Genomic DNA, 281,921 nt, shown 5'->3' on the forward strand with positions numbered 1-281,921 from the left:
AGAGGATGAGTAAATTATGGGCTAATTTTCATTTTTGGGTGAACTATCCCTTTAATGTTTGCATCAGCTGGGCTAATGTATGCACTGTTATTGATACAGTTCCCACATGCGCGCACACACACACACACACACCATCAGCATTGTTAATGCTGATTATGGTAATGGACGCTTGTTTCCGAAATACGCGCTTTACGTGGTAGACCAATCACAACAGACTGGGCCGTCTGATCAATCAGAGCAGAGTAGGCTTGTGGAAAGGCAAGTATAGGGCTGAATCCAAAATCGCCCCCTAAACCCTCATTCACTATTCCCTACGTTAGTCCACTAATATAGTTCACTTGAAGGAGTGAATGAAAACAAGTGTGTGAGGTCGGACAGCCGTTTGACTCGTTATTGCGGTGCAATGTGGGATTGCACTCGATAATGTCCACTATGGTTTCAGACACCACTACAAATGGCTGTCCCCTCAAATAGTGCTCTTTTTGAGGGTATGGGGGCGATTTCGGATTCAGCCTATGTCTCTGCAGGATAGTAATAGCAGTTACTAGATCAGTGGGCGAGGCCATAAACAGAGGGGTGTTTTTCACTGCGTTACCTGATTTGCCCACGTCACAGTGTGGGTAGGGTTTAGGGGTGGGGTCGGGTGAAGGGGATAATTTTCATTGCATGGTTTATAAACACCCATAAGTTTGAAAACACCCACAAATTTAGAAACACCCACTTTTGTTCCGCAGAAACCTCATACTCTAGAAAGGAGCGATTTAGAGAGACTGATTCATCCATAGAGTCGTTTGAGAATCATTGAACATTCTGGTGATGTGTAATATATATTATGAGAAAATGAACCTGTTGTTGGAGACCTCCAAAACTAAAATATGAAACTTTAAAATAGCATAATAGGGGCACTTTAAAACTGAAATTATTATTGTTGACACTTTGGCCTACCAGTGGTTTAAATTTTAGTTTGAACTTTAGATTTGTGATGGTCACAATTTCTTATAACAGCATACATATTGTGCTATTCATCATCTCTGTGAGTGTCTGTAATGGATATGACAGAGAAGCATAATTTGAATACCAACAAGTACATTACCTGAGGCTTATTTGTAAAGTCTGAATACAAATGTCTTTGACGAGCAACACCTTTAGTCCTCCCCAGAGTTGTCCCATATATCCTCAAAATGCATCTTTTTCAAGTAGCGCTACAAGCACAGTAAACCAATTAGATCATAATCGGCAACTGAATTATTGTTTGCTTCAGTTTTGTGGCATACAACAATGCTATATATTCATTTTACTTGTGCAGAAAAGTCTTTTCATGAATGGATAGAAACATCAGGACTCTTTACACTTCATTTCCTGATCCATTATGTTTTAAAATGAATAGCCTTTCAGTTTCACTTCAGATATACTAAAACCATAATGCAAAACAGACACATATTTTCGGTTTCACTTCAAATACCCTAAAACCATGCAAATAATGCAAAAACAGACACATATTTTCTACTAAACATGGTTTAGATTTGGGAAAAACTAATCCGAAGAGGACAAATTAATTGCGTTTGAACCGTGTCGTGGATGCTATACTAAGTTGCCCGGCAGTTGCCATGGTAACCTCACTTTTTGCCTCATAGTAAAGCACTTGATGATGTGAAGTATGGCCATCCAGCTTTGGGCCTGTGGCTACAGATGTGTTCATCCTCACTTCCTCTCTCAATGTGGGAGGAGTTTCTCAAGGGCATCCTTTAAACACTGTCCGCTTTGTTCCGTTTCCACCTCGTGCTCTGTTTAAGTGAATATCATAAATTTATCATCAATTCATTGTAACTTTATTTCTCACTTCATTAGATTCTAGGGCACTGCACGGAGGGAGGGAGGGGTGTGTAGATGCGTGCCTCCTTTGAGAGTTAAAAATGCAATTTCACAGTCAACTTACACTGAGATACTTTACACAACAATAGAGGGAGAAAAAGACAGGAGGCCTAGTTGAACACTGCAGTCTGTTATCAGACACTAGAGTCACGGAGGAATAAAATGCTTGCTGGAGAGTGCTAAATCTCTTTAAACACCGCCAGTTAAAACGCCATGGAATGGATCTGTCCAAATGTGATAGGATCTGCATGGCCCAACGAGATAGTGTACTGTCCCATGTTAAAAACTTTTGAACATCCTCCATTGCCCAATGCTGATCAAACGTCCAAGATAGCACATCATGTTTACAACAAAAACAAAAGGGGAAAGAATCAGTTTTGGAAGCAGAATTTTAATATACAAATAAATATTTTTAGCAGGCACATAATCGTGTGCACATTGAGACACATTTGAACATACAGACAGCCATTTCACAGTGAATCAGATCACACTAATGAAGGAATCAAAACATCATTTATTACAGCAGCTTCCACTCAGTCGCGCTGGAACGCTCTCTTACATACACACGCTGAGAAGGCAAAGACATGACAGGGGCTGATAGATTCTTCCCGCTTCATTACCCACAGTCTTTCAAAGTGTAGCATAAGTCCACATCAAAACCAGCAACCAGCTAATCAAACAGAGGCATAACTCAAGCACGGCTGAAAATGGCTAAGGAAAATAGAGTCATTTTGGACAATTATCCTTTTCTTCCTTGAAATTAGTGGGTATTTGGCACACTTAAAAATGGTGTCATCATTGCATGCTGCAATAACAGTAAACCAAATTAAAGGGATAGTTCACTCGAATTATAAAAAAAAATGGTGTCATCATTTATACACCCTCATGTCATTCCAAACGATGCCGTTACAGTATGTTTTATAGTTGTATACAGTTGAATTACATATAATTACAATATGTCAAGCTCCAGAAAGCAAGATAAAACACTATAAAAGTGGTCCGTATAACGTGAGCACTATAAATATTTTAAAGACACACAATAGCTTAATGTAATGAAACAAGAAATTTTTATTTGCTCACAAATCAAATATGCAGGTTGGACATTAATAGCATCAAATTTCATGATATCAAACCTGTGCAGTATATAATTGTATGTATGTATAATATAATACATACTGTACATACATACATAGGCCTTCATATACATATGTGTGTGTGTGTGTGTGTGCGTGGCAATTTACATTTCATTTTTTCTTCACAAAAAGCTGTTGTATGTATGCCTTCATGGAATATAGTGCACAAATCACATGGACTACTTTAATACTGTAAATAATGCTTTATCATTCTTTTTTAACACTATGTGGTCAAGGTCAACTACTGTTGGATGGAAAGGCTGCAAGAAGAATCTCTGAAGATGAAAGAAATTCATTCAGGTTTTCAGGGTGAGTAAATGTCCCTTTAAAATTGGATTCATTGGATTATTGTCTTTCAGAAAGGCAGAGTACAACTGTCCATCTCTGAACTAAAAATGAAATGTGACATATTCCGGTTTCAGTCGCAGAGCCCAATGGATCTGTAGTATATGGTTTGTTTAACCCTCATTGCATTTGTCCATCCAATGCAGATCAGAGAGTAATTAAAAAAGATTACCCTGAATTTAAGTGCGAACTTGTCCCCATGCAGAGCTACAGATCTGATTCAGAGTTTGCTGCTCTTCTGGAATTGCGACACCAGTCCCAGCACCTGCTCCGAGGCCTTGATGACTTTATTCTGCATGTAGGCAGCGCTGTTAGTGCTGGTCTCTTGCAAAAAGTAGCGATAATTAACCATTATACCACAGGAGTTGGCGATGCCTCGCGGGCTCGTGTCTGCTTGCCAGTTCAGTCTCCACATGGTGGCACCGTTCTGAAGGTGGAAATTGGCCACAGGGTTTAGGGCGTAGCCTCGTCGTTTCTCTCCATACAGGTACCAGGCGCAGAGCCGCATTAGCGCAGGTTCCAGAGCATGGACCAGGCGATCAGAGCGTATCCACTCACTGGTGCCGATGAGCCTGCGCAGGGCCTCAAGAGCTGGAGCACCGGGAGCAGCTCCTGTCACGTCCTCCACCTCCCTCCACTCCTGCTCAGAGAGGAGCTCCGTGGCACGTCCCTCCTTTTTGTGCTGTCCGAGAGCCCCTTGTAGCCATAAGGAGAAGCCAGGGATGGGAGACAGACTAGAGAACTGGGCCATGTGGGGGAACTCACTCTGTACAGAAAGACAAACACAGATGGTTAACTCTCAAATATCTATACTAACCCATCCATTCATGCATCGCTGCATTTATATTACAATTTAAAATAACTCTTTTCTATTTTAAAGTGTGTGAAAAACGGTCAGCAGCCATTGTTTTTTAGTGTAACAATCCTTCAGAAATCTGATTTGGTGTCGTTTTATGCTGATTTCCTATCATTATCAATAGCTGTGTATCATTTCCCTTCAAATTGCGTAAATTGAAATTGCGGGTTGAAAATACGCCCAATGGAAACACATAAATTTCACGAAAACTCCTTGTCTGGCTATCACCAGACCAAGCTCAATTTAAGATTGAACACTGGTCTGGGAAGTCTGCTCTGTATTTTCTACTGCACATGCGAGCATAAATGCACATAAATTAAATGACTCTGTACGCAATTGGATAGTCCTTCAACCAATCAGACCACAAGAGGCGTGATAAACCAGCATAATTCAAATGACTCTGTACGCAATTGGATAGTCCTTCAACCAATCAGACCACAAGAGGCGTGATCAACGGCCAACGACCCATCGCTTCTCTATCCATCATCGTGACTGTCCCTCCAATAGCGGGCCAGGTGGATAAGCCAGTCTGTGATTGGTTCCCGCAAAAGTGTAACAGAAGCAGCAGAAGTGAATGTATGGGTTTCCAGACTGAGTTGCCGGGCAAAATCAAATCGCTGGCAGATCAGGCTGGGTTTACCCAGCATAGAAAACTCCCATATAATCTCAAAAAAATGTTTTACGCTCGCATGAGGTGGTTTTTCAGGGAATTCGAAAAAGGAATATTTCGCAAAACAGCAATGGAAACAGTTTTCTTTTTGCATTTACAGGTCACCTGAAAAATCACATGATCATTCTTTAAAGTTGGTGCGGTATGTTTGGTCAGAAGACGAGACATTTTTCTTTATGAGTCTTTATTAAACTCATAAAAGAATTATAGGAATACTGGATTCTAAACAACAAAGAAATGACACAATTTATCAAGACCGTGAAGCATATAGGAGGGAGAAACGCCCAGAAACGCCGCTCCCAAGTATAAGGTGCTTTCCTTGCCATTAATGCTTGAATAACACTCCTAAGTGTCATTCGTTTAAAAAGATGTAAACCTACCAACATCCGTTCCCATGATTTTTGGAATTACTTATCGCAAGAGGAAAAAAATAATGTTTTAGTTAATGAGTAACATCAGTTAATGAAATGCCATCATTTCGCATTTTTATCAACATTTAATGCAAATGTTTTGTGCAAATCTGTAATGGAAACCTAACTAACGTTAAAAGACAGTCTTTACTGTCTCTTGATCAATTTAATGTATCATTGCTGAATAATAAAACTATTAATTTCTTTCAAAAAATACACTTTTAAACTGTAGTATATCCTCTCTACTACTTCTTTTTCTCTTTATTTCTTATCCCACACACTCCATTTGAACTAATTTAAAAACCATGTTGAACAAGTCCACAGTGTCTTTTTCTCTTCCCCCACAAGGACATAGACACTCATTTTCTCTCCCTCTTATGCCCACATTCAAGCAGAAGAAAGCACTGAACAAACCAAACGTGTCAGACTGGCCCCAGAGGAGCAGAGATTTTAAGTCCTCCACATCTCAAGTCCAACACACTTCTCTCTCGCTTTCATTCTTTGCCATGCATCACTCCTTCAGACAGGCAGGCGCGAAGAAAGATTAAGCATGTCCAAGGGTCACTTTTCATTCATCAACTCAATTTACTGTAAAACATCGGTCAGCAGGTTTAAAGCTACAGAGAGCGAGAAAGAGAGAGAATGAAGAGTAAGGACAAGAAGAGAGTGAATGCAAGACAGAAAGCGAGTGCAAAAGAGCCTCATGAGGATTCTGCTGAAAGACAAGCAAACCCTCCTCTTCTCCTAAATCACACCATGACCTTTCTCCACCTCTTTTTTTACTGTCTATCATCCATCCATCACACCAATCGTCCCCTTGTGGCACGGTGAGTCACCTTTATGCTTTCTTCAGCGGAAGGATGATCTCCGACTCTCACACTCTTGGCATCTATAGCTCAAAGCTTCTTTTACTTGTTTAAACAGTGTTAAACTTTGCCGAAAACTTTCTTCAGAAAATGGAAAAAAAATTATATATAATTTACAGTAGTAACAATAACTGAAGTAACAATGGTATTTTGCAAGAAAATATGCCTGTAAGGCTCATGAGGATATTTATGGACTGAGATGGAGAGAATTCAATTCAAAGATAAACGAGCGAGCCACACACACACACACACACACTTCAAAAACAATCTAATTCAAACGCAAATCCAGAGTATCAACATGCACAATTTGCATGAGATAATATCTATCAGCTGTCATTTCCACTCAAATGATGCCTTCAATCTCTCATATGGGTAAATCAGCACTCAGAGAACCGTAGCCGTTCGCAGAGAGCTCTTTACTAGGGTTTACCTCTATTAACCGTTACCCGGCATTTTTTTTCACCAACACTCCCGCTGAAGAAAAACTCATCCAAATCTATAAACCTGAGTGCTTCTCGTTTCTTTTCCATTTAATTCCACCTTCATCTAGTAAAGAGGTAGCTCTGTGACATGCCATGTGTCCCTCCTTCTTCATGTTATTAAGGGTGACAGCTGAAATTTTATTAGTTTTCCTGCTTTTTTTCTCTCTTCCAGATAGAATCATACGAATGTACAATGTCTGGCACTAGGTGATGCTGTGGGACAAATATATTAAACGTATAATGGTATTTAGAGTTGTCAATCTATTTTTTTTTTTTTTTATTGAATTGATTACAAAAAGCCAATTTAATTCTCCCTTTCTTTACATTACTGTAAATTTGCCAGATGGACTTTTCCGGTAAATACACCATATATTCACACATCAGTACCATACAACTCTTGCTCAATTCGGGACCGCATACTACTATTACTATTTTTGCCATAGAAAGATATGGTAAAAATTGTAAATTACCAGTAAAGACTGTAGATGTGAGAGGGGCTATTGATTAGACATTCAAAGCGGCTTTACAACTTGTTTATAAGACAATATATTGTTTTATTTCTTATTTTAATATTGTTTTATGTATTGAATATGGCTTTTTTCAGCATTTCACGCTATGAGCAGCACAATTTAAGATGTTACACATTGTAACTTTTAAACCCAATGTTATTAATATTAATATGATTAATAATATATTGAAACTATCTACTTTTATTAAACTGCTAAAATACATCAAATCAAGTGGTTAACTGAAATTTCAATGTCATTTTCCATCAATAACTATTGTTTATTTTGAAGAAAATTCTGAAAAGACTAAAAACCATTTATTAACTACTATCCTGTCAAAATTAGTGTTAACGCATGTGATTAATTGTATCTGTTTAACGCGTTAAAAATATTTAAGGCAGCATCCGTTTTTCGATCATCCTTTGGCTAGCGTTACATTATATGACCACTCTCTTATTCTTGCAAATGCTTTAAAACCATTTAAGCGCGACAAAAGAGACATCTAGACAAAAGAGAACGCGCTTTCTGTGAATGTTGTGTGTGTGTGTGTCACAAAATGACCGTTCTGTAGAGTATTCTCATAAGAGCAATCTTAAATGAGAGTTGTGAGAAAATGAGATGCGCGTGACAGCGCGTCATGTTCGGCAGCGGCACATCTTAAAGTGACAGCAGCCTAATAAAACAGTTGCTGTGATGTCTGTCATTAATGTTAATGAACGAACAAAAGTAACAGAGAAAATTGTAGCTTTAATAAGGATTAATCTATATTTAATTTATAATTTATGCAGCTAAGAAAGGTGTTTGATAACTTTATTCAATTTCTTTATTTGTCTAACAGGTAGGAAGGCCACAGATATGACATTTATTATAATGGGTTTATGAGAACACTGTTTCAGTGTATTCCCCGCATTTATTTTTCATTTACAGAGTTTTTGAAGCAATAATTCTTTACACAGCTGTGATGAGCATAACCAGCACTAAAATCTTTTTATGATTTATTTTCCCATTCATTTGCCCACCTGCAGTTCTCGGACCACCCTCTTGATGAGATAATTTCCAAGCTCCACCCCCTGCAGCCCAGCCTGAGTGGAGGAGATGGAGTAGAAGATGGCCGCATTGATTTTGTTCACATCCTCGTCCGCATCTATAGCGGCAAACTCTCTCACGATTCCCTGGGAAAATAAGAGGCACATAGTAACTCACAAGGGATTTACTCGAGGCACTGGCAGATTTCTGTACATTCGGAGCACATTGTCTTTGTTCCCTGTCTTACTCCACTACTGTCTCTGAATACATGTGTCTGATCCTCACTCCTAGCAGGTATGCAAGTGAGAACTAATGATATTGCACAAGGACACTTTTTCCCATTCATGGAAATTCTGACCATCACGCCTTCAATTATTCTTTGTGATGAATAATAAATGTGGCTTCCGTTTGCATTTACCTGGATATTATTGGCTATGTCCTCAGTTAAGGCAACATGCAGCACCACCAGTGGTTCTCCAGGCATGGATGCGTGGGTGAAGGCATAACATCGACGGTACGGCCCCACTCTGCGTTTGATATCCGTCCAGTTCCGCACAGGGTGGACTGCCTCGTACCTGTAGGATCAGACAAAGAAAAGAAAAAAGGCTCAACTGAGATGGAAAAAATAAAAAGGAAATGTTTATACGTACGAGAGAGATCTTACTGGCTAATCTTCTGAAGGATTTCGCAAGGGGACTGCCAAGTGATCCTTTCGAGTTGAAGTAACCCAACAGAGAACCATTCTGACAGAAGACTCTTCAGAGTGCTGTTCAGATCCTGACACACAAACACAGAAGAAAAGAGATGAAGAATGTGAGAGGGGAACATGCACTTCTGACAAACAATATGTCCCACCTTCTGACAAACAGTATGTTTGGGGCAGTCGTGGCCTAAGGGTTAGAGAGTCAGACTGGTAACCCAAAGGTTGCGGGTTCCATTATCAGTACCTTGACCCTCAATCGCTCACCAGGCGCCACAGCATAAAATGGCTGCCAACTGCTCCGGGCGTGTGTGCACTAACTTGGATGAGTTAAATTTAGAGTATGGGTTACCATACTTGGCCTTCATGTCACTTTCAGTTTCATCACCAGCATACACCTATAGCATAAAGTCACATATTTTTTTAAATATGAGAAGTTTTGGAATTTTTTTATATGCTACTAGTATTTATATGCTATCATATTTTATGAATATTTTGAATTAGCTTTTATTTTTATATTTTTAGTTTTCTATTTTAATTGAATTCTTAGTCATTTTTATGTGCTGTTTTCTTTTTCTCAAAAAATATTACTGTTTAGGACTAATTTTAGTGCTTCAACAAACTTATTTTCATCTAATATTTACATTTGCTTTTATTTTAATTCTGCTTCATTTCAATTAACAAAAAAATAATAAGTAGTTACAATAAGTTCAATAGCAAATTAATAATTTTAGTTAATCATAATAACCCTAGACTGAATCAAACTAAATCAATCAGACTCAAATGCTTTTGAAATGTTTTTCCAAATACACACATTTTTCTATAGGCATTATGTGAGTTATGTTAAAATTAAAACTTATACATTTTTAAAATATTTAAATTTGATATATTTTTCATTACAAATCCAACACAAAACAAAAAGCTACATATGGAAAAACTGAATTGAACCACTTTGAAATGTAACATTTCCAATGCAAAAATCCCTGCCGACTGCACTCGGGACCATTTATGAAAAATAAGCTGCAAAAACGGAGCAACGTTGATTTTCTGATCATATTTTTTTTCCAGGCACATTTGACCAATTCCAAACCACAGTAATCCTAATAACTACTATTGATTTAGTATTTAATAATGTATAAGTGATATATAATTGTTCATGAAGGCTGGAAATGAAAATCACCTTATATTCAGGTGTGCAGAATTATTAGGCATGTTTTCTTTTACAGATAAATTGAGCCAAAAAAGAGATTTAACTCAGACTGAAAAGTCAAAAAGTATTAAATGCCCATGAGAAGGATGCAATACTAATGCAATACTAGACATTGCAGTTAAGGCATGACCATTGGACAGTGAAATGCTCGTTGGGTCAGCAGGGTCAGACAAAAACATGTGGCGGAGAAAAGACACCTGTTAACCGCAAAAGAATTAAGAATTAAGGTGAAGAATTAAGGGTGAAACCATCAGGAACCCTTTAGTCTCCAGCGCCACCATTTTCCAGAGCTGCAACCTACCTGGAGTCTCCAGAAGTGCAAGGTGTCAGGATCTCAGAGACTTCAGTTAGGTAAAGAATCCTAAAAAATGACCCCCACTAGAAAAGAATCACAAGCTGAAGTGTTGTAAAATACATGAAGAAGGTTTTTTTATAGGCTTTATGGGTTTTATAGGTTGAGAGTGACTCTTGAAGGACCAGCACCACATCCTCTAGTACCACTGTTTGAAGAATTCATCTTCCAGAATCTGGCAGTACGTTTTGGGAGTTCATTTTAGTCCATCCTGAAGTCCGTTTTGCAGAGATGGACTAAAAATGAACTCCCAAAACGTACTGCCAGATTCTGGAAGATGAATTCTTCAAACAGTGGTGCAAGAGGATGTGGTGCTGGTCCTTCAAGAGTCACTCTCAACCTATCTGTCCATAAAGCCTATAAAAAAACCTTCTTCATGTATTTTACAACACTTCAGCTTGTGATTCTTATCTAGTGGGGGTCATTTTTTAGGATTCTTTACCTAACTGAAGTCTCTGAGATCCTGACATCTTGCACTTCTGGAGACTCCAGGTAGGTTGCAGCTTTGGAAAATGGTGGCGCTGGAGACTAAAGGGTTCCTGATGGTTTCACCCTTAATTCTTCACCTTAATTCTTAATTCTTTTGCAGTTAACAGGTGTCTTTTCTTCACCACCTGTTTTTGTCAGATCCTGCTGACCCAACGAGCATTTCACTGTCCAATGGTCATGCCTTAACTGCAATGTCTAGTATTGCATTAGTATTGCATCCTTCTCATGGGCATTTAATACTTTTTGACTTTTCAGTCTGAGTTAAATCTCTTTTTTGGCTCAATTTATCTGTAAAAGAAAACATGCCTAATAATTCTGCACACCTGAATATAAGGTGATTTTCATTTCCGGCCTTCATGAACAATTATATATCACTTATACATTATTAAATACTAAATCAATAGTAGTTATTAGGATTACTGTGGTTTGGAATTGGTCAAATGTGCCTGGAAAAAAAATATGATCAGAAAATCAACGTGCCTAATAATTCTGCACTCCCTGTAGTCTTAAAAGTATAGCTACAAAACCAGCCTGTTTAATCGTAAAGGTCAAAGATAGTGTTTATGGTAATGGTCATGCAAACCTAAATCATGTGCAAAAAACCTCGACTATTATTATAAATGGACTTCAAGGGGAAAAAAATGATATGCTGCAAAAGTGTAGACTGTAGAACACGGCTGGTTTAATATTATAATTCATGTGCGATACCCAACGATTTTCAAGAATCGTTCTCAGGACAGCTGCGCTCATAATGGTGCCTAATTATAAAGTGTGCGGCTTCCGTAATTAATATTTCACAGGCACGTTCACAGATAGTGTGTGAAGCAACCCCACCAACTCACAGTTGCTGCTGTTTCTTCTGTACTGTATAAAACACTTTCAGAGGAGTCTCATTTCCCTCCGTAGCTCTTAGTCTGTTTATTTGCTCTGGTGTTGTTCTCATTAGAGGACTGGGATCTGTGTAAGCGTCCATACGAGGACGGTGAAAGATTTCTGTGGTAAACACAGTTCCATTTCATCAAAGAGCTGTTGCTTGCCACATGAGATATGGTTCTGCACTCTCCCTCGAGGGTCAGATTTCTTTCATAATGGTGATGAGCAACACAACACGCATACAAATATCTAGATCTAGTCGCTGGCGCTCTCACACAAAGCAGCTTTAAAAATTCTAGGCTAGCCTGTCCCACAGATGCATGCGCTTAGAAGAATTGCGGGCCTGTCAATCATACGTCAACACCGGCCGCATGCGTGTGCTTCGCCCTCATCTATAGGTAGTACACGTAAAATCTGACCTTATTGTAGCACTTTCAAGTGGCGCCTGCAAGCAAAAGATCTCAAATTATCATTTCTCGGCACGCTTTTCTCTATAAAGCCCGCTCGCTTAGATCAGCATACATAAATGTGCCACTAAGTGATGCATTTGCATGTAGAAAATAACCAGGGGGTGTGAAGGAAAGGTGTCGGAAGCTCTCAATGCAGTGTTGCCTGAAAACAGGAGGTCTGTTCAAGGAAAGCAGGCCATCTGGGACTGAACTGGAGTTGTAGTCTATGGCATTTTGCTTTTCTGTCTATCTCAGCTTTACTCAGAGTGCAATCCACAGCCCATGGCTGCCCCAGCAGTCACCGTTCCACTTAACATTAAACTCATCAAATCCTCTCTGGGCAGGAAAATTACTTCTAAGCATTTATTCGATGTTCTACCTTAAAATTCAGGACAGCTGAAAGTATTCGCCCAAAAGAGTTTTGTATTTGCTTACACGGCTGAATTTACTCTGGGGCCAAGCGTGCAATAGTGGAATCCAACTTTGATATGTACCATCGCACTGCAGGCCACAGCTTTGAAAAGCGACGCACTGTTTGGGCCGTTTTTCTTGTGTGCATAAGAGAGGGGGAGATATCTAACTCGCGCTAAACTATAAGCGTCAAGGCAGATACAGAGATCACAAATTATTAATCCCACCAAAAGTGCTAGAGAAAAAAAAAAGTGCCACGGCTGAAACTTAAAAGGGCAGAGAACATTTGCTGCGTGGAAACTGCACTGCGCAAAAGAAGCAAGAATGTCAAGGACGTGTCAATGACTGTGCCTGAAATTGGGCTTTTGACATTCTCAGATTTTACTGACATGAATGAAAAGTGGAGGAGGCAGGTGCAAATGGAAGAAATCATGGCATTAAAGCAATTCCTACCTGTTAACACATCATATGAAAGCCTTTGAGAAAAATACTTGGTTAAACTTTACTAAAAGCTTTTATATGTAACGCATTATAGAAGTTGTTTTAATGCATTAATTACTTATACCTTGTAATGTATTGCATAGTCTCATGAATTAATGTAACCACAGTTGTTATTATTATACTAAACACATGACAAACAAGCAATTTCAGATGTAACAAGGAATCTGCAAGTGTTATAATGCATTTTAACTTTGTTTTCAATTATTTATGAAAATATATAATGCATTATAATGTACCGTATGAATACCTGCATTATACATAAAGGCTTTAAAAGGTGCACTATGTAACATTATTTTTCAGTAAAATATCCAAAAACCACTAGGCCAGTGTTTTGTTCAATTGAGTACTTACAAGGGATGGGCGATATGGCCTAAAATCCATATTGCGATATACATTGCAGGCTCTTGCGATAGCGATATATATCACAATATATAAATTATAATAGAACCATTTCAGAAGAGGTTACATAGACCCTAAGGAAAGCCAAACTGCTAAATGTATTTTTTTAAAGAAAGAAAGAAACGTTGTATGTAGTTTTGAGAACATTTATTGTGCAAAACTGTAATTATACAACATAATGTTGCAGATAAATACAATTTAGATTTAAAGGCTGTATGCTGTTTTATTAGTAAACAAATTTATAAAAAAGATCAAGTGAAAAATAAGCAACCATCTAGGCATAATTATTATTATTAGAAGAGACGTATTATTTTAACATAGAAACGTAGCTAAATCTACTGTAGGCTAATATATAGCCTAAAATATTTTGTCAATTTCTTCACGTTAAACCAAACTTTTATTTTGATGGGTTGCCGTGAAGACCTTTGAGTGTCTGTGTTCATTTCATGATACGACAGTTTTCTCAAACGAAATGGTAAATTCTCATGAAGTGCCGGTTTATGCGTTAGTGTCCTCATATAGTGACACATGGCAGAGACTACAGAAACAGTGAGCGAGTGTCACACGTGTGTGTGTGTGTGTGTGTGCGCTCGCGCCCACGCATCTGCGCGTCGGACGGCTTAAATGCGAACCAAGTCCAAATAAGTCTTTTTCACCAGCTCCTCCATTACGCTTTCAGCTATGTTTACTCAAGATGACGAATATGATGATGCATTGCAACCAGTTGCAGCTCGTGGCTCTAAATTTCACGGGTAGATTGGATCATCAACATGCATTATTGCGATAGTGCAATATAATTAAAATCTCTATCGTAGGCCAATTTTGTATCGTTTATACTGCATATCGTTTATATCGCCCATTACTAGTACTTACAATATCCCAAATGTTTCCAACTATTTGTAAATCGTGAGAAAATTGCTATTTTAACCAAGGAACCGGAACGTGTGAGGGAGTCGCCTGTCAATTATGTCATATCTGCGTTACCCACGGTTTTATTTTGCAGAAACGCTTTACTCTTACTACAGTGCGCAACAAGTGTCATAGCAGCCGCCGAGCGAACGAACAGAGTAATGTCATAACATCATTTTCAACACACTCAAATGTATCTAATATGATAAACAGAGCTGCGTCACCTCATACTCATGACTGGAAAAGTGGAAGCGGCGACTGTGACATAATCGCTGCTTGCGATGCATGTGTTGCGTTCATCTTATTAACAATCGCTCCAGCGGCCTTGCTCAGCTCCCACACCACTCAGTAACGTTAATAATCGCATCCATGAACATGATTTCTGATCGAGTCCTATCCCGATTCTTTTCCACCGCCTGTTAGGTAAAGGCCCAAGATTGTCCCAAGATTCTGCGCTCAAACTTGGCATCATCAACCTACGCCTTTGTTTTGAATAGATGACCTCTAGTGGACGGAAAAGTTACATAGTGCATATTTAAGTAAATGTTTAAAATCATAAATGTAGCTTTGTAAAATATGCTGTAAAAATATATAAATGGCTTTAAGGTATAGTTCACCCAAAAATGAAAATTCGGTCACTCACCCTCTTGTGGTTTAAATCTGTATGATTTTCTTTCTTCTGTGAAACACAAAAGAAGACATACTGAAAGTCAACGGGGTCCGGACACAATTTTTTGGGTAAACTACTTCTTTAATAGAAAAAACTGTATTTGACCTACCAAAAATAACATAAATGTAAACATTTAGATCGTAAATGTAACTTAGTAAAATACATTGAAATGGCATAGAAATATTAGATTGTTAATCAAACTGATATAGTTATTGCAGTTTTGTTTTGGATTCCAGCCAAAGAACTCTCTTACAACACTAATGCTTCAAAATGCTTTGAATACACTTTTTTTTTTAAATGCTTCAGAGAGCAGACCTCTCCTGCTATCAAATATAAATCTCGTAAACGTAAATCTCAAAACTAATGGACTGAGGAAATGTAAATGGCTTACTGACAAGGCACCCAATGTAACTTTCAATCACTCACTAATATTGCAGAGGGCATGTCAGTGCTGTCATCCTAAATTGCTCTGTGGAAACCGTTGCAAGCAGCTTGCAGAAAGTCCAATACAATGCAGACTTGGAGGAGCTCTTCAGGGCACCTGTTTGGGTCCAGACAGACTACATCTGTTTATCGATTATATATCAAGAGATGCACCTGCCCAGAGATTTGAACTGACATTTCTTTGGGATCCTGATAATTCTGCTCGGGCGAGTTTTAGGATGTGTGATTAAAGTTTCCTGCAAAGCTCAGCATTTTGGCTGTTCTCTGTCTTGACCGATTATTGTCATTTTAACGCATTTTGCTCTTCAGCATTCTGGCTGGTAGGAGGTGAGCTAAATCAGTTCAGGTGCTTGTTCACAGTGTATGGGTTTCGGATCTAGTTTTCACTCTCTTTGTCTGTGAATCAGAGGTGTTGTAGACATTTAACATACTGAGATAAGGTACACGGAATATAAAAGCTGTTTAGTTTTTACACCAAACTTGAGAATTGATTTCCAATTAACATGTATAACATACATCAGTCAGAATGTTAATATTTCTGTTCATTTGAAGCAGTGAGAATGTTGAAGAAATAGATGCTTTGCAATGCCGCACTTCATTCCAGTCCATGTACAAATAATGTTTTTTTTTAATCACATTTTACTGAAAATTGTGCCATTCATTCGTAAAGCTTGCTGAGCGTGCAACAGTAACTAATCTTAGCAATGGTTCAACTGATGGACAGTTTGGGTAACAGAAAACGTCCTTACACTGCACCTGGCTGCTATTTCACCCCACTGTCACTAACTCAGACATATTAATGACCCCATCTTTTCTGATAGGGCTCAGCGGGCTGGAGGTGTGCCAGACAGTTTCTCTGAAGCATTCCTTAGGGATATGCTGTAATGCAATATTATGGAGAGAGAGAAGCATGGGAAGCCACCGCTGAGAGCTGCGCTAACACTCACTAACAGGTAAAAAGGCTTTTAAATGAAGTGCAGAATACACAATGAATGATCATGTGACCAAGTTATTGCTTGGCTGAATGTCAGCTCAACATAAATTGTGCTTTCAGAAAGTATTTAGCTTTCATTGATTATTTCCCCCTCTTAAGTCAAATTACAACATATTTAAATTGATATTTTATTAAGTAATTCTTTATAATGTCCTCTCTATTCTCTATAAAGTTAATACTATGTGGAATAGCCAACTATAATATTACACTTTTATTATTTCTGAAGTATATAGAGAAAATAAACTATTCAAATATAAAATATTATTAGTTTTCCCCTTAAAAATCTGATTAATAACCATTTTTTATCTCCAAGAAAACTGAACACCAGTCAGATCATTTAATATGCACGTTATACTGTAAGCTCATGAGGCAACAATGAAACAGAATTATTGTTGTACTTTCTTCAAAAATAAAGGTTCTTGGCATATATCGGTCCATGAAGAACCTCTAACATTAATGGAACCTTTCCATTCCACAAAGGCTTGTTTATAGTGAAAAAAGTTATTTAAGCACACTAAGAAAAAAAAAAATATTTTAAGAACTATTCACTGTTTTTTGTGGAACCGAAAATTATTCTTCTATGCAATTAAACTATTTTGTAACCTTTATTTTCAAGAGTGATACTGGGTACTTTTTCACATAGGCTACTACTTTTAAGAAATAGTAGCCAGTATGTAGTAATCAATACACTAAAGTGTTCCACTATCGGGCCGAATGGTTCCGGTTGTATTTCCACTTGAGCCTAGTACGTCACAGCACGATTACAAACCTCTCTCGACCCGGAACCCTCGCCACGGTTGGCTAACACTGCATTCATGTGGGGCGTTGCCGTCGACGCTTGGTAGTGGGCGTGTCTGAAGCTGGTGCTGACGTGGCCGTCATAGTGACAACAGCCAATCACATTACTTTTCCAGTGTTGCATGAACGCAATTGGCTAGCGTCTTCGCTAGGGTATTTGTAAAGGCAATCTGATTGGCTGACGCCTGCGTTGGTGCTTGAAAAGTTGAAAAGTTTACAACTTCTATTGCAAGCAACGCCAGTGACGCAAATTTTTTTTAACTTTGAGCGCCAACTTAGGTGTCAGCCAATCAGATCGCCAATGCAAATACCCTAGCGCAGACACTAACCAATTGCGTTCATGCAACACCAGAAAATTAATGTGATTGGCTTTTGTCACTATGACGGTTGCATCAACAACAAGCTTCAGACACACCCTCTGTCAAGCGTCGATGCCCCGTGTGAATGCAGGGTAAAGGCCTGTACACACCGGGACGAATATCGCGCGCGCTTATCACCAGCGTTTTTCGTGACGTTTTTCGGCGCGTCTTGAGTGTTCACACCCAAGCGATTTTCACTGGCGATGCGCCAAGTGAACGTGCACATTCAGTAGATAGCGCTCCCGGTACACAAGGTGGTGCTGCGGCACTTTACGCTTCTGACACTCGCTTGTCACACAGAAGAAGAAGAGAGACAGTATTTACGTGCTTGTGAATGGCCAAAACCATTCACACACTTTTTTGCTAACTGGCAAGCAGCATTAGCAGCTCATCTTCCTCTTTGTCTACTTACTACTTCTTCGTCGTTTCAATGTGTGCTCGGCAAGACCGATTTTGTGCTTGAGCGCCACCAAGTCGTGTTTTACTGTCACTTCAGCAGCTCCAGCCACGTGAACAAAAGTGCTGATCTCATTGGTCGGCCAGTTTTTAACGTGCCGCGTCAAAATAAAAAAAACGAACCCGAGGCGTTTTTTTTTTAAATTACACTTTTACGCCTGGCGTTTTGCGCATCGGTGTGCACACTCACATTGGCCCCCATTGTTTAGTCATGAGGCGTTAAACGTCAGCGATAAACGCGCGCGGAAATCGTCCCAGTGTGAACAGGCCTTAACCGTAGCATTGCTGGTAGAATGTGTAAAGTGATGTCGCAACTCAGGATTGGTCACTTGTCTGTTGCCTGGCTACCAGTTTCTCTGCAGCTGATAAATTGCTCTAGTTTAGCGACATAAACACAAATGAATAAGAAAATTAAAAGAGATATCTGATCATCCTCCATAACACAGTCGCTATTTACATCTCATATCATCTGTAATGCATTTGCATTACATTCCAAAGAGCTCTGTTATCAGCCCCACAGTGGAAAATGAAACCATATCCGTTGCGGCTAGCCCGGATTGGCATGAAATGGAACTGTTATGCAATTAGAACTGTTTGGCCTAACGGTGGAAAAGCGGCTTAATAGTCTTTTCTACACATTAAGTGACAATTCACCTCATGTACTCAATTCTTATGTTTTTCAATCCACCTGGTTTCAATTTCACAATAAATGCTGGCTTTGTGAAATCTCATTACTAAAACAGCAGATCAGATCATCCCTGCTGCCATGAAGACCAAAGAGCTGTCTATAGAACTTTGAGATAACGTTAGGAAAAAAAAACAGAAAGAAAAAAAAACTTGAGAAAGTTATAAAACACTAGCAGAACTTCAAACTTTCCAAGAATCACTATGAAGTTCTTTGTAACAAAATGGAGGGAAAACATTGGAGTTGAGATTGGACTGCTTCAAAAAAACAACAAAAAAAAGCATCAGGACAAGGTGCTGTGCAAGTGACCCAGAGGCCGCATACTATACTAAGAGTATTGCACATCTCTTTGGCTGAAATGGGGGAAACTGTCCAGACTTCAATGATTTCTTTGCACTTCACAGAAAAGCTCACCTTTGAAAAAGGCAGACAATGTCATACTGATGTTTGCTAGGCACCACGAGAGAGAACCTGAAATATTTTGGAAGAATTATCCTTTTTTTTCTGGTAAGACCTACTTGGCCTCAAAACACTCAAATCAAATGAAGCCCAACATGCAGGAATTCCTGATAGATCTTATTCAAAGTAGATGTGGCATTACATTTTTCACAAATGAAAGCAAGGCCGTCTTTTAATAATCTGAAGAACCTTCTTCCACTATAAAGAACTTTTATTTTTTAAGAGTGTACGCTGTGTGAATAATGGCATTATCATTCTACGATTGTTGCCATCAAGGGCATTACAGATAAGGCCAATTACAGACAAATCTTTGAGGAGAAAAAGTGTCAATCTGCCAACGTTGTGTTGATGGAATGAAAAAAATAATAATTTAAACAGAGAAATGACCCAAAGAATACATAAAAAGGAGGTTTGTCTGAAATGGCCAAACCAGAGCCCAGACTTGAATCCTAATGAATAGCTTATGCTCAGTATGACAAAAGCCCAGATGGACTATTTACACATTTTCAACACTGATTTCGAGGGAAAATATATCTAGATTCTGTAGAAAGGATTTTAAACATGGTAAATGTGTAAAATGGAGCTGAAAGCCTTCTTGACAGTAGCTGTTTCGATACTGCAGAATTCTGCAGGAACAAAAAAGGATACAAATGAAAAATTCCTAAAAGCAAACTAAAGAGCATTCTTGATTTCTAAACAATTCAAAAATAATTAATTTTCTCTAACGGACAAAATGTTTTATAGCAATTTGACCAAATTTGGAGGGCCTGAAACAGGAACAAAATGTTGGACACTGTAGACTTTATGACTTGTGTGCAAAAGACTTGTGACGTTGTGGCTTAAATTAAAACAGCATGCCATAAATTCAAATGTATATTTGGCACCAAAACATTACAAACTATGTCACAGCTGGAGTCTGTGACGTTCACAAATGAGGGACAAAGGTCATCTGGCTCCAAACACTACCAGCCATGTGAAATCAGAGACCACCAGGATCTAAAGTAGGGGAAAGGGCAAATCACATGTATTCACTGACTGACACCATCGGAAAGGCCAAAAGGCTTGCCTACACAGTGTTTATTAGAAGGATGATGATATTTCTAAATGTATATAGGCCTATCACGTTTTCGATAATCAGTTATTTACTTTACAAAATCTTGGAAACAGAGTTATAGGAAAATAAGAAACAGTTATTATGGTAAAAAAAGGTTGAGACTTAACCAGGGGACACAATTTAACTTGCTGTTCACTAAAATCTTTATTAAATTAAATTTAGAGTAAGGTGCAGACCTCGTGTGTGTGCTTGATCATTAAAGGATCATCTCACTTTTGGTGTGAAAAGTGAAAGGATAATTTTACTTTTAGTGTTAAAGGGACTTTACATTTGCCAAAGATACAACTTTTGTTTTTAGTTAGTTATTTAATTTTGTTATTTGTTACTTTGGAAATGTACCAGGTTACAGATTACAAGTTACCCTATTTAAAATGTAATAAGTAGTGTAACTATTTCAATTACTTTATTAAAGTAATGTAACTGATTATATTTGATTACTTTTCTACATTTCTAATGGATGTTTTCAACTGTTTTTCATTTTTAAACATTTAAACCAGGCAGGCTTAACCTTTAAAAACAGAGATGGTTATATTTATTTTAAGTTATATTTAAAAACAAACAAATTCTAGATCATTATACTGTAAATGAAAAACATGATGTCATTCTTCTTACTGATAAAAAAATAGTCAAAATCTGCATACATTTGTTTGCCACTAAGTGTGTATGAAGGGAAAATAATATTCAACATATCCTAGCTTTTTACAGAAAATAGTCAGATGTAACCCCCTTTGTAATCGTTAACATTTTCATAAGTAACTGTAGTTTAATTACACTTTTTTTCTCAGTATTTATTTTGTAATTAAATTACGTTAAATTTAAGTTACTCTCCAACACTAATAAAAACAAACAAGCCCAGCCCAGGTGACAAAGGTAAGGCAAAGGTAACGTAACGTATTACTTTCCATAAAATGTAACACAATTAGTTACTTTTTTTAAGGAGTAACATAGTATTGTAACACAATACTTTTTTTTGAATGATCCCAAAGACAATTACATTTGATTTCTATATAAAACGATGGAATTATTTACCCTCATATGTGGGCTGTCAGTAATTTTTGAGGATGCGAACTCGATGAGATCTGCCCTGAGGTCCACCAGAAACTTCACCCCGCCCTGGACCTTGCTGATGTGCGTGAGCAGCTGTCGGTACCGAGGTGTTAAACTGTACCGTAACCTGTCCTCCACCTGCAGGATCGTGGCCACATCCCGCCCACGAGTTTCCAGCAACTTGGCAGCCAGATCCGAAGCCCATCTGTGATCTACCCCGAACTCATGAGACAGCTTCTCGAGAAACTCCAGTCTTTGCTCTTTCTCTAAACTCTTGTAGAAGTGTATAAACTCCAGACTGTTTGATTCAGGTGGAGGTGGAGATTTTTCTCTCATCTCATAGGTGGGCAATGGGGCCACTGTCTTTCTCAGGATCTCCTCCATGCTTTTTTGCTCTGCGATGGAAGTGCATGGATACATGTTTATGTACTCCCACGCTCTGAGTCCCTGGACCGTTTTTAATACAGCTCTGTGTCGATAAGACTTTAGCAAAGAGCGCGCGGCTATAGATAAGTGGAAAGGTGTCATTGCGCGCCTGATAAATACGCACCAAAATAAACCTTGTATACAATGCTGAAATGCACATCTACTTCCGGATTCTCTTAAAGGAACCGCGCACAGCTGTACGTCAAATGCATGACAGTACTACACATTACAACTTATTCTGATCCTACAAACTCACACATTTGAACTAAGCTTACAAAAAGACGTTATAAAATGAATACAGTAGTAACCAGGGGATGGATTTTGAAGGGTAGGAAATCATAACCTTGGTCCCAAGCTATTAAAGTATTTTAGTAAAAGTGCAAATAAAAGTAAAAAGTAGCCTATGTAAAGCAACATAAAATTAAGTAAATAAATCAATGAATAAACAAATAAAATGTTCTAAAGTCTTTACCCAAAGTTCAAATGTATGCAAATGAATGCATATTTAATTTGATAATGCCTTGTTTGCGTATATTAAACTTAACATTTCAGAAAATTAAGAAATTGTCTTTTTGTACTATGATTAACCCTCTGGTGCTCTTCGTTTAGGGGTTGCATTGGTTGTCTTCCCGGTCATAAGTGACCGGACACCTAAAATTTAAACTTCCTCCACCCCAGTAAAACCAATGCAATTTATTTTTCTCCAATAATATTTTTCTTTTTAATTTTGTATTTTGAGATGATTTGATGGTATTTTTTTTACATTTATGCAATAATTATGGTCTATTTTTGGCATTGAAAATTATAAAAAAAAAAAAAAAAAAATTTAATACTTTTTTTATTATTATTATTATTGCAGTATTTCAGGTTAAAATAGAGACTAGGCCTTCAAAATATATTTTTTTGAAGGCAGATTAGCGCCCTCTTTTGGAATTATTTAAGAAATCATGCAACCATGGGTGTAATCACTAGAGGTCTCAATGGAGAGGCTTGACAATTACCTAGTTCTGTTTGTAACACATTTAATGATTTTTTCTTTGATGGATTTGAATATATATATTTAAAAAATCTCAAAGAATATTTATTATAAAGTTTTAGATATTTTTTTGTTTGTTAGAAATATAGATTTTTTTCTGTGAATGTGTGTTTTTGCAGATTTCCCATTCATTTCCTATGGTGGTCATTTTTGACCGAAGAGCACAAGTGGAAGTATTTTTTTACGACCACTTAGCATGCTCGAATCATGCCCTCATTTTTGTGTGTTTACATACCTAATGCTAGAAAAGTCACCAAGTATAATATCATTCTGATGAAGCTGTGATTTTTAAAAATTCCAAATGTGGTTCACAGGTTCAGTTTTTCATAGTTGTGTGTGTGTGTGTGTAAGTGTACGCGTGTGCGTGTGTGTGTGTGTGTGTGTGTGTGTGTGTGTGTGAGTGGATGTGACAATATCACACTCTTGATGTTTTAGAGTGTCACCCCTTTACTGCTGTGTACTTTTTTCAGCATTGTGGCCGATTTGTAGATTGTACACACAAATTCTGTGAATTTTTGTGTTTTTGCAGATTTCCGATTCATTTCCTCATTTTTGACCGAAGAGCACAAGTGGGAGTATTTTTTTTTACGACCACTTAGCATGCTTGAATCATGCCCTCAATTTTTTTTGTGTTAACATACCTAATGCTAGAAAAGTCACCAAGTTTCATATTTTTCCGATGAAGCTGTGATTTTAATGTGGTTCATAGGCTCAGTTTTTCATAGGCGTGTGTGTGTAAGTGTGCGTGTGTGTGAGTGGATGTGTCAATATCACACTGTTGATGTTTTAGAGTGCCACCCCTTTACTGCTGTGTACTTTTTTTCAGCATTGTGGCCGATTAATTGTAGATTGTACACACAAATATTCGGTGAATGTTTGTGTTTTTGCAGAATTCCCAATCATTTTTTTTTTTACGACCAATTAGCATGCTCGAATCATGACCCCAATTTGTTTGTGTGTTTACATACCTAATGCAAGAAAAGTCACCAAGTTTCATATCATTCCGATGAAGCTGTGATTTTTAACATTTCAAAACAGAACATTTTCATGTCAGAAATGACCGAAGAGCACCAGAGGGTTAATCAACTGATGAATTATGGTGTTATCTATTAAGTAAAATCTCCTGGTCTTGCCTTTTAAAATCAGACCATACCAAGTCATATTTTAAGACATGTATAATTATATTATAATATCTCATTATATTAATAAATATTATTTTAATCGTCCTGTGTTGGTAGAATCAATGTTGTTACTGTGACAGGAGAATAACCGCGGTGTGTTAGCCAATCAGAAAACGTAGAGACGGTTAACTGCCAAAATCAACCAATGGCTTGAACTTGAGGCGGGAATACCTTTTTGTCGGACCAATGGCAGACGTCTTCGGGGAAACCTGTTTGGAAAGGTTTTTTCAATTCCATTTGTTGTCACTAGTGGCGCAAACGCGTGCGCTGCGTTTGTACTGTAGAGTCCGAGACATTTCAAACTCACATGCGATTTTATTACCCATTTTAAATTATTATTTGTTGAATCACCAGGTAAGTTCAAACTCACATTTTAAACATAGCATAAAAGGGATTAAAAAATACACACGACACGACACCCAAACCTCAAATCAGTGGACCGTCTTTGTATGATTAGGAACCACGCGGATTCTTAACGACTGCACAATATGATTTTCTGGTATTACGTTAATGCTTATCGATTTAGTTCACATGGAAGATCAAATATCCCGGTTTTAATGCAAATTCCGTTGGTGCATTTTATTTAACCTATTAAGACACTGTACAATTGTTTAATTGCTTGTCATTCACTTTTAGGAATGGCAGAAGACTCCAGCTCCGTGAAAGCCATGGAAAAGGAGTTGAAAGATAATCCATGCTCGAGTGAAGATGCATTTGCGTGAGTAACGTTACAGCTGTTATTGGAATTACAACGCACCATAGGCCCTTTATACATCACCAACAAATGCTGCACTGCATGTCCAATCACAGGACATCCTCAAACACTTGTAGTCCAAATGTTCTGTAGTTAAGAGAAGCTCTTGTTCTTGACTTGCTGACATCCTGTAATTGTGCTCTTGCTGGCACACACCGCACTCAAATCACCTCTAATGCATCTATGAATTCTGAGTATACAAGTAGGCTAAATATTTGTTATTCAACTGAGAATAAGCACGATTTAATGGCAACACAAACAACAGCTGCACACTATTATACACAGCGCTGCACTTTGCAGCAGGAAACGCCTTTCGTGTTACTGTGAAAGATTGAGACAAATTGAGCCTCCCAAACAAATGATGTGCACCAGAAATCGTAAATCTAACCAAGTGTGAACTGAGTGCCAGAGAGCTTGCATTCATTATTCAGAGAGTTGTACTCCATCTTCTTTATGAATAAATTATTTTACTTTGATATCTAATGCATTATATGGGCACGATAACGCCGGGGACATCCATCCGTCTCTGGCATTTGTAATTAATCTGATGAAAGACTTGGACACCTGTAAGTGTTGCTGACAGCAGCCTGTTGTGACGAGGCCTGCTGGCAGACTGTCAAACACTCCAGTGAAGGGAGAAGTTTATTTTTAAAGCGATTATATAGATTCAGATCCCATGAGCACTAATGGCCTTTTTATGCGCACCCCCTCATCTCGTCTTTTCTCATATATGTTTGTCTTTTGTCTCATACTCTTCTCATCATCCATCCTTGTTCCTCCGCAGAGTAAACCCAAAGAAAAAGAAATCAAAGGCCAAAGGAAAGGCGAAGTCTCAGCATGAAGGGAAGGAGAAAACGCACAAGAAGGTAGTTCTTCAATGTCACCATTAATTTTCTTTCGTCATGCCCCTGGGATTGTCTCTTCAAGTCCGGCTTAATTAAAAGGCCCTGTTAGCTTTGCTGTAAAGGAATATTTATGCAGTCAAATCATTCAGGGCTTTCAGCCTTTTTCGTAGGTTACAGAGACCCAAATATAACAAGAACAGACTCATACACAGAGCGTAACCTAAAAGCATTTAGTCAGCGAGCAATCAAGTCTGTGAGCGGGATGACAGATTCATAGGTTACGAAAACCAAGATATAACAAGAATAGACTGTTACGCAGAGCAAAGCAAACAATGTAATTTTCCCTTTTCAGGGCGGCTGCGCCAAACCACTCATTATCTGTGAACAATCGTAATAGTATTTTGCCATTCTGCAAGTCTGTTCTTTAATGCAACCTACTTCCAGCTTTGCAGATATTTTTGTAGTGGAATATGATTCTCCTTGACAGTTTCGGGCGCCGGTTTGGCCTCAAGTGATCTAGGTGGCTTTCCTTAATAGCAGGTTGTAAGCCATTGATTAGACTGGGCTTCCCTCTGGTGCGTCAAACCCACAAATAGCCCTTCTTTTCCTTTGCACCTTTACATTAGCATAATACTGCTTCTTGAGTGTCTTCATCTCTTTGATATTTCCATGTATTACCTATTCTTTATTTATTACCTGACACCTTAATACAGTGTTATACTGGTACTTGCACAGTGGAATGAGATGGAATTATAATGGAATGTCCTTGTCAAGTCAGAAAGTAGGTTGCTTGGAACTTATTTTTGATTTGTATTATTCCATGTATACTTTTTTTCTGCAAGGGCGCATTGAATTGATCAAAACATTTACAGTGTTACTATATGTTAACTTTGTATAAATCAAAAAATTATTTTTCCACAAAAATGTTAGGCAAAGCAATTGTTTTCAATACTGATAATAAGAAGGACTGTTTCTTGAGAACCAAATCAACATATTAGAATGATTGCTGATGCTGAAAAAAAGCTTTTTTTATAATTGTGATTTTTTTTTTGACTTTATTACTGTTTTTACTGTTGCCTTTGCAGCCTTGGTGAGCATAAGGGGCTTGAGTATTTAAATGAATTAATAATGTAATGATTAAATATTTATTCATTACATTGTTTTAAATCCATAGTTACATTAAACCCTGCTGTTTAAAGTCACAATATGTAAGAAACCACTAGAACAGTGTTCTATCTGTTGACTTGTGTACTTACATTATCCCAAGAATGTTTAAATCTAGAGAACTAAGCAATTTTAACCAGGATGGACACGGATGGACCTATTAATGATGTCATACACACGTAACCCTCGATTCAATTTTTTTTCTTCTTTTTTTTAAAGAAACCATGGAAACACCAAAGATGCTTTAATATATTATATGCTTTATTACACCAGTGATCAACTGTTTGGATGCATTCATCGACAGAAAGCGAATTATTGTTATATAGCTCAACGCAGTTAGTCTTATTTTTAAATCTTGTTTTCTTGATTTACCATGAGAACCATGTTTTACCATGCCTAATATTGATCTAGCTTAATGCAGTGTGCAACAAGTGTCTCATACTGTAGTAGCAGCGGAGCAAGCGCACAGAGTAGCATTATAACAACTTTCAACACACTCAAATGTATCTAATATGATAAAACAGCGCTGCGTTACCCCACATACGCATGACTGGAAGAAGCGGAATCGCTCGTCTGCAGCATAATAAAAGCTCCACTGCTCTCGAGTCGTGTTTCACGCTTGTTTCTCATTAGCAATCGCTCCAGGGACCTCATTCCGCTCCATTGGCTTTCAGCCCCACCCTGATTCATACTACAGTAAAGTTAATAAATCTTTACTACATTAGCTCATCCGGACCATGAATATGATTTCTGCCTTAGTCCCGTCTGATTTTTTTTCCCCATTGGCTGTAGAGGTGGAGACAACAACTCCCATGATTCCGTGAAATCAAGGCGTCATCAAGCTTAGGGCTGGGACGGTTACCGCATTACCGCAATACCGCGGTCACGTGACGCCTACCGCGGGTCTGAGATCGTCACCGCCATCACCGCAAAAAAACAAAAAACAAAAAAAAACATTGGCCTGCCCATGTGTGCACGTTGTGTCTAATTCCATGGATTCATTGATTCTAATGACATGGATTGTGTCTAATGACATGTGTGTCTCATATGGAATCAAGGTTTTCTAAACAAAACATAACAAAAGATGGAGCAAATCCGACCTTTCGCGAGTTGGGAGCGCAATGTTCCATTATAACATTCCATTTGTACCTGTGTAATGTCTTTTAGCCTATAATTTGAATTTAATTTTACTAAAGCATAAAATACAGGCGCATAAGCAGGACCTCAGTTTTTAATTGCACGTGCTTAACACAATTCTCTCAAATGGTTGCGCAGCCGACAATAGCGGGTAGGTAGATAGAAGTCATGAAAGCAGAAAAAGAACGCACCGCCCGGGCCATGGGTTTGTGCCGAACGCTGACCGATTTCTCCCATAGCTGGCAAAAAAAAAAAACTGCTTCAGAAAGAACAAACTGAGCTGGACCTGCCTCAGCCCTCCTTAGTACTGGTAAGTTTTTACTCTCTTCCAACTCTGTTTGGGAAAGATTGACTACAAATAAGCTGAGCCTGCGAAATTTCATTCAATATAATCAATAAATAATCTATTGTAGGCAATTAAATATAAGTTGGCTATGCGATTCTGAAATTCCAATTTCATTAAAAGGCTATCGAAAAAGATCTCCGTCTGGCAGGCTTACAAGCACAGTAGTGTGTGACACTTTGTTCAATTAAATAGCCTTCGTTAAATATTTGAACCACTGAGACAAAAGCGCACACGAGATATATAAATTAATATGAATATGTAAAAATATGAAATATAAATATAAATAATAAGTAATAGGCTATACAATCACGGTAGTGTGAGCAGCGACACTTTGTAAAATTAAATAGCCTTCGTTAAATAGCACCATGCACTGAGACAAAAGCGCACACGAGATAGGCATACAGCCTATATATAAATTAATATAAATATGTAAAAATAGGCCTAATATAATATAATAATATAACATGTAAATATTATTTATGTAATATAAATAACATAAATATAAATAATGTATATGTATGTGATATACAATCATTAGCCTAAATAGCCTTGTTAAATTAGCCTAAAAAGTCTTCGTTAAATAGCCTTGAACCACTGAGACAAAAGCGCACACCACACGAGATATGTATATATATATGAAAATAATATAAATATGTAAATGTTATAAAATATAAAAAATACATATAAATAATAAAAGTAGCATAATATACAATCAAGGTAGTGTGAGCAGCGAGTGACTACACTTTGTTAAATTAAATAGCCTTGAGCCTTCGTTATTCTTCATTAACCACTGAGACAAAAGCGCACACGAGGTGTAAATTGTAGCTAAATGTAAATTAATAGCCTGAATATTTTAAAATATGTAAAATAAAAATATAAATACTATAAATATAAATAATATATTAGGCTATAGGCTATTATATGGGCGGGTGTGCGCAAAAGTCGTTATAGTTTAAGTGATTGTTTAATGACGACGACTGTAATCTGAAAGTAAAAATATGGGAAATAAATAAACAAATAAATATATATTACTGATCAATACCGATAAATAAAAATGTTTGTTTGTCTTTGTTTATGCTGTTCCATCATCAAATCTCTCAGTCGTGATCTGATCTGCTCTCTCAGGAAAAAATATGAAGGCTGGGATGTAAACCATAGCCTAGTCTATATTTCGTTTTGCCAGCACTTTTTTTTTCAGATATCATTCCATTTCTGTTCTAATCGTTCCTGTTCTAAACGTGAAAAAATAAATGTAAAATAAACATGTTCCTTATTATGTTCAATTGCCTGCGCTGGGGTGTGCGTGTGCGGCTGTGCACGAAAGTCCAGCGGGAGCCATTTAAAGCGGTTTACCGCTGAACCGCGGGAATTTCTTGCTTTTCAACCGCGGTAAGAAAAAATCCATACCGTCCCAGCCCTAATCAAGCTACACCTTTGTTTTGAATTTAAAGCGACCTCTTGCAGCGAAAATTACATATTGTGTCTTTAACTCAGCATTGTTATTGATAGCCGTCCAAACGATCAAGGCAGTAATGCCACCATAATCGGGAACAGGCAAACAAAAGATACCAACAGTCACTTATCAACGTTGTTTTTTTTGTGGGTTTTTTTATCTTTCAGATGAAAGTGCCAAAAGAGGAGAGCGTGGACTTTGAAGAAAGAAGGTACAGTGAGACCACTGGGTCACATGTGAGGGTAATTTTAGTAGCTAGTACTGCACATGTAGTATCACAGATCCAGACTTTTGATTTAGAGAAATGGCATCAGCAGCCAGCAGCTGCACTTGGAAATGAGTTTTAATCCATTTACAATTCAAATATGCAATCATACTTTTTTTTTTCTCTTTCCTTTAGAGTTGATGAAAATTAATTCTGATGATTTGAAAGTGCACAGTTCTGGACAATATCCATTCCGATTTTCTCGCTACATTGGCTGTCTTTCAGGAAATTAATTTATTTGTTAGAAAGAGAGCTGTGGCATGTCAGAAAAGTAATAAGTGAAAAGCATTCAGATCAGACTGGGGGGTGTGGGGTGTGGGTGAGGTGGTCATAGATTGAAGCCTGAGGAATAAGTCTGTGAGAGTAAACGTTTAACATGAAGCTATACTTCATATTTAATTGAATATGTAAGATTTTCAGATATAAAAGTTAGACCATCTCAAATCTCTCGTTGACTGCTTCTGTCTCACGATAAGAACACCACGTCTCTAATCAGGAACTTTGACAATCAGACACTTTGTAAATCAAGTCCTGCTGGTGATTACAGGTGGGAGGTTGATTTACACGACAGAGGTCAGACTTAAAAACTGCTGAAGGTGTCCGAGTTTTCTTTTACACTTAATCTTTTCCAGAAAGTTCTCGGCTGGATTGAACCATTTGTTATGGTAATTGTAATTAATTGATTTGGTCTGCTCACCTCCCACCACATCTGAATCATGCTTTATGGAAATTGAAGCTTGCATCTCTCTGCAATTATCCTTGGACATAATTACTGTAATTATATAATTATCATCAGTGGCTATTAAGCATTATTGTGTAATCACCATAATTTAGTCATTGTCATTGGTCAATGCATATTTGTCCTTTAAGTTTTCACAGCCTTCAAATGTGTTTCTGTCTGTTTTTCTCGTTTAGGTCTAAGGTGAAAGTGAAGGAAGAGCCAGACAAAGATCCTGACTTTGTTACAGAAGGGAAAGGGAAAAAGAGGAAAAGAAAAGCGGATAAAACGGATGGTCCCTCTTCTACCTCTGAAGCACCTTTGTAAGGTTTTTTTTTCTTCTGGGTATAGCAATGAAGAAGCCAATAACAGATCCCTTTTCCTCTTCATATATTTCTTATTTATATGTGAAGTGGGGTAAGCTGTGCCCCTTTTTACTTTAAGCGATAGCTCACCTAAAAATTCCAAACCTGTGTGACTTCCTTTCACAAAAGGTGATGTTTAGCAGAATGTCAAAGCTTCTTGTTGTTTATACCATGAAAGTGGACAGCCGTGGTCACCATTTACTTTAATTATATGGAAAAGAGCAGCTTGGACATTTGTTTATGGTGAATCTTTAGTGAAATTATTAACATGTGTTTGTACATTGGAGGTTCATCAATATACATGATATACATTTCGTATTAATGTGCTTTTACATAATTGAATGTAAAATTTAATTAAAATGTGCATTTAAAATAGTACTGACAATGCAATTTAAACTTTTCAATTAATTTATTTAATGACCATTTGACTACTATTATAGATATGCAACTAGACACATTTTTGACATGTGTACATTTATTGTGTATATATATATATTAGGGCTGAGCAAATTTACGCGTTAACGCGGGCGATACATTTTTTCAGCTTAACGCATTAAAACTATTAAACGCAAATAACGCAGCGTCCGTTTTTATATACATTTTTGCCTAGTGTTGGCCTACATGATCACGCTCCTATTCATGTAAATGCTTCCAAGCGCGACAAGACACAAGAGAACGCACTGTATGTCAATGTCCTGTCTGTCTGTGTGTGTGTGTCAGTGTCCTGTCTGTGTGGGTGTGTCAATGTCCTGTCTGTGTGTGTGTGTGTGTGTGTGTGTGTGTGTGTGTGTGTGTGTCAGTGTCCTGTCTGTGTGGGTGTATCAATGTCCTGTGTGTGTGTATGTGTGTGTCAGTGTCCTGTCTGTGTGGCTGCGTCTCATGTCAGCTAATCGAGGGACACTGACACGCACACACACACACACACACACACTCGACGCAAAGACAGAATCGCGTCAGTCTCCTGCTCACATGGCGTTCTCTTTTGCTCTTGAACAAACAATAACAACAACACAGAGAATTTTGAGTATTCTCATATTAGGAGTCTTAAATTAGTTAAATAAGGTCTTAAATTAACTTAAAAGAGTTGTGAGGAAATGAGATGCGCGGGACAGCGCGTGAGATCCGCGTCATGTTCTTCAGCGGCCGTTCTTAAAGTGACAGGAGCACTGATGATGCCTGTCATTAATGTTCATCAAAGTACAACGGGAACAGAGAAAATTGTAGCTTTAATGATGATTAATCTATATTGAATTTATTATTTATGCAGTTAAGAAAGGTGTTTTGATAACTATTACATTTCTGTACATGTCTAACAGGGAAGGCACAGGTAAAAATAACATTTATTATAATGGGTTTATGTAAAGATTGTTTTAAGTTCACTTAAATTAAAAGTTGTTTTTTTAAAGCCTAATAAATGTTGAAATTGGTAGCTTTTTGTTATACTGTAATGTAACGTCATTAATGTTTCATAGAGACAATAGCATCAGTGATACTGGCCTTCATTCGTAAAAAGATGCCATTACAACACATATTTAAAATATGCTGTCTTTAAATTGTTTCTTCATTAATTTGGAGAGTAACTAAAATTATTACAATATGAAAATATTAAAAACTCAAAATATTAAAAACTTGTGACTAATCGCAATTAATTACAGAAAAAAATGTGAGTAATTAGTTACATTTTTTTTTTAGCGATTGTCTGTGTCTGTGTGTGTGTGTGTATATATATATATATATATATATATATATATATATATATATATATATATATATATATATATATATATATATATATATATATATATATATATATATATATATATATATATATATATATATATATATATATATATATATATATATATATATATATATATATATATATATATATATATATATATATATATATATATATATATATATATATATATCTGGTCCGAACATCATTGTTTGAGCTTCGAAGCTTCGGTAATCGTAGACAGATTCATTTAGATTGATAATAACGGGTGATGGGTTTGCTGCGATAGTCGGTGTTACCAGTGTTCAGAAATAACACCGTTTACATCACTTGCCCACCGCTGCACTGCTCCCCGCTGTCGTTTAGATTTTTTTTATAGCAATAAAATATATTTTGTATAAATTAAGTATTGTATTTAACCAGATTTTATAGTGTAAACATATTCAAGCGTGAATGAGAACTGTTTCGAGGGGGGTGGCAGGTGTACGAGAAAAAGAAAGAAAAAAAAAAAGTCGAATACCAACCCATCAAACGAATATTTTAATTCTGGTCCAGCCCTATATATATATCAGGCTGCATTTATTTGATTTAAAATCCAGTAAAATAGTAAGATTGTAAAATAATAATACAGTTTAAAATAACTGTCCTATTTTAAAATGTTATTTTTTCCTGTGATTGTACAGCTAAATTTTAGCAGCCATTACTTCAGTCTTCAGTGCCACATGATTCTTATTCGGAAATTCTAATATGCTGATTTGGTGCTCAAGAAACATTTCTTGTCATCAGTGTTGAATGAAATTTAAGAGACAAAAAAGGACTCTTTACATGTATTTACTGCTTACTGTGTGTTCCTGAAAGGCCAAAGAAGAAGAAGAAGAAAGTTTCAGAAGAGGGACAGGGAAACTCTGCAATAGCAAAGAAGAAAAAAAATAAGGACAAAAAAGAAAAGGTGAGCTTTACCCAGAGAGCATGAGTGGTGCATTGATTATAGAGAGAAAAATATAATATATATAATAAAATATAGAGAGTGCTGAAATGCTAGTAATTTGGGTATTTGAAAACCCCAAATCTTTACAAAGGACACATGCTGAGATAAGCTACATAAAGGAATAGTCAGAAAGTTCTGAGATACTGTAAGTCAGTGAGTTTTACATATGAAGATTTTTATATTAAAGGAACACGCCAAATTTTTGGTTAGATAAGTCCAAACATACCATTCTCTGTCTGACGCACCCACCACAAAACGGATCCAGCTAGCCTACTGCTCAATAAGTGACAAAATAATGCCAACATTTTCCTATTTACATGTTGTGATGTGTATAGTTACATCGTGTACTTAGAACGATATGTCTAGGAACTGTACTCTCATTCCTGCGTAATAATAAAGGAACTTTGCTGCCGTACCATGGGTGCAGCGGTGCAATGATATTACACAGCGCCTGGAAATAGACTAACTTCCATGAGCATAACCAACGTGACAACTTGCTTGCACAGAGAGCGTGCTGGGGACTATTTTCAGGCGCTGCGTAATATCATTGCGCCTGCTGCACCCATGGTACGGCAGCAAAGTTCCCTTATTACTATGCAGGAATGAGAGAATCGTTCCTAGGCATATCAGTCTAGAAAATCGCAACTTTAAATTTTCCGTCTGTCTTAGTACACAATGTAACTATACACATCACAACATGTAAATAGGAAAATGTTGGCGTTATTTGTCACTTATTGAGCAGTAGGCTAGCTGGAGCCGTTTACCTCCAGTCTTTGTGCTAAGCTAGGCTAGCGGTGGGTGCGACCGACCGAGTTATGGCACGCACGGAGATAAGAATGGTATGTATGGACTTATCTAACTCTGGGGGATACAGTGAATAAGCTAAAATCCCGAAAAGTTGGCATGTTCCTTTAATGCCTCCCTGCAGGTTATTTTTCTTTTTTTTCCTTTTTTTTTTTAAAAGTAGTTTTGGTTGAAACTTCAGTTTCTATGATGAAAAAAAATGTAAGCACTTTTAAAAATTTTTGCTCACAAAACATTTCATTCACCTATTGCTATTCATCTAAACTGCCATCTGCAGGTCAACATCAGCTTGTCCTTCGCAGTCACCCTACAATCTGATGAAAAATGTTTTTCTTGCAGAGCTCAATCTTATTCTCAGATGAAACCGTTTACAGTTTTGTTTTTGGCTTACTGTGAAAAGATGCTGTCCCTGTCCACACTGCCCCTTAGGAGATCATTTTGGTCAGGTGTTGTCTATTTTCCCACTGCCGAGTTGCCAACTTGACTTCTGAGTGTATTTTGTATCTTAGGAAGTATTTTGATCTTAGGAAGAGTAGATGTTTTTTGTCTCTTGTGGATCCACCAACATTTCAACCAGGAAAGCTTTTTATCTGAATAGCCAAAATGCCATTTGTCACTATTGTATTCCTCCATTATAATGAAAAATGTCTAGAGACCCTGACCAAAAACACTCTAAACAACAAGAACCCGTGACCAAATTTTCAACAGTAATGCGGAGTTAATTATGTTTTATAATCATCCTGTTTTTACAGTTTCACAGTTCATTCATAGTGTTAATTCTCCTGTTATGTTTTAGTATGTAATGTTGTGCCAAAGCTGTTGTGTAAGTGATTAGTGATATGTTCAAAGTTTGTACAAACTTTTCAGGGCTCAGAAACATTTAAATTTCTGAGTTATTTGGAATATTGGTATGCATTCTGAAAATGATTAGATTAGGCATAACATGATGACCACTGACAGGTGAATTGAATTACACTATCTCTTTATCACGGCACCTGTGGGATATATTAAGCAGCAAGTGAACATTTTGTCCTCAAAGTTGATGTGTTAGAAGCAGGAAAATGGGCAAGCGTAAGGATTTTAGCGAGCTTGACAAGGGCCAAATTATGGCTAAACGACTGGGTCAGGGCATCTCCAAAACTGCAGCTCTTGTGGGGTATTCCTGGTCTGCAGTGGTCAGTATCTATCAGAAGTGGTCCAAGGAAGGAACAGTGGGGAACCGGCGACAGGACCATGGGCAGCCACGGCTCATTGATGCACGTGGGGAGCGAATGCTGGCCCGTGTGATCCGATCAAACAGACGAACTACTGTAGCTCAAAATGCTCAAGAAGTTAATGCTGGTTCTGATAGAAAGGTGTCAGAGTACACAGTGCATCGCACTTTGTTGTGTATGGGGCTGCATAGCCTCAGACCAGTCAGGGTGCCCATGCTGACCCCTGTCCACCGCTGAAAGCCCCAACAGTGGGCATGTGAGCATCAGAACTGGACCACGGAGGAATGGAAGAAGGTTGCCTGGTCTGATGAATCAAGTTTTCTTTTACATCGCCTGGAGGGCCAAGTGAGTGTGCGTCACTTACCTGGAGAAACACATGGCGCTAAGATGCACTATGGGAAGAAAGCAAGCCGGCAGATGCAGTGTGATGCTTTGGGCAATGTTCTGCTGGGAAACCTTGGGTCCTGCTATCCATGCGGATGTTACTTTGACACATACCACCTACCTAAGCATTGTTGCAGACCATGTTCACCCTTTCATGGAAACAGTATTCACTGGTGGCTGTGGCCCCTTTCGCTCTCTCACCTCGCAACTTACAGGACTTAAATATATAAATATATATATATACACATATACATACACACCCTTTTTAACTAAGGGTCCTAATGTACTTTGCTATGTGCTCAGAGCAACAAAGCTGTTACAATTTTATTTGAAAGTAAGCAGCCATTTTAAATATTCTTTTCAGGACACAGGATTTTAGTACCACATAAAGAGAAACTTAAATTATGGAGAAATGAAAAGTTTAATTCCTCCACAGGTGGCTTTGAGTCCAGCAGTGCTTGTTTAAACTGGCCACATTTTTGGACTGAAAATTTGCTGCTACTTCAAAATGCAAACACTGTTCGCAAAGTTTGCAGTGATGACCCCTTTTTCCCTTTCACAGGTGATAAAAGAGGAAGGAGGGGGATCTGTCTCTACTAAGAAGAAAAAAACCAAGGAGGAGATTGAGGCAGCCAGGGCTCTCAAAATAAAGAAGAAAGAGGAGGAAGAAAAACAAAGATGGAGATGGTAGGCTCTCTGCATGCAACTTTTTGAGGCAGCTTTTAGCCCAGAAGTTTTGTATGTCTCTTTTCTGGTTTTCTTGACTTATTGACTCTTTCACAGGTGGGAAGAAGAGAAGTATGAGGATGGAATTAAATGGAAGTTTCTAGAACACAAAGGACCGTATTTCCCCCCCGAGTTTCAACCCCTTCCAGATGATGTGAAGTTTTACTATAACGGTATGTGTTCAGACTTTCTAGTTGCATCTGTCGCATGGAACCGTTTCACAGCAAAGCGTGTTCAAAAAAGAGAGATTTCATTCAGAGAGGGGGTCAGTTCACTGGTCAGTGCTGTTCCCATTAATTTTTCTGGTCTGGGCACGCAGCCATGCTCAAGGTTGACCTGTTCCTCCGTTGGTGTCAGGCCTACTTCAGAGAGCACAGGAAGAGTCTTTAATCTCTTCGCTAAACTTTAAGGTCAGCTTCCTCTATTAATATCCACTCTGCCATTTACCGTAGAGAGGCGTTTCTTAAACTATAAGTGCGTTTCGGAAGGCCCAGACCATTAATCTTGGTACAATAGCCCTGAGGGGGAAGTATTTGGATTTTGTACCTGAGACTCCCTGAACGGTAAGCTATAAATGCAGTTTTGATTATATTTGTCTTAGGCCATGATTCTCTGTGATGCATTTAAAGTCCTATATTGCGGGGAGTCCTGTGGGAATGTGTGTCTGAAGTCTCATCTTAACGTGGTTAAAAAAAAAATTCAATGCTCACTCGTTCTGTTGGAGATCTGTGGAAACGATATCTCTGTGCTTTTTGTTGTCACCAGTTATCTTGTGAGAAATTAAGTTAATAAATAAGTGAGGTATTGTTCATCTACTTTGCTTGCAGATAACTCTTAGTCATTAGTGATGTTGATTATTTATATATTTAGGGTTGGGGATTTAAAGAATCTTTTAACCCTAAGTATTAACCCTCTGGGGTCTGAGGCCCTGTTTACACCTGGTATTAAGATGAGTTTTGGTCGATCGGATCACAAGTGGATGACGCTAAACACAGGTGTAAACGGGGTGTAAAACGTTTTGAGCTTGTCCACTTTCGACCACTTCCAGAGGTAGTCGAAAACGCATTCGTAGTGTAAATGCTCATGTGGCCGAATGAGTTCGAACAGTGCAAAAGACCGCCTACTTACTTAATGCGTAAACATTATGGGAAGCGCATTAGCCAGACAGCATTTAAACTTTGTCGGCTGAAGACCCAAGTTTGGTTTGAACTTGGTTTGTTCTCTCACCATTCCTGATTTAATACGCACTCACAGCGTTCTGCGTCATCTTTAGACTATCAGAGCAGAAACGAAAGCTGATGCTCTGATTGCTCTGTGTTTTTCTGTTGTCTCTGGGCGCGTTCATTATTATTAATTTTGTCTATTAGATCAAAAGATGTGAAAACCCATTCATGTACCCGCCAATAAACCTCAAAGAAATCAGGACAGAAGTGGTTGAAAGTGGGCAAAAGAGATGGATTAAAATACCAGGTGTAAATGGGTATGTGTCTCCCTCGTCTACTTGTGATCCATTTGACCAAACTATCTTAAAGGGTTACATCAGTGATTTAGCATTAAGCTTTGTATCAGAAACCCGGTAGTATATTCGGCTGATTGTGCTTCCCCTCCCTCATATTCCCCTGAGATGAGACATTTATGTATTTTGTGTCTGGAAAAAAGCCTCAGATGATACAAATTAGGGATGCCACAATTCTCAATATAATATTGAACCGTTCGGTACGGCATTCACGGTTCAATACACGCTTGTGAATTGCGGTTTTCTCGGTTTTGCATTTAATTAATTATTTTCCTACAAATTCTATAATTTGCCTCCATCCCAATACTGAACAACGCGACATACATTCACATCACACGTTAGTGTGTAGAGTTATACTCACGGAACACTATAGTTATTCACAATCAAGAAAGTTCATTATTTGTATGCGTTTTAAAGCCTTGCCGGCTCATTCGCGTGCGCGGTTTTAACATGCGCTTTTCCGAGCACGCGCACTAAAAGCCTGTCAAACACGTGATTACTGAACTAAGTAGTCATCTTACTAAGCTAATACTGTCAAATGCACACAAGGTTAACAAACACAGTCGGTTAGGTCTAAAGTGAAAGTAAAATCGCGTGCAAGTCTTAAATTGACAGCAGTGCAGTAGTGAACACGCTGTCCTTAAAGGGACAGTTCACCTGTAAAATTATGTCATTATTTACTCATTCTAATATTGTTCCAAACCTGTATTCATTTCTCGATGACAGAATTTTCATTTTTGAATTATCCCTTAAATGTTAATACAACAACTAAAGACAAAGAGAAAATCACTCGCTGCTTTTGACTGAAAAACGAATACAGTAGCTTTGATAAGAATCAATGTATATTTTATAGTGAAGTCTATGTAGTGTTTTATTTTTACATTTATTTATTCATTCAATTTCATACTTAAATACTGCTGTACTGCTCTGAGCTGCCAGTGTAAATCTTTATATATATTTATTTCATATTATACAATACACTTGGAATGTGTACAAGGTTTTTTTTTAAGGTAAAGTTGAAAGGTTTTTCAATTCTTTTAAGTAAAATAAAGAAAGAGAATTGCAATAAAAATAGACTTTTTTCTCCTTAACCTCTTGCAGTTCCTGTCGCCTAAGAATAGAATAGCAAAAAACTAATGTGACAAGCCATCAGAACCGAACCGAAAACCGTATTTAAAAGCCGAGGTATGTATTGAACCGTGGACTAACTGTATTGTTGCATCCCTAATACAAATATCGTCATTTTGCGTCATTGGAGGCTTTTTTGACCAGAGGCTAGAGACTACAGCCTGTAGTAGGAGCTAGTTCTGCATGTTTTCAACCCGCCCATAGAGGGTGGGATCTCACTCACAGAATGTAAAATGAGCACGGCCGCTCGGGCATTGATAATGGAGCGGTGCGGAGCAAGCGAGTGTTTTCAATGAATTCCTATGAAAGTTAAGCTTCCATAGGCATGAACTGATAACGCGCCAGACTGGACACGCACCGTGAATGAATGAACGACAATGCGGCCGTGACTGAATGCCAGGGGGCCATGCTCAGTTTAGTTTCGGTTTTGAATTAGCGCCAATTCGGGGGCGGGTTGCTTGAATTGTGTCAAATCACTTTGAAAACAAATCTTCCGCGATCATCTGGTCTGTCATCTCCTCACTCTCTGATGAATGATATCGGACTCCTGCTGCTGGTCTGTGCGGCAATTCTTGTTCAGCTCGTGCTGTATTGAGCAGACACGTTCAGTTTTTAATTGCAGTGTCTGTTCTCTAACTGAACTAAATGATTTTATTATTATAAAAATCAAAACGACGATGGGGTAGTGCCGTGGTGGGCAAGAGATGTAACCGGATATCATCCGCTGGAATTTAAAAACTCGGCGCGAGTAAAGATGGCAGAAGGAGGGCAGTTACAGCAGCGTTTGGTGAGCAAAAAAGGCAAAACCAACTCCGTTGTCTGGGAACAGTTTGGCTTCGAGGAATCAGACGACGAGCAGAAACATGTTATGTGTAGCAAGATTTGATACATGGTAGTGGCTGCAACGCAAGGGAACACCACAAATTTGTTTAACCACTTGAAAATTAAACACAGAGTGACCTATGACAATCTAATAAAGAAACAAAAACTGACGAGAGCAGGGGTGCCGTGTAAACGTCCTTTTTTTCCCTTCATATTTTTCAAATAATTCTCTCTTTGTAAACTTTGTTCAAAGCATGAGAGTGCTGCCGTATTTTCGAATATGACCAGTCATTTTTGCCGTCATCACCTGGGTTTAGTGCCAGAAGACGCGAATGAGAAGTAGCGCGCGCTGTGAGAAAATGTGTCTCTGTGCACTCATCCGAGAGCGTGCACACGTCTCTCAGCGCGCAAATATTGAGTTCTCTTTCAAGTCTTGCTCTTGAACGGACAAACTCACATAAAACGTATGTCAACGTCCATCTTGAGTATTCTAGCAGACATAGTCTGTATATGCCTTAAGTAAACTTTATACAGTCGATAAAGACGACGCATATCCGAGCATTAGGTCTTAAAGGGGCAGTAGCCTTTACTGCTGACTGTTTAATGTCAAACAACAAAAGACAAGGACATCACTCACTGCTCTTGATTGAATAGCTTTTGTAAGTTTAATAGGATTAATCTTTAATTTATGCACTCAAATATGCAATGTTATTTTACATTTGATACATTTCTGTTCCTGAAAACTAATGTTAGACGTACCTAAAAAACCTGAAAAGTATAGCCGAACCATATTGTTGATCTTATTTATTTGTGGTTATCATTTTTACTTGAATACTTTTATACTTTGATTTGAATATGTTATATTATTTATTTTAATAGTTCAAAAAGTACAACAAATGTTACAATTTCAATTGAATTGTTGAAAGGTGTCTTTTTAATAAATGCAACACATTCCCAAAGTCATGTGAAATAATCGTGTTACATAATCGTGATTTCAATATTGACCAAAATAATCGTGATTATGATTTTTTCCATAATCGAGCAGCCCTAGCTTCGTGGGCAAAAAGCACAACAATTTGTTTTTATTGTGACTGTACTAAAAAAAAATAGAAACTTAACAGATTATAATGATGTATAACACTTGCCTGAATGATAAAAAAAACGACAGAGTTATTTGAGTTTCGTTGGCACTGATGAGAAAAAAATCAAGCCAATCACACCGGCCCGACGGCCGACTCGAGAGGGTTAACATGAAAAATAACACTTTTCACCATGAAATCATGTAGTGAAGTGTTCCGTGTGTTTCACAATGAACATATGGCATCCAGCACTGTGAAAAAATAAAATTAAATACACTAAAACACATCACTGCCAGAAGCTTTTGCCCAAACTTCAAGGGCCTGTTTAAATTATTAAAACTAGAGGCATATCTTAACTTTAAGGTTTACTTTTATCATGTAACCTACCGATATTCGTCTGTATTTGCAAAACACGCCACAGTTCAGCTGTGCGTGACCAACGCTGGCAGTGTGAAAGCACAACGGGCGCGTGCTGCTCCCGCTCTCCATACACACAGCTTCTGCGCTGCCACCGCACTACTTGCACGGACACTGTATTATCCCATTGTGGACACTGTATTATCCCATTAGGCCATAGTTATTTTGATGTTATGGCAGTTTACCGATAAATGGCCAAAATGAAAACTCATAAACAGAGGCAGATGAATGCGAGTTTGCTAAGTTTGTCATTTTCATGGATGATCCAGTTATGACCTTTTGATTAAAAAAGGTTTAAAACATTTTTTTTAAAAATAAAAATGAAAGTCATGCATGGATTACTAGTATATATAAATCAGTAACATGCATTTAAAAATAGATGGGGTGAATTTTTATTTCATGCCAAAAAAGATTTGCTTTGAACAATAGATGATGGCATATCCTGAATATTTATGTTACTTTTGATTAACAGTATGAAACATATGTTGTTCTCTAAATGCTGTACGTACTTTAACCCAAACAACTCATAATTGTCTGGTTGCTTTTTTTCACACTGATGTCCTTATGGTGAGTGAAATATGTTCTGTTTTGTTGTAGGAAAAGCAGTGAAACTCAGTCTGCCAGCTGAGGAAGTGGCACTTTTCTTTGCTCAGATGCTGGATCACGAATACACAACAAAAGATGTCTTCCGCAATAACTTCTTCAGGGATTGGAGGAAGGTAAACCATTCCTGCACTTGTAAGCCTAGCTCAGTCTTTAACCAGTAGCTCTTACAGTTAGGAGGGATGGGTGTCCGGTTACGCGTACGGAACAGTTATGAAGCTTGCAGCATCCCAGAAGGCCTCAGGGCGTATCATGCAGAATTAATTTCGTGCTGCTTAGTGCTCAATGCTCTTGAAAATACGATTTGTGTAAAGGCATTGATATGCTAATCCAGACAACTCGCTTCCCGCATATGAACAAATCCAATTTAACTGTTTTATTATAACACGGAAGCCCCTGCTCGCTTCACTGAGCACAGTCTCCGCCCCGTCCCCAACTGTCAATCACAAGAATGAGCGAGAGAGGAATTCAAGGGATGAGACACTGGCTCTGTTATTATAGTGCTTTCGAAAAGTGTTGTATGAGTGTTTTTGTCCACCTGTTTGTTACTCACTGTTTTCTTCTGAGTGATCTGCAGTGTAGCGTAAGCAGCAAAGCAAATGGTTGTTTAAAAATGTTCATTTCATGACCTTTTGACCCATTTAGTACTTATTAATGGAGACTTAACCTCTGAATACTATTGAAGGTTCAGTGGATAATGAATTCCTTGTGTTTCAGTATATGGCTAGCCACAGTTATGCCCGCATTTATTGACAGTGCAGACAGCATTTAGGAAAACGAGGTCAATGAAAAGTGTGCTGGGAGGAAGGAGGCGTGTTTATGTACTACTTAGCATTCGGCAATTACTGCACATTAGAGACCCGCCAGAACTGGGCACCACAGGACGTAATCAGAGAACAGAGAACTCATATCTAGCTACAAAACTGTGTTCAAGATGAGTGCAATTACAGGTATAGGAGAATTCGTCTTTGATTGTCTTCTAGGGATGAAACGATTACCGGTTTCACGATAAACCACGATAAAATTTAGTGACGGTTAGTAATATCGTATAAAATTTAATTATTATTAAAACCGCGTGTGATTATCACGATTGTGAAAACTTGCTGTAAATCTTGTCCAGTCAGCGTCAGTCTGGCTGCAGCGCAGCGCTGTGTTTTGAATGAGAAGAAATGGCAGAAGGCAGTGACAGCGCCAGGAGATTTTTCAGACTTCTAAAAGGACCAAATCTGAGGTGTGGTCATATTTTGGCTTTTACAAAAGTCCTGAGGGAAACTTAATCGAAGATGGTCACCCTGTCTGCAGAACATGCCAGAAGAAAGTAGCTGTAATAGGGGGAACACTTCAAAACTACGAACGCAAGGCAAGTGGACTTTGACCTCAATACCAAAACTAACGTTACGTCTTGGAAATAATAACGTGAAGCGAACGAACAAATTCAGTCAAGACTAGGGTGACATTTAAGGGATAATCAGGGCTTGACATTAACAACCGCCATTTGCGTGATAATTTGGGTCACTATACAGGGAGTGCAGAATTATTAGGCACGTTGATTTTCTGATCATATTTTTTTTCCAGGCACATTTGACCAATTCCAAACCACAGTAATCCTAATAACTACTATTGATTTAGTATTTAATAATGTATAAGTGATATATAATTGTTCATGAAGGCTGGAAATGAAAATCACCTTATATTCAGGTGTGCAGAATTATTAGGCATGTTTTCTTTTACAGATAAATTGAGCCAAAAAAGAGATTTAACTCAGACTGAAAAGTCAAAAAGTATTAAATGCCCATGAGAAGGATGCAATACTAATGCAATACTAGACATTGCAGTTAAGGCATGACCATTGGACAGTGAAATGCTCGTTGGGTCAGCAGGGTCAGACAAAAACATGTGGCGGAGAAAAGACACCTGTTAACTGCAAAAGAATTAAGAATTAAGGTGAAGAATTAAGGGTGAAACCATCAGGAACCCTTTAGTCTCCAGCGCCACCATTTTCCAGAGCTGCAACTTACCTGGAGTCTCCAGAAGTGCAAGGTGTCAGGATCTCAGAGACTTCAGTTAGGTAAAGAATCCTAAAAAATGACCCCCACTAAATAAGAATCACAAGCTGAAGTGTTGTAAAATACATGAAGGTTTTTTTATAGGCTTTATGGACAGATAGGTTGAGAGTGACTCTTGAAGGACCAGCACCACATCCTCTAGTACCACTGCTTGAAGAATTCATCTTCCAGAATCTGGCAGTACGTTTTGGGAGTTCATTTTTAGTCCATCTCTGCAAAACGGACTTCAGGATGGACTAAAATGAACTCCCAAAACGTACTGCCAGATTCTGGAAGATGAATTCTTCAAGCAGTGGTACTAGAGGATGTGGTGCTGGTCCTTCAAGAGTCACTCTCAACCTATAAAACCTATAAAGCCTATAAAAAAGCAGGCTTCTTGTATTTTACAACACTTCAGCTTGTGATTCTTATTTAGTGGGGGTCATTTTTTAGGATTCTTTACCTAACTGAAGTCTCTGAGATCCTGACACCTTGCACTTCTGGAGACTCCAGGTAGGTTGCAGCTCTGGAAAATGGTGGCGCTGGAGACTAAAGGGTTCCTGATGGTTTCACCCTTAATTCTTCACCTTAATTCTTAATTCTTTTGCGGTTAATAGGTGTCTTTTCTCCGCCACATGTTTTTGTCTGACCCTGCTGACCCAACGAGCATTTCACTGTCCAATGGTCATGCCTTAACTGCAATGTCTAGTATTGCATTAGTATTGCATCCTTCTCATGGGCATTTAATACTTTTTGACTTTTCAGTCTGAGTTAAATCTCTTTTTTGGCTCAATTTATCTGTAAAAGAAAACATGCCTAATAATTCTGCACACCTGAATATAAGGTGTTTTTCATTTCCAGCCTTCATGAACAATTATATATCACTTATACATTATTAAATACTAAATCAATAGTAGTTATTAGGATTACTGTGGTTTGGAATTGGTCAAATGTGCCTGGAAAAAAAATATGATCAGAAAATCAATGTGCCTAATAATTCTGCACTCCCTGTAATCGTGATGTTAAATTTCCATACCGTTTCATCCCTATTGTCTTCTAGTGATGGCTCCAAGCAGCGATATTGAAATTCTAGCCGATACTGATAAGATATATATATATATATATATATATAATATCAGGGTTTTTCCTGGGTCAAAAATGGTCTTCGGTGGTGGCTGACAGACATGGTCATCCACACACACAGTAAATTACTCTACCTACGTGATCTGTGAACGCAATACTGACAATACATTTAAAATAAATGCAAAGAAACCGTTTGTAATTTTTGCTTATCTTATTTTGACATCTGATATTATGTATGATCTCTACCTTGATGTTTGTTTCTTTTGATCCTCAATTTTTACACTATTTACTGATAATTGTTTTGGCATAATCATATCAATATTAAAAAGTAGCATTAAAAAAATGAACAAATAGCCTAATTTTCTACCATATACAATTTAGTAAAATGATCAGCTAGTTAAAAACTTTGTTCTGGTCTCACCTCACTCCAGTCTACACTAAATTATATTTTACTACACATTGTCAACATAAATAAGCTTAATGACTGTGGATGATTAAACTAATTCTTACTATCCACTCTTGCTAAAGTGTGTAAGCACACTTGTGTTCTCATCTCAGAGGTGTTCTGAGTAAATGATTAAACTGATTCTTGAGTTCAGTGTTGGACGGATCAGTTGTTCTAACCAGTCGCTAAAATGATTCGATTCAAAAGGAATCATTGGTTCGCGAATCGGACATTAGCAGACGCGTTGTGTGCGAATCCCGTCTGTTATCACATCGCGAAAGATTTGTCAATACAGAAAACACTTCATAACTGAATATAATGTTTTCCCGTTTATTGAAACTATGGTTTATGTCAGCTGGTCAGAGAAGAGTCAACATTTTTTGAGCGCAGTTCACACCCAGCGGTAATTCAAGGAAAAAAATGTCCGAATGCGGCACGTGCAACATGGATTCGGTCTTCAGACCTTTTGATTTTGATTAACATGTGAAATAAGAGCCAATATGTGAAATATGAGAAGACATCGACAGACAGACAGAGAGCGCGCGGGGGGGAGGAGCTCTCTGCTCGTTCTCTCTGTCACTCAGTTAACACGGCCGAATCACAAGTGCAGCAGTCATCTATTGTACATCACTCATAAATCACAATAACTCATCAAATAAGGCTTTGGCGGGACAAAAATTTGTCTTGGCGGCCGCCAAAAAATTTTCAATGCAGGAAAAACCCTGATATATATATATATATATATATATATTACGTTATAGCAGGTAACCTAGAAATCTATAATACTTTAATAAAAATAAATGCTTTTTATGTTTTATAATACACTAAAGCAGTATGGTAGTGAAAATAGATATTAAACTATGATTTTTATTTTTTGACCATCCATACAATGAAAGCCAATGGACACCAAAACTGTTTGGAAACTCATAGGTTTAAAGAAAACAACAACAACAACAACAAAAAACATGAGTGAGTAAATGATCAAATTTCATTTTTGGTGAACTGTCCCTTTAAATGAATGTCCTCATTATAATAGAGGTGGGACCTTGGAGCTGTTGGTTTCATAGTACCTGAACAAATTATTTAGAGAAGAGCTTAGAGGGACCTTCTTCGTCATAATCTACCACTTGTTTTATTGCAAGTTAGAGCTAGTTGATGGCAAAAGTAATTTGTTTTAAAATGGAAAATTAAATATTCATTATTGGTGATATTTTAACTTAATAAAAAAATTTTGATCCCTAGTATCATACAAGTGTTGGTGAAATCTGTTTTGGAAGCTATCATTCAATTTTCTCTCATCTATTTGTGTGATTTACTTTTTAAATAATCAGGCTTAAGTTTTCGACATGGCAAATTATTAAACGACAAGATTGAAGGAGGGACCCATGCTATAGATCCGAATGTCATGGAGACTTTAGGTCAGATAGTAACCACTCCAAACATGCTAGCATTAGCATAGCAACACACGCAAACAAAACACTTCAATCGTTGTCTCCTAATCGTCCACTATATACAGGTGCTGGTCATATAATTAAAATATCATCAAAAAGTTGATTTTTCACTAATTCCGTTCAAAAAGTGAAACTTGTATATTATATTCATTCATTACACACAGACAGATATATTTCAAATATTTATTTATTTTCATTTTGATGATCATAACTGACAACTAAGAATTATATTATATATTTTTTTTATTTTGATAGTAATAAAATAATTTTGTTTGTGAGTCTGTATTAAGCAGACACTGAACGTGTCTGCTTAATACAACGTGAGCCGAATGAGTCGCAGCACAAACCAGCAGCAGGAGTCAGATTTCATTCATCACGAGAGTAAAGAGCTGACTGACCAGGGGCCTATACCATGAAGCCAGTTTAGCTGGCTAGCCAGATATGTTTAGGATTAGTTTGTGCCAATCCTGGGTTTTAGGTACCATTAAAGTGGTTTGCCTTTTAGCAGTGTTCATCTCCATAGTAACTTATGCTCCACGGCTAACCTGCTCCAGGGCAGGTTATGTTCTGGATAAGAGATCTCAAACTGAAATTGCTGTGGGCACACCTCTGATGCAATAAAGTCACTCCCTCTTTTTCTACTCCAAATTAAAGGTTACTACATAGCAAATGGTTTTTAAAGACTAAAGCGTCTGGCTTTTAACCATGCTTATTTATAAAAATAATAATTTTGAATGATTTAGATATCGTTTATGTAATTATTATACCCATAATCAATTACACATGTATCATTCTAGTTAATCAATCATTTATAGGCACTTTGTTAAAATTAATATAAATAGCCTATATAAAGGTCATACAAATAAGCTTTAAAATCAATAAATAAAGCTATAAAAATTACTACATGTGAGCTTAATTGTTAAAATCTCTCTATATATCAACTAAACTATAATTTTTACTTGCATTGACGTATACGATTTCTCTTTAAGTTGTCCTCTTTCATAGACAGCTCTTTTCTTCTTGCTGTGTAAATTTGATTAAATTCTTAATATTCTGCAGAAGAGAGAAATTAATCTCACTGCTTCTCTCGCAAGAAGTTTCACTGATCCACAGCATGTGATTGGCTGTTCACTACTGATGTCACAGCTAAACTCCTAAACTCAGGATCAAAGCCTGACTTGACAGAGAAAGCTGATGATACGCATCATGGGACCACCAAAGCCTGAATAGATTGGTTTGGTTTTGTCAACTCGAAACTAATCCTGTAACCCTGAGTTTGTTAAACTACCATCATGGTACAGGCCCCAGATGATCGCGGAAGATTTGTTTTCAAAGCGAAATGTAAAAGCACCAATTTAAGTGAGTTTTGTTGTTGTTTTTCATTAAGAATAATATGCTAATGAACCCACCATTCAAGCAATCCGCCCCTGAATGGGTGCTAATTCTAAACTGAAAGTAAAATGAGTACGGCCGCACTGTCATTCATTCATGGCCGCAATGTCATTCACGGTGCGTGTCCACTGGCACGTGTTTTCAGTTCATTCTTATGGAAGCTCAACTTGAAAACACTCGCTTTGCTCTGCTCCGTTATGAATGCATCATACTTTCGGTTTAGAATAAGTGAAAAAATTAACCGGTGGGAAAATTTCCTCACCGTCACATCCCAAATCAGATGTTAAATATGGTTTGAACAATCTACAGAGAACTCTGGAGAAATATGGAATTTAATTTTGAAATGTAAAATGTGTAGGAACCCTGATAGGTGTATCATCCATGCAACTTTGTCTTTTTTCTTTTTGAAATTCAGTTCACAATTTTTATACTAAAATGTGCCATAGGCCACATTTCCATTTGTTGCCACAGAAATGAAACTTTTCCTTTAAGTACAGTGACACATCTCTCAATTGCTAGTTATTTGTGATCGCCATTTAGTACATTTGATTTATTCAACAATATAGAGTCATGGATCGTGTGGTGCTCCTAACCAATGTAATTGATTTGTCAGTCTATGAGGTTTTAGAATTGTCTGTTTGTGTGCCCTTTTTTTGGGCCTCTTTCCCTTTCGCTCTCATTTTACTCTTTTCCTTCAATGTGCTCTGGGCTCTGCTCCCTGGCTAATGGCCCAGGGGTGCCATTTATGGCCGAGCGCGTGTATGTGTGTGACAGAATGGGGAGATGGAGGGGGGCAGGTCAGATGAAATTGCTTGTGTGAGGTCCCGTGGCGCAAGTTCTCTTCACCAGCCCCAGGAGGAGAGATTAGAGTGAATCAGTGTTAGTGTGACATTTAGCACCGCAAAAGTGCAAGAATAAATCATAAGCCGACAAAAGGCGAAACACGTATGTCAGTCCTCTGTGACCCCTCCATCCGACACTTACTTTTCTCTACTCGCATTTTTTGGTTGTCCTTATCGTCTATCTCTTTTCCTGTGCCCCATGGGAAACTGTGATCATCACAGGTGAGGGGATCTCTGTCCTTTAGTGTTGTTTGGATGATCTGTAGTGCCTTCTGATATAGAAAGTGCTATTATGCTATATCCTGAAGCAATATCAGTGCAGAGGATCAGAAGGCAGCCTTTTTTAGTAATTCATATTTATAAAACTGCTAAAAAAAACCATCAGAAATGGCTCACTAAAAGGACTTTAACTTTGAAGTAGGGCTGTTTCACATAATACACCAGTTAATTAGTGACATATTTCAGTATTTTCTCCCAAAAGTAGATAATTCAAAGACATTATTATGGAAGATGATTAAATCATTGAACACTCAAAATGAAGCTTTAGAAATCAATAAATGTTTTGTTCTGTCATTGAATTTTCTGAGGTAGACTTGAGCATGGTTAAACAAAGTGTTCTTGGTTTTTTGACAAAGCAGCACAAGGCAACAAACACAATTTTGACTAGGTATAAAGGTCAAATAAGGCATATAGAGCAACTGGAGACATTTTCTAAAAAAATAGAAAAAAGTCAGCCTAGGCATAAATGATCAGACCGCATTGTTTGATAAATTGACCCTTCAGAATAGTTTCTGTGCACCACACAGGTACCAAGCATTTCCACTGAACTGAATCTTCTGTTTAGTCTGAAGAAAAATGTATGAGATTCCTCTTACAAAGTTGCAATTCATGACAGGACTGCCAATTGGAATCAACTTGAATACAAGGCTAACTCAAAAACCTGCTGTAAACACTCAATCTTGATCCTTCTAAGCAAGGTCAAAGTCAAATTTAAGGGATGTAAACAAAGATTTAAAAGTTTGAGGTCTGTAAGATTTTATTTATTTTTAAAAATAGGTATTTTATGCTCACTTATTTGATCAAAAAATGCAGTAAAACAGTAATATTTTTGTGAGAACATTATAATGTTCTATTTTAATAGACTATATTTAAAAATGTAATTTATTCCCATGATGGCAAGGCTGAATTTTCAGCTGCAGTCACTAACTTTAAGTCTTCAGTATCACATGATCCTTCAGAAATTATTCTAATATTCTGATTTGGTGCCCAAGAAACATTCAAATCATCACAGTCAAGCTGCTTAATATTTTTGTGGAAACTGTGATGCCTTTTTAACGGAAGTTTAAAAGAATTTTAATTAATTTTAATGCATCCTTGCTGAATAAAAGTTATAATTTCTTCCAAAAAAAATCTTACTGACCCTAACGTTTTGAATTCGTAGTGTTTGGAGAAACTTTTAGCATGACCTCATCTTTCAAGTGTAGAGATTGATTTGTAGCTGTCTCACGGAAGATATATTGACCTGAAGATGTACTGATTGCTGTCATGAATTGTTTTTGTTCTTCAAAGATTCTTCTCTGAGTGTGGTGATTCAAAAGCCTTTTATTACAAGACCATTTAGATGTTTCATTGATTCTCTCTCATCGGCTTCTTTTCAGATATTTTCTCTGTAACAGTTTTTGCTGTTGTACAGAAAAGGGCATGTTCTGATGAAGTGTGTATGTTGCTAAAAAAACATCCTTGTCTGATCTTCGGACATATACGCTTACCCAAGGCTAAAGTTCACTCAGTTCAAGTAATTCGTGTTTGGTCTATCAACCTATGTGGATACAAAACAGCGCCCTCAGCTTCTTTCTTATAAGATGTCTGGTAGACGTATGAAGCGAGCAGCAACTCTTAAAACCCTGCATGGATGGGACTAGTTTTCCCTGAGGAGTTAAGTTAAATGTATGTTTCAAAGCCTTTCATATTGATTTTAATCCTGTCCAAACTGTTTCTCACTCAACCTTGGGACAAATTTTGGTGCAAATTGTTTTCTGTTTTTCATCTACCCTGGGGTCCTCAGAGAAACCAAATGCCATCTGGTTAGGAATATCTGTATTTGCTATGTATTATTTTAGCACAACGATTCTTCTAATTTATACTGCAACTAAGACCGCATTTACAGTACATTGTTCAAGTGACCCAGTTCAGTGTTTTTTTTTTCTTTCTTTTTTTCCTCTCCTCCCATGTGGCACAGATCAGATATGACCCACGAACGTGTAAGCAGGAAAAAAGCACATGGATTCCGATATTCTCTGATCGGTTTCAGGCCTTATTAATATGTGGAAATAAATCTGATGAGAATCGAATATGTGCATTTGCATTTGCCATGATAGTTGACAGATCGGATATTCCCCTGTGAATGCGAATCGTACGTCATTAAAAAAGCAACGGTGGTGAATGACGTCAACTCAGGTGGACACCAACCACGATCACATGACTCTTTTCAATGCTGCAATGGAGGACTAAAGCTCAACCGGATGTTTTGCTCATCTTTAATGATGGTACGGAAAGCAAAAGCTTGTATTAACATTTAAACTGCATCCATTGAAAATCGTGCCCCTTTTACTTCCTTTTCGGCCTAAGCTTTTCTGGGTCAGTATGTCTACCTTGGGGTGTTTTGCCAAGTGTATAGTATAAATGCAGATTAGATATGGGTGGGTCACTTTTAAAAGATGTTAGCTGTAGGGCTGCAGCTATCGATTCTTTTTGTAATCGATTAATCTAGCACTTGATCGATTAATCAGCTAAAAAAACACATTTTTGCATGTTTTTAAACAACCAAAACAAATAATGCATAACGAAAATGAAGAGGGAAAGCAATTTAATTTATTAATATGCACAACAGGTTTTATGCTGTAATCTAGCCCTGACATCAAAGTAAATATCTTTTATGTAGATTTCTACACCTGCAGCATTTACCATTACGCTACTAACAAATAATATATCATTTCTTGGGTGAGGCTATTTGCAATGGTAACCTAGCAACCTGTGTGTGCGTGCGTGAGGCTTCATTGCAGTTTGGTACGGCAGAAATACATACATTCATTTTCAATAGAACGCTGCATTTGGCTTGCATCACTTGCATTGCGGTGTATTTTAGGTGAAGCATCCGTTCGAAAAATCGTGTCATGCTGAAATTATTGCGTGGCTACATAAAAGTTAAAGGATATGTGATGCATTGCCACGATTGGTCTGACTGGCGCGTGAGAGAGACGAGGGTGCGCGTGTGAGTGTGAGTGAGTGAAGGGGTTCTTTTTTTTAGGCTATACTCTTGCAATTGAACGTGAATACGTTTACTACTTAAAAACATCAAAGATAAACATCATATCTAGTCAAACCGCATCACGACATCGCTACAAATACAGTATGGGATTAAAATCAGTGAACAACAATGTATAGGCTTAGGCTACGTTACCATTGAAGTCGTACTGCTGTGGAATGTCAGGTCTACTTTGCAGTAGACACATTGGACCTTGTTCTCTTCTTTTTTGTAATGATCCAAAACTATCCAAAACTCTCCGCCATCGCGCCAACTAAATTCAAAATGGAGCACGCGCTATGGTGTGCTTCCTGAACATTGAACAGCGGTCCATGTGAATCAGATCCCTGCGCGTATAGTGCGCGTCATAGGAATTTAATGCGGCTTCGAGGCCACGAGGAATTTTTGTAATCGAGTTAACCGAGTAACTCGATGAATTGTTTCATCCCTAGTTAGCTGGTCATCAAAATAATTGAATATAGTCAACGAATCGGAATTGGGCTTCAAGCAATGTGGCCTAAAGTAAAATATTTTAGTTTCACTGCCTGGTGAATCTTCAATATGGACCTTTTTGGTTAAAATAACAGTTGGTGGTTCAATTACTGCTGATATCTCATCCGATTTAAATCACTGAGGAAAGTTACAGACTGCTCAGAACAGCCACTGTAGAGTCTGGTCTGATCCTCATAATTGATTCTTTCTTTTAATTATGTACATAATGTTAAAATATATATACAGTTTGGAGTTTCACACCATCTTCCGGCTTGCAATAAAGTTGAACTAAAGTAAAATATAAATATTAGATGAAACACTTAAACATAACAAAAAACGAACTGAAATAAATTAAAGCTAAATAGAAATAAATTAAAAAAAGACAAAAACGCTTAATTTCTAAAATATAAACTAAAATTAAAATGAAAACTGAAAATTTTAAAAACTCAAAAATATAAGCTAATTCATAATATTAATAACTATAAAAGTATATAAATCTGCCTGTAAATGGGTATATAAATCTTCCATAATCCATACAATAAACAATCTTGTTAAAAACTACAGGGATCCCAATCCTGTCTGAATCAGTAGATGAAATAACAGACAACTTATGTTATCCTGATTTAATTTGGAAACTCTTCCTTCATGATTCTTGATGGTTTTGATGGTTTATGCATGTTCTTGTGCACAGGAGATGACTTTGGAGGAGAGACAGCTAATCATGGATCTGAACAAGTGTGATTTTGGGGAGCTCCATGCTATGCACAAACAAAAGGTGGAAGTCAGAAAGAACATGAGCAAAGAGGAGAAGTTGGTGGGTGTCCTCCGTAACATGCAAAGTTCATTTTTTTGAATGGACTGCCTCATCCCTTATGCTAGGTGACCAATGTTCCTCTGATGTTCCTCTGAATTGATACATTTTCTCCAGGTTAATAAAGAGTTCAATCAAAAAGTTGTTGACGAGTATGGGTTCTGTGTGTTGGACCACCATCGTGAGCGAATTGGGAACTTTAAGATAGAACCTCCAGGGCTTTTCCGAGGCAGAGGAGACCATCCTAAACAGGGAATGCTGAAGAAGAGGATTCGACCTGAAGATGTCATTATCAACTGCAGCAAGTGAGGCTTTCATGTTTTTCAAGCCATATTATATTTCAGAAGTGGGATCGTTGCTGTAGCACTGTGGCATGAATCAGGGTTTTTTTTTTCAGAGCAAGTATAAGGTTTGAATTTAACCCTACAGGGACTCTCGTATCCCAGAACCTCCTGCCGGTCACCGCTGGAAGGAAGTCCGTCATGACAACACTGTAACATGGCTAGCCAGCTGGACTGAGAATGTACAAGGATCTTGTAAATATGTGATGCTCAATGCCAACTCCAAACTTAAGGTATGTATTATAGTCTCCGCTTTAGATTCAAAGCTTTAGCTCTTACATATTTATTATGTTAATATATTTATTTTGCTATTTAACTATGCAAAAAATGTTTTGCATGTACGTATATGATTAGTAGCAGTTTACTACTTACTTTATATTTTTCTTTACTATTTACTATTATTACTATTGTACTCTAAATTATTTTATTTTTTACCTGTTTTCTACCCTATCAGAACAGATTTGTTGCAAGAGCCTGGCCTTTTTTTTTTTGGGGGGGGGGGGGGGGGTTCTTCTAAATACTTTTTCTTATTAGAAGTATTTAGGGATATTTTTTAAAAGTATTTGTTAAAGGGTTACAAGCCATGAACCAAACCAACCAGCCATGAGATATATCATGACATTACAACTTTTATTTGAAGCGAAAAAAAAGTATTTGAAAATGGTGCTTCATGGGAGTGGCCATTCCCAGCCAGCTCCTGTGGCATGATTTACTCTCCGAGACAGTTTGATTGGTTGACTTTTCTGTGTGGGGTCATGGGTAATGTAGTTTTGTAGCAGTTAAACATGATTATAAAAATAAAAAAAATTGAAATGTGAACGGATTGCTTCAACAAAAGCATACCATAGTACCATCGAATACCCCTATATTTCCCTATGGAGAAAATTAATGGAGATTTCTTTCCATAATCCGACTGTTTCACTATAAATTGGCAGTTCTTGGTCAGAATAAACTGCAATCTGGATGCAACTTCATGCTGTTAGTCAAAAGTCTGGTGACGTGATGGTAATATTCCTTAAAAAAAGTTAAAGTTCCTTATCATTGACTTGATTAAAACGTAATTGTTGTCCTCTCCTTTCTCTCTCTGCCTTTACATCCCTTCATTTCCAACTCATCTTCATGTCCTTTTCACCTCATGACTGTCTGTCTCTTGTCACCTTGTTAATAATAGATGTGATTTGATGTTTCCTTTTTCTGGGCCAATCAAATAGAGCCAATGTGTATTCTCGCGTTCTGCCGAATCACGCTCACTTAGTTTCAGCTCAGCACCTCATCTTCACCCTCGTTCCACTCACTTCCTCTCGCTAATTAAATTAGGAAGAAAAGCAGTCCTTTTCATCAGAACTTAATGATGGACTCCTCTCAAGAAATCTGAAAATCAAAACCGATTCAAAACACCAACTCCCAGCCACCTCATTATTTTGCTTTTCTTTCCCAACCGAGTCCATTAATCTGTCGGCTTTCTGTCGCTTTTTATGTACTGAATTGGTTAGTGAAGGTTAAGTTATTTCACACTATGTTGGTCACTATGCGGTTGCTGTGACAAAGTAACTTTTTCTTTGTACAAATTAAAGTGCTTGGAAGTCGAAATCAGTTCATAAAAATGAGAATCATTTAAAATCGAGAAATCTTTTAACTCAGCCCAATCTTTTTAACTTTTACTTGTAAAATATATATTTTTAGCTAATATATAAGCCCTTAGATGTTCTGACCCAACTTCCTGGCAAGAAAATTAAATTTGTTTTGTGGAGTCTTTTAAAGTCCCCCTGTAGTGAATAATTGTATCCTTTAAAACTCATCTTTGATCACCAAAATGACATATTTTAAAGGTTTTCTTTTTCCTGTGAAAAAATTCTTCACGCCTTAAAATGGCTTGAATGTAAAGCCCAATTTATACTTCTGCGTCGAGTGTACGCCGTAGGCTGTGTGTTGCACGCATAACCTACGACGTACCCTGACGTGCACCTCTCCAAAAATGTAACAACACGTCAATTCTACGCGGACCACAAGCGCTGTGATTGGTCTGCCAGAACCCCTCCCTCAGGTCAATAAATACATTTTAAAAATGTGTGATAGGAGTGTGTGTGTCCAGAAATGGGATGATAGTTTCATCCTTACATGTGCTATATAACACAATATTTTGTAGTCCAGAAATTCTTTGTTAGTGAATAAATGCATAGATGGTTTTGTGATTTGTCTGTGCACGAGCCACCGATACTGAAAACAGCGGCCATGAGCATTCTGCATGATTTCAAAAACGCATTCCAGCGCCAGATCGCCTCTTATTTAACTCTACTAATCAACTAGAGATGCTTGATTTGTATTAGAAACAACAACTCAAGAGAAGTCGCTATCTATTTGCCGCCATAACTGCTGCTGCTACTCCGACAATGTACGCAACAAGCTGCTTCTTCTTCAGCTTTTGCCTTGATACTGTGGGCTACACCATCAACATGCCCGTGGACACTGCCTACTAGCGGTTTGCATGTGTAATTGCACATTTGCACATTGATGCTGACAACAACGCAGAAGTATAAGTGTCCATGAATATACAAATTAGCCCCGCCTCTACTCACTCACACCAGCTTAGAGTTACTGTAGTAAACGCTGCACAATGTTACCGCTCTTTACAACAATGTACACATAACGGTAATTAATATGATTAGCCTTTTGCTTGACTATGTTATCAAACAGCTAATAATGTGTTGCTAATGTTACACAAACCATCTTCCCGTTCACCATCTCAGTCTGCTTTCTAAAAATCAGCATCCTTGGAAACGCTTTGAACAACTTAGAACATCAGGGTAGAAAGGCGTATAGTTCATCATAACATTTATAATATATATCATATAGATAATTCATCTGCTATATTGCTAAAAGTACCCGATTTTTTTCATATCAACAGAAAAATATACCTGGATATCCTGGCTCCTCTTGAGACTTTCCTGCTTCGCAGTATAGTAATTATTATATGCTTAAGGCTGCCCGCAACGTGAATGTGATTGGTTACAAGGTAGTTTGTGAAGTTTTGTGACTATGTGTAGCATCGCGCCACATCAGCTAAAAGCTGTCTACACTGGATGCAACAAAGTGCCCGTTGCAAAGCATTTGTCCTTCGTGTTAGTACGTCATAAATAGAACGAGGCCTTAGTTTACTGTTGGGGATTTTGTCACGCAGCACCGCGCCACATCCAGTGTAGACAACATCATTATAATGGATTCTATTGTCTTTTGCTCGCTCACACCCGGTGTAGACATGGTGTAAGAAATGTGGTGTTGACTTATGAATTTGCACATGGTTTGTCGAAAAGCATATTAAAAACACCACACTTGATTTTCACCACAGGGGGGCTTTAAGGTAATTTTTTTTCTAAATCTCTTGATTTTATGAAACAATTTTTCATCCCCTCAGATTTCAATCAGTTCCTTTAGAATAATATGGTACTTGAAGACAGAACACCCGGGGCATGTCAGGTTCAGCTGCCCTTTGACATGTCCTTTAGTAACTTGCTCTACTTTTTTTGTCTCCCATAGGGTGAGAAGGATTGGGAGAAGTATGAGGTGGCTCGTAGACTGAAGTCATGTGTGGATGCCATCCGAACCCAGTACCAGGAGGACCTCAAATCCAAACAGATGGGCACACGCCAGAGAGCCGTAGCTCTCTACTTTATTGACAAGGTCAGGCCACACAAGCTGCACAGACATAACTTGTGCACATTAGAGGGTTTTCAATCATGACTGCTTTATTTTAGAAAAGACCAAAGGGTTTGAGTGTACCGGTAATCACTTCAGGTCAATTAAGGTGTTGAGAATAAATACAGCAGAGAGTGAGGAGATGGTGACGGCATGGTGCATTTCTGCAGATGTTCACTTTGAAGAGGTCATATCATACATTTTGTAATAGGTTTTCCCTCTGTGGTCAACCAGTCATGTTATTTGAGGGCTTATGGACTGTGTTAATGAATTTTGGTTACTGATGTCGAGTTTCAAAAATCGGAATGAAATATTTTTGAATCTTAGTTTCAAAATATGGTTGTTCTGGACCAAAGTTTTAAATTCTGAAAGTTACAGTATGTTTTCATAGTATAATATAATTTTTCATTTTAAAAGATCAAAGTTCAGTTCCTATTTTTATGGTCCTTTTAAGTTCTGTTATTAGGCTAAACATTAATATCATGTTGATATTAAGAGATAAGCTGTTTCTCTCCCTATTTCTCATAGTTGTGACTTTTGCATATTGCCATTATTTCTTATAGTTACAACTGTTTCACATAACTGTAACTTTGTCATATTGTTAATTTCTCATAATTGACTTAGTCACAATTGCAAATCGAATATTTTTCATAATTGCAACTTCATATCTCACAATACACTTTATTTTTCATAACAGACTTCCTCTGACAATTGCAACTATTTCTCATAATGGCAAATGTCACACATGCGACTTTCTCATAATTGCAACATAATTGTCAATTGGCACTTTTCAGCTATTTTTCATAATTGGGATTTGTCACAGTGAAATTATATTGCACAATATGACTATTCATATGCAACTTTTTGTTTCAGAATTGCAAGCATTTCTTGTTAAGTATCTCATAATAGTTTTTTTTACATCTTGCAGTGTGACAAATCATATATGAAACTCTTTTCCCCAAAAAAATCGAAAAATCTTTTGAAAAGTAAGCATCTTTTCCTCAGTTTCTAAAAATGTGTGCACACACACACAGCCCAGTGTGTTGGAGATACTGGATCAAAGGTTACATCCAGTATCAAAGGTATTATGAGTCCGTTCTTATTACACTCAACAATACCATACTGCCGTTTTCAGTCCACTCTCATGTCCAAACATGTTCACAAGCAGCTAAGCATTCACTCTAAGCTGTTCTGGAGATCCAGTGTCGTGTCTGTATGAAGCAGGTGTATATTTGTGTTAAACTCTTCAGCTGGCTCTGAGAGCAGGTAATGAAAAGGAAGAGGGTGAGACGGCAGACACCGTGGGTTGTTGCTCACTACGCGTGGAGCACATCACTTTACACAGCACACTGGATGGGCAAAAGTGTGTAGTAGAGTTCGACTTCCTGGGTAAAGATTGTATCCGCTACTACAACAAGGTTCCTGTGGTCAAAAGGGTAAGAACATTTTAACATTTACATTTTTACATTTCTGTTTCTGGTGTGTATAAACTTCTAATAATATTTAAGATTAAAGTTTGATCATCTTCCCATTGACTATTTAAAATCTTTTTTTTTTTGTGTGCCTTTATTTGCATACTGAATTGTGCCTGGTCTGTTCTTCTTTCTATGTATTAACACTGCGTCATCACAAGCTTACCTAAAACACTTCCTACTGGAAATGCAAATCTAATGCAAAGTGAATTCATCACATTTATCAATTACCTCCTTATGTATGATAACTTTAGTCATAACAGGTGGGTTATTGTTATTTTAGCACAGATCATAGCTGTAGAAAAATACTATTTCTCTACTGTTCGCTAGCGTGCAGGTCAGGCTAGAGGGGCAGTGAGAGATCTTGTTTGCTTGCATAGGTTTCATAATGTAAATGAGAACATTTGAAAGAAGCTCATCAAGTGAAAATTAATTAGTTTCTGAATATCTTTCAAGTGTATTTGGCGTCAGGCAGACTTTGCGGAAATGTCAGATATAATTGCAGGTATTGTGAAAACCCCACTTTCTCATCAGCGCATTACGACATAATGAATAACAATTAAAGCCTCTGGAACTTCGTGCCACATGTTCTTGTGCTGCAATATGCTGCTATTAATTTTTTATAGAATAACACATTTGTTTGAATAACAAACATTTTATATGTATATCAATGTCCACAAGTCTGAGTTTGTATTAAATATCTGGGATTCAACACCTAATTTTAGAAGTTAAGTGTATGTGTCGTCTACATTAATTCACATTTCACATTTCAAAACAGCGTTTCTCATTTACACTGAAAGTCGGAAAACACTCAATTCACCTTACTGCGCATGCGTAAAACCCAAACGGCAACCTCCCCCAGTTTCTCTTGAAGCCAATACGGAAGTGACTTAAACTGCAATTCATCGACTGGCCACTAGAGACAGGCTCCAGAAGGGAGCAGAATCTCATTGAGCTCCATGTTAAAATGCCCAAATTTACAGCTGAAAAATTTTTTTTACAGCCTGGTACAAATTGTGGTTTTGGTCTATATATCTAATTTTGATTTTTTTTTTTTATAACTCATTTGTTTACATTATATAAAGCCTTAAAAATCTGCATAATTAAGGGCTTAAGGGCTCCACCCACGTCCCGCCTTTTTGCCCATTTTCTGTTATCCGGGAGTGCCGCGCTGCCAAGATGACAACGGCCAGCTCGACCCTACTTTACGCTTCAAAACTGCTCTTCAGAATCCTATGGGTGACGTCACGGACACTACGTCCATATTTTTTTTACAGTCTATGGTAAAATCTCAAAAGCACACTGATATGATACAGACGGAAGAAACATAATCAAGTTCTTGCGTTGTTATTCTGGCGTGATCATTTTAACAAAATATCGTCCAGGTTGCACTCGGTTACCATTATTATGTTTGGTCTAAAACCCTCATGTTTTGCAGCAGAACAGCAATTGCAAGTAAACTTTATCTTTGCAGGATTTGATATGAATAGTGTATAAAGTAACTTATCTTTAGCAACTGTGTGAAAGTGAATAGCATATAACAGGCACAATACTGGTATAAACATATGGCTCGTTTCCACCGAGCGGTACGGTTCAGTACATTACGCAATTTTTGCCGTTTCCATTGTCAGAAGTTGTGAATGGTATCCTAATACCGTACCTGGACAAGGCCTATAATGAAAAGAAACGGACTGATGTACAATAAGAAATATTGAATATTCTGTGCTAAGAGTCTTCACTAATCAACTAAGCAAATTTGTGACCGTAAGCATGTGACTCCTTTGTATAGATGGTCAGATTTACTTCCAAGATGCTCTTTGGATCATCTTAAATCATGCTGTAGAAAATGATCATCTGGTTTTACACAAACTTGCATAGCTATAGTTCACACAGCTGCTGTGATTATTCAAAAAGGGTGAAAAAAAACAAATACTGAGACATTCACATTAGTTTCCAAATTCCACTTTTCACTCTACTTTTCACATGCTGATAATATAATTTGTTATGAAAAATGTTGAGCTATATTAGAAGAATGCAAAAAGCATTTCCGCTAGTGGTCTGAGCTTTGGACCCGCATTATCTGGCCATATTAGGGTGAGTGTTGAATATGTGATCATGTTAAGTGTTGACCTCCCCTCTGTGTGCTTAATAGACAGCATATGAATCAATCATTACTAACATTTGACCGTGTTAAATTGGGGGAAAATATTCCAGAAATATAAATTCTGTCATTGCTTGGCGAGCAGTCTGTTTACTTTCTTCTTCATGCATTTGGCTCAAGGATAAATTGTTATTCAAATGAGACTGATTTAAAAGCACCACATCTGCTACCATTAATTAGTTCCATGCATATTTTAGCTGGTTTATTTAGTAGGAGTGGAGGAAAACAGGACTTCTGCGAAATGTCAAATATAATTGAGTGCCTCTCCCTCTCTCTCTCTCTTTCCTTTCCTCTTTTTTTTTCTCAACCTCTGTTCTGTGCATATGATAAATAAACTAACATGTGTTTTCTGTCTTAGGTTTTCAAAAACCTCAAGCTTTTCATGGAAAACAAGCAAGGAGGAGACGACCTCTTTGATCGACTCAATGTGAGTGTAATGTTCTGAAACAGAGGCAGACAGTCATAGATTTTTCATTCGGAGGGATACGGTTCTCGAGAGGCTTGCGTCATACGAGCTCACACTAAAGGATGGTAGTTTTTCTTTTCAGCTCGTTTTTCTTTTTAAATATTTCAGTCTTAATTTTTCCAGCCGAAGGATTCTGCCTGTGCTGAAGGACAGAGAGACAGATTGTGAGAGAACATTGGAAAAACTTTTTGTGTGCGGGAGAGAGAGAGAGAGAGAGAGAGAGAGAGAAATGGGCCTCCTGGATGAGGTCAGGTTGGTAATGATGGGGAAGTTAATCTGTACTTTGGGCTCTTCCGATTGATATGGCGAAAGGCTGAGCAAAGGGTTGAACGAGGGAGGATGCGGCAGAGACTCTAATACTGGCCCTCTTCCACAAAGTGCTGCAAATCTTATTACATGCTGCTGTGCTTTTAAGCTCATGTGTGTGTGTATATATGCTGCTCAGAAAAAAATAAATGTCTTGAACTTGGCTGAACCCTCACTAGAAAAGACACTGGGAGAGTAATTTTAAGATTTTTTTCCCCCCAGCGTACCATAAAACAAGAGAAAATATACCATAATATGGGGTATGGGTATGTTTAGTTTCCTGACTGCATGGATGCTTGAGTCTTACACAAGTTTTACACAAACCCTTAAAGGGATAGTTCACCCTAAAATGAAAATTAGCCCATGATTTACTCACCCTCTAGTCATCCGAGGTGTATATGACATTCTTCTTTCAGACGAATAAAATCTGAGTTATATTAAAAATGTTCTGGCCAATCCAAGCATTATAATAGCAGTAATAGTTGCTCTGTTTTTGAAGTCCATAAAAAAATGCATCTGTCCGTCAAATAACGTGCTACACGCGGCTCCGGGGTGTTAATAAAGGCCTTCTGAAGCGAATCGATGCGTTTGTGTTAGAAAAATATCCAGATTTAAACATTTATTTCATTTTTTTCTACGGCTCTGCATCTGCCGTCCCCGCGCCATCACTTCCGGCGAATAAGGTCAAAATACATGCAAAATACCGGTGCAATCATAGTAAATATACATAGATGCCTCATTAGTGCCTGCGCGGATCTGTCGAATGAGGCATCTACATATATATATATATATATATATATATATATATAAATATTTGATCGCGGCAGTATTTTTACATTATTCGCTGGAAGTTATGGCGATGGGAATACTAGATGACATTCGTCTGATAAGAGATAAAAAAATAACATAAATACTGTTCGGTTTCTCGTAGAAACCGATCGTTTCGTGTTTTAAGACATCAATGTGTAGCCACGAGCCGCATGGTTTAATATGGATTCGTATGTCTGTGTTTTTTTACTCTCATAGCTCTCATACTCTAAAATATCCCCATTGACATGTAAGCGACACGCGAGTTCAAAATCTTCATTTGTGTTCTACTGAAGAAACAAAGACCCCTACATCTTGGATGCCCTGGGGGTAAGCAGATAAACATATAAATTGTTTTTGGGTGAAATGTCCCTTTAACTGAGTTCCTTTGGGTCACTGTGTGTCCTAGCCCAATGGTTCAATGGTGAACAATGCTGAGCCGACCGGCATGTTCAACATGTATCAAACGTCTTGCCATGCGTGTGTCATCAGATGGCAGCGGGTGTGCTGAGCATTAGCTGTGGTTGACATGCTAGGACACAGCTGGTGTCATTTGCATTTAGTATCTTTAAAGATATCACATCTAGCTTCATTTAGAATGCTGATGCGTGGGACCGTACTTGTATCGCCTTCCCCTGGGTCGCGCCAAACCAGTTTCTGAAGTGATTGTTTTCAGTACTTTCAGTTTTAAAAGAAAAGTGAGGAAGGATTTTTCAATTTAGATGTTTGAGTCTGATGTGTGCGTGCGCACTTGTTGGTCGGGTAGCTTGTCTAGGAGTCCTTTTTAAGACGCTCATCTTGAAGATGTAGCACCGGATTTAATGGATGTTTTCTTTATGTCTGGAACATACAGCCCATACTCCTGCACTCATAAATCCATTAAAGTTGGTACTAATGTCTGATGTCTTTGCTCTAGCTTGGTCTGTTGAGAAATCTTTTTTGTGTGTGTGTGTATTTTATATTTATTTCTAGACAATCAAGGCAACAGCACCATCTAGGGGTTTGCAGTGAAGGTGTATAATAAAATATGTCGATTTCTCTGTGTGAATACTAAATGTATTATCTTGTTTTTGTATCTCGTCTTCACAGACTCAAGTGCTGAATAAACACCTGAGTTCCCTCATGCCAGGATTGACTGCAAAGGTTTTTAGGACATACAACGCCTCTATAACCCTGCAGCAACAGCTGAAAGAACTCGGCAACAGTGAGTGCCTTGTTTTTCTGCCTCTCTTTCTCTCTCCACTTTTCTTCTAGCGTTCTATCAGTCAAACTTCAAGCGAATCTTCAACATCAAGGCAACTAGTACAATTTCCAGATGTTCAGCCATGCCGTCGGTATAGATGTGCATTGGAACATTTGCTAAAAACGCTCAAATATGATGCCAATGTGGACTGCTGTCAGAGTGTTCAAAAACAAAACGTACATTTTGACAACGCCAGTCCACAGGAACATATGGATATTGTTAGTGTGACGGTGTGTCTTAACTCAAGCGAGGACGTTATAGTTAACAAAGTTTCTACTGTGAGAGCATGCAACGTTTCACTTCAGTGTTAGTCTGTAGTTCATTGCAAGCTCACTCATCCATCAGGTTATTATAGTTTTCATTTTTTGTATTACTTAATTATTATACTGTTTTTATTTCTGCTTTTTCAATTAGTCTGTTTAATTTAATTACATTTCTGTTTTTATTACTTAATTATTTTTTACTTTTTGTATTCGTTTTTAATTACTGTTTTTATTTTAATATTTTAAGGCTGCTTAAGTTAATGTTTAACAGTGTTTTATTTGAATTATTTTAGAATTATTTTTTTTGTGTGATGTTAGTTTTGGAGTCATGAAAATAGTTTAAGTTTTCCCAGTTACATTTTGTTTAGTTTTAGTAGCTTAACAAAAAATAAATATTGACATTGAGTTTTGTTAGCATTCTTCCTTTATTACTGGCCATAAATCATAGAAGTATGGAGTCCAAACCACAAAGTATAAGCTATAAACTGCTCAAACATCTGGATTCAGTCAGATTTAAGAAAGATTCGAAAGTGTTTGTGCTTTTATGTTTGTTCAGGAAAACCCTATTTTGCTAAATTTATATATAATGTTTTCTATTTGAATATATTTTAAAATGTAATTTATTGCTGCGATGCAAAGCTTTTTTCAGCATCACTACTCCAGTCTTTGTCACATGTTCCTTCAGAAATCATTCTAATATGATGATTTGCTGCTCAAGAAACATTTATGATTATTATCAATGTTGAAAACAGTTGTGTAAAACAACTTTTTTTCAGATTCGTTGATGAATGAATAGAAAGATGGAAAGAACAGTAATTTACAACAGCTTTTGCAACATTGTACTAATGTGCAAAAATTTGGGGTCAGTAAGAATTTAACACAGTAAGAAAGTAACATGTGACACCTGAAGGCTGGAGTACTGATGCATCACAGAAATAATTTACATTTAAAAATATATTCAAATAGAAAAGTTATTTTACATTTTAATATTTCACAATACAATAAAACATACATGCATACATACACACACACACGCATACATGCATACATACACACACGCCCCACTGTCAAAACAATCTCCATATTTTATGCATTTAGTTATTGTCTGGCAACAAACAACCTGTTGCTCTTTGTTTGCCGTGGTCATAAATTGCCACAGCAAAAACTCTTTATTAACTCTTTATTAGCTGGATGTCATGTTCTAGTTTGTTGTGCCGCTAGCAGTGTAAATGGGGTTCTCATCATTAGTTACTGTATTGTGTTTCTGCACTAATGAGACTGTTGTTTGTTTGGTTGTGGATAGTGTAACTATCTGAGTATCTCTAAAGCGTGTGCTGCAGTCTGTACATGTGATGTGTGTGTAATGCTGAGGTGTCGGATCGCCGCTGAGAGGAAATCTGTTTTTTACATCCGCTACAAGCTCTAATTAAATCAGCTCAGTGTGTGGCAGGGTCTCGCCCATCAGGTGCCATGTGCTGTGTGTGTAAGTGTGTGGGCATGTTGGCTTGTAATTTACAAAGAGAAGCTTGTTTAAGGTCTGCAAATTATTAGAATTTATTAGAATTATTATTATTATAGCCATTTTAAATTAAAATGTCCTTCATGATACAAGCATTGCAATACTTATTAATATTCGATCAAAATTTAAATATTAATAATGAACCTCAAAAAGTGTGGTTGTGATTATTTCATCCCAAAGTTAAAATATATATATTTTTGAAGATTTGAATATATATATGAGAATGAAGCCTCATTTTATAACTAATAAGAATTAATTTATCATTATAATTATTCATTATTTTCATAAAATAATTTTTTACTATAATGTAAAAAATCTCATTCTTATTTAATGAGAAAAATTTAAGTAATAATGCTTTATCTATGTACTGCCTTTTTAAAATCATAATTCAAATCAGGGTTATTATCGTTAACTAAAACTATTAAAAATATTTATATTAATTGAAATACATTTTAAATAAAAACTAATAACAAAATAAATGAAAATTAGAAATGTTGCCTTAATAAACTGAAAAAAGTTGAAGTTCAAGCACAAAATTATTAACTGGAAATAAATAAACTGAAATAGAAATAAATGATACCTAAATAGCGATATTTTAAACACAAAAAAAAACGAATAAAATGACAAGGGCACATAACAAAATTATTGTAATATAATAAAACTAAAATTACACTGATTCGAATATGATGATTCTCATTACAGTAATAAAAATAACTTTTATTTATACAGAATAATTATTTTTGGGAGGGATGAAATATGATACCTTAATGTTTTGTTTATTATTTCTCAATAGTAATTGTTTTAAATAGTTTTTTTGTTCAAAGGGATGTGACATTATTGCTCTGAAGGAGAAATCTAACAGCTGCCAGTTTCCACATTTAAATGTATTTGTGACTGTCCCTCAGCAGATCTTCTCACTGTCTCTCTCGTTCTGTATGTGTGTGTTAATGTGGCATTCTTACTACAGTGAAGGATAATGTGGCGGAGAAGTTGCTCTCGTACAACAGGGCAAACCGTGCGGTTGCAATTCTATGTAACCATCAGCGGGCGCCGCCAAAGACCTTCGAACAATCCATGGCTAACCTGCAAGCAAAGGTATTGGAGATGAGACTGAATAGTTAAAAAAAATATGAAACCTTTAAATAACATGAAAGAAATGTTTAAATATGTTTGTTTTATTTAGTTTTTTCTCTTTTCTCTTTCTCCTTTAAGATTGACAGCAGGAAGGAGCAGCTGGACTTGGCTAAGAAAGAGCTAAAGCAGGCCAAGAAAGAAGCCAAAGGGAGCTCAGACAACAAGCTGCTCATGTCAGTTTCTCATTCCAGGCCTCTGAAAAGCTGCGTTTATTTGCTCTTCCAGCCTTTAGAAACCTTTTATATATATATATGAATATGATATACACATGTAAAAAGCATACTATGTTTGTGTTCAGTGTGGTGGAGAAGAAGAAGAAAGCTGTTCAGAGGTGTGAGGAGCAGCTGCTGAAGATGGAGGTTCAGGCTACAGACAGAGAGGAGAACAAACAGATCGCCCTGGGCACCTCCAAACTCAACTACCTGGATCCACGCATCACCGTGGCCTGGTGATGATGTCACACTCAAACACACAAACTTTCTACAGTCTCTAATTTTAATATCAGATTATTAGTCCAGCATTTATTTACTTTATTTTCTGCTTCTAGGTGTAAGAACATGGAGGTGCCGCTGGATAAAATTTACAACAAATCCCTTAGGGATAAGTTTGCCTGGGCTGTCGACATGACTGAACATGACTTTTTGTTCTGAGTGTGATTTTTGTTCATTTTCCGATTCAACCCAATGTTTTATACAAACATATATTTTAATCAAACTGTTTGAAACTGAATTGGGCAGCCATGTTCCTTGGTGATATTGTTGGCATTTTTATATTGTTTTTTATATATATATATTGTTTTATCAATCTCAGGTGTTCTGAATTATTTTAAGAAAATTCAATAAATGTTCATTATTTGTAGGGAAACCTTTTTAAGTCCTTTTTTATGTAAATGACCACACAATCTTTTTGGGAGACAAATTTCACCAAGAAATGTTTTACATTTCACCTCCAAATCAGAAAGATTATTTTATGACCATGGATGTTCTTAAGTTTTTTTGCAGTGACATTACTCTCCTTAACATGTGAAAAATAATACATAATGAAGGTCCTCTGGTCCAGAATCAATTTTATTAGATTATCTTATATCATTAAGCCATATTATACTTTAAAAACACCATAAATTAAATTCTATGTGACGCATACTGGCATGATGTATGACCATTAATTTATAATAACTAATTTAATGTAAATTATTATTTAATTACTTTTCTTATCTTGGGACAAAATGCCCAGACATGTTCTTGACAGATTTTTTTGAGACTGACCTGTTTAGATCCAGTGTAATTTGCCAAAATCACAACTCCTTTTTTCAATCAAATCAGAGTTTCTGCAGGTTTTATTAAGGTAAATGTAAGACCTTTTTAAGACAAATTATAGAAAATTTAAGGGAACATAATGTTCTCTAAATGTAAATGTCTAAACACACAATGAGTTATATTAGTGACACTTCAAAGTTTGAAATTACAATGACTCCATAACTTTTGAATTAATTTTACACAAAAATGCCTTAAGGTTTGAGATAAGAAATCTTGTGAAAGTGACTTTATGATTTAAAACAAGAACAAATATCGGACAATGGGTTTGACAGATATTTGTTCTTGTTTTAAGCATAAACTCACTTAATTTTGTTCAGTTTCTCAGAAAACAAGACTAAATTTCTCCATTTTGCAAATCATTAAATGTATCTTGATCTAAGGATGTTTTGAATTTGTACTAGAAAACAAAAATCCAGAGGAATAACATTTATTTTGCAGTGCATGCGATTTAATGTTTAGGGCCCTATGGAATCTGTTTTGTTTTACAGTTTATTCTGTTTTAATTTTGGACTCTGCTTTAATAGTTGGATAATTTTTCATTCATCTTCAAAACACAGATGATGACATTTTTAATGAAATCGGAAAGATTTCTGACCCTCCATTGACAGTCTAAGCAACTATCCCTTTGACGCTTCACAAAGTTCATAAAGAGATAAAACTAATCCATATGAATTGAGCGATTTATTCCAAATTTTCTAAAGAGACTTGATCGCTTGATATGATGAAGGAAAGTCCTACGGGTTTGGAACAACATTAGGGTGAGTAAATTAGGACAGAATTTTTTGTGAACTAACCCTTTAAATGTACTGATCTACTTTGGATTTATTCATCCAAAATTTGACAAATTCCTTGACAATTCTGCATTATACATTAAATTCCATTTTTATGAATGGATTCTGCAATTCCATCCACATTTTCTGCATCGCAGAAATCATAGGGCCCTAATTTAATGCCCTGATATTGAATTTAAGAATTTTAAGGCCTTAAATTGTGGATGGTCAAATTAAGACTTTTAAGACCTGTATACCTTTGATAATAGTAAGTGGCTTGACTTTATCATTTTTAAGGTGTTAAGGCATAAATCGTTGACTTGCCCAGCTTACATTTTGACCAATTAAAACAAAGTCATTTACTTTTCCAAGAATTCACCCTGTTGGTTATAGCTTGAGTGTATTTGAGGCATACGCTGTCATTTGCATGTGTTTGTTTGACATTTAACTTGCCACTGCCAGTAAATAAACAGAGGTAAAATAGTGACTGGTTTTAGAACACTACCAATATAGAGAGACGAGGACACAGGTTTTAAGAAACAACTTTAATTCAACAACAGATTTATTTGAACAGGAATGGTGTTAGGTTGGCACTTGGGCTAGTGCGGTTATCACTGTAACGCAAGGTTCGATTCTACAGTTGGATGTCATGTTTAAAAAGTTCTTTGCGGTCTATTACAGCAAAAAGGAAAAACGGGTAGCATACAGTCACAGCATTAAGACTTTAATGCCTGCTATATATATATATATATATAAAAAGCATAACATCAAACCAAAATGTGTTAGTCACCATAGAGAAAATTGCTGCTCCTGAATAGTGTATATAGCGTCTTCTACTCCGCATCCTGTGAAAGATAAGTGCATTTTACTACAGTATGGCAAGAATTAATTGCCATTTAGAATCAAACATTCACAAACTAAAAGTACTTTTAAGCAATTGAAAAAGAAAATACATAAAAAATACCTCTACTAGGAGGCTTCTCCTCCCTCTTTGACCTTGTTCTCCCCTTCAATTTCTTCCACTCCTGCCTGAGTCATCAGGTCTGCTATATTCTTCTCTAGATCATCGATGCGGGTGCTCATTTCATCAAGTGAATCTTGTTAAGGAAGATGGGACAGGTAATATTTAAGTCCACATATTAAGTCATTTAGAGTGAGGCTGAATTAATATTAGCTTCTGCTTTATTAATCTCTCCAAGATTGACTGTTTAACCTGCCTCACATTTGAACCCCTAGATACTGAATCCTGAATTTAACTGAATAACAGTGAACTCATGCTGATGCTGGTACATGGCCAGAACAAATCTCATGACATGGTATAAGCCTTTATTAGAGCAGCGCCATGACATGAAAGCGAGGCAGTGAGGGCTGTGGCATCTGCTGTTATAATTTTCCACAGCTTGTGTTTGGAGTCTGTCTACAGAAATTTTAGGGAAAAATTTTAGATTCAAAAACACATGAAATGACAGTAGAACCTACTGAAAAGATGTATGCCTATCCCTCACAGCCTCGCTTTCATTTTCGTTAAAAATCAAAGATGGCGCTGCTGTGAATAAGGTCTATTGCAGTCAATACAAATTGAACGATTCTCTTTTATGGAATCCAGTTTCTACCAAAAGGGCTTCCAAAGGGGGAAGCATGCTTTGGTAAATCTTAATTGCGACATTAAAAGTTATAATTATGGCATAGTACGTGATGTTTAGGAAATTAAAAGTCGAAATTAATAAAATGAGTAAAAATGTGGCAGAAATGGGCTTCCATATTCTTTAGATAATAAAGCATCTGCTAAATATGAAGTATCCTCAAGTTTAAAGGGCTTGCAATGATCTTAAAATTTGAGGTATATCTGAGACTACTGGTGCATCATAAGAAAAAAATCTATAGTTAACAAACACAAGAAAGGATATTTCTCCCGATGATCTGGTCTGACATTGTCTGGAATTTATCCTGCATCTGCTGCAGCAATGTCTGCACCTGTTAGGGAGAAACAGGCAGTTAAACTAACGTGTATAGATGCATACAGATATGTAAATACGTTAAAATAAAACATTATCACAAATAAATCTGCTTGTTTAAATCAAAACAATAATATTCTCAGAGGGAAAATCTAATTTAAAACCGTAAACGAATCTTATATCGCATCAAAATAAGCCAAATAGAACAGATAAACAGGGCCTAGCATTAGCCTAGCTTAGCAAACCACACAAATGTCGTTCATTTTCAAACCTACCACGGCTGTGAGGTCCTGCACCGATTTCGGGTCTGTCTCTGCCATATCTTTTTTAAAATGTAAATAAATAGATTTGTACAACTGCAAAAGACGTTTATTCTTTTTCAAATTGTGGATCCTCCCAGCTCTTTGCTTTCTAAAAATCAGCTGTTGGCTAAATCACGGAGTCGTGACGAATATCGCGAGATTTTCGAGACCTCAGTGAGACCCGCAACTGTTACTGCAGGCACGCAAATCTACTTCTGGCGTGACCTGACGCGCAGCAGCAGGGCAGTGCTGTTCATCCAAGAGATGCTGCAGTCATTTAATTTTCATCTATTATTAACCCTGTGACCAATTACAGCAGTATATGCCAGAATTTATTTAAATATTTCGGCTGATTTTGTTGCTTGATTACAAAAATGTTTGTTATTTTTACACTTCTGTTTACCGAAGTCTGTTATTTGATATTAGATATTTTGATTCAATTGTCAGATTTAAAGTGACAATTAAGAAGGCTATATGTTCAAATGACCTTAAGTTGTATTTAAAAAAAAGATGTGGGCACCTTGTTTATTAGTCATATTTCTTCATTTTATAGAGGGTCGCTTTGACGTTCCACGACTTTACCGTCAACATGAGTATAATGGGAGTAGTATTAAAGCAAATATTAGGTTTGATAGAATCTTTGTGGTGTTTTCCCTGTTTGTTTTATTTTTTCCCCTCTTCCTCTGTAACATTAGACCGATGAAAGCAGCGCGCGGTCAAGCCCACATCTCCAAACTGCATCAGCCTGATTTAGACTAGATGATGGCTAGATGAGACAGCATATGCTCTTGAGAGTGTGCTGCTGGTATTATAGGCTAGTTGTCAAACAAGTCTTCGCCCGAAATAAGGTATGCTTGAACTTACTACGGTTGTTTCCTTCTTTGCAACGTCCTTTTGTTATATCAAGCTGTTTCGTTACAGTAAAGCGAAACTTGCTAAATATGCAGAGTTTTGAGTAGTGCTTAGCGAAAAGCACCATTCTTTGGCGACGCGAATACGAAATTCTTTCGAAGTTCTTAAAACGCGATACCGCATTAATGTTCACTCTTATTCTTTAGGTTCACTTTATTGAAAAAGACAAAACATGCAGAAAAGTTGTTAAAGCAGCGTATCGTGGTTTGTCCATATCCTTATCCAATTATTTTGAATCGGATCTTTTTTGACGACTCGTTTGAACGGATTTTGTGAAAAGAAAGATTCGTTAACTAATCGAACTGAATCAGTAAGAGCACAGTAGTCCTAATGAAAAACTGTAAAGTATATCTCATTCGGATAGTATTCGTTATGACTCGAGAACAAATGAGTGAGATTAGAACCTGACTGATAAGGCGAAAATTTACTTTAATTGCCGGATGTAGCCTAGTCTAAAAGTGACTATTGTTTACGACTCGACCCTTACGGTTTTATCAGCATGCATTAGGATTATATTGTTTTAAATGACTTAAAACTTTATGCCTGATGATGAATTTTTTTTTTAATAGGCCCATTGTAAATTCAAATCAGACTAGGTTCATTATATGAACCGATGACGTAAAAGAACAACTAAATCGTTTTTGGAACCGATCGATTGAAACTGTTCAAAAGAATCGACTCGCGGAAATGGTTCATACTTCCCATCACCACTAGCAGCTATTCACACGGGTGTTTATTGAGGTCTCGAGACTTTTATGGATGAACTACTTGCAACGTGCATCTTTGGACACGGTGTCAAAAAGAGCATGTCTATACAGAGAAAAAGAAAAACGTTTAAAAGCTGCTCAGGAGCGGAACGCAAAAACGACTTCTGTGTTAACCGATTCTTCAGATTGGAAACCACGTGATGAATTTCCCTGCTGTCTCAATGTGCTCTCCGGTTTCTAAATATCATAACACATACGTGCACGTGGCATGACGTGCCTTAAGCACACCAAACGTGTTTTATGGCTTGTTTGTCATTCCAGAAAAGTATAGCCTTTTTAACTATAATAGTCTTTTTATATTTTATTTTTTTGTCCAAGAATATAAATCTATTTACTGTTAGGGTGGATGTAAACATTGTTTTTTATGAAGGAGACACAAAAGAGAGGTGGAGACGTGTCAGAAGAGCCCAACCCCCCACGGAATGCAGAAGTTATGCAACACCAATGTACAGTAGCACTTCTAAGAAAGTATACTTTACTTCTAGACCTGCACTATAGAGGACACAAACAATGCGCATGTTCTTGGTTCCAGTTGATTTAATCTGGATTATACATTCCTTACTAATCTGACTACTTAAACCCATAAAATCCACTTTTGTTGCAGGACCCTTCAGCTTGTTTTTGAACTTGAGGTTTTCTGTTTGTGCTTTAATTGTACACTATTTTTGCTGTGAAATGTAGTGCTTTTCGACCATCAACTAGGTAGTAGTTTTCTAACTGGATAACAAAGATAAAGTTATGATGAAACTGACTGATAGTCTTGGTAACATTAGTAATCAGTCATGTTTTGCCATGTATGGATTTGGATTTGTCTTGGAGTAAATAATTTAAAATGTGGGCAAGTCATGTAGAAATATAATCCAATGCAATATAAACAGGTGGACATTCATAAGGGTCAATTGCTCAAGAACACAATGTTGGTTTTAAAATGAGCTTCTTCCAGCTAGCATAGATTTCACATTCTTGCGTCTCAACCCTTTTCCTATATCCTTTAAAGAATGCACACACCCTCACATAACATGTCTGTCCAAGACTTGTGCTGAATTGGGGAAATGATGCTGCAAGTGCAACGTAAGCTCATAACTATTTTGAAACTTCTCAGCAGTGCATTCTAGATCCTGTGGCTCAGCCCATCATTTTGAGGAGATGTTTGTGTGGTGAGAGACAAAGAGAAGCCTTATCTTTTGGTGCACAAACATCCTGTTTGGCCGAGATACCATTATATTGGGTGGCAGCGTGTAGACGACTGTTACTGTTTCACTGTTATTAAAATGGTCCTTCATATGATTTCATGTGCAGAAAGGAGCACATGAATCTTTAATACAATGTGTTTATATTGTAGGTATTGTTGTTCCTGTGAGAGCTTTAAGGTTACTGAAGGTGGCACTGTTGCTTTTATTGGTGGTGTAAGGGCATGTTGCAGCAATATATGCCTCTTTTGGATTGCATTGCACTTTATTATATATGTGATCAAATGTAAAATTGTCCTATATCCTCTTCTTGCAGGGGATATGAGTATAAAGGGAGTATTTTAAGGATTAAGCGATGGAGCAGGGGTCAGAAGAGAACATGGAGAGCTCATGGACTCTGCTATCCTGGCTGGCTTCTGGTGTGTTGGTGTTTGGGGGTGCGGTGCCCTACATCCCCCAGTACCAGGAGATCCAGAGGACCAATAATGCTGAGGGATTCTCCACAAGAGTCTGTCTGGTGCTGCTCATTGCTAATATACTTCGCATTTTCTTCTGGTGAGTGGTGGGGAGTTAATGTTGCTGCAGCAGCAGTTAGAGTTGATTGATGGCGAAATGTGGAAATCAAAGTGAAATATACAGGAACAAATTATTATAATTTTTTTTGTAATTTTGTAGGCCTATTCATTTATTTATTTATTTGGCCCCCTTTTTTTTGGAGGACAGCCTTTCTTCCCAATAACATTTTTATTGCGCAGTTTTATGCATGTTTTTAATGCTCATTTATATTCCTTAAAAAAATAATCCGTCAGCACTCAGCATGAAATGGAAATTTACCTTATCTACACCCTTAAAAATAAAGGTTCCAAACAAATCCTTAACCAAATAACTTCTAAACAAAAAGGGATAAAGGGATAGTTCACCCAAAAATGAAAATTACCCCATGATTTACTCACCCTCAAGCCATCCTAAGAGTATATGACATTCTTCTTTCAGACAAATACAATCAGAGTTATTAAAAAATGTCCTGGCTCTTCCAAGCTTTATAATGGCAGTGAATGGCAGCCCAACATTTGATGACCAAAAAGTGCATCCAGCCATTATAAAAGTAATCCACACGGCTCCTGGGGGTTAATAAAGGCCTTCCGTATTCAACTTACGAAGAAAATGTAACGCCTCTCGTAGTTCAAAATGCTTACACTACGTCCGACGTCATCGTTGCGCCAGTTACGCTTTTTTCGTGAGTTTAATACGGAAGGCGGTCGGCCGGAAGCTAGATATTTTACTTTGTGTTAAATATGGATATTTTTCTTACACAAACCCATCGATTCGCTTCAGAAGGCCTTTATTAACCCCCCGGGGCCGTTTGGATTACTTTTATGATGGATAGATGCACTTTTTTGGACTGCCATTATAATGCATGGAAGAGCCAGGATATTTTTTTTTATATAACTCTGATTGTATTCGTCTGAAAGAAGAATGTCATATACACCTAGGATGGCTTGAGGGTGAGTAAATCATGGGTAAATCATAAATCATTTAATTATTTTAAACTATCCCTTTAAAATAACTTTTTTTTTTCTTAGTGTGAAAAACATTTTAATAACCCAAAGAACCTTTTTCCTAGACTGGGTAAACCCAGCCTGATCTGCTGGCGATTTGATTTCGCCCTTCAACTCAGTCTGGAAACCTGTACATTCATTTCTACTGCTTCTGTTACACTTTTGCGGGAACCAATCACAGACTGGCTTATCCAACTGGCGCGCTATTGGCGGGTTTAACACGATGATGACGGATAGAGAAGCGATGGGTCGTTGCCCGTTGAACACGCCTCTTGTGGTCTGATTGGTTGAAGGACTATCCAATTGTGTACAGAGTCATTTAATTTATGCCCGTTGATCACGCCTCTTGTGCAGTAGAAAATACAGAGCAGACTCCCCAGACTAATGTTCAATCTTAAATTGAGCTTGGTCTGTTGATAGCCAGACAACATTTTTCCACTATAAAGAAGCTTTTGTCCAAAGGAAAGTTTCCATGGGTGTTAAAGGTTCTTCATGAAACCACATGTTGACAAAGAGCCTTTAGTTTTAAGAGTGCATGTTCCAAATTCATCTTTTAAGATATAAGTATGACAAGTATACTGATCTTATTGCAAACAATTCATCCATGCATGTGTTTGTTTTTTAAAATGTCATTACTGGATCTTCCGATGAAACAGAAACTTCTCCAGACGTTTAGTCCACTTAAATCTCCCCCGCTTTTACTATCGACTGCAAGTTCATATTCAGAACTGCCTCCATCTAGCCTGGATGCCAGCCGAATTTAGCCCCGCCCACAAAATGTTTTGCTCGGGCAATTCGGTCTGGACTCGCTCCATAGAGGAGGAATTATGCCCGAACAGAAACTGTTCGGACCAATGAAATTGTCAGGGCGGCCTTTAGACGATGATGGACAGATGATCAACAGTAACGTAATCATCCACGTCATCGAAGGCTCTTGGGTTGAATTTGCTCTTATCCTAAACGGAGAACTTGTTCGTATATGCGTTCACCTTTACTATTTCTCTCAGAAACGATGATCGTGTTGGTAAGTACTCTGTGTATCCTTAAATTATTTTATTACTGCCAAAGATCGTTTACACTCATGTTTTTCTTGTAACGTTACTTAATCATGCGTGCGTGCAGACAGGGTTTCCAAGTGTTTTTGCAATGTCGCGCACAATTGCTACTCAAAACGTTTGGTTGGCAAAATATGTTATTTTGGCAAGGTTGCCTGCTAAAATTCGCATTCCTGGGTTTATATAATCACATAATTGGGGTTGCTTCAACCCGCGGACATGGAGAAAAACACGGACTTGGTAACAGTGCAGTTGAGTTCTGTTGACATTTGACAACTAATGTTACGCGTCGCTCCGTTGCTCTGATTGGTTGTGGGTCTATCCAATTGAGGTCTTTCCTGGCTCGGTTGAAACACTCCCCATAATCAAAGCTCAATGGAGCGGTACCAGACTCAAATTCTGACTAGAATTGAGTATGGCCACGCCAGGCTAGCCTCCATCCAATCTGGTGAAGAACCAAGTCTCGCCCTACATTTTTCCTTTTTCTTTTTGATAATCCATTTCACTAGAATGTACTTAAAAATATGGAAGAAAAGTCTCTGCTTTCATTACATTGAAACTTTAATAAATAAAGAGAGCTATAAGTTAGCCATTTTCAGCTCTGTGGCTGTATTCGAACTAGCCCAATGTAACAACAATGGCTCAAGCATTGGTGTGTTTGTTTCAGGATTTCAGTTTGTTTGACCAGTAGAAAATGGGAGGACTGTCTTTTTGAAAACAGTTGTTATTGTTACAGTTCTGTTTGGTTTCTCTATAGAGGTACAGCTTTTACACACGCTACCTTTGAATTAAGTATTTATTGCTTTGTTTTGCAGGATAGGCAAACAGTTTGAGCTGCCTTTGCTCCTGCAGAGTGTGGTGATGATTCTTACCATGATGGTTATGCTACATTTGTGCTGTTCCATCCAGAGCAGCAACCGTGTCAGTACCAAACAGCACCACATCTCAGGTAATCACATTAAACAACACTCCGTATCCAGCAGTAGTTTCAAACATTTTGTAAAACGGTTTTCTTGAAAGCTGTGCTCTTGTACCGCTTGGTTATCTCAATGCAATAACATTCATACATGTTTAAGTGTGGTCCAATATTTTTAAGGATCATATTAAAGGGATAGTTCACCCAAAAATAAAAATTAGCCCATGATTTACTCATCCTCAAGTCCTCCTAGGTGTATATGACATTCATTGTTCAGACAAACACAATAAGAGTTATTTTTAAAAAGTCCTGGCTCTTCCAAGCTTTATAATGGCAGTGACTTGTTGTTGGTTCGTTTTTGTAGTCCATAAAAGTGCGTCTATCCGTCATATAACTGCTCCACACGGCTCCAGGGGGTTAATAAAGGCCTTCTGAAGCGAAGTGGCGCATTTGTGTAAGAAAAATACCTATATTTAAAACTTAATAGACTAAAATAACTAGCGGTCAGCGGTACGCAAGTCCAGTGTTGGGCAAGCTACTTAAATGTAGTGAGCTAAGCTAGCAGTTACTCTACATTAAATTAAGCTTCACTTCACTGAAGCTACCCCCCTGGGAAATGTAGCAAGCTAAGCTACAGCAACATGGCAAAAGTCCATAGTTTACTACATCTAAGCTATTTTTAATATTTTGGACCAACTTTATTCCAATCAATGCTATCTCAGTGATCAATAAAAGTCAACAGATAGGCAGGCATACTTTTTCAGTTCAATTGTTTGATCAACAACTGTCCCAGACCAATTAACAGGGTTCCCACGCTTCTTGAAAGTACTTGAAAGTTCTTGAATTTCAGACACATGGATTCAAGGCCTGTAAAGTAAAAAAAACCCTGGTCGAATTGCCTACTGTTTTTAGTCAAACACCAAGGTCGTGTGGTCATTTAATTGCCGTCCGAATCCACATCTCTGAGTTTTCAAGATGAGATCACTTCAAAATTCACTGTTTATATCCTTTTTGACCCCCGCAGAGCACCATACAGTTGCGCTTTGCTGTAATTTGGATGCATTTTAAAGATCTAGGCTTTCATTACTGAAATGCTGGCAAGTATTTACAAGAGCAATATTTCATCACCGCTCAAAAAATAAAAAGAAGAAAAGCACGTAAACATTTGAAATGGGCCGTTATTACGGCAGCACTTATATATGTTAAATATAATATATGTGCAGGTCTTAAAAGCTTTCAAATTGATTTTTAAAAAGGTACATGTACAGGTGATTTAATAAATAGTTTGCATATTTTTAATGCCTAACAATTAACTTGTACATATCTTTTCATTTAATTGGAAAATTCATGTATACAATATTATCTCTATATTTTGATGTTTTAATTAAGTAATGATTTATAAAAAAGAAAACTAAAACTAGTGTGAAATAAATGTTAGAAGCAGGAATAAGAGTGCTGCGAACTGCATCTCTTGTTAAAGCTCGCTCTTGTACACCAGCCTCTTTCCTCATTGGATTTTGTAAAATTGGAAATTTTTCCTCATTGGAAATTGTATTTTAGTTGTCAGTAGATGCTTTAGCGTTACTGCATTAATGATAGACAGAGGTATAGTAGGTATTTGATATATTAGCAGTAACACACCAACCTTAATCGTATTATGCTTGATTTAAAATGAAAGGTGTTTTAAAAAGTCCTTGAAATTCCTTGAATCTGGTGTTCATGAAAGAGTGGGAACCCTGAATTAAAAAAATGTGATCCACATAATAACAAAACCAGGTGTGGAGAGTGTGTGTATGTTCATCTGTATGTGTATGTATGCGTATGCACATACGTATGCGTATGCGTGTTTATGCTCAATTTAGACTTGGGCACATTGGCAGGACAAACTGTAAGTTAATTTAAAACTCAACTCAGCTCAAAGTACAGTAGCAAAATAATTCAGACCTGCCCCAAACAGGGAACCAACATGTCACAAACAAACATGTATTTATATTTAATGACATTGAGTGAGTGAGTGAGTTAGTTAGTTAGTTCTTTATGGAAACACGTTTCTGCCACCACATATCAAGAGGTGGCCAGGCTGGACCCCTATCATTTTAACAAGAGGTGTTTATTGACGTGACACAATAGAGGCTTTTCAAAATTTGCATCGAGATCACTGTTTCTCTAGTGTGGCTGCGCGGACAATGCGCATACAACAGCGTATGCCATGCGCGAGTGAATTGAGTGCTTGAAAACAAAAGTCCACTAGATAGTGTGCACGCGCCGAAGCCGTCTTTCCGCGCTCACGGCCAAAGGAATACTTTCAAAGGCTTGCGCGCGCAACTGTGCGCGAGACAGAGCGGAACATAGAAAAAAAGTGAAGTATACCCGCACTTTAGCATTTGTATTTCCAATTTCAGCTTTATCTTGAGAAATGCTTGGGAAAATGTAGCTTGTGTGGACGCAAAAGAGCTTCGCTACTAAAAAGCTATTTGATTCAGAAAACAGCGACGCTACCACCACACTATTGAAAAATTTAGTTAAACTAGTAGCGTCACTACTTGTTGCCTTGAACCCTTGACGCATGCGTATTGATGAACACAAAAGCGCAGAGGATAGAGCAAAACAAAACACCTGTCACGAATTAGAAGTCTAAAACAATATTTTTTAAAGAGAAATGGCTGAGAATTTCGATATAAGAGAAGAGGGGCTTGAGTTTGTTGCCTTTTCCGCGAGAGGTGTCAAAGCTTGCGACGCTCCTGTCTTTACTCTTCGACTTCCGTACTGCTGTCCGCCGGAAGCTAGTTATTTGAGTCTATAAAGTTTTAAATATGGATATTGTTCTTAGACAAATGCGCCACTTCGCTTCAGAAGGCCTTTATTAACCGCCAGGAGCCGTGTGGAGCAGTTATATGATGGATAGATTCACTTTTATGGACTTCAAAAACGAACCAACAAGTCAATGCCATTATAAAAGAGCCAGGACTTATTTAATATAACTCTGATTGTATTTGCTTAAATTTGTGGGTGAACTATCCCTTTAAGACATAAATCATTGAAAAATATAGTGATAATCTCTTGAATGAAAGTAGAAATTTGTAAAGTGCCAGTTATATTGATTGCTACACGGCCTTGCTGTATTCAAGTGTTATATTTACGCCTGTGGTGATGTGAATGGTACAAACTATGCAAGTATGCAAGAACATTACCAAACAGACCTTGGATTGTTCTGTACTGTCATGTAGATGGGATTAAAAGAGCATGAATGTTACTCATTGCCTGGGGTGCTAGTCTAGTCACACATTAATTTATAATGAAGATGTGAAGTGTCTGAGAATATTGGCATCACGTGGACAAGGGTGCAAACTGTGTGTAATTTCCTTTTTGCTCTTCCACAGAATTGATTTATGACAAAATTAAGCTCCAGTTGATTGGCTTTTTCTGGTTGTGCATGGGAACACTCAATCTCAAGTGAGTTTATGAGATCACTGTCTTGGAGGAAGCTTAGATGATAACATTTTGCTCTGTTGTAATATTCAGAAAATTAAATGTGAAATCAGACAGAGCCCTAATTCACCTGCCATGTTGATTTATTAAGATGGAGGCCAAAGCTCTTCTTTCACGTTGTTATAAAGTTTCAGTGTGTAAAGCCTGTGTGAATGCTGACCAGCATGTTTGACTTTTCAAAGATGGCATTCTAATGTGGACAGTCAGCAGACTCAAAATGTTTTTTGAGTGAGTCCGTGATTCAGTTAGTGCTGAAGGCGAGAAAGCTTCTTCTCTCTTCTCTATGTAATGAGACACCTGAGCTTTGACTGAGAGTTTTGACAGAAACCATGGTGAAACTTTCTTGAAAAGTTTGGTGAAATTCAGACAAATACTTTTTTTTAATGGTGAATTTATTTAGAAATGAAAATCAGATGGGATACTTATTAAAAAGTAATGTTATTTGCAGTTATGTATGGTATAATTATGGTGTAATTGTCATTAATACTTAAAGGTGCACTTTGTAAATTTTAGCGGCATCTGGTGGTGAGGTTGCGAATTGCCCACCGCTCACCCCTCCCTTTCAAAGCACATAGAGAAGCTACGGTGGCTGACACAGGACAAAGATGTTGTCATCTGAGACAGCAGAGAGTAGCTAGCGCTCTGTAGAGCAGTTTGTCCGTTTAGGGCTACTGTAGAAACTTGGCACAAAATGGCGACTTCACTTTAAGGAGACCCGCGGTGTAAGTAGATAGAAATGGCTCATTCTAATGCAATAAAAACATAACGGTTCATTATGCAAGGTCTTTATACACCACTGAAAACATAGTTGTGTATATTATATTGCATTTCTGTCAATAGGTCCTCATAAATATTACACACTGCACCTTTAAGAATAATTTTTATGTTTTGACAGCCCTAATATTATCCCAATATACTATATTATTATAGGTTTAAAAAATAAACGTTATGTATGTACAGTATGTATGTATGCATGTGTTTTATTATTTATTTATTAGTGATTTTACTGACTTTGACTACTTTTATAATGTGTGGAAAAGGATACACCATATCAGTTTTGTAACATAATGTTTTCAGACTGAAAAATAACATTTGGAAATATTCATATTCATATTATTTTTGTTTAATAAAACAGACTGTTCAGTGCTGAACATCCAGTTTCATAGAGAACTGTGTGCGTCAGCGGGTTTGCCTGAATGGCAGTTAAGGTGTCCGGTTACAGCATGTGGACAGAAGGGAAGGGTGTGTGCTGAACCCAGAATAGTACGGACATTGGTCCTCCCTCGGAAAGTTAGACGTCAAATGAGACCCTCTTTAATCACTGGCTATCCCGCTGGCTATGAGTGACCTACAGCCCACCTGCCCTGCATAACCTCACACCTATGCGCACACACACACACACAAGCTGTCAGGCTACAAGAACATATTTTTGCAACACACACACGTGTACACTTGTGAAGGTATGCTCAAAGTGGCCAATTAACCTATACGCTTTTGTATGCATACTGTATGATTTTTCCTCACACGTTTCACTTGCCAGTTACAGGGAACATGTAAGGTTATGGCTTGGCCAATGAATGATTTTGCATTGACTCACAATGATTGCCCTCAGGCTGTTCGTTAGGTTCCTGCTGTTGTTGTTTTGACATAAATTGGGAGATGTTGAGAGAGGTGTTACTGTATGACCTTTAGGAGACTGAATTAAGGAACCCAATGACCCATATTTGTTTCATCTGTTGTTTGGAGTGTGCTTTAAATGCCAGTGTGCTTTGCCCTGAAGTTTGTGTCAGTTCTATTTCATACAGTCTGCTTTTCCATCTAGTGGCCTTTTCAGAGTATATCTACATATTTGAGCACAACTGTGTCTCTGCTTCACAATAATTAGCAGTTTTTATTACCGTCATTTTGACAAAACTAAATTTACCCTTCAGCTAAATTTGGGGTCAGTATGATTTTTGTTTTAAATATTCGAAATAAACAGTTTTTCTGTTCATCAAGGCTGCATTTATTTGATCACAAATACAGTAAAAACAATAATATTGTGAAATATTGTTACTATTAAAAATAACTTTTCTATTGTGGTATATTTTAAAATGTAATTTATTCCTCCGATGACAAAGCTGACTTTGAGTTTCTGTGCTCAAAAAAAAATCGTATTATTGTCAATGTTAACAACAATTGTGCTGCTTAATATTTTTGTGGAAACTGTGATAGACTTTTTTCAGGATTCTTTGATGAATAGAGGGTTCAAAATAACAGCATTTATTTGAAATGGTAATCTTTTGTAACATTATAAATCTCTGATCAATTTAATGCATACTTGCTGAATTAAAGCATTCATTCCTTAGAAAAAGAACTCGGTGAGTATTTATGCCTAATATCACAGGTATGTCTTGGGTTATTTGTTATTAAATTATTATTTTATGAACAATTTCTGAAACTATGGCTCCATTTCTCAAAACTCTACACACAAAACAACAAAACACGCACACAAGATGCAAAACGTCACACATCTCTTGCAAAAACAAACACTTCCAAAGCATAGTAACTCTACACACAAGCCATTCAATGATTAGCCACATACACGCCAAACTACACACAGGTGTGAAAAATCTAAAACACTACTCTCTTGTGTCTTTTGCTTGTTCAGTGTGCAGTGGAGCACACAGGAGTTATAGCACTCACACGTACATGTGCACAAATACACTGTACAGTATGTATGCACAATTGATGAACTTTCCTTTTATTGAACTGAACTGAATCAACAATTTTGACATTGTGTAAAAGTGCAACAGAAATAACTAAGTACATGTAAATTAAAATTACTCTGTACTTATTTGAGTAAGTACAATGTAACTACGTCACCTTAAAATGAAGTGTAACCGGAAATTTTATTTGAGTTTTGATTAAGTGATCGAATCAGGTGCAAGAGGGTAAAAATAGTTTGTTTCTTTCTCAAAACTTTGAGTTTTTGAGTTTTTTAAGTGAACCAATTAGGTATAAATATATTACACATCACCGGATGTAAGTAATAAATGTGTGGCATTTAAATTGCAGTGATTTCCAAATGAGACACAAGAGCTATTAGTTTTGAATGATGTTTCTACTGTAAAGAACTGAGTGTAAAGCAGATAATGTGCTTGCAGTTTTGCAGACTTGGTCTGAAGATTAGGTATTTGAGTGTGGTTTCGCTAAGTGGACCTCAAGTACCCCTTTTAGTGTGTAAGCATTTTTTTAAAAAACTGTAGGACATTAAAAACTAGAACAGCAGAGCCCTCTTGTGGAGACACGTGGTACAGGACTTGAGTTTGATTGACAATTGTTTTTAGTAGTAATACTTTTTATTTATTTATTTTTATGGGAAATATATGAAGATAAAATGAAGAAACACACTTGCGTAATTTGTTTGCAGGTGTCGCTTGGTTTGATACTTTGTAAGCTAATGCAGTGAAACTCAATTTTTAAGTGTGACTCAGGTGTTGAAATTCTTTTTGGTTCACTGTAAATTAAACCAGGTCATTAAATCTAGTGAAGTGGTTGTTTGAGCATGCTCAGTGAGTTTCTTGTATTATCTGGGCAGAGGAGTGGCAGGTGCCAAATTGTGACCTATCAAGTGCCACTCATTGGGGTGTCAGCTGTGATGCTCATTTCATTAAAACCCTGGTGTGTGTCCAATTAAGTCAAACTGAAATGTAATAAGTACATGTATCCAAGTGGCATCCTTCGGCCAATGAGGGGATTGAATAAGGCTTAAGTTTTCATAATTCCATTGAGGTATTTTATTACATTATTCACGTAAGCGTCTTTACAGCAGAAGCATATTCATGTGGGCACATTTCCGTTTTTCAGCTGTTTTTCTGCTGTAGAGACGCTTGCGTGAATAATTAAGACTAAATGGAATATATCATGGATTCTTGGAAGAACCTTTCCCTCCCGATGAACGTGTTTTTAAATTAGTTCTTGTGTAAATGTTGCGTAAATGTCTGATCATGTGAAATATGTATGATATCAGACGGCAGGAATTAATCCACATTTTCATCCTCTTGCTAAGTCTGGCAAATTGTAATGCAGTTGTGCTATTATCCATATTAATATTATTTTTTTAATGTATTTATTTTTACTTTTTGTTAGCACATTTAAATTGGTTGTTGCCATACCATGTGTGAGACTTAAAATCATCTATGAAGGTTTGACTTTTTTTCTCGTTTTTTTTTTTTTTTTTTTTTGGCTTTTTGTGTAGACAACAAAAAACTAAGATTTATATCTGATGATTGTATTTTTGCTGCCCTAGCAACCAGAAACCCCAAACGCTTTGGAAACCACATACAACATCCTCACACTTTTGTATGCATTGCACCACTCACACATTTTCACATTTTTAAAATAGCAGAGTTTCTGATTTTAAGTACTTACATCTTTTACTCTTACTGAATGTAGGCTCAAAGATGCACTAGTCCTCAACACCTGGAGCCATGCATATGACATTCTTCTTTCAGACGAACACAATCAGAGTTATATTAAAGAATATCCTGGCTCTTCCAAGCTTTATAATGGCAGTGAATGTTGCTTCGTTTTTGAAGTCCATAAAAGTGCATCTGTCATATAACTGCTCCACACGGCTCCAGGGGGTTAATAAAGGCCTTCTGAAGTGAAGGGATGCATTTGTGTAAGAAAAATATCCATATTTAAATATCCATTATCTAGCTTCCGACGGACCGTCTTCTGTATTCAACTTATGGGAAAAGTGTAACGCCTCTGGGATCAATAAAGTGCTGCTACTACTACTACTACTACTACAGATGCACTTTTATGGACTTCAAAAACGTTCACTGCCATTATAAAGCTTGGAAGATCCAGGATATTATTTAATATAATTTTGATTGTGTTCGTCTGAAAGAAGAAAGTCATATACACCTAGGATGGCTTGAGGGTGAGTAAATCATGGGCTAATTTTCATTTTTGGGTGAACAAAAGCTCTTTAAGCTCAAGAGCTCAAAAAGGGTATAAGTAAACCAATAACCTTCAAAAAGGTATTTTAATGGATATATCAAATAATGTTGAGTAAAATTAAATAGTCAGTGCCTACTTGCACTATAAGCGTGCTGGTTTCAGCCTCATCACCGGCTGCAGTCTTGTCCTCATCTCTAATATAAACACCTGTGATTCACAACTACCTGCTAATGCACTCACATTTGTGTAAAGGAGCCTTGTTTACAAGTTAAGTTGAGTAAGGGCAAAACGCACAAGATATAGTACCAATTAAATTCCCTGTAGATGGTGAAATCACTTCTTTTGTAGCAGAAATAAACTGCTTCAGAAAACGTTAGGTGCCATGCCAAATTGTAACAAGTAATTGCATCTTGCACTACAAGAGTACATATACTTATTGAAAAACATAGTCAAGTAGAGAGTAAAAGTTGCTAATATCTTTAATACTCAGTAAAACTACAAAGTACCCAAAAAGATATTTAAGTAGAAACTAATTATATTTACTCAAATACTTTACACACTGGAAAGCTCTTGGTGTCTGACTGTGGCTGTGTCTGCTGGTTATTTGTGGGCCGCTTTTATAAATTCATCTTTTACATGCTTATCTTTGACTTGGATGACCATCTGGTTATTGCTCTGTTGCAGGACAGTAGATGTGATTTTGTGGGACAATGCGGGACACGTGTGTGAGAGATAAATGTACTCCTATTATACTATGTAAATATTGATTTACATTAGTTTGAAAGCCTATTTGCCATCACGTTGGATGATGATGTTTTAAATCATCAATAAGCTTTGTTAAACGCCCAAAAGTTCACCCAGATAGTTCACCCACAAATTAAAATTACCCCATGGTTTCCTCACCCTCAAGCCTTCTGTATAGACGAATACAATCGTAGTTATATTACAACATTTTCCTGGCTAATCCAAGCTTTATAATGGCAGTGAGTGCACTGTAAAAAATATTGTTGGTTTAACTTAAAAAAGTAAGCAACCTGGTTGCCTACTCAAATTTTTTATTTCAATGAACTCAAAATTTGAAGGCAATTAGGTAACTTACTTTTTAAAAAATTTTTTTTACAGTGTGGGAGCCCTAAAAAGTGCCATTCATTGGCATTCACTTGGATTAGCCAGGATATATTTTAATATAACTCTGATTGTATTCGTCTGAAAGAAGAATGTCATATATGCCTAGGATGGCTTGAGGGTTTTTTGCCCAGGTTTGAGTGATACGATATAATTTACTCTACTGGACCCATTCAGTCTAAATAGCCTAAGAAATGAATAACAGGCTAGTATAGGTAAAAATCACATTGTGTACTAAAATACATTTTATTTTCCTTTATTAGACTATGCAAACAATAAATACATTTTTCAGTGCATCTTGAACTTATATGTTTTGTTGCCTTGGCTGGTGTAGCTATATTTAATAACTTTTGATGAGGTCCACATGGTTCCTTTGCGTCATCCACGCAGTCGTCATCAGCAGAAAAATCCCTCTCTACGAATGCGTTGGTTGGTTATTTTCCCGCTCTAGCTGCAGTACAACAGGATGGCTGTGCAAATGGATTTTTAAAGGGTTAGTTCACCCAAAAATGAAAATTCTGTCATTAATTACTCACCCTCATGTCGTTTGACACCCGTAAGACCTCCGTTCATATTCGGAACACAAATGAAGATATTTTTGTTGAAAGCTGATGGCTGAGAAAGGCTTCAGATAGGCCTCCATTGGCATTCAGTACACTTATACTCCCAAGACCGATAAAAGGCACTTAAAATGTCGTTACAAAGTCCATCTCACCACAGTGACTCTACAATAATCTTACGATGCAACGACAATAGTTTTTGTGCGCAAAAAAAAATCAAAATAACACCTTTATCCAGCTTGTTATTGCCTTCCGCGTGTGCCTCCACGACGCATTCGCGGAGAATATGGCGTCGGGGTTCGGGAATCCATGAAATGCCACTCTAACCCCATTTTGAGCACTACGCTGAGACCTAAAGCACGATCAATGTAGAATCCAACAGCTTAGATACGCGCGTCTTCCTCTGATTGTAAACAAATCACTTCTGGGTCATCTGTCCGAACGCCGGATCTGCGTCATATTCTCGCGCATGCGTCGTGGAGGCACACACGGAAGGCAGTAACAAGTTGGAAAAAGGTGTTATTTTGATTTTTTTTGCGCACAAAAACTATTGTCGTCGCATCGTAAGATTATTGTAGAGTCACTGTGGTGAGATGGACTTTGTAACGATATTTTGAGTGCCTTTTATCCGTCTTGGGAGTATAAGTGTACTGAATGCCAATGGAGGCCTATCTGAAGCCTTTGTAAGCCATCAGCTTTCAACAAAAATATCTTCATATGTGTTCCGAATATGAACGGAGGTCTTACGGGTCTCGAACGACGTGAGGGTGAGTAATTAATGACAGAATTTTCATTTTTGGGTGAACTAACCCTTTAAAAGGCAATCACATTTTTTAGTATTATATTTCTGACTGAGCTATTGTAATTTCAGGGAAGAAATCAAATAATACAGACATAATTGAAATGCGGGACACTGATTACGTCTTGCTGGATGTGGGACAAAGCTCCCAAGTCTCCCTATATGTTTGCCCCTCAGTTCTCCAGTCTGGTCTCAGCAGGGGCTTCTTTCTCACTGAATCAGCAGTGGATTATGATTGGCACGTCCCCTCCCCATCCCTCAATCACTCCATCCTTACTGTGCTCTGACAGAACAGTCAATGACCCATAACAAGGTGAAAGCTAAGTAAGGGGACAGAGCTTGAAACAGTGCTGCAGAATCATCATCTCTTGGTCTTCTTTCCATTTTTTTTTTTGAGAGCTCTTCAGTGAGTCTTAATCTCTTTCTCCTTCTATGCACTTTCATTTTGCTGCTGCCCTTTTGCTGTTCTTTCTCAAACCTCATCTCCATAATACATTTGGCTCCTTCTCTAACTTTTTTTCTTTCTCAAGCTGGATGAATCTCACAAAACCTGTGCTTAAATTTCATGAAAATGGGGGGGGAAAGTCTCAAAATAGACCTCATTTTCTTTTTAAATGATGTATTTCCTTTTGATTTCGGGATGAAATGTGACCCTGGACATGTTTTAATGAGATTCACCCCTCTAGCTTTCGCTTTGTAGTGACTTTTTACATTCATTAATGGTTTTATAGGGGCTGCTGCATCGGTTATTCCTGATGCAAGATCCCTAATAAATGTCTTATCCGGGTGATCCCATTATTTTTAGTTTATATTTGTCTTAAAGTACTGTTCAAGCATATGGTGCAGGTGCACTTAGGGCGTGTCCGAATATACTTTTGCTAATTTAATAACAGAAAAAATGGTCGGTGCATGGTCCAAAAGGGTTGTCCCTACTAGTCTCTTAATGAGTCATGGGTGTGTTTTGGGCCTAATCAGTCAGTCTCATCTCCCATTCCCTTTAAAAGCCGGTTGCGCTCACACCATGGCATATTCGCTATTTACATGGTGGGATTTTTGAGCGGAAAGACTGAACACTTCTCCAGAGAGGAATCCTTTTATTTTTAATATCTAAAAATGTTTGTGTGCTGATGCGCGTCCCTGTGTGTGTAATAAGCAGAGTGTACACGTGTTGTGCACCCGGCTATAGGAGCATATTTCTAACACGCCTTTTAAATACGCCTTTTCGTTTTCAGTTGCCTCAAAATAACAATGCGCCTGAACACACCTCATTTTCAGACCAGCACGCCCATGGGCGAACAAATGGGCGCTAGTGCATTTGCTATTTAAAGCTACACTGTGTAACTTTTTTAGTCTATTCTTAGCTAAAAACACTTAGTTCTTTCAAAAATATATGTGCTCATTAATGTATATTTACTTCTTTCAAGTAATAAAGTATTCTCGTAAGTTTATAATATGCCATTGAAAATACATAAGGTAATGGGATCTAACGGTGGTCGCCATGTTGCCCCTCCATCTTGAAAGTACATTCGCCAAAGAGGGACATACCCGTAAATTCAAGCTTAGCCTTTCGCGTTTTAACCGGTTTTAATACTCGATGGCACTGTACAAAATTCTCTGCCTCGCGCATGTGCACGTCAACTTGTTCAGACTTGTCTGGTGCATGTGCAGAGAGTTTACATCTCAGCAGCGTCCAGTAACAGAGTTATACGGAGTTTTCCTGGCTTGTTTATTCCTCAAAAGTCGTTTTTCCTTGTGTGGTATTTCTGTGCATTAATAACTCCGTAAGTAATACTAGTTATTGTCATTGTAGATGTGTTTCAGAGTGTGTCATCGCGTAATTCAGTTGATGTCACCTCAGAAGTATTTTTGTGTCAACATACAATAGCATAATGCTCACCTATTTGAATAATCATTCAGTTATTTTGTTATCAACAATGTTTATTCGTTTTTAGAAAATATTTGCTTGTAATGTATGATGATGGAAATATGTATCAGGTCTGATCGGCATAATAACAATTGTTATACAGAGCGCCCTGCAGTGCTAACGTTAAAGCGGCGCACACACTTTTATAACCGGACACCGCTTGTTAGCAGCAGCAACGGCAGCTCCGCTCCTTTTAATGCAGCTGCATTTAGCGCCTATATATGGTACAATAAGCTCTGGTTTACGGTTACATTATACAAATGTAACTTATAAGTATAGTTATACAGTTCTTAACTGTGTATGTATATTTACCATCCTTATTTGTTCTCTCACAGAAACCACATTTATGTACATATCCACCCAAACCTGTTTATGCCTTGCAATTGGATGACTGAATAAACATTACTATCATCAAAGTTCACTCTGGATTAGCTGCAGTTATTTCTAGCCGAATAATTAGGCCAGTTGAGTTCCAACCATCCCACTGCGCACAGAATATCCCACAGGCACTGTGTCGAATGTGGACGAGGTCGAACTGGAAGCCATGTTAATCTTGGACTAAATCGGCCACCGTAGGAGTTGAAACGAAATCGGAATTGAGAGGAACAGAAACTAAAATTCACTGGATGGTCATATACCTTTTCACCACTAGATGGGGGAAAATATCACACAGTGTAGCTTTAAACAACGTGGCGCTGGACGTAAAAATGATAAATGCGTTGGGCTGAAACTAGCAAAAAACACTTGCGTCGCACCCACATTGCACAACTCATGAGCTCACACCCACAATCAAGTTTCACATTCTAGTTATTTATTCATTTTCATGGTTTTTCATTAGTTCTTACCTGTTCCCTGTTTTGTTAATTGCCTTCCTTGATTCTATTTAATAATAATAACAATTAATTACATTTATATAGCGCTTTTCTAGGCACTCACTCAAAGCGCTTTTACATAGAAGGGGGGGATCTCCTCAACCACCACCAATGTGCAGCATCCACCTGGCTGATGCGACGGCAGCCATATTGCGCCAGAACGCCCACCACACACCAGCTGATTGGTGGAGAGGAGACTGAGGGATGATACCAATTGTGTATATATATATATATGGGGATGATTAGGAGGCCATGATGGACAGGGGCCAATGGGCAAATTTTGGCCAGGATGCCGGGGTTACACCCCTACTCTTTGGGATTTTTAATGACCACAGAGAGGCAGGACCTCGGTTTAACGTCTCATCCGAAGGACGGGAATTTAAGAATTTAAGCCCTCAGTTCTCTGTTCATTGTCTTGTGTTAAAGTTATGTTACTGTGTAGTGTTTAATGTTCATGGTGTTTATTAAAAGTGTTTATGTGGTCTTTCTGCATCACACATCTCGCTTTGTCTGGATTAAGCTACACGCAACCCCTGACAGAGGTACAGTAGACAACGCAATGGCTCCTAAACTCTTCCTCTTTTTCACACGAGATGTGACAGCTCTGGTGATAGAGTCCAGATGGATAATAGATGAGAGTGCAGGTTAGCCCCCACTTACCCCCAGGAGCCTCTGTTCCACATGTTGCCTGCCTCATTTCTATTATTAATGAGAGTTCACTTAGACCCCACACTGTAAAAAAAAATCCTATTAAATGTACAGTAAAAAAAACCTGACAGCTGTGGTTGCCAGAAATTCACTGTAAAAAAAACTCTTGTGGCAATGTTTTAGTATTACAGAATGGCGTATTGGTGCCTGTTTATTTAAAAATGTAAAACCGTACATTTATACGCATTTGTATAACGTTAATATACCAAACCAAGCTACTTGAACTAATACAAAAATCTTTTTTTTCTTTTTCTTAAAATTTGCTAATGATGCCCTCCAATTATAGTTGACACAATAGCAATCCACATGAATTAGAGTTAGTTCACCCAAAAATGAAAATTCTGTCATCATTTACTCCAAATCTTTAAGACTTTCATTCGTCTTTGGAACACAAATGAAAATATTTTTAATAAAATCTGAGCCAGTTCTGTATTCTCAATTAACAGCTACGCAACTACCACTTTGATGTTTCAAAAAGTTCATAAAAAGATCACAAAACTAATCCATATGAATTGAGTGGTTTAGTCCAAATTTTCTAAAGAGACACGATTGCTTTATATGATGATCTGTTTGAATTTAGGCTTTTATTCACATGGTAACATTGATCAGCGAACATCAACCGAACCGGCTTTATGCGCGAGAACAAACTTCATTTGTTCTTGCGGAAGCTCAAACGTGCTGCGTAACACAAGAAGGAACCTTATTGGTTCTCACATGTCAAGCGAACATGCTTGAGCTTACGTTTATGGTAACTGATGTGTGCGTTTATGAATGTTTATATTTGAACAAAAGCCTAAATTAAATCTGTTCATCATAAAGCGATTGTGTCTCTTCAGAAAAGTTGGACTAAACCTCTCAATCCATATTGCTATTTGCTATATTAGTCGATTTAGCGGTTTGGATCACCATAGTCACGTGATTTCAGCAGTTTGGCGGTTTGACACGTGATCCGAATCATGATTCGACTCGCTGATTCATAACGCTTCGAAGCTTCATGATGCAGTGTTTTGAAATCGATCATCACTATATAAGTCGTTATTTAGGGTTTTTTTTGCGCACAAAAACTATTCTCGTCGATTCATAAAATGATTGTAGAACCACTGTAGTGAGATGGACTTTGTAACGACGTCTTTAGTACCTTTTATGGGTCTAAGGTCTTGCGGGTGTCGAACGACTTGAGGGTAAGTAATTAATGCCAGAATTTTCATTTTTGGGTGAACTAACCCTTTAAATACATGTTGCCCTGGGTCATACACACAAAGACAAAACACCATCAGGGTAACACACATATAACATTCAAATAATACAATAAACATGAACTAAATTACAAAATATAACAAAACACTGCTGTATATTACTGATAACAAAAATAAGGAAAAACTAAATTATTTAAAATATAATCATGATGCTTCGGAGAATGTCCTTTTATGTTTTTTTTGTAAATTATATGCAATTCATAATGTTTACTTGCAAAAACTAAACATCTGACAGTTTTTACAGTCATTTTTTTGTGTTGTCAAACCATTTAAAATTTTTCACCATATATGGTACAGTAACTTACAGTTTCTGTTGAAAAAAAAAGTAAGAATCCTCATCTTAACTTGGTATAATGTAGTTTAGATGCTCCATAGTTAACTGGGGGTTTCATCTGGATTTTGTTCTGCCCTGACCGTGCGTATCATGCTGTGCTTTGTGGACTTCAGTTCCCTTGCTGCCTCATTAAAAATGACCGGCATCAGATACATCTCTCCGATGCCTACTCGGACCCCAGAGTTGAGTTCTGTCTCATGGTTAGCGCCGCTGCATATTTCTTATAATGGATCCCAACTATTCTTCACTTCTTCCTTTTTCTTTCTCCAGTGAGCCCAGATTCTTTCCTTTGATTGCACTCTCTCGGACTCTTGCTCTCCATCTTTATCTCTCTTTCTCGGCTGTTTCTCTCATTTCCTCACTCACCCCCCCCTTTCTCATTTTCTTTGCTTTCTCTCTCAAGGCCCATTAAAACCGGATCTGTATCATCCATCAAACGAGTGCAGACAGATTCCACCTATTTCATTAGGTAGGAGATAAAAGATGCCCACTGCTCTGTGCTACACCGAGCTACATGAGCAGGAGACAACTTTTGTTTGTCTACTAACAAAGTTTTGATTTGTGTATCTGTGTGTGAAGGTTGTCATTGGTCCTGTGGATTAACTACTTGTCTTGACTAGTCACATATCTGGTTGCTTCTTTTTAGGCAATTGTATGGGCCCTATCATACACCCGGCGCAATGCGACGCCACGCATGACGCAAGTGTGGAGAAGCGTTCAGTCTTTCCCCTCGCTATAGCGAATCCGCCATGGTGCAAGCATAACTGGCTCTTAAAGGGAATTGGTGATGAGACTCTGATTGGTTTATTACACTTTATGCTTAAAACAAACCCATGACTCCTTAAGAGACTAGGTATAACCCTTTAGGACTGTTTTTCCCGTCATTAAACTAGCAAAAGTGGATTCGGACACACCCTAAGTGCACCTGTGCTATGCGCTTCAGACCATGCGCTCAGATCGTTACGATAGGGTCCTATAAAAATTTATATCTGTAGTGAAAAATGTCATTCTCACTTCACTGAACAATTTTACACTGAAACATTTGATTTTCTACATCCTTGAAGACACAAGGTCATCTGTGTCCTCCTTTATACACTTAGGTATAAGCGTACGTAACGTGTACGTAATGACCTTTAACACTCTTGACTTTGTGGTGAGATGGTGAGATGAAGAAGACAGTAAAGCATCAACATTAAATATGAATGACACAGAAAGCGAGAGGTTTGCTGAAATGCATTTGCTAAAAAGAGTCACAGCCTGTTAATGGAAGTGTGTATGTGTGTGTGTACATGGCTCTATAGTCCTGTCCATTTCTTTCTGTCTAGTGGGGGCAAATAACTGACTGTATTTGAGGATTTGAGCTTATATTCATTCAGAGAGAGATGCAGTAAGAGACGGTCAAACTAAATAATTCATTCAAGTCCTTTGGCTATACATCCTGCTTTTTATTATACAGCTCTCTTGAATATTTGAGCTGTGGCATTGAGCGGTCAGATATTTTTGACTAATGAATGCAAAGATGTATATCACTGTTGCCCATGGCGTCATGCGGTTCTACTTTTATATCGCTTTTTATCACTCTGCAGTCTTGTCTCTTTTCACAGCAGTGGAAGAATAACTAATTGGCATGAATATTAGAAATTGAGTCTGTAGACATACTTATTTGGATAAAAATAAATATTTACACAAATATTTTTACTTTTTCTTTAATGATGTATTGTGTTGGAATGGCAATGGTGGAAAGTAGATTTTAAACATTTTCGGAATAAAATGTCTAATTTAATAGCTAGCATATAATCTATCCAAAATATGCACAATTAAATAAGTATATTCACACTTTTTGCATAATTTGGTCAATTAATAGCTTGATTGGAAATCGCAAAATAATAATAATAATCTGTTTTTTATTTTATTTGCATGTCTCTTATTATGTTGTCTCCACGATAAACAAGTAGAATAACTTTTTAGAAAACTTTTCTAGGAGCAATTGATTGTACATAACTTTCACACACTAAATATTGAAGTTAAAGGTGCAATAGGTGATTCTCTACACTACAGAAACATTTGTTATGCTGGTTGAAAGTCTCCACATATCCTGATAGCAATCACTACTCTAAGCGGTCTAAATGTATTTCTGTCAGGTCCATTAAGTCAAGAACACGCATGACAATAAAAATGATTTAGAAATTTTTATTGAATTGCAATCAGTTGATGAATTCTGAATTAAATTTGTTTTTGGCGGTATGGCTCTGTTCAGGGAGTCCTCTGACCTTTCATGAGCACCATGAAATTGCAGAGAGTCAGAGGACAGCAGCAGCATCAGGGAACGCTTACCAGTTTAGGACTGGGAGAGCTTAACTATTCCCCCCAAACAAACCATACCTGGCAATCCTCTTGAGAATGACACAAGAGGATGGTGTAGAAAAATGCTTATGAATTTTATGAATGAATTACTATTTGGTGCAATATGGTTCTGTTCGAATGAGTCTCCTGACCATTCATGAGACCATGAATTAGCAGTGAGTCAGGGGACAGCAGCAGCATTAGGAAACGCTCACACAGTTTAGGACTGGGAGAGCTTAACTATTCCCCCCAAACAAACCATACCTGGCAATCCTCTTGAGAATAAAACAAGAGGATGGAATTAGACTATTAAAATGCTTAGACGTCTTATGAATGAATTACAAATTAGTGCAATATGGTTTTGTTCAGATGAGTCTCCTGACCTTTCATGAGCACCATGAAATAGCAGAGAGTCAGGGGACAGAAGCAGCATTAGTGGACGCTCACGTGAATTAGGACTAGGGGAGCTTAACTATTCCCCCCCAAACAAACCACACCTGGCAATCCTCTTGAGAATAAAACAAGAGGATGGAATTAGACAATTAAAATTCTTAGACCTCTTATGAATGAATTACGAATTAGTGCAATATGGTTTTGTTCAGATGAGTCTCCTGACCTTTCATGAGCATCATGAAATAGCATTGAGTCAGGGGACAGCAGCAGCGTTAGTGGACGCTCATATGAATTAGGACTAGGGGAGCTGAACTACCCCCCCCCCCCCCCAAACCATACCAGGCAATCCTCCCTGGCTCTTTCAGCTAATTCAAGAGACAGCAGAGGATAAAAAGCAATTTCATCTAGCACGAGGATGTAGCTACAGTTATTGATACGAGTAAATAAATAGTAAATAGGTGATATGGCTCTGTTCTAAATTCCCCTTCATTATCATGGGGAGCTCCACGAAATCCAAAACAGGGAACAGCAGCAGCTTCTAGGGGCAATCATCCTATTTTATAGACTGGAGAGTAGCATAAATCCCCCCAATAGACCATAACCAGGCAATCCTCCCAGGCTTTTCCTTCTAAATCAAAGAGCCACGGAGGATCCAAAAGAGTGTTTCGAGAGAAGGCAATTGAACTGAATTTAATTGTAAAGATCCAATCGATCTACGTGAAGCTAGCATGATGAATGTAACCAGCTAATTGATAGAAGTAATTTATATACGTCGACAGCTACTGAAGCTATAATATTAAATTTCCCATGCAACGATCAGAGAGCAGCACTCATAGCTTTTCTAATGGATGGCTCGAGCATCGGGCCAGATAAAACGTTCATAAGCAGATGAAGACAATCGCATGAATGGCCTTCAAATGTAGAGACAAGAGTGGAGGAAGCTGCAGTTGTAGCAGCCATAATGCACAGAGAATGAGCCGTATAACGCTCTGAGGGAAGCTTGCGGTATGCATAGCGGCGGAGACAGGAGGCAAGCCAGGCTCTGGACACGAGCTTTCCGCACTCCAAGGCAAATAATGGATCCTGCTGACCAGCTTGTGGATGACTCCTCAGGTAGGCTAACATAGATGACATAAAAGCAGAGTCAGATTCAGAGATAAAACGCCATTCATCCCCTTTCCTATCAGTTTAGTGTGCTTAGAATTATGCTGAAGTGCTAGGAACAAATTGATACATAAGAAATGTGAGGTCATGTGACCGCAAGTAAAACGTATCTTAGCAATATATCAGGATAAGGCCCAAAACACCTCTATCAGCTTTAATAATATCAAATTCCCATAGTGCCTATAGCTTTAAGAAAAGCATATTCCCAATAGTGCCTATAGCTTTAAGAAAACGCATATTTCCAAATTTCCAATAGCGACTTTAGCTTGGAGAAAGATTTTCTGAAAGAATCTTTAAACAATTCTGAAAAGTAACTTCTAACTCTAAAGTTTGTTATAACTTAAGAACAAGTGTGTTTCTAATAGCACCTACAGCTTTTAAAACAAGCATGTTTCCAAACTCTACTATAGCTTACGATATCACTTTAAGACAAGCACATTTCCAACATCTATAGCTTAAGAAAAAGTAGTTTTCCAGTAGCTATATCGCTTTAAGCCAAGCATGCATCAGACACTATAGCTTTAACAACAAGCGATTTCCAATATTTATTATAGCTTTAAACAAGCATGTTCCCGATATCAACTATTAATTAAACGACAAGCACTTCCAATATTAATTATAGCTTTAAAAACGAGCACTTCCAATATTAGTTATAGCTTTAATATTGATTATAGTTTTAAGAACAATTATTTCAATATTTTCAATATTACTATAGCTTTAAGAACAAGCCTTTCACTTTTAATTAGAACTTAAGAACTAGCACTTCCAATAGTAGCTATAGCATTAAGAACCAGCGCTTCCAATATTAATTATAGCTTTAATAACAAGCACTTTCGATATTAGCTATAGCTTTAAGAACAAGCATTTCCAATATTAGCTTTAGTTTTAAGAACAAGCATTTCCGATATTAATTATAGTTTTAAGAACGAGCATTTCCGATATTAGCTATAGCTTCAAGAACCAGCGTGTCCAATATTATAGCTTTAAGAACAAGCACTTCCAATATTAGCTAAAGCTTTAAGAACAAGCCTTTCAATAAAGCTTTAAGAACAAGCATTTCAATATCATCTAAAGCTTTGAGAACAAGCATTTCATTATCAGCTAAAGCTTTGAGAACAAGCATTTCAATATCAGCTAAAGCTTTGAGAACAAGCATTTCATTATCAGCTAAAGCTTTGAGAACAAGCATTTCAATATCAGCTAAAGCTTTGAGAACAAGCATTTCAATATCAGCTAAAGCTTTGAGAACAAGCATTTCATTATCAGCTAAAGCTTTGAGAACAAGCATTTCAATATCAGCTAAAGCTTTGAGAACAAGCATTTCAATATCAGCTAAAGCTTTGAGAACAAGCATTTCAATATTAGCTAAAGCTTTGAGAACGAGCATTTCAATATTAGCTAAAGCTTTGAGAACGAGCATTTCAATATTAGCTAAAGCTTTGAGAACAAGCATTTCTATATTAGCTATAGCTTTAAGAACAAGCATTTCCAATATTAGCTTTTTAATACAACGCTTCCAATATTAATTATAGCTTTAATAACGAGCACTTCAGATCTCAACTATAGCTTAAGACAATATCCAATAGCAACTTTAGCTTAAAACAAGTTACACATTTACAAATACCACTATAGAGATAAAACAATATCCATAAGCCTAGCATTTACTGAAAACGACTAGCTTAAGCAATGCAGATACCATGGTCAATTACGTTGCCAATTACTTGATAATTTTTTAACAGGGTTTTAAGAAGTTAGCTTCATGAAGACACAGAGGAATGAGAGTGAAAATTGCCAGCTGAGACATATGCTTGATATACTTACCTTGTGGAGTGCAGATTTCTCTGAAATTGTTCTTGCGTCAGTCACATTAAGTTTTAAGTATAACTTCAGAGAGTCTGTGAAAATAATGCAGCGATGCAAACTCCAAATTAGACAGTTTATGAACCATGCGACAAAATCGTAAGTTCAAGTTTACAACCTGAATGAATGTGAGGTGAACCGTGTGGGGGCGAATTGCTCGCTAAAATTCGCACTGCACAAATCCTTGTGATATGATTCTGTTTTGCCTGCCGAATTCCCCATTTAATTAGCTCCTGACAAATCTTGTATTAAAGCAAAACATGCATTTGAGCAGTGAGTGATTTTAACTAATAATACCTCGCTGACGGCCACCTCTCAGGATCACGTCCGTGACGATTGGCCGCCGCCCATCGCTGCTAAACATGCTGCAAATGGAACATGTATCCCAGAGCCCGAGACACAGAACCCAGTGAAACGTTTGCCAAATTATATAATTACAGGCTCATCAAGCGGGGTTGCTTTCGTTGAGGAAAATAGCTTGTAATGTTAGAACTTGAACCGGCACACTCGGATAAGCTGGAGAAGAAAAAAAAAAATCATTCTTACCAGACAGCATTTAGTCTAGAAATAAGCTGACGAAAGTATCCAACGCATAGTCATAATTATTGCTGCTCCCATAGTTATAGTATATGTCCTGATATAATTCTGCTGAAAATGCAGCTGCTGGCGTTTGTATGTAATATTGAATACTTTATTTGCAAAAATAATGCTCACATTGCATGATTGAATCATTAGCCAACACTACTATCTCACTCAATAGAACACAGAGTAAAAGGCAATGCACTTTAAAAGAGCCTTGTGTATGTTCGATGATTTGTTAAAGCAGACCGCACAAAATGCATAGTGATAAGCAAAGGAAAACCAATAATTCTTATCCTGGTTGCAAAGCAGCGAACAGCTAGTAGTAAGAGCGAACTTGATCTGCTTTAAATAGGCGCCCTGCTTTTAGCGTAGCCATTAGTAACGAGGGGAGTTGAAACAGCTGATGCAAATCAGCTGATGAGACAGTGTTGTTACCAATAACGTTAGCAGCGTCTTGACTACTTGGCCTGCCAGAACTGACGCTGACGCTCAATTTTTATCAATATATATCATCTGTGTAAAGGCCCATTTATACTTCTGCGTCGAGTGTACGCCGTAGTGTACGCCGTAGGCTACGTGCGTAGCCGACGCCGTCGTGAGCATTTATACTTCTGCGCTGTTGTCTGCGTCAATGTGCAATTCCACATGCAGACGCTAGAAGGCAGTGTCCTCGGGCATGTTGGTGTAATCAAGACAACAGCCGAAGAAGAAGCAGCTTGATGTGTAGAATCTGTACATTCATGTCGGAATATCAGCAGCAGTGAGAGAGCGGCTTTTCTTGCAGCTTGAGTTGTTGTATCTAATACAAATTAAGCATCTCTAGTTGATTAGTAAAGTTAAATAAGGCGATCTGGCGCTGGAATGCATTTGTGAAACCATGCGGAGCTCGTGGCCGCTGTTTTCAGCAGCGGTGGCTCAGCAATCGATTGCTGTTGCGGAGACTTCATTCACGAAATATACCCTAATGTGTCCCTGTTCTTGATATACAATTACTGATTAACATCTTTGGTTTTAATGAGAAAATAAATAAACTATATTCAGCGGATCTATGTATTTATTTACTACCATAAAGAATCGCTGGACTGCAAAATAGTGTGTTATAGCAGACGTAAGGAACTATCATCCAATTTCTGGACACACACACACACACACTCCTATCGCAGATTTTTTAATTATTTATTGACCTGAGGGAAGGGTTCTGGCAGACCAATCACAGAGCTTGCGGTCCGCGTAGAATTGACGCGTTGTTACATTTTTGGAGAGGTGCGCGTCAGGCTACGGCGTAGGGTACGGCGTATCCAACGTGTCTATGCGTAGGGTACGCCGTACCCTCTGCGTGCACTCGACGCAGAAGTATTAATTGGCCTTAAGGCGTAGGACCATAAATTGTTCATTCATAAATTGTTCGGTCTGAATGCAATGATACTATGTGTTCCCTGTCAGTCAACGTGTGTTTGCGTACCACTGCGCAGCCTGTTCACGCAGACATCATACGTCATCAACGTGTTCACGTACGCTGTGAAGACAGAGCGAGAATGGCAGGAAAACCGCAACAACAACCTAACTTCCCTTCTGAACTTACACCAAGTGGCACTGGCAATCTACGATCTATCTATCTTCATTGGTGCCAAGCAGACTCTCATCGTGGAAACCCTGGCATGCAAGAAATATTATTACACTAGCTACATATCTGTCTAATGTAACAATAACAATCCAATAACGTTGACTGTGGTCATCTCGCTTCTGGTCTGTGCGTGGTCATGTGTTTTGGAGGAGGCGTGGCTTTGGACAGCGATTTGCAGGGAGGATGGAATCGTGCTTTCAGTGCTAGCAGGCTAAAGTTAGCATTTCCCAGATCACCTATTGCATCTTTAAGGCTTGAAGTTGAAAATTAAATGAATTGATTACATGATTTCATCTTGCTGTATTTAATGATGAAAGTATAAAATATAAATGATGAAAATAGATGTTGAAGGTCATGTTGAGAAATGTGTGACCTTCATATAACAAAAAGAAGAAAGGTGTTCTTTCTCTTCAAGTTCTCTTCAGAAAAAATTCCTGTATGTGAAGAAACACATTTATGAAGAGACGGATTCACCTTGTGGCATTATAATCCCACATCCTGCTTTAGTTGTTGATGAATTGCTCTGCTCTGACTTTGAAGTGAGTTTCTAATCTTTCTCTTTTTTTTCACACCTACTCCCTCACCTCCATCTGTACATTGTCCGTTTTTGTCTTGATGGCACTTTTCCCCCCTATCTCATTAACACGAGTTTCACGCCCTTCCCTTTCACTGTGAATTATGTCATGAATGAATTGTGCAGCACATCCTGGATCTCTGCAGTCTTTACGCAGTCGTGGTACGGCACAAATGGCTGCATTGTCATAGAAGGTAAATCTTGCGTTGGCTCAGCCCCGTTGTTTGGGGAATCCCTCCTGCAGCGTCTGTGTGTGTGTTCTCTATGCTGTGTCCTTGACTCACCGTCAGTGTGTTGCGTAGTCTTATGTAACCCGTATACGAGCTGCTTTTAGTGCTCTCCTCTCCCTCTCATCTAGCCTTTCTCTCTCTCTCCTGCATGCCTAATGCTTCCTCATAACTCCAGAATCCCTGATGAAATACTGGCCAGTGCTGACAAGCTGTCCGTTGTGTTTTTGGCTGGGTAATTGCTGACAGACCAAGAGGAAAGTAGTGAGGGTAAGATTTCATCATACAGCAGAGAGTACATCACTTGACATTGATGTGGTAATGTGGACGCACGAGTTAAGAGTTCCTTAATTGGTTTTCAGTGATCTCACTCATCCCTTAAAAGTCCCATGGCATGAAATTTTCATTTTATGAGGTTTTTCAACATTAATATGAGTTCCCCTAGCCTGAATATTGTCCCCAAGTGGACAGAAATGTTGATCGGTGTAAACCCGAGTTCTGGCTGTCTCTCTCTGCCTTTGAGAAAATGACAGGCCAGACTAGCCAATCCTGATGTCTCCTGTTTTGACGTCCAAGCAGGAACGGTTTCCTCCCTTTCCTCCGCCCAGAGAATCTGGCACGCCCATGCAAACGCTCGAGAGATCATTCCTTGTGAACGAGTGAATGCTGGCAGTTTCTCAGTGTTTGGATGTACAAATGAAGTCTTTTTTCAGTTCCTTCCGATCTGTGATCAGTAATTTCTGATGTGTAGCTAATTATTTATTATTCGTGCACACAATGCGGCTTCTCTCTCTCCAGACAGAACGGTGTTTTCGTGTTTTCTATCTTGTGAGTCAGTGTTTTTGTACGTCCTCGTCGCGTCTATCGGTTCAAAAATGTGCATACAGTCATGAGTTTCTGCTCAACATCGGCCTCACACACGCCGAAGCTCGGGCTGCACTGGCCGTTGGCCTTCAACATCCCCGACCCCCAGTACTGCATCTGGCCCACAGCGGAGGCACCAAACGCGGCGTGAGATTAAGCAGAAGGGGGGTAAGCGTGAGCATATTCGGGCTAGCCAGCCTAGCCCCACAATAAACTGGATTACATTCGATTACTGCTGTTGTGTCTTTGTTTGCGCTGTATACTCAACGCGCGTCACTGACGCGTTTATTTTATTTGAAAAATAATGCTATTATCAACACTTACTTTTAACTCGTTCATCTCGACAGCTGTAATGGTACTTTGCATGTGTTACAAAGTTGGTAATAATGATGAAGACGGACTCGGTGTGACTGGGACTCGTGTTTATTCAGAACTCTCAGATACAAACACAATAAACTCGCGCTGACTGACAGCGCTCTCACAACTCAGTAGTTACTATAAATAACTTTGTTAGCAATCGCTGATCTCCGTCTCTGGTACGTTAGTGATGTCCGGTTCGCGAACGATCTTTCTTTTGAACCGGTTCTTTTTAGTGAACCGAATCAGTTCACCAAATCGGACTGAATCGTTCTAAACGGTTCGCGTCTCCAGTCAGCGCTGATCCATAATTTACTAAAGTTACTAACTTTCTGACATGAGTGACAGTCCCTCCGACTAGAAATAGACTAATAACCTGAAGTATATGCTGTAACTACAACAGTTCAGACATGCTGAGAACTGATGTGAAGTGAACTCAGGTCCATCCGTCTCTCTGGCAGCAGCTCGTGCCTGCTCGTGCCTCATAGACCAAGTTAAACCACGCCCCCTCCGCTCATTTAAAATACAAAGATGTCAGCCAATCACAACAGTGGGCGTTTTTACTGAAGTCTCACAGTAGACACGCCTCTTGAAGCAGGGCATTCAGCCACAGGGCAAACAGCAATATTGAAAAAATGCCTTTTATTTCTAAATTATGACATTTTATGATGTAAAAGTCATACTAACAATATAAGTACACCTCAGGAAACATTATAAAATAATAGAAAAATGCCATGCCATGGGACCTTTAAAGTGGACTGTGGTCTCTTATATTGGTTTGACCAGTACATTATATTATATTTATATAATAATATTTAATAATAAGTGTTTTTAAAGTTTTTTTAAACTTTAGTAAGCATCATCAAATTGTCACTTAAAGATCTGGGGCTGTATTCACAAAAAATCTTAAGGCTAAAAGTAGCTCCTAACTTGCAGATTTAGGATAAACTCTTTAAGCAGCACTAGGTAGGTTTTGCTCTCCGGGTCCCCCTACAGTTGGGAAACAGTTTTGTCCTCTACTACTGTCGTAAACTCTGTCATTCTACATCAGGGGATGCATCGCACGTGCATTTGTTGACATGACAACCATGATAGCCCTGAACACTGCAGGAGGAGTTCACATGCAGGTGTTCTGCTTGCGTCGCGTGTGAAATGTCTTCATCCCAGGTACAGTGGCATATGTTTCAGCATGTCATATGAATATAATTTCATGGGTTTTATTTTTATTCAAACGCCAAATGATTGCGATGCTCACGTTTACAAGCCAGCGTCATTATAGTAGCCTAGTCAATTGGTTACCGTTTTACAGAATCTATATGATACTTCAATTCAATGTTTGAGTGGTTGGTAATAACCAAATATCGTCAGTATTATAATATCAAGCTACCATAGATGAATCTGCAAATTTGAAAAATCGATTTGCATTATAGCTTGAGGCAAGACAAATAAACAAATATCACAGACATGTTAGGTATCCTAAAATATGATTTTGTACGTCTTATGTATTTACTTGCAAGAATGTAGCCCCTCCTCCTTCAGCTCACGCCAACGAGCAAACGCTGGCCCAATGCTGATCCTCGTCCAGCCTTTAATCCGATCACTTTCTCGTTTCCTCTTTTTGCTTTCCTCCGACAAAACCTTTGCTTTCTTATTTTTCTGTGCTGCTTCGGTCATGACTATAACATTCGGCAAACAAATGATAGTTGGGCTCACACGTCCGAATTTAAGGAAGTGGGGGTGGTGGTGAAAGTGACGTATATGCCGTAAAGCGGTCGAATTTTGTAGTTCTTTTTGTTCTCGGGTTACTACCCGAAACCTGAAGTTTAAAAGTATGATTAAAAACGATACAGACCCCGTCAGGCTATGGCAGACGTGTCATTCAACCTATTGTAAGTCGATGTATCATCACAAGAGTCTTGAAAATATATTATAAAGGTTGAAAAGTTACCTAGTGCTGCTTTAAAACTAATGGGTGTGTCAGTCCTTATTTTAGGACTCCTAGATTTTTGCTCTAAGAGTATTTCACAAAGCATTTTAGCGCTAAAACTAGCTCCTAAATCTGTGAAACTTTAGGAGTAGTCAAGAGGACTCCTAAGTCACTAAGACCAAATCACAAACAATCCTAATGGATGTTGCGGACCGTTCTCCCCTTTTTCTCTTCCACTTCGCTTCCTGTATACTCACTGTCCTATCATAATAAGGCAAAAATGCCCCCAAAAATAATAAATATTATTTATTTAATAAAAAAATAATGTCTCATTACCTGTGGCAGTTGTTTCACGAGTTCATGCTTACAAATGATGGGATAGAGTAAAAGAGTAAAATAAGCCTATTTGCCATGTAATCCGAGAAGATCGAGGTCCCCGAGCCCACACCCAGAGTAGGTCTACTCCCCTGAATCCCCGGCTGGGCCGAGAGTGAGGAGTCGAGGTGGTGGAGGGATGCAGAATGCTGTGGAGGTAACTAGGTGATTCGGCTGTGTATACTGTATGCCTCCTCCCGAACTTTGTTTATAAAACATCAGTGTCGCTTGAATTCTGCAATCTCTCTGATAATTATATACAGCTGATAATTAGCTGAACATATACTTGTTTAATTAGTGACACATAGCCTACTTTTTAAAATCTTTATTTTGATATGGCAACATTCTTTTTTTAATCTTTATTTTAATATGGCAACATTTTTATTTAAAAATGTTTATTCGAATATGGCAACATGATACGTTCTACAATATTTCTATCACTGACTGAGACTCCTCCCCCATCAGCCAATCACCGTGGGCATAGTTAGTAAGCGTGATGACATCATCCATAGCAACAAGGTCAACCCCGCCCTTTCTCTTAGCTTAAGACTTCTTTCTGTTCCTTAGTAAAAGTTGCTCTCAGCAGCTTTGTGAATAGGTTTTAAGGCTAAGAACTTTTAATGCTATTTAGGAGAACTCTTAGTGCGAAGATAAAATGTTTTGTGAATACGGCCCCTGATATTTCATCTAAATCTAAAAATAGCAGAAATTGGTGAAAGTGTGCACAATTAAATATCTAGCATTGGCTGTTATATACCCAATTTATATTGACTGATACTATATATTGAAAATATGTAATATCGCAGATAATTGAGTTGTATTGAATTAAATTGGTTATAAGCCTTACATTATAAGTGTTTCCTGTGTTCATGGTCAGGTCTTGTTCTTCCATGGTTGTGTGGCATTGCTCTCAGTTCCGTTGCTAGTGTTCCATGTGTTCCCTGAGCTTTGGATATTTTCTTGTTACTTTATCATTAAATATCTGCTTTCCTTCATCCCTGAGTGCCCTCGTGTTACAGTACCAATATATTGTGCGTCTCTAATTCAAAGCTGAAGTTCTGAAGGTTATGATTGGTTAACCTCTTTGCTTTGTAAACATCAGGCTCAGGCGGGTGTGACTGTGGTTAAACTTCTGTTCCCTCAGCACAGCTGGGAAAAGTGATAGAGATTTCTGCATGAGCCCTCCCTCCACGGCCACCTGCACTCACTGCATTTAGCTGGAAGATGACTGAAGGCACAGGTGGACCTAAATAATTGCCTTGGCAAAGCGATCTCGATGTCATTGCCTGAGGTTAGAGAATGGTTGAGGATGACTAGTGAACGCAAACAGAATAGACATCCAGGCAACAGTCTGAGACGATGCTTTCACACTCAAACAACTAATCTCTCTTTTCCCCCTTTCATTTTATGACCACTTAGATTTATCACAGAGAACAATTAAGATTTTGTAGGATAATCCAGACACATGCGTGAAGGTGATCTGGTTGTCCATCAGCGGCAAAGCAGCTGGACAGGGGGGAAGTGTGATAAGCAGAGATGGACTAAAGAAAATTAGGCCTCTGTTCAATAATGGTTTCAAATATCGACCAGTATACACCATCAACAAGGGAGCTGAGAGGAAGATAAGCAGCTTTAAATGACTGATAATCCCTAGTTTGTGTGCTCTCTGATGTGGTTGGGAGACCTTCTCTCATATGTGTAGTTTGCGTTGAATGTTATGATGTTAAGTTGGTTTGTACTTGTAATTTCTAAATTAAATTATTCAGCGTTAAATGGTTGGCATTACATCTTGGAGATGTAAAATTAAGGTATGCTTATGTAACAATATTCATAAAAACAGTAAGATGTTATAAAATATTTGACATAAAGCTGATTTGATATTGAATTTCAATGTCAAGTCACATGATAGCCCGTTAACCCAAATGTAAGATCAACCTTTTTGTCATGATGTGCCATTTTATAATTTTCCTAGGGTACACTGTAAATGTTACCCTCTATTAGTTAAAACAAAAAAAAACATTGTTTTGGTTGTGCTTCTGCTTTATCTGACTTTGCAGATGAATGTGGTTCTTTCTTATAACTAGAAAAAGAGAGAGATTACCCTACTGCTCATAAAACATTCACTATAGGCTTAAGAGATATTTAGATGGAAAGGATCTTAAGCTGACTAGCTCAAGGCATTACTGTAGCTTTACCCAATAGACAATACTTCCTTGAAAATAAATTCCAGTGCTGTACTACAACAACCCATAATATTGACCCTTCACAATAGATAATTCTTTACAATGAACTCTGTTAGAGAGGTATATGGCCATTTGGTAATACCTTATCTGTTGAGTAATAACTCCATCTCTGCTCACTTTTACTAAATTTTTCAATCCCCCAGTTCTCGCCATCTCCGAAAAGCCAATGTTAATTCTCGTTTTATTAAGAGCTCTGTCGCGCTCTCTTTTAGCCAACAGACTCCCCTCTGTTATTTTTTGTGATTTCCTGGAGGTTCGAGATTGAAGGGATAGTTCGCCCGAAAATCATTAATAACTCACCCTCTTGTCATTCCAAACCCATAAGACCTTCCTTCATCTTCGGAACACAAATTGAGATTTTTATGTATGAAATCCGAGAGCTTTCTGACCCCACATAGACTGCATTGCGACTTTCAAGGCCCAGAAAGGTAGTAAAGAGATTGTTAAAATAGTCCATGTGACTCAAGTGGTTCAACCATGATGCTATGAAGTGATGAGAATACTTTTTGTGCCCAATAAAAAACCAACAACTTTATTCAACAATTTCTTCTGTTCTGTGTCAGTCTCCTACACTGTTCCTCCTACACATAGTAAACTCAGTGCCGACACTGTTAACGTAAGCACCACAACGCATGCGTTTGATGCTGATGCAGGAGAAAATGCCGTTCTTTCTGGGCTCACGAAACCCTTCAGGCTCAAAGTCAGCATGAAAAGAGCCACTGTATGTACAGGGAGACATTTTATGAATAAATAAGCTTTCCATTGAGGTATAGTTTGTTAGGATAGGACAATATTTGTCCGAGATACAACTATTTGAAAATCTGGAATCTAAGGGGGGGGGGGGGGGGGGGTCCAAATATTGAGAAAATCGCCTTTAAAGTTGTCCAAATGAAGTCCTTAGCAATGCATATTACTACTACACTTAGCCTACTTTTTAAAATCTTTATTTTAATATGGCAACATTCTTTTTTTAATCTTTATTTTAATATGGCAACATTTTTATTTAAAAAAAATTTTTGGAATATGGCAACATGATACGTTCTACAATATTTCTATCACTGACTGAGACTCCTCCCCCATCAGCCAATCACCGTGGGCATAGTTAGTAAGCGTGATGACATCATCCATAGCAACAAGGTCAACCCCGCCCTTTCTCTTAGCTTAAGACTTCTTTCTGTTCCTTAGTAAAAGTTGCTCTCAGCAGCTTTGTGAATAGGTTTTAAGGCTAAGAACTTTTAATGCTATTTAGGAGAACTCTTAGTGCGAAGATAAAATGTTTTGTGAATACGGCCCCTGATATTTCATCTAAATCTAAAAATAGCAGAAATTGGTGAAAGTGTGCACAATTAAATATCTAGCATTGGCTGTTATATACCCAATTTATATTGACTGATACTATATATTGAAAATATGTAATATCGCAGATAATTGAGTTGTATTGAATTAAATTGGTTATAAGCCTTACATTATAAGTGTTTCCTGTGTTCATGGTCAGGTCTTGTTCTTCCATGGTTGTGTGGCATTGCTCTCAGTTCCGTTGCTAGTGTTCCATGTGTTCCCTGAGCTTTGGATATTTTCTTGTTACTTTATCATTAAATATCTGCTTTCCTTCATCCCTGAGTGCCCTCGTGTTACAGTACCAATATATTGTGCGTCTCTAATTCAAAGCTGAAGTTCTGAAGGTTATGATTGGTTAACCTCTTTGCTTTGTAAACATCAGGCTCAGGCGGGTGTGACTGTGGTTAAACTTCTGTTCCCTCAGCACAGCTGGGAAAAGTGATAGAGATTTCTGCATGAGCCCTCCCTCCACGGCCACCTGCACTCACTGCATTTAGCTGGAAGATGACTGAAGGCACAGGTGGACCTAAATAATTGCCTTGGCAAAGCGATCTCGATGTCATTGCCTGAGGTTAGAGAATGGTTGAGGATGACTAGTGAACGCAAACAGAATAGACATCCAGGCAACAGTCTGAGACGATGCTTTCACACTCAAACAACTAATCTCTCTTTTCCCCCTTTCATTTTATGACCACTTAGATTTATCACAGAGAACAATTAAGATTTTGTAGGATAATCCAGACACATGCGTGAAGGTGATCTGGTTGTCCATCAGCGGCAAAGCAGCTGGACAGGGGGGAAGTGTGATAAGCAGAGATGGACTAAAGAAAATTAGGCCTCTGTTCAATAATGGTTTCAAATATCGACCAGTATACACCATCAACAAGGGAGCTGAGAGGAAGATAAGCAGCTTTAAATGACTGATAATCCCTAGTTTGTGTGCTCTCTGATGTGGTTGGGAGACCTTCTCTCATATGTGTAGTTTGCGTTGAATGTTATGATGTTAAGTTGGTTTGTACTTGTAATTTCTAAATTAAATTATTCAGCGTTAAATGGTTGGCATTACATCTTGGAGATGTAAAATTAAGGTATGCTTATGTAACAATATTCATAAAAACAGTAAGATGTTATAAAATATTTGACATAAAGCTGATTTGATATTGAATTTCAATGTCAAGTCACATGATAGCCCGTTAACCCAAATGTAAGATCAACCTTTTTGTCATGATGTGCCATTTTATAATTTTCCTAGGGTACACTGTAAATGTTACCCTCTATTAGTTAAAACAAAAAAAAACATTGTTTTGGTTGTGCTTCTGCTTTATCTGACTTTGCAGATGAATGTGGTTCTTTCTTATAACTAGAAAAAGAGAGAGATTACCCTACTGCTCATAAAACATTCACTATAGGCTTAAGAGATATTTAGATGGAAAGGATCTTAAGCTGACTAGCTCAAGGCATTACTGTAGCTTTACCCAATAGACAATACTTCCTTGAAAATAAATTCCAGTGCTGTACTACAACAACCCATAATATTGACCCTTCACAATAGATAATTCTTTACAATGAACTCTGTTAGAGAGGTATATGGCCATTTGGTAATACCTTATCTGTTGAGTAATAACTCCATCTCTGCTCACTTTTACTAAATTTTTCAATCCCCCAGTTCTCGCCATCTCCGAAAAGCCAATGTTAATTCTCGTTTTATTAAGAGCTCTGTCGCGCTCTCTTTTAGCCAACAGACTCCCCTCTGTTATTTTTTGTGATTTCCTGGAGGTTCGAGATTGAAGGGATAGTTCGCCCGAAAATCATTAATAACTCACCCTCTTGTCATTCCAAACCCATAAGACCTTCCTTCATCTTCGGAACACAAATTGAGATTTTTATGTATGAAATCCGAGAGCTTTCTGACCCCACATAGACTGCATTGCGACTTTCAAGGCCCAGAAAGGTAGTAAAGAGATTGTTAAAATAGTCCATGTGACTCAAGTGGTTCAACCATGATGCTATGAAGTGATGAGAATACTTTTTGTGCCCAATAAAAAACCAACAACTTTATTCAACAATTTCTTCTGTTCTGTGTCAGTCTCCTACACTGTTCCTCCTACACATAGTAAACTCAGTGCCGACACTGTTAACGTAAGCACCACAACGCATGCGTTTGATGCTGATGCAGGAGAAAATGCCGTTCTTTCTGGGCTCACGAAACCCTTCAGGCTCAAAGTCAGCATGAAAAGAGCCACTGTATGTACAGGGAGACATTTTATGAATAAATAAGCTTTCCATTGAGGTATAGTTTGTTAGGATAGGACAATATTTGTCCGAGATACAACTATTTGAAAATCTGGAATCTAAGGGGGGGGGGGGGGGGGGTCCAAATATTGAGAAAATCGCCTTTAAAGTTGTCCAAATGAAGTCCTTAGCAATGCATATTACTACTACACTTAGCCTACTTTTTAAAATCTTTATTTTAATATGGCAACATTCTTTTTTTAATCTTTATTTTAATATGGCAACATTTTTATTTAAAAAAAATTTTTGGAATATGGCAACATGATACGTTCTACAATATTTCTATCACTGACTGAGACTCCTCCCCCATCAGCCAATCACCGTGGGCATAGTTAGTAAGCGTGATGACATCATCCATAGCAACAAGGTCAACCCCGCCCTTTCTCTTAGCTTAAGACTTCTTTCTGTTCCTTAGTAAAAGTTGCTCTCAGCAGCTTTGTGAATAGGTTTTAAGGCTAAGAACTTTTACTGCTATTTAGGAGAACTCTTAGTGCTAAGATAAAATGTTTTGTGAATACGGCCCCTGATATTTAATCTAAATCGAAAAATAGCAGAAATTGGTTAAAATTGTGCACAATTAAATATCTAGCATTGGCTGTTATATACCCAATTTATATTGACTGATACTATATATTAAAAATCTGTAATATCTGTAATACTAATACATTTTTGATATATTTATGGTAGGAAATATCTTCATGGAACATGATCTTTACTTAATATCCTAATGATTTTTGGCATAAAATAAAAATCGATAATTTTGACCCATACAATGTTTTGTTGGCTATTGCTACAAATATACCCGTGCGACTTATGACTGGTTTTGTGGTCCAGGGTCACATATCGTAAATTATAGGACAGTTGCTGACACCTAAAATGAGCTTCTCCTTCATCTTGCCTTGGCACTGAAGAGCAACAGATTATGTGCACTCCACTGACTTCACTACTATTGGTGGTCGTTCCTGAAAGCCGCTCTTCATTTGCATAAAGTTGAACAGATCTCAACTTTGTTGCATCGCTGGACACACCCCATCCAGTCGCCCAAGGTTACTGTCTTACAACTTACAACTTAGCTATGCCACTCCCACACCATACACTGAGACATGCGCATGATGCATGTACGCAATTTCCCATAAAATCTGACTGGTCTAAAATATAAACCCTTATAATAGGCTTACTATAGTGAATCAGGGTAAGACAAAACACATTTTTATTGCTTCAATGCCTCTATCCTAAATTCCTCTCCAATGGCGAATGTTGCGGGTGAAGTTAATTCGCATGAGTCATCACCCTCTTTAACCCAAGGTTGCTTTGTGAGAGAAAAGCATCGACCTTCATGGATCTCAAAAGGTCACTCTGCAGTGCTGTGAATTACTAAGGTTAAATTAATCATTCGACTTTGTATTGTCAGGCAAGCACCTAGGGACATCTCTCTGGCATCTTCACAGATGTTCAACCTCTAGATGCTGAAGTAGTGTTTTCTCAGCACAGGCTGTTTTAGTCACTCCCCTTGGGGTCAACTGCTTAATTACCCCGCTTGATCCCCTACCTAATTATCTGTTTTCATCTAATTTAAAGCCACTTATAGGTAGGATCCCGATCGATTACCTATTTCCAACACGAAATGTTATCCAGCCAAGGGGAATCCTTGAGGCGACCCATCACACTATCATCGTTTTCTCAATGATGTATTGCTGTAAAGTTGCATCAGTGCATCAGGGCTGTCAGAGCTCACCAAGGTTATCTGTAGGTTGTGGTAACATTTGGGTCGGGGTGTTCGAAGTGAGACTTTTGAGCTTGTTCTGTGCCTGTTCCAGATGTTTCCTCATATTCCCACCAAGCCATTTCTCAACAAATACGACACATGCATGTAAAAAGCACTTTTCCTTGATAAACAGCTTCACTAATTAACCCACAAGGTTGCTAATTAATATTCAGAGAGCTCCAAATGGATGTTAATGTAGATAGACTGGTCACACTTGGCAGGAAATAAGTGCATGCTATGGGCATGCATGCATGAAATCCTATGCAAAGTAGTGTGCGTATCACTGTATTGCATGAATATTCATTGAGTGGATCAGCTCAGAGTAGTTTTGATTGTGTCAGTCAAAAAGACACAGAATGAGAAGGTTTATTGGGACTCGTACTGCTTGTCATGGATAAATTGTGTGCATGAGAGAGAGATAAAGAATGGCTTAATTTAAATAGAACGGTCACACTTGACAGAAAGTATGTTTAACACATGCATACTAAGCATCGTTGCAATGTAATATCACCACATTGTATAAATATTCATAAAGTGCATGGATGTCTGAGTAGGTGTGATTATGTCGGTCAAAAACACCAAGAAAATAAGAGCTGTACTGAATATTTAAATGAGGAGGTGGCGTCAAGACTCCTGTAGGTTAATAGACCAATGTGTGTGTGTGTATACAGTCTGTACAGTATAAAAAACATTACATCTATGCATCTATGGAGAGTCCCCACAACGATAATAAACAGACGTGTGTGTGTGTGTGTGTGTGTGTGTGTGTGTGTGTGTGTGTGTATACAGTTTGCACTGTATAAAAACCATTACATCTATGCATCTATGGAGAGTCCCCACAGCGATAGTAAACAGACGTGTGTGTGTGTATACAGTTTGTACAGTATAAAAAACATTACATCTATGTATCTATGGAGAGTCCCCACAGCGATAGTAAACAGACGTGTGTGTGTGTATACAGTTTGTACAGTATAAAAAAACATTACATCTATGTATCTATGGAGAGTCCCCACAATGATAGTAAACAGACGTGTGTGTGTGTGTGTGTGTATACAGTTTGTACAGTATAAAAAACATTACATCAATGGATCTATGGAGAGTCCCCACAACGATAGTAAACAGATTTGTGTGTGTGTGTGTGTGTGTGTGTGTGTGTGTGTGTGTGTGTGTGTGTGTGTTTGTGTGTGTGTGTGTACAGTTTGTACAGTATAAAAACCATTACATCTATAGAGAGTCCCCACAATGATAGTAAACAGACGTGTGTTTGTGTGTGTATACAGTTTGCACAGTATAAAAACCATTACATCTATGCATCTATGGAGAGTCCCCACAGCGATAGTAAACAGACGTGTGTGTATACAGTTTGTACAGTATAAAAAACATTACATCTATGGAGAGTCCCCACAATGATAGTAAACAGACGTGTGTGTGTGTGTGTGTGTGTGTGTATACAGTTTGTACAGTATAAAAAAAAAACATTACATCTATGCATCTATGGAGAGTCCCCACAACGATAGTAAACAGACGTGTGTGTGTGTGTGTATACAGTTTGTACAGTATAAAAAACATTACATCTATGGAGAGTCCCCACAATGATAGTAAACAGACGTGTGTGTGTGTGTGTGTGTGTATACAGTTTGTACATTATTAAAAAAAAACATTGCATCTATGCATCTATGGAGAGTCCCCACAACGATAGTAAACAGACGTGTGTTTGTGTGTGTATACAGTTTGCACAGTATAAAAACCATTACATCTATGCATCTATGGAGAGTCCCCACAGCGATAGTAAACAGACGTGTGTGTATACAGTTTGTACAGTATAAAAAACATTACATCTATGGAGAGTCCCCACAATGATAGTAAACAGACGTGTGTGTGTGTGTGTGTGTGTGTGTATACAGTTTGTACAGTATAAAAAAAAAACATTACATCTATGCATCTATGGAGAGTCCCCACAACGATAGTAAACAGACGTGTGTGTGTGTGTGTATACAGTTTGTACAGTATAAAAAACATTACATCTATGGAGAGTCCCCACAATGATAGTAAACAGACGTGTGTGTGTGTGTGTGTGTGTATACAGTTTGTACATTATTAAAAAAAAACATTGCATCTATGCATCTATGGAGAGTCCCCACAACGATAGTAAACAGACGTGTGTGTGTGTGTGTGTGTGTGTATATACAGTTTGTACAGTATAAAAACCATTACATCTATGCATCTATGGAGAGTCCCCACAACAATAGTAAACAGACGTGTGTGTGTGTGTGTGTGTGTGTGTGTGTGTGTGTGTGTGTGTGTGTGTGTGTGTGTGTGTGTGTGTGTGTGTGTGTGTGTGTGTGTGTGTGTGTGTGTGTGTGTGTGTGTGTGTGTGTGTGTGTGTGTGTGTGTGTGTGTGTGTGTGTGTGTGTGTGTGTGTGTGTGTGTGTGTGTGTGTATGCGCTATTTCTGTGGAATAATTCATGAAACTGATAACATGTTCAGTTCTGGACATCTGTTCTTGAGCATGCCTACTTAAATTAGTGTTCTCAAAACCCAGAAACCTAGTGCAATCACCATAGATGGCTTTCACAAATTGGCAGGGACATAGAAAAATCCTTCCCAACACATTTTAAATCTCATCAGGCTCTTGCATGACTTGAATGCAAGTGGCATTTATAAGCCTAAAAATGAAACTTTCCACAAATGTATTCATTTTGTCTGGAAAGGTAATTAGGCCTAAAGTATGTGAATCTAAAATGCATATCAAAACAGTGAAATCGCTCCAGTACTCTGTCCAGTCTTGCCTGCACTGCAGACGGTGACATGAGCTCCACTCTGACAGTCTTCACTCCTATTGGTTGTCGCTCGCGAAATTCACTGCTCATTTGACGCGCCTATTGCCCCGTTCACACCGCCAGCAGATACCAAATTAGCCAGAACCGATACTGCATAGTAGGCATCCAACTTACGTACACATGCATGTATACATTCATAAATACATCCATACATGCATTTTTGCCTATATGTATCTTATGCTTACCAGGACTGCATTTATTTGAGAGAAAATACTTTTAAAAAAGCTATATTGTGAATTATAGTTTTAATTTTTTTTTTATTTCAATACATTTTTAAAATGTGATTTATTCCTGTGATGCCAAAGTTGAATTGAGCAGCCTTTACTTCAGTCTTCAATATCACAATCCTTCAGAAATGTTGTGATATTATTACAATTTAGCATATTTTAATGATTTCTGAAAGATCTTGTGATGGATCTTATATTCACAAAAGCTGCATGTATTTGTTTGTTTATTATTTTGTATGTATTGCATTAGCATTCATGTTTTATGCCTGCACATAATCAAGCATTCATAGCATACCAGAGACATGTGCCTCTGCAAATTAATATGCATGATCATGCATGCATGCAAAATGAATCGGTGTATAAATAAACACTCATGGGATTCTGCAAACTGGACTACTTCTTTAAAACAGACTTGAATGGCTTTGAGGGTGCAGCTGATGGGCAGAGCCTAGCAAAATTGGACAAGCATCTGACATTAGGGCCCTTGGCCTTCATCCAGGCACTGACAGGACATCTTTGACAGGGTTCATCAGGCTACAGACCTTGGGAACATGGCCATTGTAAGAAAAGCAGAAGAGATATTATTATATTATATTATTTGAATTGGTCTTCATATTAGTTGTCATTCTCTTCAAAGGTTCCTTAGGCCTTTTTTTTTTTGGGCTGAGATTGAAGTGCCTCATGAAGCAGTAGGGAGTTAAGACCTGTCTGCAGATGCTGTGGCCTGAAAGCTCCACTGATGTGAGTTTCTTTTCCCAGAGATTAGAGCCACCGCAAACATAAAGGTTAAGACAAACTTCTGACTTTGAGGTGGGTGCTATGTTATAGTAATTGAAATGTTTGATCTGTGGACATCTGAGAAGAAAAGGCTCTGTTCTTGTTTTTGTCTTTTTTTTTTATTGCGCACCTTTATCTTCCATTTTGAAGTGTGACCGTTCCGTTGAATGCCACCAGTGGGGAACAAGACGTTCTGGAGCATGACAGGTTATAGCTTGCACATCGGCCTGGATGAAGGATGATGGCATTTTGTAAGCGCTTTCTAGGGTGTTCTGAGTGTTTGCAGGTCAAAAAAAGAAAAGAAAAAAAGCTCACCCTAAAGAATCTATGATATACAGAGTTGGTGACTTGTTCGATGTAAATCTGTGGTGTTTTCCCCCTGTTGTATTGACTGTCAGTTCATTTGTTTAGAAAAGTGACCGCAGATTTCTCCTCAAGGAACAAGCAGTGATCTGTCAGTGATGTAAATTTGAGAAAGACACTTTTCTTTTTTGCACATCGGGTTGCTCTAGAAGGATTGTGGCGCTGTTTTAGGGTGACATTCAGGGTTCAGAATTAATTCGTCTCCGGTTAAGTGTGTAACTTAAAGGGTTAGTTCACCCAAAAATGAAAATTCTGTCATTAATTACTCACCCTCATGTCGTTGGACACCCGTAAGACCTCCGTTCATATTCGGAACACAAATGAAGATATTTTAGTTGAAAGCTGATGGCTGAGAAAGGCTTCAGATAGGCCTCCATTGGCATTCAGTACATTGACACTTCCAAGATCCATGAAAGGCACTTAAAACGTCGTTACAAAGTCTATCTCACCACAGTGGCTCTACAATAATTTTACGATGCGACGACAATAGTTTTTGTGCGCAAAAAAAAATCAAAATAACACCTTTAACCAACTTGTTCTCGACTTCCGTGTATGCCTCCACGACGCATGCGCGAGAATATGACGCAGATCCGGCGTTCGGACATATGACCCAGAAGCGATTTGTTTACGAGCAGAGGAAGACGCGTGTGTCTAAGCTGTTGGATTCTACATTGATCGTGATTTAGGTCTCGGCGTAGTTCTCAAAATGGGGTTAAAGTGTGTATTTCATGGATTCCCGAATGCCGGCGCTGCGTCATATTCTGCGTCAAGTGGCTTTTAGAAGCTTTTCCATCTGAACTCTATACTATATTGCCAAAAGTATTGGGACACCCCAAATAATTTAATTCATGTGTTCCAATCACTTCGTTTGGTGAAGGGGGGATTATGGTGTGGGGTTGTTTTTCAGGAGTTGGGCTTGGCTCCTTAGTTCCAGTGAAAAGAACTCTTACTGCTTCAGCATACCAAGACATTTTGGACAATTTCATGCTCCCAACTTTGTGGGAACGGCCCCTTCCTGTTCCAACATGACTGCGCACCAGTGCACCAAACAAGGTCCATAAAGACATGGATGAGCGAGTTTTATGTGAAGGAACTTGACTGGACTGCAGAGTCCTGACCTCAACCCGATAGAACACATTTGGGATGATTTAGAGCGGAGACTGCGAGCCAGGCCTTCTCGTCCAACATCAGTGCCTGACCTCACAAATGCACTTCTAGAAGAATGGTCAAAAATTCCCATAAACACACTCCTAAACCTTGTGGAAAGCCTTCCCAGAAGAGCTGAAGCTGTTATAGCTGCAAAGGGTGGGCCAACTCCATATTAAACCCTACAGATTAAGAATGGGATGTCATTAAAGTTCATCTGCAAGGCAGGCATCCCAAAACTTTTGGCAATATAGTGTATATATATCTGCTTTTTATCACAAATATGCAGGGAAAACTGTTGAATAGTTACATTTTACACGGACAAAAAAAAATATATATAGTGCAAAATGTTCTTAATTCACCACTGCTCATTTTGAAAACCCTGCGATCACACCTGCGATTTCATGGAAACAAATATCCTTCACATTGTCAGGAAGAGATTGTTCCCATTTTTCTTGTGCTTTCCTTCCTAGCGTAGCACTTAACTTTTATGTCATTTCCGAAGCTTTCTAATTCCTGATCCTATCTGTTTTCCCATTTCAGGCTGTGAGTTTTCTGATAATTTGATGCAAATACACACATTGAGATGTCCTTTACCACACAATCATGCAAATGTTTCCCAGGAGCAGCCAATGGCATGGCAGTCACACAGTACCGGTGCCTGTCAGGTAGATGCATACAAGTAATCTGAACATAAAACCTACTAAATGACAGTGTGTGGTCTGTGGGCTCTCTACCACTCAACGTGACACTCCAGTCAGAGCTGTAACAAATAGGGCTATTATTTAGCTATCAATTCTCTGGAGCTGATGTCAGCTCATTTCAGGATCCTGTGCTATCAGTTTGGGAGAGAGACAGGTAGTCGTTGATCATGTCAGGATGTCTTACATGGTACGTGATCACTAATGTAGAGATGACCAATGTGATGAAGAAGCCTGTCTTAACTGTGTCTTATTATTTTTTTGTCTCCTCACTGATTTTAGAGAGACTGGACAGAACATATCCTACATTTGCCATCAATTTTGAAAACGTTTCAATTTTGATATTCATTGGATAAGATCACTACTCTTTAAAATAAAGGTTACAAAAGGGTGCTTTTGCAGTAATGCCATAGAACATTTTTTTGGGTTTCAGTGAACATCCATCCATCCATCCATCCGTACGTCTGCCCATCTATCCAACTTTCTATCTATAGGTTGCAAATGTGCTTTTTGGTGCAGTCTTTGTATAATCTCTGTATATATTATAGTTTTATAGTTAATTTTTTAAATTGTAGTAAGTAATAGTCTTAATGTTTTTGAAAGAAAAGCCTATGCTCGAGATACAATTTTTTTGATAGAAAATAAACTAAAACAATAATGTTGTGAAATATTATTACATGAAAAAACAGTTTTCTATCTTTCTATCTATACACAAGACATCCCACCTCTCCTGGAACTTCCTGGAATTTTTATCTATTTAATTATATACAATATCACTGAAATCGAGCCTGCGAGCGAGAAGCCCTGTTTCCACCTGGTATTAAGATGCTTTTTTGGTGATCCGATCACAAATGGTGAGCGAAGACACATTACCGTTTTCAACTTGTATTATCATGCATTTCAAATGCGACCACTTGCTTTCCGATTTACTATATCATCACACTCTACATCACTTTCACTATATATATATATATATATATATATATATATATATATATATATATATATATATATATATATATATATATATATATATATATATATATATATATATATATATATATATATATATTTTCTGCAGTTACATTTTCAGTGGCCATCACTTCAGTCTTCAGTGTTTATTTCAGAAAAGAATATATATACAGTATATATATAATATTAGTGCTGTGAATCGATTAACAAAAATTTATGAATTAATCGCATTTTTTCTGTAATTAATCATGATTAATCGCAATAAAAAAACATTGGAGTTTTTAATATTTGGATATTGTCATACTTTCAATTACTCTCCACATTAATGAAGAAACAATTTAAAGACAGCATATTTTAAATATTTGTTGTAATGGCATCTTTTTATGAATGAAGGCCAGTATCACTGATACTAATGTCTCTATGAAACATTAATTACATTACATTACAGTATAACCGAAAGCTCCCAATTTCAACATTTATTAGGCTTTAAAAAAAACAACTTTTATTTAAGTGAACTTAAAACAATCTTTACATAAACCCAAAATAATAAATATTATATTTACCCATGGCCTTCCCTGTTATACATATACAGAAATGTAATAGTTATCTTTCTTAACTGCATAAATAATAAATTAAATATAGATGAATCATCATTAAAGCTAAAATTTTCTCTGCTCCCGTTGTTCTTTGATGAACATTAATGACAGGCATCATCAGTGCTACTGTCACTTTAAGAACAGCCGCGGATCTCACGCGCTGTCCCGCGCATCTTATTTCCTCACAACTCTTTAAGTTCATTTAAGACGTTATTTAACTAATTTAAGACTCCTAATATGAGAATACTCAAAATCCTCTGTGTTATTGTTTGTTCAAGAGCAAAAGAGAACTCGATGTGAGCAGGAAACTGACGCGAGTCTATCTATGCGTCGAGTGTGTGTGTGTGTGTGTGTGTGTCCCTTGATTAGCTGACATGAGACTCGTCCACACAGACAGGACACTGACACACACACACACACACAGGACATTGGCATACAGCGCGTTCGCTTGTGTCTTGTCACGCTTGGAAGCATTTACATGAATAAGAGCGTGATGATCATGTAACGCTAATCAAAAATGGATATAAAAACGGACGCTGCGTTATTTGCGTTAAATATTTTAATTGCGTTAAGCTGAAAACATGTATCGCCCGCGTTAACGTGTTAATTTGCCCAGCCCTACTTTATATATATATATATATATATATATATATATATATATATATATATATATATATATATATATATATATATATATATATATATATATATATATATATATATATATATATATATATATATATATATATATATATATATATATATATATATATATATATATACACTCACCTAAAGGATTATTAGGAACACCTTTTCAATTTCTCATTAATGCAATTATCTAATCAACCAATCACATGGCAGTTGCTTCAATGCATTTAGGGGTGTGGTCCTGGTCAAGACAATCTCCTGAACTCCAAACTGAATGTCAGAATGGGAAAGAAAGGTGATTTAAGCAATTTTGAGCGTGGCATGGTTGTTGGTGCCAGACGGGCCGGTCTGAGTATTTCACAATCTGCTCAGTTACTGGGACGCACAACCATTTCTAGGGTTTACAAAGAATGGTGTGAAAAGGGAAAAACATCCACTATGCGGCAGTCCTGTGGGCAAAAATGCCTTGTTGATGCTAGAGGTCAGAGGAGAATGGGCTGACTGATTCAAGCTGATAGAAGAGCAACTTTGACTGAAATAACCACTCGTTACAACCGAGGTATGCAGCAAAGCATTTGTGAAGCCACAACACGCACAACCTTGAGGCGGATGGGCTACAACAGCAGAAGACCCCACCGGGTACCACTCATCTCCACTACAAATAGGAAAAAGAGGCTACAATTTGCACAAGCTCACCAAAATTGGACAGTTGAAGACTGGAAAAATGTTGCCTGGTCTGATGAGTCTCGATTTCTGTTGAGACATTCAGATGGTAGAGTCAGAATTTGGCGTAAACAGAAAGAGAACATGGATCCATCATGCCTTGTTACCACTGTGCAGGCTGGTGGTGGTGGTGTAATGGTGTGGGGGATGTTTTCTTGGCACACTTTAGGCCCCTTAGTGCCAATTGGGCATCGTTTAAATGCCACGGCCTACCTGAGCTTTGTTTCTGACCATGTCCATCCCTTTATGACCACCATGTACCCATCCTCTGATGGCTACTTCCAGCAGGATAATGCACCATGTCATAAAGCTCGAATCATTTCAAATTGGTTTCTTGAACATGACAATGAGTTTACTGTACTAAAATGGCCCCCACAGTCACCAGATCTCAACCCAATAGAGCATCTTTGGGATGTGGTGGAATGGGAGCTTCGTGCCCTGGATGTGCATCCCACAAATCTCCATCAACTGCAAGATGCTATCCTATCAATATGGGCCAACATTTCTAAAGAATGCTTTCAGCACCTTGTTGAATCAATGCCACGTAGAATTATGGCAGTTCTGAAGGCGAAAGGGGGTCAAACACAGTATTAGTAATGGTGTTCCTAACAATCCCTTAGGTGAGTGTGTATATATATATATAAATATATAATTATATCACACTGCCTCAACCCGCTTTCCTTCTTCCCATAGTGCATCCTGGTGCTATGTGTTCCCCGGGTAAGCGACGCACACGCACCCGACCATACACTTGATGTAAAAGAAAATGTGATTCATCAGACCAGGGCACCTTCTTCCATTGCTCCATGTTCCAGTTCTGATGCTGAAGTGCCCACTGCTGGCGCTTTTGGTGGTGGACAGGGGTCAGCATGGGCCCCCTGACCGGTCTGTGGCTATGCAGCCCCATACGCAACAAACTGTGATGCACTGTGTATTCTGACACCTTTCTATCAGAACCAGCATTAACTTCTTGAGAAATTTGAGCTACAGTTGATCGTCTGTTTGATCGGACCACATGGGCCAGCCTTTGCTCCCCATGTGCATCAATAAGCCTTGGCCGCCAATGACCCTGTCACTGGTTCACCACCGTTCCTTCCTTGGACCACTTTTGATAGATGCTGACCACTGCAGACCGAGAACACCCCACAGGAGCTGCAGTTTTGGAGATGCTCTGACCCAGTTGTCTAGCCAACATAATTTGGCCCTCATCAAACTCGCTCAAAACCTTAAGCGTGTCAATTTTTCCTGCTTCTAACACATCAACTTTGAGGACAAAATGTTCACTTGCTGCTTAATATATCCCACCCACTAACAGGTGCCGTGATGAAGAGATAATCAGTGTTATTCACTTCACAATGTTATGCCCGATCAGTGTTTATCCATATGTATATATAACAGTTGTGTATATATATATATGTATATATATATATATGTATATACATATATATATATATATATATATATATATATATATATATATATATATATATATATATATATATATATATATATATATATATATATATATATATATATATATATATATATATATATATATATATATATATACATATATGTATATATATATATATATATATATATATATATACATATATGTATATATATATGTATATACATATATATATATGTATGTATATATATATGTATATATATATGGCTTTCTTTGCCTCTGTCTCGAGTACAGTCATGATGTTGTGTCTTTATTTTATGTCAGTGCTTAATCCTCACTGCTGAATGTTTATCTGTTTTCCCCTGGAGAGCCTGGTCATTTATTTCATGGCTCTCAGGAAAATTCTAAATGAAATGTTGAGTTCTCGTAAATGGGTTTCTTTATATAATGCAGATTTGCAGAGAGAGGCACACAGGTTTCAAAGCTCATTTAACTTTTCTTATAGCGTGAGAGAGTTTGTGTGAGGTGTTGAACATTGTGATATGCATACTAATGATAAAAATGCATTTAAGTTTCCCTTCTCTCCTTTTTCGTGGGTAGTGTTATAGAGAGATGCTGGGAGATATCTTATTGTCTGTAAATGAAATACTCATTTTTATCCTTTTCTTTCTTTGTCTCCTTTCCAGATTTGGACCTTCGGTATTTCTGGAGCTGGAGTTCTTTTGAGGACTATCTGGTGTTCTGTTTTGCCTTCATGATGGTGTGCGCTTTCATAACGTTCCTCTTTCTGGACTGGGTCCTATTTGTGGAGACCCTGGGCTCTTTGGCGGTGATGTTTGAAGCCATGTTGGGCCTGCCTCAGCTGCTGCAGAACTATAACAACCGCTCCACCAGAGGCATGAGGTAAACAAGGCTCAAACTGTTATTGATCTTTCATTAAAATGCTTTATTCCTGCCCTTAAATTGTTACATTAAAAGGTTACATTAAGGGTCTGTTCTAGAGGTCTTCTCTTTTTCTTAAAAAAGAAAAACACGACCCAAGACAAACTCAATAAAATTAGACCCAAGGCTGAACAGACCTGTAGGCAATTTTTTCCAAACCCAATTGGACCCAAATGTTTGGCCTCAACTGCATTTAGATGGTTTTCTGCAATCGATCTGGCAACACTACATAGTTGTCCACTTGGGCAAGCACCTTCAAGTAGATAAACTGCTCATAAACATTATGTTTCACCTCAAGTGACAAGGAAATTTATATATATGTTAATATTAAGAAGCAAATCCTCACACTCATCCTCGGGAATGGCTTGGGTATTGTAGAGGACAGTTTATGTGGTGTTTATGCACACCAGTATCCTGGAGGGTTTGGTAATTAACACATAGTTTGTATCTTCTTTGGTCCATTCAGTAAAAGCACATTTATTTTAAATCACCCGAGACCCAAGGCACTTGTCAAAGTTTTCAAACCAAACATTCTCGGGTCTTGGGTCGGACCTTAGGTTTTCAGATCCAAATGGACCTGTGAAGACCTCTAGTGTACATGTAGTTTGGTTCTCTTTGTTCTTTTGGTCTAGGACCAAAAAAGAGAATGATACATGTATGCCCGGTTTCACAGACGAGGCTTAAATGCCTTGTTTCAGCTGTCTTAACTGAAAGCAACTTGCACTGACATATCTTAAAATATATCAGTGCCATTGTTTTTTTCTCAAGATGCACACCAGTAATGTTTTTTCTAAGGCGCATTTTAAAAAGTTACTTAAATGTCCTAATTGACTTAGTCCTGGTTCACACTGTAATTTTTTACACTGAACATAAAGATACAAAAAAAAACCTGTTATGATGTTATCTTATCAAACATCCAAAACAATGCTGTGCTGGGCTAAATGCGCTTGTTGTTTGAATGCACATATGATGGTATTTTTACCAGCTGAGAACTCACAAAATCCAATCTTCTGTGTGCGCAGAACTTTGGCCCCTAAAACAATCACTACAACACTACTGTCCATGTATGTTATGGTTCCATGTTATGCAGCATTATAAAACATGGCATTCAAAACACGTTACAGCTTATGCTTCACAACCTCTTGTGGCAGTTTTTCCTCATTTGTCGCCATAATGTGTGTCAATGTCATCTGTGCCATGGCAAGCAGAAGGTGAGAAGGTTACATTTACACCGTAATTGTTTGCAGGACATGCTTCACCCGAGACATAGCTCATTAAAGGCACATAATGAAGATAATTCATATTAGACAGCTAATGAGCTTGTTAATTGATGTTACAACCCACTCTGCTCAAATCCGAAGACTCCTTGGTGAAATAAAGTTGACCTTACTGGTACTTTTTGAAAAAATCCCAAAATGAGAGCAAGAGAGAATTTAAAGCTAATATATTTAGCTTCAGGGTACAGTCAGCATAATAATCACAGCTCACAACTCTTTTTTTCAAAAAAAAAAAGGGAAAAAGTCCTTCATCTCATGGTCTGCTCCACAGAACTCGATCTGACACACGCTCCAGGCTCCTCTTTATGAGCCAAATTAAACATTGTGAGCACAGTTTAGGCTGAGAGAGGGAAAATGGAAGCTAATGTACATGGCGTTTCTCCGGAAATCCATCTTTTTATGAACACAATGAATGTGTCACCGCCGTCGAGTGTAGTGTGTAATGTCTTTGCCCTTCATGTGATTTCAGAGTGTCTGCAGGCGTCTATGGCCCTCGACCGATCACTGCACTGACGTCTGTTTTTTTAAACGTATGCATGTGAATTTATTGTTGGTGAAGGCTTTTGTCACATTTGGAGACATTAGGAGACATAAGCCGTCCTTCAACATCAATGAATGGAAGATATTTGTCACCAAAACAGTATGGCAGTACTTGTGTGTGTGTGTATACAGTATATTGTGTATTTATATCGGTGTATAAATATGTGATGAACCTTTAAACCTGAGAAGGCTGCACCCAAACATTGGATTTTTTGGTTTTTCTCTAAAATCATTATATTTGCTACTACTAACAACAATATTAGTTCAACCTGTCAAAAGAAAATCTGTCAACATTTAAAGTACAAATGCTTCATGCCAGGTTTAACGTAATTTAACTCTCTGTAATCAAGTTTCAGTATACAGAAGAGTGGATGATATTTGAAATCGTTTGACTTCAGAACACTTATAATGAACAGGTTATATAGACCAAAGATATATCTACATAGATGCCTCATTAGCGGCTGTTTCTTTGTGCCACTTTAAGTAAGCCGTCCGCCATATTGGAACAGTCAAAGCCTGTCCGTGAACCTTTGAGAGCAAGTTGACTGAGTGTCTGTGACCGTAGTTAGACGCATGTATGAATATCTATAGACTTCAGCTTATGATTTTGCTAAACTAACACAATACAACAAGACGAAAGCATCAGCTTACATGACATTAAAACGTTAAAAAGTGCCATTGTAAAAACCTGTAATATTGGGTTAATACATATATAAACACAAACCAACACATTCTCACCTGTGAAAGGTTATCCCATTTCTTCAGGAATTTAAATCTCGGCGGTTTCACAACCAGAAGCTGCTCAATTTTGTGGCATCATTGATTCTTACTGTAAGTGACGGCATACAAAGATGGCGGGTGCGCCGATGTGTCAGGAGTGGTCGAATGTGGCATCTATTATATACACATCTATGGTATTTTATGACACTTTTGGAAGCTTCTTCAGAGGTGATGTATAGCTCCTTAGTCGAAGAACCGGTGAAGAACCTCTGAAGAACCGCTGAAGAACCACTGAAGCACCAAAGTTGGTGCTATATAGCACTTAAACAGGTTCCCCTATGATTACGAGCCAAGAACCATTTTTGGTGCCATATAGAACCTTTTTTTTTAGACTGTAGAAAAGACAAACATTCTTCTCTCATCTTCTGTTCCAAAGAAGAAAGACAGTCATAGTTTGGAACAAACAGTAAATGTTGAGAAATTTTTGGGTGAACTATTTCTTTAATGTACATCCATATCGCAACAATAATGCCAGCCCAGGCTCACTGGAAAAAAACTTGCTTGTAGTGACATTTCTGCAAAATGATATAACATGAATGATGATTTCTTGCAGATGAACATGAATCAGGCATGTTTTATTGCATTGTGTAGTGAATTGTATGTATGTTCTGGAGTTTGATTTCAATGGGCCAAGGTTGTAAAATGCTGTCTAGGTGGGCAGCGTTCTACTGTAGGTTGTGGAACAGAGCTTGTGTTTGTGTTGCTGTGCCCTTGTAGAGAGAGTTTTATGAGGTATCGTGGCAGGTGGAGATTGTATCTTCACCAATGACACGTGAAGTACTGTTCTTAACCATCCATACCCCCCTACAGTCCTTAATATGGGCCAGTGAATCTGGGAGGGTCCGACACTGTGCCCTTGAGGCAGACATTTATTGAAACTGAAGGATTTAAATGGTCCATCTCCCCTTGCTATTTTCTGAAAGCGCCAATCTCTCTTGTTGACCTTCTTTCTCCTTGTTTGAACTTCTCGTTGATCCTGTGTCCTGTTTAAATTCATGTGTTCATTTCTGGTGGAAACACAGATGTAAGTAGCAGCGTATCGCAGACTGTGACTGACATTAATGGACCAGGTACCCAGCGACACGCTGACTAACCTCTTTGCCCCATTGTTCAACTTCTGTGAGGCCCTCAGAATTCTTGACAGGGGATTTTTTTTGTGAGTTCACATTTGTATATTTACTGAAATGGATTCCTAATCTTTTTCATTTTAGATTTTGGACCCTGAGGGCACTGTTTATATGTGAGCAAAAGGAGCTCATCCTATATCTGACATTTTCCCTCACACTATCATGTGTGTCTGAGAACCATATTCAGTGTGAATTATATTACAATTGTCTTTAGCCTTGGGGTGGACTCTTTGATAATAGTTCTAATTATAGCGATGTATTGACCCAGCGGACATGGACTCTCACTTTGCAAATCCTCTTTTTTCTTATAACACATAGACTCATTATCCTTGTTTTAAAACTTCTTGTCCGATTCAAGCAAAGACCTCGGACACAGTGACAGGAATGAATACTATAACTACAGTGTAAATCCTAACGCTCAAAATAATTAATTGGTTTGAGTGGAGCCAACTCAAATTAAACAAATTAGGTCAAACAAATTAACTTTATGAGTATTTAAAATTTTCTTTTTCTTTTGAGTTCTCAAAACTGACACATTTTAAGTCATCTGAATCGTTTCATTGTTTTGAGTTTTATGAAGTTGTTTCTTTTCATTTAGACCAACTTAAATTTCACCGAAACTGAACTGGGATTTCTATTTCCCAGCATGTTTTGCCATGACACTCAAAAGGGACAGTAAATGCCAAAATTAAGTGTTATTTTTGAGGTTTTTTTGTGCAAGATGAATGTTAATTGGGAGATTTAGTAGTGTTTAATGTTTTGTAATGCTAGTTTAGAAAGGTTTCTGTTATGTTGGGGTTTTTTTTAGGGTTACCATCACATCACGTGTGGAGCATGGGTTTAGTTTGAGAACAGATATATATTAATTGTATTATATTGTTGTCCTTATTAAGCAAGTGCTATGCTATGTGAATGCTACCAAAGCATTGTGTAACCAATAAGCAAGGTGGCATTTATTGAATTAGCTATTTAAAGCTAGTCACGTTCAGAGCGCTTAAAATGTATAATTACAAAATAAAAATCTGCAAGTTCTGCCTACTTGAAATTTACATTTCTTAACTTAAAAAATTTGAGGCAACTAGTTTACAGTGTATAAAGTTTTAACTTTTAATAATCATTCTAATTCTATGAAGATAAGGAAGTCCACACTAAAACTAATAAATATGGAGGAACGATATCATTAGAATCCTTTTCAGAACAATTGTTTCCTGCTGATGAACGATAAAAACATTGATAGCCGCATTGATAATCCACACAACTTTACAATGAAATCAAAATGGACTGTTCTTATTTTGTATGGAATATTACAGTATTTGTTTTTAATTAATGTGTCCTTGTAATCTTTAATCAAAGTTTGATCACCTTTCTCTTTCTAACATAGTTATCTTTATAGATTCGATTATAATTGTCCTAATATTACACTGTAAAACCTAACACTGAAAGTCACTAAATGAAATGAGTTAATTTAACTTATTTAAAAAAAAAAGTTAATTTCACTTAATAAAAAATGTGATGTTAACTCAAAAACTGCAATGCATTAAGGAGAACTTAAACGTAATAAGTTATGAATAACCTATTGATATTTTACCTCAAAGATTAAAGTTGAATTTAATTAATTGAATAGTTTGTTTATGGTTGAAAATAATTAATAAATAATTTAAAAGCAAATTAGAAACCACAATTGTTTCTAATTTATTTTAAATTATATGTTTCAAGAAATTACTTTAGTATAAGGCATATACTTTTATATTTTCATTGTTAATTAACAAAACATAAATAAATAAATAAATTTGAAGTTTTAAGCTTCATTGGAAGCCTACATTTAGGTCTTTTTTTTTAACATAGACTGTAAAAAAATATTTTTACTCATCACCGCATTCTACCTCACGCACCGGCCCGCGAATTTATTTAAACAGGTGTAACGTTAATCTGCCCATCCCCCACACCGCTGACGAAGAACTCCCAAGTTCAGAGGATAGCGACGATGATTAACAGGTAACGTTAAGCACGGCAAACTGCTTCATTTAATTCTCTTTAGAGCACTTTTAAACTTTTTTACGATCATATTTATTATGTGGTAACGTTTTGTATTGTCGTGACTCTTCTGTTCATCTTAAGAAGACCGATTGGCTAAGTTATGGTAATATGTGCCATGTCAGTTAAGACGAGCAAACGCGTCATTGCCTAAGTTACTCAAGATATATATTTTTATCTATCAGTGGCAGTAGTTAATGTGATTTGCGTACACAAGTGGGGTTTTTTGTTGTTGTGAAAAAGTAATTTATAGGTGTTTGTTTTTCCACATTTTGGCATAGACAAGCGTGTCCCGCGCAAAGTTATCCGTCAATAGACTGACTGAATATCCTCCAGCGACCGTCATTCACATGACAAACTTAAGAAATGGGTAATACAAGCTGACATATTCTTCTATATATTATGCTTTGATTAAACCACAGATTTGTCAGTGGAAACTGTAACGTCATATGTTTGTGTTTTTTTTTTCACATTGTGGCGTTTTCAGTCAAACGTGTCACGCGCAATTTTGATATTGACTGTTGCATTATCATCCTCCGACCGACATTTACACGGGGAAAAAACGAAATAAAATGTAATACAAACTGATATATTCCAGTATTTATTATGCTGTGAGTAAACGACCGTTTTGCCAGTGGAAGTTTAGTTGAAATTTGTGTTTTCTCACATTTTGGCATAGCCAAACATGTCCCGCGCATTTTTTGATCATTATCAGTGAGAAAACCGATGTTCTCCAAATCGACTGTCATTCACGTGGGGGAAAAAACAAACAAATAAAAAGGCACTACAACCTGACATATTTATTTTATTATGCTGTGAGTAACCTACAGTTGTGTCAGTAGAAAATTATTTTTCCCCCCAGTTCAGAGAAGACTGACTGCCTCATGGACTTTCATTCACGTGGCAAAAACTAAAGAAAAAGGTAATACAAGCTGGCATATATTCTAGCATTTATGCTGTGAGTAAACTACAGTTTTGTCAGTGGAAGATTAATTAATTGATTTGTTTTTCTTCTTCTTTTTTCACAGTTCAATACAGATAAACCTGTGCAGTTTTATATATATCTGACAGCGAGGAGACTGACTGACCATCTTTCACAACGACCGTCAGTGAGGAGACTGATATCCTCCAAATCGACTGTCATTTACGTGGCAAAAACTAAAGAAAAAGGTAATACAAGCTGGCATATATTCTAGCATTTCAGGGCTCAACATTAAAGGGTTAGTTCACCCAAAAATGAAAATTCTGTCATTAATTCCTCACCCTCATGTGGTTGGACACCCGTAAGACCTCCGTTCATCTTCGGAACACAAATGAAGATATTTTAGTGTAAAGCTGATGCTGAGAAAGGCTTCAGATAGGCCTCCATTGGCATTCAGTACATTTACACTCACAAGACCCATGAAAGGCACTTAAAACGTTATTACAAAGTCCATCTCACCACAGTGACTCTACAATAATTTTACGATGCGACGACAACAGTTTTTGTGCGCAAAAAAAAAATCTAAATAACACCTTTATCCAACTTGTTCTTGTCTTCCGTCTGTGCCTCCACGACGCATGCGCGAGAATATGACGTAGCGCCAGGGTTAGGGAATCCATGAAATGCACACTTTAGCCCAATTTTGAGAACTACGCCGAGACCTAAAGCACGATCAATGTAGAATTCAACAGCTGAGACACGCGCGTCTTCCTCTGCTCGTAAACAAATCGCTTCTGGGTCATCTGTCCGAACGCCGGATCTGCGTCATATTCTCGCGCATGCGTCGTGGAGGCACACACGGAAGACAAGAACAAGCTGGATAAAGTTGTTATTTTGATTTTTTTTTGCGCACAAAAACTATTGTCGTCGCATCGTAAAATTATTGTAGAGTCACTGTGGTGAGATGGACTTTGTAACAACGTTTTAGTGCCTTTTATGGGTCTTGTGAGTGTAAATGTACTGAATGCCAATGGAGGCCTATCTGAGGCCTTTCTCAGCCATCAGCTTTCAACAAAAATATCTTCATTTGTGTTCCGAAGATGAACAGAGGTCTTACGGGTGTCGAACAACATGAGGGTGAGTAATTAATGACAGAATTTTCATTTTTGGGTGAACTAACCCTTTAAGCATGTTTACGTGCTTGTCCTTCGGACAAGTAAATCTGTCATCCACTTGTCCGAGTAAAAAATGTGCTTGTCCGGAATTTTTAAAAAAAAAAATTTGTGTGTGTTGTAAATAAAATGTATTCTGAAGCAATATTCTCACCAGTGTTCAATCAGCTTTGACATATGCATATTTGTGATATTTTTACCTTTTATAAAGGGCATTTTCCCCTAATCTTAATAAACATAGGCTATGATTCAGATTTCCTTTTATATTCTTAAATTGGATCAATAAATTAAATTAGAAGATGACACTGGCTGTTACCAGTCAAATTAAATCATTTACACTGAAAAATTACAACTGCATTAAATAATGTTATGAGATTGTTTTAAATATTTTTTGAAAATACAAATAAGAAATGTTGTAAAGATGAAACTAAAGCACCAGTAGGTGGCAGCAGGTGACCGTCTTAATGAGCGAGTCATTGAGTCGATTTGTTCAAACACTGATTCATTCAAGAATGAGGCGGTCGTTTACGAATAGTTCATTGAATCTTTGATTCTATCGATTCATTCTAAACGCTGAATCATTCACTAACACGCTGTTGCTGTGACACTCGTTCTGCTGTGATCTTTTGGAACTATTTTCGCTGCTGTAATAGAACAAAAACACTCAATATTGCATCTAAACTGTAAGTGACTTAATTTTAATAATTGTTTATGGAACTGTCATATGAAATCAGTGTCATTTTCAGTCGTGATGTTATTCAGGAAAACAGCACTCTTGGTAATGTGACGTTGCAACTGTATCATATTATAAATATAAATAAACTCCACATTTCTACATTTTTACGGCAGTGTGTTAACTGAGTTTCTCTGTGTGAGCGGTGCACATTTGTCTCTTTCTCCTCGAGAGGCTGCGCGAGCGTAAACAGTGTGTTAGTTACCGTCAGTTCATTATACATTATCATTCACTGTCAAACGCCACTAACAGTAATAAATGCAGAATCATTCTTGCATTTGGGTGATTCCCTAGTTATTTTTGTTAATGACGTTTTATCAGGATACTTATCCGTCGGGCAAGTAAAATTCTCTTTCACTTGCCCCTTCAAAAATTCCACTTGTCCCAGACAAGCGTTAATGTCAAGCCCTGCATTTATGCTGCAAGGAAACTACAGTTTTGTTAGTGTAAGTTTAATTAAATGGCTGGGCTCGACATTGACACTTGTCCGGGACAAGTTGATTTTTTTTTGAAGGGGCAAGTGAAAAATAATTGTACTTGCCCGACGGACAAGTATCCTGGTTAAAACGTCAAAACAAAAAATAACTAGGGAATCACCAAAGTGCAATAATGATTCTGCATTCAGTTAGTGTAAGTGGAGATCGATAGTGGATAATAGAAAACGAACTGACGTTAACAAGGTTGTCATGTTGAGGCTCGCGCAGCCTCTCGAGGAGAAAATCGAAAACAAATGAGCGCCGCTCATACAAAGAAACTCAGTTCACATATACGGTTAAAAATTGTGGAGTTTTTATATTTATAACATATAATGCAGTTAAGCAACATCACACAAACAAGAGTGTTGTTTTCCTGAATACCATCACGACTGAAAATTACACTGAACAATTAATTAACATTAAGTCACTTACATTTTAGATGCAATATGGACTGTTTTTGTTCTATTTCGCAGCGAAAATAGTTCCAAACTAAGATCACAGCAGAAACGTAACGCATCTCACAGCAACAGCGTGTGTTACTGAATGATTCAGAGTTTTAATGAATCGGTTAAATCAAAGATTCAATGACCTATTCGTAATCGACCACCTAATTCTTGAATGAATCAGCCGTTTGAACGAATCGACTCAATGATTCACTCATTAAGACGGTCACCTGCTGCCCCCTACTGGTGGTTTAGTTTCATCTTCCCAACATTTCTTATTTGTATATTCAAAAATATCTAAAATAATCTCATAACATTATTTAATGCAGTTGTAATTTTTCAGTGTAAATAATTTAATTTAATTGGTAATAGCCTATAGTGTCTTATTCTAATTTAATTTATTGATCAAATTTAAAAATATAAAATGAAAGCTGAAGCATAACCTATATTTAATAAGATTATGGAAAAATGCCCTTTATAAAAAGGTAGAAATATCACAAATATGCATATTTAAATATGTCAAAGCTGATTGAACTCTGATGAGAATATTGCTTCAGAATAGATTATATTTACCAAAAAATAAATAAATAAATTCCGGACAAGCTAATTTTTGTGAAGTGAATGACAAATTTACTTGTCCGAAGGACAAGATTGTGAACAGGCTTAATGTCGAGCCCTGAATGGTTTGTTTTTCTTCTTTTTTTTCACAGTTCAACACAAATAAACCTGTGCAGTTTTATATATATCTGACAGCGAGGAGACTGACTGACCATCTTTCACAACGACCATCAGTGAGGAGACCGATATCCTCCAAATCGACTGTCATTCACATGGCAAAAACTAAAGAAAAAGGTAATACAAGCTGGCAAATATTCTAGCATTTATGCTGCAAGTAAACTACAGTTTTGTCAGTGGAAGATTAATTAAATGGTTTGTTTTTCTTCTTTTTTTCACAGTTCAACACAGATAAACCTGTGCAGTTTTATATATATCTGACAGCGAGGAGACTGACTGACGATCTTTCACAACGACCGTCAGTGAGGAGACTGATATCCTCCAAATCGACTGTCATTTACGTGGCAAAAACTAAAGAAAAAGGTAATACAAGCTGCTGTAAACTACTTGATTTATAATTATTACTTGTACTGTCTTTACATGCTTGCATACTTTTTCAAGCCTGAAAATATGGATTGACTAGACTTTCGATGGATGAACAAAATTGAATGTAAAAAAAATATATATTTATTCTGATGGTGAATGAAAGACTTGTGGGTTTGGAATGACATTAAGGTGCGTAATGACAGCGTAATGACAGCCTGTTCTATAGGTTGTATATCTTTTTGCTTTTCTTTTGTTCTAGAACATTTTGCTGATGCACCTCAAAGCACTAGTATTATTCCAAATTAAATCTTACCAATTAATTTAGTAAAATGTGGTGTTAAAATTAAAAGTATTACGTTTTCTTAAATATTCCAATCAATTGAACAGTCCGTTTGCATGTCTATTTTTCAAGGCTTAGTTGTCATACATGAACATTTAGTTATAGTGTCTACCCTGAATAGGGCCTGTTTGTTTTGTAGATATAAAGGCATGCATTAACAAAGATTATTTCAATCCATTTAGAGAGAGGATCTTGACCAGGCGCAAAAGGCAGCAGTTGCCATCATTGCTATCGAGGAAGACGACAAACCACAGGATATACTGCTTGTCCTTGAAGATGAGGTGGTAATGTCTGCCAAGTCCTGGGTTAGTGCACTGTCCTGCTTTTTGGACTAGTATGCCCTTCACATGAGTTACCCGAAGAATGAGTTACCCGACTGTTTTTTTTTTTTTTTAGTTCAGGAAGTGCTGCTAAATCTTGAAGACGGGAAGGTCAGGCCAAAGTTGCTTGCACTTAAAAATGAACTTCTGATTAAGTAATATGGATGCTTTTTCTGGTGTCATTAGGCAATTCAATTTGCTGTTCTTTGAATTTTAAACAGCAGTTTTTGAATTAGTTTTGTCTGTTAAAGTGATACTCCACCGTTTTTTCAATAAATATTGTTATTCCCTTAACTAAGACGAGTTGATGCATACCTCTCTCGTCTCAGTGCGTGCACTTAATCGCTCTGACCCGCAGTGACATTTTGATAGCGCTTAGCCCACTAAGCCCAGTTCATTCATTAGGTACCAAACAGATCAAGTTAGAAGCGACCAAACACCTCCACGTTTTCCCTATTTAAATACAGTTACACGAATAGTTGAATGACCAAGTATGGTGACAAAATAAAACGTGGCGCTTTCTAAGGGGGTTAAAAAGGATAACTAATGTATGGCGGAATAGCACTTTTGAGAGAGTACTTCAACTCGGCGCAGTAAAAAGTCCTGCTTATCCTGAGAGGATTTTTCTCTGCGTGACTTTTTACTGCGCCGAGTTGAAGTACTCTCTCAAAAGTGCTATTCCGCCATACATTAGTTATCCTTTTTAACCCGCTTAGAAAGCGCCACGTTTTATTTTGTGTCACCATACTTGGTCATTCAACTATTCGTGTAACTGTATTTAAATAGGGAAAACGTGGAGGTGTTTGGTCGCTTCTAACTTGATCTGTTTGGTACCTAATGAATGAACTGGGCTTAGTGGGCTAAACTAGGTGCTATCAAAATGTCACTGCGGGTCAGAGCGATTAAGTGCACGCACTGAGACGAGAGAGGTATGTATCAACTCGTCTTAGTTAAGGGAATAACAGTTTAATATGAAAAAACAGTGGAGTATCACTTTAAAGTCTTAAAGGTATAGTTTATTTTTCTTGGGTATAGTGAATGTGTGATGAAATTGTTTTAATGTTATTTTTGACTGTACAGCACAATGATTTTGTTTTAAAATGTCCATGTTTGGGAAATCTGTTAAAGTCTTAAGAGTTGACATTTCATGGGAAGTGTACATATTAATGTTTTCATGTTATTTGGAGGGCACTTAAGAAATTAGGAATATATTACATATTTCATGGGGAAGGTGCAAGTCTGTATTTATTGTGATGCATTTGGACTGAACAGCACACTTGTTTTATGACAACCTTTTGTGATATGAATTTCAATAAATATTGTTAATATTTGCATCCTTTTCTTTCATCTTCAAACTGTTTTTTCCCTTGTCTTATGTAACTTTATTAATTTGAGTTTAATCAACTCAAACCATTTACCGCAATCGGTTTCCTCAAACCATTTGAGTAGCTAAATAGTTGTGAAGACTTGGTTAGATTTATTAAATGAACTCAAACCAGTTAGTTTGAATTAACTTAGAATGTTCAAGTTGCCTATACTCTAAAATATTGACTAACTCAACACTAAATTATGAGTGAATACGACTCTTTCTATATATGTTTACAATACTTGTATGTATTAGTTTTTAAACTTAAGTGGTTTGTTGGAATTAACTTATAATGTTCAAGTTTACTATACTCTAAATGATTGACTAACTCAACACTAAGTTATGAGTGAATATGACTCTATATAAACAAGTTCACAATACTCATATGTATTAGTTTTTAAACTTAAATGGTTTGAAGCAATTAGTTTCCTCAAATGGTTTGAGTTGAGTTAACTTGCTGGGTTTTACAGTGTACACAACAAGCATCACATTGCTGCCGCTGTCTTTCACCTGCTGTCTCACACCTGCTGTCTCTCACTTCTCCCAGTTCAGACACCTCCACACAAGTTCAACATTTTTTGCAAAAGTTAACCAAAAAAGTTAGAGCCTCTCAGCTCTAAAGTCGGTTGAAACCAGTTTCGGGAGTTTTAGGCTCCATGCTAAGTCAAGAGCGTAGTTAGCATCAGGAACCTGCTGTGTTGATGAAGACAAGTGCACTGTAATCCGTCTCCCTAACAAGCAGGGACACGCAGCCAGATTCCCCCATGAGACCGAGCTTCGCCATGGGCCTCACTGCTCACACAGAGACGTGATCGGCCCTGATTACCCCTGGGAGTTTCACGCTCATAGGAAACGTTTCCCGTGTTTATAAAAATAAGGAAGCAGTGGATGTAACTTAGCTGTACTGGGTATCTGGGGAACGGAAAGTGTCCTCGCTAGCATAGATATCGTTCTGTTTTGTTATGGCCACTGTTATGACAACTGGTGGGGGCTATTTGTCTTTCTGTGGTCTGTTTGTGTATTTGATCTATATGCTTCAAATGGTGCTCAGCGATACACCCAGGTGGCAAAAACTCATTTATCATAGGTTGCGAAGCAACATCCATGAAAATGGACACAAGCAGAGTGAAAGAAATGCTTTATTAACCTCAAACATGTCAACAATACTGAGGGACCCTGTTTTATGAGCTATACTGTTTGTTTAGAATGAAATACTAGAGTACTGCATACTACAAAGTATGCGTTGTATACAATTTGTTAAAAGTTTGCATTATGCAACGATAATCCTTTCAAACATTCTTGCCATATATCTTTGCATATTTAATTTAGCAATTAATTTGCATTTTTAATTTAGCAGGTTTGCTTTTTTTAATCCTGTTTGTTGCAAAGTGTCATAACTTTTGGTAATCCGATAAAATAAGTCAAGTTGGAGATGTTATAATCATTGTATACTAGTTGTATACTGCACATTTTGGCAAATTTAGTACACTGAGATGATGATGCAAATTTTCTTGTACATATTGGGAATTAATTTGATTTCTTACCCCATTGTCATATTTTTCTTAACCCAGTATTATCTATTATTTTAAGCATTATACATATAATCTCTGTCTTACTATCTTAAACAGTAAATTTAGGATTCTTTTAGAATTTGTTCAGATAATTTTACTGCAAAACAAGCGTAAAAATATCAAATGTAATATTATATTATAATAGTAAATTTGTAAATGCATTTTGATAGAGGTCTCTAATGCTCACCAACGCTGCATTTATTTGATCACAAATGCAGTAAATAATTGTGAAATATTATTACAATTTAAAATGGCTATTTTCAGTTTTTATACATTTCAAAATGTAGTTTATTCTCATGATGGCAAAGCTGATTTTTCAGCAGCCATTACTGCAGTCTTCGGTATCACATGATCCTTCAGAAACGTTTTTTTAAAATAATTTGCTGCTTAATAAACTTTTCTTATTATTTTCTATGTTGAAAACAGTTTTTGCTGCTTAATATTCTTGTGGAAACTGATCAGGATTCTTTGATTTATAGGTATAAGAGCAGCATTTATTTGAATATATTTGAATCTATTTACCATATTTATTAATATAAAAATGTCTTTACTGTCACTATTGATCAATTCAACACATCCTTGCAAAATAAAAAAAATAAAAAATCTTATTGATTTAAAGGGATAGTTCACCCAAAAATGAAAATTACCCAATGATTTACTCACCCTCAAGCCTTCCTAGGTGTATATGACATTCTTCTTTCAGACGAATACAATCAGAGTTATTAAAAAATATCCTGGCTCTTACAAGCTTTATAATGGCAGCCCAAAATCTGAAGCTCAAAAAAAGGGCATCCATCCGTTATAAAAGTAATCCACACAGGGGGTTAATAAAGGCACTCTGAAGCGAATCGATGGGTTTGTGTAAGTTAAATATCCAAGTCAAATATCCACATGTAAAATATCTAGCTTCCGCCACACCGCCTTCATATTCAATTAACGCAGTGTAACACCTCTCACAGTTCAAAACGCTACGTCTGACGTCATAGTTACGCCAGTTATGCTTGTTTTATCGTAAGTTGAATATAGAAGGCGGGCTGGTGGGAGCTAGATATTTTACTTAATAACGTGTTAAATATGGATATTTTTCTTACACAAACTCCGATTGTATTCGTCTGAAAGAAGAGTATCATACACACATAGGAGGGCTTGAGTGTGAGTAAAACACTTTTGGGTGAACTATCCCTTGAAAAGGTAATCTTATCCAAGCTATACCTTTAGCCCTTTAATGGTGGCAAAATAAATCTTAAAAACAGTCAAAAATATTGAAACACACAATGAACTACTGATAAATAAATAACAATGTCCATCACAACTGATATGTTGCTCAATATATCGTGCATCCTTAATACTGAGCATTCATGATGCAAACTGCAGAAATAGTATGGTACTATTCTGTCCTGAACATGACTTTCTGAAAGCTGAAAGTGATGTTTCACCTCAACACATGTTAGCAAGGTATGTTTTGACACACTTCGATCTTTGCTATCGCTTAGAGGCACGCAAACACCCAGACCTTTGTCAGTAGAGTTGTTGCCCTCACAGTTGTTGGCTTGGCTGTCATGTCTGGGTTAATTAGAGAAGAAAAAGCCATTGGAGTGGATCCCCACATGACCCAAGGTGAGCGGAGGTACGCCGGCTTCCAGCACAGTCCCCATTGATCAAACTGAGCCGTGTGATTGAATTAGATGAGCCGCTAGCAGCCACGGCTTGCCAGGACCAGTACCGCAACAGAATTATTCACATTCCCTCCAGGGCAAAGCACAGTGGAGTAGGGGAGGAGACGAAAAAAAGAAAAAGAAAAGAGAGCAGAGTGCCAGCATTCTGGAGGGAAAGACGGAGAGGGGAAAGAGGAAACCATCAGTTTTTCCAGTTGACATGCCTATTTGTATGACATTAGCATTGCTCTTAATGGGTTTGTGTATAGAGAAGTAGAAATATATCACAGGGGACGTTATAATGTCCAACTGTATTGATTTAAAGGCCGCTGGAACACTATCCATCCAGAGCACACCGCAGCTGTGCTGTATGTATTTCAGACCGTTTTGATTGGCTGCGTTTTGTTTGTAAGACCGTGATCTGTGTGAGCTTGTTTGTTAGCCATATGGTAGAAAAACATGATTCAAATTTAGGGTTGTAATGTCTCCATCACTTTCTTTCTCTTGGAGTTTTTCCTGTCTTTTTTTCTTTTGTGTGGTGGAGACTGATCTCTTTTAGAAAATGTGCACACGCTCCTGTGTTTGAGCCGGATGGATCGATCTACATACATATTTAATTCTTCTTCTTTTTTTTCTCACCAGCCTTTTGAATGTTCTGGTCTTCAAATGTGCCAAAGTTTTGACAAGCCCACTTTACCTCCAGCCCATGTATGGTTCATACAGCAGCTCTCTCTGGCAGATTCTCAAGGTTTAGTTTTCGCTTGTCTTTTTCTTTCCGTATAGAAACTAACAGCAGGACTAGATGATTCAAGGATTTCTCCTCACTCCCTTTGTGAACATTTGTGAGGGTTTTTATATGGGAGGCTTCTCTGTCACGGTTTATCCCTCCATCGATGTGAACTCAGTATGTTTTGCCTCATATGTCTGGTGTCTCTGTCCTCCAGTAGACAGACCGTTTAACTATCAACATGAAGTCTGCTCCTCTGCAGCTTATTCTAACCAACAGGCCAGTTATGCAGGAAGTCTGTCTGTCATGTCTATCATTCTGTCTGTCATATCTATCTATCTATCTATCTATCTATCTATCTATCTATCTATCTATCTATCTATCTGTCTGTCTGTCTGTCTGTCTGTCTGTCTGTTGTTATGTCTATCATTCTGTCTGTCATGTCTATCTATCTGTCTGTCTGTCTATCACTCTATCTATCTATATGTCTATCTATCTGTCTGTCGTTATGTCTATCATTCTGTCTATCTGTCTGTCTGTCTGTCTGTCTGTCGTTATGTCTATCATTCAGTCTCTCTGTCGTTTTGTCTATCATTCTGTCTGTCGTTATGTCTATCATTCAGTCTCTCTGTCGTTATGTCTATCATTCTGTCTGTCGTTATGTCTATCATTCTGTCTGTATGTCTGTCTGTCTGTTGTTATGTCTATCATTATGTCTGTCATGTCTATATATCTGTCTATATGTCTATCACTCTATCTATCTATATGTCTATCTATCTGTCTGTCGTTATGTCTATCATTCTGTCTGTCTGTCATTATGTCTATCATTCTATATGTATGTCTGTCTATCTATCTATCTGTGTGTCTATCCTCTGTCTGTTGTTCTGTTTGTCTATTGTTCTGTTTGTTTCTATCTATCTATTTCTATAACATTTTTATTGGCTTGAATGTTTCCATGAAGAACCTTTAACATCCATAGAACTTTCTACTGCACAAAAGGTTCTTCAGATTATTAAAATGCTTTTCAAGCTATGAAAAAAGTTTATTTTAAGAACTGTCTATGTATATATCTGTCTGTCTGTCGTTCTTTTTGTATCATTCTCTTGTTTTATTTTATTTTATTCTATCATCCTATCCTTCTTTCTGTTCTTCTTGCATTCGTTCCCTACCCCCATCTATCTGTTCTTCTAATGTTCTATCTATCATTCTATCTGTCTATTAACATTGTCTATTATTTGTTCCTTTCTTTCTCTCTCTCTCTTTCCTTTCGGCGTAGAGATGACAGTGTCAGGTTGAAGAGGATCAATTGAAGGCTTGTCAGGGTTGAGTGCAGAGCAGTTCACTGTGGACTGGGAGTGCTGTAACCGTGGCCTCAGTTCTCCTAATCAATGCAATAATCACTTCTACCTCTCTCACAGGCCCTGAAGCGCTGCTTGCTGTTTGCTGAGCATTCCTTTCATCTGCTGTCAATCCACAAAGTACTCGGAGGGGAAAGAGAGTGGGGGGAAAGATAGCGGGTTGTTTTTGTGAACGAGAAAGAGCGTGTTTGTCTTAGAATGAATGTTTGGGAACAATTGGATGAGTTTCTGTTCTCTGAGCAGAAGATGGAGAACCATTAAGTGTTTGTTATTGTGCTGGCACCACTGTTATCAGTGCTCTTGTACAGATGACCCACCCCACTTAATTACCTCATTAATGTTTCATCGCCATTAATGATGTTTGAAGATGGTCTCTAGAGTAAACTAATGTAAAAGACAAATGAAGGAAGAGAAAAGAGTGGGGTGTAACTTTGAGATCAGATGCAGAGGAGACATTTTCTCCTCAAAACACTTTAAACAGGACATTTTAATGGGGATTTCCATCTATTAAAACGTTCAATTTCATGTAAAGTAACTTCATATAGAAAGTAAAACTTTCAGGATACCTAAAGCCTTTTCCAGTTCATCATCATTTTCACCATCACTTCACACTTTTAATTTTGCACCAACTATCAGCATTGTGTGGATAAAAATGCTTTAGGACTATAAAGATATGCCTACATTTTTTTTTAGCAAGGAAGTGTCTATAACAGGAAATTTTAGCACTGTAAAGTATCCGATATTCCGATCATTGATCATATTTCACACTGATTTCAGCAAACATTGCACTTCCTGCCAGCAAATGTTCCTTTTTCCTCATTCACAATCTTCCTGTGACACCAAAACACTGCATTAAAAAAATAAGAAAAAACATAATCAATGTAATTTCTATATGGGTGGGTTTGTAACCTCAAGTAGACAAGTTGGAAACATTTACCATTTCATTACTGTAGTTCATTACTGCCCCACGTTGTTCAAAAGACTAATTTCTCTTATCGGGACGGCCGCTAGGAGCACAAGAAGTCCAAATTCTCACTCCTCTCCATCTGTGACAGATGATGTATAGTGCTCATTTTAGACCACTTTTCTCTCTCTGTACTCTTGAATGAAATGAATGAACTTTTTCGGCATAAATAACGCTGAGAACGCAGCGTCTGTCCTTGCCTGAGAACACCTGGAAGTTTTCAAAGATTAACTTTCCTCTGCTTTTCAAAAAGGAAGGAGGATTGACATTTACAAAATATTGTGATTTGGTGGTCCCCCAAGCTTCCTGCAGGTGGTTCGGTCCTTCTTTGACTAATAAAGAGCAGGTTACGTCCCAGGATGCACTGTCCCTCCAGTCGCTTAACCTCACACAGTCAAATTGACATTTGTAGAATGTAAATTCTTCTGCATAAAATGCACAAATGGATCTATTTTTAGCTTTTATGAGCAGACCAATGGACTCTACGTTACCTCACCTCTTCACAATTTTATATAAATATTGGATATAAACTGCGTCCTCAGATTCTATTAAAGGGATAGTTCACCCAAAAATGAAAATGACCCCATGATTTACTCAAGCCATCCTAGGTGTATATCCCATTCTTCTTTCAGACGAATACAATCTAAGTTATAAAAAAAAATGTCCTGGCTTTTATAATGGATGGATGCACTTTTTTGGGCTTCAAATTTTGAGCTGCCATTCACTACCATTATAATGCTTGGATTAGCCAGGACATTTTTAAATATATCTCCGATTGTATTTGTCTGAAAGAAGAATGTCATATACACCTAGGATGGCTTGAGGAGGGTGAGTAAATCATGGGGTAATTTTCATTTTTGGGTGAACTATCCCTTTAAGTGTAGCTGAAATTTGCACCCCACTGGACCCAATTGCGCAAGACTTCAGAGGCTTGTAAATGTGTGAGATATACAGATGTATGGCTTTATCAAGTGGGAGGACAGGACATTGTACGATACATTAGTCTGATGTATTGGTAACGCCTTTAAAAGGTTTCAAATGAGGATAATTTATCAGAACTTTATAGCTGAGTGGGGATCTTTCCTATTGCTGAGACCGTATATATTTCTGAATGCTTTAGTAAAATATTATCTCTCTCTCTCTCTCTCTCTACCTCTTTTTCAGCATAAAGATGGTGCTTCTGTGGACTGCTGGGGACATCTTTAAGACCACGTATTTCGTGATCAATGAAAGCCCCACCCAGTTCTTGGTCTGTGGTGCGGTACAGATCTTAATTGACATTGCCATTCTGCTCCAGGTGGGCTTCTACGGCCAGGACACCAGAATCAAACTGGGCTGAACTCACTACAATAATGATGGTCATCAACACTCCTAAACAACGACATACTACATGCAGCAAACCAACAAAACTATGCCCTTATTTTTTTAGTTTTTTAGTAAAAATACACAGTGGAGTTCAAAACTCTGAGACTATAGTGAAACTGTTACTATTTTGCTTTTCTTTCATTTAATATAACCTTAATTTAATAGTGATATTTTATCATTTTAACCTAACTTAGACAGGTGAACTATGTAACATTTTTGCAGTAAAATATCCAAAAACCACTAGGGTTTTTGGATATTTTACTGCAAAAATCTTACATAGTTCACCTTTAACTGTGTTATATATTTTGTTCAGTTGAGTACTTAGAATATCCCAAATGTTTCCAAATTTGTAAATCGTGAGAAATTGCTATTTTAACAAAGGAACCGGGACGTGTGAGCTATGCGTTTGAGGGAGTCGCCTGTCGATTGCGTCATATCTGCGTTACCCTCGGTTTCCAATTTTATTTAGCAGAAACGCTTTACTCTCACTGCAGTGTGAACAAGTGTCATAGCAGCCATCGAGCGAACTTCATTACTTCGTTTTCAACACACTCAGATATATCTAATACGATAAACAGAGTTGCGTTACCTCATACTCACGACTGGAAAAGAGGAAGTGGCGCCGGCAACCATGTCATAATAAAAGTCCCGCCGGCGACTATGCCTTAATAACAGTCCCGCTCTTCAATCGCTCCTGCGGCCTTTCTCTGCTCCACAACACTCGGTCCTGCTCCTTACTACAGTAATGTTAATAATCGCATCCATGAACATGATTTCTGCCCGAGTCCTATTCTGACTCTTTCCCACCGACTGTGAGGTGAAGACCACATGTCCCAAGATTCTGCACTCAAACGTGCCGTCATCAAACTACGCCTTTGTTTTGAACAGGTGACCTCTAGTGGACGGAAAAGTTACGTAGTGTAGCTTTAAAGTAAAAGATTGCTGTAAGACTTTACAATAAGGTTTCATTAGTTAACATTGGTTAACTACATTAGTTAACATTAACTAATAATGAACTACAGCATTTATTAATCTTTGTTAATGTTAATTTCAACATTTACACTCTAAAAAATGCAAACATTTTAAGCAAACATTTAACCCAACCGCTGGGTTAAAACAACCCAATTGCTGGGTTAGTCCATTTTCAACCCAACTTGGGTTATTTTTAACCCAGCATTTTTTAAGAGTGTACTAATATATTATTAAAAACAAATTTGTGTTTATCATTAAGAGTAGTCAGGAACTCACCGCGCCTTCAAATTAGTCCAAATGAGGTGCGTAGACAGACGATTCGAAATAGATTGTGCGGAATCTCTTGAAGTGTTACTATCAAAGAAGAAGTCATCAATTGTGAGATAAAAACAATGATTTACTGAGAAAAGGGCAAACGTTTCGTCACATGTGACCTTTGTCAATGCCAAGCTTACCGCAAGCTTAATACACTGTAAAGTAACATATACAAACAATGAAAAGCTGAATTTTTATTACCTAACGTTAACAAAGATGAACAAATACAGTAACAAATATATTGCTCATGTTAATTAATACATTAACTAATGTTAACAAATGAAACCTTATTGTAAAGTGTTACCAAGATTTCAATTGAAAAATGTTAATCATTTATTAGGGGAGGCAAAGAAATTCTGACCTTTTGTATAAAGTTTACATGCTCAGTGTCACAAATTAGTGTCAGAGAAATAGAGAAAAAATATAAAAACAATTGTCATAATGGGTTTTTTAATTGTAATCAAATTTCTAGCTTTAATTTTGATTTAGGATCAGATTTTCATTTTGGCCTCAGGCTTTTAAACCCCACTTCGTATTTATATTTATATATTTTATTTATTCTGAGTTCTGTTTTTTCTCTCTCTCTCTCTCTCTCTCTCTCTCTCTTTTTAAGTTGTTTCACGTCTTATCAAACAAGTTTGGCCAAATAAGAGTGAACAGGCCTTATATGAACCTACACTGTAAAAAATAAAAATGTAAAATGTACTGGTAATTTTCTGCCAGGACATTATCCAGTAATTTTACGGAAATTTCCGTTAACCTTTAAAACACAAACTAATGCAATGTGTAATTCAAAATACAGGTAAAACACCTGTAAAAAAAAAAAAAAAAACATACACAAAATTCCTTCATATTTATACAGTACATTGTGCACTATTTTTACGGACTTTTTTACAGTGTAATGGACATCTTATAATTAAGAAAAAACGTTTGAACTAATCCAGTCTACACATTGACTACAAACTGATAAATGAATGACCTTTCACTTTGTTATTTTTATAGTATTTGTCTTTTTGCTAGCTTTTGTGAGAGCCAATATGCTCTTAGTGCAATGGAAGTGCTTGGAAATGCATGTGCCAAATGCATCTGCCACAAACTGCTAGCTCATTTGTCAACCATTTGTGGTCCTTTTTCATTTTAGAGCACTTAAATGATTGTTACTTGCATAGTTGCACGCGAAAATCCATATTTTAAGCATCAGATTAATGTTAGACTTTTAAAGTCTACCGTTGAGTCAAAACCAGTTGCTGATGAATGATTTTATTACCAAACTTTAATTACCTAACTGTATCAATGGAACAGCATGAGGGTACGCCATAAATATATAATGGACAACTGATTTATCACGTACGATTGCATTGCACACAAGAAAAACGATGCATTTGTTCTGTTTAATTATCACAGATCAATAGTCCCTTTTCAGCAAAGTAATTTTGCCAAAGGATCACTTTTCAGTGTTTCGCAAATGCAATATTGTTTTTACCCAAAGATAGAGAAAGTAGAATGATAATGTGTAATAGTCCAATGAAAAACCAGATGCAGTTCATGGTTACCACACAAGCCAATGATTGACAATTTTTGAGCCATCTTGAGTTGATAGTCTGCTATGTCCTGTAAAGATGACAATGATTGCCTCTCCACATGACCACAACCAGTCATATATCGTCCACGTTTCTCCATGCACGTCACGCCAAGACGAAGAGCAGTCTGCCTGCAAATATTGACATTTGGACTGTTTTTATGTGGAAGTTGATGGAACTGGTGAAAAAAAATGCAGTGACCTCAATTCTGCTGCTGAAGTTGATCAGCTATGAGGAGTCTTCATCACAAAATAGTTCCACTCTATTAAGTTACCGTTCACATCAGCACTGAGTTATGTCTATTTATCACTGCAAAGAAAAGGTCACTATAACTTTAAATCCTGTTATAGCGACTGGCTGCTCAGGGGGGACTACAGATGTGGCCTTAAAAAAGCACTTTCAAATTCCATCTCCATCTCTTTCTACCTCCCTGCCCATGTTTCACAGTAGAGATTTAGACACTGCGGTAGACTGAATAAGCCTGGTGGCTCCTTTGGCATTAGTCGAACGTCAAAGTTTAGCCGTTGGTTATTACAGATGGTCACAAAGCCACAGACTCTCAGCTGTTTCCTCCCTGCATGGGCAGGTTTATTGGCTTTAGTTCTCATTGTGGTGAGACTTTGTTTGTGGTAAATCTGTGCTGTTAATGACCTTGTCAACATATCTGACCCCAGCAAAGGCCAAAATCACTGACGCATTCATTCACTGGGAATTACGGGTACATTGCATTGTTACAATTCTATGCAGTACATATGTTTGAATGACATTGAACATTTGCTTTTAGAATGAACTTTTGAACATTTTAAGTTAAGATGACCTCTTGGTTAATGTACACTACCATTCAAAGGTGTTTTTTAACCCTCATCCTGCCTTCGGGTCATTTTGACCCGAAACTCATTAAAGGGATCCCCTGGTGTTAAGACTTGTATGGCTTTATATACCATAAATTATGTCTCTTACTGAAATATGTAGTAGAAAACCCATGAAAGATCTTTTAAAAATTTTTAAAAATCCATTATATATTTGGACAATGGGTGGCGCCATTTTGTTTGCGTTCTAGGTCGATGACGTAGAATGGTTGCACTCGGCAATCAACTGGCGCTACCCGTAGCTATTTTTACCACAACGCAACTCGAAAATTGTTTCAGAGTTAAACAAAACTTTAACAAAATTACAAATTGCTTTGTAATTACATTTAAAACACACTCAAACACACATCACATACTGGCTGAATCGGATATCGCCCCCTATACCCTCATTCACTATTCCCTACTTTAGTTCACTAAAACAGTTCACTTGAAGGAGTGAATGAAAACGAGTGCGTGAAGTCGGACAGGCGTTGTGTTTACATCGGCTGTACACTCATTTTTGCGGTGCAATGTAGGATTGAGTGCACTCGAACATGTCCACTATGGTTTCGGACACCACTACAAATGGCTGTCCCCTCAAATAGTGCCCTAATAGAGGGTATGGGAGATGATTTCGGATTCAGCCCCTAACACATCTCGATTGAGACGGAGCAGTCTGTCAGATGTGTGTGTGTGCGCACACGCGCCGATCTGTGACTTTGTGTTTTAAATGCAATTTCAAAGCAATTCATTGTTTTGTATAACTTGTTTAACTCTGAAACAATTTTTAAGTTGTGTTGTGGTAAAAATAGCTACGGGTAGCACCAGTTGATTGCCGAGTTTTATTTTATATAAATAAAATATATATATATATATAAAAATAATAATTTAGTGTTCATCGGACTTGTCCAAGACCCTAGGACTGAGTTTTCTATTCGAAGAGTTTTGAGGTTGGAATTTAAAAAAGTAACAAATCCTTCCCTTGTGGGTCAATTTGACCCCCATAGGAATGAATGGAATGCAAGGGAATGCTTCAGTGCAAATAGAAAAACCTAAAAATGCTAAAACTTGAATGATTTTATCATGTCTACATGTGTATCTGAATGCATACTGAAGAAAAATTGACTTTAGGACCCAGCGGAACAGCACATTTGCTCCATATAGAGCTATAAGGCCATCTAGTCATGAAATATCATGTTACATTATTTTGTTTATTCACAAGAGGTCAACAAAGATGCCCAATTTAAGATATTTTGAGCTGAATTAAAAGGGTTATGGATGAAATTGTGAGTTATTTTTAACTCATTTGAATAAATTGAATTTTAAAATGTATTGAAATAGAAAACTAATATTTCACAATATTACTTATCTTACTGACCCCGAACTTTTGAACGGTAGTGTCCAGTCTCACACCAATACACAGAGGTTGTGTGTTTCATACTGTATATGTATTTCTCAGTTTTGAGCACTGACTTTGGTATCCTAGCCATTTTACTTTAGTTTGAGACATCTTATGAAACTCTAGAGTGAGATTTCTAGGATCTTTTTCTCAGAAGAAACATCTGAGAAGCTGTAGTCTTCATTTGCTGTCCATGTCTTGTTTTTGCTGTCTAGGAGAAACAATTGAGACATGAGATTTTCTTTGCTCTTTCTTTTGGGCTAACTCGTTCAACCATTCTGAACTTCTTAAAACCTTGCTGTAACCAAAAAAAAACAAAAAAAAGAAGAGTTGTTACTTCCAAAGACATTCTCGTTTTGTTTAATAATCACACAATTGTTTCTATTGTGTCTGTTATTTTTCCAATTGTCATTGTTATGTTAGTTGCACATGACTGGTACAGTAAATTGCTTTGCCAAGCTTTGTAATTCTCTCATCATCAGTGAGGAAATCACACTGATGAGCAAGAAAACGGTCTATTATGTGTTTAATGTTGTGTGATAATGACCGTTTAATGTTGCCTTAATGGTCTGAACATTTTTGTCATCCGTGTCAAAAAGGTGCCTTAAAAAGTGACATGTCATTATGAATACAGCTGAATGGACATAATTAATCGCATTTCAGGATATTAGTGTTATAACATATGCAACTTTGATTATGGCATTATGTACATGATATATGGCCGTGTTTATAGGTTAAAAATAAAAAATATGTCTCCAACTAGTGTCCCCACAGTGAATCTTGGTCATTTCCACCTGTGTGTGCGTGCGTGTGTGTGGGTGTGTGGGTGTGTGTGTCATATCCTTGGACCTGCCAATGCTATCCTGCATATGGATGAACCCACGATGTCAACATGTTATGTAACATTGCTTGTTGAAATGATTTGACATTAGTTGACAATATTTGTATTTGCAAAGCTCCAGCAACATACTTGATTTAATTACATCTGATGCATGATTGCACATTTTAAATTACACATAAATTGGATGTGTGACCAGTGTAGTGGGGTGTAAAATTAAAAAAACCAAGTTCCATCCTTTTCTGATTCTGTACTAAGCATGTGTGACAGGAGACAGTGAATGACCATAATAAAGACAGCATCACTGATCAGAAAGTGTTCGGCTCTACCGCACCGCAATGACCTACGGTCCTGAACTTGACAGTACTGCACTCATGGCTTTACATTCCTTTGGTGTCAGCAGTGAAAGAGACTCGGTATAAAATATTCAAGTTTGTGGGGAAGACTGGATTATAGATGAGAGACTCAGCCTGCAGGATACCTGTATCCATCCATTAATCGAAGTCCCATACATTAATGATATGGTACAGGATGTCACATTGATGACTGCGGGAATCCTGGATGTTCTTGCTCAATCCCTGCAGTAATGGAGACTTTCAGGTGGGCAGTGGAGAAGCCTGATGCAGGGATAGGGAAATGATTGATTGATTGAGTTACTACATTTGCTCATTTTTATCTCCTTCTGTACTGTAGACACAGTCCATTACAACGATGAAAGCAGACGTTTCAAGTTTCCAATGCTCCAGCAGCACAAAGACAAACAAGGACTGACAGTCAAAGATATGACAATCAGGTCAGAAGACCCCACAATCGTTTAAGATTTTTTGCATGATGACATTACAATAATATAAATACTTTAAATACTAAATATATATATATAACCGTTCAAAAGTTTGGGGCCAGTAAGAATTTTCTTTTCTTTTTTTTGGGCAATAAATTAAAGAAATACTTTTAATCAGCAAGGATGCATTAAATTGATCAAAGTGACCATAAAGACATTTATAATGTTACAATATTATTCTATTACAAATAAATGCTGTTCTTTTGAACTTTCTGTTCATCAAAGAGTCCTGAAAAAAATAAACAGTTTTCATCATTGATATTAATCAGAAATGTTTCTTGAGCAGCAAATCATCACATTAGAATGATTTCTGACGGATCATGTGACACTGAAGACTGGAGTAATGATGCTGAAAATTCAGCTTTGCATCACAAGAATAAATTATATTTTAAAATTTATTCAAATAAAAACAGTTATTTTAAATCAAAATAATAGTTCACAATATTACTGTTTGTTTTGTATTTTTAATAAAATAAATGCAGCTTTTAAAAAAAAAAAAAACCTACAGACCCTAAACCTTGAATGGCTGTGTGTGTGTGGGCATGTTTTTGTGAAATATCAGGACACAAATGTGTATAATGACATGGGTATGACATAGGTATTACAAAAAGAGGGTGAAATATGAGGACGTTACCCATGTCCTCACTTTTCAAAATGCTTATAAATCACACAGAAAAAGTTTTTTTTCACAGAAAGTGAACTGCACAGTCTCCTGTGAGGGTTAGGTTTAGGGGCAGGGGCAGTGTAAGGGGATAGAAAATACGGTGTGTACGGTATAAAAAACATTACGCCTATGGAATGTCCTCACATTTCACAAAAACAAACGTGTGTGTGTGTGTGTGTGTGTGTGTGTGTGTGTGTGTGTGTGTGTGTGTGTGTGTGTGTGTGTGTGTGTGTGTGTGTGTGTGTGTGTGTGTGTGTGTGTGAGGGCATGTTTTTGTGAAATATCAGGACACAAATGTGTATAATGTCATGGGTATTACAAAAAGAGGGTGAAATATGAGGACATTACCCATGTCCTCACTTTTCAAAATGCTTATAAATCATACAGAATGAGTTTTTTTTCTCATGAAAGTAAACTGTGCAGTTTCCTGTGATGGGTAGGTTTAGGGGCAGGGGGCAGTGTAGGGGGATAGAAAATACGGTTTGTACGGTATAAAAACCATTACGCCTATGGAATGTCCCCACATTTCACAACCCCCCCCCCCCCCCCCCCCCCCCCCGTGTGTGTACACTGTCCGGCCAAAAAAAAAAAGTTGCTGTTTTTTATTTGGCATCAGTTATTCTAACCCTAATAGATGGAGTGCGTAGCTTAGCTTTTCATTTCTTAAACAACCATGTAGGAAGACACATTATGGCCATATTCCAGGATGACAATGTCAAGATTCATCAGGCTCAAATTGTGAAAGAATGATTGGGAGGGAAAAAGAAGAAGAATTTTCCATGCATGAATTGGCACCTCTTGAGTCCAGACCTTAAATTCATGGAAAGTCTTTGGGATGTGCTGGAGGAAACTTGACAGAGTGCTTGACTCTTGCATTGTCAATACATGATCTTGACCAAAAAATGAATGCACCTCTTGATGAAAATAAATGCTGTGATGTTATTTCCATCGAGAGATGGATACATTTTTGAATTGCATAGTGAAATTATTTCCAAGACAATTAAGCACATTTGCTCTCAAATTCTCACTACCATAGTGTATTAAATTGTAAATTAGTAAAATAATTATTGTTATTTTTAATGTTTTTATAATTTAATTAATAATAATAATTTGTTACATTTATATAGAGCTTTTCTGGGCACTCAAAGTGCTTTACGTGGAAGGGGGGGAATCTTCTCAACCACCACCAATGTGCAGCATCCACCTGGATGATGCGGCGGCAGCCATATTGCGCCAGAATGCCCACCACACACCAGCTGATTGGTGGAGAGGAGACAGAGTGATGAAGCCAATCAGTATATGGGGATGATTAGGAGGCCATGACGGACAGGGGCCAATGGGCAAATTTGGCCAGGATGCCGGGGTTACACCCCTACTCTTTTCCGAAGGACATCCTAGGATTTTTAATGACCACAGAGAGTCAGGACCTCGGTTTAACGTCTCATCCGAAGGACGGTGCTTGTTACAGTATAGTGTTCCCATCACTATACTGGGGTGTTAGGACCCACACAGACCACAGGAAGAGCACCCCCTGCTGGCCTCACTAACACCTCTTCCAGCAGCTACCTAGTTTTCCCAGGAGGTCTCCCATCCAGGTACTGACCAGGCTCAACCGTGCTTAGCTTCAGTGGGAAACCAGTCTTGAGCTACAGGGTGATATGGCATATATACAATATATACAGTCAAACCAAAGATTATTCAGACACCAGATATAATGTTTTACTAGTGGGTGCAGGACACTATAGTACCATTAATGTAAGCGAGGATAGCAAAATAAAGTAAACTGTGACATATTATACCCAAAAATTCTTCATACAGTGGACTACCAGTAAAATTGATTTAAAAAATTGGAAGCAAAATTATTCAGACACTTTGACCTGACCATGTTTTGCTGAAGTGTTTTTTTCTTTAATTGCTAATGTGACCTTTTACACCACCGACTGAACAAAATTAAGCATGGCTTTGTTAATTGGTTGACCTTAATTGGTACTATCTAATCGTGTACCTACATTTAAAAGCTGACAGCTGATTGGTTGATTGTAATCCATTACATACCTTTTAATCAAATTTACTGTATCTGACATTATCAAGATGAATTGGTTCTGACCCAGTTTAAGGCTACGTCTGCATGAATCCGGATAGATTTGAAAACTGAGTTTTCGTTTCAAAACGCTTTCCGTCCACACTAACGTTTTCCAAACGTTTCTCATCACATAAAAGCTCACTGAGATGATACTGACTTTATAAAGTTATCACACAATTCTTCTGGCAGGATCATTTTATTTAGCAAAATATCTCGCCATTCACTGATGCGTCCAGGTCGCACTCGGTCAACCATTATTATGGTTGGTCTAAAACGCAACTCCACTCGTGTTTTCCCACAGGACAGTAAATGCGAGTACGTTTTCTGTCCTCCTTGCAGGACAGTGATTTGAAGTGTGCAAAGTAACATATTTTAACAACTGTGTGAAAGTGAATAGCACATAACTGGCACAATAGCGGTATAAATATACGTATCTATTGGTACAATATGCGTCACATGACTAAACATGCGTCATCGTTTTCAAATACCTCCGTCTTCACAGTCCACGCGAAGATGGCATTTTCAAATGTGTCCGCTTTGGAGAGCGTTTTCAAAAAGCTACGTTTTCGTTGACTTAAAACGCTGTCTCAGTGTGAAGGAAGGCCAAAACGGAGAGAAAAAGATGCATTTTCAAACGAAAACGTATTAGTGTGGACATGGCCTTAAAGCGAATAAACTGTGATAATGTGAGAAAATGCTGAAGGTGTATGAATACATTTTGGTTTGACTGTATATACATGTATATCAAATAGACTTTATTTTATTCATGTAAAATATAATGTAATGAGACCATGAGGTTTACCACTTTCACCGGTGTTACTACTTTCACCTGTTTCTATGGGGAACAGGAACGGGTTGATTTCTCTGATATCTGATGAATGACTTGCTCAACTCTCTCGATGGACCAACGTTCATTCTTGTAGAATGTATCTGCTACTCTCTAAGCTGTTCTTGAGATGTCCTGATAATTGCTTGTGTAGAGGTGGTTTGACCTGACGTTATATTACCTGACCTGAGTTATGGTACATTTGTCCTTTACCTTCATATCGTTTTTTTTCTCATTTATATACAGTTACGTGAACGAAAAGACGTTTTTGTGTCATCTGTGAAACAATTGATGTACGTATTAACTTCCTTTTATAGACACAGAAATGTTGCCTAGGGAACAGTCCTTCAGCATGATGTGTGTGTTACCTAACTATGGTGCAGGTGTCATATATCACAGGACATTAGCCACTTTGATAAGGTCAGCATGTCAGAAAGTATGTACTGTACAATAATGCAATGCTTTTTGAGGTTCTCGGAGCGTGCAGTGTCTAGATGCAGTTGGCGGTGGTGATGTATGTGGGCAGGAGATCTTTTATTCCTAATTGCAAACCATCAGCTAATGGGGTCAAAGGGTCACGCTGTACTTTAGCTCTTCACTTGAGATACCATTACAGATATCATTACACATGTATGCACGTGACAGACATGCCGTAGCTCTGTGTTGCCTCATATGGTCAGATAATCGATAATCAATCGTCAGTGAATTCAACACAGTTTGAAGATGAGTGTTCTTACTGTTGATAGATTTTGTATGTAAATCTTCCAGGCCAGTTCCTGTTTGTAAAATGAGCACCATTTGTCTTTAATGGCCCTTGGAGCCCATGAGTGATTGGATTAGCATCTATGCATTTGAATGTCACTGTTATGCTGATTGGATCAGTATCGATGGCAGGAACGTTTGGGGTGTGTAAGAACGATCTCCTGTGGGAGGTCCTAACAGTTTCCCTTTGTCTGAAGCCCTTTGTCTTCCCTGTATAAAGTTCTGTCTCAGAACACAGAACGTTGGGTTAAGATTGTTGAAGGGCGGCATGATAACATCGCTGCTGAAAGACTGCTACACTACAAACCTTCAATAAAATCTTCTCCCCACAAGAACTCTGGTCAAGCTTACTTATTTTATGTATTGGAGAAATCTAATACATTGGCGAGCCACCCAAACGACTGCTCGGCTAAATACACCAAAATCTAACAATTTGGCGAGCCAGTCAGGAGAGACTGACAAGAAGAGAACTCACCAGCTGCAACAAGAAACTTAATCCAGATTGAAACTTCAAGCACAAAGATCTGCTTTCCAGACTGCATCTTGTGGAATCCAGAGTGAAACTTCCAGCTGAACAAAGATTTCCAGACTGAATCTTTCTCAAACATCCTAATTTGGTGAGTGAAACTTATCAGCTCTCTAAAAGAACCACTTCTGAAAAGAATAAATAAGTAGACCAGTAAAGATTTGTAGTGTAGTCACAATACTGTGTATTGTTGAGAATTTTAAGCTTGGGCCTTTTTCATGAGTCTGTAGGAACCCATTAAATTATTTAGTTCTGAGGAGCCATTGTGGTGGGTTTGAGTCCCATCTCAGTAAGAATCATTTAAGAAGCAGTTGAGTCCGTTCTCATGTGATTGTAGGAGCTATTGAAATAAAGTATAAGTTTAGTCCTTTCTCTGGAAGTCTGTAGGAATTGTTAAAGAAACACATTGAGTCCGTTCGTCCAGAGACTGTAGAAACTGTATGAGGCTTAGTCCTTTCACTTTGATGTCTGTAGGAATTGTTAAAGAAACAATTGAGTCCGTTCATCAGAGAGATTGTAGGAGATGTGGTGGGTTCGAGTCCCATCTCTGTGTTTTCCTCTGCGCTGCCAGGGAAGAGTTGTTTTAGGTAAGATTAGCATACAGGCAAATTTTTGTGTTTGTCCTTTGTTTGTTTTTTTGTGTTTGCCTCTTCATAGAGAAGGTTAGCATCACGTGCTAATAATTGGTTTGCCTCTGTTTTAGGCAGGGAAGATTAACATTTAGTTAATATTTGTGTTGTCCTCTGTTTTGCTAAAAAAGTTAACAATAGTTGAGCTGTGTTAACAAGGCTGTTGATCAGAGAAGTCAGTGTTTGTGAGTGTGTGGTAACAGAACAAAGAGCTCCGTACTAGAGTAGCAAGATTAGCATACAGGCTAATTTTTGTGTTTGTCCTTTGTTTTTGTTTTTTTTTGTGTTTGCCTCTTCATAGAGAAGGTTAGCATCACATGCTAATAAGTTGTTTGCCTCTTCATAGAGAAGGTTAGCATCACGTGCTAATAATTGGTTTGCCTCTGTTTTAGGCAGGGAAGATTAACATTTAGTTAATATTTGTGTTGTCCTCTGTTTTGCTAAAAAAGTTAACAATAGTTGAGCTGTGTTAACAAGGCTGTTGATCAGAGAAGTCATTGTTTGTGAGTGTGTGGTAACAGAACAAAGAGCTCCGTACTAGAGTGGCATCTTTGACTAAGAAATTGAACCTCATCAAAGCTGCAGAGAAAACTGATGTGAATGAAGTTAGTCAGCCTGATAACATTTATCCTGATTTACAAGCTCTCTTTGAAACAGACGTAGCCATTCAATCAGTATCTGATGTGCCATTTGATTCAGTGAAACTATGTGGCGCTAAGAGAACATCTCAGAGACTTGAGGAAATTGAAAATATTTCTCAACCTGCTTACTCATGCGTCACACTGCAAAGTTGTTCCTCCACCAACAGGGATAGGATAGGACGGACACATGGACCAGTGAGGAGCCCAGGAAAGATCCGAATGCAACAGGCATCGGGGGCCAATCCTTGGGTGAAGATTTCCCTCATAGGCATTCCCACAATAGTCCATCCTTACCTCGCTGTCTCTTTAGGTGTCGCAGGAATTAAGAAATAGGGAAAGAAGGAACAACAATAGCAGACTCAGATTGAACAGATGAGACAACCCTAACGTTGCTGTATTTTAGAACGAATACTGCTCTGTTGTCTTTTGTTTTCTTTCTTAACTCTGTGCAGATACCACTTGACGGTTATCCTGAGCTCAAATATTCTAATTTGGGGACACATCTGCTGTACTGCCATGGCCGAGTCTACACAAATCAAAGATAATGACCAGACAAAAAGGCCAACCACAGAAAAGCATGGAACAGAACCCCCAAATGTAACCATTGCTGAAATGAAAGACAACCTGTTTGAATATTTGGACAAAAGGCTGGGACTGAGGAAGTGCCATGATGACATGTGGAAGAAATATGGCATTAAAAATTCAGAAGATGGATTATGGGACTTGCAGGATATTAAAAGGGTTTACGGAAAGACGCATCACTTAAGGTCAAACACTAAGAGAGATGGATTATCTGTTATTCTGGGCAAACAAATTCGGCAACATTTGCAGAAGTGTGAGGCTGACAAACTACATCGAGAGATCAATGCGGAAAAGGCAAAAGTTCGAGCACTTGCTGAACAACTGCAAAATGAAAAGAGGGAAAAAGAAAGACTCTTGAATGATAATGACAAGCTGTTAAAATTGCTTTCTGGACAACAAAATTCCATAAAATCGAGCAGCAAGATAGAGAAAGAGTTACTCTATCCTTTTAAAGATCTCGAGAAGGTTCAACAGCGTCATTATCTGCTAGGAGAAACTGAGAGCTCTGATGGCAGTGATGTTGAACCTGAGACACATGTTCATAAGAAGAACAAAAAGATTAGACTTGCTCCTGTAATTGTCAAGAACAGAAGGACTGAAATTGAAGTTGACAATGAGGAGGGGTATGAGGAGGAAGGCGAAAGACGAACCCACATTGTAAAGAAAACTATTAAGAAATACATTCCCTGTAAGACATACCAGCCAGCTTCACCGGAGCAAGTAGACAAGTGGTCTAAGGAATTACCAGATGTGTACAAACAACCACGAAAAGTATGGCAAGTTCTTCAGCGGTTGCAGAAAATCTATTCCTTACACCCACTGGATGGATCAATGATACTTAATATCAACCTGAGAGACAATGATCAAAAAAAACTCACTGGAAGTGTTGAATCCAGAGTAGGTGAGTCTCAAGAGAACATTGAGGCTGGCTGGGAAGCTGTAAAAACCTTCTTGTTCGAACTGAAACCTGCAGAGATTAATTGGGCTAAAATTACCTTATGCATGCAGAAAACAGGAGAAACTGTTACAGAGTTTGAAGAACGCTTCACACAAACCTGGTTTGAACACTCCGGTGTAAATGACAGTGAGGATCTAGACAAGGATACTAGCATGCCTCTGAAAACTGCATTTGTGAATGGACTGAAACCTGAAATCTCAAAAGCCCTAAAAATCCGATATGACGACTGGGACAGTGTTGGAACAGCTTTCAATCAGCTTGTTGAGTGGTCAGCAAAAATTGAAAGGACACATGAGGTCAAACTAAGAACTCTGCAATCTGGATCTTTAACACAGAGCACAAGGAACATGGGGATTGATGTTCAAGAAAAAGGAGGTTGGAGATATACACACACACAACCACAACGACAAGAACGATACAGAAAGTGCAACTATTGCAACAAAGAAGGACACTGGTTTCGTGAATGCAAAAAGAGAATGAGGGATGAAAACAAAGATGGGAATGATCTCACCAAGAGGTTTGAGCAGCATACTGAAGAACAAAAGCACACCCTTCTAAATCAAACTCCAGGAGAACATAGCAGACAACCAAATGGCAAAGAAAACAGGTTTTGCAGTTCCTGTCAGAAAATAGGCCATTCAGAGGTAACATGCTGGTCACTTGGAAAGGGTCGTCCTCCGCCTTATTTTCAGAAAAATAGGGAATTACTTTCTAAAAGCAAAGATCAGCGCGCATTTACAGGTAAAGCTCTCAGTGAGCTGACTGCATTGTTCATGCAAGGCCTTCAGCTATTAACTTCACTTGCGAGCGGGCTAGCAGCCTCTTAGCAATGAGTTTAATAGTAAAACATCCAAATTGCAATGATCCTGTTTGTTTTCTCATGAATAAACACAGAACACAACACTATCTACCATTTCCAAAAGATCACAACTCCAAAATAAAAGCTTCCAGAGGATTCAAGCATTCAAGAGGATGTAAAGTTTCACCATGAACTCTTATACTGTAATTTTAAGAAGTAACCTGTGTACAGCATGTTTACATGATATCTATATTGTGATCAAAAATGATCAAAGGAGGGATTGATAGATTTTGTATGTAAATCTTCCAGGCCAGTTCCTGTTTGTAAAATGAGCACCATTTGTCTTTAATGGCCCTTGGAGCCCATGAGTGATTGGATTAGCATCTATGCATTTGAATGTCACTGTTATGCTGATTGGATCAGTATCGATGGCAGGAACGTTTGGGGTGTGTAAGAACGATCTCCTGTGGGAGGTCCTAACAGTTTCCCTTTGTCTGAAGCCCTTTGTCTTCCCTGTATAAAGTTCTGTCTCAGAACACAGAACGTTGGGTTAAGATTGTTGAAGGGCGGCATGATAACATCGCTGCTGAAAGACTGCTACACTACAAACCTTCAATAAAATCTTCTCCCCACAAGAACTCTGGTCAAGCTTACTTATTTTATGTATTGGAGAAATCTAATACATTGGCGAGCCACCCAAACGACTGCTCGGCTAAATACACCAAAATCTAACAATTTGGCGAGCCAGCCAGGAGAGACTGACAAGAAGAGAACTCACCAGCTGCAACAAGAAACTTAATCCAGATTGAAACTTCAAGCACAAAGATCTGCTTTCCAGACTGCATCTTGTGGAATCCAGAGTGAAACTTCCAGCTGAACAAAGATTTCCAGACTGAATCTTTCTCAAACATCCTAATTTGGTGAGTGAAACTTATCAGCTCTCTAAAAGAACCACTTCTGAAAAGAATAAATAAGTAGACCAGTAAAGATTTGTAGTGTAGTCACAATACTGTGTATTGTTGAGAATTTTAAGCTTGGGCCTTTTTCATGAGTCTGTAGGAACCCATTAAATTATTTAGTTCTGAGGAGCCATTGTGGTGGGTTTGAGTCCCATCTCAGTAAGAATCATTTAAGAAGCAGTTGAGTCCGTTCTCATGTGATTGTAGGAGCTATTGAAATAAAGTATAAGTTTAGTCCTTTCTCTGGAAGTCTGTAGGAATTGTTAAAGAAACACATTGAGTCCGTTCGTCCAGAGACTGTAGAAACTGTATGAGGCTTAGTCCTTTCACTTTGATGTCTGTAGGAATTGTTAAAGAAACAATTGAGTCCGTTCATCAGAGAGATTGTAGGAGATGTGGTGGGTTCGAGTCCCATCTCTGTGTTTTCCTCTGCGCTGCCAGGGAAGAGTTGTTTTAGGTAAGATTAGCATACAGGCAAATTTTTGTGTTTGTCCTTTGTTTGTTTTTTTGTGTTTGCCTCTTCATAGAGAAGGTTAGCATCACGTGCTAATAATTGGTTTGCCTCTGTTTTAGGCAGGGAAGATTAACATTTAGTTAATATTTGTGTTGTCCTCTGTTTTGCTAAAAAAGTTAACAATAGTTGAGCTGTGTTAACAAGGCTGTTGATCAGAGAAGTCAGTGTTTGTGAGTGTGTGGTAACAGAACAAAGAGCTCCGTACTAGAGTAGCAAGATTAGCATACAGGCTAATTTTTGTGTTTGTCCTTTGTTTTTGTTTTTTTTTGTGTTTGCCTCTTCATAGAGAAGGTTAGCATCACATGCTAATAAGTTGTTTGCCTCTTCATAGAGAAGGTTAGCATCACGTGCTAATAATTGGTTTGCCTCTGTTTTAGGCAGGGAAGATTAACATTTAGTTAATATTTGTGTTGTCCTCTGTTTTGCTAAAAAAGTTAACAATAGTTGAGCTGTGTTAACAAGGCTGTTGATCAGAGAAGTCATTGTTTGTGAGTGTGTGGTAACAGAACAAAGAGCTCCGTACTAGAGTGGCATCTTTGACTAAGAAATTGAACCTCATCAAAGCTGCAGAGAAAACTGATGTGAATGAAGTTAGTCAGCCTGATAACATTTATCCTGATTTACAAGCTCTCTTTGAAACAGACGTAGCCATTCAATCAGTATCTGATGTGCCATTTGATTCAGTGAAACTATGTGGCGCTAAGAGAACATCTCAGAGACTTGAGGAAATTGAAAATATTTCTCAACCTGCTTACTCATGCGTCACACTGCAAAGTTGTTCCTCCACCAACAGGGATAGGATAGGACGGACACATGGACCAGTGAGGAGCCCAGGAAAGATCCGAATGCAACAGGCATCGGGGGCCAATCCTTGGGTGAAGATTTCCCTCATAGGCATTCCCACAATAGTCCATCCTTACCTCGCTGTCTCTTTAGGTGTCGCAGGAATTAAGAAATAGGGAAAGAAGGAACAACAATAGCAGACTCAGATTGAACAGATGAGACAACCCTAACGTTGCTGTATTTTAGAACGAATACTGCTCTGTTGTCTTTTGTTTTCTTTCTTAACTCTGTGCAGATACCACTTGACGGTTATCCTGAGCTCAAATATTCTAATTTGGGGACACATCTGCTGTACTGCCATGGCCGAGTCTACACAAATCAAAGATAATGACCAGACAAAAAGGCCAACCACAGAAAAGCATGGAACAGAACCCCCAAATGTAACCATTGCTGAAATGAAAGACAACCTGTTTGAATATTTGGACAAAAGGCTGGGACTGAGGAAGTGCCATGATGACATGTGGAAGAAATATGGCATTAAAAATTCAGAAGATGGATTATGGGACTTGCAGGATATTAAAAGGGTTTACGGAAAGACGCATCACTTAAGGTCAAACACTAAGAGAGATGGATTATCTGTTATTCTGGGCAAACAAATTCGGCAACATTTGCAGAAGTGTGAGGCTGACAAACTACATCGAGAGATCAATGCGGAAAAGGCAAAAGTTCGAGCACTTGCTGAACAACTGCAAAATGAAAAGAGGGAAAAAGAAAGACTCTTGAATGATAATGACAAGCTGTTAAAATTGCTTTCTGGACAACAAAATTCCATAAAATCGAGCAGCAAGATAGAGAAAGAGTTACTCTATCCTTTTAAAGATCTCGAGAAGGTTCAACAGCGTCATTATCTGCTAGGAGAAACTGAGAGCTCTGATGGCAGTGATGTTGAACCTGAGACACATGTTCATAAGAAGAACAAAAAGATTAGACTTGCTCCTGTAATTGTCAAGAACAGAAGGACTGAAATTGAAGTTGACAATGAGGAGGGGTATGAGGAGGAAGGCGAAAGACGAACCCACATTGTAAAGAAAACTATTAAGAAATACATTCCCTGTAAGACATACCAGCCAGCTTCACCGGAGCAAGTAGACAAGTGGTCTAAGGAATTACCAGATGTGTACAAACAACCACGAAAAGTATGGCAAGTTCTTCAGCGGTTGCAGAAAATCTATTCCTTACACCCACTGGATGGATCAATGATACTTAATATCAACCTGAGAGACAATGATCAAAAAAAACTCACTGGAAGTGTTGAATCCAGAGTAGGTGAGTCTCAAGAGAACATTGAGGCTGGCTGGGAAGCTGTAAAAACCTTCTTGTTCGAACTGAAACCTGCAGAGATTAATTGGGCTAAAATTACCTTATGCATGCAGAAAACAGGAGAAACTGTTACAGAGTTTGAAGAACGCTTCACACAAACCTGGTTTGAACACTCCGGTGTAAATGACAGTGAGGATCTAGACAAGGATACTAGCATGCCTCTGAAAACTGCATTTGTGAATGGACTGAAACCTGAAATCTCAAAAGCCCTAAAAATCCGATATGACGACTGGGACAGTGTTGGAACAGCTTTCAATCAGCTTGTTGAGTGGTCAGCAAAAATTGAAAGGACACATGAGGTCAAACTAAGAACTCTGCAATCTGGATCTTTAACACAGAGCACAAGGAACATGGGGATTGATGTTCAAGAAAAAGGAGGTTGGAGATATACACACACACAACCACAACGACAAGAACGATACAGAAAGTGCAACTATTGCAACAAAGAAGGACACTGGTTTCGTGAATGCAAAAAGAGAATGAGGGATGAAAACAAAGATGGGAATGATCTCACCAAGAGGTTTGAGCAGCATACTGAAGAACAAAAGCACACCCTTCTAAATCAAACTCCAGGAGAACATAGCAGACAACCAAATGGCAAAGAAAACAGGTTTTGCAGTTCCTGTCAGAAAATAGGCCATTCAGAGGTAACATGCTGGTCACTTGGAAAGGGTCGTCCTCCGCCTTATTTTCAGAAAAATAGGGAATTACTTTCTAAAAGCAAAGATCAGCGCGCATTTACAGGTAAAGCTCTCAGTGAGCTGACTGCATTGTTCATGCAAGGCCTTCAGCTATTAACTTCACTTGCGAGCGGGCTAGCAGCCTCTTAGCAATGAGTTTAATAGTAAAACATCCAAATTGCAATGATCCTGTTTGTTTTCTCATGAATAAACACAGAACACAACACTATCTACCATTTCCAAAAGATCACAACTCCAAAATAAAAGCTTCCAGAGGATTCAAGCATTCAAGAGGATGTAAAGTTTCACCATGAACTCTTATACTGTAATTTTAAGAAGTAACCTGTGTACAGCATGTTTACATGATATCTATATTGTGATCAAAAATGATCAAAGGAGGGATTGATAGATTTTGTATGTAAATCTTCCAGGCCAGTTCCTGTTTGTAAAATGAGCACCATTTGTCTTTAATGGCCCTTGGAGCCCATGAGTGATTGGATTAGCATCTATGCATTTGAATGTCACTGTTATGCTGATTGGATCAGTATCGATGGCAGGAACGTTTGGGGTGTGTAAGAACGATCTCCTGTGGGAGGTCCTAACAGTTTCCCTTTGTCTGAAGCCCTTTGTCTTCCCTGTATAAAGTTCTGTCTCAGAACACAGAACGTTGGGTTAAGATTGTTGAAGGGCGGCATGATAACATCGCTGCTGAAAGACTGCTACACTACAAACCTTCAATAAAATCTTCTCCCCACAAGAACTCTGGTCAAGCTTACTTATTTTATGTATTGGAGAAATCTAATACATTGGCGAGCCACCCAAACGACTGCTCGGCTAAATACACCAAAATCTAACACTGTATCTTGGATGGCAGTGTGGAGCAATTTTACAAAAACAATGATGATAAGAATGTTTTTATATCAGGCAAACATGCAGAATGTACTGTATATGTAATGGATAATCCACAGCAAGCTATTAAACTATTTTAATGCACGACATGGAGGCAAAGAACCACCCGACACTATATACAGGGTTCCCACGCTTCTTGAAAGTACTTGAAAGTTCTTGAATTTCAGACACATGGATTCAAGGCCTGGAAAGTACTTGAAAACAAACACAGGTCCTTGAAAGTGCTTGAATTAAGCATGAACTGCATTTTGTTAGAGTAGCATGGTGCTATTACAAAAAATGGCCTTCATGCGCTGCCAAAGCCAGAACAAAACAGCATTATGAGAGGAAGCTATTTCAATATATTTCTGCTGTTCCATAAGCGCCATCCACTGTCAAAAGCCCTATTCGGACGGTAATTGTTTCTTGTGGGGTCGTAAGGTATTTTCATCATTGACAGGGGCTAGTCAATGATTTTATTGCCGCCCAAATCCAGAATGACAGTATTTTTTCTCCCACAACCCACGTAAAAATCCCAGACCGAATTACCTACTGTTACCTACTATTACCTACCTACAAACACCAAGGACGTGTGGTAATTTAATTGCCATCCGAATCCACATCTCTGAGTTTTCAAGATGAGATCACTTCAAAATTCCCTGTTTATATCCTTTTTTAACCCTGCAGTGCACCGTACGGTTGCGCTTTGCTGTAGTATGGATGCACATTAAAGATCTAGACTTTCATTACTGAAATGCTTGCAAGTATTTACAAGAGCAATATTTCATCACCGCTCAAAAAATAAAAAGAAGAAAAGCACGTAAACATTTGAAATGGGCCGTTATTACGGCAGCAGTTATACATGTTAAATATAATATATGTGGAGTTCTTTAAAGCCTTCAAATTGATTTTTAAAAAGGTACATGTACAGGTGATTTAATCATTTCTCTCGTTAAAACTCGCTCGCTCTTGTACACCAGCCTCTTTCCCCATTGGATTTTGTAAAATTGGAAATTGAAAATTAAAGGTGGTTTAAAAGTCCTTGAATCTGGTGTTCATGAAAGAGTGGGAAAGTGTTGACAAGAAGTTTCTGGTCCTGAATGTTTCTGTGTGTGCATAGCGTGTTTTCCCATCTCTGAGTGCGAGTCAATTATGTACGTGCATGTGTGCGCTTCAATGAAAGCAGCGCATTAATATAGAACAGTGATTAAACTGACTTGGAACTACCTGTGCATTAAACGGTTTTATAATAAATTTAATAAATGTGTTATATAATAAATGTGGTAATTTTGCACTTGTTAGTGATGTACAGCAATTCCAGGGTTCCCACTCGTCCTGGAAAACCTAGAAAACCTGGAAAATTGATGACAAATTTTCCAGTCCTGAAAAACCTTGTCCTGGAAAATTATTTAAAGGTAACCATGGCGTGGATTTTTTATTATTATTTTATAATGTTTCCTGAGGTGTACTTAAAATGTTAGTATGATTTTTACATCACAAAATGTCATAATTTAGAAATAAAAGACATTTTTTCTATCCTGATATTAGCCCTCTGGCTTGAATGCTCTGTTTCAAGGGGCGTGTCTGATGTGAGACTTCAGTGAACACGCCCACTGTTGTGATTGGCGGACATCTTTGCATTTGAAATGAGTATTAGATTATGTGGGGGAGGGACGGAGAGCTGGAGAAAGATTGCTGAGAAAGTTATATTGTACTGAGTTGTTGAAAGCGCTGTGAGCGCAAGTTTATTTTGTTTGTATCTGAGAGTTCTGAATAAGCACGAGTCCCAGTCACGCCGACCCTTCCAGTCACGTCTTCTTCCACCTTATTCTACGAACTTTGTAACACTTGGAGCCCCTCTCGAATACTTTTACTAAGTTTGTTTTACCATTACAGCTGTCGAGATGAACAAATCGTGAAAGTGTTGATTATAGCATTATTTTTAGATCTTTTCCCATCACATGAAAAGCTGCAGTGATCAGCATTGAGTACACATGCAGTCTGTTGATCGTGTGAATGCAGTGATCTTGTCATTGCAACGCTATTTCTCTCACAAAATGCTTTGACCACAACTAACAGCAAACACGACATCGATATGAATTAGAGCTGCAACTAACAATTTTTTTTTTTTTGTCGACTAATCTAACGATTATTTTTCCGATTAGTCGACTAATCTAACGATTATTTTCCCGGATCTAATAATCTGATGATTCTTTTTTACTGATTATTGTATTTCAAAGAGGGTAGTGAATTTGCATATTATTTTAACATGAAATCAATGATTGATGACAATATTAATTGTATTTCAGGAAGGGTAGTGTACTTAAGCCATTTTATAATGAAATATATGAACACAAGAAGCTTTTTAAACATTATGTATAATGATACTATTCATCACAAAATGTATACAGAGTAGGCCTAATAAGGAAAAGTTGTTTACTATAATAGTTGAGTATGATTTACTTATTGATTTGTGTCAATAGTAAACGAAAATGCACTTGTATTTATCTGCAAAAGGTTCACATACAGGAGCTTTCAGCATAGTGTTAATGTATAACTAGTTGTCTATTTTGAAGATATAGCCTACATGTGCATAAGCAACGACTAAAGCTGCCAGAAGTTTTTGCCCAAACTTCAAAGACACATTTAAATGATTAAAACTAGAGGCATATCTTAACTTTAATGTTACTTTAATCATGTAAACTACCTAGATACAGCATGTTATTATGCATATGTGTTTGGGACAGAGTGGAACCAGGTCGCCTTTGCAGCAGATATATGCTGCCCATCATAAATAAAAGCACGAGACGTACTGGGGTCGGAGAAGAACACCGGAAAATGTGACCGAATGGACAATATTCGTCTGTGTTCGCAATACACACACCACGGTTCAGCTGCGCGAGACGAACACTGGCAGTGTAAAAGCCCAACGAACGGGCGTGCGCGGTTCCCGCTCTCCACGCGCACAGCTCCTGCTCTGCCACCGCGCGCAGTGTGAAACCGGCGTTACAGAGAGAACAAAGCACAGTTTTATTCGGCTTCTGTTTAAAGTACTCCCACACTTTTGAATGTCGCGGTCTGGCTTTATATGATAAATTATCATTTTCACTATGCCCGGGAGCAGAAGCCGCCATTATTCTAGATCTTCTGTTCTATTCTAGAACGTAAATAATGTGACGCAGACACGTCGATGCATTTCACGCGTGTCGACGTATTTTCGTAGTCGACGTCATCGCGTCGTTGCAGCCCTAATATGAATACAGTAAGAGCTTCGTTGTGCAGCATAACAGCGTCATTCATTATAACGGTAGTTTGGACAAGTGTGCACTGCAGATATACTCGCGATGTGTGATTGACAGCTTCGGACATTATAAAGAGTGTTCTTTGATTGCTCTCTGTAGTTTAACACACTTTAAATAGCAGATTTGTTTCATGCTACTAAGAGAAACAATGTGAAGTTGATCGTTTAGTCACGGGCTTGATTCACTGATGCATAAACAGTATTAAATGATTTCGAAAGAAAGTCTGTGTGAACTTGAATGATTAGCTACACATTAGAAATCACTGATCACAGATCAGGCATTAATGAACACTGTTACTCACTGTTTGTGGCAGTGCTGTTGAATCCATATGGTAAAAGTCTGTTTGTAAAGCCTGTGCTGACATTGCGAAACGGAATCCATTTTCTCCAAATTCTCTGGGCGGGCAAAGCAGAGGAAGGGGAGGTAACCGTTCCCAGTATGATGGCATACAAGGAAGATTCCAGATCTGCTCATCTGAGCTCTCATTTTCTCAAAGGCAGCGCAGGACAGCCAGAACTCGGTTTACACCTGTCGAAATTTCTAGCCACTTGGGGACCATATACAGGCTAGGGGAACTCATATTAATGTTAAAAAAACCTCATAAAATTAAAATTTCATGCCATGGGACCTTTAAAAAAAAAGTTTATTTAACAAATACCGTTGGTTGCAGAAAGTCGATGTTCAGGAATGCAGAGTTTTGACACGTGAGAGTAGTTGATATTACCCTTAATATTGATGTATGATTAAGAGCATCATATTAAAAACTAATTTTATAGTTAAGTAATGGCAATAAACTATGGAAACTTGTTTCTGCCTCTGAATAAAAACTAAAAAAGCTAATTGCAACTTTTTATCTCAAAATTCTACATAATTATAAACAAGAAATTGTGAGTTATAAAGTCAGAATTTCGTGATATTAACTCGCAATTGTGTTTTAAAGTCAAAATTCTGAATTCAGACTTTTATCTTGCAATTGTGATTTTATATCTTGCAATTCTTCTTTTCTCAGAATTGTGAGAAAATTGCAAGAAAAAAAGTCAGAATAGTGAGATAAAAAGTCGCAATTACCCTTTTTATTTTTTATTCTGTGGCGTAAACAAGCTTAGTCACAATGTATGATTAAGAGCTTATATTAAAAACTGATTTTAGTCTATATAGCTAAAAACTGTACGCATTTTATAGATTTAGAGAGTAATATATTACTTTAGGGCATGATCCTTGTCTTTTATTCTCGCTGTAGTAAAATTGAAAAAGTCCTGGGAAATGATCGCTGAAAAAGGATGGGAACCCTAAATTCTTATTACAGTAAATTTGTATTATTTACTCAACCTCATGTCATTCCAAAACCACTCTTGTAAGAAAAGGTTCTATATAGAACCTTAAAGTTGCTGTAAGTTTTTGACTGTGCTAAAGCATAAAAATACCATAATATGTTTGCAGATATTTAGGAAACATGCTGAGTTCACATACTTGTTTCTCTGAAAAACGATGTTACAGCCAGTTATTCTACTCTTGAAATGTGCGTTCCGTGTTGGAATGTTTTGGTCTGTGCGATACCGCATGTTGCCAGTTTACCCAATAGTATATTTCGTCACCTCGGGTTGCCAGTTAGCGGAAAACACATGCAGCGAATTGCAGCCATGGAAGCCATTTATTCTCATATAGAACCTTTTTTTGGGTTCTTTAAAATGCAGTTTGTTTTTATTTATTTTTTGGAAAAATTTCAAAACTATGGAAGCTTATTTCTGCCACATAATAAAAAATAAAAAGGTAATTGTGACTTTTTCTCGCTATTATGTTTACATCTTGCAATTCAGACTTTTTTTTTCTCAGTATAGCGTGATATAAATTCGCAATTCTGAGAAAAAAAAGTATTTTTTCCCTCAGAATTTGACTTCTGACTTTATAACTCGCAATTCTGACATTATGACTCACAATTCTGACTTTATAACTTGCAATTGTGTGTTTATATCTCACAATTCTGAGAAAAAAAGTACACAACTGTAAGATAAAAAGTCGCTGACTTTTATATTATGGACAAAAAACACTGACATTTTTCAAAATATATTCTTTTGTGTTCCACAGAAGAAAGAGAGTCATAGCTACATGTTTGGAACAACATCATTGTGAGTAAATTTGTATTTTTTCCAGGTGAACTTTCCCTTTAAAACAGGTTTTCATTTTTGACTTAAGATATGTCCCACTCTGTATTTTAGCATCACTCCATGTTTTTTTTATCATTCTCAAATGTAAATAATGCAAAGCCCATCACTCTACCAAAAGTTTTGTTGTCGTTGTTTTCTTTTGCATTCCTTTATCAGTTTCCCCATCTTCCTATTCCTGTCCTTTGTATGAACATTGACTTGATTAGGCTCTGGGGATGCTGGCTTCACTGTATGATGGAGGGGCCATGTGATCCTATTTGTTTTAAACCTTCATAAACGCCTCTTTCAGTCTACCCAGGCTAAATTATTCAATCTGTTAGTGAAATGAGAAGTTATTACGCACCAGAAGAGGTTGAAAAATCTTCCTTGTCGCTTACACCTGGCTGGCTACTGCACCATTCAGCTCAACTACAGGGAAAGTAGTTGGGGAAAGCTGCAAGTTACCATGTGTGTGTGTGTGTGTGTGTGTGTGTGTGTGTGTGTGTGTGTGTGTGTGTGTGTGTGTGTGTGTGTGTGTGTGTGTGTGTGTGTGTGTGTGTGTGTGTGTGTGTGGGTGTGTGTGTGTGACTGACAAAATGAGTAGGAATGACTCAAACTAATTAAATGAGCTTAATTACGAGCTACAGGCAAAACAAGTGAAAAATGTACATTTTACATTAATGAGTTCATTAAGCCTTCGTCTAGTGATCCCAATTCTCCAAATAGCAATTAAACATCTAAAAGTATCTTTATTTGTATGTTTTCTGAGAGGAGTGCCTTTCCCTTGTCCATGAAAAATTAAATTTTTCTCTGCTCGCTTCTCAAAGGCGCTTCCACTCAGCACAAGTTTGGTATAATTTTAAAGCGCAGCTTTAATATCAATAGCGAATTGTCAATGGCATGAGTCTGAACCAATTAAATGTGATTTTAAAACTCATGCTGATGTAAACAAAATGATCTTACTCGCACTAACTGGCAGGTCCGAAGCATGCGCACAAAGACGCTTATATTCGTGATTCCGATATAATTACAGTATTTCAAGATATCTGTCTTGGATGTGTTCACACAAACATTATCTGTTATGTCTTAAGTGAACATTTGGTTAACTGTTGTGGAAAAACATCTGATGTGTAACGTTATATTAATGTTAATCAAACAAAACAAAAAGTTGAATATATATTTTTCCTATAGATATTTGGTTTTGACTTGGTGTGTGCCAAGTATATATACAGTGGCAAGAAAAAGTATATGTGAACCGCTTGCAGAATCTGTGAAAATGTGAATAATTTTAACTAAATAAAAGAGATCATACAAAATGCATGTTATTTTTTTTATTTAGTACTGTCCTGAATAAGATATTTTACATAAAAATATTTTACATATAGCCCACAAAATAGCTGAATTTATTAAAATAACCCCGTTCAAAAGTTTATGAACCATTGATTCTCAATACTGTGTGTCGTTACCTGCATGGATGACCCACGGCTTTTTTTTTTTTTTTTTTTTTTTTGTGATGGTTGAGTCCCTTGTTTGTCCTGAGCAGTTAAACTGCCCAATGTTCTTCAGAAAAATCCTCCAGGTCCTGCACATTCTTCAGTTCACAAACCCTCTCCAGCAGTGACTGTATGATTTTGATATCATCTTTTCACATTGAGGACAGCTGTGGGACTCAAACACAACAATTAAAAAAGGTTCAAACATTCATTGATTCTCAAGAAGGAAACACAATGCATTAAGAGCTGGGGGTGAAAACTTTTGAAGCAGGATGAAGATGTCCAAATGTTTCTTATTTTGTTTAAAGGGGTGGTAAACCACGATTTCACTATTCTAACTTTAGCTAGTGTGTAATGTTGCTGCTTGAGCACAAGCAACATCTGCAAAGTTACAACGTTCAAAGTTTAAAGCAAAGGGAGATATTTGCTTTTAAAGAAATCAATTTCTAAGGACTACAGCAAACGGCCGGTAGGGACTACAGACATTCCTCCAGGGTTGGTGACATCACCAGCCTCAATATTTACATAAACCCCTCCTCCGAGAATATTAAATTGAGGCCATTTTGTATCGCTGTATTGTTGTGGTATAGTTAGGCTGGAGTGGTGTTGCTGCAATGCCGACGAAACGCTGTTATTTTCATCCGGATTGCAGGTCTGGGGTACTTGCTTTGTTCAGCCTTCCTAGGGACGGGGGTGCGTTGCAGTGCGTTTAACATACAGCATGTTATATGCATGTGTGTATGAGACAGAGGGGAACAGGTCGCAGATGCTGCCCATCATAAATCACGAGACAGACAGGGGTCGGAGGAGAAGACTGGAAAATGTGACATAATGGAGAATATTCATCTGTATTTGCAATTCATGAGCCGCGGTTCATACACGACGGGCTCGCGGCTCCCGCTGCACATTTCACGGAGGAAAACATCCACAATCTTCGCGAGTTCAATGCAGGATTTGCACAACGTCAGCTGCGCGAGACAAACACTGCCAGTGTGTGGATGCACGACGCGCGCGGCTCCCGCTGCACATTTCACGGAGGAATTAGCTTCCACAATCTTCGCGAGTTCAATGCAGGATTTGCACAACGGCTTGTCCTGAATGCTGGATTTAAAAACAGAAGCTGTTTACGGGCCACAACCTGTAAGTCTGATTTATTTTCCATCGATGTGTTTTCTTGTAATAGGTTAATTGTAGTTGTAGCAAGGAAGTAAACAGATTAACAACTGTAACGAGGTTAGTTCTTGTGGGAAGAAGGAGGCGGGAACCGGCGAACAATAGAACAAACTTTAATAAAATAAATGAACACAAAATGAATGTAAAAGCGGCAGCCCCTCACGGACGACTGCCGCGCACGTATATAAACAAAACGTAAACAAAAACACAAATCATAGTCCAGGCCTGGTCCTCTCTCGTCCTTCACTGTCGTCGCTCCTCCTTTATACTCCCGTCACTCCTCCGTGAGACACGAGTCCGACGGCACGCAGCTGGCGATCATCATTACTAATGACCGCGGCCTCGCCCCGTTCTCACGGTCCCTCAGCCTCGCTGCTCGCCACAACAACACTGTTCTAAAACCAGTTTGTTAAATGCTCATTCATACTTAACGTTATCCGACGAACACCTAACGTTACAAACACCTAACGTTAAATTCTCAACAGCGAACTTGGCATTAGTGTAAATTATTCTTTGATTAAAGCTTTTATGTATTGTTTATCTACAGGCATGCTAAACATGGTTCTGTGTGTGATTTGGCTACTATAGTAAAGCCAATGTTTAGTGTTCATTTTGGGTTAATAGTTCTTGCGACAGATATTTGGCTATAATCGTTCTAAAAATACAAAAGTAACAGTGCCATTCAGTAGCGATCACTATAGATCCGCAGTCTTTACTCTTGAGGAATGAACAGGTTCTGCTCGATCATCTTCACTAAAATGTTCTGGGTCTGATTCGGGCTCATATTGGTATGGTTTTATTGACGCCATTGTTTCTAATACTGACCAAAGCACAGTCTACCAGGAAAGGGAAGGGGCGTGACATTTCCGACAAACGTGCACTGCGGTTAGCGAATCACAACACACTGGGCCAGCTAACCAATCTGAGCCCATTGCATATTTTTGAGGGACTGGCTTCATACAACCCGGAAACCATCAGACCGTTTTTACGAGGGACAGACAAGGGGGTAATCCAGCCCCCGGAAAGCGTACCACCCATAGGCGCGGCCATTGCTAACCAAGCCATCACCTGCTGTTAGCATCCCATTGACTCCCATTCATTTTGGCCTCACTTTGACAGCGAATATCTTTACATCTGAGGTGTTTAAAGACTCCATTTGTCCATTGTTTATTTCTAAACAAACACGACAATCTATAAAATTTGACACTATCTTACACTATCGCCCCGTTGAAGCTGTTTTTGTAAAATATAGGCTAACGATTGCGTCATAACCACGCGACTGTGTCGCGCTGTTGAGCAAATTACCGTATAGACCCGAGGAGAAGCTCGTAGGCAATCTTTTACTGTCTATGAGGCAATCGGGGAGACGTGGAGTCATACATGCAGATAGAGATGTTGCAGATCCTGCTTCATTCATCAAAAGTTGCTCCTGCTCACCCTCTCTGTCTCTGCAAGATTCGGTGATTCAGATTTTACGTTGCACAACTACTAGAAGACTTGCCACTGTCGGACAGGCTGATCACGTCACATCTACGTCGTTAAGCTCAGTCTGAGGCTGCGCAGTACATCAGCCATCAGGAAGTAAGTGCTCCTAGTGTGACTTCAATTCTCTCTGTCGAAGTCTATGGGGTCGCTGTGTCCATTTCTTTTACTGTCTATGGGGACAGAGCAGTGTAGAATAAAGGTCAAATATATGAAAAATAATGAATTTTTTTTAAAAAACGAAGCATGAACACGTTACAGTGCACCCCACAAACACAATCAAGCCTTCAAAAGAATGTGTTTTACCACCCCTTTAAATATCTTTTTTTTTTTCATTTAGTACTGCCCGTCAGAAACAACAGAAGATAATTGCATGTTTCCCAGAAGACAAATTGAGTACAATTTACCTTGATCTTCAAATTCAATACGTTTTCACCCCCCAGCTCTTAATGCATCGTGTGACAATGGAAAGCATCAGTGAATGTTTCAACCGTTTTTAGTAGTTGTGTTTGAGTCCCTCAATTGTCCTCAGTGTGAAAAGATGTATCTTAAAATCGTACAGTCATTGCTGGAGAGGGTTCAAATATGCAAAAGATTCTGGAAAACTGAAGAATGTGCAGGACCTGGAGGATTTCTCTGAAGAACAAACAAGGGACTCTAGAACAACCATCACAAAACAAAAAAAAAACAGCCGTGGATCATCCAGGTAACGACACAGTATTGAGAATCAATGGTTCATAAACTTTTGAACAGGGTTATTTTAATAAATTCAGCTATTTTTTTTTGTCTTGTGGACTATATGTAAAGCATTTGATGTAAAATATCTTATTCAGGACAGTACTAAATAAAAAAATAACATGCATTTTGTATGATCTCTTTTATTTAGTTAAAATTCTGCAAGTGGTTCACATACTTTTTCTTCCCACTGTATACACACACACACACACACACACACACACACACACACACACACACACACACACACACACACACACAGTATATGGTACGGTAACTTGCAGTTAAACAATTAACAGTTTCAACAGTATGTTAGACATGTCATTGTTATTACTTTTGCTTCCCTAGCATTTTTCTTTCTTTCATTCTTTCTTTTCTGTGTAAGGTCAGACTGTCCAGCGCACACAGGCCTGCAGACAAACTGCAGCACCAACAGTAGTTATCAGAATGACTCACTCACTGCCACCCATACTGTGCACTGCCATGCTGTTCCAAATGATTATCAGAGTGGCTGCACTCGCGGACTTCCCTGAATGACTTCCTCCGAATGCCCCAGGGCTCCTTTACCCGAGCAATTAGCCCTCAATCTGATTGAGGGCAGTCTCCATCTCCATCTCCAGCCTGAATCACTGCGTTACACCATATTTAAATCAATATCAGTTTCTCTCCTACAATTACAACTTTTTCTCATTACTGGTATTTTAAATGAAACAATCACTAAACGGGCCGTTTGGAAGTGGAGCTATTTTCTGCTCACAGGTAATTATGAGTCATGTTAAATTGCCACTGTAAGTTTATGATGCGCACAGACCTTTCCCTTACATTCCTCCATTAAACAACAGGGTAATATCGATATATATGAGGAATATATTACTAGGCTGATATAGATCATAACTGTCATAGTCTTCTCATCCATGCTATAGGCAGACCGGATGAAATATCCAAATGGGGAATTGCAAAAAGTCACGGGAAAGCGTTGGCAATGGAGCGTAACTATTGTTCGATGGCATCTGTGTGATTAAGAGAGAGGAAAATCAGTTTTGCGTGTGGTCACACCCGCTATCCTTGCTTTTAAAGGGACAGTTCACCCAAAATTGAATGTTCTGTATTTATTCACCCTCATGTTGTTCTTAAAGAAGATATTTTGCAGAATTTCTGCATTGCTCTTTTCCATACAATGAAAACTATTTGTGTGACCATTAGACCATACATATTATATAGATCATTATTTATTGATTCATTTCTATTTTTAGCTAACATCGTTTTAGGGTTAGAACGACCACTTTTAACCTGCCATGAGTGTTCAAACAGCAGAGAAGACATTATAAGTCACAAAACCAAGCATTCTATTTCCAAACTGTTCCCATAAAGACACAAACATCAGTGCTGGAAAGATTTTCTGAAACCTATATTTCACATCAGATCAGATGAGTTGCCCATGATTACAGATTATTGCACTGCTGCATTAAATAGAGTGTGAAATTAAGATTAAATTAGTCAAGCAATCTATCCATCTGTCTGTCTGTCTTCTGCCTGTCTTGCTATTCTAGCTATTGTTCTCATAGCTATCATTCTATTAACTTTGCTTTTTAGTTAAAATTGCTATATGCATTTCTTTCGGTTTCAGTTCATTGACTTTCTTCCATTTGATTTTGAATTGGACCTTGTTTATGAGCAGCTGTGTGTTTATTGTTCTGACGACGCGTGTATCCTAGAAAGATGAATCCGATGTCCTTGAAACCCATTGCATTTGCCTGCTTTGAAGCCGTGCTCATGCTATGGCCGCAGCCTCTAGGCAATGCAAATATATGTAGCTCTAAGGCTAATCATTATTTCTATCCACACTTGCTGAGCTGTATCTCCTTCTATCAATCACTGCTCCCATCTCTGTCACCTCTACCATGCTTGTTCCTTATGCCCCCTCATTTCAAATACATCTCTTTGGTGACTGGCTGCCCGAAAGTGTCCTTGCTATACAATGCTATACATGGTCCCCCCCTAGGGTACAGGCCCCCTTTGTTAGGCATGACTCTCATTCCATGTCAAGGGACGTCAAGGGCATCCTGGTCTACCTCATGGCCTGCGCCAACCACCTCCCCCCTGGCGATTATTATCGCCCATCCCCTGGGCATGTAATCCCACACAGACTAATTAAACAGGGTCAAAACCATTACAGTACATAGTGTGGGACCCTCCTTGTCACCGCTGAAGCTGAAGGTGACTATGCGCAGCTCATGATGCAGGTAGCTTCTTTTAGTCAGTCCCTCCAGAAAAACGTGATTATTGCCATGGGAACGTTATGAAGTGACATAATTACGCGACGTGAACATCATCGAAAAGCTGCAAACCCTGCCAGTGTTAGAGGACTTTCTGTGATGTAGCGCTTGCCTTGCTTATCATAGGAAGTCTTAAGAAATGACTCTTTACATTAAGGTAGTACCCTAGTGAGAACAGGGTGTTGGGGGAATCACTTTTTTTCTCTTTTTCATCAAACCACAGTTTTTGCAAGTTCCCGCAATTTCATTGCATAAAATTGCATAAATATCCCGCATAATCCATCGCATTTTTTAAGAAAACGTGCCGCATAATCAAGGATTTTTGCCTGCAACAATCACTAAAAAAAGCTGCATTTTTTCTGGAAGGACTGTTTAGTTGGTAGTTTACACTGTTATCCCTGAAATTGTTTTAATTCAAATTATTTAGGTACAATAAACATAAACTCCAACAGATTTGTTCAATGACTAAATGTTTTTCATTTGTTGTACGATTTGCATGATTTTTTTCATTCTATTTAATTGTTTAGATTAAATGTACTTAAAGAAGCCTATTTTAGTCGGTTGTCAATACAACGCAATACAAGGAAGATGCTGATTGGCTCTTTGAACTGAAGTCAGGCATGGATGCAGCTGCACGCATTTTTATCAACGTTTGCTTCAGTATAGGCCTTGTAACTTTACATTTTGGTCTCAAACAGCTAATACATTATTAATCCCTAATAAATTAGATGTATAACAGTTAGCCAGTAAAACAAAATGTAAGTTTAGGCTGTGTTTACACTCAAAAAATTATTTTACGATACTGTTGACTTTATTTAAACAATTTATTTTGTTTAAGGTTTTCATTTTGAAATAACTAAATAAATCAACAGAAGATAAAAGAAGACATTAAATCTCTGAAGATCTCAGCAGAGGAGGATTAAACAACTCCACCAACAGCATTACCAGCTTCACACATCACTAACCAGACTGGCTTTATTTCTGTCTGACCATGATGGAGATAAGTATTTGTTTTAGTTGACCCTTGGCTCTTTAACATTAGTTTTTTCTTTTCTTTGGCTGCTTTAACTGTGTGTTTAAAAAAACACTTTAGTTATGCCAAGACAAGCCAAAGAGAAAATGTGATCAGGTGACTTTGACTTACTGTATTGATGATGATGACAAATCATGACATCATCATGTAGAAGCTGAATCACTAATCTCAATCACACTAAAATGTTCTGTTTATAGAGGTAATGTGTTATCAATTTTGTGTTTACGTGATGTTATTAATGTTATTCTATAACACGAGATCCAGCACTGTTATGGTAATTGAATAATATTCAAGATTTTAAAACCATGTAGTGCTCAAAAGGTTTAAATCTACGGCATTACTTAAACACATGCAGACATCAAGAATCTGCGTATGAATCTCAACAATGGTGACAATGAAAAGCTTCATGCTGCAGTGCATGCTGGGTACCACCAATCAAAACTCCCCCATGGGTCCCAGCATGCATTGCGGCAAGAGCCCAACTAAAACGAACACTCATCTGCATCATGGTGACCTAAAATTTAAGTTAGTTTGTTAGTTCAATTAACTAAAAGTTTTTAATTAAATGCTGTTGAAATCTTAAGTACATTAAACTGGAAATGTTTTGTTTTTTCAACAAGACAAAATTAACTTTTTTAGGGCAACGAGTTTCCATAAATTGTTTAAGTTCAATCAACCTGTATAAGCTTACAGTGTAGGATGTAGATATAAAGTTACCAAATGTATAATTTTCATATGGCTCTGCTTGTTCATATATATTTATTTTTATCTTATGAGGTGCTTTATCTTTCATTCTCAGTCTCCTTAGCATTGATATTCACTGCTTCTCATGTTGCCGTCTCAAATAGAAATGGATTCACATTACATGGTATAGAATTCATCACTTAAGTTTCAACATGGCAACCGATCTGTATCTCTGACTTAAGGCAAGTATTGGTGGTCCAAAACCAAATATGCATCATTAAGCAGAAATTCATTTAAAGAAGCATGTAAAAAGGCTCAGTGTAGTCTGAACCTCTAAACTGTCCCTCAGTCAAATCACGTTGCTCATTATGAACAAGTTCGTTCAATATAGTAATGAGAGGAAATGCAATCATGAGAAACCAAGACTGTTCCTACAAAGTTAGTTTTCAATTAATTCTAACAAATCCAACTCTGGCAGGCATAGCAGAGTCTGCTGGAAATATGCATTTGGGGATTTGTCTGTTTCAAAACACTGGATAGTGCAAGAGTCTTCACTTCATTTAGACAAAGTGAGCATCTGCTTCATTTGCATGATTTCTTCATTTGATATACACTATATTGCCAAAAGTCTTGGGTTGTCTGCCCTCACATGCACATGAACTTTAATGACATCCCATTCTTAATCCAAAGGGTTTAATATGGAGTTGGCCCACCCTTTGCCGCTATAACAGCTTCAACTCTTCTGGGAAGGCTTTCCACAAGGTTTAGGAGTGTGTTTATGGGATTTTTTGATCATTCTTCCAGAAGTGCATTTGTGAGGTCAGGCACTGATGTTGGACAAGAAGGCCTGGCTCACAGTCTCCACTCTAATTCATCCCAAAGGTGTTCTATCGAATTGATGTGCAGGCCAGTCAAGTTCCTCCACACCAAACTCACTCATCCATGACCTTGCTTTGTGCACTGGTGCGCAGTCATGTTGGAACAGGAAAGGGCCATCCCCAAACTGTTCCCACAAAGTTGGGAGCATGAAATCGTCCGAAATGTCTTGGTATGCTGAAGCAGTAAGAGTTCCTTTCACTGGAACTAAGGGGCCAAGCCCAACCCCTGAAAAACAACCCCACACTATAATCCCCCCTCCACCAAACTTTACACTTGGCACAATGCAGTCAGGCAAGTACCGTTCTCCTGGCAACCGCCAAACCCAGATTTGTCCATTGGATTGCCAGACAGTGAAGTGTGATTCGTCAATCCAGAGAACACGTCTCCACTGCTCTAGAGTCCAGTGGCGGCATGCTTTACTCCACTGCATTCATTGCACTTGGTGATGTAAGGCTTGGATGCAGCTGCTCGGTCATGGAAACCCATTCCATGAAGCTCTCTACGCACTGTTCTTGAGCTAATCTGAAGGCCACATGAAGTTTGGAGGTCTGTAGCTATTGCAGCATGCGCTGACCCCGCTTTGTGATTTTCTGTGGCCTACCACTTCGTGGCTGAGTTGCTGTTGTTCCCAATTGCTTCCACTTTGTTATAATACCACTAACAGTTGACCGTGGAATATTTAGTAGTGAGGACATTTTACAAATGGACTTATTGCACAGGTGGCAACCTATCACTGTACCACGCTTGAATTCACTGAGCTCCTGAGAGCGACCCATTCCCCACAAATGCCTAGGTGCTTGATTTTATACACCTGTGGCCATGGATATGATTGGAACACCTGAATTCAATGATTACTTTAGGCAATATAGTGTATGCTCACCTTATACTCTTCTCGGCAGAAGGGCAAAACAATTTTTTTCCCTTTGACAGCCTTTCAAAAGTAGCTGTGTATTCTGATTGGCACTGACTGTAAACTGCCATTGAGATGAATGGGAATGCTGCTAGCCGATAGCTTTCAACAGTAGACATCAGATAAGTGGGGAGAGTTCTTCAGAGAAGGTGAAAATCTTGCCAAGATTAAACGAAACCTTAACCTCTTTAGCCCTGCAGACAATGGAGCACATCCAAGCAGATTTCAGAGGATGTGCTCTTTTTGCAGCCCATCTACAGGACACCTCATGTAACATTTACCGGCTGGTTGATTCTACATTTCGTTCACTCAACGAAATGTCGGATTCACTTTGCAGATTGTTCTTTAGGTTCAGTCCTCTGTTGATGGTGACTTCGTTTGAATGTTTAGTGTTTTTTTGTTCCCTCTTCATTCTTTTGCTTCTGCTCTTTACTCCCTCGCCCTTTTTTATTTGAATAATGGATGTCCTGTGTAAGAGAATCTGAGTTTGGGAAAGACTGAGATCATTGAAAGGGATCCTGAGCATTGTGGGTTAAGTTTCCGTGCAGTTGTAAACACTGGTCGGTAGAGTAAAAGTAACAATTCAAGTGGTAATGAGTGTTCGGTACAGAATCTCTGGCTGTGTGCAGACTTTGGAGAGACAAATTATTTTACTGACATCACCCTCACCCCTAATATAGAGCTGAAATCTTCTGAGCTTCATATACAAATTACATCTATATTTAATTGTGTACATACTACATACACTACTGTTTCAAATGTTGGAGTCAGTAAGAGGTTTCTAAAGGCCTCGCCAAAGCATATTATATGATCAAATAACAGTAAAACAATAATATTGTGAAATATTATTACTATCTGAATGTAAATTGTATATATATGTAAAACATTTTTTTTTGATGCATAGGTTCAAAAGAACAGTATTTATTTTAAATAAAAAATATTAAAACAAATATTTTGTATCATTGCTTAATAAAAGTATTAATTTCTTTTAAAACAAAATCTTACTGACCCCAAACTTTTTAACAGGACTGTATAAGTATAGTATATGATATGCACCTACAACTAACTTTCATTTCTGTCTCCTTCCCTCACAGGCAGTGCAATTTCACCACAGTGGATTTCATTGCCTTGTTAAAAATGTTCTGTCAGGAAGCCACAGAGTTATTTAGTACTTTGTAATGACAGACAGAAAAGTGAGACTTTAGCAATACCAGACTTTTTTTTATAAATGGGCAGAGATGATCATAAAAACCATGACACTCCTCGCTTCCCGAAATTGATGAATAGATGGGCGGCTTCTCTGTAAGAACCTCTTTTTTCCACTTCCTCTCACCTGTCCCTGACCCTCTTCACAGTGCAGCGTGAACACTGAAAACGCATTAAACAAACCTAGTGATTTATCACAGTCTGACCTATGGTGACACTCAGGCTCTCCCACACCTAAGGGGAGATTGATGGGACCACCAACATAAAGCCTTTGAAGTTGTGACCTTTCGGTGTCCTTTCTCTGATTTCCCTCTTTCTTTGGGTTTTATTAGTAGTGGAATGTGAAAAAGCATTTGGATCCTCCATTCTACACTTGAACAGCGCTGTGATTGTTGTTGGTAACTGCTGTAAGATCCCAAGTGTCCATGCCTGTGATAATCTGGAGTCCAACAGGTGGGCACTTATAACCTTTCAAAGTAGCAAGTAAATGTATATTCTAAATACTCCTAACTATTCTGTATTCCATTGTAAACATGTAGAATCCTAATGTGAATTTATAAGTACAGTACTATGTAGGTATGATGTTCAGTCAGACAGTCATTATCACTAATAAACTCAGGGTCTTGTATCATCCCGAAGGGTTTATTTTCTGCAAATGATTGTCTGAGAGTACATTAAATGGATTGTTCCATGGCCATTTTTCTAATAACTGCACATGAATTATTGATTTAAGCTGAAATGGTGCTATTATTTGAGAAAAGAGGCTGTGGAGTAATACAAAAGCCATGCATTCATGAGAGCTGTGTAATAATACATTTTTAATATTCTTGCAATTTGAAAGTTCTATTTAAATGTAAGATTTGTATTTAAGATATATAAATGTATATATACTGTATATATGGCCAAAAGTATTGGGACACCCCTCTAAGTCATTGAATTCAGGTGTTCCAATTACTTCCATGGCCAAATGTGTATACAATCAAGCACCTAGGCATGCAGACTGCTTCTAATAATAATAATAATAATAATAATAATTTGTTACATTTATATAGCGCTTTTCTAGGCACTCAAAGTACTGTACATAGAAGAGGGGAATCTTCTCATCCACCACCAATGTGCAGCATCCACCTGGATGACGCGACGGTAGCCATATTAGGCCAGAACGCCCACCACACACCAGCTGACTGGTGAAGAGGATGTATAAATATATATATATCTCCACTATAAAAAAATAAAAATAAAAGTTTTAACACAAAAAATATATTTAACAACTATAAAAATAAAACTTTAAAAAAGAGATCTTCACATTCTATAAAAATCAAACCTTTGTTTATACACCATTTCTTCTCAAACATTAGTAGATTACTATTCATTTTATTAATTCATATTTGAAGCTAACCAAGGCCTTGAATACATTTACCATGTTAACTTCTTGGCCTTCCGTTTCAATTTTATAAGTCTTCCAAATGGCTAATTTTGTTGAAAAAAAAAATCTGGAGATAATTTACAATTCATACATACAAGAATATAGAGTAGCCTATCTTTGTAGAGTATCCAACTGTTTTCATAAACCTTGTTTCTTTATATTTGTTGGTTATGTTTTGTCTTTTGTCGTTAGTTTTTTTTTACGAATACCAATGAAGGGATTAATATGAGACAGAAGGATGAAAAGAAGAAAATGGGCTTTTGAAAATGAGAGATCTCATTAAAAGCCTCCATCTCTCTCTCTCTCTCTCTCTCTCTCTCTCTCTCTCTCTCTCTCTCTCTCTCTCTCTCTCTGTTTCATATTTTCTCTCCTTTTTCTCTCACACCACCAAGATTTTCCTTTTTAGATCCCACCATGACAACAGCTGCGTATTATGTGCTTTCTGACCAACCATATGTGTCTTTGTTTACACCCTTCAATATCTGTAGGCAAATGTACACTGCACCATATGTGTTGTATTAAGATCTGTCCACTGTGCATTAGTCTTCCTGTCGTGATGTCAGAATGCCAGCGTTACATTTGATAGTGGTAATTGTGTTGAGAGTGGAGGTGAATGCACTGTAACCATATCAGCAATGGATTAGAAAAAGCTCTCCAGTGCTGCCCTTTGAGACCCAGAGCAGTGGATTCAAGTTATTTTCCATTTACAGAGTTTACTTCATGCTCCACTATACCAGAACTATTTTCATCCACAGAAACACAAAGACTCCAGTAGAAGCAAACCACAACAAGGACTCTGTGTCTTTCGTTGTGATGTACAGTAGTAACACATTTAATATTGGGTAATGCTAGCATAACATCTGACAGGAAATAATTTAATCAAGCCATGCATTAACTTGAATGTACTCTAAAGTGCATGAAGTTCTTGGGCTGTGTAGTGTGATTAATCAAATTGGACATCAAATGTTACTTTCTCACATTTTGTGAGAAATGCTTAATTTAACCTATACAATGTTAATGAACCTAACTGTGGTCGAAAGGTGACACAAAATTTGAATTTAATCCATCCCAAGAGATTTACTGACTTTAATGCTCTCATTTGCTGCCTCTAATTTGGAAAGTGTTACTGGAGTTTTAAAGGGGTAGTTCATTCAAAAACGAAAACTCTGATATCATTTTCTCACCCCTACGTCATTCCAACGTGTATTACTTTTTTTCTGCTGGACCTAAGATATATTAAAGAATGTTAGTAACCAAACAGTTTTGGTTCCCATTGAGAGGGAGGAGGAGGAGGACTCTGCATTTAAGTATAGACTGTGATTAATGGTAACTGTAGACCATTCTTCACTTGGTCACTGTTAGATCTTATTTCAGAACAATATACTGTAGATTAATAAAAAGACAAGAATGGGTTTCATTGGACCATGATTTCAAAGCAAAACATGGACCAGGACCAGGGTAAAAACCATTGAAATAAGGTTTTGTCAAGTTCCGTGGATAAGAAAGTTGCCTCTCTGTTTAAGCAAAGACTAACCAGTCTCTGGCCTGGTTTCACAAACAGGGCTTAGATTAAGCCAGGATTAGAATTTACTTGATTCTGATTGGTCAATCGTGCGTTCCAGCAGTATGTTATTCCCAGATAACAACCGCCAAAGTGAATAACACACCGCTCATCCGGGTACTATGAGTTATTATAAGTCCTATAAGTCCCTGTCCCAATTGGCACACTTCATGTGCACTTTCGGTCTTGTGGACTTACAATGGCCGCTGCGTGCGCGTGTCCGTTAAGTCCACGAGACCGCAGGGTGTCCCATTTGTCATTTTAGGTCTCAGAAGGGTGCTTGTGAGCGCCCCCTTTGAGGTCGATATGCGCCCTCGATGCGCACTTCTGCCGAGCCCGCACTGGTGCGAGCTACGCAGCGGACTTCTTCCCGGCAGTCAAAGCGGCATCACGTTGTGAAAGTGCGAACTCAGAGGAAGACCGTGAGGGTTTAGGGTGCCATTTGGGACAGGGCCCTACTGTGAAATAGTGTCCGCTTAGGACCTCAGAGCAAATCTATTGGCTGAAAGAACTTTAAATGGGTAATCTGGTCAGAGCCTGATTACAATTCTTACAAAATCACGTTTTGATTTTTGTCATTTAAATTGTGTTAAAATAGTCTTTAACGTCTTGCAAAGCATATGTTTCATATACTAGATTTCACTACCAGATTTCACTACTAGAAGACTTACAACTGTCAGACAGGTTGCTCACGTCGCATCTACGTCGTCAAGCTCAGTACGTTCAGCCATCATGAAGTGAGTGCTTCTAATTGACTTCACTTTTCTCCGTGGAAATCTATGGGGTCGCGGTGTCCATTTCTTTTACTGTCTATGGGTACTACTTATATGCTTAACGCTGTCGTTGACTGTCTGGCGCCATCTTGTGACTGAAAAACACTTAACAACCACGGGTTACAAAGGAAGACTTCAAGGGTTTCACTGCCGGAAATGGAAGCTTCAGCTTAAGTTCTGCCAGGAAGACTTAATCACTTCGTCACTTATTAACTTCATCTCTATCCAATCACGTCTTCATATTTTCTGTATAAAGGTCGTACTTACACATGTTTGAGTTCGCAGATGCCGATGCGACAACCTCCACCCTCCCCACCACCACCAGGATGGTTCCGTCCATACCTCAAAAGGGGGGTCGGCTGCGCCCCTGCCTTCATCTTCAGGCAGGAATATGCTGATCCGCTACCCTCGGATTATAAACTATGGACACCGGTACCACCAAGGGGGTAATCCAGCACCCGGAAAGTGTACCCATTATAAAGTTTTACCTATGCCAAAACTTTATAATGCTTGCTGGGCTGTCAATAAATGTATGCTTCATTCATCATTCTATCTCCCGAGTCTTTCTGGTAGAACTTTACTTTATAAAGTTTTAAATATGGATATTTTTCTTATACAAACGCATCGATTCACTTCAGAAGGCCTTTATCAACCCCCCACAGTCATGTGGAGCACGTTATTTGATGGACAGCTGCATTTTTATGGATTTCAAAAACAGAGCTACAACTAACGTAACTGCTATTATAAAGCTTGGATTAGTCAGGACTTTTTTTTTAATATAACTCTTGAGGCGTCTTGATTTTATTTGTCTGAAAGAAAAATGTCATATACACCTACTACTTGAGGGTGAGTAAGTCATGGGCAAATTTTCATTTTTGGGTAAACTATCCCTTTCAGCATTCATTTCAACATACATGGTAAAAACACATCTTTTCAGCAATCGATAAAGGCTTAAAACAGTTTGCAGTTCGCGGAAGCTTTTCTTAAAAGTTAATAAAATATTTCGACTCAAGACAATATTTTGTGTCTAATTTTCTTGAGACAAGTAGCCGTGTAATAAGCGCTCCTAATTTAGCCTACTTGAGACAAGTAGCCTCCGCTTCGCGTCGGGGTCCTGATCACTCTGTCGGGGTTTATTCTGCGATAACAAACGGCTGGATGTACATTATCCCTTACTAAACGTGCCTTAGAAAAAAATAACGCAACAACTGACATATTTTTAGATATACAGTGCAAGTTGCTTTCAGTTAAAACAGCTCAAACATGCATTTTAGTCTGGGACTAGTCTTAAGCCTTGTCTGTGAAACCAGGGATCTAAGTTTAGTTTCAAATTATTTTTTTTTCCACTTGAGAGAAAATAACTCCTCTGACAATCCCACAGAATGAAAGGTCAGTTACTCCCATATCATTTCGCACAGCAGCTTTGTAAAGCTGCAATTTCTTCATTTACTTTTGATATAAAGCTCTATCAATAGAGGTTCTTTCTGACCTCTATTATTTTTCAAACATTTATTTAGACCCACACTTTGATGTTGAATATTGAATATTCCCTACTTCACTCAGACACAAAATAATTATTCAGTTGTGTGAATGGCAACTGTGAGCAGATGTGCATATGTATACATTGAGTTTTAACTCAGTGTAATGTGAATCTATCAATTAATTTAAAAGGTTTGACTCAAAAAAATGATTAGTTCACAAATTGTGAAGGTGAGAAGGAATGGAAGTTATATTCTTATATGTTTCTATAACTCAAAACTATTTTACTTCAGTATAACAAGACTTGCAATATAGCAATAGCACACAAATCTTATGAGCCACTTTTATGGTGTTTATTTTAGAGCTTGACAGCATATGCCCTTAACCCTTTTCATTATATCAAATGACCAGGATATTCTTCAGAAAGTCTGGCTTTTCATTCCACAAGGGAACGAAAGATGTAAGGAATTTGGTTCAGCATGAATAATGACAGAGTTTTCTTGTTTCGAAGAACTGCTCCTTTAATGTGTGTGTGTCTGTTCATGGTTCATGTTTTTCCATCCCTGTGGGGACTTCAACCTGAATGCACACGGACTCATGGGGACTCGTCACCATGGGGACCTAAATTGAGTTCCCCATGAGGAAACAAGTTTATAAATCATACAAAATTATTATTATTATTATTATTATTATTATTATTTTTAAAATGTAAAAATGCAGAAAGTTTTCTGTGATGGGTAGGGTTAGTGTAAGGGGGTAGAATATACAGTTTGTACAGTATAAAAACCATTACGTTTATGGAGAGTCCCCACAAAGATAGTAAACCAGATGTGTGTGTGGGGCCCAGGTAAATCCTACATTATGGGGGGAAATGTGTGCGTGTGTGAGAGATTAAAAGCAAAGGAAGCATGAACAAATCATGAAAGGAGAACAGTGAGGCTGGCCGATTCTGACCTGTATTTGATTAGGAGGAATGCAGAGAGCTTGCTTCTGAGTTCTGTAGAGGTGTGGTGTGTGTTTTTCTGTCTGTATCAGCATTTTAATCTGGCCGATACTCTTCAACAAAGTGTACCTCAAATACAAGGCATTTTCATTTATTGTAATCCTAAACACGTTTCACAATACAGCTATATTGCATCAGCTAATTATAGCTTAGATGCTTTGAAATGTTTACCAAAGATCCCTTTACGCACACAATATCTGAGACATTCATTAATTCGGCACTTGTAGCATTTTTATCAGAAAATGACCAACGTTTATTTGCCATTGAAACAATATCATTATGCTGAATGAGAGAATCACCAAATTAGTAATTCCAGAATTGGAAGGATCACTGAATCTTCTGTAACAAGTGCATATATAGTGGATGATGGCTACATTTAATTCCATCCTGTTAAAAAAAGTGCCTGCTTTCTTTGAGGTAAAACATGGATAAAGCTAATATCTGTTTTTTGATTTGGTTTATGTGACCTCAAAGAGGTTCATATTTTTTTGTCATAGGTTTTAATGTATGACAGGATTCATTACATTTCTATGAGGCATCTGCTCCATATTCAACAAAGCAGGGCTGTATTATTAGACCGGCCATTCCTCTTCCCTCCTGTTTGATCACTGAGGGCTGTACTGTACACTGCTGTCACAAGAGAACATGACTCAGGCAATGGCCCATGTTTTTTAAATGAGGTCTGAAGCTTTGTCATGTACTTTAGAGGTCATTCATTAACCTTATTATGTTAGGCTATGGCAGTCCTGTATATATGGCATTCAACATAGACTATGTGTTCTGGTGACAAAGCCAAAGGAACACAAAGGCGATCATTTTGTGAGTAGTACATGTGTGGTGTGTATGTGTTACGATTTACAACCATCAAAACACACACGATCTCACGGCAATTCATATTTTACGAGGTGGCTCACTCTTACAAATTCATACGATTTTTGTTAAATCATACGTAATTGACGAGTTGATTTGTATGTTTTTATACGAAAGACCTACCCCTAACCCGCCCCTTAAACCTGGTCGTACGGACAGATTCTGGGTTTAATGTCTGTTTTGGGTGGGTTTTGCACTTCTTTTTTTTGTTTGGTTTCCTTGGTCTTTCATTGATTGATTATGATCCGCGCCTGTTCTCGATTTCGTTGATTAGTTTGACTTGTGTTATTTATACCTTTAGTTCAGTTTCTCATACTAAGAGTGGTCGCATTAAGATTGAAAGGGCACATCGTACGCTGGCACCAAAACCGGGTGCCAAGGATAGGCCACGGCCGCTGATTGTCCGGTTCCACAACTATGGCGACAAGCAGAGGATTCTCGATGCAAGCAGGAGACGTTCGGCAGATGGAGAACTGCGGTACGAGGACAGCAAGGTATCATTCTACCAGGATTTCTCTGCTTCAGTGATACGAAAGCGTAAAGAATTCAACGCGGTCAAGCAGCGACTTCGTGATATGGGTGCTAACTATGCGATGCTGTATCCAGCCAAGCTACGAGTCAATATTGAAAGTACATGAGAAGTACAAGAGAGCACATGGACTTTAGCAACTTAAGACTTTGAACATGGAATGTAAGGGGTTTACATAGGCGAATACAAATTTGTGTGTTCACACGACTCCATAAGGAGAATATAGATATAGCTCTATTACAAGAAACCCATTTGAGTGATAGCGAACATTTGAATCTAACACATAATAAATTGGTTGGTCAAATTACATTTTCATCCTTTACGAAAAGCAGTAGAGGAGTAGCCATTTTGATTAGTAAAAGTATACCTTTTATGGTCACAAACAGTATTAAGGATAAATCCAGACTTTTATTTCATTGTGTTTGCAACCGGCATTGACAGAACAGACCAAGAACGGACCACCTGCTAATGGATTTAGCAGCTGTGAAAATTCTCCTCCTCTCACAGAATGAACAGACCCTCGAGAGAAACACACACAGGTCTTCCTGGATTTGTATGACAGCCTGTGTATGTTTTTCCGGGCAGGTCTCAACATGGAGTGCGCTTGCCTAGAGATGGACCTTGAGGAACGTTCAAGGAGTATGTAGACTGGGTGCTGCTATACATCATGATTCCCCCCTTGACCATCTGCAACAGAGAGGAGGAATTCAGCGCATCATCCATAGCCCTCGTTCCAACGGAAGCTAAGCCCGAGCCCACCGCAGACAATGAGTCTGAGCCTGCCATGATAAGAGAGCCAGAGCCGGCGCTTGAGCCACAGTTCACCCCAGAGCTTGAGCCAGCCATGTCTGACTAGGTGATGGAGCCCTGTTCCTTTAGCTAAGGTGGATGTAGATGCACCATCTGCGAGAGAGAGCAGGAATTCAACGCATCATCCACAGCCCTCATTCCAACGGAAGCTAAGCCCGAGCCCACCGCAGACAATGAGTCTGAGCCTGCCATGATAAGAGAGCCAGAGCCGGCGCCTGAGCCACAGATCACCCTGGAGCTTGAGCCAGCCATGTCTGACTAGGTGATGGAGCCCTGTTCCTTTAGCTAAGGTTGATGTAGATGCGCTCTGAGCCCCTGATTGATTTGGAAAATGCCAATGCCAAAGCAACATTTCTCATTTTCATTTTAGTTTAAATTGTAATTTGATATTTATATTTTATTTTATTTCAGCTTTTATTTCAATTACCAAAAACAGGTTTTAGTTAACGATAACAACACATTTCAGACAGACATTTAAGCTGTTATTCACTGAAAATATTCACAAGCTTCACAAGCATTTTTGGAGTTCACAGTATGTTTTCTGCACTGTAAAAAATGATTGTGATTTTAACGGTATTTTACTGTAAAAATGCTACGGTGAAAAACAGTGAATTGGTTAACAGAAAGTTTCCGTATATACGATGAATAACTGTAATAGATCTAACCTTACATTTCATTTAATTTTACAGTAAAATATCGTTAAATTTACAGTTTTTGGAAGTGAAAAAGAAGTCATTGTGTAATTTACAGTGAAAACCCGTAATTTGACATTCCCAGAATTCCCTGCGTGACACATTTTCATTGCAATAACTATGTTTCTTCTTTGTTTTTTCTAATCAGTTTTGTACACTAGGGTTTTATGTTACATCTGATGTTGTTAAATTAATGTTTATTGCATTTTTTTTTATTTCATTTGTTTTACCATGGTGTTTAGTGTTTGTGTGAATGACACTGAGCACCTTCTATATATTAGTATTGTCCTCTTAAAAGCTGCTTGTGATGAGCTTTGATTCATCACGTGATTCTCATCACCACTGTGATTGGTGGTTGTCTGTATATATCAAAGGTACATAACAGATATTAGTATTTCAATAGGTTGGTAATTTAACCTTATTTCAGTTAATGAAATATGTTTTTTTACCGTAAATTGTTTACAGCGTAAACATAATCATTACAATATAAACCTTTAAATTATACGGTTTTGAACTGTAAAATAAAAAAAAAATTAACTGTAATTATTACATTATAAACCTTTAAATTATATGGCGCTGTCCCTAAAAACCTAAAACGTTACTGCCGTATTTTTTACGGTAAAGTTCTGGCAACCACAGCTGCCGTTTTTTGCTGTGGTGTGCTAACATACTGTCGATATTCCCGCTGTAAGCAGTGTATCGGCTGAGGAATGAGAAAGAGCTCTATTAACTCGGCTAGCTAACAAATACTTCCTGACAAGAATATTGAATTCTGTTGTAGTGTAATGATTAATTGGACCAGGCAATGTAACAGCCCAGCACATGTTTGCTTATCAAAGTTAGTTCTCCCTTAAAATTAAAATATATCATTCCTGCAGGGTTTTAATTATTGAACAGCCCCCCCCCACACACACCTTTTTTTGTTTTGCCTCTGGGCATGGAGAGGTGTGGAGGAGAGAGGCTGACTGATTCAGTCTATTGGTTTTGTTATGATGTGTGTCGTTAGCTTGAAGGATTCAGTCTATTGGTTTTGTTATGATGTGTGTCGATGGCTGCTTGTTGTGTAGAAACAACTTCATTTGAAAGCTGGAATTCATTCTAATGAGTTAATGATTCTTTCCACTGTTTGCAGGAATGGCGATTCAATTTGGATGACTGTCTGTGGGGATGCCAGGTATAGCTGACTTATCTGTCCCAGGATTGCGTGGTGCTTCAGTCCACAGGCACCCATATAGCCGCTGGGTGAGTGAGTTGCAACAGAAAACTATGAGGCTTTGTGTTCTGTGTATTTTGCTGGAAGCTGTTATCTCCATGACTGCGCTCGTGTCCTGTCTTGCACTATTCTTCATTCTTCGGTAGCATGTTGACAGGTCAGGGTATTTGGGAATTGTTGGCTATGATTGGTCTCCTCGTCTTTAAAGTCCATATGAAATCACAATGTGCACTTTTTGTACACATTCTCCTAGTCTTATGCACAGTTCATCAGTGCATATTATTCCAAAGAAAATTTTTGGTAATCATCGTTTTTAATCAAATTTGAACCATTCTTTTTTTATCTGACACAACCAAGGTCTTTCGCAAACCCAGACTAACTGAAAAAACATTTCTGTGGCGATATTACTACTGTATCTTGCTCATTTTACAACACTTTAAGAGAAATTCAGTTTTAACAAAACAGATTAACATGAATTTTGTAATGTTTTATTGTACTGGTTGTTCTACATACAACGATCAGGCATAACATTATGACCACTGACAGGTGAATAACACTGATTATCTCTTCATTATGGCACCTGTTAGTGGGTGGGATATATTAGGCAGCAAGTGAACATTTTGTTCTCAAAGTTGATGTGTTAGAAGCAGGAAAAATGGGCAAGCATAAGGATTTGAGGGAGTTTGACAAGGGCCAAATTGTGATGGCTAGACTACTGGGTCAGAGCATCTCCAAAGCTGCAGCTCCTGTGGGGTGTTCCCGGTCTGCAGTGGTCACTATCTATCGAAAGTGCTCCAAGGAAGGAACTGTGGTGAACCGGCGACAGGGTCATGGGCAGCCAAGGCTCATTGATGCACATGGGGAGCGAGGGCTGACTCATGTGGTCTGATCAAACAGACGAGATACTGTAACTCAAATTGCTCAAGAAGTTAATGTTGATTCTGATAGAAAGGTGTCAGAATGCACAGTGCATCGCAGTTTTTTGCGTATGGGGCTGAATAGCCATAGACCAGTCAGGGTGCCCATGCTTACCCCTGTCCACCGGCAAAAGCACCAGGGATTAAAGGATCTTCTTCTAACGTCTTGGTGCCAGATACCACAGCACACCTTCAGGGGTCTAGTGGAGTCCATGCCTCCACAGGTCAGGGCCCTTTTTCGCAGCAAAAGGGGGACCAACACAATATTAGGTCACAATAATGTTATGCCTGATCAGTGTATTATTTGTATGGTGACTGGCGCTAAAATGTTAATGCTGAAAGCTTTGAAAATAACGTACCACATACAATAAACCCTACCCTAAATCTAACTGAAAGTGTAACTTCGCCGATTTTCAACACACTTTTGTTTTGTTACAATGTCTGTATTACCTGGACCAACAAATAAACATTCTGGATAAAGAAGTCCGGATGATGCGGACTTCTGACAGCTCTAGTGCTTTTGTGAAAACTACAGATTATGGGTGGGGATATTTGTATCCACACCCACGGACAGTCAGATTGACCAAGGGTTATTAACAGAAAAGTTATTGTACTTGGTTTATCCGTGAAAATTGTATCATACTATATATACTATTTAAACATTATTATGGATAAAATGGAACATTATGGCAACAGCTTTCTTACACTTTCTCTCAGAAAAGTTTTGCGTAGCGTTCACCCGAGAAACCTTTTGACTGGTTCATCTCTTATAATTGATAAGAAGTAAGTCTTATAAGTGATTAAAAAAAAAAAACACTTTAAATGTAATATAATATATTTGTTTGATATTTACTGCTGTTTGGGGATTATGTTATGGCGGCCAAATCTTTTTTTACTTTTGACTGTAGGCTACCGAAAGGCTTAATAGGTAGCCTAATGTCTACTTCTAATTTATTACTTTAACAATTAGCCTAACTAATCCAGAGCAAAATAAAATATGTTTTTGTGTATTATATGATACAAATGTTGTATTTTTTGACCAGTTTTAAAGTTTTACTACATTTTCTTCCTGGAATCCACCTTGAAATCCTACCCCCTGTTGGGATCAGGATGATCCTGTTTTTTTGGATCAAAGTTATCCAAATCCTTTGTGAACGACACAAACTGAAGGTTTGATCCAGATTAAAACTAGGATTGGATTCCGTGATCTAATCTGATGTCAGATCCCTTCTTTCCCTTTTGAACAACCCATTTTCAAGATTTGATCCAATCCGATAACCAAAATCCGATCAGTTTACCTTTGAACAACTGGCCCAATATGATTGAGTTGAAGCAGATTTCTAATTCCCAGCATGCTTTGCTTCAGACTGTATAAGGAAAATAAATGTTGAAATTATGTTGGAATTTACAGGGGTTATGTTAGTTTTAGGGATGTAACGATTAATTCGGAGCAGGTTGAATATCGATACAAAAGTGTGACGATTGAAGTCGGTTGAGATGTTAATTAAATGAATCGCAATACACGTTTTAAACAGCAGGGAAGCTGAAACCATATACTGTGACATCGCTCTACAGGCACGATAGCAAGGAGCAAGTTGTAGCTAGCATTATGGATGGTGCGTGCACACTGGCACGAAGAAGAGTGAAATCAGTGAGTTGTTTTCACTAACAGTTCATTCATATGGAAGTATGAGTTGTTTTCACTAACAGTTCATTCATATGAAATGAACTTCGGCATTTTGACTTTCCGAAGACTAATAATCACTGTGACTACAGTGAGAGGCTCCAGTCACCTCCATCTGCATGTAAAAAGATAATAGGCCAAACCACACTGACAGGCGGATTTGCAGCCCCACTCGTGGCGTCGAGGGGGATTGCCACGGAGATCACAAGGTGCATCAGTGTTTTCACAGCAAAAGATACAAGGCTGTTTTCTGCCGTAGTAAATGGATTCCAGGCTCTTCCTCATCAAGAAAAAGACCAGCGCGAGGATGTATTCCAAAGAGAGAAATCTGTGCTGCAGAAGCAGGTGCATATTTTACTCTCTTTCTCTAAATGTGTACATGGATTTTATATCAATAATTCGTTGATTATTATGGCATATTTATCTAAAGTGTAATGATACAAATTATAATTAAAATCTTGCCTTTATAACAATGACACCCACACCTCTCGCAGTTTAAAATGCTTACTGCACACCAGTTGTGCTCGTCTGACGTAGCATAAACATTTTGAACTGCGAGTGGTGCAGGCGCTACTCTTTTTCTGCAAGTTGAATTCGAAAGGTGATTCGCCAGAAGCTAGATAATTTACTTTATAAAGTTTTAAATATGGATATTTTTCTTACACAAACGCATCGATTCGCTTCAGAAGGCCTTTATTAACCCCCCCAGAGCCGTGTGGAGCAGTTTTATGATGATATAGACGCACTTTTATGGACTTCAAAAACAGAGCAACAGTCACTGCCATTATAAAGCTTGGAAGAACCAGGACATTTTCAATATAACTCTGATTGTTTTTGTATGAAAGAAGAATGTCATATACACCTAGGATGACTTAAGGGTGAGTAAATCATGGGATAATTTTCATTTTTGGGTGAACTAACTCTTTTATCACGTTTTTCCAACGGGTCTATGGATATTTTTAATATTTACCAATATCCAAATATTCAGCCAATGTTGTATTGCAGTAATTGCATGCAATATTTTTTTGCAATAAAGGTCACTGCTTATAGAAAATAACAATTAATTTGAAAAAATAAAATTGTTGATTTTTCTCCTCCAAAATGGGTTCTGATGGTGTTTCAGTAAAGTAAATATCCTCAGTGCCCAGTTTTTTTATTCAGTTTCAGATTAAATCAGATCCCAACCCATTTTTTCCCTCACACTGTTTCATTTGTAAATGTATCACCTTACAGAAGTTTAATGGGATGGAAAAGTTTTATGCTGACTTTAACAGGAGAGAAGATGAGACATTGATAATCGTTCATCCTAATAAGGAAGAAAGAAAGAAAGAAAGAAAGAAAGAAAGAAAGAAAGAAAGAAAGAAAGAAAGAAAGAAAGAAAGAAAGAAAGAAAGAAAGAAAGAAAGAAAGAAAGAAAGAAAGAAAAGAAAGTTTTCCCAATGTTCTGATTTGATTCATGATGGGCCGGGAAATGGAGCCTGATCTGTAAACTGATCAGTGATCTGGGAAGTGAGATGATCGGGTTGAGTGCTCAAGTTCTTATCCAGGTGTGTCATTACAGGTAACCTGAGCAGCATGGTAAGGGCTGCTGATGTAAATAGACTCAATTAATGTGGAAATAAAACACTGCATGCACAGCAGAGACACCAGAAAGTCCCTCACTGTGAGACAGACGGTCACGTTAGTTTCACTGCTGGCTGCAGTTATTGGCAATACCATGTGTCCTTGTAAACTATATCATTTGATGTTGTTTACAAGAACCGGACGCTTCTAGAGTTGCATGCGAGAGTTAATTGATAGGCAGATGGATTCATTCTATAGAACATGAGGTTTGTTTGAAATGCTGACGGGGTGCTTTTGGTACAGGAAAGGCTCCGATGTGCTTCACCATGTGCAGATGATGAAGATCATTCTATTTTTGGCCCTCCTGTATGGGGATATCCGGTCTGCAGTTTGCTCTCTCACAAGCACACACACATGCACACTAGACACACACGCAGGTGGTGTGACTGCGAGGGAGTTCTACGTTCATGGCTGTTCTCAAATTCCAATTTAAGCTCAAAGGGAGGTTTGATGTCTGCATAAAGGGATCTGTCTATGCATCCCGTCCGCCAACATTAATGTTTAATTAGGAACACCATGGAAGGCTTCAGACTGCATATCGTTCTCTTTAAAAATCTCCAACACTACGACCGGACCAAATTCCAGATGACTGACATCTGCCGTCCCCCAGGAGAAAACTCATTTAACCTGCTTCCCTTAGCTGCCTTCAGGATTTGATTACAAATTTGAATGTTATGTAAATCATCCTGGATTAGGATTGCCGTCCAATAGACAAAACAGAGCATGGTTGAGCGCGAACCAGCATTTCCTGCTCCATCTCATCATGGTACTTTAAGCACAACCCAAATCACATCTTTCATTATATTGATTCAATTGGCGGGGGAGGAATTCGTCAAACACCTATATTATTGGTGTTGGGAAAGTCTCACATCTCCAGAACTCATTCTCCTCCACTCTGCCAGGCACTGCTTGGCAGTAATCTAGCTATTCACACATCTGCTTGAGGAGCAATTAGGTTGATCGGAATAATATACACTGGATCAATCGGATGTCAGTGGGACACAACTGCCCATCAGATGCTGGAGCTGCTCAACATCCCGTCCCCCAGCCTGACACTCTCATCAGTCTGACCCCATCCCTTTGTCACTGGGGATTACAGTTTAATCCTCCAACTGATTCCTGTGCTTTTTTACCCTCTGTCTCAGTCTCAAACTGTCTCTCTTAAATGTTGTAGGGCCATCACTTCAACCACTGTATCCTTGATGAACCCACTCATTTGTGTGTGTATAAATCGCACAAGGGTGTCGTCTGGGAGACAACAAGGAGCATTGTCCTAGGCTTGTACTCATTGCTCCTAGGTGTAGGCAGATTGCGTCACAGAGGAGCGACAAAGGCTCTTTCAAATGCGGCCTTGAAATGCATCCTTCGTTTCCCGGCCAATGAATGATACAGCAGATGGATCCTTTGCTGCCTAGCCTACCCCATAATTCATTGCACGCCGGTGACGTTTTGAGAGAGGGATATTGCCGGTTTAGTTAATACTCTTTATTATATACAGAAATTGACCACGGTGAACATATTTAGACAGGTTGTGAACCCTGTTTTGTTTTCAGACAGTTAAATATAACTTTCAAAAAGTCCAGTCCAAACGTTACCGCCGCTCGTCAACGGCAGCTGTCACAGTTGGTAGGCGACAAGAACAGTCCTCTGTAGGCTAGACTGTACCATTTAACCGCCCTTTGGGGCCTTCGAAGACATGGCCTTTGAAGTCTGAGCCGCTCGAAGGATGTAGCCCCCGAATTGGGACACAGCCATAGTAGGGTTGGAGCAACTAATCAATAAAATCCATAACATCAGTAACGGAAATAATCAGAGACGAATGTCTTTATTGATTTGTCAGATGCACAGTCAAATCCATTCAAGAAGTCAAGTCTGTTCAAGAAGTCAATACTGTTCAAGAAGTCAAGTCTGTTCAAGAAGTCAAGTCTGTTCAAGTCAAGTCTATTCAAGTCAAGTCTGTTCAAGTCAAGACTGTTCAAGAATAGGGGTGGGGAAAAAAATCGATATTGCAATATATCGTTGTGCTCTCTGTCGCAATAAATAATCGATACACTAACGCCCAATATCGATATTTTATTACAACACAAAATGATTAATTTACCCGTTGTCAGTGTCACTGTCACTACCCAATATCTACCATTCTGTTTGCGGGGGGGCGCTGGTCGAGTAAATAGGGGTAAAGTGGCGCAAACAGCGGCCGGTGAAGAACACAAGTTAACTAACAACAACAGAGAATTGCAGAAAAAAAGAGAAGCGAGAAGAATGGCGGAAAACAATAAAAAACTAATCAAAGACCCACCCGCTAGTTTCCACTCTAAAGTGTGGAGACACTTCGGGTTTTACGAGACAGTCGACGGAAAGGCACTGGATAAAGACTATGCAATCTGCAAGAACTGCTTTGCAAAGATAAAATATAACAGCAACACTACGAATCTGCAAATGCACCTCGTTCGCTATCACGGCGAATTACTCTCAGGTGATAATGAGGGCAAACCAAGTCAGCCGACAATCACTACTGCGTTCAAAGCTAAGCTCCCCTTTGGGTCGCCGAGGGCACAGAGTATCACTAAGTCCATCGCCGAATTTCTTTGCAAGGACCTTCGCCCTTACAGCGTGGTCGAGAATGATGGATTTTGCAGAATGTTGACAACACTGGAACCGAGATACGAGATACCGAGTCGTCGGCACTTTACAGACAAAGTCATCCCTGCATTGTATGCAGATACCAGAGCCAAAGTGGAGGGTGCGCTCCGGTCTGCTAAACGAGTTGCACTAACCTGTGATGGTTGGACGTCAAGGGCCACCGAGTCCTTCGTAACTATTACTGCCCACTTCATAGACGACAACTGGGATGCCCAAAGCTACACTATGAATGACAGTCATACTGGCGCTCACATGGCAGAGGTGCTTAAGAAGGCTGTAGACGAGTGGAAGCTCACCGAGAAAGAGCCAGCAGTGGTGACTGACAACGCAGCGAATATGTCCGTAGCTGTTGAGATTGCTGGATATCCGCACGTTCGCTGTTTCGCTCATGTTTTGAATCTCGCAGTGCAGCGTGCCCTCAAACTGCCAAATGTCGCTCGACTGCTCGGGAGAATTAGGAGAATTTGCACATTCTTCCACAGGAGCACCTCAGCAGCTGAAGCACTGAAGAGGAACCAGAAGATGTTAGGCCTTCCGCACCACAAGCTGATAACTGATGTTGTTGTCCGCTGGAACAGTGCCTATGAGATGATCAGCCGGTTTCTTGAGCAACAGCCAGCTGTTACTGCTGCCCTCTTATCTCCAGAGGTAAGGCATTTATTGTTTTGTTACTGAATTGCATATGATAACTGTAATGTGTTATGTAAGGGATAATGTATAGCGAGGCGGTTGTTATAGCGAATACAACACCGACAGGCTATTTAGGAGCCCGACGCGAAGCGGATTACATGGCTTATTACATGGCTACCTACCAAATAAATCAATAATTTGACACAACATATTGATTTAAAAGGGTGTTTATTGATTTAAAAACGATTTGTATTGCTTACGCTAAAGAAAATAGTTCGCTCCGTCTCTGCGGTTAGAATCCTGCTGCGTCCATAGCAACGCGCTCTTTTTCATGGCAACGGTCTGTTATACTAAGCAGCGGTCTGTTATTAAGAAATAACACACCGCATTCTACATTCGAATTCAACCAAGCCATGTAATAAAAAATATTATTGTTAACATGATATATATTTTGTTCCTTAGTGTAAAGTGCTTTTTCCTGACTTCTTGGTCTGGATTAATAAGGAATATGTGCATTATAAAGTTTAAACTTTTGACTTCATTCTGTTCTTTTCCTTCCTTCTTTAAAGGTCAGAAAGAATACCACTGACATCTCTACCCTGACTGATGGAGACATCAAGAATACAGAAGAGGTTGCGAAAGCCCTCCATCCAATGCTGGTAGCAACAAAGAGCATGTGTGAGGAGAAAAGTCCAACTGTTTCCATCATTGCTCCTCTTCACGCCCAACTTCTGAGCGACACACTCAGCACAATTGAGGATGCCCCTCTCGTCAAGGACATAAAGTGTGCCATCCATGGAGACCTATCAAAGCGCTACATGTCTGCAGAGGAGAAAAACTTCCTCTATGTTGCCTCCGCCTTAGACCCCAGGTTTAAGTCGATGCTCTTCTTGTCGCCTTCAGAAGTGCAGGAGACGTATGCCATGGTTGTGTCCAAGGCTGCTGCCCTGATGGTAATTACAACTTGTAAAAACTGAACAGCAGTTACTTAGGTCATTGAAATTCTCATTGTATTTGTACCTTTTAAACTTTCAACTCTTGCACTGCTGGTAGAAAATTGTCATCCACACATCTAACCATGTGCAAAGATGTGTTAAATTTTAAAAAGATTAGGGGCTGATGATTTCTTGTTGTGATGAACATGTTATTTCATTAATAACAAAAATAACAAGGAAGATGTGCCAAATGCTTTTTTGTCTTACAGGGGTAGTAATGCAGATGTGGGAATGCAGTCTGATGGTAATGTAGAGGAGGGAGGAAGCACTGAAGAGAGTGGTCCTGCTGATGACACCAGTGATGAGGACCGACCACCACACACACCAAAAAAAAGGAGATCCGCACTTGCAAACCTCCTTGGACAAACATTCCAGCATGCCAGATCTTCCCTGACCCCATCATCACCTAACTCCAAGGCTGAAAAGGAGGTTCAGCAATATCAAGAATCCTCACCTCTACCACTGTCAGATGAGCCGTTGGGTTGGTGGAAATCTGAGGCATACAAGTACCCACACCTTGCAAAGCTGGCCCAGAGCTACCTGTGTGTGCCAGGGACTAGCGTGCCATCAGAGAGAATCTTTTCTACCACCGGTGACATAATCTCTGCTCAGAGGTGTGCTCTTACATCTGAGCATGCTGATCAGTTAGTGTTCCTCAAGAAGAATATGCCTTGATGTGTCCACTGTTTACAGCAACTTACTACTGACGTTTCAGTATTATGGTTTACACATGTTAATGTTCATGTTGTTTTGTAATGTTCATGCACTTTTATCTGTCTAGATGTACAGTGTTTACATTTAAGACCAGGAGGCAGTGAGTTATTATGCAAATGCATATTTCTTTGCACAATGTTGGAAATGTTGGCATTAATAAATGCATAAAATTTCCTTATTTCCTTATTCCTTCTTTTTCTTTTCAGTCACATATATCGTGATATATCGTTGATGAAATTTCTTCCAATATATTGAATATCGTAGATATCGCGAATCGTGATATTATCATATCGTGGACCACATATCGCCACAGAATTGAATTGTGAGGTACCTGTATCGTCCCACCCCTATTCAAGAAGTCAAGTCTGTTCAAGTCAAGTCTGTTCAAAAAGTCAAGTCTGTTCAAGTCAAGTCTGTTCAAGAAGTCAATTCTGTTCAAGAAGTCAATTCTGTTCAAGAAGTCAAGTCTGTTCAAGGTCCCGTTTTTCCTGTTTTTTTTAGCTTTACTTGTGTTTACAGTGTGCAATATAACATGTGTTCATGTTTCGCGTGTAAAAAAACAATTTACTTATCTGTATACCGCTGTTTTCACTGTCCTTAACGGCTTGATGATTTCCTTATTCTATGAAGTCCCTCCTTTAGAAATATGTAACGAGTTCTGATTGTGCCAGCGGTTCCCGTTTAGTGATTCGACAGCAGCTTAGCGCACGTTGCCCGGAAAGGTCACGCCTCTTACCATGACGGGGAGATGCATGCACTCAATGTTATTGTAAACATGTCTATTTTACCATATCAATTTGAGCCACAAAGGTGATTTGACTCCGGGATGCTCCACGTGGGAGAGCAACAAGACCACGCCCCCTTTTTTGAGTATTCTTGTGGGCGGAGGTTAGTCAACAAACTGTTCTACTGACGTCATTAAAGCAGGAAGTACAGGGATGTTGTCCAAACCGGCCGTTCACTGCAGGCTTTGAAAGGGAACTTCTGTTAAATAAAATATCTAGCTTGGCATTGAACTTTGAGCTTTATAATTTTACAGGTATTATTTATGCTCTAACAGCAACATTACACACTAACTAAAGTTTGAAAAATGGGATCACGAAGAACAGGACCTTTCAAGTAAAGTCTGTTCAAGAAGTCAAACCTGTTTAAGTCAAGTCTGTTCAAGAAGTCAAACCTGTTCAAGAAGTCAAGTCTGTTCAAGAAGTCAAGTCTGTTCAAGAAGTCAAGTCTGTTCAAGAAGTCAAACCTGTTCAAGAAGTCAAGTCTGTTCAAGAAGTCAAGTCTGTTCAAGAAGTCAAGTCTGTTCAAGAAGTCAAGTCTGTTCAAGAAGTCAAGTCTGTTCAAGTCAAGACTGTTCAAGAAGTCAAACCTGTTCAAGAAGTCAAACCTGTTCAAGAAGTCAAACCTGTTCAAGAAGTCACGTCTGTTCAAGAAGTCAAGTCTATTCAAGTCTGTTCAAGTCAAGTCTGTTCAAGAAGTCAAGTCTGTTCAAGTCAAGTCTGTTCAAGAAGTCAAGTCTGTTCAAGTCAAGTCTGTTCAAGTCAAGTCTATTCAAGAAGTCAAGTCTGTTCAAGTCAAGTCTGTTCAAGTAGTCAAGTCTGTTCAAGTCTGTTGAAGTAGTCAAGTCTGTTCAAGAAGTCAAGTCTGTTCAAGAAGTCAATTCTGTTCAAGAAGTCACGTCTGTTCAAGAAGTCAAGTCTATTCAAGTCTGTTCAAGAAGTCAAGTCTGTTCAAGTCAAGACTGTTCAAGAAGTCAAGTCTGTTCAAGTCAAGTCTGTTCAAGAAATCAATTCTGTTCAAGAAGTCAATTCTGTTCAAGAAGTCCATTCTGTTCAAGAAGTCAAGTCTGTTCAAGTCAAGTCTGTTTAAGAAGTCAATTCTCTTCAAGAAGTCCATTCTGTTCAAGAAGTCAAGTCTATTCAAGTCTGTTCAAGTCAAGACTGTTCAAGAAGTCAAGTCTGTTCAAGAAGTCAAGTCTGTTCAAGAAGTCAAGTCTGTTCAAGAAGTCAATTCTGTTCAAGAAGTCAATTCTGTTCAAGAAGTCAAGTCTGTTCAAGAAGTCAAATCTGTTCAAGTCAATTCTGTTCAAGAAGTACATTCTGTTCAAGAAGTCAAATCTGTTCAAGTCAAGTCTGTTCAAGAAGTCAAGTCTGTTCAAGAAGTCAAGTCTGTTCAAGACGTCAATTCTGTTCAAGAAGTCAAATCTGTTCAAGTCAAGTCTGTTCAAGTCAAGTCTGTTCAAGTTAAGACTGTTCAAGAAGTCAAGACTGTTCAAGAAGTCAAGTCTGTTCAAGAAGTTTAGTCTGTTCAAGCATTCAAGTCTGTTCAAGTCAAGTCTGTTCAAGAAGTCAAGTCTGTTCAAGTTAAGACTGTGCAAGAAGTCAAGTCTGTTCAAGAAGTCAAACCTGTTCAAGAAGTCAAGACTGTTCAAGAAGTCAAGTCTGTTCAAGAAGTCAAGTCTGTTCAAGTCATCGTTTATTTTGTATCTGCTTTTGTTTGTTAAATAAACTGCACTTTGGTTCTTAAAACTTGCCTTCGGTGGACTAACCGTTACAGAATAGCATATATATGTACATTATGTACTTTGTTTGAAGGAAATCAGATCAGGTGTATATTTGAAAGATTAATTGGTTATTAAATATAGCTGCCCTATTAGCAGTAATAATTTTTATGTAAATAAGTTGTAAATAAAGATGAACAGTCTGTTTTTCAGGAAAATACTATGTCATTTGTACTTGCCATTTCTTTGTCATTATTTCATTATTTAGACATTTTAGAGTGACATTTTTTTAAAGTACACATATTAGAAAATACCCGGAACCACAGAATGGCTTTATTAGGTGGCAAATATAGGCTACATAAATGTATGATTGAAGGGGTACAAAAAATGAGACAGTCAGGATATGCATATCAGCAGTGCATATCTGTGCAATCATTCATGGGTTTTATGTGTGCAGACCCTTGGCATCCAATGATGGAGAGTGTGAGTGAGTGCACAATGCCAGCTGTCTCACTTTCCATTCATATGCCACCAGGACCTGTGCAAACTGCTTAGTTATTTTAGCATTTCCCTAGGCATGCACAACCTAATGAGTACAGTATGCACACACTTTGTACTCGTCTGTTTGTAAGCTCCATAATAGTGCTGCCAGGTGAACAGCATGTATGCAAATACTGAATCAAACTAATTGGGCTGTCCCGGGGTGTTTGCACTGTGTGCAATGCATAAATAGACATCATAATTTCTACTGTGTACAGCAAACAGACTCTAGATGCACTTACCTGTATGAACTGTCGTAATGGAATATTGCGGTTGCTGAAACAACCTCATGAAAAAGCATACTTTGCCTTACGATCTTTATATTCAGTTATTAGATTCAAAACGCCATTGAAACCAGGAAAACGGTTCAAGTGTCCTCTGCGAGTGTAATAATTCATCATGCCTCAGCCGTGTTGACGCGCAATGACGTGCACATCTAAAACTCATTTAAACGGGAACCTGTAATTAAATAATCTGCTGGCTATAAAGTTTATTGCGAACGGTACGTGACCAGGGTTTGCATTCAGTACGTCCCTATACGTTGATTTAGACTTCCTTTTAAACTTACAGTGCCTCTGACGAGGCGCGAGAGGGGCGCGCGACCGACCGGCGTTCACTCACACACTCGCTCGGGTCTATGCAGTGATAGTGACTCTGAGCACGCGGGACAGTGATGATGTGTCAGCGAAGAATATTCGCGCTCTGATCATTTTCCCGCACCTGACTTCAGCATTCCATCAAGAAGCGTTAAGTAAATACTAAAGTGAGTTCGTGTATGTGGTTATGGAGCATTATGGACAGAAAATGTCTCTGCTGAAGAAAGCCGGTGTCGAGGCGAGGGGTGAGTTGGGAGTTTCTACTTTGATGCTCTTGTCAATTTTATTTAGTAAACTTATAGAATCATGAACCTATACATGTTTGCATATATTGCGTTGGCTATTTATTAACTTTTAGGCTGTCAGTGGTGCGTTTTGATTTCGCTTTAGCTTTATTTGAAGTCTGTTCTTTCATAGATGACTGTACACAGTCTAACATGTTTTCAGAATAACGTTAGGCTATTTGAACATGTTTTATGTATTTTCATAGTTAATAAAGTAAACATGATCTGCAGCGTTTGAACTAATCAAATTTTATTATACATTTTTATATTATGGTTTGTGAATGAGCCAGGAATTTTCATAAATTCTTTAAGTATTGATGGGATGGGATGGGATGTGTTGGGATAGGGATTTGAATTGTAAGGTATCCTGAACTATTCCACGAACGATTCTTTTGGTACTTTTGTTTTGAGAAAAAAACATATTTTAATATAAAAATGCAATTCTGTGCAGTCTATCAGTCTGTTGACAAATGATGAGATCGTTCAGATTTTAAAGAATTTCTTTATGCAATTATTGCAAGATGTGTTACATAGACCAGGGGTTTTCAAACTTTATGATGCCAAGGACCCCCAAATATGATGAACCATTATGAGGGACCCCCTTCCTAAAATCCATCTATTTTTATGTAAGAAAAAAACATTTAAACTTTTAGTAAGTGTGACATTATAAATACAACATATTACTTATAACATTATAAACATAACTTAAATTGGCTATACTTAATGTTGGATGTATAAACCTGAAGAAGAACATTTTCAATTAAAAATTATTTGTATAAGCAACTGTCACAATAAATAGATGTAAGCAGCGTACGTACTGTGTTAAGAATACTGCCTTACAACCCCAGTGAGTGAGTTAAAGGGGACTATAGTGAGAAAAACTCACTAGAACAATTCTGGAAAGTATGTATAAGGCAAGAAATGAAAAGTTAGAGTAGACTTTATCCATTTTTGCTTTGTCTTTTTATTCTCTGGAATTTTCTGGGGACCCCTTCACCTTCTGGAGGACCCCAGTTTGAAAACCCCTGACATAGACTTTTAAAGTCTATGTTAATGTGGTACCTTTTTTTTTATTGGTGGCATGAATAAGACCATTTAAAATTGGTACTAATTATAGCTATATTGATTAAAAATACTTTAACATAACTTAGTGAAATTCAGTAAGTCAGGTTGATTCAGTAAACGCCCTGACTGATTCATAAAGGTTTTTCTATCAGCAAAATGAACTGTCTCTTTCTTCAGAAATAATATACTATAATATAGTGAAATATTGGGATTTAAAATTTTGCTTGCAAAAAGATTTGTTGGAATAAACATTTTTGAATGGTTGTCAAAATGCAACCAGATGGCAGATAGACATTGTGGAAATGTTTTGCTTTTTGTTTTTCATGGAACCCCTCTGAGTTAAAGTTTCAGTATAATGATCTTTTAAATGGACTAAAGTCAATAAATCACTCAGACATGTTGTGGATTTTACAATAAGCTTTTTAAAGGCGACAGAAGTGCCCCCTTGACCCTTTTTGGATGCTGTCTGTTGTTATAAAAGTATGCCCATTTGTTTAGAGACATTTGCAATTATCTTGCATTGTCTGCTTGGTTCACATCCTTCCTAATTTCCACTCTATTTGAACACCTGCTTATGTGTGATTATGAAGAGTCTTGCTCCCGTCACTTTCTGCTCATCAGCCTGTACTGGAGAGAATGTTCTTGATAGAGCCACTGCACTGAGCTGCTCAACACACTTTCCTCAATTAACTTACCACACAGTAAAGCAAGCCTTGCTCCCAATGGGAATACGCTTCTATTAATAAATAGTTTATCACTCCCACCCATAGTATAATGAAACACCTTGACAACAGCAAATTATTCAATCTCAGATAAGAGTTGTGGGATGTCTGAAGGCCTCCCAGCCTCCATAGACTGTGCCAAACAATAGGGTCCTTCTTTATTGAAATACGAATACGAAGTGCATGGCTGTAAATATTAATATTATACAAGTATAGTACAATTTCAAACATATATATCAAACTGATTTTATGAACACAACTATTTGACCTTTGAGTTTTGTTTTCTCTTTGTCTCCAACAGGGTGCAAATGATGTGGGCTGTTTGGCTCTTCACTGAACTGTGCACAAGATCCTATGGGATCGACTTTCGAATAAACACCTCAATGCCCAGCACCCAGGTATCAGGCTAACACTGAACCGACCTGAGATTCGCCCATCACTTTGATCAACTTTCCTTTTCAATGCCATCATGCCAATCATCAGCAACGCCAATCATGACTTCAGCAACCTCTCGGTCAGTGACGACAGCAGCTTGGACCACATCTTTACTGAGATCCCAGAAACCGAGACCATCAAGGGAGTGTATTATCAGCGTGCTCAGTTCATTCGCCGATCTGAAGATTTGCCTTCGGTAGACCACGGCCTGCAGGCCCTCATCAACGTGGGGGGCAACCGCTACATCTTCCCATGGAGTACGCTGGAGCAGTTCCCCTTGACACGCTTAGGACGTCTAAAACCCTGCAGCAGCCCTGAGGAGATCGCTCACGTTTGTGACGACTACGATGAGGCCCGCCGTGAATTTTTCTTCGACCGTAGCCCCAATGCGTTTCGTGTAATCCTCAACTTCCTAGCAGCAGGAAAGCTACGTATGTTACGGGAGATGTGCGCACTCTCGCTGCACGAGGAGCTCAACTATTGGGGCGTGGAGATGACCTACATGGAACGCTGCTGCAAGCGCAAGATGTACACGCGCATTGAGGAGGTCGCCGAGCTCGAGCGGCGAGAAGAGGAGAGCCGTCAGCGTAGTTTGCAGCTGCGCCCTCCTACAGTGGAGACACGCTACCGCAAGTTCATGAACGATCTGAGGGACATGGTGGAGAACCCTCAGTCGGGCTTGCCAGGAAAGATATTTGCCTGTTTGTCTGTGGTGATGGTGGCGGTGACAGTGATCAGCCTGTGCATCAGCACCATGCCAGACCTCAGAGAGGAGGAGAATAGGGTGAGTACTTACAAAATGTCCTGATTAAGGAGATGGGCCACCCAAAAATGAAAAGTCTGTCATCATGTTGTTCCAAACCAGTATGACTTTGTTCAGAATATCTTTTGTGTTCCAAAAAAGAAAGAAAGTCACACAAGTTTGAAACAACTTGAGGGTTGAGCAAGTAATGACAGACTTTCCAAAAATTCTGTCATAAGCTTAAAAAAACAAGTTAAGATATTTTTTATGAAACCTAAGAGTCTTTCCATTAAAGGAACACGCCGATTTTTTGGGACTTTGGCTTATTCACGGTATTCCCCAGAGTTAGATAAGTCCACACATACCATTCTCATCTCCGTGCGTGCCATAACTCTGTCTGCCGCACCCACCGCTAGCCTAGCTTAGCACAAAGACTGGAGGTAAATGGCTCCAGCTAGCCTACTGCTCAATAACATTTTCCTATTTACATGTTGTGATGTGTATAGTTACATTGTGTACGATTTTCTAGATCGATAGTAATCATGGAACTTTGTGCCGTACCATGAGTGCAGCGGCGCAATGATATTACAAAGTGCCTGAAAATAGGCTAACTTCCGTCAACATAACCAACTTGACAACCTGCTTGCACAGAGAGCGTGCTGGGGACTATTTTCAGGCGCTGCATAATATCATTGCGCCGCTGCATTGTACGGCACAAAGTTCCTTGATTACTACGCAGGAATGAGAGTATAGTTCCTAGCCATAACGTCTAGAAAATCGCAACTTTTAATTTTCTGTCGGTCTTAGTACACGCTGTAACTATACACATCACAGCATGTAAATAGGAAAATTTGGCGTTATTTTGTCACTTATTGAGCGGTAGGCTAGCAGGAGCTGTTTACCTCCAGTCTTTGTGCTAAGCTAGGCTAGCGGTGGGTGCGTCAGACAAGAGTTATGGCACGCACGGAGATGAGAATGGTATGTATGGACTTATCTAACTCGGCGGGATACGGTGAATATGCTAAAAGTCGGCGTGTTCCTTTAAAAGTCCAGGTATCCAAAGTTTAGAAGATCCACAAAGGTCATAAAAACATTGTAAAATGAATATGAATCGAGCTGTTTAAGCATGGCTGTCGGAAGCAAAAAAATGTGGGTGGGTCTTCCCCCAGAAAAATTTTACTGGAGTAGATGCCTGAAGTGCAAATAGCCCACCTTGTTTACTAAACGTCTGGTTGGGCTAGACAAAATTACAGAATACACCAAACTATATGCAGTGGCGATAGTGGAGTGTAAGGCATGTGGCAGAAAGTTTTGTTGCAAATCGACCTGTGGTTTGAATTCACCTTTTGCCAACTCTACTTTTCCCATCACATATCAGATCGAAAAGGCATTTATTTTCATCAAAAAATAAGAAAATATTCGAAAATCGAAATAAAGTGTCTAACGTGTGTTTAAAGAGCACCTATTATGGCATTTAAAATGTTCCAAATATTGTTTTAGAAGTCCCCAACAACAGTTTTGCATGCATGCAATGACAAAAAAGACTTTAGTTTTCTTATAATATGCATTTATTTTGACCTGTTTTGACAGCGATTCTCAAATGACTCCTTTAGTGATTCACTTTTCAAAACCCCGCTTTACGTGACGCTAATCTGCGGTGATTGGTCCGATGACCCAGTCAGTTGTGATTGGTATAGTCTGTGCAGATATTTTCGGAAACGGAACGCCCATAACCATAAATGGTTTAACTGGATTGAGGGCGCATTGGTCCTCAAGCTTTATTTGTTTAAATTAGCTCAAATGACTGTCAGATGTAAGTAATTACCATGTCAATCTATACATCATTTAAAAGATCTAAGAGTCAAGCTTCCATTTTTTACCTCTGTTTTATTCTCAAAGTCTTATAGTGACAGTAATTTGTTAATGTGTCAGGAGTTATGAATATGAAAACCGCGTCGGTACCGTTTGATTGTAATATGAGCCTCAGCTGATCTCATTCATAAAAAAACTCCTCTATTTTCCTCAGGAAGACTCGCGACAAATCATCATCCCTCAGGGCTTTTAGTTCAAAAGTGTGCAGATGAGGAGAAATATTGATAGATTCTCATATGTCTGTGTCAAATTTCTAAACAGAGGAGTATTCTTTATTCAATACTTCCTCAAAATGCGCAGATGTAGCCTAATCATGAGCGATTGAGTCTCTTATGTGTTGTTTTCAATTCATACTGGCGGCCGGAGGGCGCTCTGTGCACATGTAGTCCATATATGGTACAGACAGACGAAGAAGATACCATGTGCCATAATAGAAGTCCATAATAAAAGCTTCCTGAGATTGCGAAACATGCAAATAGAGACATTTGAAGACTAATAAACACCCAATCGCGACAATGTATGGTTTGTCTTCAAGCCACTTAGTCTTCAAATGCTCATCCTTGGGCAGATGAAAAAAGTTTGCTTTTGAGTCGCACTTCAGAACACAGCGTCTTGTCGCCATGATGTTTTCTAGTTTTCACTGGCGTCTTGGAGCGCAATAAGTGGGCGTATCGTATTCAAATAACTTGACAAGTTGACGTCATCTAGTCAGAGAAAAAGCTTCGGTCTTCTAACGATTCTTAAAAATGACTCAGAGTCAACTCTTACTTTTGAAAGAAAATAACTATATATACGGTGCACTGTCATATTTCAAACTTTGCAGGATGTTTTTGTTCACTTAGATCTATGTTACACACCACATGAAAGGTAAATTTCAAAATTTCATGATAGGTGCTCTTTAATAATCAAGTGTTTATCGGTTAGGGGTAGGTGAACAGACATGCGCTGAATTAGAGATGGTAAAAGTGAGTGGGTCCAATATCATTGGTCTTAAAAAGTGGGTGGGTCTTGTCCCATCCACATACAAAGGTTCCGACGCCTATGCAGTTAAGTCTAATGAAGAGATATGATTGCTTTATATGATGTGCAGATTTAATTTCAATGATGATGTAATTTCCACCTTTGTAATTGAATTATCTATAATCTAGAATTAAATATAACTATAATTAAATTAGTTATCATAATCTATATGATCTGAAAAAATGTTAAGCAATTCTCTCTATGGTACATTTTACTTCAGTTCGTCTTAATACAAGATGTAAGTAGCAAAAGCCCAACGCATGTTCAGCTGTTCACTTAGACCCTCTTCTCCTCAGGTAGAATGTGAGTATGTTACTGGAGGTGTGTTTCTGGTCTTCAAGCAGACCTTTGAGTGCTGTTCCTAGTGAGAAATAATGAATGCACCTCAGCAGGGCTCCCCAATGTCAGTAAATACCCAGAGAGTAATGAAATGGACCAGCAATGCCTCCACAATGTCAGCAAACATACATAGAGAATAATGAACCAGCTCCATAGAGACCTCTGGAATGTCAGCAGGCACACAGGGGGGTCCGCTTGAGAAGACTAGACCTTTTTGCTGTTAAATGACTATGAATTTTAATCGCCCTCAGGCAGACACCTCACACTGTCCAAAGTGTAAGGGGTAGGCCGCTGACTGTAGCTTTATTTGCCTGAAGTTCCGCTCTACGTGTTTTGATTAGAAAATTGAATACTTTGTGTGTGTGATTGGATGTGCTTTTGTATATGCCAAGATAAGATCTGGCAGTGTCTATGCAGTTACGCCAGCATATACTGTAGCATCCAACAGGCAAAGTCCCGCTGGAAGCAGCAGGACTGTCATATTTAATTCACACTGCCGGCCCGTTTGTCAGTGTCACCGGCATGGTAGAAAAGGAATGGCCTGAGCATGGAGTCATTCATCTCCGCTCATAAATGTGTGTGTGTGTGTGTGTGTGTGTGTGTAAAGATACTGTATGTGTGTGTGCGTTTTCAACAAGATGACCTCCTCTGTCTCTCACAACACTTTCAATTATTTGTGTGTAGTCAAATGTAAAGATGTGCAGATTGATGTTCCACACTTCTGTATATTTACAAGCATAAAACTTTTTGGTGAAGTTTTATTCCCCTATAAATTATATACAACACGATTTTAGTTTTGAGCTCAATATCAGATCCGGAAAGACTAGGCAGCAAATCTCTAGTAAACAGGAAACACGGACAGAAGTGGGAAACACTGTGAGCAAACTCGCAATGAGCTGATAGAGAAAAACATTGAATAAATTCAACAACCCACAGGCTTGTCTGAACATTTGACATCAATGTGACCTAAACAGACCCCAGTAGCTTATGCAGCTTTTGTTCTAGCACTAAATTCATCTATATGAATTCACAGTGGTCTCACAAAGTATTTGGACACTTGAGGAACCCATACAGTACATATATAGCAATGACATTGCATTAGACAACAAAACATCAAACCATGTAGCATTCTTTTTGCAGGAAACGTTTCCAAAAAAGTTTTGAAATTATAAAACAATAGATGTATTTTTTGTTCAAAATCAAGACAAAAAGTATTTGGACACGTTGTCAAATGTTAGTGGAACATGCCCATAGTTGTGATAAACTGCATACTGTATATGTGAACATCCATCCACTGAAAATCATTGGTCAAGTAAAGTTAAGTAAAAATCTATCGTAAAGTCTAGCATAATTTGTTTGCAGATGCCACTTGGTTTGATCATTTTTATCGAATGCTACATCATTCAAACATTTTAAGTGTGATTTATGTGTCCAAATACTTTTGGGGCCTCTGTATACAGTACATACTCTCATTGTGAATCCCGAACTCTGTGGTGCAATTGAAATTGTGTTTTGTATTTTAAGCATGCTATGGATAGATAAGAGATACAAAACATTAATGAAGTAGCATCTGAACTTGTTTAACCTTGGGAATCGATCCAGAGAGGTTAAGTATCTTGTGTGTTTGAGAGCAGGCGTTATTCTCATAATCCCATGCAGCACCTTTTTTATATTGTTTAGATGACAAAAAATACATTCTTGTATGGTGATAAGATGAGTTTTTTTTTCTGGATTCATATGCCCTAATACCCTTTATCTTTGTGGCAGCTAGATAAGTCTGAAGCAGTGCTACTGGAATTGTATTATGTGTACGCATGTACGCATTCTGCAAGTTTGTAACTACTAGTTTCTACTAGTTATATATTGTAGGGAAAAAACATCAAATAGTAAAGAGAATCTGAGCATCCATAGGATCTGTCCTTTGGATCTGTGCTTCACTTGAATCACTCCTTCCTAGAGATATTTAACTTTTTTCCTCTCTTGTCCTACAATAGATTAGTCTCGCGTAGCCATACCTTTAGACTGACGGCAGAAGGTCTGGACTCCATTGCAGCTTTCATTGGCCAAGGACCCCCCAGACGCCGCCTGACTGACATGCAAAGCAACCAATTACAGTTCGTTTCGTCCCGCGTCATGTTTAGGGGCGTGAAAAAGTAACATCGATGCCCCTACAATAACAGACCGGCATGTTTTAAAGAGTCTATGCTACGAACTTTACATACTTCACTTTCTTTTGAAAATCCAGTGTTTTGTTGATCCTGATAAGTGCTCATTGTCACAGTTGTAAACACGACTGTGTTCTTCTACGAGGGGGTTTGGCATCTTTAGCCCCATTTCCACTGAAATTACCCGGAACAATTTGCCCCAGGAACTTTTTTCCCAAGAACATTTTTACCCCCTGACTTGCTGCTGTCTGCGTTTAAACGTAATAAAGTCTGAACCTCGTCGTCGGTCCATCGTCGTATTTTTTAAACTCCATCGTTGATTCGAATAGCAAACAACTCTTACTGCACGCACGGCAGCAGACTTTTAGGTTGAAATAAAATGTAGCGTGTGCTCAACCAATCAGCATGTTCAGCGCCCAAGTCCCACCCCTGAAAGTTCCTGAACTTTGAAAAAGTACTACCTCGTGAGCAGGGCTGTTTTGAGGGGGAAATCTTTACCCGGAACTTCATTTAGACCCCGGTTCCTGCGGTCGAAACACACAGAACATTAGAGAATGTGACGCACACATCTCCTAGACATCCTGTAGAATTCAACCAGCGATGATTTCAAAAATCCTGAAGTGTTTCCAGTTAATTGTGCCATATGCATCAGAGGTTCAGCCAGTGGTCTGTGGGCGTGACGTCTGGGGCTGAGACTAACAGTGAATGCACTCTAGCCATGCTTTTTCTAGTTTCCCCTCGGCTTTCTTAAATATTCATTCCACCTTTGCTTTTCTTTTTTTGGGCTTCTTTTCTCTCTGCCCTCTTAATCTTTTTTCTGCCTTCTCTCACCTTTAATCTTGTTACCACTCTCTGCCCCGTCCTTCCCCCATGCTGTCTTATACTCTCTCTCCTTTTCTCCTCCCCGGGGCTGCAGGTGTAAATTTTGCTTTGTTTGAGTCAGCAAGGACTCAGTACCGAGGGTGTTTGTATGCTATGAGCATCCTGCAAACTCTCACTCACCAAGTGCTGGTGACACACACACTTATTCACAGTATCCTGTGAAAGTGAAGCTGAACATCTTAAAGATAAAACTACATATTTTCAAAATCGACTAGTAGGTGGGTCATTTCCTGAATGACTAGTCGACTAATCAGTCTTTGGCATAAATTTACTTATGTCGTATCAAGCTTGTATGATTTATTGGTATACAGCAGTTCTTTCTAGTTCTCGAATCTGATTGGCTGAGAGCCTTTTCCAGCCGTGTGATATCCACCTAGAATCATCACTCAAACGGTTTTACTGTTTTATCGGAGGAAAACGTTCCAGGATTTTTCTCCACATCATAGACTTCAGTGGCAACCAAAATGTTGAAGGTCCAAATCAATGCAGTTTCAAAGGGCTTCAGAGGCTTAGCAGGATCCCAGACGAGGAATAGTGTTTTATCTATCGAAACCATCGGTCATAAAAAAAAAAAGTATATACTTTTTTACCTAAATTGCTCATCTTGCGCTGTTCTGCGGCTCACCACAAAAGGCCTTTACCAAAAAACACTCCATCTTCAACTTCAAAATCGACCCTATTCCTCATCTGGGATCACGCAGAGCCTCTGAAGCTCTTCGAAGCCCTTTGAAACTGCATTGATTTGGACCTTCAACATCTTAGTTGCCATTGAAGTCTATGATGTGGAGAAAAATCCTGGAATGTTTTCCTCGAAAAACATAATTTCTTTTCGACTGAAGAAAGAAAGACATGAACATCTTGGATGAGAGGGGGGGGGGGGGGGAGTAAAATATCAGGAAATTTTCATTTTGAAGTGAACTAATCCTTTAAGTTTTCAAAAATACTACTGTTGTTGTGTCACGGAATGTAGTTTTAACAGTTTTTTTAGGCAAGAATGTAGTTATTTGGACCTCAAATATGTGACTATTTTAGGATTTGTTTAGACGCTTTTCCAGGCCGTCAGCGGTAGTTCAGTGTTCATGTACCCGCCGAGAACAGTTTCATCTTGGCCAGACTTTCGGGAATTTGCCACTGTCTCTTATGTAGTGGTTAAACGGTAACACTTTAGAATAATGGTCCGTCATTAATAGGTAATTAAGCAGGAAGTAACACAGAGCTAATGAGTAGTACTACATTAACACTTCAGCTACTACTACTAACTAATATAGAAACAAGCTTAACTAATCAGTAAGTAATATCAAATTTAGGACTAAGAGTTCCTTATTAGGTAATCAATAATTACTGAATGGGATTGGCATAACTAAGAACTAATTAGTAACTACGACAAATTATAAAGAATTACTAATTAATTACTAATCACAACATTAACGTGTCTGAGATATGAGAAATTGTCTTTTGTTACTCTTAATGTGGTCATAAAATGCATCACTAATTACTCGAGTGTTACCTAGTCACTACGCAGTTTTTCACTTTAAAATAATGGTCCAGATCACTAGTAGTTCCTGCATAGTGACTAGGTAACCCTTGAGGAACTAGTGATGCATTTTATGAATTTATTCAGAGTAAAATATAAGGATTGATTACGTCTCAGACACACAATAATGTTCTTTATAATTTGTCAGTTGGTTAGTAGTTATTAATGAGGCTAATCTCATTCAGTAAATATTGATTACTTAACAAGGTAGTAGCCTACCCGATCGAAAAAAATCCATTCTTTCACTCTGCTTGTGTGCGTTTGAGTCTTTTCGAATTGTGTGCGGGGAAAACCAACTTGTTAACGTTGGCCGGCAGCAGTGCGCTCTTAAACTTGCCCGTTTTAAGTGGAAAGCCATGTTTGTTGCTGATGAGTGGTAGGACATGGGCTGTTGGCACAACTTGCATTTTACTTTTTTTGGATCATCTTTTACTATTTCAAAGTGCATCCACACTTTAGAGTTTCTTATTCCAGACATTAAGTAATCCCTGCCGCCAAGATGCGTCTCATCTGTCACGGATCAGGGAAAGTGAAACTTAAATCTGTCACAGGGGTGGTTAGATTTATTCACACACACGTTAAAAATATTTATTGAACGCTCTTTTCACGTTTTTTTTTACAGCATTATCATAATTAAAGGCTGTATATAACTTAAAATAACCGTACAAAACCAGTAGTTCTGTGTGAAATTAGACATTACGCACCCCCTTATTGCCAAAATGGTATGATCCTCATTTCATAACACCCGCGAAGATTCGACTGTGAGATCGGTGGTCGAATCAGGCTCCGCATTTCGATGCATCGAATCTTCGACTATTCGGGGTCACCCCTACAAGGTACTATCTCCTAAATTTGATATTACTTACTGATTAGTTACGCTTGTTTCTATATTAGTTAATAGTTGTAGCTAAAGTGTTAAAGTAGTACTACTCATTAGTCCTGCATTAATTCCTGCATAGTTACCAATTAATGACGGACCATTATTCTAAAGTGTTACCGGTTAAACAAATATAATTAATTTGGGGTATATCAACCGGGCAATCTTGAAAAAAAAGGGGGGAAATTAAGTTTCATAACTTTATAATTAGGCTATAGGCCTATGTAACTTAAGTCCTGTATGGCCTACTAGAGCACTGTTTTTGTACGCTTGACTGAATTGTTTGCTTGTGTTTTATTTCCTTTTGTCTTTTATAATGGCCATTGTTGTTCATTTAAATATTATTGTTCAATAAATATTATTTTATAAATATGCCATATTTGGTATTGACAAAGGGTCCATCAGTGATTGCAATAGTCGACTTCAGTGACAGTTACATTATTAAACCACTTTAAATCGTCTTTATGAGTGACTGGTTGTAAACAAGGAAGTTGTTTCAGCGCTGTCAATCTTTTGAAAGGACAAAGACAGAGATATCTCTTTCCTCAGCGGACATTCAAACAGATTATTTAATGGATGTAATATTATGGACATCGACCTGAAGAATGAATGCTACATCAGTTGCAGGTAATACACTCGTTTAGTCGATCTCTCTCTCATAACATTATACTAAAGCATTATGAATTTCGGTGTCAAAGTGTGTGATGTCACAGGTCACCCAGTATCAAAACGAGCTGTTTTTCAAGCTTGATTAAATAAATGTTTTGTTTAAAATGAGGAAGACGTTTTAATCTATGAAACTTGCAGGATGTTTTAATGGTACAAAGACCACTTATATGTCAAAAGAGCAAGGCAAAATGTATTCATTTAAAATTATACACAAATGCATGTTTGAATTTAGCCTGGTCTTACCAGACTCTCGTACATTTAATCATTTGTACTGAAGGAAAATGAAAAGTAAGCGGAAGTACGTCGGAGGGTGGAGCCAGGCTAGTTTGAATTGGCCTGAATTTAATAAATGCAGAGGGGAATAATATATTTAATATGATGATGTCATGAACTGTTTTTAATTTAGCTAAAAGTCTCCATCCAATGCATCAAGCAAAGAGTAGATTTGTGTTTGCACCAAAAAAAGACAACATAATCATTGTGATTTGATGGAAACCTTCTAAAAAGAGCTGGCTTTACCGGGAATTACTTGCCTCTACAGATAATCAAAATATTTTATATTGCAGGTGTATTCACTTGATTACACACATTAAGAGATAATGAACAGCCTCAAAGTTGAGCATATTATATACATATGCTAGATGAAAGTGCTGGGGGAAAAAAGAAAATTTTTTACTGATAAATTAATCATCTGACTGTACTCAAGCACATAATGTGAGAGAACATTTTACAGCTTTACATCACATTCGCGTCTGTGAGTTTCAAGAGATTTAGCCAGTCTTGCAGTTCAAACCAAATTTAGTTTCATTTTCCTCTTGACCGATCATATTCTCCACACACCCATCAGTGACAGACTAGCTAATGCTCTACATGTCCTGCTCATGCTATGTTGGATAGAGTATTACAGTGGGCCAGATGGTGTCGGTACAGGTGCAAGGCGTGAGTGGTTTCGGTGTTGTGTTGCAGTTTTGCATTTTGGCTGTATGATTTGCCAGAAGGGGAGTTCCTGGAACAGGTGGTGTTGCAGGGTTAGCAATGATCTTAGCCACTGTTCTCTGGCCTGGGTCATTAATATAAGGTAGAAGAGAGTGAACAATACACAGCGCAATCTGGATAATGTGCCTCAGGTTTGCCCTTGAGTGGGCAGAAACCCACCCAAACTCAGCATGATGAGGCCAAAGTGACACAGTCAAAGAAGGGAATGAATGGAAACACTAGATGAAGAATGGGTGCACTTGTAGAAGTCTTCTGTTGATTGCAAGTTTTGCCAAACCATTTAAATTAAGTAGCAAAGCTTACAACAAACCAGTACCTCCGTAAAATTGGACTTTGTAGTTTTCTATTAGAAATGTCTTGCTAATTACAGTGATTTAAATAATGCAGACCTTACAAATTTGCATTTTTAACATTGGTTTACAAATGTGCACGTTAGAGAGTGTTTGTGTATCCCAGTTAGCATCTCGCTCAAAAAAATATAGACCAAAGAGTTTTGATATTTTTCCTATTTAAAACTTGACTTGTTACATTGTGTACTAAGACCGACGGAAAATGAAAAGTTGCGAAGTTGCGATATGGCTAGGAACTATTCTCTCATTCCTGCGTAATAATCAAGGAACTTTGCTGCAGTACCATGGGTGCACCAGGCGCAATGATATTACGCAGCAGCTGAAAATAGACTAACTTCCGTCAACATAACCAAGGTGACAACCTGCTTGCACAGGGAGCGTGCTGGGGACTATTTTCAGGCGCTGCGTAATATCATTGCCCCGCTGCACCCATGGTATGGCAGCAAAGTTCCTTGATTATTACGCAGTATTGAGAGTATAGTTCCTAGCCATATCGGCTTAGAAAATCGCAACTTTTCATTTTCCGTCGGTCTTAGTACACATTGTAACTACAGAAGAGTCGAGTTTTAAACAGGAAAAATATCGAAACTCTTTGGTAATTTTTGAGCGAGATGCTAACGGTCTAATCAGATTGAATTATCTATAATAAGCGATGCTAAAAGTGCTACTGAAAGAACCTGAGATCGGCTGAATGGATTCGAAAACGGTAAAACTCAACTGTTTAAATCTAGGGGAGTTGGAAAATTAGCCTATTTTCCAAAAAAGTGGTGTGTTCCTTTAAGTCATCTTGAGGCCCCCTTAAAGTTTTCTAAGACCCCCTAGTGGGACCTGTACGTATGTGCAACTAGTGAGAAAAACACAATACAAATGTAAATATAGCTGGCTCGCGAGGTAGTACTTTTTCAAAGTTCAGGAACTTTCGGGGGTGTTATTTGGGTGCTGAGCATGCTGATTGGTTGAGCTCACACAGCATTTTATTTTAACCTAAAAGTCTGTTGCGGTTCATGCAGTAAGAGTTGTTTGCTATTCAAATCAACAATGAAGTTTTAAAAAATACAACCGATGGACCGACGACGAGGTTCAGACTTTATTAAGTGTATTTGCGGAGGACGAAATCCAGTGGGCTCTGGAAAGGCGTGTGCAGTTCTACGTCACCGGACAAATCTTCATGGTACTTTAGACCGCAATGAAAACACAGACAGCAACAGTTCTGAGTGAAAAAGAGTTCCTGAGAAAAAAATTCCTGAGATAAATCGTTCCGGGTAATTTCGGTGGAAATGGGGCTTATATTAGCAAAGCAATGTGTAAAGAGGTCTCACATTAACTACGGCTGTTGAAAATCATGCCGCACCTCAGCGTCACTCACATAGTTTCCCAAATAACTACTGACTTCTCCCTAGAAGATTGTGTATTGTGTACAAGAAGTGCACATTAAAGTCTTGTCCACAAAAACGGTAAACAGTAAACAAATATATAGACCTTATGCCTTTTTGAGGATGCTTAATAAACTGGTAAACTTTATATACGTAAAACAACTGTAATAAAGTGCATGTTCTCCTTTCATTAGTGCCGTGACCAGTATTGCTCTATAAGCTGGATCATGAACAGTTAGTTCTGATCCATCCTTGTGTAACAACTTTTTTACAAAAAATACGTATGTTTTGTATTGTCCCTTTTTATTGACCCTCGTTCACAAAGCAATCGGTGTAAAATGATTTGCGCTGACATAAACTTATTTAGGTATGTGGGGGCGCATTGTCTTCAAAAACAAAACAAATCCATTGCGTCTTCAGCAGCTCTGATATCAGGAGTACATGAAGACAGTAATGTTCATTCGTACATCCAACAACAAAACACCTGAGGTGCTTACAACTCTGTGTCCGTGAAAGGGTTAAAATAACAGCGTTTCGACAGCATGGCAACAACACTCTACTACAACAATTCATGCACCTATTGTGTATTCCCTGGTAAATTTTAGGGTTTGTGATGTCACCAACCCGGGAAGAAGCTCATTGTAGTCCCTACCAGCCGTTTGTTGTAGTCCTTAAAAAGTGATTTCTGTAAAAGAAAATATCTCACTTTGCATTGAACTTTGAGCGTCATAACTTTGCAGATGTTGTTTATGCTCAAACAGTAACATTACACACTAAATAAAAGTGAAATCATAATCAAGGACCCCCTTAATTCAAACTCATTGACGCCATTTTGTTCATTCTTGAAGTGAACTTTTGCCTGCATTGTTATTAGATTCACTGGATCTCATTCACTAAGCATGGGCATGCACAAATTTGTACATGAAATCTGCGTACAAACGTTTTCACGAACAAATCATGATTCACTGAAAACGTCATTACTAAAATTGATTCTAAATTCATGAAAAAATTTAGGAATAACTGAAACCACACATATGCAATAAAACACTTTCTCTATGCGACTTTTTATAATTATGTTCAGAAGTTTTTCATCTTAACACGATTATATTATATTATATTACAAAAATTGTAATAAAAAAGTGTAATATTAATATTTATTAATAATTAATAATTTAATCTTATATATTATTTCGCAGAACATATTCTTTCCCTTTCATTACATTAAAGTCACACTGCAAGCTTACATCTCAGCAGGAAATTCCGCAGTGGAAAAATGGTGCCAGAAACTCTGTTTAAGTAGGTTGGAAGGGTTGATTACTAATTCCATGGCTTTGAGAGAGTTGAGTTTTAGTTTTTCTATTTTACAAGAATGCAGACTGTCTCTCTACTGCAAATGGACTGACTTTTTTTGTAGTTCTACGTGCTTTTTATCAAAAGTGTGAAGGAAGTAGGAGAGCTGGCAACCCTGTGGTGCTCCAATATAGATGCAGGAGAAATTGGGAGGTGATTGCCCTCACATGCAGCTTACAAAATAGGTTTTTATATGACACTCAACAGCAGGAGTTTCCAAGCCACAAAGTGCCAGTTTAGGTCAAAAGTGTTATTGCACCAGAATCACCTTTGTTAAAGCTGGAGCTGAGGTCCTGAACAAATTGACTTGCCCGAACTCTTTAAATGAGCAGCATGACTTGAAAGAAAATGTTCTGAAGTGGAGCTGTGCTTACGCCTGCCTGCTGTTTACTATTCCGAGCACTAACATCTTTTCGGTTCCAAGGTTACAGGGTTCACCAAAAAATACTCTGGAGTGTCTCACAGGTGTACGTAAAAACAAACACACACGTGGCTGCCTCTATGCAGTGGTGCTTATCTTTGTTTGGGGAAGTAGTTACAAGCTCAGGGTAACCAGAAGGTTGTGGGTTTTAATCACCTGAATCACTCAAGCCCAGGTTGCTTCAAGAGGAGTCCACAGATCCAAGTTGCATCACAATACAAAAAAAAAAACTCCCATTCAGAAAGCATAGCATTTTGTTTTGGTTTTTCTTTTAAATTATTGAATTGGCTTTTTGCTTTTAATTTAATACAATAGAAGAGAATCAATAGGAAACTACAGTGAGAGGATGCATGGTGTTGTGTGGTGTTGCAAGGCTGTTAATGTATGTGTGCACGTTTGATCATTTTTCTACTTGTGCTGCATACTCATTTTTGATTTAGCAGATGCAGAGATAGTAAATGGAGTAAATAGTGTCATCTATCATAAGATTCATTCCACAAGTAGCTTCATCCCAGAGTTAAAGATGCATTTTTAATGCTCGCCTGCTTGTTATCTTCCTCTATAATTTTCTTGAATTAAATTTGCAAGATACTCAGATGTATACAATTCATCTTGTGTAGGCCACACTTTGTGGGTGCTTTGCTCTCCCTTTATCTCTCCCTCTTTCTACTTTCTTGTGCATAGACATACAAACACATTTTTTACCACAGTTTTGAACTTTTCCACCTTGTTTTAAATTAGTCATGAGACATGATCAAAGAACATGATTACTGTGGACATGATTACTGTGTCTATCGACATGAAACTGATACCTCGACTTCATTAAGTTAAGCAGATTCTGTTTAAAAACTGCAGTGTTTAAGTAATTACACGTATACTTAATTGAAATGACTGGGTCTCTCCAGGACTCCAGTATTTTGCTGTATGCTTCAGGTATCTGTCCTGTTTGAAGATGAATCACCCTTGAAGTCTTAGTGCTGTGGAGGACAGTAACATGTTTTCTCCTAGGACTTTCTTGTGTTCAGCTTTATCCATTGTTCTCAGCCCCTGCTGACAAGCATAGAATTATGTAGCCGTCATAATGCTTTACTCTGAAATCATACTCTAAGCAATAGGTGTGGGTGATGTGACCAAATTCTTATTTCACTATATATGAGAAACTTTATTTCACAATAATAATCACGATATAGTTATTTTGTGTTATTTAATCTAATTTCTGTTATTAAAAATAAGAAAAAAGAAGCAAATTACAAACATTAGGACAAATACAATATAAACATATTAATTAAACAAATTCAGTTTTTCAGGTACAATAGGTTTATTCAACATGTAATTAGAATTAGTATAGAAATGTAATAATCAAATGTAAAAAATAAAATATTGTATTCTTATTAAAGCTAAAAAGTGATTCAGTCAAGAGCAGTTATTTTCTCTTTTGCTGGATTCACATTAATGCCACAGGACCCACTTTATGTTAGGTGGCCTTAACTACTATGTACTAACATTTTAATTAATCATTTGATACAATGCACTTATTGTGTACATACATGTTTTTACATTGTACTTACATTTAAAAAAATACCTGCATGTAATTACATCTGTAATTAATTTCTGTACTTACATTTGTAATTACACAGTTGACACTTCCCTACCCTTAAACTTACCCATACCACCACACCTGTCCCTAACCCTACCCGTATCCCACCTCAATATCAGCAAAGGTGTTTTGTAATACAATTTGAACACAGTAAGTACATTGTACTTATTTTTTGATGTAAGTACATAGTAGTTAAGGCCACCTAATATAAAGTGGGTCCATGCACACAGAGCAGCTGTCACTTTAAGACCAAACGCACGTACGGATCCATTATACTGAGAAACATCCAGTTTACACCCAACTGTTTACTTTCACTTGAGACATAACTGGCTGTGTTTAGATTAATATTCCACACTATGGGCATTTTTACATAATTATACTGTATGTGTATTCGACCATTCAAGTTCAATAATAATTCTTGCATGCTGAGAGACGCGGCTTTCTGCTCACCGCATTGAGTTCTTTTTCACTGCTCATTGTGCTTATTGCTTATTGTGCTTTTTAACATCGAACTCATCCCGAATTCGAGAGAGCTGTCTGTGCGCGCACTTTGGCAGTGTGCCAGTCAGCACCGTGTTCCTTTTCAGGATACAGTGCATCTGGAAAGTATTCACAGCACTTCACTTTTTCAACATTTTGTTATGTTACAGCCTTATTCCAAAATGGATTAGATTAATTATTTTCCTCAAAATTCTACTAACAATACCCCATAATGACAACGTGAAATAAGTTTCTTTGAAATCTTTGCAAATTTATTCAAACTAAAAACACATGTTGGCCCTACATAAGTATTCACAACCTTTGCCAGGACAATCAATATTGAGCTCAGGTGCATCCTGTTTCCACTGATCATCATTGAGATGTTACTACAGCTTAATTGGAGTCCACCTGTGGTAAATTCAGTTGATTGGACATGATTTGGAAAGGCACACACCTGTCTATATAAGGTCTCACCGTTAACAGTGCATGTCCAAGCAAAAAACCAAGCCATGAAGTCCAAGGAATTGCCTGTAGACCTCCGAGACTGGATTGTATCAAGGCACAGGTCTGGGGAAGGGTACAGAAAAAATTCTGCAGCATTGAAGGTCCCAATGAGCACAGTGGCCTCCATCATCCGTAAATGGAAGAAGTTTGGAACCACCAGGACTTTTCCTAGAGCTGGCTCCCCGGCCAAACTGAGCAATCGGGGGAGAAGGGTCTTAGTCAGGGAGGTGACTAAGAACCAGATGGTCACTCTGACGGAGCTCCAGCGTTTTTCTGTGGAGAGAGGAGAACCTTCCAGAAGAACAACCATCTCTGCAGCACTCCACCAATCAGACCTGTATGAAAGAGTGGCCAGATGGAAGCCACTCCTCAGTAAGGGTGTGAACCTACACTGGTCTCACGGGTCGGTTCGATTACGATTATCATGCAATCGATTCGGTTCAATTCGATATCACGATGCATCACAATGCATTGACGATGCACTGCATCCTCATGTATACAATTTTGTCAGTCAGTTATATGAACTGAACCTTTAATTTTACCTGCTCAAAGAAAACACGCTTCTTGAATGTATCAAACAAAACTCAAGTCTGGGCACAGAAGAAAACAGGAGCATTAAGAACAAATACACAAAATACTAAAATCCACTTCAGGAGGTGGTCTAGGCCGCATTACAGTCAAAACCACCCAAAAATAGGTGTACCAAGCTTCATACTCAAAAAGACTTGAGGCTGTAATTGGTGCCAAAGTTACTTCAACAAAGTATCGAGCAAAGGCATACTTATGTGCATGTGATTTTTTTATTTTCATAAATTTGCAAAGATTTCAAACAAACCTCTTTCAGGTTGTCATTATGGGGTATTCTATTGTTTGTAGAATTTTGAGTAAATTATAAAGAATTTAATCCATTTCGGAATAAAGCTGTAACATAACAAAATGTGAAAAAAGTGAAGCGCTGTGAATACTTTCTGGATACACTGTATATTGCGCATATAACTATCATCATCTTTCTTTATATTCTCATTCATGCATTTCATTACTCTGAAGTGTCAATAGTGCTATATATTTACATACCGTGATATGCACAATATAGCAAAATCTCTAATGATAGACATTTTATACCATGGTAATTATATATATCGACATACAGCCCAGCCCTACTATGCAAGTATGCAGACTCTTCTAGCTTTTATGCAAGCTCAATTTTTTGTTGTTTTGTGAAAATGCATTCTCAGAGTTGCCACAACATTAGCTTGAATATTTTTCATTTACTGTCAGTTTTGTCTCTTTAAGATCACTGCCCTATCATGTACATTTAGATGGCAAGAGCTGCTAAAATCTACTGATATAAATATTTCTGGGAAGCAACATTTAAGATACTACTAGGCTACCATAATGCTTCGATGAAAGAACTAGTCCCTGGATTTGCCAACTTCAGGTTCATGACATTTTATTTTTAAGAGACATTCAAGAGTTTGTTGGCAGTTGTAAACCGTTCCAATATTATGGTAGCATTGGTTTCAGATTTGCATGTCCATAATCGTCATGTTGGGCTGGTAAATCTGAATGTGGTTGGTTATTTTACATATCAAAATTCCTGTCTAAGTATAGGCTAACTACAATAAATCACAATGTGCACTAGGTGAATTACTAATATTCAGTTAAATGTCTTGACATTTTTCACCATGACATTATAAAATACTATTTATCTAATTCATACTAATTCTCCAGTACAAAAGTTAAAAACACCAGGGTTCCATGTTGCACAATGAAATGAGAATATTGCTAGCCAAACCATTTTGGTGCCTTCCATGGACCAAAACAAATCAAAACACTGACACAGTTCTTGAAATATCTTCTTTAGATTTGGAGCGATATGAGGGTGAAAAATTGATCACAGAATTTTCATTTTTGGGTGAACTATCCCGTTAAACATTGTATATTTCCACCAAGCCCTCGTTTCCTTAAGACTTTTTTTCTTTACAGACCAGCATGATGAATAAACCTATACTGTTGACCTCTTGGTTATTTTTCCACTGAGATGTTTATGGGTTGGCTGTTAGGTATCCATGTCTGTTCAATGTCTCCTGGGTCCTGACTAAAAGCTAGAGATGCTGCTCTGAAAGGGAAGGAGAGGACGTATACAGTGCCATTTACACTTAGGCCAGAAACATAGTTGAATGTGTGGCCAACAGCGGAAGCAGACTGTTCCGTTGTATATACTTTCCTTGTGTTATGTTACTGTGATGGTTACAAGTATGGCTACAACAGGTAGTTAGCTATAAATATGTCAGATTGGTGTGAAAGTCATTGTTTTATATGTGGCCAGCTGCATTTTTTTTCTTTCCACTGCAGCTAAGCAAAATGAAATATAATGACTATCTCTAAAAAAGGAGCGGAGGAAAGAGCTAATACATTTCTAATAGTTTTAATGGTTGCTACCTCTGATTTCTATAGTCTGATGTAGAGATGCTCTGGCAGATGGAGACCACAAACCTGCTGGTGCAGGACTACGGTAGTAAAACTCGCTTGACAGGATTTGCAGTAACCTGCCATAAAGGACAGATCAAATGGACAGAGTGCAGCGTCAGAGTCTAGGGACCGGGGGAAAGAGGACACTGAAGAGAGTGAACAGAATGAGAGCGATGCAGTTAGATGAAAGGTGTGGGTATGTGACCAGTGCCTCCAAAGGTCATGTGGGAACAGTCACAGGTAGTTGCAGGCGGATCTATTTTTGTGATAGAGATAAATGTGGTGAGTTGATCTTTTGCAGCGGACAACTCTTTGCAGTCTGTCTCTACGCACATACACACACAGAGAGAGAGAGAGAGAGAGAGAGAGAGAGAGAGAGAGTGCAAAAGGCTGCCGAATTTACGGTCTTATGATTTCCATGATGCAAAAGGCAGAATGTATGGAATCCCTGAATCCAGTCATAAAAAAGGAATTTACTGTATAAAGCGGAATGTCACAAAATCTGGCAATATTTATACTAGATATATAGAGACTACAATAAGGCAACGGGTTTCCTCGCTTTTTTAAGTCAAATGATCAATTTTTACAATGTTACTTGAAGAAATTATGACACAAATATTTTACTGTTTTAATATTTACTTCTCAGAGTAATAATATGTTTATAAATACAGTTTATTAAAGCATCTCGTTTGAAGAATATCACACTCTTCCCTTTTTGCAAATTTAATTTGATACATTTTAAAAGATTGTTTAAATTGTTAAAGTTGTATGCATTCATTCATTTTGTGTATTAAAATATAAAACAGAATTCAGGAAAATCAAAAGAGACTGAAAAACTAAAACATTTTATAGGATACTATTATTGTTAAAATTTTATGAATTCAGTTGATTAGACGTTCTTTTTTGATAATTAAAATTGAATTTAACCATTACAATTGATTCCAGAAAATTTAAAATAAAACAGATTTTGGAAAAAATATATCAGATTTCATAGGGCCCTACTAATGCCAACTTGCTCTCTCATTTATTCCGTTATCTCTTCATTACTCTCCATTATAGGAGCATAAGGTAGGGAGAAGTGAACGAGTGTGTCTCAGTTGAAAAAATGGAGTGCTTAGCAAGCAGGAGATGAAGAGGCAGGTGTTTAAGATTCTGAGAACGTCTCACTGTGTACGTAAGATAGCACAGAGCTGTACCGTACCATCCAAACCTGTGCTTTATACTTTAGATTTCTGGGCTCGGATGGAAGAAGACAGAGAAAGAGGGAGAAATGATTCAGGGGCAGAAATTGAGTAGAGTGCATTTTGAAGGATTACACAGATTAAAGCATCTAAAACTCTATGTGTGTGTGTTGGTTAGAAAGACTTGATGAGATAAAGAAAGAGACTTTCAAAAATAAGAGGCGAGGTGATGTAAGCTGAAAAGCAAAGTCGTTTCAGACACAGAGCTTTTAAATTTTGATTAAAGATTATGATGACAAACATTTTTTTTCTTTGAAATGCACTGATGTACAATAAGACCAGGAACATGTGTGTTGGAAATGGGTTTAATTTAGATTTTGTATTGACTTTATCTCAACCGTTTCTTTCTAGACAGAAGTGTGATAAAATGGAGAGCAAATGAAAACTGCTGCTTAAATCTTCTGAGATTTTTTGTTTTGTTTGCTAAAACAGACGGTAATCTCGCATCGGTCAATTTGCACTTTACCATAGTCTGGAATCCAAAAAAATTATAATTCAATATGAACATTTGTCATCATATTCCTCCAAGGCCAAATGACCGGAGCTCTCATGTTTCTGTTGTTCTCTTGTTTCTCTAAAAAATGTTAAGAGAAACTAGAGACAAATCTGATGCCAAAAATAAAGATAACCTATAGGACTGGGCAGTATGACAATATACTGTATATCGTGGCAACAATATAAAGTGTCTATTGATAGAAATTTTGTTATATTTGTGTAATGTATGTCACAGTATGTAAATATAGCCATGCAGAATAGGACTGCTTAAAGTTTTTGACATGAATATGCATCAATAAGAGTGGGGCATATATGGTGTTAAAGGGGTCATGAATTGAGAAATCAACTTTCCATTGAGCTTTTGATATATAAAAGGTCATGGTAATATAAGAATATCCTGTAAGTTTCGGAGCTGAAAACTTCCTTGATAGTCAAAGAAAATATTTTATTGACACCCGGCCCAGCAAACGAGAGATCTCAGAATGTGCCAAGCTGTGACGTCAGAGTGTGGTGAAACACCACCTCAACAGAAGAAGAACACCTGATTCTGTAGCCCCGCCCACTGACTCGTGCCTGATATGTTATAAATAAATAACATAGGCCTACATGGAGCTAAACTGGATCGAACTTACAAGCGATAAACATGCAGCATAAGCTTCATTCAGATTCCAATATTATGAATGCATGGATGAACTTTATTTTTAATTAATAGACATTGCGCATTTGTTCCTTCATGTCACCACGGATTCGTTTGTAAACAAGAGACTGGATTTGCAGACAGGGTGAGATTACATGAATGATTGAAGCAACACACTTGTCTGAGTAAAAAAAATTTTTTTTATATGTGATAGTATTGCATTGTTACAGATCGTTTGATATCTATTGATTATGTGTATGTGTCTAACTGAACATAACTTAGCACGCTGTCACAGGCTGGAGAATCCTTTATTTGAGGTGTTGTTGGTTCATTGCGCTGCGATTCATGATCAGACTCAGACATGTAGCCTATGGGCCAGGGCTTGCAAAGCCCAACGTCCCGGGGCTATGTGTTTTCCAGACGGGCTACCAAAACATATCACCGGCCTGCCGACAGGCTATCTTAAATAGTGAAATAACAATCCTTTCTTGATGTGCGTTGTTCACTCTCTTGACTTGATATTTGAAGGAAAAATACAATCGTGGAAATTTTGATCATGCTGATTTGTCTGACTCTGCAGTGAGGCTTGTGCGTGTGTGTTCGTGTGTGTGTGTTAGTGATGCACGGTTCACAGTTATATCCACCGATCGGGTAGTTGCTCAAGTAATTGCGGGTGGATGAGAGATAAATCATTGTGTTTGTTTGATAAAGACATTTTGCGAACCCTGTGGGACGGATCATTCCGGTTGCCGTTTTCCCACACGCTTTCAAAACAATTCTTCACGTGTACTCATGGGGGAGCTGAAGCTCATAATAATATGCAAAGCTTATCCAATCAAAGCAGTGAGTGTTTACTTCCAAGTCTCCAGTGCATCACACCCATACAAAAACTTAGCGTTCCATGAGAGAGGCTCAAAACCAGGGTAGAAAATAGCCTATTACTGTATGTAAAAAACACGCCAACGTCATAAGTTGACCTCAGACAACAGTATAAAAAAATAAAAAAGCCAGTTCATGACCCCTTTAAAAAGAGTTAAGAGTAATTTATACATTTGATTATTATATTTCTGCAGTCTTTCTTACTTGAATGCTTCTTTTAGCAGACTTGTCTTCTGCTAGCCTGGATGCCAGCCGAACTTAGCCCCGCCCACAACATTTTTACACGGGCAGTTCGGTCTGGACTTGATCCGTAGAGGAGTAATTATGCCCGAACAGAAGCTGTTCGGACCAATGAAATTGTCAGGGCGGGCTTTAGACGATGATGGACAGATGATAAACAGTAACGTAATCATCCACGTCATCAAAGGCGCTTGGGTTGAATTTGTTCTAATCCTAAACGGAGAACTTGTTCGTATATGCGTTCACCTTTACTATTTCTCTCAGTGATGATGATTGTGTTGGTAAATACTCTGTGTATAAGTTTTTTACAGATCGTTTACACTCATCTTTTTCTTCTAACTTATTCCAGCGTGCGTGCAGACAGGGTTGCCAAGTCTTGACAACAAAACCCGCCCAATTGCTAACATTCCTCAAAACTAGCCAAAAACAAGCCCAATAGCTTTCCAGGGGGGTTCTACGGGGGAAAAAGGCATTTGGGGGGTAAAATATGTGTTATTTTGGCAGGGCTGCCTGCTAAAATTCGCATTCCTGGGTCTGTATATCACATAATTGGGGTCGCTTCAAGCCGTGAACATGGCAACACAGTGCAGTTGAGTTCTGTTGACATTTGACAACTAACGTTATGCGTCGCTCCGTTGCTCTGATTGGTTGTAGGTCTATCCAATTGAGGTCTTTCCTGGTTTGGTTGAAACACGCCCCATAATCACAGCCCAACGGAGCAGTATCAGACTCAAATTCTGACTAGAATTGAGTATGACGACGTCAGGCTAGTCTTCTGCTTTTTTCTCAGATTTTATTTGTTCTTATTGTTTGTGATTTGCATCATTGTTCTTATTTTTAATAACAGAGTTTAAATAACATAATAAAAACAACTGTATTGGGATTTCGCTCACATCACCCATAACCAGGGCTTGCGCATTATAACCAATCACACGCGATTCTGTTGAGCTTATATATGCCATGTCTAATAATCAGAGGCATTCAGAATAGTCATCCCTGAAATGCCGAGTTTTGTTCAGACCGCGCTCTCACTCACTGAAATCTGCACTCTCATCATAAACAACAAAGCAGAGATGTACATGCGATGTAGGAGATTCATTCATCATAAAAAAAATTGAAAATGGTTTCAAGCAAAGATCACAGCAGAACCATAGCGCATTTGATGTGACTGGCATAAAGTTGGCTTGACGTTGGACGTTCGATATTCACGAATTTAGTCCCTAAAGTTACATACGACATTACACATTTCTAACTTCAATAGCATTTGAAGAGAATGACTTGCAGTCATAAAACCAACTGTAAAGTGTTCATCTACGATGCACACCTATTAGATTTTTGATATTTAATCAAATAAACTGTCAAATCACATGAAAACATGGATATGTATTTCACTAGGCTACTGTATGATCTCATACACAAAATATGCTAGATTTAAATGTAATAGTTGATAGAACACTGATGAGAATATTGCTTGAGAATTTTTTTTTTCAGACATGCAACTGTTAGTGTTTCTCTGTCTAGATTAAGGAGCTTTACACACAGTCTTATCAGAGCTAAAAAGGCCTATCTGATGACCTGTCGTGTTATACATTTCATGTAGACTTGATTTTGGTGTGTACAGTGGTCCTTTACATATAGCCAACAACAAATTTCCCAACAACAAAATTTTGGACAGTGAAAACGCTGAGTGGCTAATAACTTTGGAAAACCTATAGCTACCCCTTTTGCTCACTATGGCTAGTGAGCAAAAAAGTTCATGTCAAGCCCTGCCCATAACCAAGAACTCTCAAAGAACTCTGTCATTGAAAACGTGGAAATTTCAGAAAATTTCAGAAAAAAAGTGAAAATATTTTTTTCTAGTTATGAACCCACAAACATAACGTTAATCTGTGTTTATGTCTGTTGTGGGTGGGTTTTAGTTCTGTTCCCTAGTTTTCAGTTTGTTTCTATGGTTTCTCATTGATTAAATTTGGATTATCTTGCGTACCTGTTTTTCATTTTGTTGATTGGTTTGTTTGTATTTAAGCTCTGTTTCTTCCCGTTTATTGTCTGATCTCATCAGGTTTATATGGGTGGTCTGTTCAAGGTTTTCCGTCAAGTTTGTTTTGATTTTTGTTATTAATAAATCTGTCAACTGCTGCGATTAGATCAGTTTCTCATCTTTATTTGCAACTGCGGCTGAAAAAAAGAGACTTGCATGTTAAGCTGGGATAGGAGAAATAATTTTTTTAATTGTAAATTTTTTAAAGAAAATCCCACACTTTACCATTAAGTCTCTTGACCTATAATTCTATTTTCTCTAGGAGCCCATATGTGTGTTTGTGTGTGTGCGTATTTTCCAGGGAGGAAAATGGAGGTTGGTTGCCAGTAAGACCCAGGCACAGATATATCTGATCATCTGTCATGTTCCTGTCTGTCTCTGCTCTGTGACTGTATTAGCGCACACCAGAAGGGTGAGGGTTTCTGGGTTACTGCGATGTAGCACACAGAGTTCTTTCAATGTCCCAATCACTCCATCTCTGCCTCTCTCTCAATCTCTGGCAATGACCTCAAGGTCATTTTGACATACGCCTTCATCAGCACACACAGCCTGGTAAACACCCAACATGACAGATTGAGCACGCTTTTACATTTTTTTTGCTTACTTTATCCTTTATGTCTTTGAAACAACGCTCAATCCGAATATTGAATAGAGAGCAGACAGGGGATTTCGAGAGTACAGGGATTTAAATAAAAGCAATATGCTGACCTCAACAATTTTCTGCCTGTGGCCTTTTTCTAGGAGCTCTCCGAATGACGTGGCATTATTGACTCAGCTCCAGGAAATGTTCGACAACACATATTTTGGCAAGATAAAGTGGAAAAGAGCGAGACAGACTATGAATAATGGGCTTAGATTATGGACGAGAGACAGAGTGTGTAGGCTCATGTCCGATGTGTTAGAGCTGGAAGACACAGTGAGCAGCAACAGTGCAGTGGAGACGACTTAATCACATAACATCATATCACACTATACAGCTACTGTCACTGCAGGACTACAGCACCATGTTAAACATCCATTGACTTCTATTTCAAGGTGTTTTGTTGTTTTTATGTAGTTTTTTGGCTCTTAATCCTCCCTCTTGCCTGTAGAGATAGTTCTGAGAGAGTCCTCAGCCTCATATTTGATCACTTCTGTGACAAAGTCACAACCTCGAAAACATCAGAGACAAGACTTCAGTCTTGGAATGTCTGTGAGCTTTGAGATATCTTCTCTCCTGGCCTCCCTCTCTCTTCCTCTCTTTCTCTCTCACTTTCTCTATATGCGTAAATACTTTAATTGGGCATGAATTTGCAGTGCCATGTGCATATATACTAGTACACACTACACACACACACACACACACCAATAAGTTTGGGTTTGGTACAATTTTTGGTAACACTTTAGGGTCCAATTTTCACTATTAACTAGTTGCTTATTAGCATGCATATTACTAGAAAATTGTCTGTTTATTAGTACTTATAAAGCACATATTAATACCTTATTCTGCATGACCATATTCTACATCCCTTAATCCTACCCAATACCTAAACTTAATAACTATCTTACTAACTATAAATAAGCAGTAATTAGGAGTTTATTTAGGCAGAAGTCATTGTTAATAGTTAGTTAATAGTGAGAATTGTACCTTATTTTTTTAAGCATATCTATAATGTGTTTAATAATTGTATTTTAATACTTTATTAAGGATCAATGTATCATTTCTAAATTAAGTATTACATTATTTATAAACCAGTTATTTAGGAGTTGTCAGTGGTTCATAAGATCATTTAGAAAGTGTAAGTAAATGATTCATAAACCTTTTAAATGTACATTTATACATCTTATTATTTAGATGTATAGTAATAGTTACTCAGTGTGTTAATGGTACTTTGGTATGTAAATAATGTAATACTAAATTTAGAAATGATAAAATTATCATTCATAAAGTATGAAAATACAATTATTTAACAATTATAGATATGGTTGTAAATCAAGTATTTATAGCTGTTATAAACTGCTTATTAATGTCTATTAATGCTTTATAAATGATGACTAATGCTTAACTAATGATTCGTAGCATTCATCCTCTTATCTTCACCAAGGCTTCATTTATTTAATCAGACATACAGTAAAAACAGTAATATTTTGAATTATTATTCTTATAGTGTTACAGTTTTCTATTTTAATATATTTTAAAATGTAATTTATTCCTTTGATGACAAAGCTGAATTTTCAGCAGAAATTACTCCAGTCTTTAGTGTCACATTATCTGTCAGAAATCATTAATATGCAGAAATATAAATATTTTGTAATATGAATAATAATAATAATGTCTTTACTGTCACTTTTGATCAATTCAGTGTATTCTTGCTGAATAAAAGATAATTTCTTTAAAAAGTGACCCCAAACTATTGAACAGTAATGTATTTGTATTAGCTGAGTGAACTTTGCCAAGTTGCTCAGCTGGTGCAGTTTAATGAATCAACTGAGGAATTGGTCTTATTGAATCAGCTTGGATGACTCACTTTCTCACTTAACAGCAGGTTTTTATGTCTGTGCAAGGTGTCGTCTACTAGAAAAACAATATCCTTTAAGAAACAATGGGCTGTGCCTATGTATTAATTTTCTACAAAGTTACATTGTCATTTTTTGTAATAGGTAAGGTTTTTTTTTAACAGATGAGACTAGAGAGTGAACAAATGTGCCTACCATACATGGGAACTCCTTCCATAATTTTGAAAAATAATCCCACGATGCATCTCATGAAGTTGGTGCCAAACATATAAAAACTGTGACGACTTTGATTAATCTGAAATAGATTTGATTTTAAATTTGGCCATGCTTAACACTGTTTATACTTTATGAACAGCTCTATATCTCACATTATCCTCACGTGTTCCTATGCCATTTAATATTCAATCATGCAGTTGCTCTAAGTAATAGAAGATTTTGCCCAAGGCCCTACAGGGCCCTAATATCTGAAAGCGTAGAAACCTAGTTGCAAGTGTTTTCCATAACTTAATTTACATCTTTTTATAAAAGCTTTAATATTAGATGTTGAGAGTAATATAGTTTATGGTTTTCCAGCATGCCTTCCGCTGTATGTGCAATATGCATTTAGGGCCAGACTCCTGCTGCGGTTTCGCTTCTCATGAATAATGTTTTTTTTTTTTTTTTTATGAATATCTAATGCATTTCCATGAAAATATAAGATGTGGAAATGTTTAGAGGTCCGAGTTCAAATTGGAATTTTAGGAAACAGCTGACCCCAATGGTATGTGTGCTGTATGTTAACATATATGAATGAGAATGTGCTAACAAACTTTGAGTTCTGTACATGCTGGTAATGTGTTTTGTGTTGTTTATCAGACCCTCTAAATGTGTACAGTCAGATAAAAGTGTGTGTTGCAGTAGCGCTGCTTCAATTAGTCAACTCTCTGTCCAACCTCTCGTCTCTTCCCCACTCCTGGGTCCCTATATCTCATTCACTAAGCAGCTCACAGATCGGATTATCCTTACTGCATTTTTTTTCAATACATCCATTTATGCATTCTCAGACCCTCCCTCTAGATTCATATAGACAACCAGACCACCTAACATTCAATCAGAGACTCATTCCAGAAAGATGGCTGTCAGTTCATATAACCTGTTTAGTGCTAACAAAGACTGTGATGCATGCTGGAAAGATTCTAATGGTAGTTCTGTGTTTTGTTGTTTCATTTATTTGTTTTACTCTGGGACTGCAGCAGTTGGGTTGAGCCAAACCTATTCCAACCATCCAATTGATTTTAATTAATCATTATACTCTGCGATTCACCCCTATTCACCTCCTCTTCTACTTTGACTTCTAATATGCAAAGCTGACTTAGAGTTAGTTCTCCCAAAAATGAAAATAATGTAATTTATTACTCGCCCTCATGCCGTTCCAGAACCGTAAAACCTCCGTTTATCTTCGGAACACAAATAAAGATATTTTTGTTGAAATCCGATGGCTCAGTGAGGCGTGCATAGTCAGCAATTACATTTCCTCTCTCAAGATCCATTAATGTACTAAAAACATATTTAAATTAGTTCATGTGAGTACAGTGGTTCAATATTAATATTATAAAGCGACGAGAATATTTTTGGTGCTCCAAAAAAAACTAAATAACAACTTATATAGTGATGGTCGAGTTCAAAACACTGCTTCATGAAGCTTCGGAGCGTGTTGAATCATGATTCGGATCGCGTGTCAAACCGGCAAACCGCTGAAATCCCGTGGCTTTGGCGCTGATTCGATACACTGATTCATACACTCCAAAGCTTCACGAAGCAGTGTTTTGAAATCAGCCATCACTATATAAGTCATTATTTCGGGGGGTTTTGGCACACTAAAAATATTCTCGTCACTTTATAATATTAATCTTGAACCACTGTACTCACATGAACTGATTTAAATATGTTTTTAGTAAATTAATGGATCTTGAGAGAGGAAATTTCATTGCTGGCTCGGATTTCAACAAAAAATATCTTAATTTGTGTTCCGAAGATGAATGGAGGTCTAATGGATTTGGAACGGCATGAGGGTGAGTAATAAATGACATTATTTTCATTTTTGGGTGAACTAACCCTTTAAACACAGATTTTAAATTTAGATGAAAAGTGTTTTTATTGATAATAAACGCATTGGAAATTAGTTTCTCACCTTCTCCCTTGCTTTGTTTGACATTACCAACACTGATGAAATCAAATTAATGTTTTATTTCCAAACCTATTCCAACCATCCTATTGATTTTAAATCATCATTATACTCTGCTATTCACCCAGAATGCACATGAATCCTACATGTAAGACCCTGCTATTTAAGGCTGGACGATTTAGTCCGAAAATACTATTGTGATTGTGTTGTGAATTGTTAAATGAGGAACATTTCATATTTATTAGATTTTAAGGCTTAAAGGGGTAGTTCACCCATCATTTACTCACCCTCAAGCCATCCTATCCTATATGACATTCTTCTTTCAGACTAATACAATCAGAAAAAAATGTCCTGGCTAATCCTAGCATTATAATGGCAGTGAATGGCAGCCCAAAATTTTAAGTAATCCGCATGACTCTAGAGGGTTAATAAAGGCCATCTGAAGCAAATTGATGGGTTTGTGTAAAAAAAAATATCCATATTTAAGACTTCATAAAGTAAAATATCTAGCTTCCGGCAGACCGCTTCCGTATTCAACTTACGAAGAAAGTGTAACGCATCTCGCAGTTCAAAACGCTTACGCTACGTCTGACGTCATTTTTGTTAATTATGGCTATTTTTCTTACAAAAACCCATCGATTTGCTTCAGAAGGCTTTTATTAACCCCCCGGAGCCATGTGGATTACTTTTATAATGGATGGATGCACTTTTTTGGGCTTCAAATTTTGGGCTGCCATTCACTACCATTATAAAGCTTGGAAGAGCCAGGATATTTTTAATATAACTCTGATTGTATTCGTCTGAAAGAAGAATGTCTGATACCCCTAGGAGGGCTTGAGGGGGAGTAAATCATGGGGTAATTTTCATTTTTGGGTGAACCATCCCTTTAAAGAACAAGAAACATCATGATTTCAGTTTTATTTTTGATTCATTGTGCAGCCCTACTGCTATGAATGCTGAATTCAAAAGCCCTGGTATAAGCCTTGATAATCTGCTCAGTGATTTCTAAATGTACAGGTTGTATAGATGCTGGGGCTGCTGCTGATTGGTTTTGGGCACAGAGGAGGGGGAATGTCATTGACATTTCTAGTGGCAGCACAGAGATAAGGTCACCCTAAGTGCATTAGCACTGAGAAATTGACAATCAGCTTGACGAGTTGCAAATTGTTATCCTTCTTTTACATGCATAATGTCTGCAGCTGCAGTCACAGCACTTCATCCCCACCGCGGGGAATGAGAAATGAGATGTGAGGAAGGTGTTGGAGTAGAAGGAGGGAATGAGAATGACTGAGAACTGGGGAGAGTGACAGAAAGGGAGAGAGAGGGAAAGGGGACAATGTACTGGACGGAGGAGGACAAAATGTGTGCTGTACATTTAAAATAGCTGAATTTACACAAATGAATCACCTCCGAGCTGCTGCGGTTTGATTATAAGTCCACTCTATCTGTGAGTCTTTTGCTCCAGTGAAAGATTGAGAATTTGCAAAGGCTTTTCAGACTTGACAAGCAAAAGTATGACTGAGTTTTGAAAGGTTTTTGAAAGATGTAAGTGTGTCAGCGTGAGCTTCTTATGGGAAGGCAGGATGTTTGTGGAGCGAGGTTTGCAGTATGCAGTATTTCAGTTGGTTTCTTGATTCTGAATAGTGATGATTCAAGGTGATGATTTTCTACTGCATTTCTATGAAGTATTTCACAGATTGTTCTTGAAACTAGATTGACAGATTCTTTGTTGTTTCCCCTTCCCTTTTTTTGTATTACTGACAAACCCTTTAATGTAATTTTAAATCTATATCTTTCGCCAAAAAAATTCTACTTCTAATGTGCTAAGCTGGCTTAAAGGTTTAGTTCACTTCAAAATGAAAATGTCCTTATATTTTACTCACCCCCATCTCATCCAAGATGTTCATGTCTTTCTTTCTTCAGTCGAAAAGAAATTAAGGTTTTTGAGGAAAACATTCCAGGATTTTTCTTCACAATGGTTTTCAATGGCAACCAAAGTGTTGAAGTTCCAAATCAATGCAATTTCAAAGCACTTTGAAGGGCTTCAGAGACTCCCAGACGAGGAATAGGGTCTTATCTAGCTAAACGATCAGTCATTTAAAAAAAAACATAAATAAACATGAAAATTCTTTTTAACCTAAATTGCTCATCTTGCGCTGCTCTGTGGCCGTCAGTGATTGCGCAATCATGTCAAAAATGTCACACTAGACGTAGGCGGAAGCACCGTCCCCGTGTTTACAAAGCGCACATGCGAAGACTAATACAAACACCCTTTAACAAAAAAAGGTAAAACAACGATGTCGGACGATTTTGAAGTTGAATTGAAGTTGAATGTTAAAGGGCGTTTGTATTAGTCCTTGTTGCACGTTTGGTTGGGGCGGTACTTTCGCATACGTCTAGTGTGACGTCTCAATGTGGTTGCGCAATCACTGGCGGCCGTAGAGCAGTGCAAGATGAGCAATTTAGGTTAAAAAGTATAATAATTAGATAGATTGTTTCACTGGATAAAACCCTATTCCTCGTCTGGGTTCTTGCAGCGTCTCTGAAGCCCTTCAAAGCTCTTTGAAACTGCCTTGATTTAGACCTTCAACATTTTGGTTGCAATTGAAAACCATTATGTGAAGAAAAATCCTTGAATATTTTCCTCAAAAAACGTATTTTCTTTTCGACTGAAGAAAGAAAGACATAAACATCTTGGATAAGATGGGGGTGAGTAAATTATCAGGAAATTTTCATTTCAATTTTCTTCTTTAGCTTTAACGGACAAATTCACACAAAATTATGTCAAAATGCCCGTATAGGCAAGTATGTCTTAAAGGGTTAGTTCACCCAAAAATGAAAATTCTGTCATTAATTACTTACCCTCATGTCGTTCGACACCCGTCAGACCTCCGTTCATCTTCAGAACAGAAATGAAGATATTTTAGTTGAAATCTGATGGCTCTGAAAGGCCTCCATTGACACAATGGCATGGTTCACTCTCAAGACGCTTAAAAGGTACTAAAGACGTTGTTACAAAGTCCATCTCACTACAGTGGTTCTAAAATAACTTTATGAATCGGCGACAATAGTTTTTGTGCGCAAAAAATCCCTAAATAACGACTTGCATAGTGATGACGATTTCAAAACACGGCATCATGAAGCTTCGAATCGTTATGAATCAGCGAGTCGATTCAGCGGTTTGAATCGCCAAATTTCAGCAGTTTGGCGGTTTGACACGCGATCCGAATCATCATTCGGCTCATTGATTCATAACACTTCGAAACTTCATGATGCCGTGTTTTGAAATCGTCATCACTATGTAAGTCGTTATTTAGGTTTTTTTTTGCGCACAAAAACTATTGTCGCCGATTCATAAAGTTATTTTAGAACCACTGTAGTGAGATGGACTTTGTAACGACGTCTTTAGTACCTTTTAAGGGTCTTGAGAGTAAACCGTGTCATTGTGTCAATGGAGGCCTTTCAGAGCCATCAGATTTCAACTAAAATATCTTCATTTCTGTTCCGAAGATGAACGGAGGTCTTACGGGTGTCGAACGACATGAGGGTAAGTAATTAATGACAGAATTTTCATTTTTGGGTGAACTAACCCTTTAAGTGAACTTAAACAGTTGAAAAGAAAACGTGTTTGTACCAGTATGTTGGATACGAGCAGATAACTGCTGTATTTTTTCTCAATGTTAATCTAACAAAAGACAAAGAGAAAATCACTCACTGCTCTTGACTTGTTGAGCCCTGCTGAAGCAGCTCTAAATATTCACTGTGCTATTAAATTAAAGATAAAATATGATACAATAATATGAACAGTGAAAGTAACAGTAGCTCCAATACATTTTAACAGGCATAATTAGTCATGAAAATAACTGAAGGAAGCCAACGCATTTGATTCATATTCTTTTGGTTCCTCTGCCAACTATTAGTAATAAATTAAAAATGCAATGAAAATACAGGTATCGTACTAAATTAATGTTTTATTTCTATTTTTGACACAATAAATAGATAATTGTTACATTACAACAAAATAAAATGTATATATTTTAAATATTTTATTATTCTATTTTTTATTTATCAGCTAGTATTTATTCTAATATATTCAATATCTATATATTACATTTATTTTCCCCCTGTTAAATATTAAGCTTGAAATATTTAGCATTTTTCATCAGTAAAAAAAAAGACAGTTTTTTTTATATATATACAAACTCTGCAGCTTGAAGAAAAATTATTGATGTAAACACATTATAAAGACATGTGCATGTGGTACTCCAGAAGTGTAACAGTCCACCATCAATTATTTCTTACATATAATTTTGTTCTCTGAGGCTATGTTTCACATCATAGATCTTACAACACTCCTACCGCACTGCTGAGAGATGTAATCTTTTTTTCTTTGACTGTTCACATTTGTGTTTATACTGTAAATTACACATACCTGCATTATTGTGAACAGGCAGCTGACCTTAAAGTACTTGTGAGTGAGCATATACAGAAACAATAACATCACACGCTTTACCAGCACACAGTGTGGAAATGACAACAACAAAACCGCTACATCTCCAAGTGTCTTCAAGTAACTGCAAATTGAACAGCTAATTTGCTAACATGGAATGACTGTCTGTGATACATTCCCTTGAGTTTTGCTTGAACTAATGCATCTCACCAAATATTAATTAAATCTGCTATCTCAGCATCTTTCCAGTGATTCTGCTTGCTCCTCCCCCGGTTTTTGAGATTTTTGCAAGGCGCTTACTGGCACTGAATGATAACAACGGTGTGATATGCATACAGTACGTTAACAGAATGTGTGATTTTAGGTCTGACTGCATCGGATATGTATAGCTTTAAGGATCACATCTAGAGGCATGTCACATGAAGGGAAAAATCCAATTTGGGTCACTTCCAGCATGTTGCCTGAACATAGAGTGTTTAATTCAGGCATTTCAAGGTCAAAGTGGTCTGTTTTTCCTTTTTCTGTTAGTTTCTCCCTCCCCCACCATCTCAATCTGACCTGTGACTCTTGCTAATGAACTGATACAGCTTGACTTATCGGATAGTGTGACTTGAATACTAAAAGTAAACACTGAGATTTTCAGGAAAATGTCGTGGCTATCTGCACTCTCCTTATCTTATCAATTTCCCTTCCTCCTTTTTTGCATTACTGACCAACCTTTTGCTCTCTGGGGTATTGTATTTAAATCTCCCCTTCGCAATTGTTTTTCTGCTTTAACTTCTAATAAGCTAAGCCTAAACAGATTGATTTAAAATTTGGATCCAAAGCTTTTTTTATTAAAAAATAATTGATTTGGGAATTAAATTTGTTTCTCTCTCTCTCTCTCTCTCTCTCTCTCCGCAGGGTGAGTGCTCCCAGAAATGCCAACACATGTTCATCATAGAGACGGTGTGTGTGGGCTGGTTCTCCTTGGAGTTTTTGCTGCGATTCGTGCAGGCGCGCAGCAAGCTGGAGTTCCTCCGTGGACCTCTGAACATCATCGACGTTATGGCCATCCTGCCCTACTACGTGTCTCTGGTCGTGGGAGAAACCCCCAATGAGGACAATGAGCAACCCTCTGGAGGTAAGGGCTACTTGGACAAGCTCGGGTTGGTACTGAGGATCCTACGTGCCCTTCGGATCCTGTACGTAATGCGGCTGGCCCGCCACTCTCTGGGCTTGCAGACGCTGGGGCTGACAGTGCGGCGGAGCATGCGCGAGTTTGGCCTGCTGCTGCTCTTTCTCTGCGTAGCCGTGACGCTCTTTTCACCACTGGTGCACCTAGCGGAGAGCGAGCTTACCGGTGTACAGGATTTCAGCAGTATTCCCGCCTCTTACTGGTGGGCAATAATCTCTATGACTACAGTGGGTTATGGGGACATGGTGCCCAGGAGCATCCCCGGTCAGGTGGTGGCGCTCAGCAGCATTCTGAGCGGGATCCTAATCATGGCCTTCCCAGCCACTTCCATCTTCCACATGTTTTCCCGCTCCTACCAGGAGCTGAAACAGGAGCACGACAGGCTCTTTAAGGAGGAGTGTGCGGCAGCCGCGGCTGCTACCGCAGGAGCCGAGGACGAGCAGGATGGAGGATGGGTGGACTTTCCTCCTCCTAGACTAGTTCTTACCCCAGACACAGAGACGCCAGGCTCTGTTGAAGACCTTGCCCTACTCGGGAATGGTGGAGAGACTTCCGGGAATAACAAGCACCCGTTACCAGCAGGAGCCTTTTAAGTGATGTACAACCATTGTACTCTTCACTAGATCAAACATGTTCTTCCATGCCCTCAAACTGAACACTTTTGCAGTGGACAGGGTGAATTGAAGAGTTAAAGGGCCTTGAAGCTACAGTAATTTGTCTTCCATCAGCCACAAGCTGACTTCATCTCATTGAAGTACTATTTCCTTCATATTTACACTGTGGACTTATGCCAGATTTAGCACTCCATGAAAACCCATGCAATAGAAATCAAAAAATTAAGCTACATAGTTTAACTTTGGAGCATTTTTCCACGCCTTTAGACATACAGCAGAGAAATTTACGTTCCTCAAATTAATTATAGGTCGTTTTTTTTTAACAAATCCAAAGATGTGCTTTTTTGTTGACTGTTTTAAATGCAAGAATTGCTCTTCCAGAAAATGTGCATAATGCATATACTTTTCTTAATATAATAAAACATGCAATGGCTCTTGAACAGCTCCAAATAAAACAGCAGTAATCTCAGAGTCTTGTCCTGTTTTTTAGGGTTCCTAGAAAGATTTTCTAATCCTCTTCTTTGAAATGCTCAATCATTAAACACAGTCACCCTGTTCTCTTCTCTTCTTTTTACGTAGCAGCACATATGTGCCCCTGCCATCTGCCAGCTCTGACATGCAGCAGTTATGGTGTAATAAGTGTTTATTAGTGTTTATTGCTAGAGTTGAGATTCACCATGACGTGATCTCAGTGAGGTCAACTCCATTTCCGTGGTCTTCACCTCTTTTTACCGATTTCTCCCTAAGAGAGTCTGATGCCCCCAGGTGAAAAGCTTCTCTGTAAGGTCACAAAATTGTCCCACTGCCCAATGCTTGGGGGGATCTTGATGAGGCTGGGGATTAAACATGCAATAAATACTCAGAGATAATAAAAAAAGTCCTTCTGGAGTCAGACTCTGTGACGGACTTTGCTTTGTCAACAAATCACAAATTTGCACTTCTAATCCAATTATGCAGTCATGTTGCGTCAGATGTTCCATGAACGGCGTTGCTACTGCGCCAAAAGTCCCAGAAGGCTGAGTCATGAATCGGAAAAGGTACAGAGGAAACAAAAAGGCTTTGATGGACCAATCAAATTACATGTGTAGCTTTTCTCAGGATTAACCAACTGGTTGAATCATTAAATGGACATCAGCTTGTTTTTAATGTAAAGGTTAAACCTGTTTATCACTTGTTTTTCTTTCTTGATAGACACAAGCAGAGGCAGGATCAGGTCTTAGTCCACTCTCAAGTTAAGTAGTAAGTACACTACCCAGATAGTCAACCATTTCTGTCAAAATCACCATACCACAAAACCAGTCATAAGTCGCATTTGTGTATGGGTACATTGTACAATACATTGTATGGGTCAAAATTATCGATTTTTCTTTTATGCCAAAAATCATTAGGATATTAAGTAAAGATCATGTTCCATGAATATATTTTGTACATTTCCTATCGTAAATAAATAAAAAAAATCGTATTATTAGTAGTAATATGCATTGCTAAGGACTTAATTTGGACAACTTTAAAGGCGATTTTCTCAGTATTTAGATTTTTTTGCACCCTCAAATTCCAGATTTTCAAATAGTTTTATCTCGGCCAAATATTTCGGCCGTATATATATATATCTCAATTTATGACTAGTTTTGAGGTCCAGGGTCACATATTACTTACTAGACATGTCATCATATGTTCTTCAATCTCTCAAGTAGTCAGAAAAGGAGGATAAGAATATATTTCACAATGGTACTGTACTTGTAAAGAGCTTCAATGAAGCCAAACAAAGCCAACAAATGATACCATGGCATGCTCCGCAGCGATGTTGTTGACAAATGTCAGCAAAAAATAAGTGATAATGCATGACTGAAATTGTTGCCGGTCACTGAGTCATCAGCGTTCTAATGTCTAGTGCTTAAATTTGTGTTCACGTTATACTGATCTTAAACTGTTATGGAACAGCTTGGAAGAGAAAACTATTTTCTTAACCATTTTGATGGAACGTATTCTATTGCAGTAACAATTCATATGAACTTAATAACCATCTGCACCATTTAACAGCATTAGATGGGGGGAAGCTTCGTGAGATGTGCCATCAGCTCAGCTATAAAGATGCTTTTATCCGCAGTGCTTATTGAGAAATCTTGTTGAAGGATGGCTTGAATGATGTATCATATGCCATTATTTATCAAGGACGGCCACATCTAGATGGCAAGTGTCTTCTCCTGGCACCAGTGATTGATGTAAAAACATCAAGAAGGGTTTAAGAGGCCATCCATCAGATATTCTTGATGGTAAGATTGATTCCTATTGGATGGATAAGTTTAGATTTCAAAGTGTGGTAGATTTAAGATTTAGTAGCAAACCCATTTACAGTTCAATTTAAGCAATAGGTCAATGATGCATGTGTATGAGTGTGTTTTGACATTTCACAGCATTTCAGCAATAAGTAACAGCACTTTTCTGTGCTTATGCACTTTTAATAACAGCCACTTGAAATCCACGCTGAAATATGACACATAAACTGTTGAAGGACTACAATGATCAATGAACTTCTAGTGTTTAGAATGTGGGTGGTTGTTAAATGTGGGTTTCTGATGTCAGACATTTTAAGCTTTTGGAACAAGACGTTTTTGCAGCGTAGTGTCATTAAATGGCCTTTTGAACTGTTTTCAGTTCTTGAAGTTACGATATGTTTACATGCTATTTTCAAAGGATCGAGGGAACTTGTATTTCTCATTACATCCTTTTAACTATTCACGAGTGGCACGAGTTCCGCAGTGCTGTCTGGATGCTTCTATTAGCATATCTGTGATAGTATATTTCAGGATTAAATGTGACTTTTTTATCACTTCATTTAGCTTCATCACTGCATTTAGCTGCCTGTTGGCAGAGATGCTAGAAGTGAACAGATGTTCTCACTTCTCACTATTCAGTTCTTTTTTTTATCTGATATGTCAGTGAGGTTATAATTGGGCATTGGCTTGTCAGTCAGTCTGTCCGACTTGTTTGTTTGTAAATGGATTTGATCTTGTGAACTTTGGCTGACATTATAGTGATCTAGATGAACAGCAGCTACTGAATTACCCAGAATGCGCTGTCTAATCTTAAATACAGTTGGTAGTATAGATTAAAGAAAGGGTCGCTGGTCATGTAACTAAACTTAGCCTCATTGACCTCAAATAGCTCTTTTTGCTTTCACTGTCGACAGACAAATTGCTGGACGTATTGCACCGCTCCTGGCAACGACGCGGTGTAATTTTTTTTCCCCATCTGTCTGTCATGATGGTAAGAGCCTCAATGGGGCAGTGAGCTTCCCATTAATCTTAGCTGACAACTTGACCGTAGATGTACCGCAGTGTGGCGATGAAATTCTGGAAAGGGTCTCGCTTGGAAAGTTAAAGCATTCCTCCTTTCTGTATTACACAAGCATCATCATTGCAGTATAGTTCCAGTCTAGGTGGAGATTTCACTGAACATCAGAGACCTCTGTGTCTTTGACAGACAGCTGTGATTGATTCCTAGTGTTTCTATAAAGGCAAAGTTTGAAAAATGAATCAAAGACTCTAGGAGGAGGCATTTTCAGCATTTTTTTTCCCTAGGCTTACTTCACAGTAAGTATCCATGTTTTATTTATGCACCACACAAACCTGAGTGAAAGAGCAGGAAGTGCAGTTCGAGCACTCATTCATATGCAGAATAAGTCAAGCTCATTTAAAGAGTGCTATGATGTGCTATCGGTTAATAAACTCGTTATAGGCTTATATGCAACTTTAGGCTTATAATACATGCATACTATACATTCACGCAAAGCAATATATACTATATAGCAAGTCTCAACTGCAAAATGTATCTATATTATCACCTAGCACTTTAAATAAAGTTGGATGTGTCCAACTTTATCCGAATACATACAGTAGACTCATGCAAGGCGATATATAATATTTAGCATATCTCAAATGCTCGATTGCTTGTATCCTTGCAAAATGTGCACTATAATATCGCCTAGCTCTAATCTGCTAAATGCGACCATAAGGCATGAAGATATTATCAAAATTAGCATCATGATTTGCTTTGACTAAATGTGTATTGTGAAAAGCGCTATACAAATAAATTTGACTTGACATGACCTGTACATGAACCTGGTAACCTTTGCACTGTACACAAATAAACGGATTATCTGCAAAGTACTGTTTATATATTTACTATTCATATAGAGGCTGATGATGCTTTGTACATTTCTTTCTTAGGTTTCTCAGTCTTTTAAGCAGGTGTTTGGGCATAATGGCTGTCGACAAATGATCCGCTTGTGTAGCGAGTGTTCTGCTTGATGTTCTGCTCAGGTACAAAGTGTCTTCTTGTGTCCCTCAGAGATCAACAATTAACTGTTGGATTTCGAACTGTAACAAGCCTTCCCTCTTACAGACTAACTAATATACTTGACTTTTTTTATTTTGTGCTGAAAAATTTGATGTTTTGTCTCTTCTACTGTAATGAAAATCACTGATACAGATGAGATGCCTGCTTTTAGGCGCCAACCAACATGTTCTTCTACATTACTCTTTAATAAAATAATATATTGATATTTGAGACACGGAAATAGATTGAAGAAAGTTAATGAATAATGCTAGTAAATACTAATATGATAAAGTGAATGAAATGAACAGAAAATAGATGCTTTATAATCACTGCAAAGTCACAATTTCACTGCAAGCTTTGCTATCTCTAGTGCTTGAAATGACTAAACTGGTTGTTTTATGATATAAAATTTCTGTATATCATCATCCCATAAACGGATTGAATGTCAAAGGCTATGTCCGGAGTGAAAAAATAGCTTACTGCATACTGCGCAGTTTATACTGAAAACAGTACAAAACATGAAACATTATGCATTATAAAATTATTATTTTAAACAATAACCTCACCGAGTTGGTGTAGTGGACTTCTCATAAACAAATCGTCATGGTTCTGTCCCCTTGATTGGTCTTGTTCTTAGTTTGGTGACAGGATCCTGACACTCATGTGTTTGTGTGAGTGTACAGCTTTGGGGTTGTTCTCTGGGCCGTGTACTCTTATGTCTGTGTCTTGCATGTTTGGGTCACGGTGTCTGGATCCTGACACTTCTAGTCTTGGTTCAGTTTCGCCGTTAGGGTCCTGACATCCATGCTCCGTGCACTTCTGTCTGTCTTGTGTCTTGTTTTCTGTTTGGGGCACATGGCGGATGAGCGTGTTTGTCTGCCATGTGCTCTTCTGTCTTGTTGGTTTGTGCGAGCACATGGCTTCTGTCATGTTCTGTTTGTTTCTATGTGTCATGTGCTCTTCTGTCAGTCTCTAGTCTGGCTCCGCTCTCTTGTTACCTTATTATTGGTTAATTTGCACCACCCGCTCTCGCTTGTTATCCTTCTATTTATTCTCCTTTTGTTCTCTGTACTGTATCAGATCACCTTGTCTGTTTGTCGTACCTTGCTTCAGTCCTGCTGCCTGTGTTTTTCACCGATTGGGGAGGTTTAAGTTGTGTTTTGTTTATTTTTTTTTATTAAATAAAGCACTTCAAAGCTCTCTCTGCCTGAGTCCTCACAATTCTTGACCCACAACTGACATAAATATTAGGGCTGGGTATTGACACAAATTTCACAATTCGATTTGATTCCCAAACTTACAATTCGATTCGATTTCAATTCCCAAGCTTGCATTTCGATTTCGATTCAATTCGATTATTTTGGATATATATCAGGTACAATACATGGCAAATTTTCTCAAAGAAAACAATGCTGTAAACTATGGGAGTCAGTAAGTGATTTCGGTAAGTTGTACTGTATCTTTTAACACACTTTCAGATTCTCATTCATGTTTACTTAGTGCTGTAACTGGTATTAAGGCGGAAGAGAAGATCAGTTCATGTGCGCTCTGCGATGCCACTTCTCTTGAACTGAACTGAGCTGCGCCAGAGCGATCTTGCGCCACAGCGCCTAATACATTTCTTAGTAAAATGAACGTAATTTGAAAGAGTTTGTTTCATATCAGTTGTAACAAAGCACAAAGATTATTGCGATTTATTGGATGGGAGGCGCGCTACAATGTCCAGTTCATTCATCAACTGAAAACTGAATGACTAATCGATTCTTGGGATTTAAGAATCGATTTTGGTTTGTGAAAATGAGAATCGATTAAAATCGAGAAATTAATATTTTTTAACCCAGCCCTAATAAATATGTTTGTAGTGAAAAATCATGGTTGATATTACTTCTAGGTCACTCATCATCTTGGAAATGGAAGGTTAGGTTGAGTGCATTGCATTATGGTATACATTACATTGCATCCCATACATATATTCCATATTTCCTCTGTTGTAAACACATTTAAGCAAAAGTAGCAGGTCATACAGGTGTATACTTCATCAATTATGCCATTAGTAGCTTTTCCGGTGTGTGTGGAAGTGCACTGACATTCTGTAATTGCTATAATGATACACACTTGTTCTGATGTTCTACAGAGGCCGACAATGAACAAGCGATATCAGAGAGACAGGTGGAGGGCTGAGATGAAGCAGATATCTAGAGATAAGAAGATACAGGACACTGATGATTATTGCCTTAAAGGGCAGATTAAAGGACCACGTTAATCATCTCATCACCATGGGTAATTAGTTTCAACTTCTAACATCCCAGAACCAATAGATCAAAGCCCACTCTAAATAGCCCACAGACAGGGATGAGCTATTCTAGTGGTCATGGTGACCAGAATGATGTGATGTCAGGGAATGTAGAAATGTCCCCAAATCAGTTATGAGACTGTAATGTATTAATGAGCTTCATGAGACCTCTTGAAGAATGGTGGTGAATCCATAAAATGTCCACAGAAAAATGGACTGATGATTTCATTCATGATTTATAATCACCTTGCTCAAGGTCTGGGTTCTTACTGGGTACTCCGCACAAATTCCCTACATTTTACATTCTCAGCAGGTGCATTGGAACAGGAGAAAATTCGATCATACATAGAAAAGAGAATGGGAAAAACTGCAATGTGCAATAAGGCTGCTATACAAATGGAGGTCCTACATTCATAGAGGTTAGAGGCAAATTATTTACTCTTTATGATTTTAAAATGTAATTTAAATATAATCTTGACCGTTTTAGCAAGGTCTTTCTAAAAAACTGAGTTTTTATGTCAGACATGTTTAAGTGGAGTTATATCTTCAAAACATCTGGGAACTGTCTGTACTTTAACAAACTATAATACATCGTGCTATCTTGTCATTCCATTCAATTTTAGTATCTAGTCTGATGTCATGCTTGTAGAACTGGCTTTCATTTCCTTTCTCTCATCTCTCCTGTGTTGCTGCAGCAGAGATATCATCACTATATCATCAGTCTCACTCTGGATCACTGCCAGATGTTAGCTTGCCTAAAATCAAGAAATTGTTTCAAGAAACACAAACAAAAAACTAGAAAACTTGTCCACAGGGATCTCCATGTGCCACAGAATCAATCAAGCCACCAGTATGACTGCCCCATTTATCTTCGAGCATATCAATGGTTGGAGAAAAGAAAGTAGTCCCATTGGATTGAAATTGGACCCCCTCCTCCCTCTTTAAAAAATGCTTATAGTAGATATACAGTATAATTCATGATCAATCCCGAGATGGGGGGAAGCGGTAGAAGAAGACTTTGTGTCCTCTCAGCTGTGACAGGGCTGGATTGAGTCTTAATCATCAACTCAGCACAGACTGTGAATAAGCCCCCGATGGGCCCTTCATTTCGCATGGGTGGAAATGCACAGAAAACCATCATCTTGTGTTAGTCTCCCAGCGCATGCATATATGCACGCCGTGTGCACGTCCACACTCTGACATTTTGATTGGACAGATAGCACGTTTTTTTGTTGACTAAATCTCTCTGCTCATGTAAATTAGAAAGCTTGGGGCTTTGAGTGCTATCTGTGACGCTAGGCAGATGGTGAGGTTGAACTCCAGAGTAATGGAGGGTTTGAAATTTAGATCAGTGAAACACAGACTGTAGTGAAAAGAACACCCTTAAAATAACCTCTAGATTGGTGCTCAAACGAATATCAAATTCAAATTTAATATCCACCGATTATGACCTTTAGATAAAACGTTTTAAAAAAGTGTTTGTATGAGTAAATAAAGAAACAAATAAATAAATAATGCCTTCTGAAGTGGGATTAGAGTGTCTTTACACAGACTGTTTAAAGGGGACCAATTTTGCCACTTTTTGGGGGTGAGCAAAATATGTCTGTTTTGTGTGTTCCTTTAAAGGTGGGGTAAGTGCTTTCTGCTAACCAATGTTGATTTCAAATCACCAAAACAAACACGCCCCTATTTTGATAGCTCCGCCCCACATATATGTAACCCAGGCAATGACTATCTGTTAACGGAATCTGCTGTGCTAGCCGGCCGAGGGTATGATGTCATCAAAAAGTGAAAGCAATGTGTGCTATGGTAGTCCAGGTCGAATGTTCAGTGAAAAAGTCATCCCTTCCATCCCAAAAACACAAACACAGTTCTCATGAACAACTCGATAGCACGAGCTTGACAGTCCAACTAACGAACATATTACAAATATGACAAGACTAGAGGGTTATATCGATCACGAAAAGAGGAACCAAAGGAAACAAACATATATTAGGAGAATATGATCTTACTTTTCGGACACACTTTGGGAGCTGACGCTTGAAACAGACAGTGAGGAGGTTTAGACGCTCCAGGCTTAACTTATACGGTGTGGAAATGAATGGGTAATTATCATAGCTGAAGTGAACGACAATACGATCGGAAATGGACAAGCAAGCAAACATGACACATGAGCATATTCAAGCAAAAGCTAGCATATATTAGTTCTGTGAAACAAAACAAAATCAATGTTACTCGCCTATCGAGAAGAAATAAAGCAACCTCTGCCTTCGCTCCTTGAGTTCTCTCCAGCGCTGGAAAGCTGATACTTCTTGCTTGATTGTAAGCCTTCTTTTATTCCACAGACATTCTCCATATTTGTTTTGTTATCTGCCATCTCTCTCTTTCTGTCGTGGCTCGGCTAATGTCCGTCCTGTGTCGTGTCTTTTGAATAATGACATGCACTGAGCGTTCTCTTCTCCCCGTCAGTAGTAGACACGCTCTTTACTGCTGATTGGCTATAAGTTTGTTTTGGTACTCGACCCGAGACACTTTTCTAAAGAATTTTTGAAATACCACTTACCCCACTTTTAACCCTTAAATGCATGACTGTTTCGCCAAACATTCTTACATATTCGGGTCTTTAGCGACCCAGATCTATATCTAACATGGCTAGATCTATACCTGTCGCGACAATATATAAAACTCCTGATATTAGAGCAACAATTACAGAAGAATAAAATAAAACCTATTTCGTTACCTTTTGGAGCTTGTAAGGGTTCAGTTTGTGCAGATGTTTTATACCATCACCACTGTCCTCGTCAGAACTCATTTCCCAGTACATTCTGCCTCTGGATCATATTTGCGATCTCACACATATTCTCAAAACTAATTTTCAACGTCTTTCACCAGATCCATCATCAAGTGACAGTGACAGTAATATTTGAATGTGTTCAGTACTTGCTCTGCAGTAAATCGCTGAGCCATTTCAAGTTTGCAGATTATATATATTTATTGTTTCGTTTTCTGTCTGAGGTCACTATGAGTGAAACGTCACTTCATCATTGTGTATCAGACATTGCCACCTTGTGGAATAAAGGTGAATTGCAGTTATTTAGTCATTATAGATTAATTTATTATTGTGCAGGAAAAAAAATATGTACAATCTTACACATCTCGGGTCGTTAGCGACCCTATACAATTTTGACAAAAAACTAGTGGAAAAACAGGCATTCAATTATAATTGTATATTTTTTTAATCGTTTAAAATGGATTGATTGGATTGATTGAGGAATACTAAGAAGGTTGATGTCTAACTTTAAAAAATTAATGAGGAGGAGGGTAGAGAATGACGTCTGGGGACGCTAAAGACCCGAGGTATGCATTTAAGGGTTAAATGCAAAGGAGCTGCTGCTCCCGGCCACCTTTCAAGAAGAGGACGGAGCTTCAAGAGCTCATGCTCTGGCATACAGTCAACAACAAAACAGGACAATCTCACACACTGAAAATGAAAAATCAGTCTTCTGACTTTGTATAATAAATGTGCATTTATTAGGGGTGTAATGGTATACAAATATGATGATTCGGTACGTACCTCAGTTTTGAAGTCACAGTTCGGCACAAGTTCAGTACACCGGGGGGGAGAAAACAAAACCATTTTTTTTTTTTTATTAAACTGTGCATTTTTTTTTAACAAATGTGTCTCTGTGTTGTGTCAGCCAGAGTGACAGCGGTTATGCTCATTGAGTGGCAGATAGACTGAGGGGCATTGGTTTTCAGTGTGAATGCTGCGGAAAACACACAAAACACCTCTAAATTGAGAAAGAGCTTTGAGTTTGATGGTACGAATAGATTCGACAAGAAATCTGAGGTATATTTTTACAGACTGCCAAAACCTACATAGAAGAGAAGCAAATGGATGGCTGCAATTCACAGAAACAACTGGACTTGTATTGGCAACTCATCAATTAAATATTTACCATCTTATTTTCTTCTGCATAATTGGATGTTTTTAAATAAACAGACAAAAACTATAGGGCTGGATTAAATTATATATAACATTGATATACGGGATCACCCGGATATAGACCTACCTATACTGTATTTGTATAAAGCGTTCACAGGCAAATTTGCTTTATGTATTTCCCCAGCATCGAAATCAAGCACATGTAAATGTCAGGAAACATGATTCCTGGCTGCATGTCAATATCCATGGATCACTGGATCTTTGGTAGGTTGTAAGAAACACTATCGAGTTTTTGCACATTAGGTCCCCTTTAATGCATTTACACAGCAATTACAACTATATACTTTGATACGAAGTGCTGAGGTGAGTTTAATGTTTTATGCATGTTTGTTTTATACATCAAAAATTACTTTCTTCTAGTAAATTATGCCTTCGTAATGTGTAGAAACCATCACTGTTTATAAATTCAGGCCATGATTTACACCACTCAAATCAAATGACATGCAAGTAATTCAAATGCAAAACAAACAGTCACATCACTCAGTATTCTGAATATACCGTCATATAATAACCCACAAACTTATGTCTTCTGTCTAATTTACATAAGCTCCACCCTTTTCTGTTTAACCTGTGGAGTTTTGGCATCATCACAGCAGACCAGAGGCTTGGTGCAACAACACACCTGATGGATGCAGGTAAGACTAATTGTTTCCTATACTGCATATATCAGGTTCGCGCAGAGCTTTGCTTAGTCTTTAAGTCTGTTATTTTTCCATCAGTGTGTGACGCTAAGTTGTGTTAAGATAAGGGGGAAGGGATGTTTTTGGTGCTGTGACACCAAATCCTCTTGAGGAGCACAGATGGTCACCATGGACACCAAAACATAACCATGACGATAACAAGGGGTCACACCTTATACAGATGAAAACAACAGAACAGAATCTGTGTTAACATATGCAACACATAGTAATTATTAGGACATGCTCAGATCTCTCTTTAATTAGATGTTTCTTTTTTTTTTAGGAGAAAACTTGAATGACATTATTTGAACGGCACAAAGTCCATTTAAAGCAGTTACAGTATATGAGAAGTGTTGGGAAAGTTAGTTTTGAAACATTGCGTTAGTTACTTTTTATGGAAAGCAATGCATTACTTTTGCGTTACTTTTTCTCACCTGGGCTGGGCTTGCTTGTTTGTTTTTTTAATAATAAAACAAAGCAAACCAACGAAAGTTACATTTTTGGCAAAGGGTCTTTCACACCAAAAGTGAAATGAATAAGCCTCAGGCTGAAGGAAATCTGTACAGTAGAGGGCGCAGCTCAAAAATAACCTTTCAGACATTCTACCAATAAAAAAATAAATAAAACACAAATGTGATGTTTATTTAAAGTAATTTTTGCTTAATAGTATGGTTGAATTGGATCACCAAAGGACAGCAGCAAAGACATTGAATAATACATGTATTTGTGTCAACATTTAAAGACCCATTGTGGTGTTTTTAATGGTGTTTATATGTCTATGTGGTGTTTTTAATATGCTTTAAGACAAACCATGTGCAAAGTCATAAGTCAAAAACAACCTCAAAAAAGGTCTCAAAAACGTAGTTTGAAATCGCTGGTGTTTCTGATGTCACAAACTACCTGGTAACCAATCACGTCAATGTGCAGGTGGCATATCATCATTAGCTATGCTGTGAGGTAGGGGAGTCTGAAGAGAAGCCATACCGCTATATTTTTCTGTTGATATGAAAAATTGGGTACGGGTGAGGTGATTTATTTATATGATGTATATTACAATGTTATGATGAACTATATGATGTTCTAAGTTGTTCAAAGCGTTTCTAAGGATACTGATTAGAAAGCAGACTGAGATGGCGAACAGGAACACGGTGTGTGTAACATTAGCAACACATTATTAGCTGTTTGATAACGTAGTCAAGCAAAAGGCTAATCATTGCCGTTATGTGTCCGACGTCGTAAAGAGTGGAACCATTGTGCAGCATTTACTATAGTAAAGTTGATCCGACCGAGTGGATCTCGGAGTTGGTGTGAGTGATTTGGAGGTGGGGCTAATTTGCATATTCATGATTCAGCATATACTAAATGAAACATGGGTGTAGAGTTACACTGAAGCAATTTTAAGGCATGAAGAGTTTAAATATAATATTAGTCATTTTGGTGATCAAAGATGAATTTTAAAGGATAAAATAATTGACTACGGGGGACTTTAATTATTGCAGATTATAATATTCTTAGTTTGCATTTCACTGTTTTTATTCATTTTTAGGAATACTGAATCTGTTTTTTGTGCAAGTGAGATTAGTAAATGGATGATCACATTTAGTTTAGTACTATAGCCATCATGTTTACACAGCGCACATGTTGACCCAGCCATTTGTGTGAATGATAACCAGCGAATTTTAATAAACTATACGGAGGAAAAACACACATATCACTCTGTATTCTATTGAACCCTTTTTATTTGCATATATCCATTCATTGAAAGTCACATTCACGTGTCATGCGCAGTATGAGAGACGTTAACACCGCCACTTGCTCTCATACTGTGCAGTAAACCCTTATAATAATATAATAACATAAAACATGAACACAGTCTTGTATTTCTCTTACGTTGCATTTACATGCCAAACATGAAACTCTTGCATTTTTCTAGTTTAAACATTGTCACTGGTTTAGTCATAACATCAGCCACCATTTTTTTCTGTGGGGCAATACTCAATTGTCACTTTGCCATCCCTGAGTGCTGATCGAATGAAATGATACCTTACACCGATCAGGTGTAAGGTATCATAACATTATGACCACTGACAGGTAAAGTGAATAACACTGATTATCACTTCACCACGGCACCTGTGTTCACGTCACGACAGCAAGTGAACATTTTGTCCTCAAAGTTGATGTGTTACAAGCAGGAACCATGGTTTTGGCAGCAAAAGGGACCAACACAATATTAGGTCATAATGTTATGCCTGATCGGTGTATATCAACATGTTTACATCTTTGATGACACACTGGGTTCTTTGGCAGAGCAATGGCACCTTGGTTATCTTCAGAGATTTGTGCCGGCTCAAACAGACAGTCATTTGCCAACTGTACAAGATACTGTACATGCTTTCTTGTGTGGCCAGTGCCATATACTCTGCTTCACATGTAGACAGGAACTTCACATGTAACATAAGCTTCTGAGACTATTTTGAGCAAGACTAAAACAGTATCCTGTCGTACTCCGCTTGTCATTCAGATCTGATGCCCAATCAGCATCACTGCATGCCACAAGTTTTTCTTCACTTTTCTTGTAATATAGTTCATGATCAATTGCACCTTTTAAGTACCTCATCACTCGTTTTAATGTAGACCAATGTTGTTCATTTGGATCAGACAGAAGTTGAGATAGTTCCAATCCAACTTAGATCAGGTCTAGTACATTTCATCAGATAGGTCAAACTACCTACAGCCTCACGGTACCTTTTAGAATCAACGGGATCACCCTCACTGTTGTAGACAAGCTTTTGCTCACATGGTGTTGACCTGGGTTTACAATCTGACATATTGAATCTCTCTAGTACCTTTGAAATGTATCTTTTGATGAAAACCAATCCCTAGGAAATATTTCAGTTTTCCTTTATCTTTCATTTTGAATCTGGCTGTCAGCATCTTTTTCACGCAATTCATTAAATCGTTGTTACTGGCAGCAATAACCAGATCATCAACCCAGATTACAATAACTCTCTCTTTTTCTTTTTATTTGCTGTACACAGCGATCAGCCGAATTCTGAACAAAATCATTCTCTCTGAGGTAGCTACCGTCTAAGAGCATACATCTTGCCATCTCAAATAGGGTTCTCCAATTTCTCTCAGCAGTCCCATTTTGATGGGGTGAATATGGTGCTGAGGTCTCATGTCTAATACAGTTCTTTCTCAGTAGTGACTGAAACTCTTTTGCCATAAATTCTGTGCCGTTATCTGATCTAACACACTTTATAGTCCCATAAGGGGCTGTATCAGCGAGGACAATTTCAGGAGCTTTCACAGTGTCACTATCGCTTTTAAAAAATGCACAAACACTGCAACTGAGTAATCATCAGTAAATGCCAGAACATAATTGAAACCGTCTTTAGCTTCTGGGTCAATAGGACCAGCTAGATCTGTGCAGAAAGTGCAAGTTCAAGTGCAGCCTCGGCTCGTGTATTAGGTTGCCTGTTTCTGCTCTGAACAAATTTACCTTGTGTGCAAATTTCACAATTTAGGTTAGATTTATCAATCTTACCTTTGATTTTCATTCCCTTAACTACATCCTGCAATTTGTAATCATCATCATAATTGCAGTGTCATAACATCCGTTACAACTATCATTGTCCTCGTTGACAGTGTTCAGATAATACAGTCTGTTGTATTCTTGAATATTAATTTTTCACTTCCTTGTTAAATGTTGATCGAAGCTCCATTCGTTGTTGCAGCTTTAACAGAGAAGATGTCCTGTGGGTATGATGGGATGTATAATGCGTTCCTCATCGTCGCCTTCACCTGTTGTCCGTCATTGTCAATCAGGCACACCTCCGCATCACCTGTTTTTTCAGCGTCATTTTGCTCGCTCTGGTCTCATCAGCCAACTCAACGTAGTGTTTCTCCGGCTGGAATTTGTCATCAAACTTTTTGAATTGTCCAATGTCCGTAATAATGCGATGTCACACCCGTGGCTACCATCAGTCACTTTCGTTGCACGTTGTAGAAATGGCAGACACGCTTGAAAGACAAATGTGTTTCAAACTTTCAAAGTGTGAAATACACACTCAAAATGGCTGTCTTGACGAGTATTCATGTATACTATCGCATTCATAAAAGTCAGTTATGTCTTAAGTGAACGTTATCGGTTGGGGAAAGAAACCGGATGCGTGTCAATGGGGGTTATGCGCAATAAACTTCCGTATTCTGTAAAACAGGACAATCCAACGCTCTTCATTGACTTTGTATTGCGTGAGGCTGCCTCCTTGTCATCTCGGACTTATAACAAAAAACAGAACAATGTATAAAAGCTGCTATGTGACAAAGTGTACAGCAAACAAGCAAAAAAACTAAGAAATACGTTTTTATAAGCTGTCGACCCAAAAAAACGAGCGTTTAAGGAGACAAAAGTGGATACAGGCAATAAGACGTGAAGCTTCAGCAGGAAGAATGGGTACATTTTGGGATCCTGACACTCAGTATGCCTCAGTATGCCTACGTGTGCAGTAAACATGTGTCACTGTTAAGTCAAATATCCAAATGTCAGTTTTATATATTATATTTCCTGTCGCTGATTATGTTCCCCTCCAGCGGGTGTAGTTTTGAGTGTAATATAACGTGTCGCGCTCTGTCTCAATGGCCTGTATCCATTTTTGTGTCCTTATAAGATAGTTTTTTGGGTCAACAACTTATAAAAACTTCTGGGTTTTTGGTTCTGGGTTGTTTAGCTTGTTTGCAGTTTGTCACATATCAGTTTTTAGACATTGTTCTGTTTTTTGTTATAAGTCCGAAATGACAAGGAAGCAGCCTCACGCAATGCAAAGTCAATAGAGAGCGTTGGATTGTCACCCCAGTGGGCGTGGTCTTCAGATTATGACGCATGTCGCTCTGTCTCTATAGGATCCATGCATTAGTTCTTAAAGTGACAGCCTGCTAATACAGTAAACCTGGCTCCCGCTTTTTGTCAAACAACAAAAGAAAAAGAGAAAATCACTCAGTGATCTTGACTGAATAACCTCTGTAGCTTTATTATGAATCAGTGTATATTTAATTCATGTGAAAACTATGCAGTGTTTTAGTTCTCCATTTGATTATTCATTTATCATGTACAAAATCATATATATTCATACTACGGGGCTGTTGAATACTCAAATCTGATTGGTTGACGAACGTTCTAAGGTGTGCAATTATTTTTAGGGAAACAAATGGCTAAAGTAGTTCCAGGCAGGTCTTTACCACATTACAGTTCTATATCACTTCACCAAATGATTTCAGTTATTTCAAATGTCCCAACAGCAAAAGAACCAAAACCCACAGCGACACTCACCAAGCAAATTAATATGGTAAACAATAGGATAAAAACAGCAAATATTTCTATGTTTTTTTTGCTACAAAATTACGTTTTATTGTGTACGTACTTCTCCCGCTCTCTCCCACTCAAACACGCGCACACATACAGTACGTACGCACACACTTGCACAGAAAAGTGTTGTCAGCGCTGCTCAGACGATTTTATCAGTAAAATAGACAATTTACAAGATTTTTCTCACTATCGATGTATTAGCAGTTCTATTCTTGGAGCTGATTTGAGTTTCGCTATCTGTAGAGACGCTGCTGCGGAACACTGTTGAGAGACACACAGACTCAGAGGTAAATCATACACACTTGATAACTCATACTCTCTCTCTCTCTCTCTCTCTCTCTCTCTCTCTCTCTCTCTCTCTCTCTCTCTCTCTCTCTAATAACAGCATTAATCTGCCATCAGTGGCTCAAGCCTCCGTTACTATCTCTAAAATGACGTTTTGGAATTAGCAGCGGAGGCTTGGGATGAGATGTGTAAGAAATTTGTCCTAGCTGGTTTAACCTGACAAATGTCTTGAAATACATCATCTGAAAAATGTTTTAAGGGTGTGGTAACCGTAGTATAAGCGGAATAATTGACTCTGTGCCATCGAATTGTTAGAAAAATAATGCACTTTACCACCTCGGGTGTGCATTATTTTTCTAATAATTCAACGGCCTGTCGTCAATTATTTGTTACTTGCATTAAGGCCTGTACACACCGGGACGAATATCGCGCGCGCTTATCGCCAGCGTTTTTCGTGCCGTTTTTCGGCGCGTCTTGAGTGTTCACACCCAAGCGATTTTCACTGGCGCTGCGCCGAGTGAACGTGCACATTCAGTAGATGCGCTCCCGGTACACAAGATGGTGCTGCTGCACTTTAAGCCTCTGACACTCGCTTGTCACACAGAAGGAGAAGAGAGACAGTATTTACGTGCTTGCCAAAACCATAGACATATTTATGGACAAAACCATTCACACACTTTTTGCTAACTGGCAAGCAGCATTAGCAGTTCATCTTCTTCTTTGTCTACTTACTACTTCTTCGTCGTATCAATGTGTGCTCGGCAAGACTGTTTTGTGCTTGAGCGCCACCAAGTCATGTTTTACTGTCACTTCAGCAGCTCCAGGCACGTGAACAAAAGCGCCGATCTCATTGGTCGGACAGTTTTTTACGCGCCGCGTCAAGATAAAAAAACGAACCCGAGGCGTTTTTTTAAAAATGACGCTTTTACGCCTGCCGTTTTGCGCGTCGGTGTGGACACTCACATTGACGCCCATTGTTTAGTCCCGAGGCGTTAAACGTCGGCGATAAACGCGTGCGAAAATCGTCCCGGTGTGAACAGGCCTTTACATTGATTTATATCCAAAATTGCCCAGCAACTTTGTATCCAAGAAAAAATGATGTTCATTCTGGAAGAATATGCCTTGTAACATAAGCTTCTGAGTAATTTAACAATTTTGGTGGAATTGTGATTTAGATGATTGTTATGTGATATCCCGCGTGGCTGGCTTCTCTCTTTTTGTGATACTCAGGTTTTGTTATCAACAGCAAAGCCATCTGGGTAAGTACAGAGACACCTGTGCTTTTTGGGTGAAAGCCACTGGAGTGGAAGGACTGCCAGAAGAGGATGCCCTTCTAGCAATGATAATGTAAAAACATAGAGTTCGACTGGTCCGAACTATTCAGAGGATTAATACTTATCTTATCCTGTTCGTCCACATCATCTAATTGGTTTCATGTAGTGTGTCTTCACATTTTCATCCTATCAGAGGGATCCTGAACATAAGACCTCATTATGATGAATGATTCTCGGCACTGCTAATGCTAACCTTCTGTTAAACACCTTGCAGGTCACAGCCCCCAAACAGAGATTAATCTGAAAGTTATTTCATCCCTGCTGTGATATCCTGTAAGTTGAAAATCATTCTGATTAAGCTGCTTGCAGTTTTTATATTATGAGACATGTCGAGATTCATGTCTGGAATATGAAATCATTAAACAAGATGCCAAGGTCTGTTGACCATGGGTACTCTAATGCGTGTCCAGAGAGTAAAAGATCACAGCTAATCAGGCACTGCACAGTATTCGATAACTAACTAGCTGACAGTTGGTCCTTTTTAATTGGATTTTATCCAAGACTGCACAGCAATTAGTTGAGAATATCCAACCAATGAAGCTTTAAACAGGACATGCAATATTTAACCCCAAACTGATGTGTTATCTTAACCATTCAGTGCCGTTCAACTAAAATGATCAGTTTATCTAGTTATAGTTATTCTATAGAAATACATTACCGTCAGAGGTGTCAAGTAACGAAGTAGGCCTACAAATACTTCGTTACCTTACTTAAGTAGAAATTTTGAGTATACTTTACTGGAGTAATTATTTTTCAGCCTACTTTTTACTTCTACTCCTTACATTTTCAAGCAATTATCTGTACTTTCTACTCCTTACATTTTAAAAATAGCCTCTTTACTCCTATTCCATTTCGGCATGTTTTAATTCCGGCTTGTCATTAAAAAAAAAACTATCCAGATTTGATTGTGGTTGGATGAGAAGGATAAACACAAACCATTCCGACACCCTATTGGGTTGCAGGCGATCAATCACGCCTGCACCTGCACAAATCACACACCATGTTACCAGATAGGGCGGGTTCTCGTCGAAGAGCACGTACTTTCAGCCAATCAGCGATCAGCAGGCAGACGTGCTCATTCATGACTTTAGCCGGGTTTTAGCGCGATAACTCGTAGCTGTATATTCCAGTGATCACTATACCAGTGGAATAAATATACAGTAAGTTGTATCTACAGTAAAGAGTGGGAGAGTGACTCAACTCTCAAACGTGAATTACACCTGTGAATCGAGGACTCTCTATAAATATAACCGTGACTCCTGTCCATCATCATATACACACTTAGGACATCTGCAACTAGCAACCCCTACAGCTGCTGAAAGATGTTTAAATCAACGATTAATCCGTTATGACTGTGCTAAGTGCATGTGCCATGTACTTCACGAAAGACATACTGTAGTTTTGTCAAAGCAAAGTGCAACGCAAAGGTAAGCGCATTGTTGTTATTTATTTGTTGACGGATTATTGTAGCCTACAGTATCAATGAATTACGCATTTGGCAGTGGTGTGTGCATTAACGTGTGAAATGCCTGTTTATTACATTGCTTTTTCCAATCTCTATATTGGGCACTTTTTGCACGTAAATTGGCTTCTTACTGTTGACATTGAAAATTATGTATGTGTTTTTCTGAGGGATAGCCGTTTTGACGGTTTCTACCTGGACATATTTGATCCATTTTATTGGGATTTTTGTTATTTTGTTTATCATCAATGTTATGTTTTAAGGAGATAAAATGGTAACTTACTTATCAACATTGATTGGTATGGCAATAAAATAATATCACATTATTTTGGCAGTTAAAGTTTTTTTTTTTTTTCTTGGAGTGACTAGTTGCCTATAAGTATTGTAAGAGGTGCAAAATTGTTATCAATAACCAGGCATGTTATCAATAACCATTTTTTTTTTTTATATAAATGTACATTTGGTGAGGATTTTGGGCTGGAAATTGTCTACCCAATCTGGCCACACTGATCATACATTCAAAAAATGGTTATTGATAACATGCCTCTAAATTTTGACTTTTTGCACCTTTAAAATATTTATAGGCAATTAGTCATCAAATCTTCCGCTCCATGAAACACGTTAATGCTCAGTAGTACACATATGGTTCTTTAATGTATTTGCATTGTCCTAAAATGCGTTCATTTTCAATTGGAATATATGCGGCTGAAACGCAAGTGCATCTAAAAATGTTCAACATGAACTTTTTAATATAACATTATAGTCATTATGGCCTTTAGAAAAATCTTTTTTTGAGTAGGTGGGGTATGCACTGTGGCGCGGCCTAATCTTTTGTCCTTAAAGGGATACTTCACCCAAAAATGAAAATTCTGTCATCATTTACTCACCCTCAAGTTGTTGAGTTTTGTATGAGTTTCTTTGTTCTGAAGATATTCTGAAGAATGTTTGTAACCATGCAGATAGAGCAACCATTGACTGCCATAGTAGGGGAATATACTATGCCAGTCAATGATTGCATATAATCTGCTTGGTTACAAACATTTTTCAAACTTCAGAACAAAGAAACTCATACCGGTTGCAACAACTTGAGGGTGAGTAAATGATAACAGAATTTTCATTTTTGGGTGAACTACCCCTTTAATGGCATTTTTTCCCCTTACATTACTTTTACTTTTATACTTTAAGTAGTTTTGAAACCAGTACTTTTACACTTTTACTTGAGTAAAAAGCTTGAGTTGATACTTCAACTTCTACAGAAGTATTTTTAAACCCCAGTATCTATACTTCTACCTGAGTAATGAATGTGAATACTTTTGACACCTCTGCTTTATGAATAAATCAAATGAATGAAAATACCATTCTTTGCTATATCTATATGGCAGTTTTATGAAACCACTAGCCACAGTGGGTGGTGTGCAAAAAAAGTTAATGTCATGTCCTGATTATCATCTATACATCATCTATCAATTACAACAGGTAATTGTGAATCTTATGAGCATGTCTGGTCTAGTTTTTTATTATCCACATCCTGTTTTTTTATGCTCACTATATTTTATAGTTTTTCTGTAATACTTTTCACCATTTATTTTATAATTAATCGTATTTAAGTGCCTGTCCTGGAGCCAAAAATTACAGCTAAGTGAATTTGAAGTTTTCGATTTTTATGCACATTTTATGGTTTAACCTTCCTTTTAGGAAACTCTTCCTACTTTACATGCATAAAGTGAGAAAGAACATCAATGAAACAAGTTTTATATTGGCCCCTGAGCTTATTTAATTTTCCTTCCATTTAATTTGTTTTTCAAAACTCTCCAAGCAGTGAAGATCAAACATCAGAGGAAGTTTAAATGACCTCCACTAATCAATGAACTCAGCAGTGGCTAAGAGATGAGATTCAGGCTATTACTGAATTTGTTTTGGTTCTCAGGGTGAAATACTGTTTATGCCTCAATTTTAGTTGAAATAGAGTTTCAGTAGTTCAAGCCCAAGATTACAGGTTTGCATCTTGATAAAAATGACCTCGGTCAAAAGTTGCAATCCTTTATGATGACCTCGGACAATGCTAATTTTAAAAACACATTATGTATAGATTTGTTTACCGAGTATTGAACTTACAAGCAGCACAAATTATTTTGAGGTCAAATGTTTATTTGACCATTTCATCTTCAAAATCCTATTATTATATACTATAGGAACTCTAGGGTCTAAAAATTTGAAGCAATTATGTGACATCCTTGGAGTCTATCACAAAAAAAAAAAAGCTGATGCTTTACTTTTCATTTATTGGCCAGTTCTTGTGCAGTTATTATTTGATCTGATTCTTAGAAATGACTTTCATTGGTGTTGGCTAATATATTCAGGATGTTTCAGTCATAAACAATATGTCTGACTTGAATAAAAGCAGTTAATTTAGATGCTATCACATGAAGCACATTTTTTTCACTTGTCTAACAAAACATGTTTTATCGTGCTGAATGCACCAGGAGGCTCATCATATTTATCATAAGGACATTTTAACATGATATAAAGAAGCTGTGTTTCTCTGCTTGGAGTGGTTGCTACCATTAGTGAAATGAATTTTACTATCCTGTCTAAAAAAGTAGGACATAAAGGAGATTTAGTCTGTAATTAATTGTCAATTTCTTGTTATTATGTACTAGAGAATCTATCCAGAGTAATCCATTTACAAAATAGCTTGTTTATATTCAGGTCCAGAGATCATCCAAGTGAGGAACTGTGAAACTCGGCCACAGCAGTTGTGCATCTCCTTCAGCACAAAGAGAGAAGCTCTACATTCATGCTGGAAGCATTCTTCGGTAATGCACATGAAAATAGTTTACAACCAAGCAGTTTTTACCTCCCAGTTCCTACTTCTTCCTTATGTTGACCTTTGCATTTCTGCGTACACTAGTATATGGATACACATTGTCACTGAAGATGAGCCAGACAGAACTTGGAAATGGGAATAAGGAGTCTTTTCAGCCAACAGATATTATGAGAGGTAAGATCAGATTTGTATTGTGAATATAATGACTAGAACCCCTGCAACCCCTTCAGCTGTGATTAGATTCAGAATATGTCTTATTATATTTTAATGGTTTTACAGCCGGTATTTCATTGTGCCAAAGAAGGATGGGGTGTTGCGGCCCATTTTAGATCTGCGCGTTCTCAATCGCGCTGTAGCAAAACACTCAAACAGATTGTGTCACAGATCAGGTCCGAGGACTGGTTTGTCACGATAGATCTGAAAGACGCATACTTCCATGTACCCATCCTGGTTGATAGTGAATGGTTGATACATGATAAAAAGCAACGTGTTCACACTTGCTATAGAGTGTTTGCTATAAGCAAAAGTGAGAGTTTAAGAATTAGCTTGACACATTATTTTGAATGTCCTTGGACCATTCCTTCTCATGGGTGAAATTTGCTTGTTGTAACTTGTAACTGTAAACTCAACTTTTAAAAAAATATTTTTTCAACACTGAATCTGATAACACACATACGGTGCCCTCCTCGCCCTTGGTAAGAAAAGGCAGCTGGGGAAATAAATCTGCACTGTTTATACTTTTGATCTTTCATTCAAAAAATTCACAAAATTCTAACCTTTCATTGAAGTAACACAATTGAAAGTGGAGGGAAACCCACATTATTGAAACAACTTCCTGTTCCATGGGAGTATAAATATGAGGAAACACAAATGTCCTTAATCATCCATCACAGTGGATAAAACCGAAGAATATAGTTCTGATGTGCAGCAAAAGATTGTTTAGCTTCACAAATAGCTAAAGTATTGAAAATCCCCATTTGCAGCATCAGGGAAATAATTAAGAAGTTCCAATCAACTAAATATGTTACTTTGGAGAGGACGTGTGTCTATTTCGTCTTAATGCACACTGAGGATGAGAGTTTGAATGGGCAAAGACTCTCCAAGGATCACAGATGGAGAATTGCAGAGATGAATTGAGTTTTGGGGTCAGAAAGCCTAAAAAAACATTTCTCAAACAGCACTACAAGTTGTTTGGGAGGGTTTCAAGAAAAAATCCTCCTCACTCATCCAAAACCAAACTCCAGCATAATTATGCAGTTGTCAGACACGACTGGAATTTCAAAAGGGACCTGCATGGCTCTATGGTCAGATGACACTAAAAAAAGAGCTTTTTGGCAGGAAACCCACCAGATGGGTTTGGTGCATACAGGGATATAAAAGTACCCCATACCGACGGTTAAATATTGCTGGATCTTTAATGTTGAGGGCATATTTTTTTGCTGGACATCTTCAGATACATGGTATCATGGATTCTAGCAAATACAAACAGATAAAAATTCAAACCCTGACTGTTTCTGCTAATCTTATAATAGGCTCCTAATCTTCCATCAAGACAATGATCCAAAACACAAAAATGTGTCACTGAGCACAAAATGGAGCTTCTGCCGTCCCAATTCCCTGACCATAACCCTATAGAAAATGAGTGGGGTGAATTGAAGAGAAGAAGCACCAACATGATGCTGGGAATCTGAAGGATCTGGAGAGATTCTGTATGAAGGAATGGTCTCTGATCTCTTGTCAGGTGTTCTCCAAACTCATCAGGCTTTATAGAAGGAGACTCAGAGCTGTTTTCTTAGGAAAAGGACGTTGCAATAATTAGGTGCCAATAATTGCGATCAACGTGAACTAGAGAAAAACATTTATTGCATAATGTCAGTTCCCCCCACTTTCAATTGTTTTAGTTCAATGAAAGGTTAGAATATTGTGAGTTTTGTGGATTTTTTGTAATGAAAGATTCAGACGATTTATTGATTTTTTAAGCAGAAGATGGATGTATGTTTTCTCAGTCCTCTTACCAAAACTAATGTGCCATTTAAAAAGCATATGTAAAAACATGTCAATTAATTCCTTAAATCGTTTATTGTAAATAAATTATTTGTGACTAAAAAAATCACTTTAAAGGAAAGGTGTATTTCATAAAAAAAATGCATTTGTGTATTTCATTTTTTTAAGAAGACCCAAGCCTCAAGTGTATTAATTTTTTATAATGTAATTTATTAAACAATTGGATAAATTATGGACCAAACAAAAAAACAGAGGTTTAACATTATTATTATTTTTTTTTAAAGTAAAATTTAGTTACAGGAATGAACACTGGGTAACAGGAATGAGTGTCCATATGTGTGTGATTGAGATTTCTGTTTTGAAGGGATGTGCTAAGAACTTGTAGTACTTCGCAGTGAAGGAGGTGGAAAGAGAAAGAAGGAGAAAGGTGAAAAGAGGGAGGGAGAAGGAGAGAGGTACAGAGGGTTGCGGGTGTGTTTCACTCCTTCCCTTGCAGCATGCCATGGGTGTGTGTTTCTGACACCTGGATAGTTTGGGTTCTTTCCATCTTTTACAAAATATAAGAAAGAAAAAGATGACAAATTTAAGTCACTTCACATTGGACTGGGAAAGAATTAGCAAATACATGACATGGCATACATAATAGTAACAAATACAAGTGACTTGAAAGAAGTTAATATTTTTCAAATAAACAAATAACATCTAAGAAATAATTTAGGTAACAGGACAGTAAATTTAGATGAGTCATAGGTACAATTTCATAAAATATACAGAAATTAAAATGAGAGGACTTACTTTTGGTCTTCTCATAGTCTTCAGAAGATCCTAATGATGCAACTTCCCATATGTGTCTTGTGGACTGTTGCAAATTTTTAGAGGTGGCAATGTGTGAGGGTAACAGGACTGAGTGACAACATGGGGACACGACTAAAATGTGTATTTAATATAACATACACCGATCAGGCATAACATTGTGCTGTGGTATCTGGCATCAAGATGTTAGCGGCATATCCTTTAAGTCCTGTAAGTAATTTAAAGGCCTTCTTCCATTGCTCTGTGGTCCAGTTCTGATGCTCACGTGCCCACTGTTGGCGCTTTCGGCGGTGGACAGGGGTCAGCATGGGTACCCTGACTGGCCTGCGGCTATGCAGATAAACTGCGATGCACTGTGTATTCTGACACCTTTCTATCAGAACCAGCATTAACTTCTTGAGCAATTTGAGCTACAGTAGCTCGTCTGTTTGATCGGACCACACGGGCCAGCCTTCGCTCCCCACGTGCATCAATGAGCATTGGCCACCCATGACCCCGTCACTGTTTCACCACTGTTCCTTCCTTGGACTACTTTTGGAACACCCCACAAGAGCTGCAGTTTTGGAGATGCTCTGACCCAGTTGTCTAGCCATCACAATTTGGCCCTCGTCAAACTCGCTCAATTCCTTACGCTTGCCAATTTTTCCTGCTTCTAACACATCAACTTTGAGAACAAAATGTTCACTTGCTGCCTAATATATCCCACCCACTAACAGGTGCCGTGATGAAGAGATAATCAGTGTTATTGACTTCTCTTTTATGCCTGATCAGTGTATTATTGATTTCTTATGGGAAAAAAAATATTTAAAGCATAGATGGAAAATGGAATCACACAACAATCAAAAAAAAAAAAAAAATTCTGAAAGATTTATTTCTATCTATCTATCTGTCATCTGACTATCTATCTATCAACCATCTGACTATTTCTATCTGTCATCTGACTTTCTATCCATCTCTTACTCTCAACCAACCCAGAACACCATAGCAACCACCCAGAATACCCTAGCAACCGCAGAATATCCTAGCAACTGCGTAGCAACCACCCAGAACACAATAGCTTCCACCCAAGTGCCCTAGCAACCACATAGAAACCCCCCTGGCAACCACCTGAGTACCCTAGTAACCACGTAGCAAGACCTTAGTTACCACCCCGGGTACCCTAGCAACCACATAGCAAGACCCCAACCACACAGAGTACCCTAGCAACCGCATAGCGACACCCTAGCAACCACCCCAAGTACCTTAGCAACTGCATAGCAACCACCCTAGCAACCACCTGAGTACCCTAGCAAACACACAGCAACACCCTAGCAACCACGGCAAATACCTATGAGGAAAGAAAAATAAAAGAGAAAAAAACAGTAAGTTAACATGGAAAAATAATAATATGGAAATAAATATTTCCAACATATTATGGTTTTTAAAACAGGTTTCTGTTTTGTATAATTAATTGCTGTAATTTAATTACGTTTCCCTTGAAATTGTAAAGTAAGGGATTACTCTTCATTTTTCTGTAATCTAATTACAGCTATTTTTAATGTAATCGCATTATGGACTATAACAATTCAATATAAAACAATAGTGGATTTAATTTCTATAACCTTCTCCTTTTAAATACTTTGGTCAATTCAAGAATAATTTATGCAATATTATATTATTTATTTGTGCAGTTTCATGTCATTGTATTATTCAACTAGTCGAGATTGATATGGTATTTAGAAAGTAATGCAATACATTTTAGAGAGTAATTAGTACAGTAATCTAATTGCACTGTTGAAGATGTAATTTGTATCTAGTAATTCATTTATTTTTTAGAGTAACTTACACAACCATTCTGCAATACAAATACAATGGTTATAAAGCAGGATAAACATGTCAGCTGCTCTAGAAAGCACCCCTATGTGGATAATGAAAAACAACAGCATAAACTCCAACTGTACATTCAACTGACTGATTCAGCACTAATATTCCAGATGTGCTAGAGGCTGAATGTTAACAATAATAAAATAACAGAAGTATCTCAGATAACTATCTCACTGTCAGCCAAGTAAAAACACGTTTACAGTGTGTTTACAATTCTTGTAGGAGTATTGACAGAGGTTACAGGATACAATAACAAATGTGCACACAACATTGGTTCAGTTTGGTGCAATGTGATTATGACATGTAGTAGTTAATCATTCTTCAGCTGTTTTGACACAGAGATAATAATTGATGAACTATATCACTTCCGTCTCGTGTTACTGGGCTCGGAGAACATCAGTGCTGACTAGGCAGTGTGGAGTTATGCATTTATATAAAAACTCCCTTTCCTTTTTTTAGATGGCAGATGATGAACTTATCTTCTGAGCTTCCAATGGAGCTACAGGGGAAGAGGAGGATAGTTCGGCCGGCAGGTCCCCCGGATGGAGGCTATGGCTGGTTCATTGTGCTTTCCACCTTCCTTGTCTTTGGGCTGACATTCGGTGTAATCAAGTCCTTTGGTGTGTTCTTCGTAGAAATCCACCACTACTTTGCAACCACAGCGACTGCAAGCTCATGGATCACATCCATCTCTGTGGCAACGGTACATTTTGGGGGTATGTATGTTTGTACTAAATTCAATTTCGACCAGCAGGTGGCTCCCTCCACTTACACTCTCAGTAACCTTTGCTCTTTGAATGCCTAACTGCAGACTGATGTTTATTTGTTTGTATATGTCAAAATGAAGATTTGGTAAAAACTCTTGATCTTAACTGTTGATCTTTTTTGTGATTAAGATGCATGTCAACACACAAGCTTGTAGTCTTTTAATATGTGTTAGGGACACACTTGTGTTCTTTTATAATTCATTTCATATATCATATATCTGGGTCAAAGCATCTCCAAAACTGGAGTTCTTGTGGGGTGTTCCCGGTCTGCAGTGGTCAGTATCTATCAAAAGTGGTCCAAGGAAGGAACAGTGATTGAAAGGTGTCAGTATACACAGTGCATCACAGTTTGTTGCGTATGGGGCTGAATAGCCGCAGACCAGTCAGGGTGCCCATGCAGACCCGTCCACTGCTGAAAAAGCGCCAACAGTGGGCATCAGAACTGGACCACAGAGCAATGGAAGAATGTGAGCTGGTCTGATGAATCACATTTTCTTTTACATCACGTGGATGGCCGGGTGCGTGTGCGTCGCTTACCCGGGGAACACATGGCACTGCGAAGGCAGTGTGTTGCTTCGGGCAATGTTATGCTGGGAAACCTTGGGTCCCAACTACCTAAGCATTGTTGCAGACCATGTACATCCTTTCATGGAAACGGAAACATGGTATCCTGCACTTCAGCAGGATAATGCGCCCTGCCACAAAGCAAAAATGGTTCAGGAATGGTTTGAGGAGAACAACAATGGGTTGAGGTGTTGACTTGACCTCCAAATTCCCCAGATCTCAATCCAATCAAGCATCTGTGGGATGTGCAGAACAAACAAGTCCGACCCATTGAGGCCCCACCTCACAACGTATAGGACTTAAAGGATCTGCTGCTAACATCTTGGTGCCAGATACCACAGCACACCTTCAGGGGTCTAGTGGAGTCCATGCCTCGACGGGTCAGGGCTGTTTTGGCAGCAAAAGTGGGACCAACACAATATTAGGAAGGTGGTCATAATGTTATGCCTGATCTGTGTATATACATGCAATTTTCACTCAAAATCAAAGCTGCAAACACTTTGCCAAAAAATGACGATGTGATTTGCTAAAAAACTGTTTTCTGATCTTATTTGTGATTAAAATGCATGCCAACACTTTAATTATTTGTTAGAGACACGATCATGTTCTCCGGCACCATCAGACCTTTGGTGATATATATCTAACAGAGCAGGAATTAGAAATAAGAGTTTTTACCCTCCATTTCTCTGACTTCCAGTATGACAGAGCACTTGGCTTCTGGCGGTACAGTATGTCATGACTGTGTGCTTGGTGTTTGTCTTGATTCAGCCCCCGTAGGCTCTGCATTGAGCGCATACTTCGGCCATAGGCCAGTGGTCATGGTGGGGGGTCTGCTGAGCAGCATTGGGATGGTGGCCGGGTCATATGCCCAGGATCTGCTACAGCTGTACATCACTGTGGGGTTCCTTACAGGTAAGAGCACAGCCAGCAGTAGAGCATATGGCCGTGCTCCTGCACACACACACATTCACGCTTCCCATCTTTCAACATTGAATCACAACTAGAAAAGGTCATTAGCCAATTATAGCGACTGTATTCATGAACCTCTCAGATTCAGGAACACTGCAGAGGGAAAAGCATATGATGAGACAGCAAAATGGTAGGAAAAGAAAGAAAGAAAAAAAGATGATTTTTACCCACTAGACTTTAGTTAAATGAGTTAAAACAATGAAATTATTCATCTTTAATTTATCATACTTAATTATTTGTTTGAGTAAGTTATTCATTTTGTTAAATTCATTAATTGCCACCTTCCTAGTTTAGTCTTAACCTATATTTTATGTACAACTATTTTGCTTTTGGTTTAATTTAATCAGTTTTTATTAAAATATTAATTATTTAAATATTATTCACTAATTATGCACTATTTTGCACAGTTTGCAAAAAATCTAAGCTGCAAACACTAAAAAAATACTGGTTTTGTCAGACCAATAATACACTAAATGTTAACTAAAATTTGCTATGTATTAACTTGGTCAGTAAGTTTTTTTATTTTATTAAGAAGTTAATACTTTTATTAATTTCAAAGATGCATGGTTTGCATTGTTACAAAAGATTTGAGACTTTCTGTTCATCAAAGTATCCTGAAAAAACTGTGTCATCATCCCTACAAAAATATTAAGCTGTTTTCAACATTGATAATAATAATAATAATAATAATAACTGGATTAATGGGTTTCCCCATCACAGGAATAAATTACATTTTAAAATATATTAAAATAGAAATAAAATTGTAATAATATTACAATATTACTGTTTTACTGTATTTTTCATCAAATAAATACAGACTTGGTGAGCATAAGAGACTTATTTCAAAAACATACAAAAAAAAATCTTACTAACCCCAAACTTTTGAATGGATGTGTAAAAGGATTGTAGTCGGCCACTGGCACAATTTCATGCTGAACGTCTAGAGTGTAAGTTAAAGCAGTAGCCCAACTTCAATGATAGAAATGTCCCATGGCTACTATAGCAACACAATGTTTTGAAATAAATGTGTATTCAATTGGTCAGTATTGCTAGATGTTCATAATACACATAACCTTGCAATACTGCTGTCCATTTACTGCTTACTCTGAATGTCCTGTTCGTTTTGTCCTCTGTAGGATTTGGCTATGCCCTGACCTGGACCCCTACTGTCACCATGCTGGGCTGGTACTTTGAAAAGCGACGGCCAGTGGCCAATGCTCTGGCCAGCACAGGAGAGTGCATCTTCACCTTTGTCCTGAACCCATCCTTCCAGCTCATGGTGGATCAGTATTCCTGGAGGGGAGCGATGCTGATCCTGGGAGCTCTGCAGCTCAACTTGTGTTTGTGTGGAGCTCTACTGAGACCACTTAACAGACATGTTCCTTCTAAAGAACTGGTAGAGAAGACAGATCATGAGCTGGGGCTGTTATCTCAAACTCAAGCAGACTCTACAAGTTCAAAAGACAGGTCAGACTCAAAAAAATCAGCTCCACTGAAGGTCAAAATCATAAGTTACGTGGACTACACGCTTATTGCTAACGGTCGCTTCATGGTCTACTCAATGTTTGGTGTCTTTGCTGCTCTTGGCTTCTTCGCTCCAGCTCTCTTTCTGGTACCGTACGCCCGCAGTCAAGGAGTGGAGGAGTACCAGGCAGCCGCTCTCATGTCCATCTCTGCGGTGCTGGACCTGTTAGGCCGGGTGCTCTTCGGGTGGTTGGCTAATCTGCAGCTGGTAAAGACAGTCCATCAGCTGACTGTCACAGTGATTCTGTTGGGCATTGTTCTGTTGCTCTGCCCACTAGCAACCACGTTCACCCAGTTAGCACTGTTCAGTGCGGGTTACGGACTGGTGTTCGGCGCGACCGTGTCCATTCACATCACTGTACTCGCAGAAGTGGTGGGGGTGGAGAGGCTAGGGAGCGCTCTGGGTTTCTTCATGCTCATCCGGAGCAGTGGTGGCCTTCTTGGACCACCTTTGGCAGGTAAGATGTTTAAAAGTATTTACAAATGACTTGCTGAAGTTACTTTATAGTATGACATTGTGCAAACACAAGATGCCCTGTGTTATTGTTTAGAAAGATCAGTCATCCTAATGCATACCCTTCCCTCGTCGTATTTGATGAGGTTTCTTATTAATGCCTGCAGGACTCAGTTTACAGTAATACTGTTATCTTCCCATAGCATTGCCTATCAAAGAAATGCACTCAGCTATTGTGTTAATTTCATGGATTATTGGTCACTACATAAATGGCTTTTCCTCTTTCAATAGCAAGCCACGCTTTGACTGCCCTGACCAAATTTCAACCATTCATTTGGTTTCATTGGCTGTAATTTTTCTTTGCCCGCTGCTCAGTTCAGGACACATCACAAACGGTAGAGCAACAATACATCAGCGGAACTACAAAAGTGGCCAAAGAATCAACAAAAAACCAGTCAAGAAAAACAACACATAGGCCTATAATAGCTGTAATTGATTACTAGATGATAAGCTCTGATATGGCAACTTTGAATAGATGGTATTGTAATGTGGAGATGGTGGCATTTTGCCCTTACCTAACAGTTTTTCTCTTTAGAACATCTGCCAAAACATGGCACAATTTGGAAGAGTTCTCCCCCGTGCAGCCAAAAACCTCTCCCACACCAGAGGCAGTTCAACACTAAATCATCCAGAAAAGCCTCATCTGTCCTTTTAGAGGCATCAACTGCCAACACCATGTCCATATCTGTATTCTGAAAGACTAATGTACTTAATATGAATCTCTTGGGGGTTTAGTCCATTAAATAGAGCAGAGACTGATGTTTGGGAGGAGAGGAGAGCCTTTGTTTTAGGCACTACAGGTTAGGAGTGTAGTCTGTTGGGCTCCATAACGGGAGGCATAATTACACCATAAATTAGCTCTGCGGCAGTTATTCTCAGTGACTTTTAATCGGGTTGGAAAACTCCTTTACTGTGGCATTATAAAAGATGACTCAAATAATCACTTCATCACTGACTTCATAGAGGCTCTGTTCCTTGGTGCTTTAATTGATTGATCATTTAAAATAATGTAAATGTGCATTCGGAAAGCAGGTTTGGCAGAAAACGGGAGGTGGGATGATGAACGAACAACTGCAGGCTAATTAGTGGTGCTTAGGCAAGCGGCACTATTGTGCCCAAGCAACCACCCTGAACACCCTAGAAACCACATACAAATGCCCTTGCAACCACCTACAACAGCCTAGAATTGTTGAGGTGAGTTTGGTATGGGCAAGTATGTGTTTCAATTGCAAGCTAATAGCTTCAGTATTACAGGGAAAAAAAGTAAGGGATAATGTACATCCAGCCGGTTGTTATCGCAGAATAAACCCCGACAGAGTGATCAGGAGGGGTCTTGCGTCACTCCGAAGGGGTTTATTCTGCAATAACAACCGGCTGGTTGTACATTATCCCACTTATTACATGGCTACTTGTCTCAAGTAAATTAGACACAAAATATTGTCTTGAGTTTCAATATTTTATTAGCTCTTATGCAAAGCTTCCACGAAGAAAAACAGTTCCAAACTGCTTTAAGCCTTTATCTATTGCTGAAAAGATTTGGTTTTACCATATATGTTGAAATCAATGCTGAAAGGAATAACTGTTAGTTCACCCAAAAATTTAAATTAGAGTAAAAATGATTTACTCACCCTCAAGTCATCCTAGGTGTGTATGACATTCTTCTTTCAGACGAATTTATATTAAAAAAGTCCTGGCTAATCCAAACTTTATAATAGCAGTAGTTATAGCTCTGTTTTTGAAGTCCATAAAAATGCAGCTGTCCGTCAAATAACGTGCTCCATTCAGCTCTGGGGGGTTAATAAAGGCCTTCTAAAGCGAACCGATGCGTTTGTGTAAGAAAAATATCCATATTTAAAACTTTATAAAGTAAAGTTCCGGCCGTGAAACCCTTGAAGTCCTCCTTTGTAAGCCATTGTGGTTAAGTGTTTTTCAGTCACAAGATGGCGCCAGACAGTCAACGACAGCGTTAAACATATCAGTAGTACCGGTCAAGATAACTCGTAGTACCCGGATGAGCGGTGTGTTATTCACTGTGATGGTTGTTATCTGGGAATAACATACCGCTGGAATGTGCGATTGACCAATCAGAATCAAGTATTCCACAGAGCTGTGTAATAAGAATGCATAGAAAATGTGATAAAAGGAAGCCATAGAGATAACATGTTTTTGTTATAATTCAATAGGGGCTCCTCCCCTAGTGGGCGGTGTCATGTTTCATATTACAACATTTATTTTAACTACTTTATAATCAAAATCTTTTCTAATCTTGACAAAAAACATATCGTCGGAAAGGTCTGAGTCTCAAGGTTCCATATTTGGTGACGGAAGTGACATTTGGACAGAAATTTACAGGAAAATGCATCAAAAAAACAAGCAATGGAATTTCAATGACGCCCGGTGGCTATTTGTGGTACAGCGCCTAAACAAAATCTCATGGAAACTTCAATTTTTGTGATATCAACTTCAAATTTGGAACACAACTTGGTTAGACATATGGCTCTGATTTTATAGTAATTTTAGATTAAAACATATTTGTAAAACATATATTTTATATAAAATAAAAAATATTTAGTACAGTATTTTGTATTTACAGTAAATTTAAACTTCCATCTTCGGAAAATAACTTATAATAATATTTTTGATGAAATCCGAGAATTTCTGAACCAGCCATCCATAGGCAGCAACTTTCAAGGCCTAGTAAAGACATCATTAAAACAGTCCATGTGACCACAGTGATTCAACCTTAATGTTATGCAGCGATAAAGAAACAAACAAAAATAACGACTTTATTGAACAATTTCTTCTCTTCAATGTCATTCTCCTATGCTATTCACGTAGTAAACACGTTCCAGGTTCTACATCAGAACGCCGGCTCATTATTGGCCGACGCTGTTCACGTGAGCCCAGCAACACACACGCAGGAGCTGGCTAATAATGAGCCGGCGTTCTGAAGTAGAACCTGGAAGCGCTAATGCGACGATGTATTTACTACCTTTCTGGGCCTTGAAAGTTGCAATGCTGTTGCTGCTGGTTGTATGGCTGGTTCAGAAAGCTCTCGGATTTCATCAAAAATATCTTAATTAGTCTTCCGAAGATGAACAAAAGTCTTATGGGTTTGGAATGATATGAGGGTGAGTAATTAATGACAGAATTTTCATTTTTGGGTGAACCCTTTAATGGCAAGAAAAGGCAAATGCAGGATGGATGGATACAGTGAAACTGTTCTGAGTGCACTTTTTCTCATTATTAGATATTTTGTTATAATTGCATTTTAGTTGTTTTATATGAATGACTTTTTGTTTCCTTTTTTGTTATTTTTAAGCTATATTTTGTGCAATAATTTAGCCCTTATACTAAGTTAAACTTCAAACATAATTGACAATGATGAAATCATTTCTTTTACTGTTTCTACAGGAATCTTCATAGACAAAATGAGTGACTATGGTGCTGGTTTCCTGATGGCGGGCGTGGCTCTTCTCGTCTCCGCCTTGTTTTTGCTCGTTTTACATCAGATGAACAAAAAAGAGATGGAAAGGGGAAATGATATCCGCTAGGAGAACGGGAAAGGACACAAGGATCTGAAAAACAGGAATTCCAATTTTGGAGGAAGTTAGAAAAGGGGAGGCTCTAGTGTAATGTGCATTAAGGGTCACTTATTTTGCAGTGTCATGTTACTGTGGACAAATATGATGCATTCATGTTTCACCACACATGTGGCCATTAAGCAGAGATTATGATTAGATTGTGTAAGTGATGGTGTAAACTGATTACATGGCCTCATGGTGCCGACATGCATTGTCTGTCCATTCCTGAAGGAAACTCTCACTCTTAATGACGCTGAGTGAAAAGACCTTTCTCACCTAAGTGAAACATGCTGGGAAGTCCTGTAATGATGCCATTCCAAGCAAGATTTCATCAGACCTATTGCTCCAGTAAGTCTGGAAAATGGACACTGCCTTAATGGACTAATGGAAGCTGACTCAAGGTTTAGCTACAGCCAAAGATGATCACATGCATCCAAGAACAATTTCTTGTGTTTAATAATATGAAGAACGTATTTTGGACTCGCTGCCTGAAATTACACAAATAAAAATGTGGATTTTATGTACAGGTCTGGATGTCAAATATGATTTCAGAAAAGATTCTCACTGATCGCCCTCTAACGGTGAGAAAAGGGAAATGCAGGATGGATGGCTACAGTTAAAAATTCATGTTTTCCTACTGACATTTTTTGCCCATTATTAATTAGGCTTTTAAAAAATTGCTTAAACTCAAATGGGATTAAAACAGTGTTTTAAAAGCTGTTTATTTTACACGCGGTGCATCTGTCATATCAGTCAGCACAACATAAAAATGACTGAGGGCATGTTTTATAGAGCATAAAACGGAGAAACAGTATATTAAAGAGCTTTTTGTTTTGCAAAATCATCTTTAAAATATTTAATCCTGAATCTATAGGGGAAAAATAGGTTTCTGAAGGCAGACTAAACACAAAGGCACATCCTGCTGAAGAAAGCCACACGATAGACAGTACTGTTCTTGTTTACACAGCGTGATGAAACGGTCACCGTTCAAAG

At 38.0% G+C, this 281,921-nt stretch overlaps 7 protein-coding genes across 10 annotated transcripts; 5 read left to right on the forward strand and 2 right to left on the reverse strand.

Annotated features, from left to right (window-relative positions):
- Positions 1-2,243: 2,243 nt before the first annotated feature.
- On the reverse strand, positions 2,244-22,098 carry mlycd (malonyl-CoA decarboxylase). 2 transcript variants are annotated; one of them, XM_079825537.1, is made up of 6 exons: positions 21,468-22,098; positions 15,103-15,138; positions 8,831-8,943; positions 8,585-8,741; positions 8,160-8,312; positions 2,244-4,116 (listed from the first exon to the last, which is right to left on the reverse strand). In XM_079825537.1, exons 1-6 carry the CDS (start codon positions 22,011-22,013, stop codon positions 3,571-3,573), a joined length of 1,551 nt encoding a protein of 516 aa, XP_079681663.1. In that variant the 5' UTR covers positions 22,014-22,098; the 3' UTR covers positions 2,244-3,570. The 2 variants fall into 2 exon arrangements, with proteins under 2 accessions (XP_079681663.1, XP_079681664.1); XM_079825538.1 differs by lacking the exon at positions 15,103-15,138 and having other exon boundaries at positions 21,468-22,075.
- A 2,668-nt stretch (positions 22,099-24,766) lies between these two features.
- LOC307131718 (DNA topoisomerase I, mitochondrial) lies at positions 24,767-68,725 on the forward strand (the record flags this gene model as incomplete). Its single annotated transcript, XM_079825539.1, has 19 exons — positions 24,767-24,846; positions 25,667-25,748; positions 29,995-30,038; positions 31,008-31,133; positions 33,772-33,862; positions 36,866-36,990; positions 37,087-37,202; positions 42,589-42,710; positions 54,340-54,462; positions 54,577-54,764; positions 54,889-55,033; positions 58,335-58,478; positions 59,744-59,929; positions 62,485-62,553; positions 64,795-64,909; positions 67,698-67,825; positions 67,943-68,037; positions 68,163-68,312; positions 68,412-68,725. 19 exons carry the CDS (start codon positions 24,767-24,769, stop codon positions 68,512-68,514), a joined length of 2,232 nt encoding a protein of 743 aa, XP_079681665.1. The 3' UTR covers positions 68,515-68,725.
- Positions 68,726-70,484: 1,759 nt separating this feature from the next.
- On the reverse strand, positions 70,485-73,357 carry hsbp1b (heat shock factor binding protein 1b). The gene is made up of 4 exons (XM_079825319.1): positions 72,181-73,357; positions 71,858-71,924; positions 70,915-71,041; positions 70,485-70,795 (listed from the first exon to the last, which is right to left on the reverse strand). Exons 1-3 carry the CDS (start codon positions 72,223-72,225, stop codon positions 70,920-70,922), a joined length of 234 nt encoding a protein of 77 aa, XP_079681445.1. The 5' UTR covers positions 72,226-73,357; the 3' UTR covers positions 70,485-70,795; positions 70,915-70,919.
- On the forward strand, positions 72,950-148,270 carry LOC307131598 (solute carrier family 66 member 2). Of its 3 annotated transcripts, XR_013817185.1 has the most exons (6): positions 72,952-73,055; positions 75,393-75,631; positions 78,506-78,639; positions 125,642-125,858; positions 145,968-147,189; positions 147,343-148,248. XR_013817185.1 is itself a non-coding variant. In XM_079825317.1 (5 exons), exons 2-5 carry the CDS (start codon positions 75,432-75,434, stop codon positions 146,140-146,142), a joined length of 726 nt encoding a protein of 241 aa, XP_079681443.1. In that variant the 5' UTR covers positions 72,950-73,055; positions 75,393-75,431; the 3' UTR covers positions 146,143-148,270. The 3 variants fall into 3 exon arrangements, 2 of the variants coding, with proteins under 2 accessions (XP_079681443.1, XP_079681444.1); XM_079825317.1 differs by having other exon boundaries at positions 72,950-73,055; positions 145,968-148,270; XM_079825318.1 differs by lacking the exons at positions 145,968-147,189; positions 147,343-148,248 and adding an exon at positions 127,644-130,658.
- Positions 148,271-200,794: 52,524 nt separating this feature from the next.
- On the forward strand, positions 200,795-203,475 carry LOC307132020 (E3 SUMO-protein ligase ZBED1-like; the record flags this gene model as incomplete). Its single annotated transcript, XM_079826154.1, has 3 exons — positions 200,795-201,823; positions 202,375-202,721; positions 203,010-203,475. The coding sequence occupies 3 exons, from the start codon at positions 200,795-200,797 to the stop codon at positions 203,473-203,475; spliced, it is 1,842 nt and encodes a 613-aa protein (XP_079682280.1).
- A 3,462-nt stretch (positions 203,476-206,937) lies between these two features.
- Positions 206,938-246,293, forward strand: kcng4a (potassium voltage-gated channel, subfamily G, member 4a). Its single transcript, XM_079825213.1, has 3 exons — positions 206,938-207,398; positions 209,526-210,443; positions 244,849-246,293. Exons 2-3 carry the CDS (start codon positions 209,694-209,696, stop codon positions 245,713-245,715), a joined length of 1,617 nt encoding a protein of 538 aa, XP_079681339.1. The 5' UTR covers positions 206,938-207,398; positions 209,526-209,693; the 3' UTR covers positions 245,716-246,293.
- Positions 246,294-273,346: 27,053 nt separating this feature from the next.
- Positions 273,347-281,568, forward strand: LOC307131485 (monocarboxylate transporter 13). Its single transcript, XM_079825156.1, has 4 exons — positions 273,347-273,722; positions 275,106-275,249; positions 276,443-277,288; positions 280,759-281,568. The coding sequence occupies exons 1-4, from the start codon at positions 273,473-273,475 to the stop codon at positions 280,896-280,898; spliced, it is 1,380 nt and encodes a 459-aa protein (XP_079681282.1). The 5' UTR covers positions 273,347-273,472; the 3' UTR covers positions 280,899-281,568.
- Positions 281,569-281,921: the final 353 nt, after the last annotated feature.

Source organism: Gobio gobio, assembly GCF_949357685.1.
Source record: "Gobio gobio genome assembly, chromosome: 9".
NCBI lineage: Eukaryota > Metazoa > Chordata > Actinopteri > Cypriniformes > Gobionidae > Gobio > Gobio gobio.

What these genes read in the sequence shown, in the direction of transcription:
- LOC307131598 (XM_079825317.1), top strand. Translation starts at nt 75,432, where the DNA reads ATGGAGCAGGGGTCAGAAGAGAACATGGAGAGCTCATGGACTCTGCTA. An exon ending in ATACTTCGCATTTTCTTCTG is followed by an intron (nt 75,632 to 78,505) that starts GTGAGTGGTGGG and finishes TTTGTTTTGCAG; the next exon opens with GATAGGCAAACAGTTTGAGC. An exon ending in CGCTCCACCAGAGGCATGAG is followed by an intron (nt 125,859 to 145,967) that starts GTAAACAAGGCT and finishes CCTCTTTTTCAG; the next exon opens with CATAAAGATGGTGCTTCTGT.
- mlycd (XM_079825537.1), bottom strand. Translation starts at nt 22,013, where the DNA reads ATGACACCTTTCCACTTATCTATAGCCGCGCGCTCTTTGCTAAAGTCT. An exon ending in ATCCTTCAGAAGATTAGCCA is followed by an intron (nt 8,742 to 8,830) that starts GTAAGATCTCTC and finishes CTGATCCTACAG; the next exon opens with GTACGAGGCAGTCCACCCTG. An exon ending in GGGTGGTCCGAGAACTGCAG is followed by an intron (nt 4,117 to 8,159) that starts GTGGGCAAATGA and finishes CTTTCTGTACAG; the next exon opens with AGTGAGTTCCCCCACATGGC.
- LOC307131485 (XM_079825156.1), top strand. Translation starts at nt 273,473, where the DNA reads ATGATGAACTTATCTTCTGAGCTTCCAATGGAGCTACAGGGGAAGAGG. An exon ending in GGCAACGGTACATTTTGGGG is followed by an intron (nt 273,723 to 275,105) that starts GTATGTATGTTT and finishes GTCTTGATTCAG; the next exon opens with CCCCCGTAGGCTCTGCATTG. An exon ending in TCTTGGACCACCTTTGGCAG is followed by an intron (nt 277,289 to 280,758) that starts GTAAGATGTTTA and finishes CTGTTTCTACAG; the next exon opens with GAATCTTCATAGACAAAATG.
- kcng4a (XM_079825213.1), top strand. Translation starts at nt 209,694, where the DNA reads ATGCCAATCATCAGCAACGCCAATCATGACTTCAGCAACCTCTCGGTC. An exon ending in TCAGAGAGGAGGAGAATAGG is followed by an intron (nt 210,444 to 244,848) that starts GTGAGTACTTAC and finishes CTCTCTCCGCAG; the next exon opens with GGTGAGTGCTCCCAGAAATG.
- hsbp1b (XM_079825319.1), bottom strand. Translation starts at nt 72,225, where the DNA reads ATGGCAGAGACAGACCCGAAATCGGTGCAGGACCTCACAGCCGTG. An exon ending in TGCAGGACCTCACAGCCGTG is followed by an intron (nt 71,925 to 72,180) that starts GTAGGTTTGAAA and finishes TCTCCCTAACAG; the next exon opens with GTGCAGACATTGCTGCAGCA. An exon ending in AGACCAGATCATCGGGAGAA is followed by an intron (nt 71,042 to 71,857) that starts ATATCCTTTCTT and finishes AACAAGATTCAC; the next exon opens with TTGATGAAATGAGCACCCGC.